The following is a 258,950-nucleotide window of genomic DNA, read 5'->3' as shown; positions in this document are numbered from 1 at the left end:
GGAGAGTCTGTTTCCTTGCCTTTTCCAGCATTGGGGCTGCATTCCTTACATCCCTGGACTCATGGCCCCTTCCTCCATTTTCAAAACCAGCTGCGTAGTATCTTCTGATTCTGCTTCCCTCTGTTTCCATCACATGGCCTTCTCTTCTGCCTGTAGTCAAAGTCCCTCTGCCTGCCTCTTATACGCATACTTGTCATTACATTTAGGACCCACTCTGATAATCCTAGGTAATCTCTCTATCTCAAGATACTTAATTTAATGACATCTACAAAGATCCTCCTTCTATATAAGGTAACATTCACAAGTTCCAGAGATTAAGACCTAGATATTTTTGGTGGCCATTATTCAGCCACCTATACCATCCAGTTCCCACTTAACTGCTATAGGTAACTAATCTTAATAGTTTCTTGTTTATGTTTCTAATTACACAAATGATTAGATACATGTATATTTTCTCATTTTCCATTCTTAAAGTGGCATACTATAAAAACTCTTGCATTTTGTCATTTTTCTCTTAAAAAAATAATCCTGGAAATCACTCTATGTTAGTTCATAGAAAATGACTCATTCTTTTTCACAGCTTCATAGTACTCCATTGCATGGATGTACCACAGTTTATTCACACACCTTCCTGTATATAGGAATTTAGAGGGTTTTTTTTTTTGATATTTTGCAATTACAAATGATACTATAATGACTAACTTTGTGCATAGGAGTTTCATCCTGTTGGAGGTGTATCATCAGGGTAGATTAGTTTGCATTTCACTTAAAATAAGTGGGTTTGAATATCTTTTCATATTTTTGAGAAATATGTGTATTTATATGTTTGTGTGTGTGTGTAAATTGTCTCCTAATTAGTAATTTGTCTCTTGTATTTGTTTGGGGTTTTTTTTGTGAGGAAGATTGTCACTGAGCTAACCTCTGTTGCCAATCACCCTCTTTTTGCTTAAGGAAGACTGTCGCTGAGCTAAGATCTGTGCCAATCTTCCTCTATTTTGTATGTGGGATGCCACCACAGTATGGCTTGAAGAGCCATGTGTAGGTACGTGCCCAGGATCCGAACTGGCGAACCCCAGGCTGCCAAAGCAGAGTGCACGAACTTAACCACTACACCACCGGGCTGGCTGAGCCCTATTTGTTTATTTTTTATTGTTCAAAAGTTTTTTTAAACATAGTCAAATTTGTCAGTTTTATTTTTTATTGCATCTGAATTTTGAGTCATAGTTAGAAAGCCTTTTCCTACATCCAGGTTATAGAGAAAATCATACATGGTTTCTTCCAGTACTTACATGGTTTCATCTTTGACGTTTATATCCCTGGTCCATTTGGAGTTTATTCTTGATTATAGTCTGTGATGTGATTCTAATTTTATCTTTCTTCAAATAGCAAACCAGTTGTCCCACCAATATTTACTAAAATGTCTATCTTTTCCCAAGTGATTTTAGATATCATATTTATTGCATACTAAATTTCCATATGTGTTTGGATCTATTTCTGGGACTTTCTATTTTATCCCACTGGTCTATTTATCTATTCATGCACCAGTGCCATGAGTAGATAAACAAACCAGATTTATAGCATATTTTAACGACTGATAGGGCTAGTCGCTTCTCATAAACTTTTCTTTTTCAGTGTTTTCCTGGCTATGTTTGCATGCTTATTTTTCCATATGAATTTTAATATCAACTTGTCCGGTTCCATAAACATCTTGGTATTTTTATTAGTATTTGTTAAATATATAAATTAACTAAGAGAAAATGTATCTTTATAACATTATGGAATGCCTTCCCATTTGTTCAAGTCCATTTTTGTATCTTTCAGCAGTACTTTAAAGTTTTCTCACATAAGTTTGCGCATTTCTTGATAATTTCATGCTGAAACATTTTATTTTCTTTGTTACTATTACAATAGTAATATTTAAGGATATAAAGTAAATATGTCCATAAGATCTACTTATTGATTATGCTGTTTACGTCTATATTTGTTTTCCTTATTTTTCGTTTACTTGGTTTGTTTGTCCTGAAAGTGGCATATTGAAGTTTCTTACTACTAGTGTATTTCTGTCAATGTTTCTTTGCATGTTCTATGATTTTTGCTTTATAACTGTGTTGCTGAGTTGTTTGGTAAATAGATTCGTAACTGTTATAATATAATACAATAATTCATTCATTCAACTGTTAAAATATAATTCATTGTGAATAGTGGCATTAAAACATGTCCTTCTTTGTCTCATTTAATGCATTTTGGTTTAAATGCTACTTTGACAGTCAGGATCACAACCTCTGCTTTCTCATCATTTCCAGCTGCCTGGTACAATGTTGCCCATTCCTTTAGTTTTTGACTTTCTGAATCACTTTGATTTAGGCATGTCTCTTATTTTCAGCAGCTTTCTTTGTGAGTCAAATTGAAAATCTTTTTCTTCTAACATATAAATTAAACCTATTCATATTTATTGATATGACATATGTTTAGATCCATGGTCACAGTATTTTATTTTAAAGTTATTTTATTTAATAGTAATGACATTAATATTATTATAATCCCTATGTTTCTTTTTGTATATGGTGCATTTTCTTTGCTCTTTTAATTTTTAAAACTTATTTTTGTATTTAGGAAAGTTTGTAGTGTTATTCTAGTGGTTATCTTTGTATTTGTACTTTTTGTAAAGCCCTTAGTTCTCTCTTCCTTAATCATTTATTATCTGATTTGTCAGTTTTAATATTATCCTTTACCCCCATCTATTGCCTGTGTCACAATCAATGGATGTATTCTGCCTTCCTCTTTCTCTTTCCCTTCTCCCATTTTTACCTGCATTATTTCTACTTTATTAGAACCTAATACACATTACATATAACATCATTGTTTGAGCTTTGTTCACATCTCTGTTTAGTTTTAGTTTTATAGTTTATAATAAATATAAAGTATTATATTTATTAAATATAATAAATGATCACTATCAGTCCTTTTGATGAAGTTTTGCCACTTGACTGAATGGAAATCATCTTTTCAAAGATTCTTCAAGAAGTGTTCATGCATACAAAATTCCCTGAATTTTTCATGTTTAAAACTCATTTTCTCTTGCCATGATACTTGAAAGACAGATTGACTGAATATCATCAATTCACACTTTTTCTCGAGTTTTTAAAAAATGCTATTCCATTGTTGCCTTTCTTGTATGTAGTTTTAAGCAGGCTGGTGCTAGGTTAATTCTTTCATCCTTGTAATTTCTTGATCATTTCTAGCTTGGATGCTTGGGTATTTTTTCTTAACTTTGAGGATAAAGAAGTCCAATAGTTTTACTTGCATATGTCTTGGAGTTGATAATTCTGGTTTAATTTCATTATGTAATTGATGAATCCTTTCAGTATTTGGATTTATATCTTCTTTCATATTCTGAAAATATTTGGATCATAGTTTTAAATATTAGTTCTGTTCTGTTGTTTTGTTTATCTTCTTTATGGACTATCATTGTTTATATGTTGTTTCTTCTTTATCTTTCATTTCAGCCACTTTTTGTTGACCCTAACTACTTTTAATTTTGTATCTTATTTTCATTATCTTGTTTATTTTCCTGCCCTTTTCCAAAGCCACTTATTAAATTTTCACTTGATTTTATTTTCAATAAATCAGAACCTTTACATTTTATTCTTCATTTCTGTGATAATTTTTGTCTTTTTCTCCTATTACTTTCCTAGATTCAATTCATTTTCTTTTCATTTCTTCCTGGGGTTTTTTTTTCCATTTCTATCTTTTAGTTTTTGAATTTCTGGTTGAAGGTGGTTTTTCATATCCCCAAGTGCTTCTTTGTGAATATTTAGTTGACTTTGGAGTTTATGTTGTAGTTTTCTTCTTCTTTGTGCCTTTTTTTTTTTTTTTTTTTTTTATCAGTTGGGATTGGTACTTTTTATCAGCTGAAGCGGTCTTGTTTTCTGTTTCTTATAACAGTTTTGTTTATATTTACTCTGTTTTCATCTGCGCATTTCAAAGATTTCGGATGGTTTACAAAATTTCAAGTTCACTCTTCTGCAGAGACATACAATTTTTTAATGGACGGATCTTGTGTGTGTGTGAGTAATATGGGCTAAAGATTGCAGATTTTCACAGCTTTGGCTCTCTTTTTCCTTACTTCACCCTAAAATGTCCTTTTGTTTCTTTTTCTCTTCACCAAGCTCCAAAGAGTGCCTCTCTATTTTTTTACCTTCTATACCTCCAGAAGCAATGGTTTTCACACACTATCCCCTTGAATCACGTGCATTTAAAATTTGTTTTAATATATAGTAAGTGTTCTTATCTACCAGGATTCTTCACCAATATTTTAGCACAAAAGTGGACTTTCTCTTTTTTGTGGTTATCTTAGATCAATCATAGTCTTGCCAACAGCTCTCCTCTCTTCCATGCATTTTCTCCAGACCATTCTTTATCTCCGTGCAAGTTTGTGGCAGAAGCATGGGACATAGTTTCCTGAGATTTGGTGTTTATTTTTCTATTCACAGATAATTTGAAGTTTGGCATTCTCTTTTAGTTATGCAGAGGGCATGGGGTTCATGTAGTTTTCTTTGTTTTTTTTATTGTTCTGTATTTGGTGTTTTGGAGAATGAGTTGGGAGATTTAGATTTATACAGCTGTGGCTAATATCATCTTGGCTACTCAGAAATTCTACTCCTACTGTTATTTTGATGGAAGTGCGCACTCTGCACTAGGCATTTCAAAAAGAAAAATGTTGTAATTCATCTAAGTTTTGTGAATAAAGGAGTAACCAGACCCCTCTTGTCCTTCTTATACCTTGTCCTGGGTTGGAGGGAGGGGGTTGTTTATGATTTGAGAATCTTTCCCCAAAGGACAGACATGAGTCAGCTGAACCTGATCAGGTCTGTGACTCAGACTCTGATTTATATGGTGCTTCCTCTCTCCCTTCCCCTCAAGCTCCTATACCTCAGAGCTAGGATTATCCTTCACTTCCGGGAGAATGGGTAGGAAGAGAATAATCATCCAAGGGCTTTCCTGATGCTTGGGCTCCTCATAAGACCTGCCCTTCTACTACCATACAATTGGGAGCAGCCAGAGGGTGGGGTCACCCCAATGCTATTGAGCTAAATATCTGGGTTTTGGCTTGAACTTTGCACTAACATGCCATTGGGACTGTTCTCATCATGGCTCAGATTCCTGTTTACCTTAAATCACCTTGTCAGTTCCAACCCCTTAAGTTTTCCCCTGTCAAGTGGGCTCCCATTCCCATACTGCTAGTATGTCCACTACTCTGAGCCAATACTCCCCCTTCCCGTTCCTCTGAAACATTTCCACTGAGCCTTTTAAAATTCCCTTCTTTAATGTGCCTATGTTTTTTTGTTTTTTACTGAAACTTGTCTCTTCCTAGAGGACCTGCTTCCTCTGTAGCCCTCTCAGTAGTGACTGCTTTTCCTTCCACTCCCCACATATGTCAGGGCCAGGAGGTGGGATTGGGGTCTTCTTTTCTCCCATTATTGCTAACAAACAATTTTTCCTCCTTCCTTTTTCTAAACCCTAGCTAATCTGAATTATATGCCATCTGGATATAGTAGCTTTCTTTTTCTCCTCAATGTAGTCTTCTGAGGCTCTTCTGATCACCCATTATTGATGACATTAGCTTCTGTTCCATCATCTTCCTCTCTACATCTACTCCACTCTTGTTGACATTGCTATTTATAGGGAAACTCATCTAATAATAATTATTCCTTAAACTTCTTACCCCCACCAACCTTTCTTCCACCTCAGCTCAGACCAGAACCTTGGCATTACGGTCACTGAAATCTTGAATTCAAGTATGATGTTCTCTGACTACTGCCTCCAATCCTTCCAGCTCACTTACTCTGGTACTCCTGTTTAAGTAATTCCTCAACTACACTGAGAACTCCAATCTGTTAACCTCACTATGTTTTTTATATCCATCACCACCTTCATATAGTTATTTCCCTTCTTACCCAGTTTAGAGTCCGTGGTCCATCATGGGAATCAATCACTTACAAACGTCCTCAACTGCCTCACTCTTCTCTCCTTGCGTTATATTATTTGGCTAAATCTCAGTCCAGCTGAGCCCAATTCTCCACTTTCTCAGCACCTACACTGAAGCTGTTGAATGTTGCTGGCTGAAAGTCACATAACTGGGATGACTAGTTTGTCATCTATGTTACAATGGTTATAATCTTCAAATAGGCTATCATTCCTTCCTGGCAACCCTACCAGGTTTCTAGAGAAAGTTTGCTTTTTCAATTTTCTCAAGATAAATAATTCATACATTATCCTCCTTCCTCAAACCTCTTCTACCCTTCATGACTCTCAGCCTCTGGCCTTGCTTTAGACTTAATGGAGAAAGTAGAAGCCATTAAATCAGAATGTCCTTATTTTCCCACTGTGAAATCTACCAATTTAACTGAACTTAAATCTCTCTTCTCTGTTTTACTTCTTCCCCTTGCTCTTGTCAAACAGAAATTGACCCCCTCGGGCTCTGGCTCCAGCACCCTTTTGACTTCTCAAGTATTTCATTCCTTCACTTGTCCCCTCTGTCTCCTGCATCACCTGTCTCTTCCTATCTATTAAATGATTTCTATCAGCATAACCTGCTCTAGTGACTCGCATCCTAAAACTCCTTTCCTTGACCCCGTATCCCATCTCAACTACAGCCCCGCTTCTCTCCTTCTCTTTGCAATGTCTTCTCTACAGAGTTATATCCAGTCTGCCATCTCACATTCACTCTTCAACCCATTTTCTTCTGGGCTTGCATCCTCATCATAGCATTGATTCTGCTCTTGTCAAGGTCACAAAGAACTCCTATATTACCAAATATAGTAGACTCTTGATCTCTTGGCGGTGTTTGACATAAATGACACTTTCCTCTCTTGGTTTTTGTAGCTCCATATTCTCCTCCCCTCTGACTCTTCCTTTGAAGCCTGAACTCTAAGTATTGGAGTCAGTACTCCATCCTATTTCTTCTTATTTACCTGCCTTTTGCATAAGTGATTTCATCCAGTCCCATGGCTTTCAATGCTGATACCTTCCAAATTCACACCTTCAGCAGAGTATTTCACTCCTATGCTCTAGATTCATTCAATTGTTATTTGATCTCTATATTTGGATGGCTGTTAAACATCTCAATCTTAATAGACCAAATATAGCACCTGATCTCTCCCATAATTCACCATTTCAGTAAATGGCACCATTATCCAGTTATTCAAGCCAACGATTTAGAGGTAATCCTGCGTTTTTCTCTTTCCCTTATTTCCAATATGTGGCAGCCATGAAAGTGCACCTCTCAGATCTCTGCTTTCAGAGAGCATTACTGAGTGACGGCCCCAGCTGCTGTGCTCTGAAGTCTATCACCAGGGTCTGGCCTGCACTTCCCACCGATGGCTCCCCATCAGTGACTGAGCGTGGCAGGGATACTAAGGTAGACCCATTCCTGGGAGACACAGGACTCCTCTTCTGGGAGACATCGGCCTGAAAACTTTCCATTGGCTTTCCTGAAACTTCCTTAGAACTGTCTCATTTCTACAACTTTTCCTTTCCTGTCCTCCACGGGAGCTGAATCTGCAGCCAGTCTAGAAGCTCTCCCAGTCCCCTCCAGATCTCGCCCTGTTTTTTCCTCACATGTGTATCTCCCCCAATAAATCTTGTGCATGTCTAATCTGATCTTACTGTTGCTTTTCAGAGAGCCTGAACTAATACATCTTAGTTGATCTGTGAGCAAATTTTCTGTCGTTTCTATTTCCTAAATATTTCTTGCATCCACCCACTTCTCTCTATTGCCATCACCTCAAGTAGAAGCTATGCCATTTGTCCCCTGGATCACTGCAACAGCCAGGTACTTTCATTTTATGTCCTCCAGTCCATTCTCATCACAGTAGCCAGAGTGATTTTTTACTAGTAAATTAATCATGCTACCTCCCAGCTTAAAACCTTTCAATGGCTTCCCATTATGCTCAGAGTAAAATTTAAACTCCTATTGTGGCTGCAAGATGCTTTAAAAGCTAGCTGCTGCCTCTCTTTTCAACTTCATCTTATATCACCTTCCCTCTGTCCCCAGGCTCACCAGGTGCAGGCACACCTGTGTCCTTTCTCTTCCTACAAATTGTTCAGCCCTTTCCCGCCTCAGGGCCTTTCGGCTTGGTCTCCCTTCTTCCTAAAATACTCCTCGCCATCTCTTCAGAGGGTGGGCTCATTCTCATCCATAGCGCTCAACGTAGTGTCCCCTCACCAGTGAGGCCTTCTTCACTGAAGCCATCATCTCCACCCTACGTTATCCCAACTATTTCCTCCCAGGTAGTTATCATTCTCTGTTAAGTCTTTTGCTTACCATCTGCTTCTCTCACTTGAACAGAGTAGGCAAATTATGGCCCATGGCCCACCAATTGTTTTGTATGGCCCACAATCTAAGAATGGTTTTTACGTATTTAAGTGTTTGAAAAAAATTTTTGAAAAGAATATTTCACAACACATGAAAATTATGTAAAATTCAAATTTCAGTGTTGGAATAATATGGAATAATAATATATATAATAAAGTTGGGATATAGTCACTCATTTGTTTACGTATTATCTACGGCTGCTTTAACACTACAACAGCAGAGTTGAGCAGTTGTGTATGGCCCACAAAACCTATAATATTTACAGAAAAAGTTTTCTGACTGTTGCACTAGAATGTAAGTGCCATGGATGAGGGACATCGATGACCTCGTTCAGTCTTCACTTCTAGTGCCTGGTCCACAGCTAGTGCTCAGTAACTACAGGTTGAACCAATCTTCCCTCTCTCCCGGGACTTTGAATATATGAGGGGGTAGGAAGGCTTACCTCTCATTAGCTTATTCCCTTCTAAGACTCAGTCAGAGGAATTGGGAACCAATTATTACCGATTCTGGGAAAGTACCCCGAAAACAGGACTGTGTTTTATTCATCGTGAAATACCTAGCAAAGTCTTTGCACAAGGTAGGGTGGAGATGGAAACCCAAAGAACTCTTTTGGGGTTATTATTAGGGGGAATTTAAATAGCCTGTGCAAAGGACTTAGCAGAATGTTAGGCGTACAGAAGTGTTCAATAAATGTTTGCTTCTGCCTCAATTTTCCTTGCTGTAATGAGAATAAAAATACAGGGTCGTCACACAGACTAAATTAAACAAGAATGCTCTGTGTGGAACAGCTTTGTCAACCACAAACACTACCCGAATGAACTTATCCCAGTGCACTGAGCAGGCCAGTTTGGAGGGAAGGGCCCTCACCTGGGGGCGAGAAGACCTAACTCACGCTAACTCTTGTCACTTATTAATCGACTCTGGACAATCTGTTTCTTTCTTCTTGTGTAAAAGCGGCCTGTGAACGGACAAGACCGTTCCTCGGGGGATCCAGCCCACGTCTCTCTGCCAGGCCTTTCCTTTTCCTGCAGGATACAAAGACCCCCAGCTCGGGCTGTCCTCCCCGCGCAGGCGGCGGCGGCCGGCGGGGCGGGGCCTGTCCGGGGGCGTGTCCTGGGCGGGGCGGGGCGTGCCGGTCCGGGGGCGTGTCCTGGGCGGGGCGGGGCGGGGCCTCCCTCGCTCCGGCGGCGGGCCGGCGGGCCGGGCCGCACGGGGGCGCCACTGGGGCCGCGCTGCCCCGACTTGCCGAGAGTTGCCGAGAGCTGCCGAGGGGCTGAGGGGCCGGGGAGGCGCTCACTTCCGCGTCGGGCCCGGCGGCGTCCGGCGGCCGTGCCGAGGGCCGGGCGGGCCGCAGGTCAGTCGGGGAGGCCGCGGAGCCGGCCCCGCCCGTGCGGAGGAGTGGGGCGCCGGGTGGGCCGCGGGCCCGGGAGGCGGCGAGGCGCCCCGAGGAAGGGCCCGGGCCGCGCCGGTAACACGGGTGCCCCGGGCTGCAGGCTCGGGCTGCGGGCCGGTTCGGCGTCCCCAGGCCGCGGGGAGACCCCGGCGTGGCTTTCTGGTGTCCCCGCCCCTCGCCTTCGTCCCCGGTCGTGGGAGGAATGCGAGTCTCTCGAGCGGTTTCCAGAGCGCGGCCCGCGGGCGGACTCCGACCGCTCCTCAGGCTTCCTGCCCCGGACCCGGTGCCGTGGCCCGGAGTCTGCCTTTTCAGCCAGCTCCCTGAGGGTTTGATGCGGGTGGCCACAGCACCGCACTTGGGGACACTCCCCCAGAGGGCAGGGCGCGTCCGACCCCGCAGGGAGCCCGAGTGGGTGCATCTGAGGATGGGGCGCCGTGACCGGCCTTGAGTGGTGATGGTCCTCTGCCTCAGGAGAGGCTGAGGCGGGGTACCTCTTAAGTCCCAGCGCTCAGGGTGCTGCTGTGTCCCTGTCGCTACCAACAGGAATCTCCCGGGGGACAGATGCCGGGGTCAGGAAGCTCAGGGTGAGACCGTGCTGAAGGGGGCCGTGCGGCGGGAAGACCTTGGAGTGGGTCCTGCCGATCGGGATCGGGGTAGCCTAGTGTGGGCCCTGCACACATCACTGTTTCTTTCCTCAGTGTCCTCATCTGTCACCACGGACAGTAATTCCCTTCCGATGAGGCTTTTGTGTCAATTGGGTAATGTCTGTCAAGTGTCTCCTACAGTGGCTGGCACGTAGTAAGCATTGAGGAAGTGGGAATTATTGACCGTGATACAGGCCCTGCCTTCCTGGGGTTTATAATTCCCTAAACCAGGGATTAAACGCGTGGGATGAAATGCAGCAGAGGTACAAAGTGTGTTAGGAGAGCTGTGCAAGTATTCGAACTGGCGGTGCTGGGGACGGTCATGACAGTAGTGAGGTTTGCCTGCAGCTCTGAAGAATAGATAGGATTCCAGGGCGCTGGTAACTGGGGCAGCTGAACCGGCTCCATTCGGTGCCTCAGAGGTGCTTCTCTCACATGGTGGTTGGGGCTGCTCCCGGGACTTCTAGACAGTGCAAGAAGTCACATCCATGAGTGGTGTTTGAAGCCCGCACCGTTGGTCCATAATAGATTGTCTAATGACGGTGTTTGACACACATGGCTCTCAACTCAGACTCTAATGGTCTCCTTCCCCATTTAACTGGAGACTGGCTAAACTGGAGCATCCATGAAAGAATCTTAGTTGATTGCATAAGTGAACGTGAATTGCCGTGGATGTAGTTGAGCATTTTGAGAGCCGTTTTACACTTGCTGTGAAATGTGCAGATACATCGGGAATACCTTTTTCATCACAGTATTGTTTTAGGTTCCGTACAAGCACCGCAGTCACCTGTGGTTCATCCATCTCCAGAATGGATTAAGAAATCAGATCCTTAAAACTTCCCTAAAGCTTCAGCCATTTTAGAGTGAAGAAGCCAGATGCTTTAGAGGTGGTATTTGTTGTTCTTCTGGACCAGTCTGGCTACTGGTATACATAGAATTCTATTCTCAGTCGATAAATTATTTATTCTTTAGTTACCTAAGTATTACGATTACTGTCGTTAATAATTTCTGCTCTTATATTTTGTTGGATCTCCAGAGCCAGTATCAAGTCCCTCAGTATATACCTTATGATAAAGTTTATGGCATTATAGATATTATTCCTCAAGTACTTACTCTGAGCTAGACACTGTTCCATATGCTTTTTATATATTCTATCAGTTATTCCTCTGATAGTCCTTTGAGGCAGGCACCAGTCCCACCTCCATCATTTTAGAGATGAGGAAACCGAGGAAGATATGTATTTGCCCAGGGTCCCAGAGCTAGTAAGGGCTGGAGGCTGGGAGCCCGATTCCATGCTACATGCCGATGCCCTCTGCAGACTAGACAGCTCCCTCAGACTTACTATAGTTTAAAAAGATCTGTGAATATCAAAGATCGTAAGCACACCTTACCTTTGCATTATCTTGTTAAATTCATTAAACAGTCATTTCAGCAGCTATGATTTGGTTGGTAGTAGTTTATTATCATTTACAAATCCTCTGAGCCAAAGTTTTCCAGCTTCTCAGCATATCTCAAACTTCTTTCGTATTATATAAAATCCTTCAGTTCAATATTGCCAGTGCTGAGGAAGCGATTTAAGTCACATTAAAGTGTATTTATTTTATTTTCTATTTAGTGTACTATTGGAAATGTCGGTGGTGATCATCCTTTGTTTTTACAGAGGGGGACCGGGACGGCCCTTGTTTTGCATTTTCTGAAAGTCTTTCAAGACAGAAATTCAGGTGTTGGTGGGAGTGATGGAAGGTCACAAGGCAGAAGAAGAGGTGTTCGATATTCTTCGACTGAACGTGGGGGGCTCTATTTATACAGCCAGGCGTGAGTCCTTGTGCCGCTTTAAGGACTCGATGCTGGCGTCCATGTTCAGTGGTCGTTTTCCTCTAAAAACCGATGAATCAGGTAAATATCTAAAGGCTGTAAGCATGCTCATGAATATTATTAAAATAGGGGTCTAGTTTAAATTCCTTGATTTTCCTAATTACAATGGAATGTGTTAGATTAGTGTATTAATTACTGAGATCCTTAGGACTGTACAGAGACTCATTAAGTACATGGAGAAATTAAATACCAGTTTCTAGACTCTGTGATGCAGTCACTAAAAGTTGACAAAAAGCAAATGTTCATCAAGGCCAACCGTGACCTAATTATGGGGATTAATTATATTTTGAAAGTTGTAATATTCATGCAACTCCATGAGTAAAGGTATTGAGACTGATTAAATTTGTTAGCTTCTCTCTGTGTTCTTCAAGTTAAAAAGCTGCCCTCATAGCTGACAGGGCAGTCACTGTCAGAGTAGAATTGGCATTAAACTCACCACCTGGGCTGGCTGTGTAGACTTGTGTGGGCTCACGTGTACGCCCGAGAAAATGTCAGGGCAGTAATGTCGGTTACCGTCAGTCACTCAGGGTAGAGGGCTGAAAATCGGTGTTTCAGAAGAAACTGTAAAACGCAAAGCTAGGGTTCTGGGGCTGCTCTCTCTGCTTCTAGTGCTCTGGGCTTCACTGAACCTACCACTGGTAGTAAAGAATCTTCAGCAAGGCAAGTAAGTCTTTATGCACATCTTGGGGGCTCTGGGGCTCATAGAACCCCTCTTGCTTCTCTGTTAGAGGGGCAAGATTGAGGAATCTTGAGCCTGAGGGGCTGTTAGCAAACCCTGGGTCTTGAGAGATTTCTTTGCCACTTGCATGGCAGCAGAAAGAATGGAAAACTCGCTGATGGCTAGTGCCCAGGGCTGGGGTCCACTTGGGTGGAAAGGTTGCTGGTGAAAGACTGGTAAGCGGGGAGTGAGTTTTGTTCTGTACCCCCAAATTTTACTGTCTTAATCCCTTCTTTTCTCAGCTAATCAAGGGAGAAAAGGAATTATTGAGTAAACTCACACAGAAGTAGCTTTTTTTTGATTCTGCTAACTTGTCTAAGAAAAGGCTTTTATCATAAAGTAGTACCAACATAACACTTTTTAAAGTTTAGTTTCATATAGTACAAAGGGACTAACCTAATAAGTCCAAGTATCTGGCATGCCTGGAGCTAAGAAGCCTGAAGCTGACTCGTAGTGTCCCTGACATACCAACACTGGACATAGTAACGAGCACCCCACATGCCCCCTTGGGGAGGGGCTCTGTACACCTTTCCTGGCCCAGCTGGGCTGGGGTTAGGGGTAAGCTTGTTTCTACCAGCAGGCTGAGGTCTCCATGGCTTTTGCAGTGACCATAGTGCAAATATGGTCATTACATCCAAAATTCCAAGTGGAGCTCAGAATACCTTTTCCTGTGTGGTAGGTGAGAATACAGAGGATTACCAAATTTGACTAAACCTATTTGAACACTAGGTATTAACTTTCTTGTGAGAAAGAAACATTTCTAATTGTAGAGGTCTTCAGTGTGATTTTAGTTGGACACGTTGAAACTTTATCGTGGTCGTATGCATCTATGTAATCATTTTTGAACTGAATGTTTTCTAGGGGCTTGTGTTATTGACCGAGATGGACATCTATTTAAATACCTTTTGGATTATCTTCATGGAGAAGTTCACATTCCCACAGATGAGCAAACCCGCGTTGCTCTGCAGGAAGAGGCTGATTACTTTGGCATCCCTTATCCGTACAGCCTGTCTGACCACTTGGCCAATGAAATGGAGACATATTCTTTAAGGTCAAATATAGAACTTAAAAAGGTCTTGGCATTTTCCTAAGTTTTAAAAAATATATAAGTGTACATATGTATATGCATTTATTATGCACAAAGCAACATGTGTTATTTTGCATAGTTTATGTTGCCACATAAGTCAGACATGAGACAGTTTTACTTTTGATAATTTTTGAAGACATGTTTCTTAATTACTACTACTCATTTTTTAAGGCCAATATTCTATTCTAGGAAAGCTCATTACATCACCACTCAAAGGTTTATGGAGTTTTTATTCCTCACTGAAGGTTTAACACTTTTTGATGGGTATTTTTGCAGAACTACTCTGCTCTTGAAGTTCTTTTTAAATTAAGAGCAATACTGTAGTATGTCAGGGTATAGTGGTATTATTTTATTTACTGAAATAATTTTTTAAAAGAATGGTCATGATAAGTAAAAGATTGTATAAAATCTCTTACCTGATTTAGAGAATGTAACAGTTTGTTACTAAGTTAAAACATCAGTTTGATGAATTCACTTTGAGATCAATAAATCTTTCTTTAAGATGCTTCTATTTTGTCACATTTTAAATATCTTTACATGACTTGAAAAACTTCATTATTTGTTTCTGTCTTATTGATAAGTATTACATTTGCTATTAATTAGCATATTTGGGCATCCAAGCAAAATATTTTTCCTAGGTAATTGTTAGTAGTAGAAACTGACCTAAATTGGTTTGAATTTTTGGTTTGGATGTCAGAGTTCAGGAGAGCAAGCTGACAGTATGGTTATTAGGAGAGCAGCATGAGGAGAAAGTTGATTTGGTTCCACATCTCGTCAGGAATTTGCATGGTTGTATGGGTTCTGCTACTGAAGCTATTTATAATTTGAGTTGTCAGTCTTTTGGTGCTATTCACCCCATCTGCAGACTGGGGCTAAAAAAGCATATCTGGAAGATTGAGGTGGGTTAACATTCATCTTCTCAAGTCCCAACTCTGTAGTCTTTTATTCCTGGTTTGTTACAGCAAGCATACATTCATTCTGTCAGCCAACACATGTTTATTTCAAATGCTTTTGGCATATGGAGCACTGTTCTAGGGACTGTGTGGGACACAAGGAAATACAACATACAGCTCTAGCCCTTGAACAGTTTATAATATAGTTGGGAATTCTACAGATGGGCAAGTAAAGTTAAAAACCAATACTGGAGTTAGATAGTAATGTTAAATGAAAGTGCAAGACATGTTAGGGTCCTATTTTCCTTCACTGAATCAATAAATCTTAAGCATCTCCTTTGTGTCGGGCACTATTTCAGGCACTTGGGAGACAAAACAAAATAGACAAAAGTGCCTGTCCTCAGGGCGCTCAACACCATTCCTCCCAGGGAAGGCCCTTGCTGCCCCCTGGGCGAGGCCCTCCTGCTTGTGCCCCTTTGTACCCTGTAGGTCCACTGGCAACACTTTTTACACGGTGTGCTGATGGCGTATTTGACGTCTGTCTTCTGCATTAGCTATAAACTCCAGGAGGGCTGGGTGCCTGTTTTTTGCTCCTCAGCATTGTAGCTCCAGGACCTCAGACAGTGCTCAGCGTATAGTTGGTACTTAATATTCAAATGAATGAATGACTAGGTAGATAAATGCCGTATGAGTCAGACAGTATGTATTGAGTTCATATATTCATATCTTTCAGTGTAAAAGAACAAGTTAATCTGGTTAACCCATGATTAGATTTGAAGTTAAAAATAAGCGTCAACCATGGGGCTAGTCAGTAGAAGGTGAAAGGAAGATTGAATCAAATGGGAAATTTAGGAGGAAATAAAGGGAAAAGAAAAAGGTCTGACTTTTAGTTATTATATGAACATTTTAAAATTAAAAGTGATGTTGGTAGTGACGCTAAAGGAGGAAGAAATAAAATAGAATTTCCACATGGAAAAAGATCCTCTCGCTGAAAAGGTGCTGGGTTTTGGGTGGTGCTTTTTGTGGTTTGCTCCCCCCCACCGCCAAATTCACAAATGCATATGTGGTTTTTAAAGGCACGAAGACTGGGCTGAAATTTATAATCTTTTTCTTTCTCTTATGACCAACTGAAATTTCAGCGTTACGTGAAAGTAATAGAGCAAATTCTTGTTTGCTTTACGCCAGAAGTAAATTCAAATTTTATATATTTTTTTGCTCCAGGCTTTAACAGACTTCTGTGATTCATATGGTTTAGTTTGCAATAAACCAACAGTTTGGGTTCTGCACTATCTTAACACATCTGGTGCAAGCTGTGAGAGTAGAATTATTGGTGTATATTCCACAAAAACTGATGGAACAGATGCTATTGATAAGCAACTGGGAGGACGAATTCACAGTAAAAGCATTTTTAAAAGGTATGTCCATATTTAAATATGAAAAGAATCAAAATAAAGTCTTGGTCTCTTCTAAGAGGTGTTATTGAATGGAATATGTGGTTGACTAGAAAAGACCCTTAACGTCTTTCCACAGACGGAGTAAGGCCTTATAGCTGTCGAGATAGGCCTGCTACTTGAGAAGATTATAATTAAGACTGTTTCACATACATATGAGCTAAAGGCCATCTACGTGGTGGTGCAGTGGTTCTCAACTGGGAGTGGGCATCAGAATCTCCTGAGAGGCTTTACAGACAATGAAAGAAAGAAAGAAAAGTCATATGCCTGGGTATCTCCCCTAGGCTGTAGTCCGGGCTCAGAAACATGGGCCTCGAAGACAGCAGTTTCATTGAGTGCCCTGGGCTGCGGAGTCCTGTTCTGAGAAATGAAAGACTTCCCTGCTTCCTCCCAGCGTTAAATTCTATGACTTGAACATGTTAAATTTGTAAGGGTCATTCTCTTAATATTTATCCTGTAATCGTATTTATACTGGTCAATTCACTTAGCAAAATTTTTTTTTAATTCTCTGGGAGATTGGATTGAGTCATATATTAGTGACGAGTGCATGACCACATGAGCTTGCTTTTTAGATTGTTAAATATGTCCTCATTTTCTGAATTCTTTATAGGCGAGGATGTTTCTGTATAAAATATAAGTGCCTGGCACAGTGCTAGGAAAGTTTTATTCAAAGTTGTCTTTTCTAACTTTACTGGAGTTAGGTGATTTTATAGAAAACTTATTTTAAAGATTTGTTGATTTGTCTGCATGGTCTATATTTTGGAATTAACATATACTTTACCATAGTAAAATGAGGTCAAATGTAGATTAGTATATGAGTATAGTATATTACACTCATATAGTATATAATATTATATATATACATATATATACACACATATGCTAAGGAGTCACAGAAGAACAGCTACGCAATGCCTACAGATTTTTTTGCTTTGTTAATGAGCACTTGAGTGTCTATGAGCTATATATACATATATATATATGCACACTCATGTTTGTACCTAGGTAGTGTATTTTCATTACCTTTTGCAATATTTCTAGAGAGGCGGGAAATAATGTTCAGTACATTTGGAGCTATTATTCAGTAGCAGAACTGAAGAAAATGATGGATGCTTTTGATGCCTGGGAAGGAAAAGGTACAGTACAATTCTTTTATTTCATGCAGAAGGTAGACTTTTCCTTAGTAAGACAAAGTAAGCTCAAATACTACATTTCTTTTTTTGAGAAATTATTTTTTTGTGTGGGTTAAGGTATTTGTCACCTCATAGTAACATTAAGGCAGTTTATTTACAAATCTTTAAACTCCATACGTTGCTAGATATTATTACTGGGTTTATCATTCAGTAACCTAAAATATGCTTCTGTTCGTAATGCTTGTTTAGTTCAATTAAACAAGAGTTCATTTAGCAACTACATTGTACCTGGCATTGTCCTAGGAACTATACCTCTAAATTAAGCATAAAATGTATAATCCAAAAAAAGAGAGAAAATGAAAATAATGCTGGGGAAGTTGTTTAAGGAGCCCTTAGAAAACAGTTAAAATAATCTTTAAATGCATGCTTTGAAATTTGACCATTTCACCAAGCTGCTTAAAGTGAGTTGATAATAATAATGCTGTTTAATGTCCAGTGTGATAAGTAGTTTACATTCAGTATCTCTCAGTCCTAAAACAGCCTTGAATGCTGTTTACCATTTTATTGATGAGGAAACTGAGTCTCAGGGAGGCCATGCCGCTTGCTTAAGGATCACAGAGGGTTAACTGTTCTATGCTGAAGTATTTTTTTTTTCTTAATTAACAATCGTGTATTGAGTGTCTGTTAGGTTCACCACTATAGTAAGTCCTAAAATTGGGTCCAAAGATAAGTAAGACACATCTTAGTCCTCAAATGCTCTTAAAAGCCAGTAGGCGCAGACATGGCAAGTCATGTAAGATTGAATAAAAGGAGAGGAAAAGGCTTTTAAGAACTCTCTTTATCAGCTGTTCTTCCTTCAGGCAGGGTGCTAGAACCAACCTTTCTTCCTTTCCTCAATTTGCCCCCTCACTTTTCCTCCTTTTTCTTTTCATATCACACCCCCAAGTATCTAGGATCAAGTATAATGAAAGAAGTGCTCTTCTCTTTAAAGAGCTTATTATTTTAGATTTAATTGACTTTGAAATACTTAGGCTTGAGTTGAGGAACAAACCCCTGGTGTTCTCTGTGTCTCCTTTTGTGTCTCTCGCCTGGCAGGCCGCCCAGGAGGCTTCTCGAGGGCCCTGGCTGGGCTTCTGTCTCCACTGACTAAGGAAGCTGGAGCGGAGAGCTGGAATCACTGACTTTTAAAAAGCGTGCAACTGATTTTAACTTTTTAGAAAGCACGTAATGAAGTATCATTGTTATTTAACAGTTCTGGGGGGCCTGTGGAAAGCCATAAGGCAGGAAACAGAATTAAGAGAAAGAACTATTGGAAAGAAGAAGACAGTTATTGTTATTTTTGTGGGCAACATATCTTTTTAGAAAACCCAAAGAATAAACTAAAGATATTTTAAATGGTGAGTTCAGTAGACTAAACCAGCTGGATACAATATAAGTAAAGAAAGCTCAGCAGCTTGCCTCTGATAGATTAATGAGAAATTATAGGGGAAAATCCCATTCACAAAGCAATAAACAAAACGAAATAACTAGGACTGCCCCGCCAAGAAACACTTGGGCCTTTTTTGAAGAAAACTGCTAAAATGTATTCATCCATCCATCCATCCATCTATCCATCTATGAAAAAGAAAACATGAAGATTACGGTGGGACATAGCATGATTCTGAATGGGAAATCTGAGTATCACTTCTTCTCAGATTAAATTATAGGTTTGACACAGTTCCTACCAAAATATCAGTGGAACTCTTTGGAAATCTTGAAGAAATGATTCTAAAATTCCTTTAAAAGAATAAACAGGTGAAATAGCCAAGAACATTTTGGGAAGAAGAAATCATTAGTGGGATGAGTCTAACTATTTGGTAGTAAAAATGCTATACATAGATTTATAGTAATAAAAACCATGTATTTCTGGTAGAAGAATAGATTCAGAGATCAGGAGTAAACCCCAATAAAACTTTATTATATTTGTAAGAATAAAAATACTATGTGATAAAATATTAAATATCAATGAAAAAAGGGTAGATTGTTTAATAAGTGAGAAATATACTTGGGAGAGAAAATAGAACTCCAGCCTCACGTCATTTATCAAAATAACCCCAGGTGGATTTATAAATGAAATATGAAACTATAATAAACTATAATGAAATGTAAGCAAATAACTGATTTCTTAATAGATAAAAATTATAAGCTTAAATCATAAAGACAAAGACTAATAAATTTGATTACATAATATTTAATATATTAACCTTAAAACAAAAAATTGTAAATAAAATTAAGGCCAATCAAAGACTTGGATAAAAATGTTACATTAATTGGACAAAGAATATCCTTGATATAGAGAGGGTTTATTTAAATTGATTAGAAAATCAGCTCAACCCATACTACAAATAAATGTGCAAGATTGATGACCATAAAATTCCCAGAAAGGGAAACAAACATGTGGCAGGAGGTTCAAACTCATTATTTATCAATGAGATATACATTAAATGAGAACTATTTTTTATATCCCAGATTAGTAAAGATCTCTCATGCATTTTGAAAGGAGTAAAAATTAAAACTGCTTTTTTTGGAAAAAATTTATCAATCAGTATATATCAATAACATCAAAATTGCTCATATTCCTTGACCCAGTAATTCTACTTCTAGGAACCTTCCTTAAGGACATAATCAAATGCAGAAAAAGGCTTATGAACAGAAATGTTTATTAAGCATTATTCATAATAGGGAAAAAATAAAAACAGTCTAAATGTCTACAGTAGAGGATTAAATACGTATTGGCACATCCTTGGGATATAGATGGGATATAGCTATTAAAATTATTTTGAATAACTTTTTACAGGATTGCTTTGACTATTGGGGTCTTTTGGTGTCCCATATGAATTTTAGGATTCTTTATTCTATTTCCATCAAGAATGTCATTGGGATTCTGATTGGGATGGCATCAAATCTGTAGATTGCTTTAGGTAGTAGGGACATTTTAACCATATTTATTCTTCCAATCCACATGCGTGGAATATCTTTCCATTTCTTTATGTCATCATTGATTTCTTTCAGTAATGTCTTATAGTTTTCATTGTGTGAGTCTTTCACCTTCTTGGTTAAATTTATTCCTAGATATTTTATTCTTTTTGTTGTGATTGTAATGGGACTGTATTCTTGAGTTCTCTTTCTGTTAGTTCGTTATTAGTGTATAGAAATGCAACTGATTTTTTTAAGTTGATTTTGTACCCTGTAACTTTGCTGTAATTGTCGATTACTTCTAATAGTTTTTCAAAGGATTCTTTAGGGTTTTCTATATATAAACTCATGTCATCTGCAGATGACGAGAGTTTGCTTCTTCATTGCCTATTTGGATACCTTTTGTTTCATTTTCTTGACTAATTGCTCTGGTCAAGACCTCCGGTACTATGTTGTATAAGAGTGGTGAGAGTGGGCACCCTTGTCTTGTTTCTGTTCTGAGAAGGATGGCTTTAAGTTTTTCCCCACTGAGTATGATGTTGGCTGTGGGTTTTTCATATATGGCCTTTATTATGTTGAGGTGCTTTTCTTCTATACTCATTTTATTGAGAGTTTTTTTTTTTTAATCATAAATGAATGTTGGATCTTGTCAAATACTTTCTCAGCATCTATTGAGATGATCATGTGGTTTTTATTGCTTATTTTGTTAATGTGGTGTATCACATTGATTGATTTGCAGATGTCGAACCATCCCTGTGTCCCTGGTATAAATCCCACTTGATCGTGATATATTACCCTTTTAATGTATTGCAGTATTCGGTTTGCAATATTTTGTTGAAGAGTTTTGCATCTATGTTCATCAGTGATATTGGCCTGTGATTTTCCTTGTGTTGTCCTTATCTGGCTTTGGGATCAGATGATGTTGGCCTCAAAAAATGTGTTAGGAAGTGTTCTGTCTTCTTCAATATTTTGGAATAGTTTCAGAAGGACAGGTATTAAATCTTCTTTGATTGTTTGGTAGAATTCTCCAGAGAAGCTGTCTGGTTCTAGACTTTTATTTTTGGGGAGGTTTTTGATTACTGTTTCAATCTCTTGTGATTGGGCTATTCAGATTCTCTATTTCTTCTTGATTCAGTTTTGGGAGTTTGTTTGAGTCAAAGGATTTATCCTTTGCTTCTAGATTGTCCAATTTGTTGGCATATAATTTTTCATAATAGTCTCCTACAAGCCTTTGTACTTCTCTGGTGTCCATTGTAAGTTCTCCTCTTTCATCTCTAATTTTATTTGAGCTTTCTCTCTTTTTTTGTTAGTGAGCCCGGCTAAGGGTTTGTCAAATTTGTTTATCTTCTCAAAGAAGCAGCTCTTTGTTTCATTGATCCTTTCTACTGTTTTTTTGGTTTCAATTTCATTTATTTCTGCCGTATTTTTATTATTTTCCTCCTTCTGCTGACTTTGGGCTTTGTTCTTCCTTTTCTAATTCTGTTAGGTGTAGTTTAAGATTGCTTGTTTGAGATTTTTCTTGTTTGTTAAGGTAGGCCTATATTGCTATGAATTTCCTCATAAGACCACTTTGCTGCAACCCATGAGTTGGTATGGTGTATTTTCATTTTCATTTGTCTCCAGATATTTTTTGATTTCTCCTTTAATTTCTTCAGTGACCCATTGGTTGTTCAGTAGAATGTTGTTTAGTCTCCACATATTTGTCACTTTCCCAGCTTTCTTCTTGTAGTTGATGTCTGGTTTCATAGCATTATGGTCAGAAAAGATGCTTGGTATGATTTCAATCTTAAATTTATTGAGGCTTGCCTTGTTTCCCACTGTATGGTCTGTCCTTGAGACTGTTCCATGTACACTTGAGAAGAATGTGTATTCTGCTCATTTTGGATGGAGAATTCTATACTTATCTGTTAAATACATCTCATCCGGTTTTTCATTTAAAACCACTATTTCCTTGTTGACTTTCTGTCTGGATGATCTGTCCATTGATGTAAATGAAGTGTTAGGGTCCCCTGCTATTATTGTGTTGTTGTTAATATCTCCTTTTAGATTTGTTAATAGTTGCTTTATGTACTTTTGTGCTCCTGTGTTGGGCGCATATATAAGTGTTATGTCTTCTTGGTGGACTGTCCCTTTTATCATTATATAATGCCCACCTTTGTCTCTCATTGTCTTTTTTACCTTGCAGTCTACTTTGTCTGATATAAGTATGACAACACCTGCTTTCTTTTGTTTACCGTTAGCTCAGAGTATCATCTTCCATCTCTTCACTCTGAGCCTGTGTTTGTCTTTAGAGTTGAGATGTGTTTACTGGAGGCAGTATACTGTTGGGTCTTGTTTTTTTTTTTTTTTTTATCTATCCTGCCACTCTGTGTCTTTTGGTTGGTGAATTCAATCCATTTACATTTACAGTGATTATTGATATATGAGGGCTTAATGTCACCATTTTATTCCTTGTTTTCTGGTTGTTCTGCATTTCCCTTGTTTCTCATTCCACGTATTTCGGACTGCCAATTCAGTTTGGTAGTTCTCTATGATGGTTTTCTCAGTTTTCTCTTTATTTATCATTTGTATCTCAGTTCTGAATTTTTTTTAGTGGTTACCATGAGGTTTGTATAAAAAAATCTTGTAGATGAGATAGTCCGTTTTCTGATAGCCTCTTATTTCCTTAGTCTAAGCTGGTTCCATCCCTCTCCTCTTTCCCTTCTAAGCTATTGTTGTCACAACTTATTCTGTTTTGTGTAGTGAGTTTGTGGTTAAAATGACAAGATTATTTTTTATGTTTTCCTTCCCTTTATCTTTAATGTTATAATTAAGTCTTTGCTAACCTTTTCTGATAGAAAGCTGCAATTTTCTGATTTTGTCTGCCTGTTTATCTCCTTGCTCAAGGTTTTGTGAATGCTTTTTCTCCTTTCAGTTATGAGGGCCTTCTTGATCATTTCTTGTAGGGAGGGTCTTGTGGTGATGAACTCCTTCAGCTTTTGTTTCTCTGGGAAAGTTTTTATTTCTCCATCATGTCTGAAGGATCTGTTCACTGTATAGAGTATTCTGGGCTGAAAGTTTTTGTCTTTCAGAATTTTGAATATATTGTTCCACTCTCTCCTAGGCTGTAAGGTGTCTGCTGAGAAATCTCGTGAAAGCCTGATAGGGGTTCCTTTGTAAGTTGTTTTCTTCTGCCTTGGTGCCCTTAATAGTTTTTCTTTGTCATTGACTTTTGCCAGTTTTAGTACTTTATGTCTTGGAGAAGGTCTTTTTACATTGATGTAATTAGGAATTCTATTAGCTTCTTTTACTTGTAATTCCAGCTCCTTCCCCAGTTTGGGAAAGTTCTCAGCTGTTATTTCTTTGAGCAAGCTTTCTGTTCCTTTCTCCCTCTATTCTCTCTCTGGAAAACCTATAATCCTTATGTTGCATTTCCTAATTGAGTTGGATATTTCTCAGAGAATTTCTTCATTTCTTTTTAGTCTTAATTCTCTCCTCCATCTGAAGCATTTCTGTATTTCTGTCATTCAGATTGCTAATTCTGTCCTCCATAATATTAGCTCTGTTATTCAAAGACTCCAGATTTTTATTGAGCTCATTCATTGTGTTTTTCATCTCTAATATTTCTGATTGGTTTTTCTTTATAGTTTCAATCTCTTTTGTGAAGAATTCCCTCTGTTCATTAGTTTTAATCCTGATTTCATTGAACTGTCTATCTGAATTTGCTTGCAACTCGTTTAGCTTTCTTATGATAGCTATTTTGAATTCTCTGTCATTTAGATAGTAAATTTTTGTGCCTTCAGGATTGATTTCTGAATGCTTGTCATTTTCCTTCTAGTCTGGATTAGTAATGTATTTCTTCATCCTATTTGCTGGGGTGGATTTCTTCTGTCACGTAGTGGTAGTATCTGGTTGTAGATTCCACTGGGGGGCTGGGGTCAGCAGCTGTGTATTCTGAGCCTGCCAAGATACCTGGTGTCTGTGCCTGACCTTTAGAATCTATGCTATCAGGGCCTGTGTGCGATTCCCTGCTTGCAACGGCAGCTTTACTAACATATGCATGGGCACTTTGGCGGGGGTCACTTGCTCTGGCTGACCAGCTCAGCTGGTGCACCAGGCAGGGTGGGGGGCACTTTTTTTCATGTGTGCACTCCCTGGGGCATTCTCGCTCTGCCCTTGCTATCTGCCCTGCTGGGGTGCTCACTTGATGAAGACACCCCTGCAAGAGCTTAGCCTCCTCTGTGTGGGGCTTTCCTATGGGCTGTGAGAGAACTTGGAGAGCAAAGGCATTCCCACGGAGAGCCACCCCTTCCGCTTCTCTTCTCAGAGCTGCACCTGGTCCTGTGCCCTACGTCACTCCCGGGGAGGGAGAGGAGATTCTCTTACCTCCTTCCACTTTCTCCTGGGGGTTCCAGCACTTCCACTTTCAGACATATGGCTGCATGGGTCTCTTAGATGTCTTTTGTGTTGTGTGAATGTCCTCTGTTGCTTTAGAAATGTCCTTTTTCTTGTATCTTGGGGGGAGAGTCTAAGGAAAGAGCTCACTCCGTCATGAGGCTGACATCTCTTTCTTTAAGTGTTTTTTAATGTGTCTATATAATTTTTTATGCTTCCTTTTTAAAAAATTAGGGGAAATTCACATAACATAGAATTAATTAAAGTGTACATTCAGTGGCATTTACTACATTAACAATGTTGTGTAAACACCACGTCTATCTAGTTCCAAAACATTTTCATCACCACAAAAGGAAACCCAATACCCATTAAGCAGTTACTCCCCATTCCCTTCTCCTCTCTGCCTCTGGTAACCACCAGTCCACTTTCTGTCTCAATGGATTTGCCTATTCTGGATATTTCGTATATATGGAGTCATATCATATATGACCTTTTGTGTCTGGCTTCATTCACCTAGCCTAATATTTTCAAGGTCCATTAGACTACAGCCTTCAATCAGAAATATCAGATTTAAAAGTTAAAATGAATTTGACTGGAATCTTAGTGTAACACATTAACTCAAATTATTCTTGTTTGAAAAGGTGCTTATAGGGTACTGATATCTCATAGTCACATAGTGGTTGCCTCTTACAGAGTGGTTCACAAAATTTACCTGATTTGATGGTCACAGCAACCCAGTGAGGTAGACAGGGAAAGTGTTAGAACCCGCACTGTCCAGTCCTTACACTACTACTAACGCTAATATTATGACTTATAGTAAAAGCACCTAAGATCGCTTGAATGCTTTGTCTGTGCCACGCCCTGTTCTAAGAATTTTGCATTTATTTACTCATTTAATCCTCACAACAATCCTAAGAGGTGTATGTACTACTATTGTCATCATTTCATTTCACAGGTGAGAAAATTTAGGCACAAAAGGTAAGTAACGTTCTCAAGGTCATGTGATTAGTAAGACAGAAGTGAGGTTCAGACCCAGGCAGTCTTCGCTTCAAAGCCTGGGCCCTTAACCAGCACACACTCAGTTGCCCAGGGCCCATATAAAATCTTGCTGATTGTAAGTGGCAGAGCTGCGGCTGGTCTGGCTCTTCCTAGACCCAGGTCATGGCTGTGCTACTACTGCCCTGACTCTTCTTAGGAGCACTTCCTGTGTACACCTCCCTTTGTCAAATGGGAGGCATGGACCTCAGACTCTTTTTGGCCAGTCTTACTTGAAAGAGTGTTGCTGAATCTTTTGCAGTAAACAGTGGCTTTCTTCATGATGGATTTTTATCTTCCAGGTGTTAGCTACTGGCGGGTGCCTCATGAGCTGATAGAATGTTGGACTCTGGAAGAGCGGCCTTTACTTGGAAGCCTGCGTCACATGGCCCCAATTCGAAAGAGGTTATCTGTGTTCTGTTGATCTTTTAAAATCTGTGACCTATATTTTTACTGCCTTTATTGGAGAAGTGAATAATGGTTCTTGACCTTACTAAGCTTATTAGTCACCTAGATGAATATTCTGCCTTACCATCAAAATATAAATCTTGATAAATGCAGTCACCAAAACTATGTAAAACCTGGAAATAATTACGTAAAACTGAGTTATGATAGATTCTTTTTTGGAGAGTGTGATTTTAAAAATACTAGTGGACATAGTAGGAATGCTGCAGTATTTTTCCCTACAGAAGTGAAATCCCGGACTCTATTCGAAGTAGTCAAAATATTTATTAGACTTAATATTTGGGATTTCCTGTGACTTATTCTTAATTCCTTTCTCCTTTTTCTTCTCACGATAGCATTTTTATTTAATGATATATTCTAGTGTTCTATGAAATTATTAGCATTAAATTCATTCTACATCTGTGCCTTTTGCTGTGTTTTAAATACATTTAAAATCATATTTCTTTTTCATGGTCTGGGTATTATTCACGGTTTTCAGATGTTCTAATTTCTTGATCATCTACTCTAGAATTTGGAATTTTAGACTGCTTTCTTACTTCTGCCCTCTAGATCTTTCATAGAAATGCAGAGAAGTTTATTCAGTTTTTAGTGGTTAATCATCTCTTGTTAAAACAGATCTTTTTTCCTAAAGGATCTCGTTTTATTATCATTATTTATTTTGTCTTTTGAACTTATAGTTAGCAAATATTATTTGGGTATAGCTCAGTGGTTCTAACCTGGGGGCAATCTTGTCCTCCAGGGGATATTTGGTAGTATTTGAAGACACTGTGGAGTGTGGGATGCTACTGGCATCCAGCGGGTAGAGGCCACTGATGCTGTTACACCTTCTAGAATCCACAGGGCAGCCCCCATAACAAAGAATTATCCACCCACAAATGGCAGTAGGGCTAAGGTTGAGAAACCTTGGTCTAGAGTCTAGTGGAAGATGTAGGCAGAAAGCAAAGCAAGTAGGAATGGTTTTATGGAGACTTTCCTCTGTGTTAGTTGTCTTCCCCCTGGAATTTTGTTAAGCATCATTTTTGTTTCATGGGTACGATAATGATAATGATGACTTGGAAGTACTTGTGAGGTCCTGAAGAACCATCTGACTCACTTGAGAAAATTTAGTTATGTTCAGTAGAGTTTTAGAGTTGGATATATTATATTCACATTCTTTATTACAAATGGCAATTTTGAAATCACCATGCTGTTATGATCCCTTTTCCAAGAATCGGAATTCACTTGTTGTATTTGCCTCTGAAAACACAACAGTGCTGGGTGAGAGGGAGAAGTCTTGGAGGATTGCTATTATACTTCATGTTCAGGAGCTGATCTTCATGAAGTAAAACTGATGGAAGCAGTAGGGGGAGCAGGCAAACTTGACAGTGGTTGTTTGATAGTTTTAAGGTCATTTAAAACAATATTCTGTGTGATTTATCCTTCATTTTGTTATGTGGTGTATCACACTGACTGATTTGCAGATGTTGAACCATCTTTGATCTCTGGAATAAATCCAACTTGATCATAGTGTATCATCCTCTTAAAGTGCTGTTGAGTTCAGTTTGCTAATATTTTGTTGAGAATTTTGTATGTATGTTCAGCAGGGATATTGGCCTATATTTTCTGTCTTGTGGCATCTTTGTCTGGTTTTGGTATCAGGGTAATGCTGACCTTATAAAATGAGTTTGGAAGAGTTCCCTCTTCTATTTTTTGGAACAGTTTGAGAAGGATTTATATTAATTCTTCTTTGAATGTTTGGTAGAATTCACCAGTGAAGCCATCTGGTCCTGGACTTTTGTTGGTAGGTTTTTGATTACTGATTCAATCTCCTTACTAGTAATCAGTCTGTTCAGATTTTCTTTTTCATCATGATTCAGTCTTGGTAGGTTGTATGTTTCTAGGAATTTATCTGTTTGTTCTAGGTTGTCCAATTTGTATGTACATAATTATCTATAGTAGTCTGTTCTTATTCTTTGTATATCTCTGGTATCAGTTGTAACATCTCTTTCATTTCTGCTTTTATTTATTTGAGTCCTCTCTCTTTCTTTTCTTGGTGAGTCTAGCTAAAGGTTTGTCAAATTTTTCCCCCTCAGAGAATCAGCTGTTAGTTCAGTGATCTTTTCTCTTGTCTTTTTAGTGTCTATTTCATTTATTTCTGCTCTAATCTTTGTTATTTCCTTCCTTCTACTAACTTTGGGCTCCGTTTGTTCTTCTTTTTCCAGTTCCTTGAGGTGTAAAGTTAAGTTGTTTGTTTGAGCCTTTTCTTGTTTCTTGAGGTAGGCATTTATTGCTATGAACTTCCCTCTTAGAACTGCTTTTGCTGCCTCCCATAAATTTTGATATGTTACATTTCCATTTTTGTTTGTCTCAAGGTATTTTTTTTTTTACGTCTCTTTTGTTTTCTTCTTTGACTCACTGGTTCTGTAGCATGTTGTTTCATCTTCATGTATTTGTTAATTTTCCAGTTTTCTTCATGTAATTAATTTCTAGTTTCATACCATTGTTGTTGGAAAAGATGCTTGATATCATTTCAGTCCTCTTAAATTTATTTAAAACTTGTTTTGTGCCCTAATATATGATCTATCTTGAAGAATGTTCCGTGTGCACTTGAAAAGAGTGTGTAGTCTGCTGATTTTAGATGGAATGTTCTTTATACATCTGTTAAGTCCATCTGGTCTAACATGTCGTTTAAAGTGATGTTTCCTTATTGATCTTCAGTCTGGATGATCTATCCATTGACGTAAGTGGGGTGTTAAAGTCCTCTTCTATTATTTTATTGCTGTCTATTTCTCCCTTTACGTCTGTTAATATTTCCTTTATATATTTAGGTGCTCCTATGTTGGATGCATAAATATTTACAAATATTGTATCCTCTTGTTGGATTGACCCCTTTATCATTATGTAATGCTCTTCTTTGTCTCTTATTACAGTCTCTGTTTTAAAGTCTATTTTGTGTGATATAAGTATAGCTACTCCAGCTTTCTTTTGGTTTCTATTTGCATGGAATATCTTTTTCCACCCCTTCACTTTCAGTCTGTGTGTGCCCTTAATCTAAAGTGAGTCTTGTGTAGGCAGCATATAGATGGGTCTTGCTTTTTTATCCATTCAGCTACTCTGTGTCTTTTGATTGGAGAATTTAGTCCATTTACATTTAAAGCAATTATTGATAGGTATGTGCTTATTTCCATTTTGTTAATAGTTTTCTGGCTGTTTTTGTAGTTCCTCTCTGTTCCTTTCTTCTTCTCTTGCTCTCTTTCTTTGTGGTTTGATGATTTTCTTTAGTTCTATCCCTCAATTCCTTTCTTTTTATCTTTTGTGTGTTTGCTATAGGTTTTTGCTTTGTGGTTACCATGAGGCTAACATATAACAGCTTATAACAGTCTATTTTTTAAAGTTAATTTTTATTGAGTTTATGATAGTTTGCAATGTTGTGAAATTTCAGTTGTACATTATCGTTTGTCAGTCGTGTTGTGGGTGCACCCCTTCACCCTTTGTGCCCACCCCCTACCCCCACTTTCCCCTGGTAGCCACTAATCTGTTCTCTTTGTCTACATTTTTAAATTCCTCATATGAGTGGAGTCATAGATTGTCTTTCTCTATCTGGCTTATTTCACTTAACATAATTCCCTCAAGGTCCATCCATGTTGTTGTGAATGGGACAATTTTATTCTTTTCTATGGCTGAGTAGTATTCCATTGTATATATATTCCATATCTTCTTTATCCAATCATCAGTTGATGAGCACTTAGGTTGCTTCCATGTCTTGCCTATTGTAAATGATGCTGCAATAAACATAGGGGTGCATTGGACTTTTGGAATTGCTGACTTCAAGTTCTTTGGGTAGATACCCAGTAGTGGGATGGCTGGATTGTATGGTAGTTCTATTTTTAATTTTTTGAGAAATCTCCATACTGTTTTCCTTAGTGACTGCACCAGTTTGCATTCCCACCAGCAGTGTATGAGGGTTCCTTTTTCTCCACAACCTTTCCAACATTTGTCACTTTTTGTTTTGGTTATTTTTGCCATTCTAATGGGTGTAAGGTGATATCTTAGTGTAGTTTTGATTTACATTTCCCTGATGATCAGTGATGATGAACATCTTTTCGTGTGCGTATTGGCCATCCGTATATGTTCTTTGGAGAAATGTCTGTTCATGTCTCCTGCCCATTTTTTGATCAGGTTGTTTGATTTTTTGTTGTTGAGTTGTGTGAGTTCTTTATATATTATGGATATTAACCCTTTGTTGGATGTATGACTTGCAAATATTTTTTCCCAGTTAATGGGTTGTTTTTTTGTTTCAATCCTGTTTTCCTTTGCCTTGAAGAAGCTCTTTAGTCTGATGAAGTCCCATTTGTTTATTCTTTCTATTGTTTCCCTTGTCTGAGAAGACATGGTGTCCAAAAAGATCCTTTTAATACTGATGTCAAAGAGTGTACTGTCTACATTTTCTTCTAGAAGCCTTATGGTTTCAGGTCTTACCTTTAGGTCTTTGATCCATTTTGAGTTTATTTTGGTGAATGGTGAAAAAGAATGGTCAATTTTCATTCTTTTAGATGTGGCTTTCCAGTCTTCCCAGCACCATTTGTTGAAAAGACTTTCTTTTCTCCATCGTATGCCCTCAGCTCCTTTGTCGAAGATAAGCTGTCCATAGATGTGTGGTTTTATTTCTGGGCTTTCAATTCTGTTCCATTGATCTGTGCACCTGTTTTTGTAACAGTACATGCTGTTTTGATTACTGTAGCTTTGTAGTATGTTTTGAAGTCAGGGATTGTGATGCCTCCAGTTTTGTTCTTTTTTCTCAGGACTGCTTTAGCAATTCGGGGTCTTTTGTTGCCCCATATGGATTTTAGGATTCTTTGTTCTAATTCTGTAAAGAATGTCATTGGGATTCTGATTGGGATTGCGTTGAATCTCTAGATTGCTTTAGGTAGTATGGACATTTTAATTATGTTTATTCTTCCAATCCACGTGCATGGAATGTCTTTCCATTTGTTTATGTTGTCATCAATTTCTTTCAGGAAAGTTGTAGTTTTGATTGTATAGGTCTTTCACTTCCTTAGTTAAATCCACCCCAAGGTATTTTCTTCTTTTTGTTGTAATTGTGAATGGTATTGTGTTCTTGAGTTTTTTTCCTGTTAATTCATTATTAGAGTATAGAAATGCTACTGATTTATGTAAGTTGATTTTATACCCTGCAACATTGCTGTAGTTGTTGATCATTTCTAAAAGTTTTCCAGTGGATTCTTTGGGGTTTTCTATATATAAGATCATGTTGTCTGAAAACAGTGAGAGTTTCACTTCTTCCCTCCCTATTTGGATTCCTTTTATTCCTTTCTCTTGCCTAATTGCTCTGGTCAAAACCTCCAGTACTATGTTAAATAAGAGTGGTGATAGAGGGCATCCTTGTCTCGTTCCTGTTCTCAGGGGGATGGTGCTCAGTTTTTGCCCATTGAGTATGATGTTGGCTGTGGGTTTGTCATATGTGGCCTTTATTATGTTGATGTAATTTCCTTCTATGCCCATTTTGTTCAGAGTCTTTATCATAAATGGCTGTTGGATCTTGTCAAATGCTTTCCCTGCATCTAATGAGATGATCATGTGGTTTTTATTCCTCAGTTTGTTGATGTGGTGTATCACGTTGATTGATTTGCAGATGTTGAGCCATCCCTGTGTCCCTGGTATGAATCCCACTTGATCGTGAAGTATGATCCTTTTGATGAATTGCTGAATTTGGATTGCAAAAATTTTGTTGAGAATTTTTTTCTTTTTAAGATTTTATTTTTCCTTTTTCTCCCCAAAGCCCCCTGGTACATAGCTGTATATTCTTAGTTGTGGGTCCTTCTAGTTGTGGCATGTGGGACGCCGCCTCAGCATGACTTGCCGAGTGGTGCCATGTCTGCACCCAGGATCTGAACTGGCGAAACCCTGGGCCACCGAAGCAGAGCGCGTGAACTTAACCGCTCAGCCGCTGGGCCGGGCCCTGTTGAGTATTTTTGCATCTATGTTCATCAGCGATATTGGCCTATAGTTCTCCTTTTTCGTTCTGTCCTTGTCAGGCTTTGGTATCAGTGTGATGTTGGCCTTGTACAATGTGTTAGGAAGTGTTCCATCCTCCCCAATTTTTTGGAATAGGTTGAAAAGTATAGGTATTAAATCCTCTTTGAAAGTTTGGTATAATTCCCCAGGAAAGCTGTCTGGTTCTGGGGTTTTATTCTTTGGGATGCTTTTGATTGCTGTTTCAATCTCTTTCCTTGTGATTGGCTTGTTCAGATTGTCTGCTTCTTCTTGACTTAGTTTTGGGAGATTGTAAGAGTCTAAGAATTTGTCCATTTCCTCTAGGTTATCCATTTGTTGGCATATAGTTTTTCGTGGTATTCTCTTATAATCCGTTGTATTTCTGTGGAGTCTGTTGTTATTTCTCCTCTCTCATTTCTGATTTTGTTTATTTGAGCTTTCTCTCTTTTTTTCTTTGTAAGTCTGGCTAGGGGTTTGTCAATTTTATTTATCTTCTCAAAGAACCATCTCTTTTTTTCATTAATCCTTTCTACTGCCTTTTTTGTTTCAGAAGCATTTATTTCTGCTCTGGTATTTATTATTTCTCACCTTCTGCTGACTTTGGGCTTTGTTTGTTCTTCTTTCTCTAATTTAGTTAGGTGTAGTTTGAGATTGCTTATTTGGGATTTTTCTTGTTTGTTAAGGTGTGCATGTATTGTGATGAATTTCCCTCTTAATACAGGTTTTGCTGCATCCCATATGAGTTGTTATGACATGTTATCATTTTCATTTGTCTCCAGATATTTTTTTATTTCTCCTTTAATTTCTTCAGTGATCCATTGTTGTTCAATAGCATATTTATTCTCCACATCTTTGTCCCTTTGTCAGCTTTTTTCTTTGAATTAATTTCTAGCTTCATAGCATTATGATCAGAGAAGATGCTTGTTATTATATCACTTTTTTTAAATTTATAGAGGCTTGCCTTGTTTCCCAACATATGGTCTATCTTTGAGAATGTTCTGTGCGCTCTTGAGAAGAATGTGTATTCTGCTGTTTTTGGATGGAGTGTTCTGTGTATGTCTATTAAAGTCCAACTGTTTTAGCTTTTCATTTAATCCACTGTTTCCTTGTTGATTTTCTGTTTGGATGATCTGTCCAATGATGTGAGTGGGGTGTTGAGGTCCCCTACTATTATTGTGTTATTTTTGATACCTTCTTTTAGGTTTGTTAACAGTTGCTTTATGAACTTTGATTCTCCTGTGTTGGGTGCATAGATATTTATAAGCATTGTTTCTTCTTGATGTAGTGTCCCTTTGATCATTATATACTGCCCCATCTTGAAATCTACTTTGTTTGATATAAGCATTGCAATACCTGCTTTCTTTTGTTTGCCATTAGCTTGGAATATCGTCTTCCACCCCTTCACTCTTTATTTGTCATTGGAGCTCAGGTGTCTTTCCTGGAGGCAACAAATTGTTGGATCTTGTTCTTTAATCGATCTTGCCACTGTGTGTCTTTTTCTTGGAGAGTTCAGTCCGTTTATATTGAGGGTGATTATTGATGTATGATGGCTTAGTGCTGTCATTCTGTCACTCATTTTCCAATTTTCCCACATTTCCTTTGTTTCTCGTCCTGTGTGTTTTGGTCTTCCCATTGACTTCTGCAATTTCTTATGCTGTGTTTCTTAGTTTTTTTGTTATTTATTCTTTGTGTCTCTGTTCTGCTTTTTAGTTTAGTGGCTACCCTGAAGTTTGTATTCAGAATCTTGTGCATAACATAGTCCATTTTCCGATGGCCTCTTGTTTCCTTAGTCTAAACGGATTCAGTCCCTTTCCTCCTCCCTTCCAACTTGTGTTGTGAGTTTGTGGTTAAAGTGACAAGATTGTCTTTGTTTTTGGAGTTTTCCTTCCTTTTATCCTAATATAGTTGAATATTTGCTATCCTATTCTGATTCTGTTTGTCTCCTTACTCTGTTTTGTGACCCCTTTCTCCCTTGTTTTCTTTTTTCGGGTGTGAGGGCCTTCTTGAGGATTTCTTCTAGGGGTCATCTCGTGGCTACGAAGTCCCTTAGCTTTTGTTTCTCTGGGAAAGATTTAATTTCTCCCTCATATCTGAAGGATATTTTTGCTGGATATAGTATTCTTGGCTGAAGATTTTTATCTTTTAAAGTTTTGAATATGTCATTCCAATCTGTCCTAGCTTGTAAGGTTTCTGCAGAGAAATCCACTGAAAGTCTGATAGGAGTTCCTTTGTAGGTTATTTTCTTCAGCCTTGCTGCCCTGAGTATTCTTTCTTTGTCATTCATTTTTGCCAGTTTTACTACTATATGCCTTGCAGTAGGTCTTTTTACATTGACATATCTAGGAGATCTGAAAACTTCCTCCACACACATTTCTCTCTCATCCCCTAGATTTGGGAAGTTCTCTGCTATTATTTCTTTGAGCACGCTTTCTGCTCCATCCTCCTTTTCTTCACCTTCTTGGACACCTATAGTTCTTATGCTACATTTCCTCATTGAGTCAGCTCTCTCTCAGAGATTTTCTTCATTTGTTTTTAGTCCTATTTCTCTCTCTTCCTCTGTCTGGTGCCATTCAACCTGTCTATCTTCGATTATGCTGATTTTCTCCTCTATGGTGTCCACACGAGCATTCAGGGTATCTGTATTTTGTTTTATCTGATCCATTGTATTTTTCATCTCTAGTACTTCTCATCGATTCTTCTTTATAGTTTCAATCTCTTTTATGAAGGAACTCCAGAACTCGTTGAATTGTTTCTGTATATTTTCTTTTACCTCATTGAATTTTTTGACGATAGCTATTCTGAATTCATTGTCATTTAGTTTACTTATTTCCAAGTCCTCAGGACATAATTCTGTGTATTTATTGTTTACCTTCTCATCTGGAGCTTCTATGAATTGTTTGATGCTAGAAGAACGATCTTTCCTCGGTGATATTATTCTGTTGTAGTTACAGCCTATCACCACTAGATGGGGGTCGAGATCTGTGTATTCTGAGCCCTCCGCCTTCAGGTGGTGCAGCACAGTGGGTTGTGGGAGGGGCACTTTCTCTTACCCCAAACCGGGGTTTTCTGATCAGCTCTCGCTATCTGGTCTCCTGGGGTCTTGGCTTGATGAGGTCACCCCTCACGAAAGCTTTCACCCTGTTAGAGTGCTTCCCTTGAGGCTACAAGGGCGCCAGGGAGTCCTGGGTGAGCCTGTGGATGCACAACCCCTCCCACATTCCTTCCCTCCCAGAGCCTCCCGAGCAGCGACCGCAGTCTTTAGGGGAGGGAGCTAAGTCCTCTCTTACCCTGTTCCAGCTTCTCCCAGTGGGGCTCCAGCCTCTCCCCGCTCCGTTGTTTGGCTGCTGTGGGTCTCCGAGGATTCCTGTGGTATTAGGATATTTTTTGTTGGAATACGGTTGCTCCTTTTTGTTGTATGTGGAGGGGAGAGAGTCCTGGGCAAACTCACTCCACCATGACGCTGACGTCACTCCTGTAACAGTCTGTTTTGAGTTGATAACTCAAGTTTGATCCCATTCTAAACTTAACATTTTTACTCTACTCCCACATTTAAAAATTTTGATGTCATATTTTGCATCTTTTTATCTTGTGTATCCCTTTAATTATTATAATCACAGTTATTTTTACTGCCTTTGGCTTTTAACCTTCATACTAGTTTTATAAGCAATTAATCCACTGTCTTTACTGTATATTTACCTTTCCAGTGAGATTTATTCTTTCATATGTTCTTGTTAGTAATTAGCACCCTTTCTTTTTGGCTTAAAGAAGCCCCTTTAACATTTCTTGTAAGGCTGGTTTAGTGGTGATGAATTCCTTTAGCTTTTGTTTGTCTGGAAAACTGTTGATCTCTCCTTCAATTCTGAGTGATAACTTTGCCAGGTATTTTTGGTGAGATATTTTTTCCTATCAGCAATTTGAATATATTATGCCACTTCCTTCTGGTCCGCAAAATTTCTGCTCAAAAATCTGCTGATAGTTTTATAAGGGTTCCCTTGTATGTATATAACAAGTTGTTATTCTCTTGCTGCTTTTAAGATTGTCTTCTTGTCTTTAACTTTTGACATGTTAATTATAATGTGTCTTACTATGGGTCTCTGGGTTCCTCTTATTTGAAAGTCTCTGGGCTTTCTGGATCTGAGTGTCTGTTTATTTTCTCCGGTTAGAGAAGTTTTCAGTGCTTATTTCTTCAAATAAGATTTCTGCCCCTTTCTCTCTCTCTTCTTCTGGGAGCTCTATAATGTAAATGTTAGTCCGTTTCATGTTGTCCCATAAGTCCCTTAAGCTATCTTCACTTTTATTCATTCTTTTTTTTCCCCCACCTCTGATTGGATGAGTTCCACTGCCCTGTCTTCGAGTCCACTGATCCTTTCTTCTGTGTCATCTAATCTGCTCTTAAACCCTTCTATAGTATTCTTCAGTTCAGTTGGTGTGTTTTTCAGCTCTGTGACTTCTATTTGGTACTTTCTTATGTTTTCCGTCTCTTTGCTGAAGTTCTCACTGTGTTTATCCATTCTTCACCTGAGTTCAGTGAGCATCTTTATGACCATTCCTTTTAACTATTTATCAGGTAAATTACTTATCTCCATTTCATTAAGGTTTTTTCTGAGCTTTTATCTTATTCTTTCATTTGGAACATATTCTTTTATTTCTTAATTTTGCTTGACTCTCTGTGTTGGTTTCTATACAGTAGATGAAACAACAAGGAGTGGCCTTGTGTAAGAGATGTACCTTGTTATTCTATCCAGGCCTACCTCTTGGTGGTCTCTCAATCTTCTGTGCTGGTCCAAGCAGCCTATTATATTTTTAATAGCTCCCAGTCATTGAGGATGTGCCAAGACCAATCAGTATACCAAAGGAGGTACCTCAGCACCTAGATTCAGGCTGACTGGAAGCTAGACCCTCAGGCAGCAGCTTTTAAAAGTATGCAAATATATACAGTCTTGTGGGCCTACGAGTATAAGCCCTGCTGGCCATCAGAGCCAGGCAATATGGAGATGTACCCTGGGCAACATTTGCAAAAATTGGGGCTCCAGCCAAGTGTATAAGCTCTTTTCTGGGAGATACTGGTGAGCTGGATCAAGGCAGAGGGAGAGCACCAAAATGGCATTCACAGCCTATGTTCCTTGAGAGCAGCTCTGTAGGCCAGTAGATGTGTGCCAAACCTGAAGCCTGCCCCTCAGAGCGAAGCTCCAGAACAAGCAAAGAGTCCTCCTTCACAGAAGGACTGGGGAGTGTGCTGTTGTCTGTACAGTGCCCTGGGGTGGTAGCCTGTCAAGAACTGTCCCTCCAATTGTCATAGTCTTGTAGGACCCAGGAATGCAAGACCCCCAGCCACCATAGCCAGGTGATCAAGGGGTGTCCCTTGGGCAGCAGTTGCAAAGACCAGGGCACCATGTTTAAAAACTAGGGCACCAAATGTGTGTAAAGCTCCCCTCCAGGAGACACTGGTGCTCTGAAGTGTGGCAGAGTGTGAAGATCGCCCCTGCCAGTCTCCATCCCCAGAAAGTGTCCCATCAGGCTCCTAAATGTGTGTGTTAAATTTGATGTCTGCTCCTCAGTCTGCTGCTTTAATATAAGAGGTGATGCTCCTTGTAAACAAGTAAACAAGTTGTTTACTTGCTCTTTGTAAACAAATAAACACATTCTTGTTTAAGTAAACAACTCCTTAAAGACTTGTTTAAGTCTAGCATGATTGGCTGCCTCTGAGCTGGGCCCCAGGGCAAGTGAGTCCAAGTGCATGAGCCCTTGAAGAGCCATTTCTTGGATTGCTACAGTCTTGTACATCTTGGGGCATGAGCCCCATTGGTTTTCAAAGTTAGATATTTTGGGGGCTCTTCTCTCAAGTGCATGTCTTAAAAAGTTGGGATGCCTGATGTGGGGCTCGAACCCTTCACTCCTCAGGGAGAAGCTCTGGGTTTTGAGTCCCCTCCTAGGTGTGAGTTGCCATGCTAGGGGTGGGGTTTATGGGGAGATCTCTCCCCACCTGCTTCGATGTTGTTTTCTACTTGTTTGCCCAATGTGTAGTTGTCACTCAGCCAGCCTTTATGTTTTTTAAAGAGGAAATTTTTCCGTATGTTGCTGTAGGCTCAGTGTATCTGTGGTAGGAGGTGAGTTCAGGATCTTCCTACATTGCCATCTTGAACTGGAACCAATCTATCTTTTGGTTTTGATATCATATAAAAAATCATATGATCATCTCAATAGATGCAGAAAAAGCACTTGACAAAATTCAACATCCATTTATGATAAAAACTCTCAACAAAGTGGGTCCAGAGGAGTTGTACCTCAACATAATAAAGGCCACATACGACAAGCCCAAAGCTAAAGTCATACTCAATGGTGAAAAGCTGATGGCTTTTCCTTTAAGAAGAGGAACAAGACAAGGATGCCCACTCTCATCACTTTTATTCCACATGTTGGAAGTACTACCCAGAGCAGTTAGGCAAGAAAAAGAAATAAAAGGCATCAAAATTGGAAAGGAAGAACTAAAACTATCTTTATTTGCAGATGACATGATATTATGTATAGAAAACCCTAAAGACTCCATCAAAAAACTGTTAGAACTAATAAATGAATTCAATAAAGTTGCAGGATCAAAATCAACACACAAAAAATCTGTTGTGTTTCTATACACTAATAATGAGCTATCAGAAAGAGAAATTAAGAAAACAATCCTATTTACAATTGCACCAAAGAGAGTAAAATACCAGGGAGGTGAAGAACTTGTATACTGAAAGCTCCAAGACATTAATGAAAGAAATTGAAGAAGACACAAATAAATGGAAAGATATTCTGTGCTCATAGATTGGAAGAATTAATATTGTTAAAATGTTTATACGACCCAGAGCAATATATAGATTCAATGCAATCCCTATAAAAATTCCAATGGCATTTTTCACAGAAATAGAACAAACAATCCTAAAATGTGTATGGAACCACAAAAGATCCCAAATAGCCTAAGCAATCTTGAGAAAGAAGAACAAAGCTGGAGGCATCACACTCCCTGATTTCAAACTATTTACAAAGCCATAGTAATCAAACAGTATGGTATTGGCACAAAAACAGACACATAGATCAATGGAACAGAATAGAGAGCCCAAAAATAAACCCATGCATATACGGTCAACTAATTTATGACGAAGAAGCCAAGAATATACAATGGGGAAAGGACAGTCTCTTCTATGAATGGTGCTTGAAAAATTGGATATCCACAGGCAAAAGAATGAAACTAGACCACTATCTTACACATACACAAAAATGGAACTCAAAATGGATTAAAGGCTTGAACATAAGACCCGAAATTATAAAACTTCTAGAAGAAAACATAGGCAGTAAACGCCTTCACATGTATCTTGGCAATGATTTTTTGGATTTGACACCAAAAGCAAGAGCAACAAAAGTAAAAATCAAAAAATAGGACTACATCAAACTAAAAAGCTTCTGCACAGCAAAGGGAATAATCAACAAAATGAAAATGCAGCCTATTGAATGGGAGAAAATATTTGCAAATCATATATCTGATAAGGGGTTAATATCCAAAATATGTATAAAGTACTCATACAACTGAACAGTTAAAAAACAACCAGTCCTATTAAAAAATGGGCAGAAGATCTGAAGAGAAATTTTTCCAAAGAAGACATACAGATGGCCATTAGGTACATAAAAAGATGCTCATCATCATTAATCATCAGGAAAATGCAAATCAAAACCACGTGAGTTAGCACCTCACACCTGTGTGTGGCTGTTATCAAAAAGTAGCTGTTATCAGAAAGACAGGAAATAAGTGTTGGTGAGGATGTAGAGAAAAGGGAATCTTTGCGCACTGTTAGTGGGAATGCAAATTGGTGTAGCCACTGTGGAAAACAGTATGGAGGTTCCTAAAAAAATTAAAAGTAGAACTGCTCTACAGTCCAGCAATTCCACTTCTGGGTATTTATTCAAAGAAAATGAAAACACTAACTCAAAAAGATATATGCACCCTCATGTTCATTGCAGCATTATTTACAATAGTCAAGATATGGAAACAACCTAAGTGTCCATTGATGGATGAATGGATAAAGAGATTGTGGTATAAACATAGAATGAAATATTATTTAGCCATAAAAAAGAGTGAAATTTTGCCATTTCTGACAACATGGATGGACCTTGAGGGCATTATGCTAAGTGAAATGTCGGACAAAGACAAATACCAGATGATCTCTGATCTCTTATATGTGGAATCTTAAAAAACACCACAACCAAGCTAATAGATACAGAGACCAGATCGGTGATTTCTAGAGGCAGGAGGTGTGGATGGGGTAGGAAAAAAGGGTGAACTATTTTTTTGTATTTTTTTAGTTTAAGTAATTGAATAAAAAAAATTAAAAAAATAAAATGCTGTTCCCCCTTAGGCTTTTTATAATGAATGGCAAACAGTTCAGGACTCTTTGAAGGTTTTTCCAAGACTTCTCAAATTGAAAAAGCATTTAACTGTGTTATGGGTTTGACCATTCTAGCAGTTCACAAAGTGTGTTCCACAGAATGCTAATTTTTCTGGTGCCAAAGATTGTGTTACAGAATGACTGGGAAATGTGGATGGAACAAAGTGAAATAGGTGTCTGCTATATGCCTTCTCAGAACTTCCAATTTGTTGATACAGATTTTAAAGCGTCAAGAGAACAAAATATGCACTAGCGTTTCTCCAGTTTCTTTGACTGTGAAACCCTTTTTCCCTCAGTAAATCTCTTGAAACTGCTGTTCCCAGAAAAACAGCTTGGGTCTTCCCGCTTATCCTCTGGATCACATCAGGATTCTTGGGAGCAGTGATATGCCGTATAATTCCAGTGTAACACTCCACATTTTAACTTGTCATTGGTATTAACATTATGTGTGATTTTAAAAGAGTTTGTATTCAGACTGAAACAATCTTTTATAAACTTGGTAATTTACTTACTGACCTTGGTGGGAGATGATAGGGAGATAGTAGGTTGATACCTTTTAACCTCTTGACTCAAATTCTTGACAAAAACCTTTTAATTCCCCTGACAGTAAACTTTGGAGATGTTTTCATTAGTTACTGAGCCTCTAAATGCTGACGGTGACTTCTGTATTTACAGGCGACTGGTAGAGTTCAATGAAGAGGAAGAAGGTGTGAACTGTAAGACTGGTCCTAAGCCAGTCAGATTTGTGGGCCCTTCCACCAGCACCCAAATTAAAGTCAAGAACTCGGCTTCCGTCCGGGTGTCTCCGGCCAGAGCGTCCCAGGCCTGGTCCCGGGCGCCGGTGAGCCGGGCTCCGGGCGGGAAGGCAGCGCCGCGCCCTGCGCCCTCCGCAGCCCCGGCCCCGGCGGGCACTGGGGGGCCCGGGCATTCCCAGGCTTCCTGCGGGTCCGCGAGTGCTGAGAATGGAGCCACGCATCCATCTCCAGCCAAGGTTCTGCTCCCGGACAAGAAGGGCACCCCGCACCGAGTGATCAAGCTGAAGCGGACCCCGCTGAGCACCGCCGGCACAGCAGCCCGGCCCGCGGGGCCCCCGCCACCCCCCGGAGCCCCCAGCGCCTTGGGCGTGCGGACTGAAAACGGGCAGGACAAGACTGGCTGATGGTGACGGCGGACTCGGGACGCCCGGTTCGCCTCCCGAGCTCCCGCCCGCGTGTTCTCCGTGCCGGAGAGCTGTGGCCTCCGGTCCTCGTTAGGGTCGTCCCGGGAAAGGGAACCGGCGGGCAGGAGTGGAGCAGGGAGACTTGAAGTGGCTGGGCCTATGTTTACTGCTCATTCTCCCAACTTTTAAATGATTATTTGTCTAGGGGACATTTTGAATTTCAGGTTTGTTTTCTTTTAATGGTTCGTTGGTATTAAGACAACAGAACAGCACAGCGGTCACCACTGGAGAAGTCCACTTTGTTGCTGAAATAATTACAGACTTTAGGCCCTTCGGTAACGTCACTCGCTGCAGCCCAGGGCCGGGAGTGGGGTTTGGGCCCTGGTACCCGGTCTGGTGAGGGGAGGGTGAGGTGGGCGCTCTCCCGCGGCCGGATTGATGGCAGAGAAGGAAGCTCAGGGCGAACTCCCCACACGCGCCTCCCAGGCTCCAAGGCCCGGAGGAAGAGGCTGGGAGCACCCGCACGGTGATGGAGAGCGCACTTTGACTCTCACTCCATTGGACTGTTTTCTCTCCTGGATTGGCTTTTCTCGCTTTTCCCTTAGCAGATTTATTTATACATCACAAGAAGATTTCTTGGGTTAAGAACTATATAACATGTCTTTGGGAAGAATTATTGAACTATTTTAATTTGAATAGCGAAGTTTTGAAAGTATTCTGAAAAAGAAAAGTTAAAAGTTTAACTTTTTAACTAAAGTTAATATTTGCTTTTTAGAAATGACCATTGAAGAGTCATTCTGATTATACAATATGATTTTTTATGCGTAAATTTCCACATAACTTGAATTTAATATTTTTAAACAAAACATTTTGATTACTCCTCTATTTTTCCACAACTATTCAGTTGTCTGTGTTTACTGTTACGTGTTATGTTTTATAATTGGATCACATATTTTCTACCTTCAGAAAGCAGTATGCCTTCAGTGTGTTAAAAGTAAGTTCATAAAGCAGGGTACTTTTTATTCAATGCCTATCATTGTACTTGCATTGCTTTGAAAGAGTAAAGCAAATATACTCAAAACATTACTTTTTACAAAATAAAGTAAAACTTTTCCATAAAACGTGCCATTTTCCATGATTGTACTTATTTTTAAACCTTGGAGCTCTCTAGTATTTCAAAGGCTTGTTCGTTTATATAGGTTATCTGTTTCTGCTTACAAAATTGCTTTCTTGTCTAGGTAATGTAGGAAATAATTAAACCAGTTTTAGATAGCTATCCAAATACCAGCAACCTTTTAAAATAGGTGGTTTATTTGGCTAGGAAAAGTGAATATTTAACTGAAGATTCATGAGTGACATTCCCCTGTGGAATATATAAAATATTCAGTCACCTTGAAAAATACTATTATAAAGAATTCAGGCTTTCTGAAAATCAAAGACCATAGTGAATTTTGAGAATTTCCAATGAGGACATTATTAGTATTACTTGATTTAGGACATTTTGAATTGCTGATTCACTTAAGAAAATTTCCTACTAATAAGCATATAATATGTTTTATTCCTGATAAACATTATCTGGAAAGGAAATGTGTTGAAGATTAATCATGGGTGATTCAGTCAACAGCCTGCATTTCTTTGCATCAGTGGTTTAAGAGAAGTCTGTGTAGCACATTTAGCCTTTATTTATAAGAAGAGAGTTTTTGGAATAATTATTGAGCTGTGGTGCAGCTGAGGTGGAAAGAGAAACGTTCCCTTATGAGTATCAGGAGTCAAAGTCAAACGCAGGATTTTTGAGGAACTTGAACACTAGTTTATTTGGGTTCGGCTCCCTGGGGATTAGGTTAATTTCACATGAAGACACATTTTTCCTAATACCCGGCTCTACAAACATAAAAGAGTTGGTAATTTATCATACTCCATTGCTCTTCGTGGAAAATAAAAAATTATTTAAAAAAAGGAAAGCATGTTTTATAAATAGTGATTCAGTATCATTACTTTGGAAAAGGAAGTTTATGCAGTTGATGGGTCAGAGGGCACAATAGAAATTCCTAATGGTGAGTAGGATATTAAGTATTGCTCATACAAAAAAACATAGTTGACCGTGCCCTTCCAGGTAACCTGTGTCTTGAAAACTGGTTTGCCCTGATTCAGACAGGTTAGTTGTATCGTGGAGAGCCTAAGGCTGGCAATGGGGACCTACTGAAAGAGTTGTTTAACTTATATTTTTAAGTAAGTTTTTGTTTCAATATTGCCTTACGTTATGGTTTATATTTTCGTGTATTTTGTTTCATTGTGTTCATTTTGCTTTTTAGTTTCAGAACAACATAATGAAGGTATTCATTCCCAGTTCTTTGAAGATCAGGAAAATGAGGCCCAGCCAAGTTAAGGCTGTACAATAATGGCCCCACCCCCGCCCCAGCACACACACACACACACACACACACACACAGCCCCATAATCTGATTTCTGCAGAATGACGGGGCATCACTGACCGAGGGAAAACTAGAGGGAGGAAGTAGGTGTAAAAGTGTGAATTTGTTGAATATGTAAATTTTAGGGCGGGAAGCTATTAAAGTACTGGATTATATGTCTGTCTCCTACTAGAGAGGGACTGTCGCCTCTGTACCTGCAATGCCTGGTACATAGCAGGCCTTCAGTAAATTTCTGAAGTTAGGGCAGCCCTTCGCACCCCGGTTATTTTGGAAAATGTATCTGGTGGCGATCTTCACGGGGTGTGGAAACTGATTTCTGACCTTGCAGAGTTTATATTGTCAGAACAAAGGAGGTGCTAGTGGCAGTGCCTTAGTACAGTGATTATTGCTAATGACCACAATTACCATTGGTAATGACCATAAGTTATATAACTTGTCAAGTTGTTTTAAGTAATTCGGAGGCCTGGGTCACGAGGTCCCAGAGAGGTCTGGCCGATGCTGCCTGACTTGTGAGAAGTGAAAGCCGCAGTCTGGCCTCACCCCTCCTGCCGTAGCGCTCCTGCCAGAATTGCTGATGCGATTTCTTTTCCATTCACAGACTGAATCCTATTGATTCTTTAGCAAGTTCTAACATTGAAAAAATTGTTGACTCACGTTCCAGTCTATGGTTAAAGACAGTATAATTATTATCCGGCTATACCTTGATTTTTAAAGAAGGAATTAACATATAAGCATATTTGGCTATTCCTGAGAAATTGTTTCTAGAAAATTTTGATTTAAATAGCATTTGGAATGTGCACAAAGACTTGTGGTAGTAAATTGTGTGTAAAGGGAAGAATGCTAACGTGTATATGAACATGAGGCTGCCTTATAAAGGAGCGCCTCATACCTGCCATCCCTGTGAACAGCTTTAATTGACGTGTGGTAGGAGGTTGGTCAGATACTAAGTAGGAAGTGTGAACTCATAAAATAAGGGAAAGAGCTGCTCCTATAGCAAATGAAAAGTATTTTCAAATGATTTCCATACGTGTATTCGAAAGTTAACTAGGAACTTTTTAATTGTGGAAAATACTGTGATTTCCCATATTTTCTCCCTTGAAAACTGTCAACAAGTTGCTGATTCCTCCGTCAGAGGAAGAAGAGCGGATGAGTGATTCTTTGTTGAGGGCTGTAGTTAGTATGCAGGATTTCAAGCATGTAGTACAGCCAAAAAAGGAAACATCATGAATAGCTAACAGAAAAAAAATTGGTTTCCAGCTGCTTTCAGAATTTCATATTCATGGAATTTGGTTGGTGGTGCAGCCTCAAAGGGGCCATTTTCACTTAGAGTGCTGGCAGCCCCATGAGAAACACATGGTTGGCATTGTTACAGAAAAGCTAAGTTTTCTTTGTTCGCATGTGTTGCTCAGACAGCCCATAGACATTTCCCATGTGCTAGCTGGATGGTTCCTGATGTGGGCTGTGGCTGAGATAAACAGAATGTCACAGGAACTGCCAGTCAGGATTCTACCCCACTTGTTCACAACTTTTCATTCTACAATGTTGCCTCTCATACTTTTCATTTCCCTCTTTTAGACCCTAAAGCCCTGATTGCCTTAATAAAATTTTGCTCAGCTACAGAATGAATTTGGGGGCCTGAAGCTTAGAAGAGAAACTTGTTTTAAACTGAGAGCACGTTACAGAAAGAAAAAGGTAGTATATTTGCTGAAGTTGGAAAAAGGCAAATGTTGGTTCCTTCTGTTAGGATTTCTTAAAATTTTGGACATTCTGTTTCAATAGCAGCTCTTTCAAGAATTCATTCTCTAATATTTTGGTTTGGAACGTGTGGGAACTCAGCTTCTCTGTGGATGACATGCACTGCCCAAGGACATCAGAAATTGTAGATTTAGACTCTGGTTTTGGGTCAGACAGTCCGGATTTGGTAACCTAGCCCGAGCGAATCAAGGTCCCAGTGTGGCTGGAGGAACAAGGCAACGTAATGTGTCCTTGCTCATCTGCTCTGTCTCTGTTCCTTTTCTCCAAATCCCTGTACCCTCCAGTTCAGGGTTTTTCAACAGTGACACTTGACATTTTGGACTAGCTGATTCTTTACTGTGGGCGACAGCACTGTGAACTGATGGATGTTGAGCAGCATTCCAGGCCAGCACCCCCTGCCCCAGTGGTGACAATCAAAATGTCTCCAGACTTTTCCAAGTGTCTCCTGGGGGTGGAGGGTGGGCACAAAATCAATTACCCCCGGTTGAGAACCATTGCTGTAGTTGGATGACTTAACCTGAGCAAAATAATTGCCTCTCCTAACTGGGGGCTGAGGATGAGTAGGCTGTCAATCACAGGCAGGAGTGGAGCTGTGGGAATCGAGGGGGAGGATGATACCCAAGGAAAGCTATCTCAGGCTTGCCAATTAAAAAATCTATCCTATTAGCTCCTACTTACACTTGTGGTTGTGGTATAATATTGGAAACATTTTTGTTGGCTATTCTGACCAAGCAACTACCTAATAAAAACTAAGATGTATTCTTCTAAGCCCTTTATACATTAACTTATTTAATACACCAACCCTATGATGTAGGTGTATTATTATTATTCTAGTTTTATAGATGGGGAAACTGAGGCACAGAGGGGTTTCGTTAGCTGCCTAGCAGCTAGAACAAAGCAGTGGCAGGATTCCCATGCACATCATCTTCCTTAAGTCCGGGCCTTTAAGTACTGTTAGGTCTTGTCTTATAGGAGCTTGCCACTCCATTTCCAGAGAGGAGCTAGACAGGACTCAGAGTCTTCTGTAGGCTGCATAGCTCTTCTTTATTTATCGAATACTCTTGCAGTGCTAAAGGTATGCCAGTAATCAAGTATTTGCCTCTTGGTTCCAAATCTACTCTTCACTACTCTGCTTGTGATCCTGGAGCTGGACCCTGTGCGCATTTCTCTTTAGCCAGCTGGCGTTGTCACTGGAGGGACACTGCAGGAGGAAGGGGCTTTTTCCTGGTTCAGTGTGTGTCCCTGTGTTCTTGCTCCTGCAGTGCTTGGTTGGCGTGTGGGACCCCCAGAGGCCCTCAACCCCAGGGAGTTTCAGCGGCAGCTTCGAGTCCTGTGGGTCCCCCTGCTGGCTCCCCAGGTAATTCAACATCACCCCTGTAGGCAGCTTCCTAGTGAGTTTTGCTGGTGCCCCAGCGGGATTCCTAGTGAGTTGAGTGGCACCCCTGCAGGTGGACCCCTGCTGAATTGGCAGCTCCTCAGAGCACAACTCCTGGTTCTCCAGTGCTCCGTGGGTGGCTTCTGGCTTGCCAGCGCCTCAGTCAGCTTCTTGGCCTCTAGTTGGCCAGAGCCACACCACCCATATCCCCCCAGTCAGAATCTCAGCCTTGGGGGCAGCGTGGGTGGGAGTGGGCAGCTCTCCCAAACTTGTTCCTTCCTTGGGCATTCTGCTTCAGCTCTAGTGGTACATGTCCTTGGATCTGCTATTCCTGTCTTCTTTGATAGCTAATCCCATGTGACTAATTATGACTTCATATATATCTGTAAATTTATAGATATACATAAAGCTTCCCCATTCACTCTGTGGTGACTGTCTCCTGATTGGAACCTGACCCATACAAAGTGCCAGGCATCATTCCAAGTGCTTGGCAAATCTTACCTTATTTAATCCTTCCTACAACCCTGCAAGTTAGGTATTATTACTAGCCCCATTTACCCCTGGAGAAATGGAGATAATGAGGTCTTTAGAGATGTGTCCAAGTTTACACGGCCAGGAGGTGGTGGGGCCTGGATGGGAATCCAGACTGGCTGGCTGCCAGCAGGGTCAGAGCTTGAGCTGCTCCGCTGTCTTCCTATCTGCTCTGGAACTGACTGACGGGCTTATTTTCACAAGCCATTTAGACTCCAGAACTTTTCTAGGGGTGTTGGAGTTGACTACTCTTTTGTACCTGCTCTCTCATCCTTGTATTTATTGAGCACCTGCTGTGTGCCCGGCATTGGCAGAGGGGCAATGATGTTATTGGCCAGCTTGTTACACAACGACGCTAACTTACAGAATGTGTGTTCTTTCGAAAGGCTAGGAATAGGTAAATCTAATTCCAACTTAAGCACCGAAGCTAAAAACAGGGTAGTTTTCTGTTTTTGACAGGAAGCGCTTTTTATATTTATTTTCTGTAGAAATTCCTTGGTCGTTCTTGCAGTCATGGATCTGAAATACATTTTTTTCATGACAGAAATTTACATACTTTCTCGGGTAAATAAATTTGCTTTAGAATTTATTTATTCTCTAAAAACTCTGTGCCGTAATTTCTCCTGTGAAACTTGAACTTAGTGGTAGCAGAAATAGAGCCTCTGAGCCGTGGGAAGAAGCAGAGTTCACAAACACGGGGGCTTCTGAAAATCAGTGGTCAAAAGTGACTTGTGGGACCCTGTGTGAGGAGAACCACATTGTGCGTCCCCAGATGGCCAGATCCAGACTAGATGCCTTTGCGTGAGGGGCTGCCATAGTGAGGTTAAACACTGGTTTCGGCTATCTGCCTCCAAGGACTGGGGACCTGGTTCTTTGAAACTAGAATAGACAGAAAACTTCCTCAGGATTTATAAAGGCTTGTTGGAAAAAAAAGAAAAAAAGGATGAAAGAAATCCCTTGTGATAGCTTTCAGTGAATAGTATTCAAACTGTGCTTCAAATTCTGAGGTAGCAGGAGAATCCCTGGGACTTAGCAACTCTTCATATTTTTTCTGACCAAATTCAAGCAGTTAACACGACTCAGTACCTTCAGGAAAGCGCTGGAGCCATATGTTAGCCAGCTGAATTATTTTGATAAGGAGGATGATTTTTGTCTTTTGCTATTTTATAGTTTGCTTAGGAAATACGGGGCAAGTGACTGGTTCTTTCTCCTTTGCTTCATGTTTTGGTACCTGGAGGCAACCGGAGTCCTGGCCCCCCTGTGCCTGAATTTTAGTGGGGCAGAAAAGGGGCCATTACATATTTCATGGATGCTGTCACTATAATGTCTGTTGAGAAGTGAAAACTCCCCGTCTCTAGACACTCTAAGAGGGCACTCTAAACAGGCAGGGGAGGAGAGACTGTCAAAAGGGCGGGATGGAGGGAGAGAGGAAGCTTAGTCAGAGGTGGAGTTGAATTTAGGCATATCTGCCGCCCCCCCCCCCCCCCCGCCCCGCCCCGCCGTGTAGTTGCAATCTCTGTCGTCTCCCCCACCTGCTAGGTGCCCTGGGAAAAGAACTGTCGAGGCCCTAGGTTCCCTCTTTTTTTTTTTTCTTTTTAAGATTGGCACCTGAGCTAACAACTCTTGCCAAACCTTTTTTTCTTTTTCTCCCCAAATCTCCCCAGTACACAGTTGTATATTTTAGTTGTGAGTCCTTCTAATTGTGGCACGTGCGACGCTGCCTCAACGTGGCCTGACGAGTGGTGCCATGTCCGTGCCCAGGATCCCAACTGGCGAAAGCCTGGGCCAGCGAAGTGGAGCGCATGAACTTACCCACTCGGCCACGGGGCGGCCCCCTAGATTCCCTCTTCTCGTAGTTAAGTCAAGATTGCAGCTCAGACCTAAGCTTTTAGAGAGTCGGAAATCCTAAATCTCTTACTCTGGCAAAACTCTGCAGGTGGCTTTTGGTCTGGCAACTTTTCCTATTAACCTCATTTGATGTTGCTTCCCTAAGAATATTTCCTTGGAATCTCTTTTTCTGATGCCAGCAGAATTGAACTGCTTTTGAACTGAGCTTTAAATTGGATGTGTTGTATTTCTAGTTTCTTCCCCCAAACTCCTGTACAGCCTCTACTGAGATGAATTTTGTACTGATGTGTGTTTAATTTTCCGTGCCTTGCTGCATTCAGCACCCCTAGGATAGGCTCAAAAGGACAGAGCTGGAGGATGTAGGATCCTGAAATGAAATGTAAATTTGGAATGTAATTGGGAACCCAATAGGGAGGTTTAAATTTCACAGATGGGGTCTTGGTGGTACAAGGTATGTGAGTTTTGAAGTTATTCAATCTTCATGCGTGTTAAAATGTTTTAACCCCTACCAGACAATGTTTGAGAGAGAAGAATCTATTCTTCTGGCTATTGTGCATCAAGTAGAGAGATCAGAGTGCTTGAAGTCCGTGGATTTTTAAAGGCGTTTAAAACATTCTGAAAGAATGGCAGACTATGACCCATCTCTCGGGTCATGCCAGCAGTTCCACCTGAACAGAGGAAGGTATGTAATATAGGACTTAAATGGCCTGACACTGGCACTACAATATTGAAGTGACTGTTTCAAACATGCAAAGTGGTGAAGGCTCAAATGCTCAGGGTCTACAAGAAAGGCAAAATCTAGGAGAAAACATGATCAGGTCTGAACAGTTTTTAGCCTTCTTTTCTGCTTCTTTTCGGTGACCTGGGAGCGTTTGCTATGTGCTCAGGAATGTGAGCTGTCTTAACCCCGACAGCAATGTGGGCGAGCGAGCCAAGGCTGAGTGGTTGGGTCCAGCCCTGACAGGGCAGGTGCACCCCGACCTGGAAAACCCATTGTTTTTCTGTCGCAAGAATTATTTGATTCATCTTTAAAGCTGTCACATAGAAGCTGACATTTTTTAGTGTCGAGCCAAATCTTGCTACACAAAATTTGTGCGAAGTCTTTCTGTCTTGTGAAATATAAATTCAGGGCTTCAGATGGAGTAAACGGATTGCAGTCCTGAACATTTATCTTATTTGAATGAACAACTCTTCCTTCCTTCCAGAGTGTGACTTAACATTGAAAATTCCCATTAAGTCTCTGGGGACACCCAGAGACCTCAGGAGCTCTCTACACAGACAGCAAACATCCTCCTGCACTTGGCAAGAGAAGCACCGCTGCCTGCATGACGTGCAGACTCAGCCGCGCAGGGCTGCTCTGCGGAAGAGAAGGAAGGGAACCGCGGAACCCAGGCAGCCAGAAAACTTGTTAATGTTGAGCTGAAAACAAGCATTTCCACTTGAAAGAGGCCAACAAATCCGGAGGACACATGGAAGCTGGATGGAAGCAGTGCTCAAAGTGAGCAGTTCTGCTGTCAAAGACAGGGGACTCGGGGCTTCTTGAGTTTGACCCCGGATCCATTCTCCCTTCCTGAGGCATCAGTCGCGCCCTTCACCACACAGCCCGGTGCTTCTGGGGAGCTGGCCACACCCCAGCTCCAGGACGGGGCTCGGCTTGGCTCGGATTAGTCTATCTAATTCGTTCATCTCATTTGCTGCTCCCTCCCCTGCTCTGATGGTTGGTGTAGGGACAAGCGTACCGGCAATCTGGGCCAATGATACGCAGGGTCCTAGCAGAGACTTCTGAGAAAGCTACTTGCTCCGCGTGGATACTGCCTGGAGAGCTTCTCTTTTCTTCTGGACAGGGTGGGGGACGGACTTGAATCTTAGGAGCGAGGTAGCCATTTGCCACCATTCTAAATACACTGTCAGCCCAAGGAGGAAGGGCGAACTGAGATAATCAAGAGAAAGGAGCTGCAGCCCTGATCAAACTGGACCCAAGGCAGACTTTGAGGCTGGACTTTTCAGTCACCAAACCAATAAATTCTCTTTATTGTTTCCACTAGGCTGAGCTGAGGTTTATGTTACTTACACCAAGGTTTCCAAACTACCACGTGGTGTCTAAGAAGATGGGGGAGCATATCCATCTATATGTATGTAATGTACTGGCAGGGGCCATTGTGAGACATTATTTTTTCTGAAAGGACACTTGTCCCAAGAGAAACAGTATTGTACAGAGCTCTGTGCCACAACCTCTGGTCTCTAAAGTTTTCTTGAAAGTACTACACAGTACACAGTTTAATAATAAGTGGGCCTATCAATAAAAAAACGAGTCAGGTGTCAAATGCAGCATATTTTAATTTGTTTCAAATAAAGCAATATATGTATATATATTTTTTCAGAAAAACACCAGATGTTAAATTCTACAAAAGCGCATGTGTCTTCAGCAGATCATGTTTGTCTGATCAATAAGAACTGGTTTTCAACATTAACTCTAAGGACGATCAATGGACTGACATCACTGCTACAACATCGGTTGCTACTGAGCCTCTGACCTTTAGCCACATCTTGATTTTCCTAACAAATGAGTAAATACTGCCTGGCTAAAATGCTGCAATGTCTGGATGAGAAAAAGCGTCAACAGATCAAGCAAAGCCATGAAAGTTATGAAGCAAGCTAGAGCTGATTATCAGAATTAGTAAAAATGATTAAGAGAGGATGACACAACCATACAGGGTTTGTATACTCTGATTGACTCTCTTTTGGCAGCAAGTTGGGTCAGCACCTCGGGCAGGGAACCAAAACTGAGTGAAAACTCTTTTTTCTCTCCTAGCTCAGGCCACCAACGTCACAGCTGGGACGGAGAGAACCGCGGCATCTGTGGCAACTTCTATTCTCGTGGGGCAGAGATTGCACTGTGAAACCCTAGCCACGTTACCCCGGAAAGGCCTGGCCTCCGAGTTGTCTGCAGCGTGCTGCCTTCGCCGGGGCTTTTCCGAATGGGCTGGGGCCTCGGGGGTCTTTGTCCCCAAGGGGGTCTCTTGGTTTTTGTTGCCGCCGCCTTTGTTTTTGGGACGGAAGCCGTTGTGCGGCTGTCTTCTGTGTTCATGGCGGTTGTTACCCTTCGCCATCGGATCTGCTTCATTGCCACTGCCCTGTGGCTTGGCAGACCCATTTAGCCTGTTGTTATGATACTGTGGATTAAATCTTCGTCTTTGGCTAGAAGACCCATTCTACCAAAAGAAGAAAACAGATAGGTGTTAGACACCAATGAACCACAGACAACATCGCTAGACATTAGGGAAACCAAATCTCTAAGCCACAGGTAAGCTTTTTTACACCCCAGAAGAATATGACAACATGCAAATGAGGTCAAGCTGCTAAAATCCTCAAGCTTAAAAGAAAAGCGGACTGTCTTGTAAATGGAACTCCAAGAAAATAACTGATGTTGAAAGAGAGGTTATAGCAGTAGATGACAGGCAATCTAAGAAGCAGGCCAAATAAAACCCATAAAGTGAGCTTAAAATAGAACAGAATGAAATGTAACACAGAAGCTGGGCAATGATGATTTGTCTACTATGAAAATTTCTGGGACATTCTGTATAGACTATGAATTCTCAATGGATGTATGAGGAAAATGATCTGTTTGTAATTGTTCTTCTCTAAAGCAGTTTTTCTATTTTATTTCAAAACAAATATCATAGTTCAGAAATGCTGTCCTGGGTAAACACAGGGACGAATGCAGCTGGCACATCTTAGTGGGATGTAGAGGTAATGTGTATTTTCATAGAGGTACCTAGCTCTTCTTCTCAACTTTTTGCTGTTCTCAGCCAACAAACTCTGAAGCATCGTATTGAAAAATTATCAACCTTCAACAAATCAGTCACTAAGAACATAAATGGATGAGAAGAAAGGAAGCAACGGGTTAGCCTGTGCGTCCCTGTAGGAGGGAGGGCTTCTGAGCTCCGAGGTCAACAGTAGCCAGCACTTACTGAGCGCTCACAGTGTGCTGGGCACCAAGCAAGGTACCACCTCATTCGTCAGCACCATCACCCTTTAAGAGAGTTGCTATTACGTGCTTCATTTTATAGATGAAGATGACGAATTTAAAGGATTTGCCCAAGGTCTACAGTCTGAAAATGGTGGAGCCATTCCCATTTCATACTGTCTCCTGATAAGAGTCATAAACAGGTTGTTACATGAACACAGACTTTTACTGAAAATCAAACCTCTATTATCAAAATGTGTAATTTTATGAGTTACAAACATATAAAGTTCTTAATTTGTGCGTTGTGACTGGCTGGGATAGGTTTAGGGCACACCCACCCCTGCTAATTTGGGGCCCAGCGCAGGAGAGCAAAGGCAGGCCCATGCACCATATGCTAGAGCACTGCCTCTGGCTCCACCCTCATTGTGAGGGGGCTTGGCACACATGAACGTGGACACTTCAGCAGGCATAGCTAAGCTTCGCCCCCACTCCCACAAACGAACACCCTCTGGACCTAGGGTTGTGCAAACTGGTGGTATGGTCTGCTGTCAACATGATGTATCCAGGGAAGTGGCCCCCACAACCCCCGAGAGTAGGCTTGGGGCCGTGTGGGAACAGAATTTCAGGATCTGGAGTATTGGAGCGCTTTCCAGAAGGGAGAGTGCAGATTCTGGGTAGTCACATCTCCTCAGTCTTGCTCCAGTCTCTGGGGAGGGCCGTGGCTGGGGGAAGGCCAGGAGGGTGGCTCCAAAGCACCCAGCCCAGCACAAGGGCCCCCTGCCTGGGTCTATGGGATCTGGCTTAGATCCGTAAGTATGCTTCAACCTAAACGAGCCATCGCCTAAAAGGCTTTGCTGAAAATGACAAACGGTGAGCCGAAAAAGTCTCTATGTGGATAGCATTTAGTCTGGCCGCCTTTGTTTTTAAAGAAATTTGTGAAAGGGAAACTCAGACTAAATTTTAGACTTAATTTTAGTATGGGATTTAACAAGGAGCAAAGAACAAAAGCTGTGAAGATGTATTTAGACGACAAGTAAAAATGGATTTATTATGATCTTCAATCTAGGAATATATGAAATGCTCCTGTCAAAGTGCTATTTCAAAGTTCATGAGGACATCTGGGTCCAGAGAGATGCCTGTCCGGGTCATTAGTGAGAATTCTGAAAAATGAAGACCACAGAAGCCAACAGGGCACTTAGACCACCGGCTTTCTGGAATGATTACAAAACAGTCTCTTCATTGGCGCCCTCTCTCCATTGGCGCCCTCTCTCGGAGATCATGAGAGGGGTCTTTATGGCACACCCAACTTCTGGGTCATCAAATGCCACGTCTGTTCATTCTCTAACGAGGAGGGGGAAACCGCTGCGCAAGGAGCCAGTGGAGAAGGAGGAGAGAAGGAAGACTTCTCTTTCAGGGGTCATGGTAGATAAGAAGCGATAGTCATTTTGAGATTATTCTCTTTACTGAAAGCCCAAGAGAAGAGAGAGAAGCTTGAACTAACTTTGGCCTCTTATTGGTAAAGTAGACATAAGTGGGAATTAAGTGCTCTTAAAAAACAAACGCCAGAGATCCTCTCACTAAGTGTCAGTGGCCAGGTTCTGAATCTTGTTCCCACATCTGTGCGTCCCCTTCACCCGGGGAAGACCCGAATGGGGCCACTCAAGGTCACGAGAAGAGCGCTCTCATGCAGGCGGACTCCGCCGTCAGGAGTGGAGAATGCCACTTCCTCCGCATGGGACGGCGCCGCGAAACGCGGGCAGGGTGGGCCAGGGAGCCCCGTGGGGCCAGGCCGTGCTGCTGGGATGGGAGAGCCGGGGTGTGACGCCGGGTGGCTCAGCGTCCAGCACGTCGTGCTCTTTCCCTCCTCTGCAAGCGAGTGGTTTTCCCCTGCCGGCCGAGCAGCAGGGTGTGCAGGGCCCCTGAGGGCAGCGAGGCCCTCCCCAGCCGCTTACCTGCTTGTGAGCCGGCACGGCCTGGTGGGAGGAGTCGGCGGGGCTGGGAAGACTGCTCGCCAGTTTGGGGTTTGGCGCTTTACCCTCGGAGGGCTTGCCGTGACCGGACGGCTTCCGGGCGAAGCTGCCCTGCCTGCCGGCGGCGGCGTGCGCGCTCAGCAGCGGCAGCAGGGAGCTGCAGGGCGTCCGCGAGGAGTAGCTGTTCTTTGGATGCGTAACTGCAACGAGAAAGAGCCAGGCGTTGCGGGCTGTGCCGCCAGCCCCGCTGCCTCGGAAACCCACGGGGAGACGGAGACATCGGCAGGAGCCTCAGAAAACCATCAAGGAAAGGGTTTTTTGAAAGTTGTCATTTGAAAGGGTCCCTTGGCACCTGGAAACCACCAACGTTCCGCTGTGACTTTGATTACAGCATCATCATCCAAGTCGGGAGACGTTTGTAGGAAATAAAACACATCTGAGCAACAGTCAGGTGATTCCCTAGGTCCAGAGCCACCAAGGGCAGGGGGATGATAAAATCTGGAAGCCCCCTCGGTCCTGTCCACAATGCACTCTGCCTCTGGGGTGCCCTGACCAGCCCCGTGCCTGCTGCCCTTGTCAGAGCCCATACCAGGCGGGACTGCAGAGACAAAGAAGACCGGGAGGTGCATGGACACTTGGCCCGGGAGCCACTAGGTTCTGAGAGCACGGCAGTGGGTGACGCTGGGAGTTAGGAATCTTGTCACCTGGGTCGTGCATATGCCCTGATGGTGGGGCCAGCCTGCCAACGCAAGAGATGCCCAAAAGCCTCTTCTATATTCCATGAGAGCTGCAATATCCGGCCTTTTATCAACCCCGTTTCTACAGCCCCACCGCAAATCTGCACTGATTCCCGTGAGGCTGAAGTCAGCGCTGGTTCATTAGACAGATCCCACGGCTCAGGCAGGTCTGCTCCACGTTTATTATCCCATTCCCGCTGAGCTTGAAAGGGTGGTTTCGGATGGGATGATTTCTAGGTGATCATGCTGAGTTGGGGCCGGAGGGCATCAATTCAAGGATAAAGGTTCACTGGAATTTGACTGCCACGCTGGACAGCAAGAATCTTAAAATTGTCACCCATCTTTAAAAGCAATTTTCTCTGCTACCTGTGTTGGATCAGACTTAATCCTAGGGCTCTTCCAGAGGATTGGGGGCGACTAGGAGGGATCACACATTAGAAATAGGAAGCACAGGGATGTGTTTCTAGTCCCTTTGTTTTATATGGAAGGTGTGACAGCATCTTGGGGCTGTCCAGCATGACCAGGGACTTCAGTGCCTCCTGTGCTCACTAGACTCAGTGTCATGGGGGTCATTACTTCTGACCACTATTGTTGGTTCAGGAGCTGTGGGCTCTCAACAAAGCTGAGAAGAAAGGGGCCTTTTAAGGACTCTTGTCTCCCACAGGGAAGCTGTCTTTCATGGGGGACACTCGGAGTTTAGTAAGGGATGGTTCCTCCCACTAGATGGCTCTGGAAGTGCTCTGGAGGGAAGCAGGTGGAGCTGCATGCCCACCCCCCTCAGACCGGTGACAGTCACTGGGCATCAGGGTCTCACTCATCATCAGGCTGAAGTGGAAACTGGATGGGCAGTTAAGTTTCTAGCTGTGAACCAGGCTGTGCTTTCTTAGAGACAGGGCCAAAGCTGGGCGTGGAGAATGGCAAATGGATAGACTCTTTCATAAGGGAGGTGGCGTACAGAAAAGAGATAATTTATAAGAAAAGCAGTCAGAAAATCAGGTAAATTGCCTAAGATATGTCAAGGAGGATGCTCACAGCAGTGTTATTGAAATGGTACTGGAAACAACTAAATGTCCACAATCAGGGGACTGGTTATCTCAATTATGTTTAAATAAATTATTGGTTAAATATATTGACGTGGAAAAATGTCTACCAAATATTGTGAAATGATAAAAGCAAATTATATTACTATATGTGTATGTAGGACGGATAGTAAATTATAATATGTACTATAATACATAATTTACAGAGTAGATTATATGTGTGTAAAAAGTGTAAAGGAGACACAAAAGTAATGTCATGTTCTATTTAATATAGTTCTGTAATTTTTAGATCAAGCTTATATATATATATATATATTTGTGTGTGCGTGTGGGTGAGTGTGTGTGAGGAAGACTGTCCCTGAGCTAACATCTGTGCCAATCTTCCTCTATTTTGTGTGTGGGATGCCACCACAGCATGGCTTGATGAGTGGTATGGATGTCCATGCCGGGGATCCGAACCCACGAATTCCAGGCCGCCGAAGTGGAGCGTGCAAACTTAATGCCACACTTATATTTTTTTATACTCAGAAAAATAAAAACAACTTCTACTTTGAAAAAAAAGTGCAGCCAAATCTCAATTTTTCAGCTGACTATTGGAGGCTGTGGATATCCCAGGGCCCTCCCCAGTTTTTCCTCCTTGTGGCTGTCCTGAAAGCCATTTTCATGCTCATTCCCACCTCCCCTGGGGGTGCGCTGGAGTAGGGGGAAAGTATCAGCCAACTCTGTTGTACTTTAGCTGCTCTAATTAAGGCTTAATAGTGAACAAGATGAAAGCTGCTGGGCGAGTGAAGTCTCTTATTGTCTGCAGACGTCACTCAGCACAGAGAGCCAAGGGAGAGGCTCCGGGCACTGCCGAACAGCACACACAACAGCTGGGCCCTTCAAAACAACAGCCGACTGTTCCCAGAATTCTCAGGAAGACTCCCTCTCAGTGAACAGGGCTCTGCAGAAGCAAGCTATTTGAAATCAGAGAGGCAGTTTATCTGGCAGTGCTTAAGAAAAGTTTGCAGAAGATAGAAACTAGTTGACCTGTTCCGTTCCGCTTAATAAATCCTGGGGATTTACTGATGGGCAGTGGCATTTGAAGACTCTAAGTTCAAATCATGACATTTCTAGTGACTTGTGTCATGATCTCAGATTATTAAATCTCTTTAGACTTCACTTCAGCGCTCCAGGGGGACCGCACACCTGACATTTCCCATATCAACGCCAAACGGCACCAAGCAGACTCACACAGAGCTATTTAGCAAGTATGCAAAACTCACTTTCTCCGCAGAGCATGATTTGGGCCTTTAGCTGTTCAATGTCACAGGAGAATCGGGCAGCCTTCCCGAGCTCTTCGTCATATTTACGCTCGCTGACAAAGTGCTGGAGGAAAGAAAGAACACAGGAGCCCCACAATTACAGAAATGATCAAGGCACACTGCAGATCGATTCACTCTGCTCTCCGCTCCTCTGACGGTGTGAACCAGCTGGGGAATCATGCCAGCTCGGTCACTGTGAGGCTCCATTAACCCAGGCTTGGTCCTGACCTGCCTGGAGCATGATCAACTTCTTGTTCTGGAATATGTGGGGGTCCTGTCTTTCCCCTGCCTGGGCTGTGATACAGTCAAATCGTGTGTCTGCACTCATCTCTTTAACTTTTAGCATCCCTCGCCCTCGTTCTAACGCTTCACAGTCTGCTGCAACTTTCCGGGTTGCATTCCAGCAGGGTCTTCCTAATTTGGCCAATGGTATTAACCCTCAAGAGCAAACATGTCATCATTCCTAGACATCCATCTCTATTTTAATAGAGAACCAAGAAGTCCCAAAAGCTTAGTATCTAGAAAACATTATCTTGAATGGTAGAATTTCAAGTGCTGTTAAAAGAAGTGGGAAAGAGATTATTTTTCACTTCATTTAAAGTTAAGATCTACGTGTAGATGACGGAGTGAGAAATAGAGAAATAAATATGACTCAGTCCCTCCTTGAGTTTACCAGGGAGTTTAGCACATGGCAAGGCAAACGCATACCACTAAATACAACAGAAGGTAGAATGTGGTCGGTGCATTAGGATTATAAAAGAGGAAAATTATTTCCTACTGAGGGGAATAGGAAAGAGTTACGTAAGTGGAAGCGTTTGAGCTAGAACATTAAAAAAAACTATTGAACCCCTACCAGACATGGGCCAAATTCTTAACAGATAATCTCATTTTCATCTGATCACGTTAATATGAAGTCACTACTATTATTATCTCTAATTTACAGAGGGGAAATCAAGGTTCTAGGAATCTAAGAAAATATGTAATTTATCTAAGGTTGCAAGATCTAGACTCTTTCACCCCAAAGCCTGTGTTATTAACTATTTTATGTTGAGTGGGATTATGATTGGCAGAAATGAAACTTGGCAGATAAGTAGATTTCAACAGACCAGGAAGCTGGCAACTCCATATTCCTCACCTGCTGTTCTAACAAGGGGAAGATGCAAGTTGAGATATATACACTGGAGTCCAGTGTGGATTTTATTCCGAGGGGAAGGGTGGACCATATTGGGGGAGACCAGATCTGCTCTGGGGATATAACTCTGGTCTGAGGGTGGATGAGCAGGCTGGAGGGAGGCACTGGAGGCAGAAAGGCTAGTTAAGAGGCCATGGCAATTGACTGGGTGGGAGGCAACACAGTCCAGAAGAGAAGGTGAGAAAGGAAAGACCTCTGGAGCGTCTCAGTACCCTCAGAGGGGTCCTTGTCCCCATAGGGCTCCTTTTCATGCCTAACCAGGACGGAGGGAACTGAAAAGTCACCTGCCACTTTCTACCATATCCAGCCAGTTTTATGCCCAGATGAGCAGGCAATCCTACTTATAAAGCTGGCAGCAACTGTGTCTTCAAAGTACTCTGGATCCCAAGAAAGAAGTGGTTCAGAAGCTGGAGTGCACATGCGTGTGTGACGTGTTTAGTATACTGGGGATAAAGAGGAGGATAAGGGGAAACTTATAAACTCTAACTTCCCAGCTTGTTGTAGAGACTTGTTTTTGCCTTTCTGGTAACTGCACCCCATGCAGTTTCGAAGCTCCAGGGTCTTGGTGGGTCTGTCAATCAAGACCTCTCTTGGCCAAGTGGTGGATGTGACCCAAGTGGAGGTGTAGCAGAATCTCTCTTTAGGATTTAAATCAAGTAGGGTGGCACAAAGGCTCAAGCTGCCTGGTGGTCACTGCCTCTGACAGTGCCCTGGAGAGTGTCTGGTAATGACTGCCTATGTTACCTGGCGGCTGCCTGGGTTTCTGCCTCATCGCAGCCGGGAGTCTTCAGATCACACTCGGCTTTGGTGAGCTACACTCAGATTCTTTCAAATTCTACTTGTTCTTGAGGTTGGCCAGGCTCACTTTCTGTTGCTTGCAACTGAAGAAATCTAATAAATACATATTTGTGGGTGGTATTCTTAATAAAAGGGCAACTAAGCTAGGAAAGGATGTAGGAAAGCAGGCTCCACATATTGTCCATTCTGTAAAATCTTCACTTACACTAAGTTCACACTTAGTGTGTGTTCACGTGTGTGTTTATAGTCATACACATAAATTACATATGCTGAAAAGAATATCCCCATCCCAGCTATAATTCACAGTTGACTGCATTTTATTTAGGTCAGTCTCCACTAAGAAAATAGCTTGTACCTCTCCTCTGCATTAACATACCCCTTTGAATGGCAGTATACTTCAATAGAGTGTCTAGATGGCTCTTCCCCCTCCTGTATGCTCTAGTCCAACTTTGTGAAAGAGAGCTGGGTGTATGACATTAGAGCCTCAGAGAGCAGCACTCTATGGATGCAAAACAAACATAATGAGGATCAGATCTCTGGCTCAGGGTCCAGGCTGTGATGTTTTAGAACTGACCTTAATTTCTGCCCTGAGTTCGGCCAGCTGCATCTCTGCCATCTGGCTGGCTAGATCGGTAAGCCTCTTCAGTTCTTCTGCTTTCTTCTGACGAGCAGTCAGGATTTCCACTGCCAAACAAGAAGGAATAATACGTTAGGGCCAGCGATTTGAGCATACTCAATGACCTAATTTCTGGAATCAGTGCTCCCTCCACAGACTGATGGCTTTGCCGGGCCATGGCTTTGTGTTCTGAGTTCGTCACCGAGGTGGCTTTGCCCTTGGTGCTCATTACCAACCACCCATTTCTGGATGTCCTTATCCACCAATCCCCAAACCAAACACATCCTTTCTGATTCACCGAACACCCACAATCTTCTTCATTTTCCTCACTGGCATCTGATCTCACTTACTTCATTTAGACTTTTAAATTTGTGCATTACTCAGAACAGCTAGCTCCAAAAAAAGACACTTATTAAAATCCTCTCTGAATGCATTGCAAAGATAGGAGTCCATTAAGCAAACCCATCTTCTGTATGTGCTGTACTATGAAATTCTAACAGCATCAGACCTCTGAACTTTAACACATGTTCACTTACGGCAACTAGCTGTGTTATTGGAATAGGACATAAAAAGTTTACCGTATTAGCTTTCTGTGAGCTAAAAATGTCTGTGCTTTTGATACTCTGCAGATATGTTTCCATCCTGCAACCAGAGAGAAGTTACAGACCAGAGAGTCTTGTCTTTGTTATAAGTGTCCCCAATGAAACATTTCAAGGGTGAGTGACAGCCTGCTTGAACTGGATTCATGTGGACTCTTTAGCATCTGCGCATGCAGAGAGGACACATGGGAGCTCTCTGGCTCCACATTTCACACATCTGTCACATGAACCAAAGGTTCAAGGAGATGTAGTTGCCCACAGGTTAATTTGTGCATGTGCGTGTGCATGTGCGTGTGTATTTCCCAAAAGATCATGGAGCTCAAAAGCAATGCATATAAACACATCAGGTGAGATTTAAATGTGAAGTTTGATCTTCTAATAGATAGACTTGTGGTTCTTTAATTCAATCACACATGAATAGCCCTCATTTCTTTTGGACAAACATTTTGAGTTATAAGAAAAGAGATGTCTATCTAACTAAGAGGATATCGTGTCGAATTCATATTCCATTCTGGATTGAACAAGGGTCAGCTGCTTCATTAGACCAGATTCACAGCACACATGCAGAGCCAAACAATGTGACTTCTGATTTTAAGAGTTCTTAATTTATAAATGTCAAAACAGTCACCCCAAAAACCCCAAAGGAAGTTCAGAAGCAATCAAGAGTTAAGATTTCTACAAACCATAAACCATTCTTTAGACAGACTGAGAAATGTCATCTTTTTATGCTGACCAATTTGAGATGTCAATACAATAAGTAATCTGTAACTTATAAAGCCTAATTATCTGCCAAATGATGCTGATCCTGCTTGGATTATTTACCAAGACTTCCCTACCTCCCATTTACAATACCACGTAGCTGGGCAGAGGCTGACTGACCTGGGCCTGGCGGTCTTGCAGAATACAGAGGAGCTGGTGAAAAACTTGTCCCCATGATGGGAGTAAAAGGAATTCTTGTTTGAACATAGGACACTGTATTACCGAATGATGTCCCGGTTACCCAGTCAGATCAGAGGTCACAAAAAGGTGGCCCACTGTCACTTTCGGCTGCAGAGTACATATGTTTTATTTGCTCCACACGTTACTTTTACAAATTAATTGCCTACATTTGAAAATGAGGAGATTCTATTTGAAAGCTGGATTTCTGGCTTCTCTTAAAAGATTGACGTTCTGGCCACAGTTGGCAGCATTTCCACGTGGCCACAGTTGGCTAGAACTGAGGAGTTTTCCCCTTTTCAGATAGAGCATGGTGCCCAGTGTGCCATGGTCACACCCTGCCCTGCTCGGCTCATGACTGTTTCCTGCCTGGCCCCTGTCGGCATCTCCGATCACGGCAGACACTGTACATGTAGTTGTTTGTGTCCACGACACCTAGGGCCTGGTTCACAGTTGGTGCCCAATATATGACCTGAGTGAAGGCCTGAAGGAGTGAATCAGTCCAATACTGAAAAGGAATACGCAAAGAAGGATGGAAGTTCCTTTTCTACAGGGGCCACTTAAGAACGTCTGGGACTCATACCTTTGATTGATTATTTTTTTGTTTGCCATTATAATTCAACATAAGGTTGAGACTATGATCTTGAGCAAGACGCTGAAATGAGGTACTCTCCTCTTGCAAAGATAAAAAAGAAATTCGGAAGGCCCAGACTTGATGGGCAGAGATAAAGGGTCAGCAGACCTTGAGTGATGGCACCATTAAACAGATCTGACTTTTCTTAATAGATCATTTGTGGGACTGGTGGCAATTAGGGGTAATCGCTCTTTTTGATTAACTAGAACTTGGGCATTCACACCAAACAAAAGATTTTTTAGAAATAGATATAAATGGGCTCTAAAATAGGAATGCAGGTGCAAGATCACCAATAAATCTGAGTTTACACTCATGCAAATGTGCATGGAAATGAATACTTTGCATCAGCAAGTGTTGCGATGAGTTTTACATATAGTCTCATTAACATTTCAAAGCCTTTCATTATGAAAAAGCCTTAAAACTTGAGATCTAAAGCCAATATTCTTTGGAGGGGGCAATATTTTCACCTCAAAAACATCAATCACAGAAACAAAAAGAAAAACAAAACCAGATCAGATCCTAGAATTTAAAATAGAACCGTAAGTATGTTTCGAAAACTCCATCCTTGTGGAAATCTGTAGAGGGAGACAGTTCCACACAGCTTTAGATTTTCACTGCATTCAGGACGTGATTAATATTATTTAGGTACTTTTATAAACAGTATCTGGAACGCTGACATCATTTTCTCAATGGGATTTATATATTCCTTCAAGTTTCTAGAACACATTGGAAGCTTGTTCTTATTGCTTGAACCATGGAATATTTTAGGGCTTTTCAAGTAATACTCCTTAGCAGAGGGTGCACCCGAACCCCTGGGGGGCCAGGAGCGGGGGCAGAAGTAGGTTTTCAAGCACAAAGATTCTTTGAAATCCTTTTTATGCCTTAAAAGCTCTTGCGAATTTTGCATTTTACTTCATAATATGTCTGTGTTCCTGTTAATATAAAGTAATGTTCTCTTCCCATGTCTCTAGTAAATTTGACACTCCACGAAGAAGCCTCTGTAGGCCTTCAGTTCCCAGGGTTTGCAGACGAGGTGTGAGGCCGTGCACTACTGCACGCTGCGCTGCTTCATCTGTGGAGTATGACAGTCACGCACACCAGGCAGGGGTGTTGTGGAACCACATGAAATAGGCTATGTGAAGTGTTTAGTACAGTACACTCAAAAATGCTAACTACAAATATCATTAATAAAATGAGATGTATTCATCTAGAATACACTTCTTTTGCAATTACTAATATTGGATCCCATAGCCCATAAACACTGAAGCAGTTACAATCATTCATTTAACAAATATTAGGAAGTACCTACAGTCTTCTCAGCATTGTGTTAGGTACCATGAGGGACAGAGGAGCTTATGTTATAATTGAGGGAATATGGTTTATAACATGTGCAGGAAATGGGAAATGTGGAAAATACTCTTGAGACCATAGATGAGCAAGCTTAAGATGGTGGTTGTAAAGACAGTTCAGTTCTTAGTGGGGGAAATTCAATGGTTCCTTCCATCTGTGGAGAAGACACAGAGCTGACACAGCAAGTCACCTGAGAGATGCCACAGAACCCCTCTGAGGGGGCTGGACTAACTTCTTTACTAATAAGCGCCTTTCCCTTTTTGCACACACAGTGGGTCAGCACTGGGCTGAGCACCTGCCACGTATTTTCTCCTTTTATTTTTACAATAACTGTTTGAGATAGAACCTATTCTTATTTTCCCTTTTCTGATAAGTGACCTGAGACTTGAGAAGTTAATAAAATGGCTCAGGGTCACACAGCTAGTAAATGGGTGGAACTTCGATTTGAACTCGGTTCTGCTTGCCTTTAATGCATGCGAACTGGCTCCCCAGGGCTCTGGGTGGTTCTGAACCCAGGAGCTGCAGCGCCAGTTCCTGAAGCTGGGTGAAGCTTGTCAGCCAGTCTAGCCGTTCCAGCTAGGCGGGACGCTCCACGAGTGATGGCCCCATGCTGTGCTGTTTATCCCAGTGCCCAGCAGTGCAGAGCGAGGAGGAAGCATGAAGTACATTTTATTGATTGTCTTAAAAACAAGATGCTATCCAGAGATGCTCCAAATTCCACAGGCTTGGCCCGTAATATTATTATCCCAAGAAGGAAGAATGAGCATGTGAAATCTGAAAATCTGAGGCCTTTTGTAAACCTCTTAGAAAGTGATATGCTAGGAACTTTATATTTTGGGGCCAGAGAAACATTTGTGTCCGTTTGGCTGTTATCGTTTTTATCAATAGGACATGAAACTAAAAAGAAAAAATAGGGTAAAACTGAGAAATGGAAAATCCCAAGCCATGTGGTAATCTACTTTTACAGAAATCAACAAATTTCTTAAGAATAAAGTAATTTCACAATCAAAGGGATTGTGTAACTACCTAATATTCCACAGCTTAACCTTGGATCACACTTAGTTTTATTTAATAAAACCTGCTGTATTTTAGATTCTAAAATGTTATTTACAATTATTTAGAAAAATTGTGTAACAAAACCAATGATAGCTATTTTCCATAAAGTGGCTATTGAATCATGGCCATGGGCCAGGCAAGAGAAATAGAAAAAGAGTGAAGAACCTGGTCTGAGCCTTCATTCTGGTAAAAAGAAAGGCACTGCAGTCAAAGGTGAAGGAATTTAGCTGCAAGCTGGTTTGGGGGGCAGACTGCCATTTATCTCATTCACCAGATAAAATTTGGGTGAGGATGAAGAATTTAAAACGCCCAGGAGATAAGGATCGTAAAACTAAATCCCAGCTGAAAAGTAGGGTCTTAGGGTTCCCGTGAACACAGCCGACTGATTCGGTAGTGGGGGGGCTCAGCCTGCCCACCATGGCCTGGCGTTGAGTCTGGCTGAGCCATCTTGTCTCTGCTGAAATTTCCAACCCACGAACCTCAGCCTGCTTGGGGTGGCAGACCTGCCCTGCTAGCTGTGGAGGAGCTTTACAACAGTGGAAAGGATTAGAAATAAGTAGAAAGATGATAAAACCAATCAAACCCAGAGTACCAATCTTTTGTGTTAAATTTAGGAAAGTGTTTCAGTGGTCAAGACCATCTGAGTATACTCATTATTTAAACAGAATATTTGGCACCTTGGGCAATCACACTTGTGATTTCAACATAAAACATGTAATTGATTTTCTTTTGAGGTGTTAAGTTGGCAAGTGTCAGTGAACTTGACCAAGCCTGTAAACAGAACTGGAGTGTTTGAAGGAAATTTCATTTAGCACATCTCGGAGTTTTAATTATTAATCTTCGAACAGTCGCTTAAAAGCTTGGCATACTTTGCCCATTAAGTTTGTGAGTCTGCCTTGTCAGGCATCTGAAGTGCCCCAAAAAAATCAGATAGATTAAATTTATAAATGTAATTCAAAATATTGAGGGGAACTTGAGTACATTTCAAATGGGACTCAGTTTTTAGGGGAATTGAATTTGTTAAAATCGAGTTAGTTGCACCTAAGAAAAAACAAGTGGAAAGGGTTGTATAAGCAGTATAGTAAGATTTGTAAGTTGTGAAGGCTTAAAAACTGATGTTTTAAAATTTAATACTAAATTCAGTGTCATTTGAAACCCAATTAAACTGAAGTGGTCCTGTGTCTGCACAAAAGTCCCTGTGGGCTTGAAATAACCCAGTTGACACCTGCCATTTGCTGGGCGGCTGTCCCGCCATGGGCTGGGTGGGCGCTGCTGCCCTGTCCTTCTGCCACATGAGGTTACTCAGTTTGCAGGGGCTCAGTGACTTGCCTAAGGTTACAGAGCTCATACGCCAGGATTTCAGGGTGAATGTGAGGACCCCCCGAATCCGGGTCACCGTCAGTCTGATCTGTGGATTGTTTCCGACTGGGAGGCCCCTGATCAAACTACCACGTGTCTACTTACTGGCTTCTTCTTTAACTTTATCCATTTCTGCCATTAATGAAACTTCTTTGTCAATGATGCTGGGGGAAACAAAACAAAAACAAAGAAGGCTTAATCAAAGATAAGCTTTCAATAAACACTGGAAGTAAAAGAAAAGTTATTGTCATTAAACAAAATACAAAATTACCATAAATATTTCTATGTTAGAATGCCAGCAGCACACTCTGCCTTTCCAAAAACCAGGCCACGTGGAAGGGATGCTCCCAAGTATTACATAGTGACATCTGCTGATTAAATCATTGTCAGCAAATCTAAAAAAAATGCCTTTTCAGACTTTCAGAATTGTGCTGCTTTGAATTTAAATTTGGGAATATTTTTGCCCTATGAATTCTAAAGTTCCAAAACAATATAATAAGTTCTTGAGAAGCTGCCACTCAGGGTGTCAAGGCCTGCAGTTCTCAAAGGCCTCTGTGCTGGGAGGGAGGGAGGTGGGCTCAGTTCTGATGCAGGCGGTCCTGGGACCTGCTCGGAGAAATTGGGTCTGGGTCCTCGATCCACAAGCTCTATCATACGAGTCTGTGCCTTCTCATTCCCCAAAGAAGCATTTCAAGGTTCAGATTAACTTTTTTCCATTACATTTATTTTTTGGTTAGTCCTTTGAAAAGCTATTACCTGCATAAAGTAAATAATTATCCATCCAAAAGTGCATTCCCCCCCATCCTGACTCCTCGTTTCCCTCCCAGAAGGAGCACATCATCAGAAATCCTTATATCTCCTTTCACAGCATTTTACTCTATATAAGCATAAAAGTCAGATGTTTCTTTATTTTCATTTCAACCACAGATATTTCAATGTATGTCTCTAAAAGGTAAGGACTTTTGGAGAATATGTCTGTATACTACAATACCTAAAAACATTAACGATAATGTAATGTTATCAGATATCTACTCTGTCTTCAATTTCTCTAACTGTCCCAAACTTTTTTTTAATAGTTTGTTTGAACCAGGATTTAAGTAAGGCCCGTTTGTTGCAATTGCTTGAATGTCTCTTATATCTGTTTTAATCTATAGATTCCCTTCCATCTCTTTTTCTCTCCTTTGCAATTCATTCGTTGAAGAAGCAGTTTGTTCATCCTGTGGAGCTGTACAAGGTCTGAATTTTGCTGACTGCATCTCTGTGGTGTTACTTAACACATTCTCTTATGTTTCGTGTAAATTTGTTAGGAGATGGAGACATTTGATTAGATTCAGATTTGCTTTTTATTTCAGGAGCTATACTTTGTTAGTTCCACCAGCAGACAACACACTTATAAATATTCCTCCTGAAAAAAAATCAAACCTGAATGTATTCAAATTTCTACATCTCATAACAAAGCCATGGGCAATGCAAAGGAATCTATTTTGTATGGTCTTAGCAGCCACTGATGATCGTTGCCTAGATCAACAGGGTTTGAAAAAAGGGGATATTCAAATTCAAAATGATTCCTTCTTCATTTATTTACTGGGAATCTTCCATAAAGAGAAGCTTTCCCTTATCAACTATTTGGGTTACCATGGAGTACAGTTCAGGTGAGGCAGGATAAAGGCTTGGCTCTCTCTTTTTATACTGAAAACTGGAAAGTTTCCAAAGTCATAGTTGGTTCCTTAGAATCTTCCAAAAGTACCCAGTGAGATTTTGCTGTTTGCGTGGTTTAGCCATGAGCTCGCGCGGGATGCGCCTCTTCCCCTGCAGCTGTCTCCCTCAGTACTGCTCGCATTGCTCCAGCAGACGTACTTTTTTTTCTCCATCAGATGTACTTTTAAAATTCAGAGTGTGTTGAAAACTTATTTCCTCTTAAGAGGAAACATTTTGTAATATTTGTCAAGGTCAGGAGTGGTTCCTGGGCTCCGTCTATAGGAGTTTGGGGCTCCGCGTGCAGATGACGTGATGTAAACGCTTAGAGAGGAAGGGACTGTGTGCTGAGGAGCTCAGCTCTTTCCAGCCAGGAAGTCCTCGTGGGAAGAACCGACGTGGACAGTGGACAGCAAAGTCTCCGCTGCTGGGCTCGAAGCCCAATCCACCAAGCGTGGACATCAGCTGTCCCCATGGCGCATATGGCTTAAGGTCACGGGACATGATCACTTTGGTGTAACCAGCACATCAGGACACCTGCACCTTATTTATTGACATTACATAGGTATGATGTCAATGTGTTTTAAATCTAGGAAATACAGAAAGGTGCCTGGTGGGAAGGAAGTCTTTATCCCATCTCTGTCCCAGCTCACTCAGTGCCCCTCCCTGGAGGCCTGCGCTCTTACCAGCTTCTCACGTTTCTTTCCAGAGACCATCTATTAATAAACCAGCATATATTTGCTAATTGCATGAGATGCTGGGCTAAGTCAATAGGCCCGTGCCCCTGTGACTAGGAGGTATATTTAGCTTCTCTGTCAAGTTCACAATGTAGCCACAACAGAGGCCAAGCGATTTTTCGTTTTTGTGTTCAACAACCCTCTTAGAGGGGACAGTTCTGTGTTAGTTTAGGGAACCAAGGCTACTGGATAAGCTGTTAGGAGAGAAGGTGAGAACCTAGAGATGGGGGTCGGGAGCCCGAATTACAGCACCGTGGTTAAGCTACTCTGCCTGGGACAATGTTTTGAATTTTTGTCCCCTACAGACAGGAAGGCAAGAAGAGGGAGAGAGAAGAGCCAGCAAGAAGGCTGGGCGCTGTGTGGGGTGAAGAGCCGGGGAGAGATCACCAGCAGTGGGGTGGGCAGAAGAACTGCCGGGAGCCAGGGGGCTGAGACACTACTGCAGGGTGTGCGCAGGGAGGTGTGGTTTGGGAGCCTTGCTGGGGACATCCAGATCCTCACTCCGCTTGGTGGGCGTGCTCTGAACGTGCGCAGGTGTGCGTGCACAGACACTGAGGAGGCAGCTGGGTTTCACGTTTGGGTGAGGGCAAGGCTGAACAGACGGAAGAGGCCACAGCCAGAGGGCAGAGGGAGCGCGAGAATGTTAATCCCCACCCCTACCCCCACCCCCGGCACAAATCTGAGAGAGGGCTGTGGCCTTCCAGGGGACCTGGAACAGGAGTCCAGGACAGCTGCTTTGGAACTCGAGGGGCTGCAGACTCCGGTTGCCACATGGGCTCCAGGTCATGTGAGACTTGCAGGTAACTCGTGCTCCACTCTCTTCACCAGTGGAGTGAGTGGGCTGCACAGGTTTGGGACGGCTGTACAGGAATATGCCACAGAGAGCTCTAGAAATGGGGAGACTGAAGCAACAGTCCTCCACTGGACAAATGTTTGCTGAGTGCCTGCCACGTGCCAGGCAAGGGTGCTGGGGCTGGGATACAGCTGTGGATCAAAAACAAGGATTCCTGCCATCCCTGTGGAGCCTGCATTCTTTGTGGGAGAACTGAGAGGAAGAAGGTGAGAGGCGAGGAGCCGATCTGACTGGGGAAACAGCAAAACAACAGACGGAGGGGAGAGAAATGAGGCTGCCTCAGCCCTCAGTCAACTGGAAGGCTTCTAATTAGTGTCTCCAGGCTTGGAGAGCACGCGACGTACACAAGCAAACACGACCTGCGCAGGATACGAGCTCGGGAGTCTGAGACTTCCAGTGGGTGGGAGAGGAGCTGGCTGCAGTGGGGGTCCCCCAGCCCCTCAGTCCCCAAACAAGGTCACAGACCCTGCAGGCTGGGAACCCCGCAGCCTGTGTGTGTGTTGGGTGGGGAGGATGGTGTAAGAAGGGGCCTTTGTTAAACTCTTTACCAAGATCAAGGTAAAATTTTTCTTGATTAAATTGGTTAACATAATAATGTGCCTGGAGGGTTTACAAGATGGACATTTGGGGTGTAATACACATCCCCAGGTCTAACGCATATTAAACAAAGCTGGGTATCCACACAACAGTTAGTTCAGGCCTTCTGGGCTAAAACAGGAGGAAGGAAAGTTACACAATAAATTATTACTCTGCTGAATGCCCACTTGAGGATGCGGAAAAGTCCTGGGAAGCTGGCATCAACCGTCCTTCCATTCCTCTGGGTATTTCAACAGAAGACGGGCCTCGAGCTGCAGTCGTTCGAGCACTGTGGTGTGGGCCTGCTTTCAACGCCCCTGTGCGTAAAGGCGCACCAAGGAGTCTGCTGAGTCAGGGCCTGCTCAGATCTGAGGAAGGGAACGCAAACCAGGAGCTGGTGCCGGCTGGAGGCAGCCCCAAATGGCCCTCAAGAATCTCACTAAGGTGCCCCGGAGGGCTTCCTGGGGTCCTGCCTCCAGGGCAGCAGGCTTGTGGGAGGGAAGACCGTGGGAAGTGGACGCGGACAGTGAAGAGGGTGAAGCAGTGGAGGCCAGCCTGTCCCCTGGCAGGCTGTCAGACAGCGAGGAGCCAGCATCATGACAGGCTGAGAGCCAGACCAAAGCGCGGGTCAAAGAGGAACGACCGCGGCTAAACCCTCCCAAATGCCCCAGGGCCGGTGTCACAGCCAGCTGCAGGAGGAATTCCATCAGTGCCATTTGCAAGTCCTACTGAAGCTTCTTAGAGGGATGAGGACAGAGACAGACACTGATGTGCTGCCTGCTGGAAGGCAACTCTGCAGGCTAGATAAGGACAGGGCAAAACTCTGGGACGGAGGTACCAGACATGGAGGGCAGGACGGAGGGTCTTGGAGAGAAACGACCTCAGAGAGTTGACAAGTCACAGAAAGAATCAGTGTCACAGACCACATTCCCACTGGGAAAGCAGAAAGGTCGCCTGCCTGCTTTCAAGGTACAATTATGTAGACAGATATCAGCCCTAAGTTCCCTCAAAACGGGAGCTTATCACATCTAACACACCCTGAGTGCTCATTTTGTGCTAGGCACCTTGGGTAGAGACCTGTGCCTTACTGGAATGATCTCGCCTAAGCTTCACGACACCCCAGAACGTATGAGCTGTGCTCTCTCCTCACCACAGGGCCCTGGCACATACCCTCCCCTCCTCCCCAGCCCTGTCTTTCTTCATCTCGTTAACTGCGAGTCTTCTTCAGGCCTCTGCTTAACCGTCAGCTCTTCAGGGAAGCTCTGACTGAGTTTTAAAACCTTCTGTTCAACTTTATGATCTTAGACTATCAGGGGTTGCTCAACAAAAACGGCTTGACAGTGATGAATGTAAGGGAAGGCAACAGAGTCATTTTCTATGGCATAACAATAACGAAGCTTCTTCATTGGTATATTGTACTGCTCGCATATAAATCATGCTTATGAAAAAATTTGGATAATTCTTGTCACTGACAGATTCTAATCATTTGAGACACGAGCTTATAAATAAAAGTGCAAAGATATTCACCAAACCACACAGGGTTTGGCTTAGAATCTAAACAGGTAGTTGATTCTGTTTGCAAAGTAGGGTGATGATAAGTTACTGAAATTTGTGCTCTCTCACACGAATCACCTGCAAATCTAGGTTTTAGACATTTTTGCCTTTCAATAGTGGTCCTCTGTACCTGACAGAAATAGAGAACTCCTTAATTGGCTTCTCCCTGACCCTAAAAAGTTCTCTAGGAGGTTGGCTCGAGTCCTCCGGAGGGCGCCGGACTTAAGACACGTGGAACATGGTCTACACACCTCGAACTCACACAAAAGCCGTGCTGACCGCCCATGTTTCGGACGCGCCCTTTATCCCTCCAAAAACACATCTCATTTTATCGAAACTGCCTGGATAGTAAAATTTTATTCTGTTGCCATAAAAAAGCTTTTATTATTAAAGCAATAAGGTGTAGGGAGAAGGAGATTACCACGGCAAGGCCTTTATGGTTTACTATACAGTTAATCACAGAGATAAAGTGTCATTTTATAAAAATGTTTCCACTGTCTTGACTCCTTTCTATGGAGGACTAATAACAACAACAATAAAAAGAATCAGAAAGGCACTTTAGCAGGGACAGAGTCATCATTTTCTGCCCCGTGAAAGACTCGTCTTTAAATTCGGGGACTAAGACACGGGGCGACAACATGGCTTTGTCGGGAGGCTCGACGAGCCACGTCAGGGCCACTGTTCTTCACAAATAAAGATGCCGCGACAGGGAGCAGCCGCAGGACTGGCAGCCATTGATAAGCTGGAGAGCAGAGCCTGCTGGTGGATACTGAGGAGGGAAAGCAGAATTTCAAAGGGAATTTAAAGAAATCAATCTGCAACAGCAGCCAGAGTCAGAGTCAAAGCCTTAGAACCAGGCCACTTTCATCCCCGGAAGTCTGCCTCGGGGAGGCCGCAGCGAGAGAAGGTGCCCGGGATGATCCCACACAGTCGTGCTTTCCGGACTTCTTGTGAGTGAAGTGCTTCAGTCCGGAGCTTTCTCAACTCCTTGGCTGCCGAGCAGGACAAAGCAGGCAGGGAGCCTCGGGAGGAGCCAGGGCTGGCAGGGCAGGATGAGCACGATGAAGGGCAGCCTCCTGGCCCCAGCCCCATCAGAGAGAAAGGGACTGTGGAAAGTGCTGAGGAGAAAGGATCCTAAAGAATGCTAATGGGATGTGTCAGCCTCTCAGGCCTGTACCAAATAGCATAAAGCAGGCCAACAAGGGGTAAGCCGCAAAGCCAAGCTTCCCGGATGAAGCATTTCTCTCTCCTTCCCTAAAGAGAAAGAGTAATGTAAAAACCTTCTCCCAAGTGTGGGCTCTGCTCCTTACTACTCAGCAGGAGTAAGAACCATGAATGCCCAGAGGAATGCCAGCGGAGCTCCTGGCAGCCTGGCAGTGCCCAGTGGCCACTACCTGGGCCTTGAGCTGGGCGGCTAGCACTGATGGCAGAGGCCGCCTGTGCTGCCCTGAGTTCAGGCCTCTGCGTCCCTTCCGCTGGGTGAGAGGATTTCGCCCAGCAGGTGGAGGGCAGTGAAAGTCCCTTTAATAAACACTTAAGGCGTACTGTACTGTGATCATGGGGACCATTTCCAGTCCAGCTCCCCAAGTATTACCAGGAATTCTTGGGCCCAAGGCAAAACTAGTCGGGAGTTTCAGCTTACCCATTTCCCAACTACTGCTCCTGTCAACAAAGCTGCTGTCCCCGGCCTGACAGGCACAAATGCAGCAAGACTGAGTGTGGGGTCTATTCCTAGGGTCAGGAGGACTGGCCGCTCTAACACGTACGACAGGTGCCAACAAATGGTACCCATGCTTGCGTGCGTTGCTAACTGCCACTCCTTTCACTGTTCTGCTGCCCTAAGGGGAGCAGAATATGCATCTCAAACATGGCACTCTGGCACATTGATCACTGTGGGCGCGGGTGCCTGAGAACAGCAGACACAGGGAGATCTTGCTCTCAACTCCCCTCCGCTGCCTAAAGGCAGAGCCTCCGAAAGCAGCTCCCTCGTCATCGCTCCCTCCCCGGGAGTCTCATCAACAGGGAAGACAGCTGACTGGTCACAGGATGGGAGACTCCCTGTTGACACACAGCCAGGCACGCTTTGTCACAAACTGTCATTCCTGTCTGTTCTTCTCAGGGCTTGTTCATCTCTCCTAAAAGTCATTCTCTCTCCTCTAAGGGCCTGCATCCTCTCTCCTTTCCCTATGAAGATGGTATTTAGTCCTAAATTCTAAGCTGCCTCGGGAGTCCCTACTGTTCACTGGGCCCCTCCCATGTGGACCTGCAGTATACGTGTTAATAAACTTCCGTTTGGTTTTCTCTTTTAACCTGCCTTTTATTACAGGGGTCTCACCTAAGACTTCAGAAGGGTAGAGGGAAGATTACTTTTCCTCCCAGCTTCCCCAGCCTGCCCCTCTCCTCCACCCTGTCTGCTGGGACTGGTACCACCATGCCCAGGCTCCAGGGCTCCTTTTCCTTCACTCCCCACGGGATCCAGTCCTAAGTCCATCAGAAAAGTCTCTCCTACCTGCTCCACTTCCACCATTGCCAGGTCAATGCCAGGCTCAGTGTCAAGTAGTTGGCTATGTTTATTTATTTAGTTTTTTGCTACAATTCCTGGGTCTGTCACCTTCTACTCTGTACATTTTTGCATTTAGATTTTACAACAATCTGCATTCTTTTCATAAGTGGAATTTTTTTTTCTGAATGCAGCAGTGGTTACAAATGGATCTTTCTAAAGATTTCTTGATATCCACAGTGTTATTTGGTAAACATACAAAACCCAGCATATGTGTCTGCAGTATGCAGACTGGGGTGGGGACACGACCCTTTGAAAAGCTGCCTGGTGTGGCCGGCCCAGTGGTGGCCAAGTGGTTAAGTTCGCGCGCTCCGACTCGGCGGCCCAGGGTTCAGATCCTGGGCGCGGACATGGCACCACTCATTAGGCCATGCTGAGGCAGCGTCCCACATGCCACAACTAGAAAGACCCACAACTAAAATATACAACTATGTACTGGGGGGATTTGGGGATAAAAAAGCAGAAAAAAAGAAAAAGAAGAAGATTGGGAAAAAAAGAGAAAAAAGAGAAAAAAAGAAGATTGGCAACAGTTGTTACCTCAGGTGCCAATCTTTAAAAAAAAAAAAAAGGCTGCCTGGAGATCCTGACTATCAGGGAAATGAAGTCGCGGTGCCTCTAAGAGGGGGCACACTCCACAGAGACGGGAGCGTTACAGCCCCTCTGCTGTGGGCGAACGCGAGGCTGCCTTCCGTCCGCCCAGCACGCTGAGGTGCCTGGTTTCTACTTCTTTCATCAGAGGTCATATAATCTGTTAACGTTAATATCTTTTCGTCTGCATATCTTATATTGGAACCTTACAGTGATTTAAAGCACAGTTCATGAATATCTCATCACTGCCTGAGGTGCGTTTCTGGCATGAGACGCGCAGATTTAGCATAAGGACTAGCGCCCAACTCTCATGCAATCCTGCAGCTCCTCACAAAGGACACAGGTAACTGAAAATAAACACAGGGATTCCTTTTTCTTCTTGGAATTTTTAAAATGACATCGGACTCACAAAATCCTGTAAATTCTACAAATCCCACAACATCCCATGTTCAACAAAAAAATTTGTATTCCTCATATACGTCCATTTAGAATTTTACATATGATTTAGCTTAATAATATAATTTCTTATCGTTGCTAATTACTTCTTAGTTTTGTTTCTTTCCACAGAGATGACTTTTCAGGGAAAGTACCTGTATTTCAGTTTCTATAGCTATAAAAATGATATGAATTACCACCACTCCCTTTTAAAAAAATGAACAAACAAAAAACTACATCTGTGGAAAAGAAAGTAAACTTCTATCTGTGAATGTTAATTATCTTACAGCACAAGAGGACCATTTAAGGAACTGTTAACATTCTTCTTCACATTTTTACTGCATTTTACATGCTCATTTAAAAAAAGCTGGAAAATATAGAAAGCAGGATAAAATAAAACAAATTTCAAAATAAGGCAAAATCTCTCTTTATCTCATACCTCAAACAGAGCCAACCACTCTGAACACTGTTGCATTTCTTTCCAGTTTGGGGGGGCATCTAAGCAGAACTCATGCTTCTTGAACATGAGTAACTTAGGAACAGAAACTAGAAGAGACTGATGTGGCACCAGCAGTCAAAGAAATGCTGGCCCACATGCAACCCATGGTAGCGAGGCAGCCCAGCCGAGCCCTCACTGCTCTGGCCTCCTGATTTCCTTGGCTCACACGTGAAAGGGGACGGGGGAATGTGCACTTCTCGGGTCAGGCCGTAGGCTCTCACCACCTGGCGTCTGTCTCACCTGCTGCCCCTTGTCTTCCGGACCTGCCCTAGCCCACTGGCCTCCCAGGTGGGGCACAAAGGAAACAGTAAACTCTACGTACTTACTTTATATTCTCAAAAGTAGACTTTCCTAATCTTAGTACACAGATGAACAGTAGTACACACATATGATTTATAAATACAGTTTCCGGCTTGAGAGGCCTGTGCTCAAAATTCCTTTATTGACGGAGTGAGACCCCGGGAACATACTCCTCCCTGAGTGCACCGTGGTCTCTCTCGCTTCTGGTTCCTCGTGTTGTTCCTTCTGCATGGAATCCTCTTTCTTCCTTCTCAGTCTCGCAAATTCCTAATCTTCCTTCAAGAGCCAGCTCACATGTCACCTCTGTGATGGACCCTTTCCCCACTAGCCAGCCAGTGTGGATTTCCCGTCCCCTCGCCACACACAGCTCCATTACACTGTTTGCCATAGTGCATTACTTCTGTCTGCTCCCACCACACCTTGGGCATTTTTAGGAAAGAGATCATCTGTTATCCCTCAGTATTTTCAGCAGTGCTTCTTCAAGTGTGGACCTCAGCCCACTTACGTTGGTACCCACTGTACTCATTAAATGCAGATTCCTGGGCCCCACCCCACACCCAGCGAATCAGCACCTCTGGGACTGGGGCCCAGATGCTCCCGGTGCATTCCAAAGTTTGAGGAGCACTGGCCTGTCACACATTCACCTGTCTCTTGGACAGACGGATGAAGAAAGGGGAAGAGAAGGCAGGGAGAAGGCGTGACAAGACACGAAAGGAGAAGGAGGGCTGATTTGGTGGCAGCTGTGGCCATTGAGAATCGAGGTCCCTTTGCCTCACTTTTCTCTTCACCAACCAGCAAACAGTAAAAAGCTGGCATGCAACATCCACAGCACACAGCTGGAAGCTGCTGCATGCTGCGGAAGCAGGAAGAGGGAGGAGGGCCCCTCTTCACCGTGTCTTGGTACAGAGGAAAAGAAATTTACTAAATGCTTATCTGGAGGGGAGGAGAGCCAGCCTAGCTTGAACTTCTATCGCGCGTCCGGCTAGAGATTTTCTAGAATGATCTGAGAAATGCAGGTCTGGTACATGAATCTTCACAAAACCCGTAGAAAGTGACAGCAGCACCCCGTTTTGTAGCTGAGTAGAAGTTAAGAACCTCAACCACCTGCAGGGCTGGAATATGTGGAGATGAGACTGAAATCCTGTTCTGTCTAACTCTACTCCACATGCCTCCCAATGAAGTGGTTAACAAAGCCTGGAAAATGTGACTTTTGTTAGAATATGGCCTACTAAGATCCGAAGGTGTACAGTCACTGGAAGGATAATGTAACACACACACGCGGAATTCTGTTACGTTAACTTCAGGGTCAGGCTTTTCTACGGTTTCTTGCTGTCCTGGCTGACAAATTGCCCAGAGTGACTCCTCGGTCTCGCTCTAGGAGACCACACGGTTATACTCTGCCCCAGTCCAATAAACAGAAATAACCCCCCAGATCCATTCTGAAATTGTGATCTGAGATGCCTCGCTTTAAAAATTATAATGTATTTTACATTTATACTAATACATAACAACAAATTTGTCTTATTTTCCCAGTGAATGTATATTATACTGTAAATTTTAAAAAAAACAAAAATAATACATACTCTCCCTCTGGGATTGTATAGACAGAATAATTTGCTTAATTCCCTTTCATATTTCTATTCTCTGATGAAAACTGACACTTCCTCTTCAGGAGCGTGTTACCAAGCTGTTTTGATTGGTAGCCTTCACTTGCTGAAAAGATTCAGAAATCTTTTCAGATTTTAAGCTGGAATCAGAATCACCTTCTTGTCCTCCAGCTCCTCTTGTGGGTCTGTCATTCCGCAGAGAAGGCTGCAGTGAAAGGAGAGCTGGCTTCCAACGCTGAGTGTGCACCCACCACCATGCATGACATTACGCGAGGAGGCAGTCACACACGGGGCTCGGAAAGGCCCTTAACGCAAGGTGTGTTGATGCTGTTTCGCGGGGACTGCACCCAAACTGGAAAGGCCAGTCTGCACTTCTGCGTTTATCAAGCTGCTCTTCCTTCCTGCTGACTGATTCACTCAGTCCTCGCAGTGGCCCTGGGGAAACACCTAATGCAGAGGGAAACCTCGGGGAGGAAAGAAAATACGAAAAGAGAAGCTCTCACCTCCACAGAGCGAGCTACCCCCATTCAGAAGGACACATACGCACAAGCGAGGCAAGACCAGAAATTCACGGCACCACAGGGACTCGGCTCAGTGACAAAGTCACGGGAACCTTGAGTCCCTCCACGGTATGTGGCAGCTGCCCTCTCACCATTTCAGAAGGGAGCCTGGAGCTGCTTTCTGTTACTGGACTGGGCAGAATAAGGAAAAGGGTCATTTTGGGCAATCTGTCAGCTAGGACAGCAACAGAAACCATACACATGACTCTCTTGAGGCATAAATATATTTATTAGCCTCTTCTGTCATTGCCTCTTAACATCCTTTGCAGGCGTATGTTCATCTCCATACTGTGTGTTCTTTCCATATGCTGGCACAACCTCGAATTCTGGGTGTGGGAGAAGGAGCAGGTTTGTTTAATTTCTGTTGTGTAGTGCTTTATACAAGTCACAGGCAGGCGGGCACCTGGTAAAAGGCAAGAGATCTTACACGATCCGAAGAGAAACCAGAGCATCAGGTGGGCACTTAGGAAAACCAGGAGCAGGAAGGGGAGTTGTCAGAAAGGGAGTGTGTCACAAAGCCTTGTTGGGACAGGTTTTCATCGATGGGAGCTTGTATTCATTTCAGAGTAGAAAGACATAGAGACCTTTTATTAAATTTCTTTCAAAAACCATAAAAAATACAGCCCAAACTCTTATCTTCATTGCATGTTTAGTCTAAGGAGTGACAAAATCTAGTAATCATTTACCTCATTGCTGATATTTTACATAGGGAGGCTATGTAAAATACAAATTTTAATTAATAATAAAATTATTAAGGCTTTGTAAAATTATTACGTAACAACGCCAAGTGGCTGAAAAGGTTCCTACGTCAGCTCTCCTACTGGTAATCCCATTACAAACACCCCTTGTTGAATGGTGCAGAGAAAAGCACTGTTCTATTGCTGGACAACACACTACTCCACATGCCCTCGACGCTCGTGGGTGCACTAGGAATGCTGACTGTTTCCGCGACACGGTTTTAAAATGGAGTTGCTACTCATTACCCATGCTTATATCAACATCTCCCACGTGACTTAACTTGAAAACCAAGTTTGCTTGTTGTCACAGAATCTATTCTGTGACACCGATCTGATTCCAGGACCTGTTTACCTAACACATATTTTTCCTATATTTAACCACCAAAAGTCTATATAGCGCCACAATTCCGATGATTCTCCTCATTAAGAGGGTATTTAAATGATCCACTAGTATCTGCTTGACCACGACTGCATCATAAGATAATGCAAAAAGGCCTTCTGCTGTCATGCAGTGTAAATAGCACAAGTGCTGGGACACCTGAGGATGTGGCCAGCGTTAGAGCAGCCAGACATATGCCACGTGTGTCCAGGAGCACCAAGCAATCCTGCTGCCTGGCTGAGGCCAAAGAAAAAGGAGAATCCCCTAAAGAGATGCCTAGTGGGCCATTTCCCTGCTGTATTTACCTTTACACGCGTCACATCTTCATCCTGATCCCAGTCCCACCGCGATAGCTGGGTTCATTACAGTATGAGAAAAAGGCTCAGGTAGAGACAGAATGGCTAATGGAAGTGACCGCTTGTCATTAGCCACAAATGTCAGTTCTTAATATTTCCATTTTCTCTTAAGGACTGGCTTGAATTCTATAATGAAAAATAGACAGGGGGCTGGCCCAGTGGTGTAGTGGTTAAGTTCACTTGCTCTGCTTTTGTGGCCCAGGGTTCACAGGTTTGGATCCTAGGTGTGGACCTACACACTGCTCATTAAGCCATGATGTGGTGGAGTCCCACATACAAAAGAGAGGAAGATTGGCAGCAAGTGTAAGCTCAGGGCCAATCTTCCTCACCAGAAAAAAAAAAAAAAAAAAGACAAAAAGGCAAAGCCCTCAATTTTCTACACTTCAATATAACTGTTTTTCTGGTATTAAGACAAAAATGTAATTTGACCTTTAAAATGTGTAGCTAGAAGGTTTATGTTTCAGGCAGTATGGAAAAAAATTTTCCTACTTCAACTACATGAAAAGAGAAGACAACATAGTTGTTTTTGCGTCTGTGAATGATTGGAAAGGAAATTTCCTCTGCCATGTCTCCAGTGGTGGATCAGGAGGGTGACAGTGGGGGAAGGGCAGGGAGATGCTCAGGGGAGCTGCAGAGGGAGGAGTCTCAGTCCTCTCTCAGGGCGCGGAGGGACAGCAGGACATGCAGAAGGCTGGGCACTCTTCCTCTTGCCACCTCAGCATTCCTGAGATCTTGGGATGCATCTTTCTTTGTTACGGGTGCGGTGGGGGGGTGGTCCTGCGCGTTCTAGGATATTTAACCGCATGTCTGGTCTCTACCCACTAGATGCCAATAGCACTCCCTCCCCGCAGTGTGACAAACAAAAATACTCCCAGACATGCCAATGTCTCCTGGGGGCAAATTCATGCTACTGAGGACAGGGCTCCAGCCCCAGACACAGCGCTGCCTACGCAGGACTCCCCGCCAGGGATTCTCAACCACGGGTCACAAAAGAATCACTGGAGTTCTGTAAAGAAAACCTACTCCTGGGTCCACTTCAGACCAGTGACTCCAGCCTTCCTGGGGGGTGACACCTAGGCAAAAGATGACACAAGGCTCTATGGGTTTTTAACTACAGTGTACACACACACGCTTCGGTATGGAGAGAAGTAGACGTTAATTTCCAGGCATCATCTTTCAGGCAATGTTATTCACAAAGAGAAAAAATAAAAAACCCAAAGAGCACAGAGAAAGCAGGCTTTTGGCATTGGATGGAAAGCCAGGGATTACACAAAAAGCAGCTAAAAGTCTGAGGAATGTGAGGGGAAAAACTAAATAATGAGGAAAGAATCCTGGTAGGGGATAACCCCGCTGAAGAAAGAGGGTCTTCTCTGGACTCACACTGAAGTAGTTCCAGGGCTGGATTTGGGCACCAAGGAGCAGCAAACTGGGCTAGGGGACAGACTTGCCCAGGCTGTTCTGAGATGCAGCTTCCCACTTGGGAGGCTCCTCAAGCTCACGCATGTCCCAGAAGAAGGGCACAGTGTTTAGATGTCACAGTGGCCATGTCTGGTCTGTGCGGGTCACCCTGCTGACCGCCCCGCTGGTCTGTGTTTGGTTTTGCTTGGCTACCAAGAGGGCTCCAGCGGCAGATGAGAGGCCCCCCTGAGTGGGACTGAGGGATGCCAGAAGAAGGTACACTTATCTCAAAATAGCTTCTCCTACAGCCTGAATTTCTCACTTTTAGAGTTATTCTCTTGGCTGGCAGAGTCTCAAACAGACTCAGTTTATATCTGTTAACATGCAAATATATCACTTTGGGAGGGAGGACAAAAAAAGGATGAGGTTATCAGAGACACAAAAATGGGCTCCAGTGGTTAAAAAGAAGAAGGAAAGGGGGACGGGACCCCACTACGAGTTCCTGGCTGTCCTGAGTGGCATCACGGTGGGCAGCCCCTGGTCTGCAGGGGTAGCGGGAGGTGTCCCGTCTTCTCTGTGAGGGTGGAAACCCCAAGATGGAGAGGAAGCGGGCAGAGAAGGGCGGAGTGGGCGAGGCCTTAGGGTCAGAGGAGCGGAAACTCCCGACCTGCTTCCAAACTCTGCTTGAGTGGGACCTGGCACCGCCTCAGGGAAAAGTAAACAGGAGGTACAGGAACGTTTCTGGCCCTTTATACAGAACACTTGCTCTGACTGATTTCTCTTTCCTATCTGAACCCCAAGCAGCCTAAAAATATTGTCCCCTCCAGCCCCCATTCTCTGCAACCCCGTTACCCCACCCCAGCCCCCAGCACACACCCTCCCCCCGTGGCGCACGACCATCCTCCACTCTCTTTAGGAATGCTTTTAATTAGATGTGAAATCGACAACAGCACCAAACAATCTTTACAGTTCTATTTTGAAATACCGTCTCCCCCAGCATATGGCAAAACTATCAAGTATTGCTCTCCTTCCTCAGTGCTGTTTGAGTTTAATGTTTTATTGCTCATTTTAAGCCTTTATCATCAACTGGTACAGGCACACACACAGACTTGTGATGAGAAGCTAGACTAGCCTGCACACAAAGTGAGGGAATCTGGCAGCTATGATTCCGAAGGACAACTACTGTCCCGTCACGGTGGGGGCCAGGCACAGGGAAGAGAATCCCGCGGTTTCACCAGAGGTCCTCATGTGACTCTTCACACCAATGCTCATGTTGCACAATATATTTTCTGTTAGGACATATTGTGAGAGCACTGTGTCATCAGGGTTCCCCTCTCAAATCCCCAATTCTTTCTAAGAAAAGGAGACTGATCCGTGTCATGGTCATTTAGCCCCGTGTGACACAGGGTCTTGGTTAGATGCCAACTCTGATATCCTAATTGAGCTCCTGACTGGTTTTCTTTGGTGACTGTGTTGAACCCAGTACTCCTCACAGCCGGACAGGAGGGATAAGCACGGGTCATCCCACCCAGGCAGTGCTCAGCATCATGCCCAGGCAGTGCTCAGCATCCTACCCAGGCAGTGCTCAGCATCGCACCCAGGCAGTGCTCAGCATCCCACCCAGGCAGTGCTCAGCATCACACCCAGGAAGTGCTCAGCATCCCACCCAGGCAGGGCTCAGCATCCCACCCAGGAAGTGCTCCCTTGGGGCTGAGCAGTGCGCACGAGAGCCTCCTCCCAGCCTCGAAAAATCATCATCCTCAGGAATTCCAGCAGCAATTTGGGGGAATTTAGCAAAGTGAATGCCGAGAACTTCTCAAATGAGAGTCTCTGTGTAGTTCTGTGGAACTGAACAGAGGAAACTTAAGTGAAAATGGAGTCAGGAGGCATGAAGGGAGGGGCTCTCCCCACACCGCTCACCAGAATACACACCCAGCCGGAGGGAGAGGACTTCCCTCTGACCAGCGACAAGAGCTGCCTGCGCTCGCAGCCAACAACAAGCCGCCACAAACCCCCAGGTTCCTCCCAGACCTAAGGAGAGCTCGCCCTCCCTTGGTCTGGTCGGACTTGCCAGCGATAAACATTATTTGCTTTTCTTGATTGTAATTCCTCTGCTATTTCCCCCCAAAAATCATTTTGGCTAGCTAAAGACCTTGTTACATTATTTTTAAGGTCGACATTTCCTGGTGACAATGAAGGGACCTGAAGGAGAGGAACTCTTGAGGAGCTAAGGCCCCAGGACTGGGCAGGCCCCTGGCCCCTCTGTGCCCTCCGGCCCGCGGTCCTCCTCCGTTTCCTTGGGTGAGTCTCCTCTCAGATTCCAAATTCTTCCTTCTGGTCCAGCTCTCCGACTGTAGCGGGATCCCTCTTCTTGAAGGCATCGTCCTTTCAGTGAGCACTCCTTTGTTTTTCTGAACTTCTAAATTGAGATTATGGAATACCAATCCTCTAAACACTCTCCGGATGGGGCTCCTCCCGGGACCCCAGCCAGTTTTATGTTTCAGAACAAAGTCCCTCCTCATGAGTATTTTTAACTAAATGGACCGATCCAACCAAAGATCATTTAGAACTTCAATGGCCATTATGGGGTACCTTCGATCTCCCCAAATTTGTTTTTCTCAGAACTAAACCGGAAGACCTCGGCTCTAAAATAAAACAAACTGAATGGACACCTACTTCAATTGGTATGTTGAGGCTTCCAAGCGTATTCAGGACTCTGCAACTGCCTCTTTACAAAATACCATTTCTGAATGGTCCGAGGCGAATAAACAACTGGAAGAAGATAACATCGGAGGCCTCCTGACCCGCTTCACCCCGCACCAACTTCCTCTCCCACTCCGCCTACCTCACCTCCTTGGTACCTCCACCCCCTCATTCCAGCCCTCTCCCTGAACCTCTCTCCTTCCTCCTCATCTGAAGCCGGTAGAACCTGCCCCTTTAAAATCAGAGCCTCTGAGGATCCTAATGCTACGCCCCTAATTTCCTACGTCCCCTGGACCAAGGCAAACTGCGAGCCATTGCTGAAGATTTTCCTAGAGTTACTGAAGATCCTCACAGATTTGCCAAGGAATTTAATAGTCATCCAGACTTAAACAGAGTCTCAGATTTATACCAGCTACTTCACATGCTCGTTGGCAGAGGCCAAACCCAGTATTGGGTGAAAACAGCTAATTGGGATCATCCTAACAAATCTCGAGAACTGCACATGAGAGACCACCCCCTGCACATAACCCCTGCACATGAGAGACCCCCTGCACATAACCCCTGCACATGAGAGACCCCCTGCACATAACCCCTGCACATGAGAGAGCCCCTGCACATAACCCCTGCACATGAGAGACCCCCTGCACATAACCAACCCCGTCGTGTTATATGACCCAGTGCGCAATCCCTAGGGCTGCTGATTAGAATAAGACTCAAGCTTCCACCCAGAAACCCAGTGAACCTGTGCATGACTCCAAATTGTTTTTAAGGAAAATTCTGGTCTCCCTATGGATGTCGCGTCTACTCAGGTAGCCTTCAACTCTAAGTTCGTTAATGCGCTAAACCAGGACTTTTCTCTCTTGGGTAAGAGAACCAGAATAGAATGGAAACTATGTCCACTCCAGACTTAGTTTATTTGGCAAACGAATTAGCCCACACCCTAGATGATTCTACCAAGAAAAGACCGTTAAAATTCTTAATCTCCAACCTCAACAGATGGCAGCCCCTAAGCAAAGCCCCTTCATTATTGTAAGAAGCCAGGGCATTGGGAAAAAGACTGCTATAAACTAAAATTCCCCCACCCAATCTTTCTAATGTCCTCCCACTTCTTAATGATGGGATTCTGGGGAATCACAGGGGCTCTTCCCAACCCTTCCTCTAAACTGGCTGGAGAAGCAATTCTCCAAATTAGGAATGAAGTTTTATCTGTCCTAATTGATTCTGGAGCTACACTCTCATTGCTCAACCCCACTACCATTAAACAGCCCCAGCCTCAGAGTACTAAAACAATTCAAATAGTGGGGGTCTCTAGTAAACCTCAACAAGTCAAGAAAAAAGATATTGAGTCAAAACTGTTTAGTGCCCTTTCAACAGGAGTGAAGAGGGCATATCCTTATGCCCAAAGTGGTGATGCCCATGCCGTCTGGCCAGTTCTATAGCAATTTCCATTGCATTTATCATTCCCAGTTTTCAGGACTAGTTGAATTACCAATGGCATCATCAAAACCCAGTCAGCAAAGTTTGTAGAGACCTTTCAAACACCCTAGCCAAAAGCATTGCCATTGGTCCTTCTGAACCTTTGGAACCCACCAACTCTCAGCCTTTGAAGTAATTAGTGGGCGCCCGATGCATTTAGCCCCTGCCTCTTTTGATTCACAACTGATAAAAGGAGCTATACCTCAATATTGTAAAGGTCTAATTGCATCCATTGAGAGTAACCGTACATTAGTGGAACAGTCTTTCCACAGCCCACTCCCAGGAGATGAAGACCTTGAACGTCACACCTTACTACCTGGATATTTTGTCTGTTGGAAAAGACATCTCCAGAAAGACTCTCTTCAACCCCATTGGAAAGGCCCCTATTTGTTATTGTTAACTAACCCTTGTGCCACTAAACTCCAAGAAATAGACTCTTGGATCCATGTGTGCTGTCTAAAGAAAGCAGCAAACCCTGACTGGACCTGCTCGCTGACTGGTGATCTAAAAGGACAGATTTCCAGGAGTTGAAGCAGACGACAGCTGATGGAGACAGCCTTGCACGATGGCTGGACCGGGCCTGTATATCTTTCCCCCACTGTTACTCCTCGCCTTATTTTCTCCCCCTCTTTTTTGGGGAAGATAATGCTTTTACCCATATTTCCCAATCCATTGCCAAAGGGAGAAACCTTTCTCATTGTTGGATTTGCCACCAGAAACCCTGATCTGTCCATGACAGTGGTGACCCTCTACTATGATCTTAAGTCCACTTGCTGTAACAAAATAACCCTTCTCTGTGCAGCCTTTGGGGACAAAGTCCACAGGATGGCTTCTTCCCAAATATTCCCTAAACACCACTGACTCTTGGCTCGAAAGGGGCAATTGACAAAACACTATTATTAATCAAACCCTAGCAGGAGTCTTATGTGTACCACCTGGCTTTATCTTTGTCTGTGGCAAATGGAACTCTCAATGGGCTTATGAATGTTTGGACAGCTGGTGAATGGGAGGCCAATGTTTATGGAATGGGTAACGTTAATATCCATAATAAATCTGAAGCTTCCTATTGGTCTTCCCAGTAAAACTTCACAAGTGTCTTAAACGGGAACTACCCAGGGGCATACGAGACTCTGGGTTTGCCTCCATAAGGAGAGCCTTTCTCCCTTGGTTCAGAGTAAGTGCCAATGAGCATATGATCAGAAATCTCTCCCTAACATTAGGAGAGCTAGCCAATCCCACAGTGAAAGCAACAGCAGCCCAACAATGACCACTTGACTCATTGGCTAAAGTAGTTTTAGACAATCACACAGTCCTTCATGACCTACTTGCTGAACAAGGAGGCATTTGTGCGATAGCAAATACCACCTGCTGCACATGGATAAATGCCTGTGGAGAAGTAGAAACCCAATTACCTAAGATCAGGGAACAAGCTCACTGGTTACAGCAAATTTCCCCTGACTCTCCATGGTCCTTTGATTTATTCAGTTGGTTACCTTCAGGTCTAAAGTCATGGCTTAGAACCAGCATACAAACTGGATTTGTCATATTACTTTTAATTCTTGCTTTGCATAATTATTTTTAAACTATGTCCCTGTTGCCTGTCAAACCTCTGCAGAAATGATGCACCAAATAGAACGATGTTGGCTGAACACTTTGAGATGATAAGATATGATCTCAAGAGTGAAAATGCCTGACAGTTCCCCGCTTCTACCTCCCTTGTTACTCAAATGAGACCTCAAATAGTTCCTGACCACTATGTGCTTTCCTTCCAACATAGGACATGCCATCTAGGAAAGGTCCCTCCGAGGTGCCCAGGAGAAACATAATTCCATTAAAACTGGATGACCCAACTCTTGATCAGCACCACTTTCAAGGAAAGGTCTTGATCAAAAGGGGAAAATGTGAAAATGAAGAAAACCTAAATCAAAATGCAGTAGGGAAGCCATGAAGGGAGGGTGCCTCCACTTTCTCCTAAGACCTTGCCTTTGTCCTCAGACTTGCCTATGGCTCACTATAGTTTGCTTGCCCCAAATTGCAATTCCTCTGCTGTTCCTGAATAAACTCACTTTGGCTAACTAAAGACCTTGCTATTTCACATTTCTAAACTATATACAATGTCTCTCGAATGCTTTGGTGAGAGCACTGGGCGGCCAGAAGTGAGGAGAGGAGAAGAACTGGAAGTGCAATGTTGCTCACGCACCAGATGAGTTAACACCTGTCTGAGCACCAGCACTCTTTCTGGAATCCTACATAGGACTTGTCTCACATCCTCCATCCTCCAAATATAGATATGCCTTAGAATGTAATCCTGGGGTTGCAAATGCATTAAATGAATGGTGTTGCATTCAAAATTCCCTCTAATGTCTAGAATTCGTGATTTTGCCATCAATAGGGAAACGTCATTTTTTTTAAACATTTAAGCTGCCTTCTTCAATTCTGTGATCTGCTATTTTTCAAGAGCAACACATTCCCTAAAATTCATCCTTTTCTCCCCCCTCAGAAAACGAGAGGGAGGCTTAATTCAAGTATATCACCATGTTGGCTGGGCTGCAGGCTTATTTACAATGGAGGCAAAGTTTTTTCGTTTGGCCGAAATGCATGTAAAGAGTTGATTAAAAAACACTTTGGTTTTATTTTTAAGTTAACATTTACATAGTTATTTTGGGATCATTTTTATTAAGGATTAGATCAGAAAACAAATGGTGGTGGTTACTCATTTTGTAGCAATAGCTTACAGAAATGGTTGACCTAAATTTCTTCTTCATCCGTATAGAGGAAAAGGGCCGCTTTGTCAAGTAGGTGACTTTCACACAGAAGTATGGCTGAGCAGAGCTCATTCAGAAGTGATCCTTCCCATCAGTTTAAAACAAGGCGAATGACAAGCAGAAAAAAGACACACAGCTTCCCTGGGTGCTGACTTTCCTGGCCCCACGCTTTCAGCTCTTGAGGAATAAAACACTCAAAGAATCCGTTATAAATCTCAAGAAGTCTCATGACCCATGTGATGTTCATTTTACTAAGGAAATAAAAAATAAAAGTACTCAGAGCAGCTGGAAGAGAGAGGTAATTTGAGGTCATCGCTACACTTTGTCAATTAGTGTGTGAGTCACTCGATGGAAGGGACCATACAGAGGCCTCAGAGGAAGAGTTTATTCTAAAATGCTGCATAAAAGGGTAAGACAGAGTGGTCTTCTCTGAGCAGCTAACTAATGCCTCCAGACAGAGGCATTAGACCATGACCCCCACGGGCTAAATCTGGCCCCCTGCCTTTCTGCATCCTCTCCGGCTGCTTTGGCACCACAACAGCAGAGCTGAGTAGTTGCATAGAGACCTTACAGCCCGTAAAGTTTACAATGTTTACTAGCTGGCTCTTTACAGATAAAGTTTGCTGACTCTGGCTCTAGAGAACAGGCCTGGAAGTTGAGTGTGGTTATACATATTAGGGTAACTTAGGGATAGAGTGAAAATCATATAACCATAAAATTTAGAAGTCAATAATAATAATGACAGTAACAGCTTTCATTTGTATAGCATCTTTACTTTCTCTGAGTACTTTCAAACATATTCTTGGAGTTTGCTTTGAACAATTAGTTGGGCTATAATCTGATCAGAGAAGAGATCCACTAAGGTTGAGATGCCGTGACTGGGTGGAGGGTAAATGATTCCCTCACTGAATGATAACTGAAGGGATGGTTTTCTTTCAAGTCCCTGGTGTCTTTGGCACCCTTGGGATCTTTTATGTGCCAGATGGTTTAAAATTCAAGAATTTTAGATTAGGTTAGTGTTCAGTGTAACCCCTAGTTTTACATAACTCTACATCCAGCTAAGAAGCACATCAGTGTCAGGGAAAGGCTTGGAATAGGAAAAATATGCACAAGATGTGATCAAATACTAAAATTGTAGGAGGCCAATGAAATACAGGGAAGATGTTATGTGAACCTGGCATTGTGGATACGCATTTTCTTTATCCTGTAGTTTTCCACTTTAGCACCTTGACTTTCCTCTGGGGAATCATAGCTCTTTAATTCTCATTCATGGAGTTCAGGGGGGGCTCACCTCACTGCTAACTCTGTGGTAGGCATGTGACTCCAGTCTGGCTAGCGGGGAGACTGTCCCTCTAGCCACAGTACTGGTTTAGGAACAGATATATGACCCAACCCAGCCAATGGGAATTAGCCCTTTGTCTTTGTTAGAACTGTTGGAGACAAAGCCCTCTCTCAGACCACAGGTGCTAAGATTATGTGAGCCTGGAGCTGCCAGAGGATCATCTTTGCTGCTACATGGAGAGAGTATGAACAAGAATAAGCAGAACCAGGAGACTGTGGGAGCCAGTGAGAGAGGAAAGGAGGGAGAGAGGGAGTGAGGGAGGAAGAGGAAGACAGAAACTGAATCCTGATAATATAATTTGGGCTTTGAACCAAATTTGCCTAAAGGAATCTCCTGAAATTTTCATGTACATCAGACAATAAAGTCTCTTTTGTCTTTAACTAGCGTGACTTGAGTTTCTGTCACTTGAAACCAAAAGAGTTCTGACTGATACACTGAGAACATTTTTCTACTGATAATAACTTAACCTTTACTAACAGATTTTTCATTCCAATTATGGACGTGAGCAAATGTGCAGGGCTCAAAGAAGTGTCTTCCACCACAATCAGTTGCAGAGCAGGACCAAAACCACACAGTGTACCATTCCTGAATTCTAGTCTTAAAGATACCCAAGAATGGGATTCTAGTACTAAGCTTATGAGGGATGTTTCTGAGTTTTTCTTATTTTATTAAGATAAGGCTGGAAAATATTTTTTCTTAGTAGCATTCATGATATTAGCCTTCCAGGGAGGTGTCAAAAATCTCACTTGTTGAGGTTTTGTTCTTTGTTGAGGTTGGCTTCTCCATCATTCACACACTTTTGGGCCAACTCAAATTCCAGTGAATCATGCGCGTCAGGTTTCTTTTTATTCAAACACTTTCTCTTCTTTATTCCCAGGGTATACGCCTCTGCCTGCAGGGCTTACAAAAATCTGCTAAAGACTTGTTCTGTGATGTTTATGGATTAAATAAACAACGTTTTCCATCTGATGCTTTTACTTATAGGAACAGCTCAAGTGCCATAAATTTAGTTTCTCAGTTGAATTACTCACCAGTTGTGTAATTCAGCAAAGGCAGCTTTAATCTTCTTCACCGAACTATCCACTTCCTCCTTGATCATGACACGATATCTAGTTAGAGAGACAGTGCAGCGTTGCAAATCCTTCACCGATTTCTCAATATTTGGGCCTAAAATTAACGTCAAGTAAAAATGGTTAAATTGAGTACTTTATCTTTTTATTGTCAGCTAAACAACAAAGCAACTAACTCACTCCCCCGCCCCCAGTGAAAAGAGAGAGATTTGTCTTTTGTTTTTCAATGGGAAAAAAAAAGTTCTGTCAATAGGAATGTTCATAACCCAGAGTTTTTAAAATGCAGAGTGGGTGGTCTGTGTGGCCCCTGACTGCTGTGAGCTCACCAGGGGCTTTCTCTGGCTGGGCTGTTCTGGGCACATGTGTCTCCTTTGCTCTTTGGAAAGAGGCTCTGATCATTATGTTCTATCACAACCTGTAGTTTCTTAGAATCTGATACGTCTAAAGACCATTTGTGCTGCTGGCTCTCTCTGTAAACACCAGTCTGTGTGGTTAAAAGCTAGCATGGCTTTTGGAAGAGGAAAACGACATAGAGATTGGGAGAGGTACAAATGAGCTAGAGAGAGGATGGAGCACTGGTGCCAGGGACGCTGGCTCCGGCCCGCCAGTCCTGAGCCAGGCCTGTAACCACAGCAGGAGCACCGAGAGCAGCTCCATGGGAGCCAGTCTTGCCTGATTTCCTGAAACTGTCACCACCAGGGTTTACAGATAGTGCAGAGCAAATAGGCAAATGGTATTTACCCCAACAAGGGCCTGTTGCTTAGAAGAAAGAAATCTCCCTCAAGAAAAGTGAGAAAGTACATCAAACAAGCCAAGGAAATCAGATACCACTGAGGTTGAATAAGAACAAGATTATTCAATCTTCTGGGAATCAGAAAGGAAGTGGTTTAGCCCCTTTCCCTTTTAATACCAGTCATGTAGAACGTATATCAAAACTTGAAAAATAATAGAAATATAGTGTGTCAAATATAAAACCTTCTTCCCACATCATATGGTCTGACAGTTCTAACACGGAACTGAATTTAGGTGAGGAAGGTCAGATGTGAAGAAGACACACCAGCCCCCAGACTCATTTTCATTCAACTCAAGTTCAGAACTTGTGTATCAGGGAACTGTACATTCAGCATTCACATTTCCACAGCAGTGCGTGCATTAGCATTTGCTTTATAAGATAACAGGGTAGAAAGTATTTGTGGTGCAAATTCATCCATGCCTGCAGAGAGAACGGCCACAGAGGGGCAGAGAGAGGGGAGGTAATTCCACGTAGGCATTCAAGGCCTTTGATTCACATGGGAGGAACCACATCCACCTTTCAGTCTCTGTGGGTCACAGAAGGAATACAATCTCACGTGTCTCTCTCCTCACTAAGCAGCATCTTCCAGAAAGTTCTGTCATTCTGGCATTTCTCTGTGTGTACAAAATATGTTGAATCATTTGTGCAAAAGAAATCACTTTACCTCTTTTCTTTGCCAGCTCATCTGGCTTTATTTCAAGATGAGCTGCAGGGGCAATGGACTTAACAGGAGATGTTTTTGCCTTAGGCTTGCTTGGGTTACAAGGCTGCTCAGCTGACCCCTGTAGGCCATCTGACCTCTCTGGTGTTCCATGTATAGGTTTGGGGTTCCCATCTAAGGACAGTTTCTGTTGCAGTGGTCTGTTGCCTTCTGTAAGAAAACACCAAATAATGACTGTGAAGTGATAAACTAGAAACACTGATGATAAAGTGATGGGGGATGCCAAGATTTTTGGTTTTGTTTACATGTTGGCCATAATGCCTTTCATTGCAAACAGTCAGGAAACTGTTTTAATGGAATCCCTAGAAGATTAGCGGATATGCTAGAAGTAGAAATAGCCTTGTACTTGGAGTCAGAAGACCTGGTGGGGGTTTTGGCTCTGGTAATTACTTGCGGGGTGACCCTGGGCAAGCCACCTAACATCTCTGAGCCTTAGTTTCTTCACCCATAACTATCCAGGAAGGTTATTAGGAGGTTTACATGAGATGAGCAGGGTTATTTTTTGTTTTTTATCCATTCAACAAATGCTTAGGCATCTTTAAGTAGGACTTTGTATTGAGGCTATAAAAATGTAGCCCCCCTATCTCCAAGTGAGACATTAACGTCTTGTGGTATTTTATTCCAAATTAATGAAGGGAGAAGAGTGATTGGAGATGGGGCAAGAATGAAGTGACAACAGGTACTATAATCATATCATCTAATTTATGGAGAGGTTAAATCAGGAAACATCATCATAACATCTCAACTCTATTTAAAATCTGGGGAGTCAGATTCTCTCTGGAGCTTTAATAGATGTGGCAATAAAGTAGCAGCACGTTGCTTTCGGCATCTTTTAAAGGTAGGTTCCTATTTAGTAATTGCCGGAGTGAACTAAATGGTACCTTAGTGGCCTGAAAATGCAATGTATCACCCTTAACACCTTACTTAAAACCAGAGAGAGCTCTGAGTGTGAAAAAAGGGAAGCCGGTGTGCTTTTGACGGCCAGGTTCTTGGAGAAAGGTGGGTGCAGTGGAAAGAGCGCAGGTTTGGGCCCAGGAGACTGGTGTTCTGCTCTTCCCTATGTCCTGGACGACCCTGTAGGAATGACTTCACTTTTCTGGCTGACTATGGCTCACACTCAGTCAGAGCATGTCATCTCTATGAAGTCCAGCCCCTTCTCAGAGAGTCATGAGCCTCACTTCCCTCTGCCCCCATGGTGCCTTGTAAAAACGCAGTGCATTATATTTTAACACAGTGCTTACATGTCTGCCCCTTGACCCGTCTTGAAGAGGCTATCACTCCCTCGAAGGCAAATACTAAAATCTGATTCATTTTTGAAGGCCCAGTACTTGTATATGGCTCCATAGCTATCTGTAGAACTGTGACTGAATTAAAGTACACTTAAAATGATTTCACAGAAAAAAATAAACGAAACAAAGAACAGCTTTCCTGGCACTGTCACAACAGTACAGAGACTACACTCTGGAAAGTGCAAAGAATATGATCTGGGTCCTAGTCAATTTGATTAGACATTAGCCCATTCGTGACAAGTGTAAATGAGACTTTAGTTGACTCCATCATTCATAACCTATACATCAAGAAAACACACATATATTTTATGGGCTGAATGATGAGTACTTTTTAAAATTTACTTTAAGGGAAATCACAGTACACAATGAAATGTTCAGGAAAGGTAGTCAACAAAATAATTACGCACTGAAAACAGCATTTCTCCAGTAATGACACAGATTTAAACGGTAGCGTGCAATTTTATCTTTAGTTGTACTCCAGCGCATGTACTGCAGTAGGGCTTCACTGCAGAGCAGCGGCTGTCAAACTTTAGTGTGCATGGGTTCTCCCTTAGTACTTATTACACATGCAAATTCCCAGACACCACCTCCAGAGATTCCAATTCAGCAGTGGGCCCACGATTCTACTCGCCAGGTGATTCTTTTGGGGTGGAGATGGCTGGCACCACCCACATGGAGAAATTCTACTGTGAAAGATAAAAAACTAATTTTTTGATGAGTCTGTAAATGTTTCGTTAAAACAGTAAGTACAGGCTAGTTCCAACTGACTCCCTCTCTAAATCATAGTTAAGATTCAGCTTTGATTTAATATTATAAATTGAGAGTCTAAAATACAGCTCACTGGGCATAGTGTCGTGAATTAGTCTTACTTTTGAAAATAAGGAGATTTATATTATAACCTAATGGAAATAATGACCTTGGAATAGAGGGGAAAAAATTAATGTGTTGAATGAAAAAGGATTTTAAACGGAAGACAAGCATGCAAATGAGCATGGGCTCATTAATCTAGAGCTGAAAATATTTTGTTTGTGTATCAGAGAACTGATATGTGGGTCTTGGTTCATTTCATTATTCATCCAACAATTATTTATTGAGAAATCTGAGTAGCGGTATTTTTTTAGGGTCCTGAAAAGCTGTCTCATTATTGGTGGGATCATTGAACACTGGAAAGATCTGAAATTCTCAAAGACTACTTGGATATATTTACACATTGGCTCTGCAGATCTGTCTCCAAATACAGTTAAACTCTGGGGCTCTTTCAGATGAAAATTGGTAGAGAGTTATTTGGCTATACCAGAATTAGGTTCATGTTGATGATAAATCCCAATATTTCTAGCAACAGAATAATGGGAGTTCTTTCTTAGACACAGTGATTTTCCTCTAACATTACGGGCCAGAAGTACCATCAGTTCTCTCTCTTTCTGGAATCGACTTGTGAACTTCAATAGACTGTAGCTAACTCAGAGTTGATTCATATCACTGTCTGATAAGGTAGCCACTAGCCACATGTGGCTATTAAAACACTTGAAAGGTGGCTTGTCTGAATTGAGATGTGCTGTTAGGGTAACATACACACTGAAATTTCATGACTTAGTATCCCCCCAAAATTGAAAATATTTCTTTGACAATTTAAAAAATATTGATCACATGTCAAAATGATAATATTTTGGATTATTAAGTTAGATAATATATATTACCCAATTTAATTCACTTGTTTCTTTTTACTTGTTTAAGTAATTACATTTTAAAATGACACTTCTATGGGATGGCACTAACATAAACCATAGGAACACGAGATTGTTGGTGTACAACTGCAGTCACTACTAATTTACATTCTAGACTACGAGAGTATTGATTTTAGTGAAATCTTAAAATATCCTCTGCAATTTCTACACGAGCAAAGTGATGACAGACTGATGTACGTCTTGTTCATCACTACAGGCTTGGTGCCTTGCAGGTACAATGATGAATACTGAATGGATGGATGAATGAGTGAATCAGCATTACTTTGGTACTTTGCATGCCTGGGGCCCTTCCAATTATAGGGAGCCTAGTTTGATATGAGTTTCTGGCTATGTCTTTATCCAAAATTCATTATTTGAACCAAAGTAGCTACATCTTGGAAAGAAAAGTTCTCTCTGGAAATACCCAATCTGCCCAGATTTCAATAAAAAGTATATATATTTTAATTTAATCCCTGTCCATGTATCTAAAAATGGCTCCTAGAAGCTCCAGTATTTTTGAATTTAACTATTACTTGAGCCTTCCTTTTATTAAACATACTTACCAAATCCCAACCATAGATGGTACACAACTTCCTAAGTATCAGGATTATTCAATTTAACTTAACAGACGTGTGGCGTGCCCACCGTGTGCTAGCCCTGGCTTGTTCATAGAAGATAAATGGCACATAGTCTCTCTGCCCATAACAGCTAGTATGTAAAACGTGAAGAAGGAATGTAAGCCTACAGTGTAGTAAAATCCCAGTTGACCTTTCCCCATTGAACTGTGTTTGTACCTTTGTTGAAAATCAATTGACTGTATGTGTATCATCTATTTCTGGGCTCTCTGTTTTATTCTGCTGGTTTAGTTGTCTCTCCTCAGCCCGATACCACACTGTCTTGCTTGCTGTAGCTGTGTAATGAGTCTTAATATCAGGTAATGTAGGTTCTCTAACTTTGCTCTTCTTTTTCGAGATTGTTTTGGCTATCTTACATCCTTTGCATTTCAATATAAATTTAAGAATCAGCTTGTATAGTTCTACAAAAAAAATCTGATGGGATTTTGGTTGGGCTTGAGTTGAATCTGTGAATCAATTTGGAGATAATCGGTATCTTAACAATAGTGCATCTTCTGATCTCTGAACATGATATACATCTCCATTTATTTAGGTTTTCTTTAATTTGTCTCAGCATTGTTTTATAGTTTTATAGCCTTGTGCATCTTTAGTTAAATTTATTCCTAGATAGTTTAGATTTTTTTTAGGTTATTGTATATATTTTTAAAAATTTCATTTCACAATTGTTGGTTGCTAGAATGCAAAACACAATTGCTTTTTTATATATTGAACTTGTACCTAGACACCTTGCTAATTTCCTTATTAGTTTTTTTAGAGTTCTTAAAATTTTCTACATAGGCAATAATGACATCTGTAAATGAAGTTTAACTTCTTTCTTTCCAATCTTTCCTTGCCTTATTGGACTAGTTAGGAATGCTAGTACAATGTAGAATAAGAATTCTTGCATTGTTCTTGATCTTGGGGAAAGTGAATGAAATATTTTATTATTAACTATGACATTAGTTGTAGAGTCTATTTCTCATATGTTCCTTAGGAAGTTCTCTCACATTCCTGGTTTGCTGCAAATTTTTATTTTGTCAAGTGATTTGATTTTGCTTTACCTATTGAGGTGATCATACTGTTGTTCTCCTTTATTTTGTTAATATAGTAAATTACACTGATTGGTTGCATTCCCAGGAAAAATCAGACACAGACATGGTGTATCATCTTTTTTACATATGGCTTACTTCCATTTGCTGAAATTTTGCTGTTGTGGCAGTTTCTTCCTCCATTACATCACAGATTTCATTCTATTGTTCACTGGTCTACATTGTTTCTGATGGGATGTCAGCCTTTATTCTTACTGTTGTTGCTATTATTGTTATTCCCTTGTTTGCAATGCCTCTTTTTTCCTCCAGATGCTTTTAAGATTTTCTCTTCATTTTTAAACTTGAGTAGCGTGACCATGATGTGCTTTGCTGTGAGGTTCTATGATTTATTCTGCTTGGATTTTGCTGAGCTTTTTAGATATGTGGGTGGTTGTTTTACATTAACTTTGGAAAAATTATGGCCAATATTTCTTCATACATCTTCTCCTCTATTCTCTTTTTTTTTCTCCTTTGGAAATTCCAATTACATATATATGAGACTGCATGATACTGTCACCTAAGTCACCGAGGCTGCTTTTTGTTTTAATCTTTTTCTCTCTGTTCTTCAGTTTGGATAATTTCTTTTGGCTTGTCTTCAAGTTCACTGATCCTTTGTTCTTGGTTGTTCAATTGTTGGCAAGTACATCTGATGACTTAAAAAAATTCAGATATTGTATTTTTTAGGGCTAGGATTTCCATTTCATTCTTTTTATCCGTTCTGAAATTCTCCTTCTCTTCACCCATTACATCTATCTTTTTTTTCTGTAAAACTTTTCAACATATTTATAATCCTTGTCTGCTGATTCCACATCTGGGTTGTCTATAGGTTTGCTTCTAATGACTAATCTTTCTGTTCTTTTTAAGTCACATTTTCTTGCTTCTTCCCATGTCTAGTAATTTTTTAAATCTGGTACTGAGCATTATGGATGGCACATTGAGAAACAATGGGTTTTGTTATTTTCCTCCAAAGAGTTTTGAATTTTGTTCTAAGAGGTCATTAAAATACTAGCAGATTACTCTCCACTCCCTTGACCTCCCTTTTTTTTTGCCTTGAAGGTAAATGTGAGGCATCTTATAGAACACGCTGGAATAGAAGAGACGGCAAGCGGATAGTGGGCTGTTCCTTAAAGTACCTTCACTGACTTCCCCTGTTTTACGCCTCTCTTCTTAAGCTTGCCCTCCATCCTCTCTGCTGACTGAATCCCGAGCTTCCCCATTTCCTGCTAGGCAGTCATTGTCCTCGGGACAAAGCTCCCTCCTTCTGAATTCCACGCTGCAGCTCCCTGTACTCTGCTTCATCAGTAAATTCTCTTCCATCTACTTTCCCTTTCCCAGAAATTGAAGCCCTCTTTTCCTTTTTCTTCATTATTGTAGATTTCTACATTTAAAAATTCCTTTACTATAATTCAGTGGGGTTTGTGACAAAGAAGATATAAATTCATGCCTTTCTTTTTCTTAAAGAGTTATTGATATGCATTGCCAAATTATTTTCCAGTCAGTTGGTACCCATTCACACTCAGCTCCCTCCATCTCCGTACCGATCAGTTTTACAAGTAAAAACAATGGGATTAGCACGCACTTGTTCTCACAATTAACTCTTGCCAATACTAAGAACTAGAAATTTTCTAATTATTAAATCTTGCTATCAACTTACATATTTGACTTGTCCTTGACTTGATTTATTTCACATAGCAAAACATAAACTGAGGTGGCGGTTTTTGTTAACAGCACCAAAGAAAACAAATCTTCCTCTTGGGAGAAATATATGGACTTGGATTCAAAGATTTCCATAACATATGTACAGCTACGTATGTGTTCAAATGTGAAAGTTTCTGAAAACTCTTTTTTCTCTTTAGTTTTTACTTTTTAGTGAAAGTTTTACATACTTATAAGCAGACTGAAGGAATTATACATAGAATTCAAATCTAACTTTAAGAATTGTATGAAATATAGAGTAGTTCTGAAATAATTATTTCAACCCATTGAGTTAAGATGGTTTCATAGTCTCCTATACATCTGTAATTTCAATAAGGAACATCATTTGATGACAATTAGCTTAGTATTGTAAAGTAGTTCTATCTAGAAAAAACTGATGAAAAAACAAAGCATAATTTTGTTGTTGTAAAATTATGTCTAAAATTCCTAATGTCTTTGTTCCTTAAAGTATGTTACCATTCACTTAAAAGTACTTAAGTGAATATGATAGTGTTTTATGATAACTGATAATAATATAATTGATAGTTCTTTTTTTGTGTGAGGAAGACTGTCCCTGAGCTAACATTTGTGCCAATCTTCCTCTATTTTGTATGTGGGACGCCACCACAGCATGGCTTGCCAAGCGGTGCCATGTCTGCACCCAGGATCCCAACTGGCGAACTCCAGGCTGCCAAAGCAGCACATGGGAACTTAATCACTATGCCACGAGGCCTGCCCCTGGTAGTTCTTTGATCACTGATCTTAGTGTTCCTAAATGTTCACAAAAGAAGAAATGCAAATGGAAATGAAACATCTTAAAAATGCTCCATCTCCCTACCGATCAGTTTTACAAGTAAAAACAATGGGATTAGTACAGTCTTTCTGGACAGCAATATATTAAGAACTTCAAAAATATTCACACTCTTTGAACTCAATAATTCTATTTCTAAGAAAATATGCCAAGGAAATAATCATAGTTGTTCGTAAAGATTTATATACAAAGAATGTGCACTATGTCATTATTAATAATAGCAAACAAATGGAAACAACCCACATGAATAACAGTTTGGGAATGATTAAAAGAAATACAGTAAATTCATAAAAATACAATGCAGCCATTAAAATCATGTTTTAAAAGAACATACAATGATATGAGGTAATGTTTATAATTTCATGTTAAGTAAAAAGAATACAAAAGTTCACATACTGTATAATATGATATTTGTTTTAAAAAACCCTATATAGCTGTGCATTTGAGAAATTTTGAAATGAAATTTAACAGTGATTGTTTCTGGGAGGTAGGATTATTTTTTTCCTTAAACCTTACAGCATTTTTCAAATTTCTTCAATTAGTATAAATTCCTTTTAAAACCAGAAATACAAAATCCATCATTATCTTTAAAAAGCAGCATAGCAATTTAAAAAAAATTTAATTAACCTACACTTCTCCACATATTTCATCACTAATAATCAATAAAGACCAGGAGAAAGGCTTGTTTGAGTGCCTATTATGTCCAGTTATTGTTCTAGGCACCAGAAATACAATGGTGATCAAAGACAGAGGTGGTCCTTGTCTTTCTAGAACTTGCAGTCTAACAGGAAGACGTATAAATCAAACCGCCACACAGACAAATGGAGAATCACAACTGTGACGAGTGTTATGAGAGAAGTCCACGGCATTCTGAAACCTATAATTGGCAGATTTGACTCAGGGATAGCAAGAAAGAATTTCCCAAGGAAGGCCCACCTGAGCTCACCTGAAATCACAGGAACTAACCAGGTGAAGAGGGCAGGAAAGCGCGTTCCAGGCAGAGACAGCATCTGAGGCAGGAGGAAGTGCTGAGTGCCAGTTAGCAAGTTGCTGTCTCTCGGCTCGAATCCATGCTTCTTTGCCCTACTCTGTTACAGTGGAGCTGAGCCCTCTAATCAATTCTCTTTTGCCAGCTAACAGAATGTTAGTTTTGTCAGTAGAGGGCAATAAAATGACCTTGCACGGCTATAAGGACAGGAATACACTTCTCTTCTAGGTTCTGGTCCTTCATCACGGTTATTCATGCCAGGAGCCAGCAGCCAGGCAGAGGAGCTCCAGTGCACTCTCAGGCCCTGTTGCCTGCTTTCCCTCAACCCCCAACTGGCATGGCTTTGAGCAGTTCCAGTTATCTACACCCTCTGGCAATGGTGGGTCTCTTCTACAGAACAGTTGAGTCCATGTCCTGTGACAGAATTTTTTCCACCACAAGGCTGTATGTTCCTCCGGCAGCCACGTCCTTCTTCGATGAGGTCAGAATCTCAGTGTTGGACTGAAGGATTCTCCCAGTCCTAGTTCCTTTATTGTCCAGCCTTCCTAGAGATAGTAGCTGCTCACTTGCCATGTCTAGACCCTTTCGAGTCCTCATTTATCCCTTTTAGTAGTTGACCACCTCCTACTGTGTTAGTTAGGAATTCTTTGTATTACATTCCTCCCCTTCAAATAACCAGTGTGGCTCTGTCTCCTGACTTGAACCTGACTGACACACATGGCCAATATGAGGGACTGAAAGGAAACCACTACGGCTGGAGCAGAGACAGTAAGAACGAGCATGCCACACAATGGGGCTGGAGCAGGACATAGGGGCTGGGCTATGCTGGGCCTGCAGGCCAGGGTAAGACTTTTGGTCTTTATCTTAAGAATTCAGATTTATATTTTGAAAAGATTACAGGATAGAGAATGATTCAGAGGATAATAAGAGTAAATGCTAGGAGATCAATGAGTGGACTACTGTAGAGTGCAGGCAAGAGAAGATGGTGGTTTTGTTGGGAAGGCAGAGGTAGAAACAGTGAGAAATGGATGGATTCTAGGAATATCTGGAAATGAAAGTCCACAGGACTTGGTGACTGATTGGATATGGGGGGGAGAGAGAGGAAAATGTGATGAGTGATGCCTAGATTTCTGACTTGCACAACTGGACAGATGGTACAGAAAGATCAGGAACACTAAAAGAAAGTTGAGACTGGGAAGAGAGATCATGAGTTTCTTTTGCACATGTTGTTGAAGTGCTTTGAAACATCAAAGTGAAAATGTCAAGTAAGAGTCTGGTGGTTAGAGAGGAGCCTGGACCAGGAAGATGAGATTTTGAGTCAGTTTACATTATTAGAGGTAGGGCATGGTTGAAATGATCTGAGAAGAGAGGGTAGCTTTATATGGGAGAGGACTTGGAACCAACCAAGTCTTGACGAGCTTCACCAATTAACAGCCAGGTAGGGAAGAATGAGCCTCAGAGGAAACAGAGAAGCAATGAAGATGGAGGGGGAAATCAGGAGCGTTGTGTCGTAGAAACCAAAGGGAAAAACAGTGGTTAAGGAAAGAGTGGTCAACAACGTTGAATGGTGCTGAAAGGAAAAGGAAAAGTAAGAACTGAAAAGTGTCTGCTAGGTTCAATACATAGAGGCCAATGGTAAACTCAGTGGGAGCAATTTCTTTTAAGTGACGGGGCTGTAAGCCAAAATGAATGGGTTGATAAATGAGAGAGAGGTGAAGAAATGGAGACAGTGAGTAAAGATGACTCTCTGAAGATGTTACAGAATCATGGTCTAGAGATGAAGCCCCAAGAAAACTCTTTTCACAGTACAATTACTGTATACCTTGATTTGTATGTTTCATCATTCTTCTGTCACCACATGACAGGGTGATTAACAGATATTCAGAGGAACCAACAACTTTGGAACAGAGACCGAAACAGATAGGTTTATTCAGAAAACATAAGTCAGTCAGTTCTGCCTTTTCATAACTTCTTTATCAAACACAGATAGACTTCATTATTTCATTCCAGTCCTATGAAACTTGATCAGCTCAGAGGGCATAAAGCTGGTAACTTTCTGACTGGAAACGAACTTTTTAGTTTTATTTATGTTGTCTTTACAAGGTCTCATATGTCATTAATACCTTTACCGGTTTATTTATATTAAAAGACAGATAATAAAGTCAAAGAATTAAAGGTGTCGATGACACAAGGTAGGCATGTTAACTTGATTTATATCACTGCCTTATTTCCATGAAAAACAGGCTTAATTCTCATTGCATTTGATAGAGCCATTTAAATCTTTGTTCGAAAATTAAACGAAAAAATTCGGAAGGCCTTCTGTTCTCTGCAAGGAGTGCATTCCATTGAATATAGTCCTGTTTGTAATGGAAATCACCATGGCGAGGTCTGGGAGGACGTTAGGAGGCTATCAGCTATTTAGAGATGAGTAGTTTTATGTTGTTGCTGTGAGGCTGCAGCAAAATAATAGTTTCCAAATGAGAAAGAGAAGGCAGAGAGCTCTGATTTCACTCCACCCTGGAACGGAAAAATACTCCGGGGGTTTTCTATTTCCTGTGCCCTCATGTCACTACACCCTGTGCCTGCCTCTGTCTCTTTCTGTTTTTTCATACACAGGGAAAGGAAGCAGAGGTCTCAGTCACTGAAAATGCCATCAAGGCCTCCCGTCATTTTACCTGAACAGTTCAGACACAGTGCTGCTGAACAACACACAACCACAAAGGAGAGTTAACACCAAGCATGTAGATGCTGAAATAATAATTAAGGAGGAGTGAGAATAATGATAAATGTGCTCTAAAATGGAAACTTTCAAAATGCATCTTCATATAACAGTACTTTATATCAGCTGTATATATTAATAAAGTATTCTATCTTTAATTTAAAAAAATAGTAAAAACCTATGGTTCTAACTCTACAAGGGCTTCAGCTAAAGTCTCTAATTAAGGCTGTTCAGACCAGCGTAACCTGGGGTGAGAGAACCCGAACTGAGGCACCTGGGCCTCAGCTGCAATGTCTCCTCTTCATTAACTCCTGTCACATCAAGGCCTTATCTGAAGTGGCTGCACATACCTGCCCGGGGCCCTCTCCTACTTGCTGCCCTCATGACATTTACTATAATCTATCATTATCTTGGTAACTTAGTTGTATTCTGGTTTATTATGCATCTCTTCTTCCTGAAAAAGAATGCTTAAAAATTTCACTAGATATATAAATGAATGATGTGTGTTTTCACTCTGTACCAGATGCCGTGCGCCTCTCTCGCTGTATCTCACTCACAGCTCACCACAATCTGGTAAAGTGGGGTTCAATTTTCCATTTTGCAGGTTAGGACACTGAGACACAGAGTGGTGAACAGGTCCAGGGTCACACACTTAGTAAGTGATGAGGCCAAGATTTGAATCCAAATCTGTCTAATGCTAAAGCCCTGGTTCTTAGCGACGATATTATATTGCTTCCCTTTGCGAGCTGGCACTGCTGAAATCCTGGAATAGACACGTTTGGCTTTACTATTCAAGTTCTAGGTGAGCCGCTTTCTTCTTGTTGATCTTTTCTAATCCTCTGGCCCAATACAGGGCTTAGAGAAGCAGGGGAGATAATCTTGAAGCGAGGGCCAACAGCAGCATAAAAAATTTTGCTTGGGAATCCTATAGGGAACCTCACACCCTAAAAATACTATAAAACAGTTTGGTGGGGTTTTTTCGTTTTTTTAATAAGAAGCAAAAATGAAGGACAAGCAGCCCACATTCTAAAATAACAGGTCCCTTCTCTCACACTTGGTTCAGTTCACTTTGAGAATGAGAAAGCAGCTCTGGGCCAGCGCCATGTGCACACACACTCTCTGCATTGCAAAATGGCGGCTGCCCCGGGTCTATGATACAGGGCAGACTGAAGGCCGGCTGGTAGAGGTCAGCGAGCACAGCACGGAGCCTTCAGTTTGAGAGAAGTAACAGGGAGCAGAAGAGCTGGCCTCCCGGATGCTTTACAAGATGAGGGGATATAAAGGCAGCCTGCTGGGTCCAGCAAGAGGAGCTGGAGCAAAGAAAGTCCCGCCCCTAAGCTTAGCTCAGTGGAGCCAGGTGGTGGCCCACAATCCTCATCTTCCCTGTGCAGTGGGAACTGTGTCCAGAAGGAGAAAGACAACTCAGGAATCTGAATTCCTCTTCTCGCCTACACGGTGATAAGCACCTATACATTTCAGCGATCTCAGCCTCAAGAAAAACAGAGCAGGAGGAACGTTTGGGAAACCTGGACCCTAATGTCATAACGTGCTTTAGACATTTAGATGGGACCTTAGAAATACAAATGATCCTTGGCATCACTTTTGGTGAAAACAAATCTTGATCTGATTCTTGCCTGCCTTTGTACTTGGACACAGGATGATCTCGATTGGATTATGTAAAACATCTAATTTGAGGTGTTATTAAAAATTCAGAAATACAGAAAAAACTACTCCAAGGATAAATAAAGAAGTAATTTTGTACTAAGTTTAAGTCAAACTCCAAAACTTGTAAGCTATATGCTGACATGCAGCGGTGTCCCACTCGAGAGCATTCTATTTACAGCCTGAGATGATGATGCTTTGGGCGGTTATTTTTCACGTAGGAAGTCACACTAACACCCCTGAACCACCTGCATATATCTGAAAGCTAACTCTTCCCTTCCAGAAAATGATTCTGTTTAAAACTTTTAAAAGGAGAGATCTTGAATGTCAAGGTGTTATAAAAATATAAAACTCGCCTTCCACATGTTCACAGCCTGCTGCCCAGCCGGGCACTGAGGGCAGGCTTTCTTGAGCCAGTTTCATTATTGGAAAGCTTGAGAAATGCTCCACCACTGGCCGACTGGAGATTTCTTCTAGGCTCATGCTTCGAACCCACTCAAGTACAGAATACCATTGTAGGGCTCGTAATGATTACTTTTGCCTAATTTTTCAATTATACATCTTTTAGGAGTGAGGGATCCTGTGGTGTCAGCAGTAACTCTGTAATGTGCACATAAAATTACATGGACTTGGGTCAGACTTTTGCAGACTAAAGAGAGTTACTCCATGGGTGTGGGTTATCTGCTCGGCTGCTCACCTGGGGCCTCGCTTTCCTCAGCTGTAAAGTGAGGGGACGGGATTAAAGGATCACTCCCATCCTTTCTAGTTCCAACCGTCCACTCAAAATGGGGGTGCAGAATGTCTGAGACCTAACACTCATCTTGGAAATCTCAGGATTTCTTATAGATTGAACAAGCATTTTAAAGTCATTTGGCAGTTATGGCATTGACTTCCTGATGAACCTTCATTATCTTTGGGAAGGAAAACCTAACTAGTTACAAACTCATTTTAGAATTCATGATCTTAATAAGTGATGGTAATGCAGTTAATGGTCATCTAGGAGGATGCCCTTCCTTTTGCAAAACATCTAATAACCTTCCATTACCGTCACTTACACTTTAACAGAAAAATCGACCATAGCATCAATTCGTAATGGACCAATAACATCAACAGATTATACTGACATACCTCAATGCCTTCATGCTAACCTTACAAAACCGAAGGGATACTGGGATAGCTCCTCGTGCAATAAAAGACTCTTCACAGAAAGTTTTATGTTAGGGTTTGCAAAAGCTCCCTGGTCCACACAACTCCCCTGGTGGAGACTTAACTGTCAAGGCAGCCCCCCACTGTGAAGTGAAGCGCCTCAAGACTGCACGTCTCTAATGTCATTCACTCCACAGAGTTACCGAAATTGTTTTAGAAAGAAGGTATAAATTATAAGTAAATGAACAAATATATGTTCCAGGCTTTTAATCTATGATTGATATCAAAACAACAACTTGAGTAATTAGATTTTGAAAGTAATTCATGTGAAAGCAATCACAAGCAAAGTTGGGAAGCTGCCACTCGATTGTTTAATTTCTTTCTCCTGCCCGGCCTATAAATCAAACCATTCTCAAAATTGCAGGCCTGGCAAAAATTAAATTAAAAAATTCCTGGAAAATTCAGATTCTAAATGGAAATAGGTTATTTTTGTTGTTTGTTTGGTTTTAAGAGACCATCATGTAGTGAGGATTATCTGAAAATTGGAACTCTCGCTATTAATAGATTTGCTAGGTAACGTGTTTATGGAAGAAAATTAGTGCAATTTTAAAACTTACTAGTTATTTAATGCTTCCTCGCTGTATCCCTGAATTGGTACGGGTCACGGGGCGATGTCCTGTTTGCACCCGTCTCTTCTGCTAGACAACTCCTCCGGGGCAGGGCCCTGCCTCATTCATCCCGGGCTATCAGAGGACAGCACTCCTCCCAGACAACAGGTCTGCTATCTGCACGGCCGCTGAGTCAAGCTCTCCTGCTTCTCTCTAACCCTGGAGGTACTCCTGACCTCAGGTCTACTGGTCCTTCAGTACCCACTGCTTCCATGAAATCTCCCTGGTCATCAGTTGGATGTGGACTTCTCTTCTCCAGACCTGAAACTCACTGGTGGATACACAGCCTTTTCTTCCAGGGTTCAGAATGTGATTTCCTCCGGGCCTTCACCATGCCATATCCTTCTCTGAATCTACTGTGGCTTCTAGCATAGTGCCGCGTGTAAGAGGAATCTAAGAAGTCACTGATTCAATAAACTGAGGATTTTATAACTAGAAGAAAGACTTTGGGGACCACCTGGTGTGGTGGTTCTCACCAAGGGATCCACCAACTCTTAGGAGGCATTTTGAAAAACTGATTGGGTGGCTGGCCCCGTGGCTGACTGGTTGAGTTCACGCACTTCTCTTTGGTGGCCTGGGCTTTCGCGGGTTCAGATCCTGGGCGCAGACCTAGCACTGCTCATCAAGCCATGCTGAGGCAGCATCCCACACAGCACAACCAGAAGGACCTACAACTAGAATATACAACTATGTATCGGAGGGCTTTGGGGAGAAGAAGAGAAAAAAAAAGACTGGCAACAGATGTTAGCTCAGGGCCAATCTTTAAAAAAAAGAAAAACTGACAGGGCATTTTCAAAATTTATGAGAATGACTGTGTGTGGGGTGGGCAGGGCAGGATGCAAGAAGACTTCCAATCACAGGAATCCTGCACAGCCAACTGCCCTGCAGCCTCGGCCTTCTCGCGCCCTCCTGGATACTCTTCTTACGAACATAAAGTATTTTTTGTACGGTTTTCCTGTGGATTTCCAGGATTTACTTGGATTTCCAGGATTCAACTACTGTGTAAATTAAGAGAAAATTGCACTTTATGTTGTTCAGAAATTTATCAAGACTTTTCACCATTTGAAAAATCCCACGGCCAAGCACGCCAGCAGCCACGATATTCGAATGGACCGCCAGCACCCGTGTCAGCCTGCCCTGCAGCAGCTGCATCAGGAATTCCACGTCTACAGAAAAACACACCTCTCTCTTACTTCACACGTCAAATATGAAAAACAGTGTCCACAATCTCCAGTTGACTATTATCTTACTTCTTTTAAGTGCAAAGTGATTCACTGTGAGTGGGTGTGAACATCTAGCCATTTTATTGGGGGCTGCTATTTTAGTTGTTCCTGAATTTCTTAAATTTTTACTTTATTAAAATCCTGTTTCTAGGCAGATTATATTATCTATGAATTTTATTTTAAGATTTGATATAAAAATGGAGCATTGGATCAGAAGACCACTGATCTAATAGATTCCAGCACAGATTCCTTATTTTACAGAAAGGAAATGGGACACCCCAGATGAAATGATGCACCCAAGGTCAAACAGTTGATTAAGAAGTAGCCTTTTACAGATTAATAAATATATAAGTAGAGCACAAATAATTAACTTTCCAGGTTCTAACACCCTGGAATATTATGTTCTGTCACATTATATGAAACACAAGGAGTTAAAACAATTTGATCTACCCTTTAACAACATTTCTTTCTGTCATCAATTATTCCTCCCTTATCCCAGCAAAGGTGTCTATAAAGAAAATTTCTTTAAACTGGGATTTCCATTTTCCTGATGATCCTAATACAGACTAGAACTATGTTTTTTAGAAAAAATTATCCTCTGACTTAGTGCAGGGCCAGACTGAGCATTTCTTCTTTGCCCTTGCTACATTCCCCCCCACCCACCCCGCATACTGCAGGAAGGCTGAACCCGTGTGCACAGCAGAGGAACAGCCTTTCCCTTCCAGGCATATCCACAGCAGCAGTGACCGCCCCAGTGGGTGCCCTGGGCATCCTTTTCTTCTGAGTCTTCCTAAGCAACCTGACTTAAGAATTACCGACCTGTGACTCCACGGAGTGCCTTTGAAGGCTCCTCGAGTATTGAGATCTTTTTCTCACGAGGGGCAAGGGCTGGTTTTTCACTGGCAGAGTCGGTGGACGAGCTGTCTTTCTCGCAGCCGTTCGCGTGGCCGTTCTGTATCTGCGGGGGTGGCGCTGGCTGCGGGGGCCCGGCCTCCAGCCTCTCGGCCTTGTCTTTAGCGTCTTTGTTGCCCTGGTGCTGCTTGGACTTGCTTCTTTTCCTTTTATTGTTCTAGAATGAGACACAAAGGAGAAGACAGCATTATTCAGCTCAGACCCCTGAAATACAAGGTGAACCTGTGAGATCAAGATAAGATGTGTTATCTTTTTTGTTTGTTTGTTTTCTGGATCTTCTAACAGAATGGGTGAAAACACCCACATCTTCTTTTTATTAACCAGCCAAATCAATGGAAATATCTTCTTTCTTACAATAAGTTGTATAAACTTTTACCTCATAAAATAGTAAACAAAAAAGTTCCTTTAAAAGGGAAAAATAGCAGGGAATGGCTTAAATAGCTGAGATATTATTTAAGTAAATCGAAGGGCTACCTGTGTGAATGGTTATATAGTAAAATCTTGTGAAAACTGCCCTGAAATTCAGTGACGGACCCAGTGGAGAACAGCTCTCGTTTCTTAAAGCGGTGAGGGGGGTGGGGGAGGCAAGGAGGGCACTGGCGTCTGATCCTCTGGGGAGGAAGGGAGGTCCAGGGAAGAATGGTGCGACAAAGGCAGGGAGTCTTTGCAAAATGAGGAAACAGAAGGCAGATCCCCAAAGTCTGGGTTGGGTCTATGAAATAGGCACCAGTCAACCATGAGATTCCTGGGATTGGGCCACCATCCCAGAAGTCCCAGGCAGCCACAGGAGCCGTCATCAAACCCATGAGTATTTCAGCTGGAGCAGACAACTGCTACAAAGTCATGCCAGCGGACCCAGGTCACTCGGTTTTGGATCGTACAGCTGGACCCCGGACCTCTCGGCTGCTAGCTGAACAGCATTTATCTATTTCAAAATAATATAACCCTGCACTTTAGACAACTGAAATTTTTTAGATCTCAATTATCACAATACGGCACGGTTTTACTGTCTCTCTCCTAAAATGCCCTAATGGTCAATATATAATAATATATAGGAAATTGGGAAGATGTTGTTCCTAATGATGTTGTATGCTGTACTTGACTGTGGCTTTGTACCCGGGAGTATCAATGTCTCAACACGCAGTAGGTACAGGCCTCAGCCGATCAGAAGAGGCGCCTGACCATCAGACAGACCTTGTCCACCTGCTGCATCAGTGAGGCCCAGGTGAACGTCAGCCTGGCCTTGTCCCTCAGCTCATTTGGAAAAGAGAGAAAAAGAAACCGTTTTCTTTCCTTAATTCTCCTCCCCACTCCCTTTCTTTTCCATGGACACCATCATGTCCCGAGTAAATGCTCCTCTCGGTGGGAGCTGTGCTTCCAGTGGGTGAAGGGGGCCAGTGGCACCTCTGCCCACACAAGCGCCACGTCCACTGAGCTGGGGAGGCCGTTTCCCCCAGCCTCTGCGAGGGAGACTCCGTAATGAGGTGGGTCTGCAGCTGCTGTCTGCTTTTTCTTTACATCGGAGAAATTTGATACCCAAACCACACATCTGAAATTTTTCCATGTGAAGTGTAAATACTGCCTTTCAATCACTTGCAAATCATCTTCCTCTCACCCAGCAGTCTGGGAGGCTACGATTCAAGATAAGCAGAACTGGCAAAGATAGTGGCATACAGAGGTTAAAAAAAAACCCTCATAATTCTCCCTAATCTACATGAAACTAGGAGGAGAAAACAGGGGCAAGGACAATTCAAGGAATTTCAGTAATTCCTGGATATTATGAAAGTAATACTGCTTTTTCTGCTTTGTTTAAAATCTGTCTGGCAGGCCTGTGATCCTCCCTCGTGGGGAAGGGTGGCCTGATGTACTGTATCCTGGGCCACCCAAAACACAGGCCTTGCTGTGAAAGTGGGAACAGGTGGGGCAGTTACTTTGAAAAGAGAAGCAGAGTTTTTGTGAAAGTCCTGAAACAGGTGACAGGCCAAGAACAAGAGAGCTGGGCCTTGTGGGAGCTGGTGAGCTCCTCCCATGCTCACGGCCCAGGAGGGCGTGTGCTAGAGACAGCGCGTGTGTACCCAGAAGTCAGACTCTTTGTGACAGGACAAGAAAGCAAAAGAAGGAATGGGCAGACTAAAGTCTCCTTCTCTCTGTTCTCACGGAGCAGCCTGCCAGGGCTCCCAAGAAGCAAGAACAGGTCCCTTACTTACTATGGCTTTAAGACATTTTCTTTTTTTCTTCTTTTATTAAAGATCTAGCTTAGAACTCAGCAAAAAAGTATCTCAAGGCAGCCTTGGATGGATTCTTTCAGTTGGAAAAACATGTGAAAATATGTTGAGAACTTTGTAAGTATCTTTAAAACACTCCCTAATTTTTCCCTTTGTGCTACAGGATGCGTTCAGGCAGGTTAACGTCTTGCATCCTTTGAATTCTCTGCTGGGCTTCCCTTAATACTTACAAAGAAAAACTCTGGGGCTTCTAAAGCACACCTGGTGGTTAAAAACACCTGAACAGAGAACAAGCGCAACAGTAGTGAGGGTGGCTGATAATTGAAGAGAGTCATGAATCTGGAGGCTTCCTGGGTGTACACATTCACACACGTGAAAGAAGCACAAATCAGCAGCCTTGTTAAGATGATAACAACCATGATGGCTTTGATTGAAGATGTCACTAATTTACAATCAATATTAATCTTACCTTCTTTTTTCCCGTCATATTCCATTCTTTTAGGACTTGAATGGCACTGCCTGGAGAAAGAGAAAGAATCTTCAATACGTAGTCACATAATAAAACACCACACAAAATTCATCTCTGTCTTTCCATCTTTGTAGCAGTTTTTTTTTTTTTTGGCTTTTTCATTTGTTTTGATACATCCTACCTTAATAAAAAAAATGCCAGTTTGATTTTTATTTCCAGATTTTCATTTAATTCATTGCACGATCTTGGTTTTATCAAAATATTAAGCTCCACTACATGAAGCTTACTTTTTTTTTTATCATTATGTTGTCTTAGAGAAAATGAAATCTATCTTGAGAATTTTCTGATAGCTTCATGGCCATACGTAGAATTGAAATTGTTCTGTTTTGATATATGAATCAAAATACCTATAATCTTCCAGACCAAACACGGGATTGAGGATATTATTAACGGAGTGAATCCCGGCTCTCTGGTTGGCCACTCCTGCTGTTTCTCTGCCTCTCCTCATTCTGTTCGCAACTTGCAGGGTGAGAAGGAGGATGGTGTATATGATGTTCGCTCTGCTCGCGTCACTGTGGACAGGAATGGGACGTGCGCTTTGCAAGGCCTCCAATTTGAGACAAAAGCTCATCATATGACAAGTTGAGTCCCAGGTTCTGTCAGTGCCATTCACATACGTATGCGGAACTGGGTGGACTCAGAGGAAAAGCCTCACCTGATTAAGTTATAAAATATTAAAAAAAAAATGTTTCACCACTGGTTAGCTCTAATAACTGTCCTCACGTCGTCTAACAAAGTTCTTCGTTCGTTCCAACTGTGCTGACGGGAATTTCAATGATAAGTTGCCAGTAATGAGTACATCAGCTGTTTTCATATAAATAGGTACTTCTAAGAGAGGAGCTCTTAAATGTATTCTTTCAACAATTTTAAACATTTTCATACAATCTCATTATCCTAATAGTTCTCTACAATGAAAATGTTGGCTAAGCAAAGATAAACTTCAGGCTGGTCTTTCTAACAAATTCCAAATTAGCAGGACAATTATTGAGTCCACTGTCACTGTCAGATAAGCAGAAGGCCGTATTGCTTTGACTCATGTTTAGACAGGCTAATTATTCCTCTCTATTCCAAGCTTCCAATGCATCGCCCCTCTTAGGCTTTTTGAGTTACATGGACTTGAAATAATAAGACTGCTCTTAAAAGTAAGCTATAATTCAGACTTTTTATTAACCGGGCTGGTTTTTCTCTAATTTGCCCAGGGAATTAATGTTTCACAGTACTTTCCTTTTGAAGAACTTCAGGCAGTCACTCACTAGGTTTCTCAGTAAGTCACGCCAGTGCTAATAACCATTAGGGTAGCTCTTACTTACAGCTAAACTTCAGTTTTCCAAATAAAATTAAATTTTTAAAAACGTTAAATACTGTTCTTTTTAATGAGAGGAAGGAGGTGAGTTGCTTAGTGCTTTAATTGCAATATTCAATTATTCCTCTAATTTTCGTATTTTGACATAAATTTTATTTGCAATTTGGACAATAAGCTTTTAGAGAATAATTCTGAAGAAGAAACACCCACGTTTACAGAGCAGTTTGAAAATGTTATTATTAAATTTTAATCATATGAAACTGCTTGGAGATTTTTAAGCCACTGGGAAATCGTGCTTTCAATATGCCTCCTAAATGATTCCTAACACATATTTTTGTTCTCAGTGGGTTTTAAACAAGTTTTCCAATTGGTCCCCAACCAAAATGATACGAGGTTTCTCAGCAATGCTTTTATGGGGGGGGGGGGGAGGTTTGGGAAATTTATTATTTTTTTTGGTGAGGAAGATTCACCCTGAGCTAACATCTGTGCCAATCTTCCCCTAGTTTGTATGTGGGATGCCCCCAGAGCATGGCTGACGACTGGAGCAGGTCCTCACCCGGGATTTGAACCTGTGAACCCAGGCCGCTGAAGTGGAGCAAGCTGAACTTTAACCACTTGGCCACTGGGCTGGCCCCTCAATGAGTTTTTTTAATGAGCTCTCAACACTGACAAGGTGAAAATTTCAAGAAGGACAAGCAAGGTGTTCCATTTAAATACAAACAGATTTGCTGACAGTGTATCAATTCCTGAGCATCTGTGCCGCTCATCAGGGTCACTTTGTAACAAAAACTTTCATTGTGGGGCCTCCATCCAGGTGAGGGTGGGAAGGGATGGGGATAAGAACCTCCTTCCTTTTCTAAAGCTTTTTTCCATGCAAGTGATGTTGGCAAGTGAAAGCTGAAAAGAGAGTTTGTCTGAGCCAGGATGTGAATATTTCCAAAGTTTTTTTCTTGAGACAAATTGCACTGAATGCTACAAAGTCGGATTAATATCACATTCTCTCCTATTTGTTTTTTATGACTAAAGATTCTAGATCTGCTAATCCACAAAGCAGGGAAAAACAGTAAAAAAAGTTATGCGCGATGGGTCTGCTTGCAGGTCTGTTTTGAATGGTCATCATTTTTTAATTCACTGGGACCCTGAACCTTGACTGCAGATAGCAGAATGTGAGCCTGTTGCCTGGTTCCAAGACCTCGCCTGCAATGCAATTACACTTGTAGAATCTTAGCAAGACGATTCTATTCCTAGGAAAATAAGTCAATCAAACCATCCTTAACAAATAAAGTGTAAATAGGACATAACTGAGAAGTGTGCTGTCTTCCCTGACTTTGTCAGATTATGTTTAGCTAGTCCATATTTACAAAATAGAAACTAACACTAGGACAAAAGACACACGGTAACCAAGGACAAGTATTTTTGTGAATGGAAAACTTACTTAATTTGATTAGAAGAGGAGAATCTCCCCATAATTTACAGGAAATCTAAAGCAGTAAGTTATCCATTTACAGGATAAACACTTTCCTGAGACATTAGATTCCACAGCATCACTAGCAATGGGCTGTCTACACTAAAAACAATTTTTTTTTTCTTAAAAAGCAAAGGTTCTAGAGGTAGGAAATGAACTGATATTCTGATTGATTAGGCAACCTCAAAATCATAAACTAAGGATATTAAAGAATAAACTAGTCCTCTCAGACTACGTAAGCATCAAGTTCAAGGATTCAGTCATAAAGCCAAGTAGAATTACGCTGGTTGACGAGAAGGCTTTCCAGATCAGGAGTGCAGCATCATCCTCTGCTCACAAGCACACCATCAAATAAAGGGTGCGTTTCATAACAAAGCGGAGTGACTGGCGGCCAGTGGAATTAGTAGCATTATAATAGGTCTCCTTGGGAAACTATCTACAGTCTGTCTTTTTTTAATGATGGAGAAAGAACTTTAAATTCTGCTATTCTTGAGTAAGGATATGTGTTTTTAAAGCCTATCATATTTTTATGAGAATTAAAGTATTAGTAACTAATTGGTCTTCAACGCATTTAAGGAAACAAATGCAGACTACATGGTGTATTTAGTTCTAACATCTTCCAGTTCAGGGGACATGTGTACTTACCATCCACGAAGGCCTGTACTGCTTTGTCTACATTAAAATCAAACTGTTGTAGCACCAGGACTATTTCATTATTGCTTTTGTTGGGAACAACTGATCGAACTGCATAGATCTGTAAAGGAAAAAAAAGGAACACACTTTAAATATTTTTCATCCACGGGTCTCTCACTGGAAAGAATCAGAACTGTTAGCAAGGCCTTGAGAAGCCAACCAATTCATCTTCTTGCCGTCAAGCACATTCGAGGCCTTTCAGACCAGTAGACTTTCATCCTGGCAATCACCTTGATACCCTCTTCATTTGTGTACACATTTCTACAAAGATCTCCTTGTTAGGACTTCAGGAGCAGGCGGGGAAAGCCGATTCTGCTTTGGCAGGCTCCCCCTCCCCTGGATTCCAGATGCAGACAAGCCATGTTTTCAGTGCCGACACAGATCAGCTTCTGTCTCAGGCCCTCCCCTCCACTGGAACAGAGGGTATCTTTGGAAAACTTACAGAAATAGCCTCATGCCTCAGCTTCTCTTATCTGCACAGTGGAAACAGTCATCTCAAAGTTCACAGAAGTGCGCTGTGAAACTCCATTAATGTAAACAGAGACATAAAAACGTGGGGCATTGTATTTTCAGAACGGCAGTCTTAGCCATCATACAAAAAATGTTCCCAACACACTTCTGAAAGTAAACATTTAAAATATAGTGAAAGAAAATGGGATTTCAATAGATTAGGCTGACAGTTGATTTTTTTTTTTTTAAGATTTTATTTTTCTCCTTTTTCTCCCCAAAGCCCCCGGTACATAGTTGTATATTCTTCGTTGTGGGTCCTTCTAGTTGTGGTATGTGGGACGCTGCCTCAGCGTGGTTTGATGAGCAGTGCCATGTCCACGCCCAGGGTTCGAACCAACGAAACACTGGGCCGCCTGCAGCAGAGTGTGCGAACTTAACCACTCGGCCACGGGGCCAGCAGCTGATAGTCGATTTTTAATGACCTATAAGTATTTCTTAGTCAACTTCAGAATGTATTCTTTCTTATAGCCTAACAGAATTAACTGACCTTTAGCTCACAGAACTTGCAATTACTGCAGGATGTTCTATCAACTTTAGCCAAACCTGGCTCACCCAGCTTTCTATCAAGGGGATCACCGAGCTGCTACTGACAAATACCAGAGGCCTGTGTGGTGCAAAGGTACCTGGCATCCATGACGATGATCATGAAAGCTCTGTACAGTCTTTACATGTTTTCATTGGTGGTTAAATTATAACCAGTTGAGTTTTAGAGTTACATGCAGCCTACTGTAATCAGATTCATGGGCTATGGATTACATGGCTATGACGTGTGTAACGTGACTCTATTGATCACAACATTTAATTAAGCAGTATAGCCTATTTCCTAATTATGTTTGAAAATAGGCAGCCTACTCCATATAGATCTGTATATAAGAGTATTGAGATTATAATGAGAAAATAGCATAAGCTATGGGTATATGACTTGCAGAGGTTCTGACACTATGGATCAGAAGCTGGTTTTGATGCTTGACATTCATAAATTCTAAACATTTGGGTGTTACTGAGGACTCATATGTATATATTTGTATATATGCTACTCAAAATTCCTTTAATTTTTTCCTATTCTCACATTTTATGGTTCTTAGTTCTTGTAGCCTTTGTATTAAAAAAATATTCTTCAAATCTAAGTTCCTTCTCACTTTTTCTCTTTTCCCTTTTTAAAAATCCATTCAGTGAATATTTTTGAACGCCTGTTGTGTGATGAGGCATCACTCCCTGGAACTTACAGCCTGGAGATGGTATACACACTGATCAAATGGTCACAGAAACAAACAGATACTTAGACATGGTGTTAAATGCTATAAAAATCACGGGACGGGAGACTTGACTCTATATAGTCTGCTGAGATCTGAAGGACAAGTTTAGAAGAGATGGGGGGAGGGGAGGAGAAAGGCATTTTCGGCTGAGGGAACAGCATGAACGAGGAGCAAGGCACAGATGAGGGGGGAGTGAGGGGGCGAGTATGGAGGGAAGCAGAAGCTGAGGCTTCCAGAGCACGAGGTGAGGCCAGAGGTGGGCAGCGGCCAAATCATGCAGGGCCGACAAGGCCGTGCAAAGGATTTAGATCTCGTGAGCACCCCTCGACCATTCGTTTGTTAAGCTGTCCTTTCTTCTTCATTCATAGTTAGAAAGATAGCTTCCTCTCTCTTTTTTAAAAAGTATATATAACATTGTATAAGTTAAGGTGTACAATGTGCTGATTTGATAACATTTATATATTGCAAAATGATTACCACCATCACATTAACGAACGCCTCCATCTCGTCACATAATTACCATTTCTCTTTTGTGTTAAGAATATTTAAGATCTACTCTCAACAACTTTCAAGCATATAACACAGTGCTATTAGCGATAATCACCATGCTGTACATTAGATCCCCAAAACCTGTTCATCTTATAACTGGGAGTTTGGACTCTTTGACCAACATCTCCCCATTTCTCTCTTTTTTTGAGAGAAGCCAAAATGTGGGGGTGAGGGGTGGAGGCACAAAACTGAAAACACCTGCATCCAGCCCAGGACAGCCATGTGCTGTGTATCCAACAATAAATCATATTGGCCTGGTAGTTTCCAGTGCATTGGAGTTAAGTATAAAAATGACATGTTGCCCTTCTAATGTAGTTCTTCTAAATAAAATTCTCACCTTTTAAGCCACTGTGGTTGGTTAGTATTATATAAAATTTTTAATAACTACCATCATTATTACATCAGCCATGCCCTTTCAAATAATACAATGCTTAGTTACTGAATACATTAACTACATTATAGTTACACAGACCAAAGTTTTCAATCCACCCACATAGTTGTCTGATCAGTAAAGACCCAGAGTCATGGAATAAACATAAAATACCTGTTCTCCCTGCTTCCAGTCTTTCTTCTGCAAAACTAAATTTGTTTTATTATGTTAAGGCAAAACATAATATAAGCGATGGCTTACGGAGACACTTCCTTTTTAGATGTTTATACTACTCTTGCCTGTTTCTCTTTAAAAGAAAAAAAATTCAACCATGGTCAGGTAGAGAAAACATCTACCCTTGTCATTTTATATATCCTAGCTCTGAATGTATCCTTAGAAAATTGTCCATAACTGCGTCCTGATACCAAATCTAACTGTGAATATTGCATACAATTCCCAGAGGAAGCGTTTAATTAAGACAGGAACGTCAAGTTTTAAAGAAATGAGGGACAAAAGGAAAAAATAATTTCTGCCTATTCTTAGATATTCCATAGTAATGTTGAATTCTAGCAAATTTCCGGGCCAAGCTCTGTTTCTGCTTTAATTACTCAGCTTGGCTAATGTGAAGAGAGTAGTAGTATTTTTCCACCTTCTTATTTATAAATTCACTACATTCATTTTCTTATGAAAATGTCTTTGAGAAGATGGAGAAATCCTGTACACTCGTATGTGCAAGTACAAACACAGGAACCTCACAGTGTCACTATTCATCATGCAGCTGAGTCATAAGGGGTCTAAGCATTTAAATCTAAAAAAGACCTCATCATGAAGTAGCTTTAACCATAAGGTGTGGATGACAAGGGCAGCGTTACAGTAAGGTTGTGTTGAAAGTCTGCCTTTGCATTTGGAAATGAAGCTCCTGGAGGAAGGCATCAATGAAGGCGCAACTGATGGTATTTTGCATATGGGGAACTCATAAAATTCACGCCTGCAATGGCTGTTTTGCAGAAGCTGTTTCTGGCGCTGCTTCAGACACACAGCCTTTACTCCACGGCCCCAGCCCCAGCTGGTGTGCCTGATGCTGCAGCTTCACGCCGAAGCCCACTGTTTGAAGCTGCACTTGACTGCAGCCCTCAAGGGTTCTCAGGCCATAAACAGAGTGGTCCAGGAGGGCCGGCCAGGCGGCAGCCCAGGCTGTTGGGGGACGGTCGAGACCCCTAGTTAGCAGTTCATTTAGCAACTGCTTCACCTTCCCCAAGTCATGTTTCCCTGTTTTGCTTCTACTAATTTAAACCTGATTTGGCAAATGCAGTTTGCTACTGAGAAACCTGCCTTTTGCACCTCAAACGTTGTTCTGATTTTCCTTCAGCGTGTTTATCTCCGACCCTCTGCTCCCCAGAACTTTCTGTGTGGCCCAGCAGGGTCTGCCCGGCTCTGCGCAGGCCCACCTGATGGCATCTCGCCTACACAAAGCTGCAAGGGAGCGGCTCTCAGGAAGCGGCTGATTTCAGCTTCCCGAGTTACCCGCCCCCCTGAGCCGAGCTTCTGCTTTAAGAGCCGTGAGCAGATTTCCTTGTTCCCATTGTGCATTTTTTGGGCCCATCTGTGATGACTCCTTAGAAATTCTTCTTGGTTTACTGATGAGTCACTTAGACTATGTGTGAGTTTCAAAAATGGTTCTGACCAAAGTTTTCAATCCACCTGCACCGCTGTGTGATCAGTGATGACCCAGCACCATCAAACAAACATCAAATAACTGCTCTCTGCTTCTGGTCTCGCCTGGGCGCATTCATGCCCAGACTGCTGCCAGACCGCTCTTCCTAAAGCAAAATCAGGACCATTTGCCCCCTTCCTCAGGAATACAGTTAAGTCTCTACAACCTGGCGTTCCAGGCCACCAACAACAGAGCTCCCACCTGCTCTTCCAAACGCGCCTCTTGCTCTGCCCTCTACAGGTAAGTGGGAGCCCGGTGCTGGCCTCCCACCCCACCTCTGTGAGCTCTGCCTTTGACCTGAGATGTGTCTGCTTGTCCAAATCTTATACTCGAGCTGAAATGCCACAGGTTCCAGGAAGTTCCCTGCAGGAGTGGCCCCCGCCTCCTTTCCGTTCCCACAGACCTAGTCAGTAGGGTCTCCTAACACCCGGCACTGCCTACTTTACATCCTAAGTGGTGGTGGAAGCTGTGTCTACCAGATGGTAAGCCCCATGCAGGCAGAACCCTGCTCTCAGACGCTCTTGCATAATCACCATGCCCACGCCTGAATGACTAATAATGTGCATGTGGTAGGTATGTAAGAACTATCCGCTGAATGAGAGAATGCCAATTTGCAGCTACACCAGGCTGCTGTTTTGAGTCAAAGGAGTATTCCGCCCGCGTGTTTGGACCGTCCTGTCGCTCTGCAGTTACCACAATAACAGGCGGTGGAGTCTCAGCTGACTGTGATGTGACCCAGACGTTATGTGGGTAGTGGGAATAGACACACGTTCTTAAAATTTCAGTAACAGAGGTGGGAAGGACATTTACGAGACTTGATAATTTCATTTTCTTTATAATGAGGTACTCATGGTATTTTGTGGAGTTTAAAAAATATGACATAGCATAGTAACTGCCTATCCTTCCAAAGCTCAGCCCAGCAGACAGATATTGTTTGAGCCCCCACTAAGTGCCAGGCATGAGGACACAAAGGGGAAGCAGGTACAGTCCCTGCCCTGTGAGGGTCAGGGTAGCAGTGGGGCCAGAACCGTCTGTACCTGAAAGTGCGTAATAACACTGCACTGTCTTTAGGAACACGGCAGTGCGGTCCCACAGAGGAGGAAGCACCAGTCTGCCCGAGGGGGAGAATACTTTACAGAGGAGACAGCCAAATGTCATGGAGGGGGCTTTGGGATCAAACAGACCTATCTTCTACTCTTGGCTCTGCCACAGGCAAACTCTAACCTTGGATGAAGTGCTTCAATGGTTGAAGCTCGGTTCCACAGCTGTGAAACGAGGCTATTACCTGCTAGAGTCTCAGTAAAAATGAAAAGAGATGATGCATGTAAAGCATCTGATATAGAATTTGGCATAAGTTAGCTACTCAATAAATTTTTAAAAGTAACAGAACATTTACATTGGGCCACGAAGGACAAGGGTCTCCAGGTGTAAAGGTGGGCGTGTCTTTGCAGTTGAAAGAACACGCGGCTAGAGTGTTGGCCAAGACTTCCCTGGGGGAGATTGCCCTGTGTACCTCCCTCCTTTAGAACCTTCCTGCACAGCCTCGCTGAGCGGTCAGTGGGCCCAAGGCTCTCCTCAGTCCCCTCCTCTCCTGCAAGCTGACTGGTACCATAAGGAAGCCCATCTCTAGGGTGGCTAACATGCACTTTCCCCCTCCTCTCATTCTTTCATTTGTTTACTTACTAAATGCTTACTAGGATTAGGCACTGTACTAGTGGCTGGAGACAACAGTAACAAACAAATATAGTCACTACCAAACCAAAAGAGGAAAACAGAAATAAACATGTAAATTAAAAATATATGTAACTGCAGCTCATGCTAAGTGAGTGCCACAAAGGAAGCGATCACAATACAGTGGCAATGACTTGCGTGGTCAGGAAGTCACCTGGCTGGAAAGACAATGGGGGCCAATCAGATTCTCTGCCTTGGAGTCTGGACTCTTCAACACAAAGGGAGAGAACAGAGTGGACACGGAGAGGGGTCGTCTGGAGCTGCCTCACTTCCTGCCTTCCCTGCTTCCTTCACCTTTCCTGAATTCCCACGAGTCCCCATGAGACCTTCATGATAACTTCTTTTTCACTTGTGCTAGTTTGAGAGCATTTCGTTTTATAGAACAAGTATCGAGTGTTTAGAGGCAACATGAATATCTAGGGCTGAAAATAAAAATAATAAAGCCAAATAGTTAATCCAATTGGCAAAGGGGAGGAATGGACAATTTTAAAGATAAATCCAGTTAGAGTGTGAATGACAGGAGAAGCGAGTCCCAAGAGCCTACTCACGTACCTCTTCTAGCACTCACGTTGCCATAATTATTTACCTACATGACTATTTGCTCCAGTGGGATGTGAGCTTCTGAGTGACAGGGACGATATCTTTACATCCACAGGGCCTAGACCAAGAGGGGGCACTCAGTAGATGATTCATAAATGTTTGCTGAATAGATGAATGAATGACTGAATGAACACAAGGAATTAGAGAGTCGAGTAAGATGGTCATTGAAATATTCCAGTTTTATTGATCCATTTTTTTTCAGTGCATCTGTGTAATTCAGCATAAAGTACTACACAGTATTAAAAAGTATTCAAGCCCAAAATGTATGGAGTACCTCCTACATCCCAGACACTGCATGTGGCTGGTCCTAGCCTTGAGGAGCTTGCAATCCTGGAGGTGAGCTTAATCCATCCTCTACAATAAGGACAGTGATCAAACAGCCAGCAACTTCCTTTTCACACCAGTGAGAACCAGAGTTATTTATTGCTTTGCCATTCCTGCAACTTTGAAAGGAATGTTATGATCAGCTTTGGTCACATTTCTCAAACGCTGAGCCCTTCAGAGATGCCTTAAGAACAGCTCCTCTGTGCCCATTTTGCTCCACTTGCTGGGCCACTAATATTATCCACACTAATGAAGGCGGTTCTGCCATGAATCTTCTTGGGGAAGAAAATATTCTTTGCAGACCAGTACCTTTGCATCATGGATAATTCTATAATCTAATTGCCTTTTCTAACATCAAGTTTCTGCCAGTAAAAAAAAATATGGGTGAGGTCATGTTCTACTTGGCTGACTTTTTGGGAATTAACACCAGGGATACAAATCAAAATTAACTTTTTCCTTTTCGGTAGGAAACCAGGATTAGAAAGAATAATGAAGATTGGAAGTTGAAAAAAAAAACTCAGTTTTCATAGAACTGTGGGACTTTTAAAGTAGAGTGGATCTTAGAGATAGTCTAGTTATGGCTTCTTAAACTTTAAAGTACATTCAACTCACCTGGGGGGCTGATTAGAAGGCAGATTCTGACTCAGAGGCTTGGGGAGAGCCCGAGACTCTGCATTTCTTACAGGCTCCCAAGTGATACAGATGCTGCTTGTCCAAGGATTTTGTAGACAGAATAATGGCCCCAAAAGACATCCAAGCCCTAATCCCCCAGACCGTGTGAATTTGTTAGGTTTTCTGGCAAATTAAGGCTGCAGACAGAATTAAGGTTGTTAGTCAGCTGACACCGAGAAGGGGGAGATTATCCTGGATATCACAAGGGTCCTTATACAGGGAAGGAAGAAGAAGAGAGGCAGTGTTAGAGTGATACAGTGTGAGAAGACTTGACAGGCCACTGCTGGGTTTGAAGATGAAAGGGGCCATGAGCCAAGGAATGCAGGCACCTTCCAGAAGCTGGAAAAGGCAAGAAAACAAATTCTCCCCTCCAGCCTCCAGAAACGATGCAGCCCTGCTGACAACCTTGATTTTAGCCCAGTGAAACCCATTCAGATGTCCAGTCTCCAGAACTGTAAGATAATACATTTGTGTTGTTTTAAGCCACTAAATTTGGAGCGATTTGTTACAGCAATGGGAAACGAATACAATGGACCACACTTCCAGGAACAAAGGTCTACTCCTTTCTTCCTGCTAATATGGAGATATCTTTCCCTTTCCCACTAACTTTCCTCTTTTTAAAAATACACCTTCCAGAGGGCAGCTCACCCTGCCCCCTCCCACACATTTTGAGGGAATTCTAACAGTTCATTCATTCAAGCCAGATTTTGTGAGAGAAAATGAGATGAATCTGACACAATCTTTGTCCCTACAGAGCTGACAAACAATAGGAAAATAAGTCAAAGTCTTAAATAACAAGTAACCCAAGAGTCATTCTGACCACAGCATCCTCTCTCAATCTCACCGGTTCCCTGTTCTTTCGTTCAGCACCCTGGACAGGTTCCCTGTGCCTTTCAGGAGACTCTAACTGGCACCTTGGCTTGGCGTCTCCTCTCTCCAATCCATCTTAAAACATCACTCGCGACTCATCTCCTCAAAATGCCTGCACATGGTCACTGACAGAGGGAAGGGGCTGGCAGTGAGGATGACTTTGAAGAGAGGAAAGACAGGAGATAAATTAAGAAACAAAGTCCCAGAGACATGAAAGCAAATGGAATGAAAATCCGTGTGGAAAAGCAAGCTTTGGAAAGGGGAGGTTCTTCTCTCCGTCTCCCAGAACTCTGAGAAAGGAGGAGAGGAAAGAAAGGAAGAGCGAAGAGACAATAAAAATTTGAGATTGTGAAGAGAAAAGTTTAAGGAAATTACTTCCTCTGACTGGGAGTTTTAGAGTTTGCTTTACGGCTAAAAAGTAGAGAAAGGTTTAAACCCACTTTATGGGAAGGTGACAGGAAATGGCCTTGATGAATGGGGGAATGCTCAGCAGGATTGAGGGCCCACCCACTAACGCTGGATGGCACAGATTTGTCAGGGACCCAGTCTGCATGGCTTCCCCCAGCAATTCTCAATAAGCAGAAGCAGAAGCAGAGACAAGGAAGGATCCGAGGTCACAAAGGGTAAGGAACACAGTGGTAGATCCTAGGGCTCAGGGACATGCGGGCTAAGAATCATTAAGGTGGCTGATAAAGGCATCTGTGGTCTATGAAGGGGGATGATGGAAGGGGAGCCCAGGGAGAGGCTAAGAGATGGGAGGGCCTGTGAGGAACACAGAGCAGACGTTAGGGAGAGTGAGAGGATGAGAGGGGTCAGTGAGAAGAAGGATGTAGCCAGGGAGGGCATGTTAGATACTGCCAGTTCTTAGTCTTAGTTCCGCCTTCTGGTGTGTAAGTATAATCCTTTTTCTAAAGACCAGCCCTTCACTTGTTTCAAGAAACCAAAGTGTTCCCCAGAATTCCATCTTTCATGCAGTAAATATCTGTTCTTCAGCAGTTCCTCATAAACGGTACTTCCCAAGCTTCCACCACTCTGGCCAAGTTCCTCTGAGAGTCTCCTGTTGAAATGCGGTCCTGTAAATGAAGCACAATGTTCCAGAGGTGGTGGGATCAGAGCAGAGGCCTGTGGGACCTGCACTGTCTTTGCTGGGCCCTCTTTATCCATTAAAGGAATCTAAGATGGCATTAGCACTTTTAGGAGCCACATCAATTACTGGCTCAAGTGGAGCTTACTACACTACAAACACACCCTGGATTGTTTCTGGGACAAGTGTCCCTGTCCTATACTTGTGCAGTAGGTAGGACTTTGCATTCATTGTTGTTACATTTCTGTCTGTAAGTTCTGACTCATCCTTCCAGCTAGCTGTTATCTTTTAGAACCTTGCTTTTTGCCACCAAACACAGGGAATGCATTAGCCATTCCTTCCAATTTTGTATCACTTAAAAAATTAGTTGGCATCTTCTCTATCTTATCCAAATGATTGATTTGCATTTTGGACGGGCCAGAGCCAAGTACAGAGGCCAGAGTGTTACCACAAGGACTCCCTCAGAGTTGATATTTATCTCTTAACCCATATTCAGTTGTTTATTCTGTCAGTCAGTCAGTCACAATGAATAGACTATGCTATAAGCGGGACTGTAGGCAGTGACAGAGACATTCCCTGACCTGCTTTGGAGTTTACAGTTCAGGAAGGCAGAGGTTTGAGGAGTGTTGGGTGCCTGTAACAGGGGGAACTATCCTAATCTAGAGTCAGGGAAGCCCCCTCTAAGGACTGAAGTTCATTTAAACTGAGGCTGAGGGGTGAGTGAGATAAGACAGGAGAGGCGGAGGGGAGAGGAGGTGGAGTATTCCAGGCACAGTGAACAACATCTGTTAACGGACAGGACTGAGGGACTAGAAGCACGTTCAAAGGAATGAAGCTCCAGGACTGGTGGAGCATTAACTGTTTCAGATGAAGCTGGATCAAACAGGCATGGGGCCAAAGCCAGCTGGACCCCGCATGCCGTTTCATCACTTTGAGCCTTATGCTAAGGGCAAGCCATCGAAGGGTTTTACTCAGCGAGGAGTGTGATATTTGTGTGTTTAGGAAGCTCACTGTGGTTTCTATGTGGATGACTTGAAGGAGATCAAATGGAAGCTGGTTAGGATTCTAAAGCAGTATCCAGGGGAGAGGAAATGGACCGAGATGCAGCAGCGTAGAGAATGACTCACAAATGACTTGAGAGGAAGAGATTGATTTGTGTTTAACTAGATGCAAGGAATGAGGAAGATGAAGGAATCTGGATGCCTCCCAGGTTTCTGGCTGGAGTGCTTAGGTGGGTAGTGGGGTCATTTCCAGAGCAGAGGAATCCGTGGAGATGGAGCACCGTGCTGGAAGCGCCTGTAAGGCAGCCACGTCCAGACAGCTAGAAAGCAGCTGAGTCTATGAATCTGCAGCTCCAAGGAAGAACTGAGCCAGGAATACAGATTTGGGCATTGTCAGCATCAAACAGTGCTTCTCAGCCCTGGCTGCAAACTGGCAGCACCTGGATGAGTTTGAACAATATACCTGCACCTGGGTCCCACCTCAAACAATTAAATGTTGGCCTGCACATTGAGGTTTCTTTTTCGTTTTCCTAGTGATTCTAATGTCCATCCAGAATTGAGAACTATGAGCGAGAGATTTAAAAGTCGTCTCAGGGAAGGGACAGTGTGGAAGGAAAAGAAAAGAAGGTGGCACAGAACAGCCCTGTTTTTAGGTATAACTAAGTTATACCCCCTATCCACTAAGTTACCCGAGTGCTCTGTCTACTCATCCACATTTTCCATTATTTATGCATAATTTCAAAAACATCAGTTCTAGTTTCGAACAGTTTTACTTTTGGAGAGGGTATTGCGGTTATTTACTGCTAACAAGTAACCCCAAAACTTTGTGGCTTAAAACAACAATCTGTTGTTTTCGAACGTTTCTGTGGGTCAGGAATTCGGGAGGAGTTCGGCTGAGAGGGTCTGCCTTGGGGTCTCTCATGCGGATGGGTGGAGGAGCTGGTAGAGTGGGGCTGGGGGTGCTGGCGCAGCCGGGGTCTGGCTGGGCATCTCTCTCCCTTCATGTGGTCTCAGGTCTGCTCCACGTGGTCTCTCCCTGTGAGCAGGTCTGGGCTTCCTCACAGCACAGCCTCGGAACAGTCAGACTGTTTACAGGGCAGCCCTGAGCTCCGGCACAAGTGACCCAACTAGTGAGGAAGAAGCTCAAACACCTGGCTTCGGAAGTCACAGAGTGTCACCTCCTTCCCACTGTCCTGCTCAACCAGTTCCAAAAGCCTACCCAGCTTACAGGGGAGGGGCACAGACCCCCTCAATGGGGAGACACCATTGAAGTCTCTGCAGAATACAAGTCTGCCTCCCAGGGCCAAAAACAACCGCCGCCCAGATTTCTTTCCATCGATTCTGAGTCTATGTTTTGTCAAGTCACTGAACATTTGAGGAAAAAAATGTAAATTAACTTAATAGTTGCTATAATACTAAATGAAAATTGATGGTTTAAAGAAGTCATATAACTTCTTTAATCCCTAGAAATAAGCCTGATAACTTGACTTGTTGTAGAGCAAGAGATACTCAAATGGACTTTTCTCCTGTCCAAAGAAAGAGTAAAATTAAAATCAGATAACCAAAGCATCTTAAATCTTTTAATTTAGTGCATGGTAAAATTTTCATATCAGAACTCTCACCTTGACTCTGACACTTGCAGGTGAGATACAGGTATAGACATAACTCTCAAATGCCTACTATCGGTAGCACCTGCTCTTCTCATCTATACGGGGATGAGCAGTGGCTTCACACACACTTCATGTCACCCGTTTCCGCAGCTTGTGTTCAGTGTATCCCTGCACGTTTTCTCTAATTGTGCTGGATTCTCCCTCACATTTTCCCAGAACTGCCAGTTAGTCTTGCACATGATTCAGGGCAGCGGCCATCCTGAGTCCATGGGAAGTCGGTTTTCAGCCAGCCGGTTACACCCACACAGTATTAAGACTTAGGTAAATATTCTGTCTGGCTACTCTCTCTGATGAAATCCATTATTGGATTTATTAGCGAAGACAAAAAAGGCAATGTTATTTTTACAAGGCATTTTGTTTTTAGTATTTTAATCAGAATAGAAAAGTAAGATACTTTTATCTTCTGCTTCTAACTTAGCATATCCAGTAAAAATCTTTCCTCATTTTCTTTCAAATTTAAGGTCTCCACTTGGGGGAAAAAAGCTAATTATTGACATCTACACTCCTGGTGGGTTTTTTTCCTGCTTATTTCCTGAATTTTTCAGATAAAGAGTACCATAAATGTGTACGTCACTATTACCCTTTAATCAATACCAGAATAAAGGAGTTAATTACCCATTAGTCAATATCAGAATAAAGGAGTTTGGTTAATCACTACATTATGTCAACCTTGGGTATTTCTTGGCTGTGGCGTGAAGAAAGGAGACAGTCTCAACACTACGGACACCAGGAATATGCTTCCTCTGGAGAAGCGTATTTGTCCCCCTCCATACTATGTTTTATTCTAACAGATTTGACCAATTAAAAAAAGCCACACTGGTTTAAATATTCATAAAAATTGTCATCTTACTGACTAGATTGTGTTTTCCCAATAATTGTATTAGTTTGGTTGTTTGCTTTTCCTCTAACAGCAGTAAAAAGAGTTATAACTAGTTTGTGAATTCAACCTTAGTCAAATAACTAAAATTACAGTTTGAGCCAATAAAAAAATTAACATAGTCTATTGAAGGATGAGTAGGTAAAGAAGATGTGGTACATACATACAATGGAATATTATTCAGCCTTAAAAAAGGAGAAAATCTTGTCATATGCAACAACATGGATGAAACTTGAGGACATTATGCTAAATGAAACAAGCCAGTCACAGGACGAATACTGCATGATTCCACTTAGATGAGGGACCTAAAATAGTCAAACTCATAGAAACAGAGAGTAGAATGGTGGTTGCCAGGGGCTGGGGGAAAATAAAATGGGGAGCTGCCATTCAACAGGTAGAAAGTTTCAGTTACGCAGGATGAGTAAGTTCTAGGATCTGTTGTACTACGTCGAGCCTAGAGTTAACAATGCTGTCCTGTCACTTAGAGAGAGCAGATCGCATGTTAAATGCTCTCACCACAATTTTTTAAAAAAGAAAGAAAAGTATTAAGTTTTGTAATTGATCCCCAATCATCATTTCAACATATTTTTATTGATAATTATCTTCAAGGATTGAGATTGGGAGTTCTGAAGGACCCAAAGACAAGGTAGCAACAGACACGCCGTACCAGTGAACCATAAACGGGCCTCAGAGATGGTTTAATCAAATTCCTTTATTTTACAAGAAACTGAGGACAGAGAGGTAATGTACACATTCAAACTGAGGCAGCCAATTTCCATCAGGACTGAGGCTGCCCCAGGTTCTCTGCTCCCTGGCACAATCCCTTTTTTGGTCTCGCATGGTGCTTATAAGGTAGGCGAGACCACAGATTCATCCAGTGTTAGAGTTGGAAAGGGTTTTAGAGATTCTCCACCACATGAATTTCCTCATTTGGCAAATAAGAAAACTGAAGCTCAGAGAGGGTACACATTGTGCCAAAGGACACACAGTTTTTCAGTAGAGTTAACGCATCCCTTTGTTTCCTTAAACATGGATGGATGGAAATAGTATACTTTTTCTTTTTCCTTCTTTTGGCGAGGAAGATTGGCCCTGAGCTAACATCCATTGCCAATCTTCCTCTTTTTGCTTGAAGAAGGTTGTCACTGAGCTAACATCTGTGCGAATCTTCCTCTATTTTGTATGTGTGATGCCACCACAGCACGGCTGGGTGAGCAGCGTGTGTGTCCGCATCCAAGATCCGAACCCGTGAACCCCAGGCCACTGAAGCGGAGTGCGCGAACTTAACCACTACACCACTCCTGGCCCCAGAAATAGTATACTTTTAATAGAAAATAAGACTACTAAATCCTCATTTGTTCTCCAAGTTGAGAAGACTCCCTATACTAGTGGCAGTATGGCTCAGCTTGCTAACAGAAGGGAAATCCTAGAGTTTGCATTTTAATTTGCTAATTCCTCTAGAACAGTGGTTCACAAACGTTTTATTAATTCTTTCCAATAAACATATAAATCTCATGATTTTTTCTCTTACATGACTGAATTCCAAAATAGGTATTTCAATTTCTTTTTTTAAATGTAAAATTTTCTTATCCTCTCGAATATTGTGGTGGCTATGGAAATCTCCCTCGGCGGGAAGCAGAGTTGACTGGACAGCCCAGTTTTCCTTCCTTCTCCCTCTTCCTCCAAAGATGTCAGACCTGCGTGGCAGTCCGTGGACCCTCCCTGCCTGCACACGCTTCCCCTCCTTTCTCTTTCACAAGCATTCCCTCTCTTTCCCCACCTCCCACCCCCAAGAAATCTCTTGCTCATCTAATCCCATCTTGGCCTCTGCTTCTTGGAGGACTCAAATGAACACAATACGCTTTTTCTAATTACTCCTATGTTTGCCCCACTGACATTTCAATGCACGGCCCAACTCACATTCTACTTCCTTTCTCTTTCTTCCTAATAGCTGAGAATCACTGTTACAGAATCTTGGCTCAATTATTTAGCTAAATATTGATTAATTAACAAATATTTTGGGGGCATAAAGTCTATGACATTACTATTATAGGAGCTATTGAACCACAAATAAATTAAAAGTCCATTTGTGCTTATAAGGAGCTTGTAATCAAGTTGTAGGGAAATGATTTACAGAGAAAAACTGATTTTAATAATCATACAAGCAGTAGACTCTTAGGTGCTGAATCTATCTGTCTATCTACCTATCTACGTAATCCCTCTGGACAGATTTTTAGTGTTCAAGGTCGTAAGAGAAAAAACCAATGCAGCTTTGTCAATACCTTTATCTGTAAAAGTTGGATAATTTAATATGAAGGATCATTGTGAGAAATAACTAGAACATTGGTAGAGTACCCAAAAATTCCAAGGGATTGCCAACAGAGGTAACTTTTTTCCTGCCACCAAAGGTTTTAATTTTCGACATGCACTCATATTCTTTAGCATTAACCCTCTGACATAGATACCTCTCAGCCACAGTGCTGAAGGAGCTAGAGGAAAGGCTGGAAGGAGAGGGGGCATGAGAAACAGAACAGAAACACCACACATTCCAAGCATGTCGCTTGGAGAAAGCAATGTGATGCTAATCCTGCGATGGTAAATTTCTTCTTATCCCCTGAAACTGATGCTGACATTTCCATTTATTCATTCAGTTCCTTTCGACTCCTTGTCAGATCTCTCTGGTTGCCAAGCAACTATAACAGCAGTTCTGTACATAAGCATCAGGCAGTTAACCATTGTCAGTGTTTCTTCTTTCTTGGAAAGGGAAATTTAAGACCCTTTCCTAGGAGAAAATGATGACAAGAACCTGTCCATAGTGAAACCTGAAAGTTGTGTGTGTGTGGTTTGTGCTTTTGCTTTTGAATCCAAGGATTGGGCTGAATTGACTTAAACACTCTTACAAAATTATAAAATTAAGATTTCTCTCCAAAGGTTGAATGGTTTGGTCTTTATGAACAACTGCATATCATGAAAACTCACCCCACATCCCATGAAACGAGTTCTCTCTTAAATGGAGTTAATACTTTAAAGACGCAGGATGACAGGTTTCTTCTCTACTTTCTCCGATGCTGCTAAAATTTCTATAAACAAATGCTTGGCTTTTTCTGACAATACTCCACCCCACAAATAGACCTGAACTATATTTCAGTACTTTGTAAAACAGAGATCAAGACAGTTACAGGAAAAAATAATCATAAAATGGGACGTCTGCCCACCTGTTGAGGACAGACTCTAAGACACAGAGTCTCTCTCAGTCGTCTGCAGAAACGCCGAGAGGACCCCTCTCTGTTCCACTGTGGACAAGGGGCTCTTCTCCCCTCTTCTACGTCTCCTCCTTCATTTGAGTGACGCTGGATGATTCCTGTTTACAACCCAATTTACCTCTATAACTTTAACAGCTCTAAAAGCCATTCACAATAAGTGGCACCGCTCAGCAAAGACATTATAGACTAAGCGATTCCCCATTTCCATATCATCATATTTTCTAGTCTCACTTATATTTTTGTGAGGCTCAGCAACAGCTATAACAGTTTGAAAAAGTCAAGTCCAGTTTATGTTCTTTCTTTCACTTGGGCTTTTTATTTCGTTTTCTTTCTAATCTCAGTTCTGTGTGAATTTATATTTTGAGTTCCAAACAAAAACATTCACTGGAGCTCCTTTTCCATTTTTAATTGTAAATTAAAAAGATGAGCTCTCCCAAGCCCTTTATAGTATATACGATAAAGAGCTCATAAAGCAGCTCCCTACTGATTATTGTATTTGATGACTTTGTTATGTAGGTTTTATTATCATGTCCAATCTACAGATTAGGAAACTGAGGCCCAGAAAAGTCAAGTGGCTTTCTCCAGGCTGCCCCACTAGAAAGTGGGGAGCCAATAATCTCTGCCTCTGTCTCCAAACTCCATATTCTCTCCAAGACTTTACCTCGCTGGAGATCACTTCCCAAGCATACTTGGTTCCCTAAGGTGGCTTAGGAATCACTCTTTGCTGGAATTAGTTATCAGTCCCTAACAGTCTGTAATATTCAGCAAATATTATTTTGAAATCCCATTTTACAAACGAGAATCCCCCTTGCCTTCTATCATCAACCTGCATTACTCAGCGGTATTCCACTTAAACTGATTTATAATAATGCATCAAATATCTGACTAAAAATTTTATTTTGTCTATGTCAGTTCTAATAATCCTTTCTTATTCAGTTGAGAATTACATCTAAAATTTTATAAATCAATTTAGCTTGGTATCCTAGTGTTTCACAGGAGAAATAATAGTAATAGTCACTACTGAGCCCTAACCTTAACTCATCTATGAGTTTCTGGTGTTGAATTTCTTAAAAAATATATGTCATTTAGAAAAGAGCTGTAAAAAGTGAGTATGCCCTAAATATAAGATCCCTAATTAGCCTAAAGATTTTGTTCTGGAGCCGTCCTGGTGGTGCAGCGGTTGGGTGCACATGTTCTGTTTCAGCAGCCCGGGGTTCACCAGTTCAGATCCCGGGTGCGGACATGGCATCACTTGGCAAGCCATGCTGTGGCAGGCGTCCCACATATAAAGTAGAGGAAGATGGGCATGGATGTTAGCTCAGGGCCAGCCTTCCTCAGCAAAAAGAGGAGGATTGGCAGATGTTAGCTCAAGGCTAATCTTCCTCAAAAAAAAAAAAAAAGAAAAAAAAAGAAAAAAGATTTTGTTCTAGTATTTTTCCTTAAAAAAGTGAGATATGTCTTCCTTTTTTTTTTTTTATTGGTACAACAAGATCTGACTGATTACACACCAAAAGACCTCTTTTGTTATTGTGAAACCTACCTGAGAACACCTGTGTTTGATAACCATCTCAGAGAGATGCTGCGAGAACCACGGGCAGTCAACGTAAGTAACCTGAGTTCCTGTTTTTAGAAGCAATTTAAAAATTGCTTTATTTAATAGTAAAGAGAGTACTAAAATGAGATGTCATTCCCATTAACCTACATTTCTGTTTTCAAGAAGGCTTGAGATTTTGCCAAATATTGTGAATGGGAAATGTCGTCTCTAAAGACGGTACCTATTCAAGCAGACATGTTCATTCATTCATTATCCATTCATTTACCTAACTCTAACTGGGGGACAGCTGGGCGTCAAACCCAAGAACGTGAAGCTGAGGAAGGCCCAGTCCCTGCCTCCAAGGGGCGCAGAGACAGCCAACAATCACAGTAGAAGGAGTAACGGCTGCAGGGCAGAATGCAGAGAACCCCAGGAAGCTCACAGGAGCAGAGAGTAAGGGCAAACCATTCAGCTGGGGCAGGAGGAAGGAGAAAGGAGATGTCTGAAAGGGTTCCTAAAAGGAAGGCGAGGGAGGGTCAGGCCCCTGAGGAGGCCATCCAGGAGAGAGGAAATGGCCTTTGCAAAGGCCTGGAGGCAGAAACCTTCAAGGTCAGGATGGCTGCGCTGCATTGAAGGGGGCATGTAGAGAAGTGGCAATAGGTACAGGTGCCAAAGTAGAGAGGATCGGATCTCACAGAGGACGCAAGTCACACTAAGAAGACTGAACTTTGACTTCAACAATATTTCCAACTTAAATCCTTGCACTTATAATCCAATAACATAAAGATATCTTAAAACAAAACAGTCACAAAGAGTGTCAACTGTAAATTTCAGTTGTCTTGCATATTAGACCTTAAGTTATTAGTTCCTCCTTTGGACTAAAAGCTGCGTGAGGACAGAAATGACTCCCTCAGCAGAGCACTCACCTTTGCAACTCATCCCACAGTGGACCCCTAGAGAGAACGGATGGGCTCATTTCACCGCAAGACTTTTATGAAGTATTTAATTTCCCACAGTGCTTGACTAGATATTGAATAAGAACACTACACAGATCTGTTCTCAGATCTCTAAAAGCTTATCATTTATAATTTAAGACATAACAGTTGTTAGTATTCTTAATTTTCAGAAGTAAAATGTCATTGCTCTGTGACAGACTGAGAAACAAACTAATCATAAAAAGGCCATAAAAGCTAATAACTAAAGGAAATAAATGTACTAAAATAAATCAATGTAAAATTACAAATGATCAGAATTTCCAGTTGTTTATTATGACTTATTTTATTGAATTGAGAAATCTATTAACCTTTTGCCATAGGAAGATGGAATTTACTAATTGATTTACAGGAGCTCTACTTTCATTGTCACGTGGATTGATAATATTTACAACTCAAACATCACCCTCTTTCAAAGTAATGCCAACATTTTGATAAGTTATTGAAGTGTGATGGTAAAAACGCCATCTACTGTTAATCTTCATATGCTTATGTGACATTGATCATGACGAGTGGATGAATGAGGAGCCTGAGCCAATGCATGGCGCGTTCACTGAACCTCTGTGGTCTGTGTGTTGACGGATCAGCTTCCTTCCCCTTACTGGCTCCATGCCACCTATGTTTTGAATAAGACACTCTGTCATTGAGTGCGGAGCCTACCTTATTGGCCTAATAGCCATGCTTTGCAGGGATGAATTGCTATGACTCTGATTCTTTAAGTGTTTTCCTTCTCATAGCTCAACTCTAGGAGCTGTTCAATCCATCCATCAACAGACATTTGGAAAGAGGCCAATTCCTGGTCAGCACTGTGGTGCAAGACCCAGCTTCTCAACCCGGGGAACTCATATTCTCACCTGAGTACATGACTGTGAGTCAGGGGGAATATGAAGCCATGATATAAAAGAAGCATGCCCTTCTGCTATTGTTTGCTCAATGGTCTATAAGTAAAAACAGTTTTGTCTTAAAATAACATATGGAACATATTATAGAATAAAATAGGTAATACATTTGCATCAATTTTTAAGACAACATATAAGACTCCAAAGGAATTGTAGGTCGGTGGAATTTGGTTTTGACCACGTCCCCAGAGACGTGGGGCATCAAGTTGGTTCTTCCGTGCCCAGGGGCATTCTGGTGGAAAACTTAGGGAAGCAGAAATGCAGTAGCAAGAGCACAGGTTTTAGGACCAGACACAGCTGAGTCTGAATCCCCGCTCCTCCACGTTTCCTGAGAGTCTGACTTCGACCAAGTCACTTGACCTCAAGCCTCCGTGTCCTCATCAAACAGGAAAGTTACTTAATATGAAGATTTATAAAATATGTAGCACAGTAGCTGACAGAAGCAGGGTGAGCTTTTAAGAAAATACCACACCAAGTCATGCTCCTGCTTCAACCTTTCAACAGCTTACTCCTGCCCTTTGAAGAAGTCCTACAGGGCTCCCATCTCAGCTTCTAAACCTTTCAGGTGACAAACAGAAATGGCAAACAATAGGATATATTAGAGAAGCCATTTGGTGTAAACCTAATTCAGCCTGACTTTGTTTTTTCCAAAGGGCCTGACGTGGCCATTGAGCATGCATTGTATATCTGCTTCAAACATTTACTATGGCAAGAACAAAGGCCCTTAAGATAAAGGTGCAACTTCCCCCCACATTGGCATTTCCTTAAAGATAAGCATCTTTTCTAGGCTAGGAACTGATTGCTGCACTCACCTTTGACCACCCAGCTCACCTGTGACCGCCCAGCACGAGACAACAGACCTGCCACCCTGCTGTGTCCACCGAGACAGCAGACCTACCTGCTGTGTCCATCAATTGCTGTGCCAACAGAGCAGTCCTGTGACTATTGTAAAAGGGACATTTCAATCCTATGTGAAACATACTCTTCGGGAGTATATAACCACTCTGTACACCCCACTTCTTTGGTGCCCTTCCTTCCTTCAGGCCCTGGGCCATGGTTCTCACATTGTAGCTGAGAATAAACTCACCCAAATTTTCATTTATAGATTGGTTATGGATTATTTTCATTGACACAGGGCACAGACCCCCTTTGGCAGCCTGGTGAGGCCTATGGGGTCCTTCTCAGAATAATATTTTAAAATTATTTATTATTTAAATAATATTTGAAAATATGAAATAAAACACATAATTACAAAGGAAACCACTTATATTGAAATAAAGTTAAAATATTAATGAAAAAACAAATTTGCACCACAGTAATATATGTGCTTCTCTACCAGCATCAAATAACGCAGTATAGCGGCAGGTTCTAGAACCACAGTAATTTTAAGTAGCGATGAATGAACCATATTCAGGCTATCTGTAACAAACATAACAGGATATGAAGATATCGTGATTTCTAGTTGTGACAGTCACAGGGACTCCTGCTACACTGGGTTGTCTTTTCCTTTCCTTACATTCATGATTGAAGGAAATGCTAAGTTTCATTTAGAAGTTAGTGAAGATGAAAATGTTTTTTCCCATCCAAGTTTGTGGAACCCTAGATTCTACCCATGGATCCCTTGGAGGTCCAGGAACACAGGTGAAGAGCCATGCTCTCTGATCTCATCTCCCATGGCCATCCCTCGTGCCCACCATGCTCTGGCCACACCGACCACCATACCAACCACCTGTTCTTCAAACACCTTCAACCTAGTCACCTTGGGCATCTGCTTTTGCTTTTCTATCTGGAATGCTCTGCCCTCAGATCTTTGCAAGGTGTTTCTTTCCCATTGTCTTTATCTCAGCTCTAATATCACCTCCTCCGAGAGGGCTGCCCCTATCCACAGTAGCCACCGCTCCCTGCTACCCTGCTGTTATTTCCCCATGGTAGTTATCACTGTCTGAAATGACTCTGTTCATTTACGTTCTTGGATTCACTCTCCATTTCCCTGCCCTGAAAAGCAGGTCTCATGGGATCAGGAACCCCAACTACACGTTCAGTGCCATATCCCCACTACGGAGAACAGTGTTTGGCACAAGGTAGGGGTCCAATACATCTTTGCTAGATGAAAGAAAAATAGTAAGGACTCCACAAATGTTACTTCACTGTGTATTTTAGTTACGGTGGGGATACAAAGAGATGAGAGATGAAGGGCTGCCCTCAGTAGCTGCCGTGCAGTGGAGGCGGGAGGTGGCCCTGAGGAGGTGGGGAGAGCTGCAGGCTGGGCTCTCCCACTCCGCTGAACCAGCAGGGACAGCTCTCCCCTAGGGCCTCGGCTCACTGGGCGCAGATAAAGGGGTTGGACAAATACCTCCATGGTCTCGCGTGATCTATGGTTTATGATCTTTAAGAGCTAACAGTGCAGGCAGCATACGTGGAGTGAGGGACCGACCCCAAGTGGAGGAACCTTGCCAGAGAAGGACAAGACGTGGAAAGGCTCTGAAGTGTAATCAGCCTCCAGCAAATGAGGAGGGGGATTTGCAGTCATGCACTCTCCATGTTGAAAGAGACCTTGAAGGCTACTCAGCACGACCCCTCGGTGAGGCTTTGGCTATCTCTGTATGAGGCCATTTCTGGAGACACAGCACAGTACCCTAACTCTCAGATGAAACCCAGCACGGAGGTAAGGAGTACAAACTGTGCGATGGCACTCCTGGGTTCGAATCTCAGCTCCGTTGCTTACTAGCTCTGAATTTAGGCAAATTACTTAACTTCCCTGTGTCTCCATTCCCTCCTCTGTAAAACGAGAATAATAATAGTATTAATTTCATGGGGTTATGGTCAAGAGTAAATGAGAAAGTGAATGTAATATGCTTAAAACACACTCAGTGGATGCTACTTATGATTCTTTCTGTGAAATGATTTTCTAGGGTGTCAAACTTACTATGGGTCCCTCAAAACCACTTCTCCTTTCTTCCACTGTAATCGAGTTTTTACTAGCCAGAGACTACATTATCCAGTTTGGAGTTTTTGCAAGCCAACATATAGTTTTATCTTACCTTTTCCTTGACATTTACATGAGGATTGAGTTCAGCCATCTTGCTTCTAGTGGAATAGGCCCTATAAAGAAGGGAAAAACAGATTAACTTTAAAGTTTTAAAATTGATTTCTCAATATCTTATTTTTATGCTCTCTTTCAACACAGTAAACAACTTCATTCAGCCATAATCATAAATACCATTTTAAAATGTAAAAATACTTTCAAGCTAAGCACTTGTCTTAGGTATGTTCAAAAAGCATGTTATGATAACTCTAGAAGACAATGTAAAATCTTTTATTCATACTATATTGACATGAAAAATGGCAAAGACAGATGCGTATGCACCAAATGGTGTTTCTTCTCTCTATGCAAAAGAAAGGTGGTCCAAAACAGTGAGTGGAGGCAAAGTGTACCTATTTTAACTAAGCCTTGTCCACACAATCCTTACTGTCCCACAGCTTTCACCAGCCTCTACTTAACATAACAAACGTTTGCTGAGTATTTCCTGCATGGATGTAACCACACCAGGCACTCCAGGAAGAAAGAGGAGAAATAGTTCCAGATTTAAACATCAGAAACACTATATATAACGGTTTTCACACTTGCGTTCTCACTCACCAACATATCATGAACATCCTTCTGGATCTATACCTATACACTTTCGCCTTATTTTTACTGGCCATGAATTCATCATCTCCAGTTTCAAATGGACCCTTAAAGCTGCCCGTAAGCCTTCTCTGTTTCCCTAAATTCTTTAGGTCTTCTGGCTTTAATGTCCAATCTTCCTCGTGAGGTGGCCCATTCTGAAATCTATATTCTTAACACCAAGCTGTGGTGTTTTCTTTCTTCTCATCTGGTTTCAATCTTTCACCATTATTATGGAAGATAGATCTTAAGTCTTTAACAGTTTAAATCTCGTTTTGAAATAGAGCATAAATGACAAAAATGGGTGAACAGATTGAAATAGCATCTAGATAGGCCAAGATATCAATCTATGATGTATTTGCATGTTTAACACTTTTTGTCAATCAAGAACCACTGAAACTCTTTCTTACATTCTTTTTGACTTTTGCTACAAAGAGTGTATCTAGAGTTGATGCATTTTAACGATAACTTCCAACACTTCTCTGATTTCTCCCCATGATTTTCTTTTAAACCTAGGTCATAAATTCAGATCCATTACCTTTCGCTGATTTTAGGATGAAAGCATGGCAATGTGTAATCTTAACTCTATTAACACTCAAACAAGAATCCACATAAATACTACACATTATCAAATACTAGAAACAGTAAGAGTTTATTTTTATAAGTTTCCAAATGATACAGCCACTGACCCAAGGATTTCGGCACATTAGCAGGAGAGATTCTGCATACTGGATCCCCACTAATGATATGGATCAAGGCTGCCCCAGGTAGAGAAATCCAAGGTGTCCTGGCCTACGTGCCGATCTATATGACCCAATGGATTTTATGGCATGGATTAGGGCTGCCCCAGGGAGAGAAGCCCAGGGCATCCTGGCCTACATGCCAATCTATGTGACCAGATTCACATCTAAAGTTATACAACCACACAGTAACCAGACCCCATCTGCACTGAAACCATTCAATGACTTTTTACATCCTCTTTTCTTTGTCCAGTAAAAATAAGTCCTGTGCCCATGCCTTATAAATTTAGCCCTAACCCTCAACACATTGCAGCCCCTCACTGCCCATGGGTCCTGTCCCCATGCCTGCAGGTCTTACTAACCATGGGTCCTGTCCCCATGCTATTCCATACTATCTCTGAATAAAAGAGCACTACTGCCAGACCTTGAGAGTCCAAGAAATCTTTCTTTCGACTCCTCGAGCCCGCATCACTAAGACAGCTCCTCTCCATGTGCTGTGCAAAGAGTGCCCCTCCCACTGAAGACATCTCCCATTTAAATAACTCTTCCAAATGGTAAATTCCATATCCTCTGACCTGGCAGATGGGAGAAAGTAAATAATACTACCTGGCAAATAATACCTGAATCTCATTCTCATTTATTCCTACTTTTGAGAGTTAGTAGGAAAAGACAACAGGATTATTTCCTGATTACATATCTGTAACAGTGAATAGAGATGCTTTGTGAGGTAGAAGGACACATAATCAGGCATTTCTGTTTAAAGCCACAGATGAAGAGTGAAACCTTTGATCAGTCATCACAATGCCTGTAAGATGGTCTAAAACCATATTTGAAGACATCTGGATGGTTGATCTTCTTATTCAAATGGAAGTTTCGGCATTATATGAAGATACACTGTCTGTACATGGATTTTTCTGTGTGTGATAGTATATGTATGCGTGTGTGAGAGAGAACAAGGATGTGGGGGAGGGACATACAGGTTCCACCTACGGAACTAAGAAGGACAGAAGGAACCAGGTAGATTTGGTGCTCTTTGTTAGGACAGATCTTTGAGCCACAATTCCTCCCATTAGACTAGAATGGCTAAATCTTCTGGACACATCTAATCTTTCCATTATAGATGAGTGGAATCTGATAGGAAAAGTTTGTTTGTTTTTGTTTTGCTTTGATGTCTAGGATTTGGGGTGCAGTATTTCTGAAGCTGGAGTATTACAATCCACAGAGGAATCAGGGAGCAATCCCGCTGAGCAGAGAAGACTTCTAAGATCTGAAGAAGTGGCAGCCCTGCATGGTGAGCTATCATCATAGGACAAAATTCATGGACATTCCTTTTCTCTTTGACCTCAGAGTCTAATCAAAGAACACTCTTCTTCGGTAGTGATGCCAGTAAGACTGATTACAACATTATTTTTTTGTGGAAGGAAAATGCTGGCTATGAAGGCAGAATGGGGCTATTACAGGTTTCTCAGGTGGGAAGATAAGATAGCAATAATTGTAGAGAGCTGCTCTTTGCCCGCTTTACTCTCTTATATTCTGTGTTTCCTATGTGGAGGGCTGTCTCTACAGGTTCTGCCTTCCAGGCAGGTTCCAATGTCCTCTCCACATCCAAGCTTTCTGCTGGCTGGTGGATAACAGAAAGATTGGGAAATTGGCTCCAGCTCCAGTTATGGAAACTAGATGAAGGATTTGAACCTGCACAGAAAGTAAATTTGGTTTGCCTTAAAGAAGTAAGAGTTGAAGTGGCTAGATGGTCAAACTGGGTTCTCCTGATAAGGACGACGCTAGGGAACTGTGGAACAGGAGAGGGTGTTCCTCAGTGCGCCCGCAGGTCCTCGCTGAGTGCCTGCACCCAGTCTGGCACTATTCCCTCCAGAATACTCTGAAGCACATCGCACCATCATGGTGTCACGTGGTCGTTCCCTTTCCTGAGCTGACTCCCTCTCCCCTGTGAAAATGAAACTGTGCTGTGCTCCTATTCTTTTGGGATTTTTCTGCTATGAACTATATCCAGACAGTCAGATCAACTTAATCTGAATCTTCACTGTTTAACTTAGATAGTTAAGAAACTTTTCCTCCAGGAGACATATTGTCACCTCCTCCCAAATGACAGGCCCAGATTTCAGCAGCGTGAAACCCCAGCCCTCACTGCTGCAGCCATCTGGGTTAACCTGAGAACCTCTAATGCTGTGACTGAGTGACAGGTGTTTGGAGACCACAGACCTCCTATTTCCCTCACATCACACTTGGTCGCCACACCTGGTGGTGTATCACTGCTGGACACGGCTGCTGCCTATCCTAACACGGCCTGATCACCAGGGCTTTAGATCCACAAAGTACAGGGATCTCTGACTTCTTGGGAAAGACTTGGTTTCTAATTCCTATTATCACTTAAAACTGTTCTTGGAACTGACCAATTACTGAGGCCTACCTATTCAAATTCACGGATGGGTGTTCCATGCATATGGAATAACCAATAGAAAATTAAGATAACCAGAAATACAAGTCCTGAGGTTGATGCAACATTTCTTTTTTTTTTTCACATTTGTCTTTATTTATTTACTTATTGGTGAGGAATACTGGCCCTGAGCCAACATCCGTGCCAATCCTCCTCTACGCTGCATATGGGACACCACCATAGCACAGCTTGATGAGCAGTGTATAGGTCTGCACCCGGGATCCAAACCCTCAAACTCCGGGCTGCCAAAGCAAAGCGCGTGAACCCAACCTCCACGCCACTGGGCCGGCGCCTGACACAACATTTCAATAGCTTAGGTAGTGTTTGAAATTTTTTTCCTTAAAATTGTACTTTAGCTTTCAGTAATAACATTACAAACATACATAGATATCACCTAAGTTTTATATATATCCTAGAGAAAAATAAAGATCAAGAAAATTGTTGACAAATTTTACTTATGAAATAACAGATTAATCTCTCACTTCATTCTAGATATATATATTCCATAGTCAAAAAATTATTAGCAAAAGATATCAATCCCAAAGAAAAGAATTTCATCATTTATCACCAATACATCATCTATATACTTCTCCAGTGTAAAATTAATAAACCACAAATATGGTTCCCGGCAATCACTTCATGTGCAAAGTTATATCAAACTGAACTATTCATTATGCAAAGATCTTACTTAATATGCATTAATGCCAGTCAGAAGATCTATTAGTTTATAACAAAGATAAATATCCTTTATGAAAAATAAAACTGAATAGTACAATCTGGCAAATATGTTTGCTTCAGCATTTCTAATACAATTCAGTGAAGTTTAATATATATGACAATCTGATCAACTACCAAACTGAGTTTAAAAAATATATATATTTCCTGTGCAATCATATAAAACGTAAAAAGTTAACACAATGTAATGAAACGCCAAAGGACCTTCTGGCTTCCCCATCTCCGTTTTCCCTTGTTTTATTGTGTAAGCAGTAATAAAGTTTCACTTTCGTTTCTCTGAAACCCATTACTGCTCTTAGATTCACTTTCCCTTTCTCAGGTATTATATCACTTTTCTTGAATTGGATTTAGGGAACCAGAGGAAATATATAAGAAAAATTTTAAAGCACTGATTTTAACAAATTTTTCAAGGTCATTTATGCAAAGTTCTCCTATGATTTATAAAAAAACATAAAAATCATACTGCATAACTGGGAGTATTAATAAGAGTATTTCATAAATGACCATAAAGTAGCTGAAGGGGATAAATAAGTGCAAAGCGTCCTGAGAAGAAGGTGCGAGGGAAAATGAGCGAGTTGTAGAGGCTGGGGATCAACCTGCCTATCTGGCTGATCATCAGAATCAACTGCGAAGCTTTTAGAAGCAGAGATTTCTGGGCCCCGACGCCAGCTGGTACGGGGGAGTTGAGGCCTGAAAAAAACAACTCCCCAGGTCATTTTTCACGCAAAGCCAAATCTGAATTGCAATGTGCTGGGCGTGTAAAATATTCCTTGAATTTCAAAGACTTAGTATGAAAAAGGAAAGTAAACTTTCAATATTTTTTATATCAATTATGTGTTGAAAGCATAATATTTGACACATCGGGTTAAATAAAATATAACATTAAAATTAATTCCACTCATTTCTTGGGCTGGAGACATGAACAGACATTTCTCCAAAGAAGACATACTGATGGCCAATAGGCACATGAAAAGATGCTCATCATCGCTGATCATCAGGGAAATGCAAATCAAAACTACACTAAGATATCACCTTACACCCGTTAGAATGACAAAAATATCTAAAACTAATAGCAACAAATGTTGGAGAGGTTGTGGAGAAAAAGGAATCCTCATACACTGCTGGTGGGAATGCAAACTGGTGCAGCCCCTATGGAAAACAGTATGGAGATTCCTCAAAAAACTAAAAATAGAACTACCATACGATCCAGCCATCCCACTATTGGGTATTTATCCAAAGAGCCTGAAGTCTGCAATCCCAAAAGTCCTGTGCACCCCAATGTTTATTGCAGCACTGTTTACAATAGCCAAGACGTGGAGGCAACCTAAGTGCCCATCAACAGACGAATGGATAAAGAAGACATGGTACATATATACAATGGAATACTACTCAGCTGCAAAACAGAACAAAATCATTCCATTTGCAATAACATGGATGGACCTTGAGAGAATTATGTTAAGTGAAATACGCCAGCGAGAGAAAGATAATCTGTGTATGACTACACTCATATGAGGAATTTAAAATTATGGACTAAGAACAGTTTAGTGGATACCAGGGGAAAGGTGGGGTGGGGGGTGGGCACAAAGGGTGAAGTGGTGCACCTACAACATGACTGACAAACATTAATGTACAATTGAAATTTCACAAGATTGTAACCTATCAATAACTCAATAAAAAAAAAAAGAATGCAAAAAAAAAAACTAATTCCACCCATTTCTTTTTACTTTTTAATCTGACTAGTAAAAAATTTAAAATTGCCCATGTGGCTTAGACGATACTTGAGTTGGAAAGCGCTGTCCTAGAGCAGTGGTTCTTACAGCACGAGTCCTGGGTGAGCAGCATCTGCTTTCCCGGGAGCTTGTTAGAAATGCACCCTTGCTGCCCTCCCCACACAGCCTGGACCAGGAGCTCTGTGGGTGGAGCCAGCAATCAGTGTTTTACTACCTTCCCAGGCATTCAGATGCACACAGACTAAACTCTGAGAGCCACGACGCCAGAGTCTCCATCCTGGGAATATCAAGAAAGGGCCTCTTCCTCGGTCCCAGTCACTACACACAACAAGTAGATTCTCATAGAAGCCTAGATAGAAAAATGGGGGACCAGTTTCCTACACATCACATTGCTCAGGAATGGTCTTTTCACCAACATATTATTATGAATAATTAGCACTCTCAGGGGCACTTAGAATGTGCCAGGTACTCTGCTAAGTGCTTGGCACACACGTTTTCATTTGAGCCTCACCGTAAAGTGGCAATGATGAGTATTCCCATCTTGCAGATGTGAAAGCTGAGGCACAGATGCAATAAGTAGCAGGGGCAGGACTCAAACCCCGGCAGTCTGACTCTGGAGCCCACAGCCATGGCTTACAGCACCTCAAAACTGCCTTCAACAGTCATGGGCTCACCTTCCATGAACTCCAGTAAGAACCCAGGCAGGCAGTGACACAGGCCTGTACACATGCAGGGCACATGACTGCAGAGCAAAACCACTACACGGGCAGGAGTGAGCGGGGATGCGCCAGTTAGAAAGAGCAGGCTGTGTTCCTGTGGCTTCCTACCTCAGTGCAGAGGAGCAAGCTGCCTGTAGCAGGCCCTCGGCCAGCAGGCGGTTTCCTTGGCTCCGTGAGGCTGCCCAGGGGCTCCCTGGCACTCCAGGGCCTACTGCTGAACTGCCGCTTCTTTGGGAATCTGACTCGGGTGCAGTTTGCCCAGAGTGTGACCTCGTGGCTCCTGAGACTTCTCCTGTCTGCCCCAGGGAGGAGGCACCAGGGTGGGTGCTGCGGGTGGGCAGTCCGCACGCGATGCAATGCGAGGAAGCAGTGCAGCCTCTCAGTCTAAACGGAGCACCCGCGGCTTCCCGGGCCCACGCCTCACCTGCGGGCACTTCTTGCGGGACACCTGCATTCTCACTCAGCTGAGGTATGCTACTACCTCCGGAAGAAGGTGCAAAAGACAGATACATTTATTTCATTCTCTACTGCCACCAACTGGCCCTTAGCAGAGAGTGATGCCCTGAGAGAAGGGGAAAGAGAACAGGCAACTCTTGATAGGGAAGCAGGAGAGACTGCGCATCTGTCTACAAGGGGCACCACTAACCCTGAGGGAACATCTGGGTAAAGACTCTAGATTGTCACCGTACAGCTTGAGGGCCTCAGGTCTCCAGCTGTAGAATAAGAGGTTGAAGTTGTAGGGGAGGAAAAATAATCTTCCCTCTACCCTTCTAAAGTCTTAGGTGAGGGCCTGTAATAAAAGACAGGTTAAAAGAGAAAACCAAACGGAAGTTTATTAACACACACACCTCAGGTCCACATGGGGGAGGCCCAGCGAACAGTGAGAGACTCCCGAGGCGGCTTAGCATTCAGGACTAAATACCATCTTCATAGGGAAAGGAGAGAGGATGCAGGCCCTTAGAGGAGAGTGAATACCTTTTAGGAAAGATGAACAAGCCCTGAGAAGAAAAGACAGGAATGACAGTTTGTGACAAAGCGTGCCTGGCTGTGTGTCAACAGGGAGTCTCCCATCCTGTGACCAGTCAGCTGTCTTCCCTGATGATGAGACTCCCGGGGAGGGAGCGATGACGTGGGAGCTGCTTTCGGAGGCTCTGCCTTTAGGCAGCGGAGGGGAGTTGAGAGCAAGATCTCCCTGTGTCTGCTGTTCTCAGGCACCCGCGCTCACAGTGATCAATGTGCCATGTGTCGGGTAGCATGTTCTGAACTCCTGCAGTCTCATTTTGAAATGGCACAGTCTCCACCCTTCAGAGTTTGTGACTCCGTGTCCTTTGCAGCTCTCAGGTATCACAAGACTCAAAGAACCCTGGGAGGGACAGGAGCACCTGGCAGCCAAGGTAGCAGAAAGCTGAAAACTCACCTTAAAAAAAATAAAAGGCATTGGTGCTGTCTCTGATGTACTAGGCTACTTCTCTGTAAAGATCACCTTCGAGCTGGTCAAGGACTAACTGTCCGGTCTCCTAGGCCCAGTCAGGGGTACGTGTGTGCCAGCTGAAGAGCGAAACAGTGCTGCTTGTAAAACGGAGACGGTCTCAATTTCACTTCATGTGGGCTTTCTGTTGCTTCACTTTCCCATTGCCTAATCTTCTCTCTCTTCTGTTTTGTGCCCTCCTCCTTGTCCCTTGTTAAAAACAAGACGATAGGCCCAAAATGAAGTCACATATGCTAAGCCCCACACCACCAAACCAAGACTTAATTACAGTCTTGGCTCTCCTGGAAATGGGATCTTCAACAGCCAGTCAGGATCCCCTGCTCAGTTCTAGCCCGGTCGTCTGCCTGCCAGACCCCTGCCATCCCCTAGAGGAAAGTAAGCTTGCAATAACCAACCCGCTTGTTTGCCAGTACAACTTCCTTGTTCCCGCTGCCTTCTGCCTGTAAAGTCTTTCATTTGTACAGCTCCTCGGAGCTCCTTTCTATCCACTAGATTGGATGCTGCCTGATTCCAATTGATTTTTCCTCAAACTCTGGAAATTTTTAATATGCCTCAGTTTATCTTTTTTCCATCCTCGATCCTTTACAGCTCCTTATCTGGTCATGCAGTTCCTGAGGTCTCTTACACTCCCTGTGCTTTGGCTCCTTCTTCTGTGGATTAATTGCCACAGTTTAATCTAAGTTCTTGTGAGGTGCCAGGCTACTCAGAGGAAAGTTGCTTTAATTATTAGGAACGCGGACTCATAAACCATGAAACAGAGAATGGTGACCGAAATAGGAATTTCATCGGAAAACACTTACCTAGGCTTTTTTGTTTAATTTGGAAGGAAAAAAATCTCAAGGCTGCAATTTTTATTCAGACACACTTCAATGTGCTAAATCCACTGTTAGAACAAATTCACTGAAAACCATTTTAAGGGCAAATGTCAGAAAAAAGTTTCACATTTAAAAGCCTTGGATCTGCCTCTTTTGAAAAGCAAGGTTAGCCTTTGGTTTAGAAATGTCGCCGCCTACCAAGTTCTTTGTGGGGGGAAGAAAGAAAATGGAATGTTTTATTTAAACAGGTCATTAGCAGTCAATGCTGATTTGAAAAGACTGCTTCCAGCGGCAGATAAAGGCTGCCGATCGCTCAGAACATCGCTGGAGCATGGCGAGGGCGCGAGGTGCTGAGGCCAGTTTGGGACCTGTGTGGGAGAGCGTCTTCACTGAAGGGCCCGAGTGCTCCTGGAGGAAGCAGAGTGATCCGGATTGTGCGCCCCTGTGTACGCTGCACACACACAGACAGCAGAGAAGAGCACAATGCACACTTTCGGGCAGGCCCCGCTTTGAATTTTCCATTTTAGTACCAGCAAATGCGTATGAATGAAGATTAACCATTTTTGCATAAAGTGCCAAACCACCTCCCCACGGCAGCAGAATGCAAATGGGAGCAAAAGAGTGAAGGACGCCTAGACCAAACACAGCGGCTCTCCAACACTGCGAGCGCAGCGGGAGGGAGCACGGCAGGCTCCATTAGCATTCATCTACGGCCCGATTTTCCTATTTAATTTGAAATTATTTCATTTCATAGGTCTCTGACGGCTTGAGAATATAAATAAATGCCTTTTTCTAAAGGTGACCCAACGCTGGCTCCTGGAAGGCTCTGCTTCTGCTCGCTGGGCTTTCAAGCAAACGCGTGTTTCCATAGCGATGTGGGTGACCCGGGCCTGGCGCAAGTACCCACTTGTATCAGCAATTCAATTATGCTCCGTTCTTTTAAGATACGATGATGTCAGCTCAAGTCTTTAAAAAAGGCCCATCCTCAGAGATGCCTCGGGAAAGGCGAGGTGGCCGGTGTTGGGAGGTTCAGAAGCATGAATTTGGCCCTCAGGCTAATAGGCTCTCCCTGCAGATCACACTGGCTTGTCCCCATCCCCCAACTGCTGGCTGAGCAAATCCCAAATCCCAGAGGGGTTCAGACGAAAGACCAAGCACAGTTCTTCACACCCCTGAGCGCCAAACACCTTCCCACCAACAGCCAAACGTTGCCAGCGAAATCACGTGCTTCCCCCTTCCTTCTTTTCCCCCAGCTCTTCAACTAGCCTCGGGCACTCCTGCAGAAAGGGCACTGTTTCTTCTTATTATCTGACAAACTTTTGTTAAACGCCTACAGTGTGCCACCAGGCTCTGTAGGGAAGGCTGGCAATAGTTACATAATACACACAGTGAACTCTCACTGTATACCCAGCACTGCCCTAAGCATTTTCCAGGAATTAACTCATTTCATTCTCATTATAGCCCTATGGAGCAGCCTCATTCTACACAAAAAGAAATGGAAGCATTGAGAGGTAAGCTCTTACTCAAGTCACACTGCTGGTTAAGTGGCTGAGCTGAGATCTGAACTTGGACCTCCCGGTTCCAGAGCTCTTGCCCCCAGAGAAGCTTATACAGCTGGACAGAGACAGGTATGTACACAAAAACGCAGAAAAGAGCCACACAAGGAGAGGAGGGGAATCTGAGTATGGACTCAGGAAATCAGAGTTGGAATGGACGCAGCTCAAGCTTCTGAGCAGAGCAAGCCTGGGGCTGTGACCTGCCCAGCTGCCAAGTCTCGCGCCCAGAGGGGCACAGCGGGGGGCTTAAGGCAGGCTCGCTGTCAGAGGGGGTGGGGTGTGGGTAGGGGTGGGGGTTGTATGCTTTTAAAAAACCTTTTATAGCATCGTTTTAAGGAAAACGTTGCATATTCATCTCCAAAGAAAATATGCATTGTGGCTCCATAATATAACGCTGGACTGGCCAAGAGAAAGCCTATCTAAACCTGGCACCTGAAGCTATCCGTCACAGCCAGCTCTGGGGAAGCGGGTCATCTGACGTGGAATCAACACCTGCGAAAGGAGGCCAAACTCCTTTAGAGCATATTCTAGTTTCACAAACCTCTGTTCCAAGAGACTCACACTATTCCTAGTTCACGGAGTCAGAACTCTCCTGGCAAATATTTAATGATTTTCTCAAAGTGGCAGAGAAAGTCAGGCTCTTCCTGCTTCCTTGAAATGGCGCTGGCACTGGCTGAATGAAAAGGGGACCAGCTGTATACTGCCTTCCAGGCTGAGAGAAACCCTAGGGACAAGGCAGGGCCTCCTCACCCAGCAGGAGAGAACCCACAGGCAGCCGGCCCCCTCCGCCTCTTCCCCCACCCATTACGGCTCCTCCTAAGGCTTTCCAACAAAATCGGCCTCCACTCACTTGGGAAGGTTTCCTGGGGCTCCGCATCAGGGCTCCGGGCGCCCGACCTGCTGGCTTTCTCACCGGGCAGGTAAGTCCTGTTCCCCAGCTGGCCCCCGTTATCAACTAGCTTTCACTATGACCAGTAAGTCAGTTCAGAAGTGACGCAGATGGAGGCAGAAACCCTGGGTAGGTGGCAGGATCCTGGGTGTGGCTGGGTAACGCACAGCAGGCCTGTGGCTTCAGCCGCCTGAGGCTTGGAGGGACTCACCTTCAGAGAAACTACTTGCTCCCTTTCTGGAGACCTGCCCAGGGCTTTGGCCTTCAGGCTCCTGTGAGGGAATGTCCAGTCCTTTATCCTTCTTATCTCGAGGAAAGCACAGCTGTAGGACTGAACTTGCAAACTTTATATGGACTGCCGCAGACACTAAGGGGCAATACAGGCTGGGACTGAGGTCATGATTCCAAAGGCCAGTCCCTGAGCGTGGTCATCGGGGAAGGGCTTCTGATCTTCCGGTGACACGAGCACGGGTAGATCAATGAATTCGCAAACATTCCCCACCCTGCCCTGCGCCCTGGGCTCGATTTCTCCCTCCCCCTTCTGAAACCTGTTCCTGGTTCTAGATGGAACATCTCAGCTAATTTAGTGCTACGTGAATAATGTACTACCATAGCCAGCGGTATATACATTTTGTCAGGGGTCAAGTTCTCAACCAAAGGAATGACATTCTCACGTGAACGCTCAGTCTTTGCCAGTGGAAAGCTGGTGTGAGGGGTATGGGGTTGGGCATAACCACAGGGGGCTGGAGTGGACAGGCTTTCTTATCTGTCAGGCCTGTTCTACCGACAGGCAAGCCCTATATACGTTACCTCTGTTTGCTGGTTTGATTTTTGTTTCAAAACTAAGTTCAACGTGTTCTTCAAAAGGCACTGTTTCTGTTTAGGGCCAGGTCTCTCTTGGTCCCCACCATCAGAGCCCATTGCACTAACCACCCACAGCAAAGTCAGCCAGGAGGCCCCCGTGGCGGCCCTGGGGCTGAGGCATTGACCAAGGCGCCTCTGTCACCAACCACAGTGTCTTGGGCCTTTAAATGATCGCAAAGAGGAAATACTGCCTATCTTCCGGAATTCAGATTCTTTCTTATCTTCTTATGATAGAAAACAAGTAATTACAGTTTACCAAGTTTCAATCCCCACTCCGCCTCTTCCTAGTTTCAGGAGTTGGGCGAGTTACTTGACCTCTCCATGCCTCCATTCCTCACCAGTGGAAGAAGGATAATAATAGCAACTCCCTCACGGGGTGCAACCGGGATGAAGTGAGTTCATATTTGCAAAGCGATTAAAACAGCACACAGTAAGTGCTATAAAATAAATATAAATAGATGAGTCACCGCTCTAGATTCCTCCATAGCCCACATGTTGCTTTCCCATTGTCCTCATTTTGCAGGTGAGAAACTGTGCTGTAAGAGGTTATAGCCCTGCACCTGGCCAGGGATGGAGCTGGACCTTGAAACCCAACCTTCTGACCACAAACTGCCCTCATATGGCCACACCCTTCCCTCCCCACTGCCACTGCCACCTGATGGGAGGACCAGGGCAACTCTGGAGAGCACAGAGGGCAGCCACGGCTAAGGCCGGATGCGGCACTGTTAGGAGGGGTGTAAACTCTCTGCCCTCTGTCTGTCCACAGGCTCAGCTGTTTTCCGTGTTCTTAAAACTTCAGCACAAACAAAAGTAAATCCCAAACTATAACACCTCTTCCCCATAGAACGGCTCAGAAACCAAGCCAGGCCACAGTTTCCTGCCTTGTGGCTGCCAGATGTAGTCAGTGTTCTAGTGACCAAATTCACAGCTAAGGTATTGTCCTTAGAGGACAATAAAGAGTTATAACTTAGGAAGAGCAAAGTTCAAGTAAGTCCTGGAGCTAATTAGAGAACAACCTAAAAAATAATAAATCTCCTTTCACACATTCTGATTTCAGGTAATTGTATCAAGATGGATAAAACAGGGAATTAACATGATTTTAATACCCCTGAGTTTATTCTAATGCAATCACAGATAATAAAAACTCATTTTGACAATTTTATGATATGCTCAAAATACTAGAGGTCATATTTATTATTTTAGCTAATTTTCTTCCCATTTCTAACTGTAATAAAAAATAGAAATGTCACCTGAAATAAGCTGTGATAGGAAAATTAATAAATACTCTTAAAGTACTTTAAATATACAAGTCAGTAATAGATTTACTGAATTACAAAAAGAACTCCTTCCCTTTAAAAAGCCTGTCTCTGATAAATTCCGTTTCTCCTTTCTCTTTTCCAAAGTACCTAGTAGAAGGCCTTTGACATGTGGAAAAAGAATAAATGTCTTCGCGTTTCATTTTTCCTTTCTTGGTTGCAATGAGTCCTTAAGTATTTATTCCCAGTTTTCAACATCTAGCACCGGGTCTTCACTTTAAATGCCACCGCTGAAACCAGCATTGTCAAATACTGCTCTAGCCACGTACCCACCCTCCAGTCCACTCCCCAGCGTCCTCCCAGCCACATCTCCAACCCTGAGGTTTGTCAGTCACTCTCAGAGTCAGGGTCTAATCATGAGCATGGCTGCCCTCCACCTCTCCCACCTTGGACCCTGCACCCCACATCTTTAACCAGGTAACTTGCCCACAGCTTCTACCTGTTTTATTTCTGCACAGTGCAGAGCCTTGTATTCAGGATAACCAGGTCACTAGACCAGCTCTCTAGTTCCTCTCCATCAAAGCCTACACTCTGTCCAAAAGAGAAAGACTGAAAGGTTAACTTTTCTGTCGAGTATGAAAAAATAACTGGTTCCACCCAACGCTGAACACATTTAACCACTAACCTCACCATTATATTCCCCTGTAACTCTACCCATAGATAGGGGTTTTCATGGCTGCAGACACCCATATGCACACTATGGGCTCCCTGTGGGACTTCTCATGGCCACCTTCTTCCTCCTTTCGTTTACAGCGTAAAAGGCCCGAGGGCAGACGCCATGTCCTCTCTGCTTTGCACTGGGCTCCAGCCTGCCCTATGGCTCAACTCACATTGGAGGAAGCTCGAAAGTACCAAATGCTCATGACGCTCTGTGAGCCCTGGCAATATGGAGCTTAATCTCTTCCAAATCATTTTTCTACAGATTGAATGAATCAAAACTGGTTTTTGTACGGTGGTTCAAATATTGTACAGGCCTCTCAAATAAATAAACTATCATATATTATTTCCTTTCAGAAGACTTTCTGTTAGTCATCCAATCTACCTTAAAGCAATTTTGAGGTATAAATGTATTATGTTTGATCACTTGTTTGATGAGAAAGATCTCTCCCTCACACCCTTGATTTCATTTATACCCGTTCTTGGCAGACTGATAGCGACAAGCAATCAAGGTGGTCTGATGCTCCACTCATGCTAAAAATTTCATTATCCAGCTGCAGAACATGTCCTTTGAGTGTGCTCCCATGGACGGGACATGGCCTGTGGAGGGGCAGCCACACGTGTGTCCCCAGGGAAATGAGACCCAATGCTTGCTATTGAGGGGCGTATTTTGTGGGGCACCGGGGGTGTCAGAGCCAAGAGAAAGAAGAATGCAAATAACAGAATCTTAAGCAAATCATTATGAAAGGGGCTTCCAGAGGGATGAGATGGCTTTAGTTAGGTGGATTTAATCAGAGAGGGCTTCTGAGAAGAGGCACTCTTTTGCGCTGCTTTAAACCTGTCCCAGCAATGAGGGGAATGGCATTTCAAGTAAGAGGAAGAGCAAAACGGAAACCTCTCTGGCAGAAAAAAGCAAATCACGTGAGGCCAGAAAGAAAACCTATCTGTGTAGGGCCCAGAAGTCAATCAACGAGTATTTATTGGGGGTTCACCGCGTGTCTTGGCTAGATGCAATGTGAGTAGCTAATTGTAATGCAGTTTAATTTTAAGATTGGCTCCTAAAGGGAGATAAAATTAGCAGGCAGTGAGCAGTTAGAAGACAGCAGAAGGCAGTGTGTGAAAAGGTGTTAAATGGTGTGGTTTCAATTATACGCTTGTCCTGTTCGTAATGCAGCAAAGAGATAACATCCTCGTTTCGTTTTCCTTTCAGCAAATGGGAGAGGTTCCTTCTCATCCCCCTCCCCCCATTCTCCACCCCAGCCCACTGGTAGTTTTGGTCACAAGGTTCTGAAACTAGCCCCTATTTTCTCTGTTATTCTTGAAATGCTGAATTGAAAACCGGATCTTCTTTTTTTAACCATTCAACTTGATGCAACTTGATCCTTTGTCCTTTTGGTTTTGCAAAAACATACACTTTAATCTGACCAATATTAAAGGCTCCAAAACAAAAGCTACATCGCTGAGTTTCACTTAGCTGTAGGGAAGCAACTCATCAACTATATTACAGATTTCATTTGGTTTTATTTCTACCCGGTTTTACATCCTGGGAGATGACCAGCAGCTAATATTATGTAATTTACCAAACTCAGTCTTGAAAGAGATAACCAGACATTGAAAAGACGCTCTTCTTTGTTTTACTAAACACTTCTTTTAAAAATATGAGCAAGTATTAATGAGGGAAAATGTCTGAAAATTAATTGACTTTTAAAAAAATCTATTTCCGAAAGGCTACCAGCCAGATTTAACTTGGTTTCATTTTTCATTTCAAGCATTCAAACCACATCTGACTAGACAGAATGAGCCCACTCTAGACGCCTCATGGAAAACATGGGGTAAGGACTGAGGAAGGACCACACAAGGGTCACAGGTTTAGTCTAGTTTTTAAAAAAATCCTGAAGCCATGCAGCATGATGGGAAAAAGCAAATTTAGCTCTCACATAGGATTCTCCCTCTGCAAACCTCTGAGCAATCAGCCTCTTGCTTTACAAAGACTTCTCATGTCTGAGGATGCTGCCATGCCTTTAACAAGAGCCGTCAGACACCGAGCACATTCATTCATTCATTCACTCATTCAGGATCCACTTAGCAAACCCTTCTGGGCACTTCCTCTGTGTCAGCACTGGCCTGGTGCTGGGGATACAACAGAGAACAAAACAGACCCCCTGGGACCCCACGCTGGGTGACTGTCCTCTCCTGATGGCCCTTTCACTGAGTCCTCACAGTGCCCCTGCAGGGTAGGTACTGTCATCTCCATTTTACAGATGAGGGAACAAGGCATATCGAAGTGAAAGGCCAAGGCCCCAGACAGCAAGGCTGGCACTCAAACCTCTGAGGCTGACTCTAAGCTTGTGCTTATTCCACCTGTCTGCTGCCGCTGCTCTGGTTCACTGCAAGTAAAGGGACCCATTCAAAAAATTATTTAGTGGGTTCATTCCAATTGAGAAGTCTTAGTATTTACAAGAATTAGAATCAGAAATATAAAGCTGGCCTGGGAAAAAAGTCAACTGGGAATGAAAATGATCGATGGGAAGAAAAACAATGTTTTCAGTTTTGCTCTCCATTTCTCAGGAATACACTTTCCCAAACCATTTTCCATACTCTTGCTCACCCTTTCCTTTACTTGCTATCTCCTCCTGTTCCCTGTCCTTTCTTCTGGTTATATCTGGTGTCTTTAAACGGCAGGAGAAGTTGTCTCATCAGGTAATGAGTCTCCCGCCACAGAATTTGTTCAAGCAGAGGCTGGATGACCACTTAGTGGGATTCTGGCGAGGGGATTCACTTAGAGTTCAGGAAGATGGAGGACCTCAAGGTCCTTTGTAACTCCAGGATTCCAGAAGGGGAGACAACATAGTTCTGTAATTTCCCTTCATCTTTACTCTAAGTTTCTCTTGAGGCCTCTAGAGGGGTCTCATTCTGCCTTAGTTACACATTGTCTGATAGCTTGAAATGAAAAGTGAAACCAAGTTGGGTCTAACTGATGCTTACTAGGCATGCTCCCAGAAGTGAATTATTTCCTCTGGGTTTTTCGTGCCTGGGATTCTGAGATGGTCATGGAAAGAGCCTGACAGCAGGCAGGTTCAGAAATGCTTCCAAATATACGGCTTTGCTGGAAAACAATTTGTGGCTTACCACTGAAGCAAAATCTAAAGAAACTCTCACCAGGAAGGCACACACAGATAGCTTCTGTCTAAGTCAGATTTTTGTGTTTGATTTGGTTCATAACTCAATCTAACTCCCATAGAAAGTATCTCTGGGTCTCAACCTACCCACAGTCCTGCAAGCCGGCGCAGCTTCAACACTCAAGTCAACGTCCATCCCTCACTAGCTGTTTCACAGAGAGAGCTCTAGTAACTGCCTATTCTTCTGGAATCTGGGAGTCACAAGGGAGTCAGAGGTCTCCTATCTCCCCGACCCCATAAAGGAATTTCCTCTCCAACATCCTCATTAAGTGGCCATCCGGCCTCTGCTCAAACCAATTCCATGAGGAAGATTCCATGCCTCCTAATATAGCTTCTTCTGCACAAGACTAATTGTGAGTAAATTCTTGGATAAAACCACCTTCCTGTAACTTTCCATGCAACGCTCCTAGCTCTGCCTGCAGACGCTCCACAAATCTGACCACTCTTCCAAAACTCTCAAATTTGTCTTCAGCATGCTTTTGCCATTCTAGTACAGAATCATTCACAGAATCACAGGATGTTAAAGTCGGAGAGCACTTCCTAGAGCCCCAAATTATTCTGTGGATAAGACATTTTGTATTGTCAGACCTTCAGAACCTTATTTTGGAGAGTGCACTCATTCCTCACGTGACACAGCGCTGAGTCTTCGCACTCTGATTTATGGATAGCCATATCTACATGAACATAGAAGTATATATATTCATTCTATGGCTTTATTCTTTTCTTATTGCAGCCTAAGACTGCATTTTGTTGACAATCACATCACATTATACGTTAGTCACAATGAGAGTATATTGAATGAAACCCCAGTTGTCCTCATTTGATCCACTAGTAAGCCTCATTTCCCCAATCTTTAACAGCAGTTGATTTTTTTGGGAATTTAAGTGCATGAGCTTATATTGGATCAAATTAATTTTGTCTTATTAATTCGGCCAATTTCTCGTCTATTAGAGATCTTCTGGATACCAAATCTATAACTTTCCACTTTAGTTTCCACTACATTTAACTTTGGTCATTCACAAATTGACAGATATCATTTATGTAATTTATCCATTGAGTAAACAGCCTGGGCTTTTATCTCAGCTCTGCCACCTAAGAACTGTGTGAACTTGAGGAAGTTACTTAACCTTTCTGTGTTGTAGTTTACTCATTTATAAGGTGGAGATAAAAGTATCGAGTGCATAGGATTGTTGTAAGGATTAAATAAACTAATACCTGGAGAGTAACAGAACAGTGTTTGATACATAAGAATTCAATAGATGTCTGTTATTTCTATTATTTTCATCAGATCCAGCATCATTCAAGTCACTGATGAAGAGAAATTTAGAACACAACAGGTAGATGTCTAGAGATCACTCATTCTTTCGTACGCTTTGGGTTTGGTTATACAAACCTAGTTGTGAATCCACTTAACTATATTTCTCCATTTTATCCACAATGAAATCTTGAGACATAGTGAAAACTGCCTTAAAGAAATTCTCACACACTCTATCTACCACATTTTCTTCATCCTGCATCCCAGTTACTCTACTGAACAGAAAAATCATTTAGTCCCACTTGACTTCTTCTTGGTACCTAATGATTACCACTTTCTTTTCTGAGTGTTCTCAAAGTTGCAGATCAATTTTACAATTTTGCTGGGATTTTATCTTTTCTCTTTCTGTTAATTTCCAGGCGTTTTGGGGTTTCTCCATTTGCTGATATCCCCCCAAGATGGCTGGACGGAGGGGGAGAATCATAGGTGGGCGGGTTCTCAGGCCTCTGGATACAACCTGGGCCAGGGGACCCAAAGCATGGTGAAGGGCTAAGGATCTGGGATGCTGCTGCTGGGGCCTCAATTCCCTTCATTCACGTCTTGTTCCCCTTCCCAGTGGGAAATCATGATCCTTGATTAAAAGGCAAGAGCGAGAAGAAACGAATAGTCCTTTGTTTTTCTCATCAGAGGTCCTATCCCTTTCTTGTTTTTATCCTCCAAAAGTAAAACAAAATTCTACAATAAGAAATATGACATAGTATTCCACTCTTGACAAAATTAAACTATGTCATTATCAAAAATGGGTACAACACTTGATATCACAAGCAAATTATTCCAGTTTTTTAAGTCTTATTCTGTCACCTTCATTTTCTGTAGGGTTGTTCTTTGCCAGCCCTTTAAGTCTCTTTTGTCGATTTTAGAATTTTTTACATACTTCAGCTCACTCTGAACTCTAGGCTTCCTGACACTATTCTAATGGAATTCTCTTTCTCTTTGGTATTTGTTCTTGGTTATTTGCCTCTCCTTGCATTCTTTTTTAAACAGTCTTTTATATTTTGAGTTAATTTGAGCATGCCCCTTATAGCCACAACCATCTCTCTTGCTCATTTTTTAGAACTTTCAAACCTCTAATTCTAAGCATTCAAAAAATTGTGGACCATTAGACTTGGAACGTGTGTGTGTGCGCATTATCTTTGATAATTTGGAAAAATGTTCATGATTATATTATCAGAATTTCATTATTGTTTATTGCTTAATTCATTATATATATAATGAATTGTGTGTGTGTGTGTGTGTGTGTGTGTAATTTATTGGGAATCAGCTTTGTGCAAGTACTGTCCTATTTGCTGGGATACAAAGATAAACATGATGGTTGTGGCCCTGCCCTTTGAAGCTTAAAGTTTCACAAGAGAGACGAGTACAAAGGCAACGAGATCCAGCACAACACTGGATCTGAGAAAGGAGGTTTGAAGAGCTTTGGGAGCACATAGAAAAAGCCCTAATCTGAACTTAAGGGTTGGGTTTCTCATTTCTTTAGTCATCTTCTCTTTTAGAGTCTCAGGCTATAGAATCACATCTACTTCTTCTCTGAATATTTGAAATTTCCCTCCTGAAGTCTGTAGTACATATCTGGCTATATCCATCATCTGCTCCTTGGGTATCACAAAAGCTAAGGAGCTGTTCTGGGCACTGTATTCTTTTCTTCCTGCTTCTAACTTCACCAAGTGTGTGTCCTCTCTTGGGTTTTTGGATACCCACACGTCTGCCTCCCCTAGAACGTCTGGATTCCTGCTTCTTGGGAACAACTCATTTTCCTTCTGTTTCTTCTCTGTCAAAAGTTCTGCCATTGACCAACCTTTTTTTTAACTGCAGGTTAGTTAAAACAGGTTTCTCAATCTTTGACAATGAAAAGTTTCTTATTTTCCTATAAGGCTATTTGAAATATCAAATTAAGTACAGTAATTTAAAAAATCAGAGCTATGAGACAACGTACTACATTGTTTATAAACTACATCCCTTACCACCCACCATTAAATATCATTGATCCTAATGATGGAAATAATTAACATTTTAAAAGAATATAGCCAAATTTATAATATTATTCAGTTAATCATCAACATGACCAGTAACTTTTAGGATCTGAACTTTAATTTTTATGTCCATATACCCCATATGTAGCATCAAAATTGGAATTCATTTTCAAGACTAGGACATGTAAATATGAACACTACTTTCTTAAATTGTTTAATCTACTTTTTGCAAAGTAATTTAAGTAATCTATAATCAAATGCAAAAGCTCTCCCCCAAATAAACCACAATTTATTTGCCATACGAAATAAAGATTTACTCTTATTTTCTTGAAAAGTATAGATTTTCCTCAAGGTTTCTGTACCAAGTATTTGAGTCACCAAATCCTTTTCATTGGCTGTGACTTGAGTTCACAGTAACCAGTCGGTCAGCAGAGAAACAACAAACCCAATCATCTTTGGTGTCTTCCTGACATGCTGCTAACAGATGGCTCTGTCCACACAAGGTCATGGCCACCTGACCTGGAAGTGGGCTTTGCTGAGTCAGGAGGTCAGAGATCATTATGGATTGCTAAATCAGCAACAATACATGAAAGTAATGGATTGAGAAGGGAATCCCCCTGATGCTAAGTAGCCTACAAGCTGGGCCAAATACAGGTTTGTCCAAAGATAAAAGAAATTCTGCATTGGGCAAGAAAAGTTTCAACTAAGAACAGAGAGTAAAAATCATTTGTAGTGAGTTTACTTAGAATACTGATGTTTTATCCCATCAGGTGTACCATTTCAATAATATGGACCAAAACTTTGCAGTAAGGTTAAGCAGTAAGTTTTGAAAAAATTTCTATTTTCAAGTCTTGAATTAGTCACAATTACCAAGAAATATAGAGCAAATTTTGGGAAAAATTAATTGCATATATAGAAACTCTTAGTAAATTACTACTTCAGATTACTACATGTGATGCATTAATGAAATATCTAAAGCTGTTTAATTTACTAGCAAGGAGTAGCTGAGACATGGTAAGATTCTGATTCCTATGGTAATAGCCTTAGAAATGCAGAAGGAAGCAACCTCCAAAATGCACAAGCTCAAATGCAACCTTGAAACTTGAGATGGATTCCCACCCAGGGAGTCAACCTTGTGGACACTACGTGTGAGCTACGGTAACGGCTTACACTGGAAAGTCACTCTTTTACTGCTGGCATGTTAGTAGTTCTCTTTTTTCCTTTTATTTTCATATCAAAGAGTCTATATTTAATATATGGAATTACATCTATTACCGATTCAAGTCATGGATAATGAGCAAAATTTGCAGATTCTTTAATTTGATACTGCTGTTCTAATCTAATAGTTTATTTAATTACCTTCGATGGAAATTCTTGGTACAGCAAAAGATTTCATTAACTTCCTCTAAGTAAAAACAGATGGACATAAGAACAAAAAATAGACATAAACAGAATTTATTATTTTCTCAGGCTTAAAACTCTCCTTTTGGATGTGCCAATCAATGTAAATGAAGAGAGCATCCTGCAGAAAATAAACCCTTGGGTCAAGGACAGAACTATCAACATAAGAACAGGTATAAAATCTGTTGACTATTAATGGATATAAGTGGATGGAGTGAATAATCAACCCATTCTAGAAATGAAGTCCATGGCAATGCTCCCAACTTATCATTTACAACATGTGATTGTTGATTTATGGTTTCTGGATGGCTAATGAGTCGCATTAGAACCCCAGTATGTTCATGTTTGAAAAGAATTTTATACCATTGCAATGAAATTTTTATCTTTATAAATGAGGAAACTGAGGCCCTAGCATATAAGGAACTTGTCAAAAGTCACACAACTAGAAAGTGGCAGGGCGAGGACTTGAACGTATGTCTTCCATTCTCTACTCAATCAAGAAAATTTCACTGAGCACTTCCTATATACGCAGACTAGTGCCAAGTACTAGGTAGAGGAGTAGTGAATGAACCATGGACCCTGGCCTCAGAGAACTTTGATTCTGGTGAGGGCTACCAGACAAGCAGACAGGACACAAGTGGACACCAGCTATTATAGGGGAAGTACAAGGTTATACTAGAACACTTGGACTTGGGGAGTGGGGTAGCAAAGCACCAAGATCAAGAGGTCAAGGAAAGCTTCCAGACGGATGTGAGATCTAAGCTGGGCCCTGAATTAGCCACATGAACGGGGGAAGAAAGGGGAAGAACATGGTCTCAGCAGAGGGACCCACATACACCAAAGCCCAGATGCAAGAGATTCAGGCCTGACTGGGGTGTTCAGTACCCCTAGAACCGAATGAAGAGAGGGAAAAAGAGGAATCGAGAGAGAGAGAGAGAGAGAGGGGCCTGTGACTCAGGTAATGGAACCTCAACTTTATCCTGAGCATAGCAAGGTGTCCCTAAAGGGTCACAGGCAAGGAGTGAAACGGCCAGATACATATTCCAGAAAGAACGTGGGGGCAGCACAGGGATCAGACGGTGGGTGTGGAGGACAAGAGAAGTCTGTGAGCCCTTGATATTGGAAAGAGGACGTTCTGGTCCTTAGAAAGAAAGAAATGCCCTAATGATAAAGACGTCAGCTTTCTTTTGATCCAGCATCCGTATTAAAACTCTGTTAACCCTGAGTACGTCCCTATAGAGTGTGAGCACCTCTGAACTCACAGAAAAAGTCCAGCGTATGGACCTTGACAACTGAAAATCCAGGCTTGGAAACATGGCCTCAACTGAAAAGTCCTGCCTAGGCCATGAGCCAGCAGCATCCCTGACAGGAGTCACACTGCCGCCCCAGCCAAACCGGTACAGCTGCCACCCTCCCTGAGCCCCAGGGTCCCCATCTGCAAGTGGGGGTAATACTATCTATTTATCTATTTCCTAGTGATATTGGGAGGAAACTCCCCCTTCCTCAGCAGAAAATGAGAGTATTAATATCTATTTCACAGCGTTGCTGTGAGGATTAAAGATAACACGTGTAAACACAGAGTTTTAGCACTTCGGTTGTAGGAATACAATTCTGTCGGTTTCTTTTCCTGTGATAACGCAAAAGCTGTTCTCTGTGAAAATAACCAACTCGACAAAGAGAGAAAAACCTGTGGCCCTCACTTCATTTACACCAGGCTCTACCCAACTGACGTAATGAAGCGAGTCAGTGAACGCTCCACTGCGAAGAGTCTCACTTTCAGTGGGAACTTAGTCATAAAAAACAAGAATGAAAACACACACACAAACTTTCCTTAAGTTAAGAAAAGAAAACAATACACCCAAGGTCACTCTTCCCAGCCCAGTCAGGCTCCAGCTTGGAATAACTCTCTCTCTAGAATGGCAGCCCCACCCGGGGCTCCCCCTCCCTCACTGGGGTGCTTGGCAGCTGGCCCCTCTCTCCTCTGGGCTACTGCTGGGAATTTCCCGCCCCCACCTCTCCACAGACCCACTCAGGCCTCAGGCTTTTCTTCAGACGGGGCAGAGTGGGGCAGAGAATAAGAGGACACAGCTCTGGGGAAGGACCTGAGAGCTGGCGGGACACGGCAGGCACTGAAAGGAACTTCCCACAGTCGAAATAGAAAATCAATACAGGATGAATCTGAGGAGAAATCTACAAAGTCCCCTTAAAGTGACAGGCCCAGAGTAAAACTTGATGCCGTCTCTGACGTGATCAAAGACAGAAGTCTATCAGCAACCTAAACATGGAAAGAGTCAACTCAGATGCAAGCCTTGCCATCTGAACACTGGCAAGGCCAGGACATGTCACTCTGCCCCCTGTGCTGTGTGCTTCTCACAAATGATTTTATTTAATGCTTACAACAAACCTGGGATAAGGATCACTCTGTTCTTCTCATTCAACAGGAAGGAAACTGAGTGTATTACTTTTCTACTGCTCTATAACAACTTAGCACAAAGTTAGTGGCTTCAAAGAACACAACTTTATCATCTCACAGTTCTGTGTGGCAGGAGTCCAACACGGATCTCACTGGGCTAAAATCAAGGTGTCGGCAGGGCTGCATTCCTCCCAGAAGCTCCAGAGGAGGACCTGTCTCCTCACCTTTTCCAGATTCTGGAGTCTATCCACACGCCATAGCTGGTCTTCCCCTCCCTCCATCTTCAGAGCCAGCACTGTAGCATCTCTCTGACCCTCCTCCATAGTCACATCTCCCTCTCACTCTGACTTCAGCCACAATATCTGATTTTTTTCACTCCCCAAGAACCAATTTTCAACTTGGGGGCTACGTGGCCCCTGTTGAGAATGCACGATCTATTCAGAGGGGAATAACAATACCGAAGGAGAACCTGTTAGCATCGATCTTCCACCCAAAGCTCCTCGATTTCCCTTCCTCTGCTGCGTACGTAGCAGCCAAACAGTGGACTGACTCGAGGCTTCAGCTTTGGCCACTGAAATTGGTGCAGGGAAGGTGCACCTTAAGAACTCAACAAATGAGAGTTTTCATCATTATATTATTTCTACAATAGACAAGAGAAATGTTAAATTTGTATATTGAATAAAGGATCACCTGAGAAACAAATTTTAAGTGCAATTTTTAACAGCTCCTGTATACTTAAATTAATCCAATACTTAGGTAGAGCCATATGTTTATTTTTTGTTCCTGAGGTTAGAATAATGGATGTCCCTGATCTAATTCTGCCTTGGTTTTTATTACTTTTCTCAGCAACAAAAGCCAGGAACAAAATCAGATTTTGCTTCTAGCAGTTTAAATAGATAAAAATCAGCGTGACTGTCAAAATCCAGGTGGGTCTTGTCAGGTTGGGATGAAAACCAGGGTGACATTTGAAAACGGCGACTGGATGCTAACAGGAAAGCGGCTGGCTAATCAAGTCAACAAACCTGACATGTGAGTCCTACACGGAGTATGGACAGCACTGTAATCAGCCAAGGGTCTTTTTATGGTTATTTTCCTAGAACATTCTTAAAGTGATGGGGATCTTCCCATGGGGTGGTAGCAGTAGCACAATTTTTTTTAATTTAAATTTTTCATTTACTAGTATTTAAAGTTTTATTTTTATCATTATAGGCCTCAAATATACATTACTGCCCCCTTCAGGGAGGTGTAGCAATACCTCAGACTAACAGGATAATCTGGATCAAGGGGCGACAGGGCAGCATGGCTTCTGGAAGTAGTCAGAAATCACAGTAACGGGGCAAAGTCGTGATCTTGGTTTTATACTCAACCTATTTAGCCTGGAAACTTCACCTAGAAAGTCTATTTTAACTCAGTTGTACAGTAGTGAAAGGCATTCTTGGAGTTAAGCTTCAGCCTCTTTTCTAGTAGCAGGAGAGGTGGACGTCATTGCTGAGCCCCAGGCCTGCGATCCACAAGGTGGCAACGCCAAGCTCATCCAGTAAGCTTCTATCGCAGAACAAGACTTTCTCCTTCTCTACATCTTTTCTACAGTGCTTACATAGCAAGCGTAGCTGGACTCATGGTCAAAACCTGCCTCTCAGGCTGGCTCTCCCGAGCCAGTGGCAGAGCTAACTGCTGTTCCCCAAATCCATTCTTTCTTTCTTCCTTTAGTAATAGAACTTTGAGGTCCTTCCTGGGTGCATGATCACCAGCTAAGGGCCGTGGTTTACAGGTTCCCTTGCAGCCCACTCAGTATGTTCCAGTAGCTAAGTCTGGCCAACGGAGTATGAATGGAAGTGACATGCACCACTTCTTGGTTGTACCCGTAAAAAGAAGGGGTGTGCTTTCCGCTTCCTCTCTTCCTCTTCTTGCCAGCTAATGTGTGACGAGTTCTTGAAATGGAAGCCATGAAGAGAGAGGGCTGAGCAAGAAGATGGGAAGACGGCTCCCCGTCACCGTGGAGCTTCCACAGCAGCCTGCACATTTAGACTGTTCACAAGGGAAAAATTAACTTTTACGTTTTTAAGCTACTGTTGTCTGGCTTTTATCACAGCAGCCAAATCGGTCTCCTACCTAGTATTTAGTGTAAAAATTTCCTGCACTGACCTTCCTGAAATCTCCAGGATCCACCTCTTTGGATTAAGAAGGTTTCCGTATCCTAAAGACCTATGTATAAATGTCCTAATACCCCAAAGAAATCAGAACGGGCAGGTAAAGAGCTGACTTTGAATCAGCAATATAGTTTTTTTTTTTAACTCAATACTTGGGATAAACATATGGATGCACATAGAGACCATCTTATAATCCTTTTATTTAGTTTCTGCTCCTAAAGTGGGATGCAGATAATTGGAAAAGGATGCAGAGAGGTGCCACAGAAAGGGTTCAAGGTAAACAAAAATAGGTGTATGATGGCATAGGATTGGCTTATTCAGTCATAAATCTAGTGCTCAACTTAATATCACTGTATCAGACCAGGGATGGTAATGGTCCCTGCCACTACAGAAAGGAAATAATTTTAAACTGAAGCAAGAAAGCCTTGACAGTTTGGAGAAAAGTGTTCTCTGAGCTTACGGTTAAGCACTTTAATTAGTTATTGAGGGAGGTTGTGAAATCTCTTTCTCTGTTAAATATCTCTGATATTTAAAAACTGGATAGGTTTTAATCTCCCAGGATGTCATGCTAGAGTTCTGCCCTATGAGGGCAGGCTGGAAGGAGTAAGGGTGGGCTGGCTGACCTCAACGACGCCCCTCACTCAGGGACCAGACATGCTTCCAACATATCTTTGTCTCTTTCTCTCTCCCCCACTCTTTCCAGAATGACACTAAATCATTTTCTTACAAGCAATGAGAAGCAATAAGTTTTTATTTCTCATGATCACATGCCTTGACCCAGGTCTTCTGTTCAACAATGTGCCAGAGGCTGCAAAATTCAATGGTAGGTAGGAACAGTGTGTGTGTGTGTGTGTGTGTGTGTGAGAGAGAGAGAGATGTGGGGAATGGGGGAGAGACCCAGAAAAAGAGTTTCACACTGTACCCAGATGAGATGGACAGCCACACCATTCTTTTCAAAGACACACTCACACATACACACTGCCCTATTCTATCACAGGGTTGGGAAATCAGATACTGGACTCTGGGGCAGGGCCATATAATGGCATCAAGCCCCAGGCCTCAGTACAGACACATCTCAGACCTTCAACTACACAATTCAAAATTCTGTCAACAGGTTTTATGTGTTTGGCTTATTCTCTTGGTAAAAGATAAAGGAGTGCTCTTTTTTAGGGAGATCCATTTGAAACAACAGAAAATCTTATTCATTAGGGCGTGATAAAACCAGAAATAACAATGGCCTATTTATTAGGAGGGACCCCACATTAAGGGAATACCGCTGATCTCTCTCCACCTGTCCTGTGCTTTCCCATCCTGCCGGAGGAAGGGGCTTGTCTCCTAGGTGCATTTCAAAGAATAAACGGGGCTTGCCCCCTTCATCCCCGCCCTCTCCCTCTCGCCTAGGACTCTCCTGCCTTCTCACCGCTCCTGCTTAGGCAGTGAGCCTGAGGTGCAGGCCCCACCCTGGGTGGGAGGAGCGAGGCAGCAAAGGGCTGTGTTTCCCGCTCTGTCTGTGACTGGGTCTGCTTAACGCGGGGTGAAGTATTAGCAAGCCGTCCAGGCCCTGATCTAAAGCCACATTTCCCAGCGAGCTTTTATCAGAAATAAAGCTGACATTTTGCTCTCCTCTTGCCTGACGACTGTCTCTCTCAACACTGCCTGGTACCCTGTAGGGGATTAGTAAATAGTGTTTGAATGAGAGAATGAACGGACTTGGGTGAGCCAGCTCGCTGACCCCCTAAAATCCCAATGAAATTGTTCTGTATTTGAGGCTCTCTATATTTTTTGATAATTCACTCCATTAGTAAAAATGCTCATACATGGGCCCACCATATATGTATATTACTTATTTTTATATATTAAACATGCACCTTTGCACTAATATATTATATACTTTAAAAAATACTCTAAAATAGAAATTTGAAAGGATGTGAAAAAGTGTAAATGTAAGTTCCAATATATTCTTCCTGCACTCCAGTGGATTGTTTTGAGCACTCGTCTCTGTAGCCTGCTAGTTTAGACTTTATGTGCTGTAGACGTACAGAAGAGAAGGATCTGGAGGTCTGGAGCAGTCCAGACAGACTCAGGCAGAACAGCAGGGACCTTGTTTCACACAGCCTTGCGCTCCATACCATGCACTGTAAGGTGACTTTCAATTTAATGGCAGATGCTAGTAAGTATGCGGTGAATTGAATTGGAAGGAGAAGGTGAGAACTGAGCCAGTGGAGATGAACGGGTGTTTATCGCGCTAGTAGAAAAAAAGTTGGGGTATTCCAAGTGAGGCTGATCTTGGAATACCTTATTCCAAGAACAGACATCACAGAAATGGGATAGGGGTTGGCTTTCCTCACACACTGACTTCAGCACCAGCATATTATAGAGTAACAGGAAAGAAAGTCAGGTATTGGAGGAGAGAGAGAAGAGAGACGGTGGCAGTTTACCCTGGGCCATGAAATCTAGGCAGAGCTATCTGGATCTGATTTGCTGGAGAACAAAATATGGAACGCTAAATGTTTTTAAGATGTAAACATCATCATATCAATGTTTTACGAAGATTAGACTGGGATTACGATGCATATTGGATGGAACAATATTTGGATTTGGTTAGAGTGGCTCTGAACAGTCTGGAGTGAGACCACGAGAGTCTGACTAGAGTGATGAAGGTGGCAATGGAGAAGAAAGGATGAAACTGAAAGTCTATGAGAAGGAATGTGATCAAGCCTTGGTAACCAGTAAGACAGGGAGAAAGAAAGAGAAGAAACCAAATATGCCTAGAGATGATCCCACCATTTGGAAAATCAACTTCAATTGATTTCTTAAAATTTCCCTCTATCCTGATTTGCTATGGGGAGTAACCCCAGTGTGAGATGATGTTCCTTTGCTCCTATTTAAAAGCTTGGGGCTCACCCTATAACCTCAAAGTAAAATTCTTAAACGTGAACATGGACTAAATCTTCCTGAGTTCAAGGTATTACTTACTAAGTTTGCTGGAAGATACAGTTTAGAAATGGCACTCTGCCTTGGAAAAAAAAGGAAACATCATGTTTGTGTATAAGGAGTTGACAACTACTGGTTTTCTGCACGTAGGTAAACAATCTAGTCAACCACAAGATGAAGACTAGTAATAAGTTCATGAGCTTTTCAGCCACATTTTTCCTATATGTGAACTCTATGTATTATAAGCTATGGAGTTTAGCTCTGGAGTAATTTAGCTAGCTGTGTAATAAAAAAGATAGGATAGAGGTGTAGGTCATAGCAATGCTGGAAGAAAAAGAAATCCAAGCATTTTCATCAAACAGCTATAATTCTGTGGACAGGTTATATAATGTGCCCATGTCTATGCAGTTCATTTTTTGAAAGCTGTGTGCTATATCCTTCAATGACTTATTCTGGAAATGGTCTCCTAAGATGGTAAGAAATGACCAAAATTACATAAACCCCACTTTCCAAATAGAGTTCTGCAGAGAATACAGCTGCCATCTGGCCTTCTGGCTAACTTCACTTCTTTCCTTTCAGGCAGACATTATTTAATCCAGACCACACAGTTTGTTCATCTAGTTGGTTCATGAAAATTTCAGAACATGAATCTGTAGCAGAAATGTTTGGCAAGTGACAGAACATTAGCTGCTTGACATGAGGGCAGCTTCCTCGTCTCAGTGGCTAAGCAAGTCTCTCCCAGGCTCTGTGTGCTTGGATGCTTCAGCTCTGAAGTCAAACTGATTATCCTTGTCATCTCTCAAAGATGAAGTCTGCAGCAGACTCGGAGACAAGATGCTCCTCCACGTTCACTGATGCTCTAAAATTAACTACAGAGATTTCGGAACTCAGTGCTGGTTCACGGTTAACATTATGATGGTCTGCTTGGATGGAAATGGATCTCAACCAAGTTGCTGTGCTAGTCATTTCATGGGAAAGGGGAATAACGTTTCCTTCTTCTCATTCTATAAAATACAACCTGTGCTTTAAAATTTAGCCAGGGTGTATTAAAGTACGGGAAGAGTAATTTGATCTGGTTTGGCTTTTCAAATCCTGCTTAAACTAAGAAAAGAGGCATTTAATAACAAAAACCACAGCACTTACATAGTGGCTTTGCCCCCTTTCCAGCTTTGTCAAAAGGTAGAAATTGCTGGTCTGTGTAACCGCCCACCCGTCTCCAAAGAAAGGGTGAGGGTGAGCTGTGTGTTAGAGGCAGCCCACCGGGCCCTGCTCAGATGGGGACAAGTCCTGTCACGTCACTCTGGGTTTGGCTTCACCTCTCAGTGGTCTCACTTAGCCCACAGTGCTGAAGACAGCGGCAGAGCCCAAAGCCTCATTCTATAGATACTGCCAATGAAGCAATTGTCAGGAATAGCAGTGGCCTGCCCCAGTGAGGTAGATTAGAAGGGTGAACACGTGTCCAAAAAAACCTGGCCATAAAATAAAAGTGATTGGAACAACACTCGACATTTGTGGAGAATGTTGGAGGATGATGTTACGGTTTTCAAGAAAACACTCAGGTAGAACTTTACCATTTTAATCACGAACAAGATTCTGGCAAATAATAATTCCATGATCCTTAAGGCTTTATTAGATATTTACCAAGTTGTTTTCAAATTTTCATTTCCTATTAAATCTAACTTATAAGTTTATCATTCTTTTGCATAATTCCATTCCCTTCACCATTTCTTACTCAGAGCATGACATCATGGAGCCAGAGAATGGAAACTGTTTCTATACTTTGGGAGGAAAAAAAAAGCAATGTTTGTGATAACCCAATTTTTTTCCCTCTTTCTAAGCTAAACACTTATAATTCTTAACACATGTTTTTTCTTGGAAGCATTTTTACTTCTGGCTTTATGTAAAATGTGAGAATTTTCTCTCTCAGAAAATGGCACTACTTCCTCTCTTACGATGTTCCCATTGTATGTTCATTGCCAGTGAGACAATCTGTTTAGAGTCATCATTATTATTACTATAAATAGAACTGTATAATGCACTTTTATCTCATTTTCAGTGTCAGAATTGTGATATTTAGGCCCTGATCAGAAAGGTTATCACATGAAAATATCTAACGAAGGTGGCTTTCTGGTATGGAATTCAAATACACTTTGTGGATACAAACAATAGCCATTTGCCAAGAGTGGATCAACTGACTATAAGTAATTCAAACCACAGATGTAAATATACTATTAGTATTGGGATTAGGCCTATAAGCAGAAATATAATTCATTAATTTTATTAATTATTTAATCAACCATTACATAGATATTTCTCAGTGAAGTCGTAAAATCTTAACATTCAGGTTTTTAAGTGTGTTTTATGGGCACACACAGTACTCTCAATCTCTAAAGCTTATGAAATAAAACCCAGACATCTAATTTTCACCTCCTAGGTAGAAAGATCTTATAAAACAGCAGAATATCAAGGTCAGAGATGGCTTGAGATTCTCTGCATTATACTGTTTGCTAATCACCTGCAAATGTGTTTGCTTCACTGCTTAAAAAGGCAGAGATGTGAGCATGTGTGTGTACACACAAAAACACATCCATGTATAAAAATATTCACGCATACAATGGAATACGGACTGCAAGGAGAACTCGATTCAGAATTTAAATCTGCAGTTTCGAGTCTTGCTTCCATCAGCTCAAATATTTCACTTCTCTGAGTCCCAGTTTCACCATTTGTAAAGAAGTTGTGAAGAACAAATGTGTATGCGTGGAAACCTTTTGTAAACAGTGAGAGATAAAGCACTAAACATACATGAGGCTCTGTGTTTAAAGCTTGTTTTCCTCAGCTCTCTCACAGACATCCAGATCTTTAAAAAAAGGATACCTGTAAGTCCAGATGAATAAAAGGGAATGTAGTTAAAAGGAATCACGCCACATTAGAGAACATATTGGCAAGTCCACCTGGTCCTGCCCAGGAGCTATCTCTGGGGTCAGGCTCACCATGCCTGTTTGCACAAGGCTGCTTCTTCCACTTTAGAAACCAGTTTTTCCAGAAGAGCCAAGTTTTTCCACAGGCAGTTTCCATAGCAGTGCTGAAATGGCGCTGGCACTGAGAGGACGGACGGGAGGGGCTGAGAGGGCAAAGAGGAGAAATGAAAGGGATCCTGAAAAGGGAGAGATGGAGGAAGGGCAGCCTTTTATGTCCACTGGAAACTTGTTTGTTGAGTACTTGTAAGTCAGGGATTGTACAAAGAGCAAACCATACTTTACTACAATTTTTTGAAAAGTCATTCACAGCTGACATTTCCTAAATGTCATGTTTAGCTATGAAACACAACCCTGGCAAGGCGTCAAAGGTACCGCCTTTGTTGCTAAAATCTGGTTTGTTAGGTCACAGCAAATAACTAACAAACTCATGGCTATTTTCTCTTAAATTGAAAAGCATTTTCTCCTGTATCCCAGAAAGCACATCTACGGACAGTTAAAAGCTCTTTGTATTTTCTACAAACTACCCCCCAAAATGAGAAGAAAGGACATTAACAAGAATCCTTGGCAGTAACTAGCCTCCCACATTGGAGGGGGTAGTTACGATAGAGATGGCCAAACGCAACTCTACTAGGGCCAGTGAAACTGGACGAGACCTATGGCTCCACTGGCAGGGCCACCAGGTTCTCAGGGCACAAAGAGGAAGAACAGCAACATGCTTTCCTACTAAGAACAAAGAGCCTTCACAAAAAGGCACGATCTTGGCCAATGCATCTTTTCCTCTTCGGGATAAAAGAGAGGGTCTGAGCTAATGATTCACACTGTTAAAATTATGGACATAGGCAAATAATTACTCATGGTTATCTAAGCTTAGGTTTGCTCCAACATGCCTTCCTGAAGTGACTGCTCTCAAAAACAAACTCACTCGGCCAATGTTTAACTTCGCTAAGCCTGCATCGACATAAAGAGGGTACATTTCCAATGGACTCAGCCATGCAAAATGTGGACTGGACGTCTTTACTGAAGGCTCACTTTGATATTTGTGGAATGTTCTCTTCTCACTGAGGAGAAGACCAGAGTTCAGCCAAGAAAATGTAAAAGCTGTAGTTTCCCACAATAGTGTGGCATGTTTCTGTTTTAGACCATAGCACAGCACTTGTAAAAGTCACTGCTTCAATAAGAGTTAATTATGTGTTTATCTCTCAAGAACAATGTGTCTGAGCGGCAAACACCTTCAGAATTATTTTTTTAGGGATAATCTAAACTAAGTCAGATTTCTTTGTAAGAGAGGGGACCTGGAAAGACAAAAGGTGTTTAGACTTAAGGTCTGAAAATTTGGGGTCTCGCAGCCATTGGGGGTGGGGGTGGTGAAGGGTAGCAAGAGGGTGAGACAATCAGAGAACCAGATCCACGCACTCTGGTTTTCTGCTTTATGGGTAGTGGCTTCTTTTGAAAAATGAAAGGCTCATTTTCTTAAGAGGCAGTGGGGAATAGCTAGGCAGATGTGTGTGGGTTGGTTCTGGCCCTTGATGAGCAGACAGGAATGATTCTGCCTTTACGTTTCACCAAATATATCCGTGGAAACACACACAAGGGACCTCCAGTTGAGTTGCACAATCAAGATCCCAAATTTCAATGCAGTGATCATGCTGTTTTAGGAAAGTTTAAACGGGGCCAAATTTTCATGAGCAGCACTGTTCTCAGATGTGGATACCAAATTACATGGACTTTTACATCCCATCTCCTTTGCACCCCTAGGTTGAAAAGTCTGAAATCGAGGTACTTTGAAAGATGTTTCTGCGTCTTGATCAAGGAGGTACCTGATACAGGCCAGGTGTAATTCTTATGGCAAAGCAGAGGTTAGGACCAAACCGTCCCCTTCCTCTGAACAAGAAGCTTCCAAGCCTTTTAAAGGCTCTCCCCGTCATGTGCAACATGTAGAGACGCTCTTGTCAAAGCAGCTTCATTTTTTGACAGCTAAAATTGGAATGTGGCTTTGAGCACACACTGCAAAGCGTACTGAGCGGCTGTGTGTGTGTGTGTGTGTGTGTGTGTCAATGTGGGTGTTCCTCCTCCCCCGCCTCTTCCGTTTTCTTCCTCCTAGAAGCAGGTTTTGTGCTGTTAATCCTCTTGGAATGTAGCTCTTATCACCACCTAGAGGAATTCATTACCCTTACTGCTCCCCAGGCCCAGGAGACTAAAGAAAAAGAGAGCAGTTACCCGGGGAGCTGGCCCTGAATTCAGGTGTGCTGGCACTGAGTTACGTTTACCCAACTCCTCGTATAATCAAAAGGGAAGGGGAGAAATTTATCACGCTCCCCTCTCCAAGGGAGTGGGAGGAGCACAGGCTGAGGCCCCGCCACTAAATCCAGCTATTCTAAAGCAAGGGTTTAAAGAAAAAAAACGGCAGGTTTGCAAGAGAATTCTGTAGCTACGTCTGCACCAAGCCAGAGCAAGTGATCAATGCAGTGGGGGAGAAACGAGTTAAACCAGTTATTTGGGACAATGCTTAAGAGAGAGAGAGAGAAACAGTGTTTGCCTGTATTTTTTAACTTCTGCTGGTTACACAGTGACTTCAAAACCAAAATGTTTTGTACTTTTTTTTCATATAGAGCTTGCAAGGCATTTTACGTCTTTAAGTGTATGCCCTTTTCTATCGTCCCTAAATCATCAGTTTTGCTCATGCAAGAAAACAAATTCAGAACACAAATGCAGCACACACCTCTTTTGGTTGTAAACCATGCGGTGTCACATCGTCTATGCATTAACAAGAAGTAAGAGGTGGGACACAAAAAGGCACCAGCCTCTGGTTCATTCTTCAAGCACAGAAACATGAAACTTAGATGGACACTGAAACGGGAAACTACCCAAACCAGAGAGGCAGCCAAACAGACTGGAGAAGAGGCAGGATAACATTCTTAGAATCCATTAAAAGACAACAGAGAGCAACCATCAACCGAACAATACTGAACTAGACCCACCCTCCTTGAGAACTAGGTCAAGGGGCAGGGATTTATAACCAAACTTCTCAGATATTTCTAGAATCCAATGCTTCCTGAGTGAAGTCCACAGAAGTACCTGACACTAAAGTCTACATTATTGTTAACTGTGTTTTCACAGGGCTGAACTGTAGTTGCATTAAAGTAAAAACTCAATTTACAATCTCTCACTGGAGAGACAGGTGGAGAGGGCAGGAGTGAATACAAAAATTTTAATGTCTCATCCTTCAGTTCAGGGCTATAGAAATCAGTCATCAATTCTGAATACAATATTAGCGAACCCCTTTGGTAACAATTATGCACGTCAGAACACCAGGAATAATGCAGTACTAACGAAAATACGTCAGGTGCTGGAGAGAACTTACTGACAGGCTAATACATTTATTTTTTTTAACGGAAAATTTTAGTCTTTGGCAAAATAAAATATGTGCCATTCATTTAATTTTAATTTCTCGGGATTTTGAAAAGCATCTTGCCTTCAAATGGTTTTACTGCAAACATGTTGCCGTAGTCACAAAATCCTCTACCATACATTGAGTTTATCCACCTGACAAACATTTATTCCTCTGCATTCCGGGTATGTACACACTAGGAGAAGAGCTTTCTGTCGCTGGTTAGTGCATCTGAAAACACAAACACTGAGAGGGATGTTCGGCACTTCCTCTGGCGAGGGCTCAGCCACAGAGGAAATACACAAACCCGCCTCCCCGACAGAGTTCTCATTGATTTCCATCCATCAATTTCATAAAGGTGCATTCATTTTCAAAACATTTTCATAAACATGATTATGAACCACGCTGTGAGGTTAATTTTTGGTGATAACACAAAACCTGAGAAGATTTGTTTTTCGGAAGGTTCCTGGCAGTGACTGAACATATGGCGTGGTCTTTGCTGCAGGTAACGCGTCACATGAGAACTGAGATTTCCTTAATCCATCCTCTGCTTGCCGAAGGCCAAGGTACTCAACACTGCAAAAACAAATTACCTGCACTCAGCCCTGGTCAGTCACTATCCATTGGGCTTTAGGTCCACATTAGAACCTTGTATTAAGAGAGATGAAATTCTGGACAATATACCAAAAAAAAAAAAAAAAAAAAAAGGCTATTAACGTTCTGGGGCAGGGGAGGTAGTTAAACAGTTGTGCTGACCTCTGCTTCCTTCTAAAACCCACTAGGATGGTGAGAAAGAAATAAAAAAGGCCTAAGCCCCAAAGGACAACAAATGGGAGAGGAGACAAAAATGGTTGAGACATGACACAACAATTCTGCAAGATGGAAAGCAAAGGGCGGGGTGTGAGGGGGAATGACGGACAGCAGAGGCAGCTGAGACTAAGAGCCCACAGACAGGAATGCAAAGGAGAAGCCAGCCAGCTGGCCCCCCAAAGAACCCCAGCAAGGTTCTGGAGGGTGACAGATCCACTCCACTCAGAGCGGCCAGGCAACCATCCCTCCCCAGCCCTGTGGGACACGGGTGGTTTATTCTCCAGAAAAACTGAACCCAAGAGACTGGAGATTTCAGGCATTATGGAGGGCAGTCTGAGGCACCAGGCTGAAACCTAGGGCTTAGGAGGAAGTCTGGACACTAACAGCGAGGCCTCCAGCCCTTCTCCCACTCAACAGCTTAGGACCGTGGCTCCTCTTAGACCCTCCAGGCACGAGATGTGGATTCTGTTCACGGGAAATTGAGTGGCCACAATAGGAAGACCTGTAGATGCTGACATTTGGGGAGGGGGTAAGGTGGCTTCTAACAAACTGAATTTGCTGAAAGAATGAATTCCTGTCCTTCAGTGGTTGGATGAGACTGTCAATAAACAGGAGACCAGAAGGAGAGGTTCAAAGGATAACCGGTAGAGTCTAGGGGCTGTAGTCGTTGCTGCCCTGACCTGGGCATCAGGAACTTGGAGTTTAGGGCCTGCCTGTGTCACTGACTCTTCACGTGGCCTTTGAGTTGCTTTTCCTTTCTGGGCTTCAGTTTCCTCATTTGTAAAAGGGAGGGTTACAGTCCTAGGGCCCTGTTATTCTGAGATGCTCACGCTTCCCGCAGGTCTAAAACGACAGACAGACAGAACGTCAGGGTCTTTGACGTGGCGCCATTTGCAGCTGAGGCCTCCATGACTTCTCAGGCTCCTTGCTGCTCCCACAGCAGGTGGCTGACGTTCTTAGATGTGATGCAATGACACTATCCTTCCAAAAAGGCTGTTTTCAGCAAACTTGCACCCAAAGTACAGGACAAGACCCTAAGGCACCCACAATACACCCGTTATCAACTCTCCATTTTTCCACATAACAAAGTAAAAGCATTGTCAGGTGGAGCCAAGCCAAACTCAACTTCTTCACTGTCATACTTTTTTTTTTTGCTTAATGAAACTTAGGAGAAAAGAAAAGAGTGAATACTCAACATTCCTCCCTCTTTTCAAAGGTCAACTCTGAAAACCGGATAATAATATTTACCAAACAGGATAGGTCTGAGGCACTGGGCTAGAAGCTCTGCATGCCTTTTCTCATTAGGTTCTCATATAGGCCCATTTTACAGAGGAGGAAATTGAGGCTCCAGGAGTTTGGTGATCTGCTGGTACATGCGGAGGGGCCATGTCAGATCCATGTCCCACTCTGACTGCAGAGTCCGCACTCTCATTCCTACCAGAGACGTCTCCAGCCCAGAGAGCCAGTCCCCCAGCCACTGCAGGAAAGTGTTCTGCAGTCCACTCTCCAGTGACGCTTCCTGTGGCTTCAAACGACTGACATGATCGGCCCTTCTGCTGAAAAGCTAGGAGGCATTCTGAAAAATCAATACTGGCTTCTGCAAGAAGCAGCCTTGCCCAAAGCTAATTGAAAGCCATCTGAACATTTTCAGAACTGTGGCCATAATCATCTGTCTTGCTGCATTCCACGTCCCAACATGCAACTGCAGTAAATCACTTCAAAATCACTTCTACATGGTCACTCATACAAAACAGAAGGCCACGGTGTTTTTTGTCATTGCCCTGTAGGTCCTCCATCTAAACTCAGAGCACTGGTATTATGGTTGCATAATAGGCAGCTTGCTGACATTACTACTTTAAAGTACCACTTCTTCAGAGTTTATCTCAAGCCATTTTAAATTCCGTTCAGCTCTAACTTGCTAAACAACTTTATGTTCAGAAACGATGTCCTCTGCTGCATCAACAAGCTATATTGGAAAGTACAGTTGTTTGGGTTTAAAAAGCATATTGGCAAACTTTGATTCTACCATTTAGAGGGCCATATTTAGGGTGGCAATGAGAAGGGGAAGTTATAGGAAGTTATATGGCTTATTGCAATATATTAATCTAGAAAACTAAAAGATATATATTTTGATATCTAATCTGGACTAATGGTGTGGACTTGAGACTTCAATTTCATTTACCATAAATGAATCCAATGACCAAATCATTGTTCAATATAGCTTTGCAAAACCAAATGATCAGTTTACCCCATCTCTAGAGACGATAATAACTCAAAGAAGAAACTGGCAAACCGGGTGGGGTGGATATTTTGCTCTGATCATTCAGTGTCTATCCACTCCCACTTCTCCTGGCCACAGAAGCTCTATTTCGCTTTAGAGGACCCAGTGAAGCTACCTCCAGAATGCGTCTTGGGATGGGGAAGATGCAGGTTGAACCCATCAGTACATCATTCCATGTGTCTCAGTTATGAGTTCAAGTCAGCCCAAAATGGGTAATCAGGTCAAGGAGAAGCAAACCTGGGGCTTTGTTTGAGCTACTAGGAAATTAGCCTTTCTCTTTGCTAGGCGTGAATGAAGAGGGTGATGGGACTGAAGCTGCCTCAGGCATCTTGTAAACATGTGGAGCTCAGAAAGGAGCCAACCAGAGGAACACAGAAGCAGAGTCAAGAAACACACAGCCCAGTCAACTCCTGCTGAAACCGTTTCCTGAAAGTCCCATCAAAAGATGCCTCTGGTGACCTCCCCTAACTGCAAGGGAGACTGGGAACGCAGTCTTTGGCTGGGCACATTGCCCTTGAATAAAATCAGAGTGTGTTACAAGGAAGGAGGAAAGAACGAGTATTGGGTGGCAACTAGTAGTCTCTTCTGTGCCTGTTTGGGTTGGTTTTCTGTGCTTACGACAGAAAACAGATATCCCATATATGTAAAGGAGGTATTACATATTTCAGGGTTATAAATTAGAGATCAAGTTAAAACACACAAGCACTTCATTTGTAAAATCTTTCATTAGGGTAACCTGATTTTTCTTTTATAGTAGATTCATTTGAAATTATTACTCAATTTAAAAATACGGTATCTACAACTAAAAGTGCAGGCTTGGCAGGGCCGGCCTGGTGGCGTAGAGGTTAAGTTTGCGCACTCCACTTCAGCTGCCCGGGCTTCACAGGTTCGGATCCCAGGCACAGACCTATACACTGCTCATCAAGCCACGCTGTGGTGGTGGCCCACATACAAAATAGAGGAAGACTGGCACAGACATTAGCTCAGGGACAATCTTCCTTAAGCAAAAAGAGGAAGATTGGCAGTCAATCTTCCTCACTCTACCCGTCCCCCCCCCAAAAAAAAGCAGGCTCTGCAAGCATGTGCAGCAGCCCAATTTTGCATATTCAATGTAGATACTGAGAAAAATGTTGCTAAAAATGTTAAATATCCTAATTTCTTCTTAAATTATAGGGAAAAATCATACTACATATTTATGAGTTCACTGGTTCTAGGCAGGAATTTTTCTGTTTTCTGTTTCAAATTTTGCTTTAGACTTCTATAGGTTAGGTTAGAAATAACAAATGTAGGAATCTTTGAATTGACATTTAGTTCTCAGGGGATAGCTTTAAAGACTGCAGAATAATGGAAGTAGCTGCTTTTAAGAATTTTTTCACCAGTCTCAAAGACACATCATAGATTAGAGGATAGACAGAATGCTAACACAAGATTCTCTCTGAAATTATGTAGTGTGGCATGAGAAGAGGAAGATAAACAAGAAAACAACAATTGACTGGACCAAGAGAGATAACAGATAAGGGAGACACTGGGCTGGATTGCTAACAGATGCTCCGCCTTCGGTCTTGGGAGATGTAGGCAACGATAAATGACCTTTGCAGATCATATTCATATAATTTCAGAGCTGGAAGGAGGCTCGAAAACCAGTGAATTCAACCCTCTCACTTTACAGAGGAGAAAAACTTAACCCTAAAATGAATGGGTCACCTCTCTAACGCTCCACAAGTCCATGGCAGAGCCAGGATCAAAACACCGCTTCCTAACTCATGGCTCCAAACTCTTTCCACTAACGTCCATTTCAGAAGTTACAGAGTTAGGAAGTCGGTCTGCCAGAGGTGTACTGCAACTTACCTCTAGGTTTACTGTGAACTTGTTCTGAATTCTATTTTTAAAGGTAGGAGAAAACTGATTGCAATACCGTGATATCTGCCAAGAGTGAATAATGAGGTAAAATATACAACATCTCACCTCACTGACCTGACCCAGGCCCAGGGGGTGTGGACAGACAGAGGCCTGCATGATGCCAAAGCAACAGGCTGACAGGTTGTCAGCATTTAATGGCTGGTGGGAATTTTATTTTCTAATGGAAGGGAATTCTTGGTCACTGTCTGCATCAGCTGATTCTCACCTGCTGCCGAAGCTCCCCTGAAACTCTGAGCAGTTCTCAATAGGCGCTCCCCAAAAGTTCGAAACTAGAGTAATCGGGCCGGCCCCATGGCTGAGTGGTTAAGTTCGCGCGCTCCACTTCAGTGGCCCAGGGTTTCGCTGGTTCGGATCCTGGGCGCGGACATGGCACCACTCATCAGGCCACACTGAGGTGGCGTCCCACATGCCACAACTAGAAGGACCCACAACTAAAATATACAACTATGTACTAGGGGGACTTGGGGAGAAAAAGCAGAAAAAAAAAAAGATTGGCAACAGTTGTTAGCTCAGGTGCCAATATTACACAAAAAAAAACTAGAGTAATCAACAAATGATGGAAAAACGAGATCATCTGAAGGCCTCTCTTCAGTGTAGCAGAATACAGAATCAAGGTTAATCTTGCAGACCGGGTCAGTCTGAGTGTACTGCAAATAATAAGATGAATCCTTGTTACTAATCTACTTTCATCACTTGGCAGCTGGCAAATATGAGAAATGCAGGAAGGCCCCCCACTCAGCAGTTTCTCTGAGTAAACCCAGGAAGTGTAGACCTGGGATTTGGGAGCAGGAAGAAACCCCAGAGATGGTCTAATAAGTTGAGTTCCTGCATTTTGCAGAGATCAGGAAGAAAGCTAATAATCTCAGCTAAACCAGGGGTATGAAAGAGCAGTTACTGCGCTCAACACACATGTTCAGCTGAAATATGTCTAGTAGCAGTGTCTCACTATACGACTGTCACATGTTTAACTACTCTGTTACTGTTGTACGTATAAGCAATTCCCTGTTTACCCTGTTATAAACAATGATGAGATGAACATCTTTGTGGCTAAAATCTTTGCACACGTCCTTATTTCCTTAGCATAAATTTAAAGAAATAAAATTCCTGTGAAAAAACAGTGAACACGTTTTAAAGGATTAAAAGAGATACATTTGCCAAACTGCCTTCTGCCCGGGGAGTCAGACAGTGTAATTTACTTCAGTTACATGCATATCAAGTGCCCTGATCAGTTCAGCACTTCATGAGGAGAAACTCTGAAGGCACATTTGGCTTGGTCAAGGGTGACAGATGTGCTTCTATCTATAATTCTGCTGAATGTCAACTACAGACCCTTAGTCAATTAGAGGATTTCAGACTCGGAGCTCCCTACTTACACACCTCCAGCCAGGACTGACTCACACATTCCACTTTGACTCTTTCTCAGGGATGTGAGGCCTTTCCCCTCCTGTGTTAAGTACTCAACATTCTTAAAGAGATTCTAGACGGTTAGTCCCTGGCAACATTCTTGTAGTGCTCTGATTACATGCATCAGCTAGAAAATCTATCATCGAAGGTATGCACCCAATTAGACTCCAGAGTCAGTTTGCAGTTTGACATTTTAATGAAATGTTAGAAACATCTGAAGTTCAGGCAAAATCAACAAGTACCTGCAAGACCAAAGAGAAGATGTGGAATGTGTGGTCAGACTACACATTTGCTTCTAAATTTTTTACTTATTCATTTTTATTCCACCTGATTCCAAAAAGGACTTAAAACAGCTTTTCTTTTTAAATGTGTTTTCTAAATTGGACATTTTCACATCATTGAGGCTGCCAACCTCTTTCCTAACATAAGGATATTCTTCTATCATAACTCCTTGCTATATTTGGAGACTGAATGACAAGGATGTTGTTCTTACCCAGAAAAGAGGAAAAAATAACTCATCATGGTCAGGAATCCTGCCTGGAAGATCCCCTAAACATTGACCTGAGGGATGCAGGACAGTCCGCTAAAAACCAGGAAGAGCTCAATTTCCAGGATGCATGAAAGCTCCAAAGAATCACAAAATCAGGCATTTGGCTGGTCACTTCCCCCAAGGACCGTAAGAACTCAGATCCCCGACATCCTGACTTATGGGGGGACTGTGAGCAGGGAAGGTGGGCCCAGCACCCAAGGGAGGAGGGCAGCTCCCACCTCCCCGAGGCCCGCTGCAGGGAGCACCCGTCCTGTCCCGTCTGGATCGTCCTTCTCAGTCTCCTCGCTCTCTCTCTTCCCAGGCCCCCCTACTCTCCTAGCACCACCCTTCAGACCTCTCTGGGGCCTGGCCCTGGTCTCCTGTCCCACATTTTGAAGCATCGTTTGTTTTCCGTTGTGGCTTTTCTAAATAAATCCTCATCTTTGGCCTTGATTTCCACCTCTCTTCATTGGCCTAAACCTTGCCCAATGTCTCTTCTGTTTTGGGGCCCCAGACCCAATATCACACACTGAAGGACCCTTCATGACAAGTCCCCGGGTATGTGGTGAACAGACTTGGAAGAAAATTCACTGTGCCTGATTCAGAAAAAAAGGGAGGCGTGTCTGGTGCTACATCGATGGGGCTTAAAGGGAACGGACACCACTGGACTTGCCCGGCACGTTCAAGTGCTCTGCTGTGTTCTGCCTACGCTCTAAATACTCCCAAATGCCACCATTTTGGAATAAAATGTTCATTTTCATTGTGAAACCTGAGGTTTTCTGAAACTTCAAGAAAAACACGCAGTTTTTCATCTGAACCAGCAGGATATCCAAGGAGCAAGGGCCAAACTCAATAGTAAGACCCACTCGACTAACAAGGTGTCAACCTCGTGCTGCTGACTCAGCGCCTCGCCGTCAGCTGAGCCCCTCCAAACAACTGTCTTATTCGACCCTCCCCACCGCTTGGTACGGTAGGCGTTACTCTTCCCACCTGGAGATGAGCAAACAGACTCCATCCAGCAGGCTACCCGATGGGCCGAGTCACTGAGGCAGCCGCTCGGTGGCAGAGAACGGGACCCTGAGCCAGAGCACCTGGTGTGCTTCAGGCCCTGCCCACTGGGAGCTGTGTGATGGCGGGCAACTTCCTGGCCTTCACTGTACCCCGGCGTCTACATCGTAAAACGCAAATGACAACACTGACCCCTGCCACAGGGCTGGTGGGAGGATTAGCTGAGTTGACACATTAAAGCAGTGACAGAATTAGGAGGCCAGTTGGCCAGCGCCCCGCACCCAGAAGCACTGAAGAAACGTTTGCTGGACGCACGTCCCAGAGCTACATGTTTGAGGCCCTACGAGGTATCCTTATCTTGAACAAGCACACCGCTTCTGTGATGTACGAGAAATTAGCTGGTTCTCACAAAAGGAAAAACACTTGCTAAAAGGAAACTTGAGCTGCATATAATGACTCAAAAAGGAAGAGAAGGGAAAAAGTTCAAGTGCAGCTTCTCAAAAGAATCCCATTTCTTTTTGTTTCCAGAAAAACACTGTTCACCATCTAAGTCTGTCCAGCCATGTCAGAGCTCAATGAGAGGTGAGGCTTATGGAAGGGATAGTGCTGTGGCCATGGTGACTGCCTGGAGCCCATTCCGGGGCCTGGGCCCTGCTGCACACCTGCGGCCCTTCCCTGGGCCAGCCCCGGCCGGTCGTCCTCACCGCCCGGGGCCTTCCGTGAAGACAGGAGAACAAGGATGCAGCTGGCAGCTCAGCCCCGAGAGCCGATCGCCCAGGGAGGAGAGCGGGCGGGCGGGCAGCACAGAATGGACCCGGACACGTTTTTCTCATTCCCAGGTTCTGGCAGCCATGGGGGTGAAAAAAGGAGCTGAAGGGCAGAGAACGTGCAGAGAATGCAGTGTCGGAGGACAGGAAGGAACAGAGAGACTAACCAAGACACTGGGTTGGCAGAAAAAACGCAAGTGGCTGGAATAACTACAAGAAAAGGACCAGATTGCAGAAGACACCACAGCAGCAAAGAGAGTCATGGCAGAGAAGTTCTGGAAAAGGAGGTCTGTCAGAGGACCATAACGGAGGCCACATAAGACCAGGAATGAGCCATTTCTCAGGCCAGTTCCAGTGCACGTGAGGGACCGGGGATGGCCACAGTGGGGCTCGTAGCTGTCATCTACAGACCCATGTGATGTGCGTCAAGGTCCTTCCTAGAAATTACACTTCCTTCTAAAGCATCGCGTGAAGCACACCTCTAGTGGCACAAGTGTGGACCGGAGGGTTCAAAGGTCAAGTGCAATGTGAAGGCACCCAAGTAAGGACCTTGGCGTTTCTGACTCAAGACTTACATGTGAAAAATGAAATCTCATTTGAAACAGGAACATGTTCAGCATTAAAACACAAAGTTATGGACTGCTGTTCAGCCCAGAAGTTCCACATGTCACAAGTGTAAAAATACCAACATGAGTATATTTGTGTAGCACTTTAAATTTTATAAAGAATTTTTATAAAAGTGATCCTCTGTCACACATGGATTTTTTTATGCCCCAATAAGACATGTTATTCTTATTATTGTAAGTGCCTAAGAATTGACTTTGTTACTGTAAACATTTTTAAATCTATATATACTACTCATAGAATTTTATCTATAAATACTATACCTAAAAGGCAAATGGTGGGTTTTAGGTACTGAATCTATTCTAAAATATCTACTACTTTTCCAGAATAGCTAATTAAATATAATTTACGTTAACTGAACTAGGTGTAAACATTGCAATACTCTGCACAGACCATTAAGCATGTCTCATTAAGAAGTTTCTATATTTCTAAACCCTCAGACATTCTAAGGGTGTACTACAGATGAATAATTAATTTTAAAAAGAATATATTAAAAGATATCCCTCAAGGGTCTTTAAAAACAGCTCTTAATAGCATAAACAGGAAGCACACTATAAGGTTATGAAATACGGTAGAATAAAAACGATTGTGGCCTATTTCCATAAAGAAGCATGGAAAAAAGAAAAGCTAAAATTACCTCCAGCTTGCTGCGTAAAAATGAAGTGCTATGTCATTAGGCAAGTGTCTGATTTACTCTTTGCCCTATATACAATAAGAACGTGTTGTGGAGAGTCAAGAGTTCACATTAGCATTTTTTAATTTAGGAAAAAGGGGAAATTGTAACCCTTAAGGAACAGTTTTCCGGTTGACAGAGTTCAGCATGCCTGGAGGGCGATGTGTGCTTTGTACCCAAATCTCTATTAAACGTTGTCCTTGATACAAAGATAACACTTCTGACCCAAAGTCAGCCGGGCAATCACTCTGAGATTCTTTTCTTCAGCTCTGACGATAACTTTGTGTTGATCTACCCTCTTTTGTTCATCCGCTTTCCTCTGTGACCGACTGTACATTTGGGAGACAGCTGCCTGGCTTTGCTGAGAAGCCGCAGCTTGGAGGAGGGAAGTGAAGCAGAGAGCTGACCCTTGGCCTTGGCACCAGGCATGAATCAACCGCGGTGTTAAAAGCAAAATTCCATAAAGTAGAAACTGATACTGTCAGTATGGTAAGAACTCTGCAGACCTATTTGCATTAACAAAAGCTGAACCTTTTCATTGAATATGCTAACTTCTGGAGTAACTGAACCTTCTGGAAGGTTCTATCAATTCTTTTTCTACCACTGAGTTTTCAGGTTGCTCCAGGTTTTGGTTTCTCCGAGCCCTTTATCTCCACCACAGCACTCACTCTGGTGAGGCCTTCTGTAGGCCTTATTGCTAGCTATAACTATTGTACTTACTCACTTGGTTTTTCTCGTTTCTTCATTCTCTGCACCCCTCCACCCCAGAATATCAGCTCCATGTATTGGAAGATCCCAATCTACTAAAGTTGGGTACTGATTCCTTGATCAATCTGGCCCAGAGTCTATACAGCCCAGTATAAAATTCACCAATACACAGATCACAGAAAGACCCACCTGAACATATTCCTGTTCTCACTCACTGAACATCTCTAATGTACCAGGAAATGGGCACAGCACTGGGAATCCCGGGGAACAGAGCGTGCATCAGACAGTTGGTAGTCTGTTATGGGGCTAGCTGAATATATCACGTACGATCTTGCTAACTCTTTGAGCAGATCACAGAGGAAGAAGAAAAGAGGACATCAGCTGGTTATTCAGAGAGCAAGCTTGTAGAGGACGAAGCCACATCTCCCCTGCTTCTTCGATTCCATCTCCCTAACTCTTAGTTGCTCTAGGTGAGCAACACGTACCTCTTAATTGGCTGCCAGAGCCCTCTTCAAGCTCTCTTTTCAGAAAGCTTTGCAGAAGTCTTATAAACAACTTTGCTATTCCAGAAAATGTTAATGTTCAAGGTACTCCTTTGAAAGAAAAGAAAAATTCCTTTGAGATTGTTTTTTTCTCAGGAACGAGGAATGCAATTAGGCCTATCCTTGGCACTGGGTCAGTTCCCAGAGCCAAGAGATCTCAGGGTTAGGAGAACAAAGCCACCAAGAAGCTTCACTATTGACGATAGCTGCCCTGAGTCCAAGGGTTAAAGCCTGAGAACGCTTTGCCCCTTTACTTTAATTTCCCATGGAAGTAACTTCCAAATACCAAAGCTTAGAGGACCCAGAATACAAAATCCTTTCCATTACTTTATTGAAAAGTTATGTACGCTGTGATTTATTGCTAAAGCTTGTCTTTCAAAGCATTAGTCAGGACACCTGCAAGCCTTTGGACAACAGCTGCCCACACAAGCCCAACATTTCACGGGTCAGCACTTAAACTCTGACGAGGAGGAAATCCTGCCCCCGTGTGAGGCACTGGGCGGGTAACGGATTGAGACTTGGTTAAAAAGTATGAAGTACAGATTACGTTCTAACTCAGCACTTTGGGAAACGGAGGCTAAGTCAAATGATGATTATTACCATCTCTCTTTCTTTAGTGGTAAGCTTTCTCTAAGAAAGGAAGTTTCTTTCTATAGAAAGAAAATTTCACTGTGTATTAGCAGTATAAAATTTGGTTATTTCATATCTATACGTGCTTGAAAAACAAGGCATTTCAGCACTCCTTATAGCTTCACAGAGAATAATCCAAAGGTCACAGTGCTCCATTCAGGGCTTGTCAGGGCAATATTTGAAAGCAACGTCTAAAGTGTTTTGGAAGATATTCATCAATTTTTCAGGCATATAAACATTTTCATCGTTTCTAGTCTTGAAATATTACAAGTAATTTCTCGAGCCCTGGGAGAACAAATGCCGCGTATCAAATACCCGTCTGGTGCGAGGAACGGCTGCATACGTCTGCTTAGGGCGGCTGTGATATAGCCAAATACACTGTCACAGGTTCACAGGAGAAAAAAGTTAAGGTCCTTTAGTACTTTGACAACAGGCCTGTGGTAAGCAGACCCTGCACCCCTCTCTGTTTTCTTTCCACCCTGGCATAAAGGTGTCAGGCTGTCAGCGAAGAGAGTGAAGGGTCTCGGCACTAGGAACGCGAGACTGATTTATGCTGTCTTTCTACCAAGAGGTAAAGCAGTAGCTCAAGGCAGAAGTGGAGCTAAACGTAAAGAAGCAGCCTAAGCAGAAGGACGCCCCTCGGGACCTACAGAGAATTTTTAGCATCTAACGAAGGTGATTTCAAGTCCAGTGTCCACCTAAAGAAGAACATGAGAAGTCCAGGCTCAGTTAGGTGTGTTGACATTTATTGAAGAGAACACTCACATATACTCCTGTATTTCTATTTCTTTGCTTCTTTCTATTAAAATTCCTTAAACAAAGTTGAGTCATTAGCAACTACTGCAACATTAATACTGATTATAGGCAGAGGCTCAGAGGGAGCCCTGATTTTCTGAGATGGCCCAGACATGTGGGATTGGAGCTCCCAGGAATCTTGTCCATACTGTGTGACTTTGTCCCCTCAACCGAGGCTGACTGGTCAAAGGTGATCAGGCAACCTAAGCCAGACCAACTAGATTCTCTCTTCTAGGGACCTCAAACTTGCAATCGTGAGCCCAGAGGGTGACAGTCATCAGCGCTGGACCACATTAACAGCGGTATCTAGAGAAGAGGGCCACAAAACCCTCTGCTGAGACCGCAAGAGCTTTCCCGGTTGTGGCCCCTCACACAGTTTGACGGTTCACCCTTCCCTCAACTGTGAGATACCCCAGGACCCTTCAAATAAAAAAACGTAAAATAATTCTCTTTTAGTTTAAGCTAGTCAGTTTCTGGAGCTTACAATCAAAAGAAACTTGTAGGTTAAGGATATCAGCACTTTAATAAAAAGGTACATTTTGTTAAGGGAGAAGTATAAGGGACGGGATCATAATTCCTTATGTTTGTAGGAAACTCCATTTTACAGATGCTCTCACACGTGATGGCCATGAGGGCCGGGGAAGGTTGCTATTATCACCATAATGACAGAGAAGAGGCAATGGCAGCTCAGAGAGGGTCCCGCCTGTGTGGCCTGGCTGCTGGCAAGGGGCAGGACCAGGCTTAGAACCCAGGTCTGCTGAAGGCTGGTGGTCAAGCGCCCTTCCTACTACAAGCCATGAGGCACGTGCCATGTAGCACTTTCTATCACTCCTGCCTTGGGAAAGCCTATCTGATGGTATTCAACTTTTCTTTCTTTAACATACAAAATCCTTAGCTAAAGGGACTCTTACAGAGAATATAAAGAAAACAGAAAAACAGAGCTATTCTGAGTCTGTCTATCTATCTATCCATCTATCTATCTTTTCATTCTCTCCTATGCCAAGTCCAACCCAGTGGCTTGGGAAAAGTTTTAACAAAGAAAAATATATAAGCTATTGCCTTAGTGTTGATGCTTGCTAATAAAAAGAAATCAGGACCGAGAGGTGTCTCCTTGTGATATGGGCAGCAAGTTTACCATCTTCCACCCATTTCAGCTGTGAGCAAGGAGCAGCCCTTGAACCACACGGCAGTGGTGTCCAAGATGTTTTCATTTTATATGTTTTGAATATGTATCCCCAAATATGTTTGGTCGTTTGTTTATAATTCTTATATGTATATTATTGTATCAGCATGTTATATACCTTATAAAACATGAACAAAATAGAAAAGGAGAATGACAGAAGTGATGTAATGTTTTCCTAATCACGATTATCTCAAGGCAAATGCAGGGTGAGGTTCATGACTAATTAACCACAGTGGATATAAATCCATATGTCTTCCAGATCATTTAGAATTTTGGTGGCCAGCTTCTTGCCAGATCTGACCTGATGGTCACTGTCATTATCTCATCATGTGGCTGACAAAGAGTTCATGCTAAACCTTCCCATTTTCCCATTGCCTATGATATTAAAACTGTCTTCCATTTACAAGAATTCTTTGCAGAATCTTTTGAAGATTCTGTTTGTGAGAGTGTGTTAAAACTAAAATATAGAATTTGTAAATCCAGTTAACCAGGCACGATGTATTTCACAAAATAATCAAAGCAGAGGAACCAGCGGGGAAGCCACTTTGAAGGGGGAGCTTCACCTCCCTCCCTCCAGGTGACACCCAACCACCTGACACATGGACCCAGCACGATGCCAGCGTCAACACAGTCACCATCAGTTATCATGATGCTTCAGAATAAAATGAAAGTAAATGCAAGTCCTAATCAATTTCTTTCTCACCCAAATGGATCTTCTCAAGAGCTCCATGGGGTGCACATTCCACTTTTGAGGCCACTTGCCATGCAGCCAGGAAGTAGCTTACTTCTAGAACCACTTATAATCACAGGAATCTCTAGGCCTAAAACTATGCAGGGCAACAACAAACCAATCCAGGTCAAAAAGATAGTTATTTTGCATTTTAATATTATGACCTATAACCTACAACCAGAAAAGCACATAAAACATTAATGTTTCATGTAATATACTGGATATTACCCATGCAACTACTAACCCAGTCAAAACACAGAACATTGCCAGCACTCCCAGAGCCCCCCAGGTCCTTTCTCTTCCCCAGCACCCCCTCTCTCAGAGGTAACCACTATCCTGATTCTTCAGTAATAAATTCCTGGCTTTTCTTTATAGTATTGGCCACTTAGGTATGCACCTGTTAGCAAAAGAGTCTAGCTTTGTCTTTTTTCACACTTTATATAAATGGAATAAGATTGCTATGTATTATTTTGTATCTTCTTTCTTACAACATTACGTCTGTGAGATACATCAGTGTTACTGTGTGTACCTCTAGTTTATTCTTTTTTCATGGCTGTATAGTATTCAATCTTATGATTACACCACAACTTATTCATCCATTCTACTACTGATAGATAATTTGGACATTTCTAATTTGAGATTAATACAAACAATGCTGCTAAGAACATTTTACAACTGTTTCTGGATGTACATGAGTATACACTTCTCTAGAATACACACATGCATACACACACACATGAGGGGAATTGCTGGGTCCTATTTAACTTAATTTAAAAAAAAAAAACTAAGGAAAGGTAATTCTAGTGGCTTAGCAATCAGTTTTAATGTTAACTAACTCTTACGTAGCCATGAAGAAACCTCATTAAACGACTAGATTTATCTTTCCCTAGACTTGTACTCCTACACACTCATAAAATTTGAACCATGATATTAAATACATTAAACTCTGTTAAAAAACAGTTTGAAAATTTCAATAGTTTGAAAATTTATTGAAGCCAATACCTCCAAAACTCTCCCCCCAACACATAGATATTTTTTACACATTATAATCATATTTTTCCTTTTAATGAGGGTCAATATTGTGTCTACTGGGGGAACAAAACGTTCGTTCAAATTTTAAAGAAATTTTGCACCAAAAGGTTTCAAGTTAACACTCACATTGATCAACCATGGAAAGCCAAAAATGTTAATACTGTAGCCCAATGAGAAGTACAAATACAAATAAGACAGACTAAGTCCAATTGCAGAGTCTCCAACGTTTCATCACCACCACGAGTCATCTCCGCATGGACTGAGTACATGGGACATACTTAGATGGCATACGGTGACACCAGCAAAACTGGCTCATCGGTCTCCCATTGTCTTATTGATAACAGACAGAATCACTAACATTTATTAGAATGTGAGGCACTTTCTGCATATCAGTTCTTATATACAATGCTATTTGAATCCTCAAAACAACCCTATAAGATAGGTACTATTATTCTTCCCATTTTACCAAAGGAAACTGAGGCACAGAGTGGGAAAGTAACCTGACCGAGGTCCCATGGCTGTACGTAGCAGAGTTGGAAATTAAAAGCAGGCTTCCTGGTGCCTCAGTCCATACTCTACTACACTGCCTGGCAACATGTTAATTTTGCCAACAAGTTGTTGGGATTGTTTTTATTATTTTGATAACAACAGGAATAGTTCTTTAAGAACAGAGCAAAACGCGTGAACCATGGGGGAAAAAAAATCTATGTACATTTATTTAGATTTATGAAAATTTTATGAAAATGATTGTAAGCAAGCAACTCTAATTCTGGAAGAACTAATTAAGAAATGAATTAAGGGATTCAGTGGACACCCAAATTAGCCATTAGGGCTCGAAGATCTGGAGTTCTGGTCTAAATCCAGCTTTGGCACGTGCATCCAAAATCAAATGACCAGATAAGTACCACAGCTCACAATTAAAACGGATTTATATGGCTTATGCGTCCAGATGGGAGAGGCCTCTTCCTAATTGAATTCGGACACCTCTTCAGTTATTGTGGGTTTCATTTGCCATCTCCCTGCTCTCTTGTAACTGCTGGCAATAGGATTATGCTGAGGGAGAAATCATTTCAATCAGTGATGTCTGCAGAATGAGCATAAAAAGATAAAAGAAAGTCTTTGAACTGTAATTAGAAAATTCCTTAACTGTGCTCATGTGACATATGTTGGAGACTACCACCAATTGGCAAGACGAGTTACAGCATGGTCGTTCCATGTCACCGCTCTGGGATAAGCAGCCAGTAAAAGTCGTGTTCCAACATGTGATTAGAGGAATCTTTGCAGGCCAAACATTCCTGCTTTCCACCTCTAATATGATTAGTGACAGACAGCTGGAGGTATCTCATTCTCCTGACAGAAATATGATCAGAATTGTTTTCAATTGGTACATCTTTCCATCAAGCTGTTTGGTGCCTTCCAGCAGAATAATCAGAGTTTCTGATTATTTGGTACATTCCAAGAAAACAGGAATTGATTTTGCCCTTGCTTGTCTGACGGGGGAGAAGGCTGCCAGAATTTACATAGTAACTCATCAGTGGCCTAATGGAAAGAAAAACCAAGCAGTGTGTATGTGACACAAAGAGCGAGAGAGAGACAGAGAGAGAGAGAGAGAGACAGAGAGAGAGAGAATCAACCAGTAGTTTCCATAATAATTCTCTTTGAACTACTACAAAGAAAGTATTTTCATGGTGATTCAGATTTCACATATGAGGAAGTAAAATATTCTATTCCATTCACGGAAAACAACCAACTCCCACCAATATTAATGGCTCGTTTCAAAAAGTTACAGCCACTTTACCACTAAAGTTTCAGGGTTATGGAGAAAAGAATCAAGTTTATATAAAACATTATGAAAATATGCAGGTGCGACAAGAACTCATTAATTTGGACTACCTCAATTTGGAATTCACAATCATTTGACAGGGTCTGAACCAGAGATGATCTTTCCATGACTACATGGCTTGCTAAGCAGACTAATTTAAATAAGCAAGACTGCTGGAGGAAGAAATAAAAATATTTCGGAGGAAGTGTGATGAACCAAAAATAACAACACGCTTCCTGTCCAGCAAATACTTTTGATGAACCCATTCAAATACAATAACTGTAACAATAATAATTACCATGGAAACCAATGTCAGTCTTGTACAGTTCACTCTAAACACATGAGCTGGACATACCCCAACCCTGCGAGATGGGTATAATGAGCTCATCTCAGAGAGGAAGAAGCCGGGGCTCAGGGAGGCAGGTGGCACGCAAAACACCACACGATTCCTGGGCAGCAGAAGCAGGGTGCAAAGCCAGGCTGCCTGGCTCAAAGGCCTGTGTCCTTCCACTCCCACTCAAGGCTCAGTGAGCACTGGAGGTTGTGAGTCAGACGTCTGGATTCATTGGCACAAGTTCTTCAACAATGGCAACAATAGCGAAAATGGGAATCACTGCGGGGTGGGAAGGCCCATTGCTCTTCACCATGATCCCTTTCTACATCTCAAGGGCATCTACAGAAGACTTTTTTTCTGGTACTTTGAAGTATTTTCCATGCGTGAAACTACTCTGAAGAAATCCACAGAAATGCCGATGCAGGCGGAGAAGCGGATGTACATGGGGCAGGAGTGCCCAAGCCCACCGCCCCTTCCCCACCCCATCACGAGGGACTTCATTCTACACCACAATAAACAAGGGCTCTGGGGTTGCAACCCCAAGAGGCTGACAAAGGCTGTGACCAGGACTCCGGGAGTCGCTGGAGGCACAGGCCCAGCTGGCCATGCACGGGAGGAAGACATGGGGAAGGGAAGGACCATCTCCTCTTACCTGGGAAGCCACGGAGATGCTCCTGAAAGCAGCCTGGGTCCTGGAGTGCTCTAGGGAAAAAGGAAATTTGGGAGGTCAGATCTCACATTCAGCAGCTACACAGCCCACTTCCATCACTCCCACACCCAAGCACATGATCTGGAGTCAGGCAGACATGGGCCTTACCCATGACTTAGAGCTGTGTAGGTAGAGAACCTCTCTGTGTCTCAGTTACTCAACTGTGCAATGGGGGTAATAACAGTACTTTCCTCAGAGAGCTGTTGAGAAGACTGGATAATATAATATAATATTACAATAGTAATATTTTAATAACAACAATAGCTAACATTTATCCCTTGCTTAGAAATTGCCTGGCATTGCTCTAGGGCTCCAAATGGGCTAACTCTTCAATATTCTGAGGGAGGCACTTTTACCATTAGTATTTTGCAGATGTTGAAAAAGAGGCACCGAAAGGTCAAATCACCTGTCTCATAAAAATATGCGGGACAAGTGCTGGAGCTGGGATTCTAACTGTGACCATCTGGCCCTAGAGCCTGGACTCTAAACCACAACGACGTCCTGCCTAATTTATCACAAACAAATGGTAGCTATTGTTATTACTGTTGCTTAATATCCCCTCTCCAAGAGATAGGCTATAATACCCACACAACCCCAGGGAACTTGCCATTCAGCTAGTAATCACTAAAGCAGAGAGACGGGGGGCCAAGGTCATCAACCAACCAACCAATCACTCAGCAAGTCAACAATCGCTTCAAGTGTCCCTGAGAATCACTGAGCATCCAAGCCTCCATTAAGCACTGTGTGGGGCTTCAAATGCTCCGGTCACTGATCCTGCAGAAGCAGCTCAACCTCCATGAAACATCCGGGGAACGACAACAAGGAGGGAGCTCTGGAAAGGACAGGACAGGACCTCAGGATGCTGGACACTGTGCCTGGCTCAGCAGCAACTTTCTAGGTGACCTTCTGCAAGTCAGCTGACCTCTCCAGGTTTCACCTTTAAATGAGAGGACTGACCTAGAGGCTCTTAAACCTTGAGATTCTAATCTACAATTCTATTCTGACTTTCTTTCAATCAGATTAACTTCTCCCCAACATTCCATTTTTGAGAGAATGTATTATAACCCTTCATTTATCTAACAAACATTGCTAGAACACAATGCCAGGCACCGTGAATAGTGCCCAGGACATCAACACAAGACGCAGCCCACACTTTGTAATCAGCTCTGTGAGCATGATGAAGTTATATGGTAGGAAATCTTGGCAATCAGGAGACCAGGGAAGAGGGCAGCCCTGAGGACAACTGCGCATGCCCAGTCTGCCCCAACCTGAAACCTGGTAGTGGCCCCAAAGAATTCTGCACCTATCCAAGATCCAGGATCCCCGAGTCCCAGGTGCCCAGCAGTCTGGGGGAGGGAACACCATGCTAAGATGATGGAGCAGATAAAAATATCTGTGAAAAATATGGCAGAAACCCGACAACAAGCAAGAAGCTTGGGTTGTGGGTTAGGGTTGTTTTCTAAAAGTAATAGTGTTGTATGCAATAAACCAGAGTGATGAGAACTCAGCTGGCACTTAACTACTTGACTTTCTTGACTTTAATAAAAGTACACCAACAGCCATTTTGAAAGCGATCTTTTCTTTTATGCATGCGTGTGTGTGTGTGTGAGTGCACACGCATGCCTGCTTCTTTGAAAAACACTTCAACACAAGACGCTACTGACTTTATTTAAAGATCAGTTCATCACACTTAAGATATATTTGCTTTCACCAAAACTCCTTGGAGGGGAACAATTCAGTGAGTATAATACTTCCATTAAAAAGAAATTGATTTTAAAAGATGTTTTTCAAACTTTTGACAAAAACAGTTTTCTGATTTTCTTTATGTACCACAAAAGGCAAACATTGTTGTGTTGACAATGTAATAAATAACACGAGTTGTCAAATGAGATATTAAACATTTATAGATTTACTTTTTAATAAAGACTTTTAAACAACCCCAAAATATCCATCAATCTTTGACATGGGAGGAAGTAGCGCGTTGGCGAATTCCATCTTCTACCACAACAGAAGTCAGCAGAGACGCTTCTGCTTCTTAGAGAGGGCAATGATGGTGTTCTGTACAGGATGGTTAAATATTTGCAGCATATAATTTTAGAAGGCATAAAATGGTAGAACATATAAAAATGTATTATTTTGATAGATATTCAAGTAACGGATGCACTGTCTTTGCTATGTCTCTGCCAAAGGTACCCCGAGCGTGAGAGTCGATAGAGAATCCGGTTCCTAAATTGGCTCTGAAAGGGATTCCAAAAATGTTTTAAGCAACAGCAATACAGTTGGAGTATGTGCATAAACTTCAAAGACGATGAACAGTACTTTTTTGGGAATATAAATTATAGCTTTCTTAAGCCTACAAAGAAAAAAATTAAAATTTTAGTAGTGATTATCCCTGTGGTGAAGAATTATGGGTGATTTTTTCTTCTTTACAATTTTCTCTTCTTTCCAAACTTCCTAAAATGAGCATGTGTTACTTTAACGATTTGAAAAAAAAAGATTTTTCAATCTCATGATATGTTATGGAAAATCGCCTGATGTAAAAAGTGAAAAGGCTTTGGAATCAGCCAAACTTGGGTTCAAATCCCTGCTTATACACTTTCTAGCTTGGTGCCCTCAGGTAAGTTACTTAGAAGCCCACAGCATACATAAGATGGAAGTAAAAACACGTGCCTGAAAGCATCATTTTGACTACTAGAAATGAGATACTGTTAAGTGCTTAGCACAGAGTAGGAGCCCAAAAATGACAGCCACTCTTCTATCCATAGTACACAGGGAAGAGAAGCTAGGCTTTTCTGATAACAGTAAATAAATCTGTTGGTGTTTATAAGTTGATGCTTCAGATCATTTGTTTATAGAAATATTGTGAGTTTCTAACAAGCAACTTTCAGAAATCTTCTAACAGTTAAAAGTTCAGAAAAAGAGCAAGAAGGAATGGGGTTCAATCCCCCTCTCCCTTCCAACGCGATTCCTAGATTCCTACAGTCCGAGACTCTCAGTTCACTGATACCTGCTACTCTGGGGCTGTGTTCAGAAATCCTCTGGTTGGGACGGGAGTTGGGAGAAGGTTAAAACGGACCCACTGGAGCAGAGTGAAAGAAACCAGAGCTACCACAATCAAGACCTTTTCACACCAGCATTCCTCAGGACTAAAGAGTACAAAGTAAATGATGGGATTGCTTAAACGAAGGCTGAGGGACACGATCATAGATTCTCTGGCTTTTTTTTTTTTTAAGGTAGCTATGTTGATATTTTCATTCTATTCATCTGAAGGTAGTTTTATCAGTTAGGTTTATGATAAAATATATGTACTCAACAAAATATGGCTGTTGGGGATATGTTGCCCTTGGATATATGTTGCTGTATCTTGACTACAGCAAGAAATATTGATTTAACTGGCTTTAATATCAAGTCAGGTATTTGTTGACACATGGTAACGAAAAATATCAAAACCATGAAAAGCTTGATATATAGGTCAAATCCCATTTCAGCTCACTCCAAGGGACTGTCCCAAGTCCTGTGTTGTACTAGAATTGTGTTCTAACGCTGCTTGCCAGAGTCACAGATAACAGGAATATTCATTATAATGGGATTTGCTACATAAATGAATGTTAGCATAGATTTTTATGTAGTACAATTTACTGTAGAAAGTACAGAGAAAAAGAATCATTATGTACTTAACCTCTCCCTTCCCTCAACTCTGGAGGCCACCTTACTTCTGTCTCAGGTACATAATGTTTTCTCCTTTTCGACGCCTGATTACTCTTTGTTCCTCTCACAGTGCCTGGTACAGAGCAGATGCTCAAGAAAGAGCAGATGAAGAAGTGAGCTGAATGAAATGTGGTACCAAAACAAGTGAGGGAAATTCAGAATAGTTTCCTGTGCAGAAGGAGAAATAAAATTTAGAAACTGATTCAAGAGGAGTATAGCAAACAGGTTTAGCCATCTCAGCTGGCACGCTCAAGGAGTCTGGTGCTCCAGGGGCCTTCCATTGGCCCCCTAATGGTAAGTGGTCATGGTGGCTTGTCTGAAATGCCCAGCACTTGACTCACATACTCCTGTCCCCAAGGAATGCCACAGAGACTTTTTTAAAATTTATTTTTCAATATAGATATATTTTTATTGAGGTTATGATAGTTTACAACATTGTGAAATTTCAGTTGTACATTATTATTTGTCAGTTACCATATAGGTGCACCCCTTCAGCCTTTGTGCCCACCCCTCATCCCCCTTCCTCCTAGTAACCACTAAATAATTCTCTTTGTCCATGTATTTGTTTATCTTCCGCATATGAGGGAAATGATACAATGTTTGTCTTTCTCTATCTGGCTTATTTCGCTTAATATAATACCCTCAAGGTCCATCCATGTTATTGTCAATGGGACAATTTTGTCATTTTTTTATTGCTGAGTAGTATTCCATTGTATACATATACCACATCTTCTTTATCTAATCATCTGTCGATGAGCACTTAGGTTGCTTCCATGTCTTGGCTATTGTGAATAATGCTGCAACAAACATAGGGGAGCATAAGTCTCTGAATTGCTGATTTCAAGTTCTTTGGATAAATACCCAGTAGAGGGATGGCTGGGTCATATAGTATTTTTATTTGTAGTTTTTAAAGAAATCTCTGTACTGTTTTTCATAGTGGCTGAACCAGTTTGCATTCTCACCAGCATTGTATGAGGGTTCCCTTTTCTCCACATCCTCTCCAACATTAGTTATTTTTTGTCTTGGTTATTGTAGCCATTCTAACAGGTGTAAGGTGATATCTTAGTGTAGTTTTGATTTGCATTTCCCTGATGATCAGTAATGTTGAGCATTTTTTCATGTGCCTATTGGCCATCTATATATCATCTTTGGAGAAATGTCTGTTCATATCCTCTGCCCATTTTTTGATCAGGTTGTTTGATTTTTTGTTGTTGAGTTGTGCAAATTCTTTATATATTATGGAGATTAACCCTTGTTAGATATATGATTTACAACTTTTTTTTCCAAGTTGGAGGGTTGTCTTTTCGTCTCAATCTTGGTTTCTTTTACTTTGTAGAAGCTCTTTAGTCTGATGAAATCCCACTTGCTTATTTTTTCTTTTGTTTCCCATGTCTGAGAAGACACAGTATTCAAAAAGATCCTTTTAAGACTGATGTCAAAGAATGTACTGCCTATATTTTCTTCCACAAGTTTTATGGTTTCAGGTCTTACCTTCAAGTCTTTGATCCATTTTGAGTTTACTTTTGTGAATGGTGTAAGAGAATGGTGTACTTTCATTTTTTTACATGTGGCTGTCCAGTTTTCCCAACACCATTTGCTGAAGAGACTTTCCTTTCTCCACTGTATGTTCTTAGCTCCTTTGTCAAAGATCAGCTATCCACGGATGCGTGGTTTTATTTCTGGGTTTTCAGTTCTGTTCCACTGATCTGTGTGTCTGTTGTACCAGTACCATGCTGTTTTGATTACTGTAGCTTTGTAGTATGTTTTGAAGTCAGGGATTGTGATGTCTCCAGCTTTGTTCTTTTTTCTCAGGATTGCTTTAGCAATTCGGGGTCTTTCGTTGCCCCATATGGATTTTAGGATTCTTTGTTCTATTTCCGTGAAGAATGTCATTAGGACTCTGACTGGGATTGCATTAAATCTGTAGATTGCTTTAGGTACTATGGACATTTTAACTATGTTTATTCTTCCAATCCATGTCCTTGGGATGTCTTTCCATTTCTTTGTGTCATCATCAATTTCTTTCAGTAAAATCTTATAGTTTTCATTGTATAGGTCTTTCACTTCCTTGGTTAAATTTAATCCAAGATATTTTACTCTTTTCGTTGCTATTGTAAATGGAATTGTATTCTTAAGTTCGCTTTCTGTTAGTTTGTTATTAGAGTATAGAAATGCAATTTATTTTTGTAAGTTGATTTTGTACCGTGCAACTTTGCTGTAATTACTCATTATTTCTAATAGCTTTCCGATGGATTGTTTAGGGTTTTCTATTAAAAAAATCATGTCATCTACAAACAGCAAGAGTTTCACTTCTTCATTGCCTATTTGGATTCCTTTTATTTCTTTTTCTTGCCTAAGTGGTCTGGCCAAAACCTCCAGTACTATGTTGAATAGGAGTGGTGAGAGTGGGCACGCTTGTCTTGTTCCTGTTCTCAGAGGGATGGTTTCCAGTTTTTCTCCATTGAGTATGATGTCAGCTGTGGGTTTGTCATATATGGCCTTTTTATGTTGAGGTACTTTCCTTCTCTACCCATTTTATTGAGAGTTTTAATCATAAATGGATGTTGGATCTTGTCAAATGCTTTCTCTGTGTCTATTGAGATGATCATGTGGTTTTTGTTCCTCATTTTGTGGATGTGGTGAATCACATTGATTGATTTGTGGATGTTGAACCATCCCTGCGTTCTGGTATAAATCCCACTTGAGGAACGCCACAGAGACTTTTTAATCATTAATTGCCTGAAACATCTTCCTAAGGGTCCTACAGTATAGTCCAAGCTAGGGTGGTCAATGAACAAATCCTGTCCTTCTAAAGGACTGAGAGAAAGAGCCACCATGACTGCCTGGGAGGCAATAAAAGGCTGGGAGGTGAGCCCACAGCAGCCTGGGGAAAGGGAGTGAGTGCAGCCCCAGGGGCGGGATTTACTCTCTTGGCGCCAAACTCAGAAGCACTTTCTGCACCCTTACGGACACAGCCAGGGCTGGAGGGAAGCAAGAAAGACTTCGAAAAGCTCCTATCAGACAACTGTCAGCATCAAAACTCCTAACTTCTTCTTCCCTTTCCTTCTCCCCTCCAGCAAAACGATTACATTAATAATCAAAGAGTTTCTTACAAGTGTTTATAATGTAAACTTGGAATATGTTTTTCTACCTGATAGTCTTTTTCTTTGAGGCTTTTTCATTATAAGCTAAAATAATACATCAAATACACAAGTTTTGCTTCTATTTTGGAACAACATAATATATCTAAATGCCTACTTTTATACAGGTGTTCATTGTGTTCAAAGGAACCACCTATTGACGCCAAGGGCCTCCTTCCCTCATCATCCTCATCAGAGGAATATGCCATGGGAGTGAGTGTCCAAGCTTTGAGACACTCCAAGCTAGGCACCAAGGGTTTCCAGAGCAGAGAAAGGGCCTGTCCCATTATTACTGGATAAAGTAGAAGCAACGAATTAGGAAGGTGTGGTGAGGTTAGTCCCAGAAGCAGTGTATTTTTACACGTATTTTACAAATATTCACATTATTCATTCGAAAATATTTTAAATGGTAAATGGCTCTTCCTTGAGAGGGATAACTTGTAGCCATAACTAATTACTTAGAAACAGCTCATAAAAGCACTTTTGAGTTAACCAAGTGTGTTGCTCAGTACATTTAATCCTCCAAGTGACCTTCGACTCTACAGTGATCATTATCTCCACGGGGGAGCTGAGCTGAGGAGCCGGGGCCCAGAGACAGGGAAGCGCTCGGCCCGCAACTTGCCCAGGGTTGGACAGCTACTAAGAAATGGTGCCACGTCTTGAGTCCAATCTGCAGATGCCATGTCCAACTCTCAGTTCACACCTCTAACTACTCACTAGTTGTGTGGAGAGCCCAAATTTAACTTGCTGGGCCCTTCCCACCTGCAACATTACCAGGGGGGACATACTCTCAATACACCAAGTTTGTAGTCATGTTCTTGCAAGATCAGTAACCTTCTTAGTTACTGGGCTCTGAGTGACCCTGTTTCTCCCTCGCAAGAACTAAACTGACTTAAGGAAAACTGGGACATTTCTAAGGCAAGAATGTGTAAGCTCAAGGGCTACAGAAATTCAAGAACTCAAAAACCAAAGATAGCTTTCTTGACTAGACAATAGTTGGTTATAAACTCTGCAACAAAGAACTTCTTGAATATGAAATATTACTACTAGGGTTTTTTTCCCTTTCATTTTTACTAAGAACCAAAAACCTACAAAATGACAAACCAGGATTATCCTATTAATAGACAACTTCAATTGTTCCTTTGTTCTAAGAAACCGTGTTAGGTACTGACTGGCAATACCTATACCTTGATCTTCTCATTAATTATACATTTTTCCTACAAAATTGACTGCCACACTACACGCTGTAAGTCAGATTTGAGAGCTGCCAAGATAAATGTTCCAAATGGCTGACTTTTTAAAGACAACCTGTCAGTTCACCAAATAATTCTTTGGGGGTTTATCCCAGTATGCTTTATGTCTCCCCCAAACCTACAGCAATTATTACAGCTCTTTCCTCTTGTAGCATCTTATCGCTAAGGCTAACGATTTTACCTTTCTACCCCTAATATACAAGTAATGAAACTTACAACGCCTTTTGAGAGCATCAATTACTTTGGCTGTTAGTGTTTAATTCCTATAGTGACTTACACAAAATAATCTGATTCCTAGGGAGATAAAGAACTCTGGCACAGTCCATACAACTAAAACAAAGATGACTTTTGTATGATTGACTAAATAAATGTTTTCTTCCCTGAGGTCTGCTTTCATCAAATAATCACATGAATGTTTTATTTCCTTTAGTTAACAACTTATTTTAAAGAGACTTGATGCCAAAACATATAAGAACATACGCACACAAGAGGTACTATCCGGAGTAAGCCAAGAATTCCAGCCAAGTGTCCTATCTTTTACGTGGCACCAAGTGACATTTTCTAAAAAGCACAATGGTAACTATTCATCCCACCAGCCTTAAAAAGATAGGCAGGAACTGCATGCCGGAGTAGAGAAGCTTAAGCTTTGAAATCAGACAGCTGGCTTCGAACACCATCTCTACTACCAACAACTCTGTGACCTTGGGTGAACTGCTGATCTCCCCTCAGAGCTGTTTCATCTGAAAAATGGGGTTAACAGATTTATCTCAAAGGGGTTGTGGAAGAGTTTTTTATGTGAAAAACCTAGAACATAAGCTGGCACATTAGTAGACACTAAGGAACTGTTAGTTTTTTTCCACCTCTCCATAAAATGCCATTAGTAATTCACTTTGAATCTGTTGTCTATGCACAAAAAGCAACGTAAAGGATATTAACTGGGGTGCTCTTTACGACAACAAAGCACTGGAAATGGTCTGAGCATGGGGAAATGATTACATTAAGGTACATTCAGATATTGAAATGTATGCAGTCACTCCAAATATTTTTCAAATAATATTTTATGACTAGGGAGATTGCTATGCTAGAATTTAAGTGAGGAAAGCGGACAAGAAACGCTGTAAAATAATAATAGCTCACATTTACCGAGCATTTACTACAAGCCAGGCACCACACTATGTACTCCACATGCATGATCTTATTAATTCTTACAATAAACCTACTAGATGCATATTATTATCATCCTCATTTTATAGCAGTAGAAACTGAAGTTTTGATAGTTTAAGCAATTTATAGTCACTACATAAGTAGCACAGCCAGGACTAGAATGGCAAAGTGCCTGATTCCAAAGCACTTCTGACTGCTGTGTCACACTGAACGTTCAGTACGAACTTCCCAGGTCCACCATAATGCTAGTTACATAAACACACACGTGCACACACACACACACACACACACGTATGCATGCATACTCACAAACACACGTACATGCATATTTGTGAGGAAAACGCACCAGATGCTAATGATGACAATCTCTGGTGGTGAAACTTTAGCCGACTTTTAACTATTTTTTATCCATTTGGTATCTTTTCTAAATTCAATAAGTATGCATTATCTTTACAACCAGAAAAAACTGTTTTCTGAAAAGAAAATCTGTACTTTGTAAAATATAAAATATTACATAAATATCAGTATTTTTATGAAGCGAAGGTTTACTCCTTAACTCATTATAGATTTGGGTCCCTCAATGTTATCCTTTTAAATTATTTTTTCTTTCCATGGAGTCCACGGTAAACAGCATGTAAAAAAACTATTTTGTACATGAATACAACAAAATATAGTACAGAAAGCACCACTGGGTATTTGACAGACATTTGATATTAATATAAAAAGTCGGGGGCCAGCCCCGTGGCTGAGTGGTTAAGTCCACGCGCTCCGCTTTGGTCTCACCAGTTCAGATCCTGGGTGCAGACATGGCACCGCTCATCAGGCCACATTGAGGGGGCGTCCCACATAGCTCAACCAGAGGCACTCACAACTAGAATATACAACGATGTACTGGGGGGCTTTGGGGAGAAGAGAAAATATGTATATATATACACATATATATAAAGTCAAAGAGTGTGGGAGGGGGAAAAAACCTCTTTTTAAATAATACAGAATTTTCCACTTAGAGGAAACACACCCATTAGTGACACGACACGATCAGAGCATTCTCTGTCACGGTCATGTCAGTGATACTGACATGGAGCCATTTACGTGGACACCTGCACACTGTTAGGCGTGCCTCAGCTTGATACTGCCTATGCCAGGAGGTGTGACTATAATGATGTGTGGGAGTGACACCTAAAGAGTGATTTCCTGTCACCCCACCAATGCGTTTTCAGAGACATGATTCCATAAAGAGAACTGAACGATGTGCTAACAAGCAATTCCTCCAAACCAAACAAGTTCACATGAGCTGAAATCATAGCTGAGGTAGGAATTTATTTTACAAAATTGTTATTTTCTTTTAAAATACATTAAACATAAGGTTATTTAGATAGGCATTTTAGTAAGTTTTTCAAGAGAAAAATTAACACAACCTAAAAGTTAGTCCAAATTAATCTCTCTTTACTTCCTAATAGAGGTTCTTCTATGCAGTGAGAGGGTCAACAACGACGCCGTCTGACTAAGCCTTTCCTGACAAGAAAGTAACACAAGCGAAAGATGATCAAACTAGCCAAAACGACCACTAACAAAATTCATGTATTGATGTCAAGAAGCATCTTGTAGAAAGTCACAGGGCTCTATCTTTGGCCTGTCTTGGTTGACATTTTCTCAACGACAGAGAGAGCATCATTCTCAAATGTGTAACTGATAAATAAGGGAAAGAAGTACCAACAAACACGCTGAATTTTAAAAGACTAGAATTCAAAAACGTCTGGATAGAGAGGAAAAGTGAATAGACAGGAAGAGAGAAAATGTCACGAGGGTAAAGGGAAAGCCCACAGGGAGCTGCCCAAGGCCAGGAGGACAGACGCCTGGCTTTGCAGCTGTTGCGAAGAAAAGGACTTGGAGTTTTATTCGACTTTGGATATAGACTTTTAAGATGGAGGTCCACCCGATATTTGACTAGATAAACACAAGCAGGTGCCCGAACAAGGGAGTGATCAGCGGCCCCGTGTTTCCACGGCTCAGAGAGCTCAGAAGTAGGGTGTTGAGTTCAAGATGTCACTTGTAAAGTGACACGGGCAGAGTGGCTGGTGCCCTGAGGAGTGTTAAATAGGATGGGAAATCTCAGGTGAAAGAACGGGGACTCGTCACCCTGAAAAGAGCAGACTTGGCGTAGGAGAAACAATGGCTATGGTCAAACATCTGAAGAGCTCCCACACACGCGAGGTGCCCGCTACTCTGTGGCACTCCAAAGGCAAGACCAACGGCGAAGCTGCAGGGACGCAGATGTCAGTGTTTCTATCCACCTGTGCTTGATAACAAGTATTGGTCCAACCACAAATGAGACAAGGTCCAAATCTAAAGAGGCTTAAGATCGAGGAGCACTGGAGACTGTGTCTGCAGAATTTCTCAGCATCGCAAAACTGTTAACTCCTCATTCCTGGCAGGGGTCAAAGGGCAGCCAGCTGACCGGGATACTGCGGAAGGGACTCCTGCATTTGGGGAGATGTCAGACTATAGGATCCACTATCCCTTTCCAACACCCACATTTGATGCTTCCAATTTCACATCAGTAACTTTCATGAAGACACTTCTAGTGCATTTATGTAAGCAATGTCTAAATACGCCTCATCTTAATAAATGAGAAATAACTATAAATTTAAATGCAATCCAGAAGCGTCCAGAAGGTGAAAATCTACCAAAGTTTGGAAATTACAAATTAATGCTGTCATGGCAACCTTTGCTGATATCCTCCATTGCAGCTGAAACAGTTCTTGCTCTGGGACTACCCAAACAATAAATGAGTTCATATATTCAACGCCACAAACCAGCACTAAATAACATTTTTAATGTTTTTATTTTTAATTTTTGAGGCAGCAGATTTACATTTTCTCCTTGAGTGTTCACAAATTTAATATGACACTATATTGAGGCTATGGTACGACAGTGGGATGATCAATTGCATCAAGAGTCAAGGAAGTCTCTGGAAGTCTGATGCACACACTCAGCCCAGTCCACCATTCGGGCTCCACAGGGGAAACACATGAGAAAGGTCAAAGGCCATCTAGATCAAGACATCAGCAGTCAGAGTAGCCAGCATAACATCCTCCACTTGCCCCTTTAAAAATTATAGTTTCCTGTAACAAACCCTCGTCAGTCATAAGTGGCAGTGTGTCAGACGAGACCATCTCACTGCTGTGTACGGCACTTCAATAAGTGGGGTTTCTCGGTTATGTATTAGCAAGGACTGTAATGTATGAAAGTCAGCCCACAATGAGAACAATACTGCCTCCAATCAAACCATTCTTTCCTCAGTACACTAAAGCGGTGCTTGCTGCTTCTTGCAAGCAACAAAGGCTACAACAAAAGGACTTCCCAAACACCCACAGTCAAGGGAAGAATGGCTCCAACAAAATGAGTGTGAAACCTGCCCCTGGTGTCTAATGTGTATGTGAATCTCCCTTTTCACGGTATTTTAGTGGCTTCCTTTATTTGTGATTTATCAGCAAAGAACAGAAATAAGTTGATTTTGATGGCAGTGCACCTGACTATTCAGAGATTCAAAAACTTGCTTTGTTTATTCTTATTTCGTCCTGGCAGAGGATGTAAACAAGCCCTTTTTCCACGGCTTCATGCTGTGCTCACAATCCCAGATGAATATTTTCACGAATGCAAACCATCAGGCAGGACTGGCCGGAAGCAAAAGGGGAAGGCCACTTCCTTCTGGTCCTCTTTCATTCTGGGATGGGTGACATCTGGGCCCTGTGACCCAGGTTTCTTATCGCACCAGCCCCAGAGAAGGGTCTATAAACTGATTCCTCACTAGCAGCACCTGCCTGTAAATCTAAGCTACCCCTTCCACGGCATGTGCAGTGTAGGCCCTGGTGCTGGGCACTTTATGTCTTATTTACTCATAAGAAAATCATAACAAAGCAGGTATTATTAATTTCACTTCATATATGAGAAAACTGAGTTTCAGGAGGATTAAATAATTTGCTCGAGTTCATATAGCCAGCCAATTACATGAGTTAAAACCAGGTTTTTCAAGCAATAAAGCGTGTCCTCTTTTTCTTCTAAACCATCCTGGTCTTAGGAAAGGGAACAGAGTTTTTATAATATAGACTTTCGCATATCAGTGCGCAGGAAAGAGAAACTGCTGATATTTGAAGTGCCCTTTCGAGCAGTATGCATTCAGAAATCACACCACAAAGGTAGCAGCCTTCTCATCCATACTTAAGGCCAGCCTTCCCACTGGAGGCAAAGAAAGATGGGGATCATCACTTAGGAAAATCAGCCTATGCTTGCCTCCCCCTTCTCCTCCCAAGTTGTACAAATGGTACAAATGGGACCCAGAGACCAGTGGGGGAGCCAACTAGCAAGCAGTGCTTGGTGTCAGTGGTCTGGAACCAGGGAATGGCCAGTATCCAGGCAAGATATTCAATTCCACAAATATCTACTAAACTAACTGAGTTTCCTGCCCATCACTGGCAGCTGTCAGTATTGAAGAGGCCTGAAAGGGAACAGCAGGGACTCATCCTAGGGCTTCAGCTCAGAGACAAGACTACTGTCCCAAGAAGGCTTGGAGATACACGATGGGACCCTTGCTCAAGGCAACTTGGGGTTCCTACACAAGAACCCAAAGCAGGGACTCGGGAATGTGGGAGACAAAGTAGAATCCGGGGTACAAAGTGAAAACTAGTTACCCAAGAATGAGGCTGAGCTACAGCTTCCTGGATAAACTGCCCGAGCAAGGCAAACACGTGGTCAATCTGATGGAGTCACTAAGGTACAGACGTGAGGAAGCCGATCCCCCTGCGACGGGCCGACTCTGGTCCCACATCCCAAAGGTGGGGGAGAAATAACCACACCAGGGTGGTCACCACTCCGCTCAGGCCAGATTCTGTAGATGTACGACTTTCAAACTTCTATTTTTAGCACAGGAAACTTTCCCCTTAAGAGAATCTTATACAAATGCCTAATATGTAAAGCAAATAAAAACAAGTGCCGATAGCTCAACAGAACACAGCATGCAAACGACTAGGAAAGACCACCCTGAGTCACGCTGCCTGTCAGACTCACAGCATACTGTCTTCTGGGTCTTTCTGAGACCCCATATGCCCTCCCTCAAAGCCTTGTGGGCCAAGTGATCCGAGGCTGCTGCCCTCAGCCTCCTAAGGCATAACTAACTTCTGCAGAGCACTTACCAGGTGTTTGGCACGTCATTTAGTTTGATGCACATGAAGTACATGTTCTTGAGGCTCAAGACCCACTGATTCATGAACTTGCTCAGGACCCTAGAGCTAAGCAGTGGGGAGCTGTGACAGAGCCCCCTGGGAAGGATGGGTGGTGGGAGGGGATCTCAGAGACCTAGGAGTGGCTCTCGGTGTGCCACCTGGTGCCTCGAACGTAGGAAGGCCCCCGGGGAGGTGACTCCACTTGTCTTCCCTGGCCCCTCCTGTCTATCCCAAATCTTCCCTCCATCACACGAGTACCCCTGCTCCCCACTCCTGGCAGTGACTGTATGGGCCTGGGAGACAGACGTGCTTTCATCACGACTTCAGCTCTGCGCACACTGTTTGTACAACTCCTGGCTGCAGCTTTCACAATCTGTCTCTGATTCTCAATCTCATCTAAAGCACTTTATTCCTCTGGATTTAAGAAACTGAGCAATTGCTGATTCTCTCTACCTATAGGGCTGACTTAATCATTCAAAAATCCCACGGGCTTGGCTCCTATAGAATGCCTCTCCTGGGCATGAGAGGCTCTATAACAAGCTGTCCAATAGAACTATAACGTGAGCCACTCAGGTATTTAAAAATTTCTAGGTAGCCACGTTAAAAAAATAAATAAATAAAAAGAAATGTGAAATTAATTTTAATAATGTATTTTAATTTAACCCACTATTGCCAAAATATTACTGTTTCACAATGTACTCGATATTAAAATTTGTTGAGATACTTTACATTCTTTTTTCATATAATGTCTCTGAACCCGTGTGTATTTTACACTTCTAGCACATCCCAATTTGGACTAGCCATATTTCAAGTGCTCAGTAGCCACATGCAGCTAGTGGCTACAGTACCAGATAACCTCTTCTCTGTTCCCATCCCTTTTCTCATTCCCTTTCCTGTAACAACTCATTTCCCTAGTAGGGATGCTATGGGCAGGGGTGGACAATGGGGACCAGGGTCATTAGAGAAGACTTCGATCACACTCAAAGGGAGAGCCCAGATCACAAAGGAGCTTCTATGCCATGCTAGGGAGCTGAGACTTTATGCTGGAGGAGCAGTGACTCTGCTGAGAGATTTTCAGCAGCAGAGTCGCGATCACATTCGCCTTTTAGAAAGGCAGCAGTGTGGGGAACGGATTGGAGGCAGGCCAGGCAGAAGGCGGACAGACCAGCCACGTGGCTACTGCAGTCATCCTCAAGAGGAGGCTGGGCCTGAACCGGGGCAGCGATGGAGGGGGCAGACTCGACTCAAGAGTGTGAGAAGACAGCTTCTACAGGGCCTGGTGATCAGTGGAACGCAGGGCTGAGGAAGGAGAGGAATCTAGAACAACTCCCAGATTTTAAACTTGGTGAAGGAGGTTTCATTAACTGAGACAGAGAATAGGCTGGCTGTGGAAGCGGGGTTTTGAGTTTTCTAAGATATCAGGAACATATGTCAAGAAAGGGTTCAAGGTTGGAGTTGCAGATTTAGGAATCAATGACATATAGGCAGTAGCAGAAGAAAACAGAAGGTGAGCCGCCCCAGGGCAAATGAGAAGAGTGAGGCCAGGGTTGAAGGGTGAACTACAGAGGATGCTGAGGTCTGGGAGGAGGAGAGGAACCTACAGAGAAGTCTCACACTGAGCACGTGAGGCAGGAAACAATCAGGAGAAGGGAAGCACTCAGAAAACAGGGCAGCCAAGCTTCAAGGAGCCGAGAGAGATCAGTCACACCAAATGCCCCACATGGTCAAGAATCAGAAGAAGAGAATCCTGGACAATGGCTCTGGCGGTTTGAAGGACAGAGGGCCGGTACGAGAGGCCAGGGCTGTCGAGGGTTGGAGAGGAAAGCAGGTGGGAGGTGCAGGCCCTGTGTGAGGACTCGTCCTTCAAGGAGCAGCCTTCCAGGACCAGGAGTGAGATGCAACATAAGCAGACTGAAAGGGAAGAGGCCAAGGGGATGCTATTTGTCTGGTGTGTCGTCTTGTATTTTTATAAAAGATGACACACACACTTACGCACTTCAAGAAAAGGTAGGTTGAGACCCTGAAGAAAACAGAGATAATGGGGCAAGGTCCCTAAGGAAGCAAGAGGGGCTGGCCTCCAGAAATATCAGCCTCAGAGTGGAAGAGAGTGAAGGGAGGAAAAGGAGTGGGGAGGAAGATCCTGCCATTTATAAGGAAGATACATCACCATCGCAAAACTATTTTTCCTTATTTAGAAATATAAATCAAATATAATTATGCATGAAGGCATTTTTTCTTTAATAGTACTACGTACCACATATAAAATCAGATAAATGCTGAACCCAGAGAGAAGTCACGGTTTTCTGGAGCTCCAGATCTGCAGTCCCGTTATATCCCCAAGCCCTCCCACACCTCTGGACTTCACCTAACCTCCCCAACGTGAGCTCGTCACGCGAGAGCCACGGGGTTGCTTACAGCCGGTAGCCTCTCTGACCGGTCGGTGTCCTCTCTGATTGGCCGGTATTGGGGCTGAACTGACAGGTGAATATTTTCAGTATCACTGAGCATTACATCACAGGGTGGTACAAGAAAAGTCAGGGCTTAGGGGGTCAGACAGCAAACACATTCATCCGCCACTTATCAACTCTGCAGAATCCATCAAATTATGTAACTTTGTAACTTCCCTGACCCACTCTCCTTTTATTTATTTTTTTCTGGTGGGGAAGATTGTCCCTGAGCCAACATCTGCACCAATCTTCCTCTATTTTATATGTGGGATGCCTCCACAGTGTGGCTTGATAAGCAGTGTGTAGGTCTGCACCAGGGATCCAAACCCACGAACCCTGGGCTGCCAAAGCGAAGTGCATAAACTTAACTACTATGCCACTGGGCCGGCTCCCACTATCCACTTCTTAAAAGGGTACTTAATCCCTACCTTGAGGTTTAAACGAGATGATCAATAAGTGATCACTATCATGATAATGATGATAATTGTATTCACTTTGTCCTGAATTTCTAGGAATTGAGTACTGCTGATAATGAATTAGTGCTTTGCAACAATTAGCATCTTGATCCCTAAGGAGAATAAAGAATCCATAGCAGTGTTAGGAAGGGCCCTTAAAAACCCCAATGGGCATCTGAGGTTGGTATCCTTTCTTCCTGAAGGTGCGCATCCAGCCGCTGCCCTCAAACTGCCTACATTTGACACCTGCTCTACAAGCACTCGTTACTCAACCTTTTTAGGTTTCGGTATTGCTCTTCAGTAAAATGAGGGCAATAAGAGTATATATGTCACAGCATTGTTTTGAGGAAGAAAGGAGATAATGGATGTATTTAGATGAGACATTGCCTGGAATAGCCTATGCTTGAATACATTTAGTCATGGGGGGCTCACCACCTCATGAAACAGCACAATCCACAATAGGACCACTTTCCTTATACTGACCCCAAATCTGTCTCTCTGAAACTTACACCCATCAGTCCTGGTTTTATAGTCCATGGGGGTAGTTCTACAGAATCAGAACTAGGGTTCTCTAGCATGTTCACTCGTTTATTGAGTCCTGCTGGGTGCAGTGTCCCACAGATGGCTGGCTTCTTGACCTCTCCCTATTAACACTACTATGAAAGTTTCAACCTTCATTGGTGGTGTTTCCATACTGCAGGAGGCCTTTTTGAGCATTCTAAGCGAGCTGGATGCTACCCAGGAATGCAATGGTTTTACTGCTTACAAGATTTATTTTGTGCTTTATGTCATGATCAGTTCAGCACTTGGCACCAAAAATAATTATTGCAGGAATGTGTATATCCTGTAAGTTTCATTATGGAACACTGCAGACCACCAATGCCCAGGAGAGCCCTAGCGGAGGTTCAGCCCAGGAGCAGGGCCAGTGTAACCGAGTACAAGAGGAGTCAAAAATCCCGGAACGCCTGCCCTGCACTCCCCCTGACCCCGTCACCCTTTCCACCCCAGCATTCCCAATAACAGCTATTGAAATCTTACCCAAATCCTCTCAATAATCAGCTCAAACAACTGTCTCTTTAGGAGGGCCCCACTGCCCTCGACCAGAAGGTCATTTTCCCTTCTGAGCTCTCTTAGATCTTTGTCTTAGGGATACATGTGTTATTTCTCCTGCTAGACTATAAATTCCTTCCTGGCAAAAACAGAGCCTGTACAAAGTGAGTCTTATTCCAAGTTTAAAGAATTGGATTCTGTCCTAAGTACAATCTGATGGGCGTGGCAACTCTTGCCTACCTCACCTTTCACCCCCAGATGACTATGTTTTTATTTACTAAGAAGCTTTTTTTTTAAAACTTTATTTTTTTTTAATTTTTAATTTTTTTTTAAGATTTTTTTCTTTTTTTTTTTTCCTTTTTCTCCCCAAAGCCCCCTGGTACATAGTTGTATATTCTTTGTTGTGGGTCCTTCTAGTTGTGGCATGTGGGACGCTGCCTCAGCGTGGTTTGATGAGCGGTGCCATGTCCGCGCCCAGGATTCGAACCAACGAAACACTGGGCCGCCTGCAGCAGAGCGCGCGAACTTAACCACCCGGCCATGGGGCCAGCCCCACAAAGAAGCTTTTAAATGAAAAGGTTGGGCAGCCTTGCAATAAAATCTGGTATTTTAGGGCCAATTAGCTGCACTTTCATATAACTGAGAACTCTACCCTAATTGTTTAATGTGTAAAATACTGACATAAAGCCTGAACGCTTCTATTTTTGCTCACTACTGGGACCCATCACGCCACCTGAAAATAACGACAGCCTCCTTAATTCCAACTCACAACTGTCAGCCTCCAGCATTACTTCAGCTCTGGAAAGTGCCAGGCCTCAGAATGCTCACAGCTGATGAATGGAGAGGCTGATTAGAACCACTGTAGCAAAAGGGGAAAAAATTCCTTGACAGATGCCTCCTTCAAACGCCTGTCCCTTTTATCCAATGTCAACATTAATTTCTATGTTAACAAACAGTTACAGAGGTCACGACGAGATGTCAGGCTGCAAGCTAGGCTCTGGGCACACAATGGTGAGCAGCATACAGGCACTATCAAAGCCCACCATTTAAAAAATTCACCCTCTGGCTTATCAATTCTACAGATATCCTTATCAAGTGCCTGCCGTGCCCAAGGGCCTATCGATGTTTCAAAGATGGAACACAAGGTACACCAGTGCCCTGGAGGAGCTCGCAATCCAGCTGGGAAAGCAAGGATTAAGCACAAGCTGGTGTCAGAGTGCCTGGTGGTCTGAAGGAATGATGCAGACTAAAGGGTAGGAGAGGAAGAAACCAATGAGAGAAACAAGATCACAGCAGGTGACTTGAACTTGGAGATGGTCGTTAGGGCAGAGGGAAAGGAAAAGGCATCTAAAAGGCAGAGTATGAACAAAAGGGTACAAAGTCATCTTAGAAGCACAGTGAGATCCAATCAGCAGGAACAGAAGGTTCATGTTGGAAAGAAGCAGAAATTAAAGTTGGTAAGTTAAATTGGGGCAAGAGCGAGAGGCACATTAAAACCAGGTTGAGAGGTTAGACTTTATGCCAAAGGCAATGGGCGGGAGGCGTGGAAAGTACGTGAACTAGCGGACAGAGTGATAGCTTTGGGATCAGATCAACCTGAGCTCTACGCAGCCTTCCCGTGAGATAACCCCTGGAGAAGAGAGTTAGGGGTGAATGTGGTGGAAGTGCGCAGAATGGGGAATACTCAATAACAGAGAGACCAGGATGCAGACGACTCTAATCATCCTGGAGCAGTGACCGCTGAGGGCCTGGGCCATCGCAGGGAGAGTGAGGAATGAGGAGGATGTGTGGGGCCGGCTTGGAGAAACTGATACAAAGGAAGAGTTAACAGGACTTGATGCTCACTTTTACTGAAGGAATGAGAGAGAGAGAAGAGTCAGAGGGTTCCTAGGTCTCACGCCTGGGTGATGAAGAGAACACCAAAAGTATCAAGAAAAGGAAAGTCTTCTCATTGAGAAAGGGACAGGGTTAGCAGAGACTATGAAAAGTCTGTTATCAGGTACACAGCCTTTAGCATGTCAGCAGGACATCCACCATGAAAAGTCCATTAAACAGGTGCATAAATGGGAATGGAGATTGTGTCAGTGCCAGAGATAAAGGTTTGTAGGATATAAAGATAGATAGCACCATCACATTTAAGAAATTTTTATTAAAAAATAATACTACTAGCTATTCAACAAAAATAGCGGAAATGATATAAATAGCAGAGAGAAATACCACTTCACAGACTATTTTTCTTAGCTATGGTACTTTGGGGATCCTACCCATTATCACAACACTGAAGGAAGAAATTTCTGTAGAAATTCAACATACGGCCTATTTACATAGCAAACATCACAACTCCAAATGAGCCATTCTGATGTGTCAAGGAAATAACACCTTCACAGCAGACTACTTCAAAAGAGGGAAGGAAAAGAAAGGCTTGTTTTTCTTCTATAATTATGTGTACCAGGTTTTTAACTGCTTCTATCGTGAAAATCATATTTTAATTGTACGATTACACTCTAAGACAGAACAGTGGTGGCATGAATCGATTAGCTGAATTATGCACAATCATTCAGAGATCAATAAACAGACTCCATCACTTAAATCTGTCAATATTACGTATCTGCCCTCATGTCCTGTGTCATGCCTGTAAAAGCTACTGTTCTGTGTAGAAAAATTCTAACAGCCACATGATTCAACTATGACAGTCAAATGACAGTAAAGGGTCTGCAGAAGCTGAGGAGAAAGAAGTACCAGGGGGCAGGAGCAAGCACTGTGTACGAAACCCACTCTTCTCCCATCACGTGTGAGACATGGAGTGTCAGCTCAGACCTTACCACGAGCAACCTCCACTTTTTCCATTCTATGAGACTGTAACCAAAAGTTCTCGGCCTGGCTCACCTCACGAAATGCTGATTAAAACTATGTAAAGGTAACAGAACGCAGACCACCTAGGCAACTTCCACACATAAGCCATAAATGAATATTCATTGTTAATGACAGCAAAGGTCTATGATTAGAGACTGAGAAACGGATAAAACTTAGAACCCAAAATGAGATATTTCTAAAGCTTAACTTCTCATGGAAAGTATTCGCATGTGCATGGCAAAATTGATCTATGAGATCCTTCCAAAGGGCAGCACTTCAAGACTGCAATGGTGTGGGCTAAGTATTCTCCTTCCCTAATCGTTGCAGAGGTGGGAGGGCTGCTTCACAAGCTGACTGACACCTGTCCCCACAACGACCACCTGAAAACCAGTGCAGCACCGAAACCATGGATTGATGACTTTCATTAGGGGGCTCCCTAAAACAAACTGAATACAAAAGGAGTCCCCATCATTTTGCCTGTCTAAATAAGTACATTAAACCAAGTTTATTCCTAGGTAATCATCTCATATTTTCAGAGGCAGGGATTAAAGAAAGAAAGAAAATTGCCAGTTAACATACTCCTTTTCCAAATGTTGAGTTTACCATCCTTTTAAATATTCTCTGCATTCAAGTGATTGTATTCTTATGCAAATTATTCTTTGGGGCTAGCCTAGTTTGTGTTTGTGTGTGTGTGTATGTGTGTGTGTGCAAAGCTACAAAGAAAAAGAATCTGACATACTTTTTGTTCTGCTGCTCCATAAAATAGGTTTTAACAAAGCGGGAGTATAATCCAAACTCTAATTAGAGACCGCAGCAGTATTTGCCTTGGCCAAAGAGAAAATCATACCCAAAGTTGATTTTTCCCCAGTTAGAGTTCCAACACACAGATATTTTTAAATGCTACACTCACTTGATAAAATTGTCCCCATCCACACAACACACTTTCTGCTTAAGTGATACAATTTTATAAGGCCAATGAAATACTTTATCCAGAAGGCAACTTTAGTCTTTATTTTCAGAGTACCTTTCAAAACAACTGGATTTGTTACTTGAATTTTTTTTTTTTCTAGAATGAAGCAATTTCTGACTTCCTGTCCCTTCTTTCCCTGCCATACTGCACATCTGCTTAATCTCTGGAACACAAAGTAAATCAGAACGGCAATAAATCTCTCCCTTAAGACAAACTAAAACGATGTCACAAAGGTCACAGGACCCCACTCTTTCAAATACTGGCATAGAGCCGCCGTCTCTGCACAGGATCTAAAATTTCAGAGGTTTTTTTTTTTCTTACTTGTGAGAGAACTGGTAAAAGATTTTAATACAAAAAATTTTTTTAAATAGCTGAAAAATATTACACATAACATTTTATGAAAATAAAAAAGGCTGTGCTTGAAGTTCAAGGTATTTCACTAGTTCTCCAGCTACAGATTCTGTAAAACGCTCAAAGGATAACGCTGTACGGGAAGAATCTTTCCAGCGTCAGGTCTCCGAAACCGTGACACCCGCTCCCCCGGGCCTGCTGGGAACCGAAAGCTCGTGAAGTTCACAAACGCGCACACCAGGCCCCCGAGACCGGGGAACCTCCACCTGCGAAGACGGGAGGCTCCGGGCGCATCCCGTCCGCGGAGCCTCAGCCCTCGCCTCCTCGTCCGCGGGGAGTCGGGCCAACCACGGAGCCGGGGGCGCCGGCCGCGCGGGGGCCGAGCGCGGAGACGCGGGGACTCGGAGCCGAGCGCGCCGCGAGCGGGCACCGTCCCCGCGCCGCGCCGCAACCGCCGTCCCGCGCTCCAGCGCTCCGCCGAGGCCGACCGCGCCGCCCTGCGGACTCCGGGGCCCCGCGGCCGGCCGCCCGCCGGCTCCTCCAGGCCCCCGCCCGCCATCTCGGCGAGTCCCCGGGCCGCTCTCCCCGGCCGCCCCCGAGGGCGCGATGGCGCGGGCGGAGGCGGCGGCCCCGCGGCTCGGGGCGCCGGGCAGCGGGTCTCCTCCGCCCTGCGAGTGGCAGGGGGCGCTCGCGCGGGGACGGCCGGCGGGCACCGCGGCCGATTCAGATCCGGGGCGGGCGGCTCCCCGGCGGAGCGCGGCGGCCACTCGCCGGCCCCGGACGCGCAAATGTGCGCCCGCCCGGCGCCGCCTCCTCCCGCCCGCCCCGGGGAGAGGAAGGACGGCGCCCTCGGCGTCCGGGCCGCGCCGCCACCAGCGCCGGCGCCGAGCGGGGCCACACCCAGCGGCCCGGGGGCTGCGGAGCGCGGGGCCCCGGCCGAGCCCGCGTAGGGCGCGCAGGCCGCCGCGTCCGCCCCAGCCCCGCGGGCGGGGTCCGCGCTTACCTCCGTGCCGAGCGCCGGCCGCGCTGTCCCGGGCCGGGCCGGGGCGCGGGGGCCGGGGGAGGCGCGGCGGCGGCGGCGGCCCCTGCGGCGGGAGGGCGGGCCGAGCGGAGCCGCTGCCAGGGCCCCGCGCTGCCGGCGCTCGCGGCGGGCGGAGGCGCAGCCGGCTCGCCCGGGCTGGATTCCTTCGCCGACACCGCTCGGGCGGCCACCCCGCGCAGGCCGCTCCCGCCCCTCGCCGCCGCCCCCGCCCGCCCCTCGTGTCACTCACCCGGCGCCCGGCCGAGCGGCGCCCCGCGCTCCCGCTCGCACACTCGGCGCCGCTCACGCCTCTCTCGGGTTTTGTATCTGCTCACACGCACGTTCTGACACAGATCCCTTCCCTCCACACGCCCTCCCTAGCTGCTTTCCCACCCCACTTTCTAGAAGAATCCCCGTGCAGCTTCCGCACTTTGCTTGCCGGCCCCACACCAACCTCCTCGCCCGTCCCCAAACGTCCACCTCTCTGGAACTGCCCCTGTTATGGGAAGACTGTCACAGCCCGCACGTGTCGCAGGAGAGTCATCCTCCCGCGCCCGGGAGAATGAACTTCGCTCCCCGCAGCGCTGTCGACGAACGCAGGATGCTGCTGCTGTTCGAAGGCGGGGATGCTGGCTGGGGCCGAGCCAAGCTCCCAATGTAAACAAAGACGGCCGATTCCGGACTGACCTGAGGAACGGGGAGCGGAAAAAGAACCGGGGCGGAGTTGGGTCTGACCTTAGAAACGCGGCTAACCCGGGGTGTCCTGGCCCCTCCGTTTCGCTGCCTGTTCACGCCGAGCTCCTGGAGGATGGGCGGCTCAAAACGTGTGGTAGCCAAGTTCCAGATAGACGCGGCGGGCACCAGCCCGTAGCTTTCTGCCTGGGAGTACAGTAGTCGGGAGAGTGAAGGCAGTTTCTCAATCGTTATTCATGATGGAAGCACTTTCGATGACACGCCTCTTCCAGAGGCAGTAGAGTGAAGTGCAGGCAGCTCTCCAATTCAGTTTATCTTTTTAGAAGGGTGACTTAGCCTGCCTTTTTCTCAGTGCCAGGAACTGTTTCTCCGCGGCTCCTTGGATGTCAAAGCGCCTTACAAATATGCAGACCAGAGTTAGTTATGCCTCTCACGCTCGGAACTGTAAGGGGCCGCTGAGTGTACAGCAGAACGGTGTATCATCCGATGTTCAGGAATTCATAATTTGAAATAAAATACAAGCACCTTTCCGGTAGAGTTCAAATCTGCTAACATAATGTGCCCCTGTTGAGAAAGCGCAGCCTGTAATAAGGAAGAGAAGAGCAGAAAGTAAAGGAACTCATCTTCTTACGTGACTTGTGATGGTGGTCTTGTTACCCTGGAGGGGTGTATGGATCATCTAATTTATTTAACACACATTTCTAAGTGCTTTATGAGTATTAACTCATTTAATCCTTCAAACAATCCTAAAACTAGGTACCATTTTTGACCTTTTTTGCAGATAAAGAAACCGAGGCAGGACAGGATAATTAGTAGAGCGAGGGTTTGAATTCTACAAAATCTGGCGCCGCTTATGCCAGCCACAGGAAAACTTGTTTCTAGAAGCCCTAGTATGGGTAAATATCAACTATAAACATCATATTACTTATTAAATTTAGATGAAAAAGTAACATGTAACAGTTTGACTTGGAATTTGATGCACTTTTTAGGTCCTCTGGCAAAATAGTTCGCTTAAGTTTTGAGGGGTTTCTCCTCATAATTAGAATTTTAAGATGAATTAGAAATTATTGGTTTTTTTAGTAAGGACGCTGGAAATAATATTGAACTCAGTCTTCATTCCTTTCTTCTACCACTTTATAATCTTCCCAGGCCTCCAAATCCAACTTGTTTAGTAAAGTCCGAAAGAAAAATTCTTTTGAGTACTGACTATGACCAGAGGGCAGAAAGGGTTTTTCAGAAGCCCATACATGGCCTTTTACATTCGAGGGTTATTTCCCAGTAAGCAGGTAGTAGCCATAAGAATAACTGGTATGTGTATTGAGAGCAAAAATGTTACAGCATTGAACTGATGAGGAAAAAAAATGTAGAATAGGAGTGTAATGGTAGCCACTATCCCACAAACTAGACTAAAACTAGTCTCTACTGGGACTGGAGGCCTAGTCCATGAAGAGACGATTATAAAGTAACTAAAGAAAATAATTATAGCTTTGAAGAGTAAGCTAAGGGATCTAGCAAAAGAAATCATGCTTTTAAAAGCTTTACAGACAGTTTCAGAACAAACCAACCTTTTCTGTTCAAATTAATTTACTCTGGAAGAAATGAAAACTTGTGTTTCTGGGAGAGAGGGTTTAACATGCTTATTGAAAAGCATGTAAAAACTTCTTGCACATCAAATAACTAAGTATTTTGATGAGTTAAGCATAAATGATTTTTAAAACATATGAATTACATTCCCATAATTATATGGAGATATAAAAATCCAAAGAAATAGGATATTAAAAAAATATGTATTGGTGTTAAGCGCCAGATATTGAGAATTTATTTTGAAAGATTATATTATTTGAAATTTTGATTAGGAGGTCATCTGTCTACAGCTAGTATGACTCTGTTCTTCTGAATGATTCTCTATGTTTATCACCCATGAATCTCATTTTACCATGTTCTCAGCTAAGTGGAAAAGTGAAGGTCCTTTCTTAAGCAACAAACAAGAATCATAAGAGTGAACGTTCTCTGAGGGATGAACAAAGTATGTTAGTGTATATGTTCTAATATTTCCATATAAGTACTCGTAATCTGTGTTTGCCGCTTCCCTCCATATCGTCATCCACACTCTTTGTCCAGGGGGCCTGATTGTAAGCGGGGGGCACAACGCCGTATCCTTCCATGAGGCTGACTCTTTCCTTGCAGGACTGACTTCAGCACAGTGCCGTAGTCCCTATTTTCCACCGCTGCATTGTCTTGATTCTCTAGGCCTGGTCATTCAGAGCACCGTTCACATTCCTGGAAGTAGCTCAGATCCCAGAAGCCTGTTTTAGGCCAGGGTCAGTTGTCTCTATTCGAATTTTGGCATCTTAACAAGTGATGAGACAGAGAGTGATTTTAGGTGCTAGGCTCCAGACCACTTTTCAGACCTGCCGGAGAGTCTGTCACTCACCTAGAGATCCTTGACTTTGACTAGATGCAGTGACCGGGTGGAATCTGGGTGATCTCCCTTAGGGAGGAGATGAATGTGTTCTGTGTGTGTGAGTGTGGCATTCATTATGACTGTTCACAAATATTCCAGCTCTGCTTCCTTCAAAGCACGTGGTAGGATTGTGCTTCCCCACCCGACTGAAGTACAGTGTAGCCCTGCGACTTGCTTCAGCCAATGAAAGGGGGATGCAAGCGATGAGTATCAGCTCTCGGGAGAAGTGAAGAGCTGGTGTAAGCATCACCACATTCTCTTTTCTCTCTAGTACTGCAACCAGCAGGGTGCCTGTTGTGGCTGCTTCGTTGGACTAAAGTGAATGGCGACAGTGAGCAACACCACACCTGCCGGCCCTTACTGGATATGTAGTAGAAGTGATGAATAAACCTCGTTGTTCTAAGCCACTGAGATTTAGAGGTTGTTTGTTTCTGCAGTAAATCTAGCTATTCTGATTAAAAATAGGGGGGAAGAATGAAACAAATAATTGCAGGGCACACTGTGGCAGAGAATGGCGGATAATCCCACAGGCCTGCTTCTCCTTCCTCCTGGGCGCACAACGAGTTCACCTTTCCCAGCCTCCTCTGCAGTTAGGTGGGGCCATGTGACGGTGGAATGTAGACGGAAGCTTTGTACTCCTCTTCCAGTCCCCACCCATGGGAATCTCCTGCATGATCTCTCTTCTCCATCTGCCACGTTGCAACTAAAGACTCTTGAGACTCTAGAGCAGTAGTCAGCAAGCTTTTTCTGTAAAGGGCCATACAGTAAATATTTTAGGCTTCGTGAGTCATAAGGTCTCTATCCCAACTATTCATCTATTTTACAGGAAAGCAGCCATAGACACGATGTGGACAAAAGAACATGGTTGTGTTCCATGTTATTTACAAAAACAAACAGGCCGCGGGTCGGTGTGTCCTGTGGGCAGTAATTTGCTGACTCTACCTAGAGGAGGGTAGAAACACAGGATGGAACGAGCCTTAGTCTCTGAGTCACTCTATGGTGTCACCTTGATGAACATCCGCATTGAAATGTTATCTGGGTAAAAAAACCTTTGCTGAATTAAGCATAACTAATGCACTATCTTATCCCATATTCCAGAAAAAATTCCAGATGGATTAATAATTTAAACAAAGAAAACTGTAAAAGACTAAAAGAAAACATAGGACACTCCTTTACAATATTGATTATCTTTATAATACTAGTTAGAAATATCATGACAAAAGCTCCAGAAACTGTAACAGAAAAGATTAAACAGATTTGACTCCAGAAAAAAAAATAAAACATTTCTATACAGTGAAGGGTACCATAAATAATATTACCTAATTGGAGGAAATATATGCAACATATGTACACAACAGGAAAGAATTAATATGCAAAATAACAAATGGCTTCTTTTTTTTTTAAGATTTTTAAAATTTTTTTCCTTTTTCTCCCCAAAGCCCCCCGGTACATAGTTGTATATTCTTAGTTGTGGGTCCTTCTAGTTGTGGCATATGGGATGCCACCTCAGCATGGCCTGATGAGCAGTGCCATGTCCGTGACCAGGATTCGAACCTGCGAAAGCCTGGGCCACCACAGCAAGTGCTCGAACTTAACCACTCAGCCACAGGGCTGGCCCCAACAAATAGCTTCTATAAATAAATACACAAAAGAGAAGGAGCAAAATAAGAAAATGGACACCGGAAATGAAGAGATAATTCTCAAAAGAAGGGATATGTGTTAATAAGTATGTGAAAACATATTCAACCTCATCAATGATCAAAGTGTAAATAAAAACAAGACAGTACTTTTTACTTATCAGACTGGCCAAAAAAGTATTTTAATATCAACTGTTTGTGAGCATGTATAAAAAATAACTTTCATACTCAACTGACTGGAGTATGGATTGATAAACATTTCTGGAAAGCAATTTGCAGTGTCTATGAATATTAAAAGTGTATGTATGCTTTGACCATGCATTTCCACTAGAAGTAATCTATCTTAGAAAAATACTAAGTGTGCAAAAATATATTTACATGTATGTCTATTGTAGAATTATTTGTAAGAGCAAAAAAAAATTTAGACCACACCTCGCCATTTATGAATAGAGGAATGGTTAAATAAATTGGGTACATGTACACTATGGAATAATAAATAACTGTTAAAAAATGAGGGAGCTCTGTGTTGACATGAAAGAGTGTTCATGATATATTGTGAGTGATAAGAGCGAGTCAGAACAATGAGTACAGTGTGTGCCGTACAAAGGGGGAAGAAGGGCGGAAATCTATGTATCTTGAAAGATACGCACACTGTTGACACTGGCAACCCTTGGGGTGAGGGACTTCCATTTTTAACGTGGTACGTTTATTTTTTCCCCTTTGTATGTCATTTTTATAATTATAACTTTTTTTAAAAAAAGGAAAAAGACAGAAGTCAAGAGAGACTGGAAGAAAAACCCATTGTGGACTCTGGCCAGTACCGAGGGCTGAGGGCTGGGTGGGCAGAGGAGCAAAGACTGGCTGAGGCAAATCCAAAGGAATGAGTCACTCCCTGGGAGTTCCAGCGGTAGCAGATTGAGTTGCTATGACTTGGAACCGGGGTTCTGCCTGGAAATTTTCCAGGAAAGAGGAAGACTTGGGGTGAGAAGAGAAAGGATAACCTTGCCGGCCTGAGGGCAGTCATGTTGGAAACAAAAAACCAAACAATGTCCTTTGGCTGAACTTGCTTAGGCTATACAGGAATTAATATTAGCTTATCTTTTCACTGCTTAAGATTTTCTTAGGTTAAAAACCTTCTCCTCTCAGAATCTGTTGCCTGAAATGAATATATACCTAATAGAAGGTTTTTTTGTTTTTTTTGTTTTTAAAGGTTACATGTCACTGTGTATTCTAAGAAGGTAATTCCAGGTTCATTCAACCTTAGTTGTGCCAACAGGAGGACAAATGGCGTGCGTGGGTGTGGTGGGTGAATAGGGCTTTCATTCACTTAGGATCGCATATTCCTTTTCTCTGACGGGGACTAGCATTTTCTGTTTACCAAGGGTAGTTTGTCACAAATCTGATTACTAGTGCGATAGACCATATTCTCGCATGTTTGTTAACCATTTATTTTAAGTAGTTACTTAACAGAATGTTTTATTGTATCTGTTGGGTATGGCCTGTACTCCCCGTATTATTGTCCATTGCTTACGTTGTAAACAAAGGCCTACAGGTATTGCTTGTGGATACCACACTCAAGAGGATCAAGGAATCTTGCAGACCCAAACTCACTATTTAAAGAAAGCTCGAGATTCCTCTGGGTCACAGGCATTTTTCTAGTTGGTTGGACTCCCAGTGCTTTTGCCCACATCCTCCCATGTATGGGACTGTCTTTGCTGAGAGTGGAGCCTGAGACGTGGGATATGCTGGTGACAAGTTCACGCTGTATGTTTGCTAGGACCGCCAGAGTAAAGTATCGCCGACTGGCTGGCTGGCTTAGACAACAAGGATGCATGTCTCCCGGTTCTGGAGGCTAGAAGTCCGAGATCAAGGTGCCAGCAGGGTTGCTTCCTTCTGAGGGCTGTGAGGGACGGATCTGTTCCAGCCCTCTTTCCTTGGCTTACAGATGGCTGCCTTCTCCCTGTGTCTCTTCACATTGCCTTCCCTCTGCATACAACTGTCTTCGTGTCCAAACTTCTCCTTTTTATGAGGACACCAACCATACTGCATTAAGGCCCGCTCTAATGATCTCCTTTTAAAGACCCTATCTCCAAATAAGGTCACATTCTGAAGTACTGGTGGTTAGGACTCCAACATATCTTTTTGCAGGGGACAATTCAGCCATCATAGATGGCATAATTATTAAGTTAAAAGTAAAAGTGAGTTAGAGCCTCTGACGGGTTCACCAGGGTTTTTTATCAGACCATACTGCCTCCACGTTCCAGGGTGTCTGCCCTGCCCTTTCCCCCATGTTTCTGTTGATTCCTATGCATTGCTCTATCATGGTGATTAGGTAAGTGTGCGTTCATCTCCCTGATGAGATTTCTGCATTCCCTGTGAGAAACAGCTATGTCTTTTGTTCCTGGGTGTCTAGCCTGTGTCAGGCAAGGAGAATGAATGAATGATTAACAATGATACAATGTTCGTCTTTTAAGGAACACCAGTATACACTGCCATTTGTCTTCCTGAGTGCACAGCTAAATATAAATGAATCTAGACTCACCCCTGTGAAACAAAATGACATGCAAACTTGAAAATTTTTAAAGTCTTTATGAAGTATATTTTGGCACATTGTGGACAGTAGCTTCTTGATCGGAAGGTGGAATAAAGAAGTCCAAAACAGGAAAAGGATCCTTATGTTCCGCTGCTTCCCAAGAAGCAAGTTCAGCCAAAGGATACTGTACCCTATGTACATTAATAACGGACTTTAGATTTAAAGTCTAACTCAAAAATTACAGTTAGAGAAAGTGGAAATATTTCAGTGGAGATCATTCTATGGTTAATAAACAGAATTCATGAGGAAAGCCTATGGGAGCTGTGCGTTTTTAAAACCTGGAGAAGACAAGTCAGAAGGGCAACTTAATAACAGTCTTCCAGGGGAAACATCTGGCTATTGATGAGCTTTCTTATCTCTGCTCAAGACAGAACAAGAACAGTTTATGCTATAGCATGCAACAGTTCGGCTGTCTATGAAGGGAGAATTTCCCAATAGAATACACTACGTATCGGAATGGCTTGGATTCCATTACAAGCTGTGGTTTTACATCTTTCTATTATTTAGATGAAAACTCCTAAAATATATTGAGTCAAACTCTTTCACTTACTGGCCACAAGACCTTGGAAAAGTTACATCATTTCTGTTTCTTTACTCATAAAATGGGCTTAATTTTTACCTCATAGGGTTACGGGAGGTTGAATGTGAAGCATGTAGCACAGCAACTGGCACATTGTAAGTGCTCCAAAAATAGCATTAATAATGAAAATGATAGCAAATATTTGTTGATTATTTACTACATGCCAGACACCATTCTAAGCACTTTATGTGCTATCTTTTTTTGGTTTCACAATAATCATGTGAGGCAAGTGTTTTTATTTCCATTTTACAAATGAGAAAACCAAAGCACAGAGAGTGTTACTGGGCAAGAGCTCACCTCCCAATGCGCATAGGAGCCAGTACTACCACACTGGCTTTTGAGAGAAGGAAGAGCTTTATTGCAGGGTTGACCAGCAAGGAGATAGGAGGCAAGGCTTAAATCTGTCTTCCCCGGCTAAAGCAGAGACAGAGTTTTAAGGAGTTGGGAGTGGGTGTGGTTATGCAAAATACTAGCTGGGCAGAATCTGACTGGAGGGTGGGAGCATAACAGTCTTATAAGTCCAGCATCCTACACATCAAGGGACCCCTCACTTCTTATTAGGTTCCCTACGCCACTTTCTCTTCACATTGAGTTCCATAGTCAGGGAACTTTGGGTTCCTAGGTGACTCAAGATCATCTGAGGATGAGGTTTCCATCTTCTGAGCATGCTCCAGCTACATGACTTGCAGTTTTTGCTTGTTGCCCCTGCAAAATAACTTCGATATTTTGCTATTGATACATAGGATAATTAGGGCCAATATGAATTGGTCTATGATGGTTACAAGAGATTAAATAACTTGCCCCAAATCACAGAGCTGGTAAGTGGTGAAGCTCCAGTACAAAGCTGGGCAGTCTCTCTCCAGTGCCTGTGCTTCTGTCACCACATCAGCAACGTCTACACGCTGATAAGCAGATAAACATTAGCTCTTTTAAATAAAAAATCAGCATGCTCTTTAAAAACTCATAGTATAGTAGACACCCGCCTTTCCTCAACTTTCTTATGATTTTTCTTTCTATGTTTTGAATGGCTTTATTTACTAAAATACTGCTGTGATAGGTAATAATTCATTTTTCATTATTATTAATCAAAGACATATGTTAACAGAGCTCCTGACCGATATGAGGTAACAGCATGATCTCAGTTGACATAGTTCTTGTCAAAGGCAAAGCGACTTGCTGTTTTGGTTGTCTCATGTAGCTTTAACATTGCACCGTTTGCACCAGGCTTTCTGAAATACTTGTAATAATTAGTAATAATTGGCCCTCTCCCTCTCAATATTAAGTTAATATTCTGTGACAAGTCATCCTTGATGCGGATGCATGCATTCCCTCCACTGAAATGTTATTTTAAGTATGTAGAATATCCCCCACCAGTGATTCCTCCATGTGATTATATATGTTCTGAAGACAGAGAGATGGACTGCATTAGCAGTTCTCAAATAGTGTGGTGAGCAGTTTTGGATAAGTCTACTTAGGATCCAGAATGTATTTTCAAAATATGTATTCTGTTGTCAAATGTTAAAAGCAAGCATTTTAAGGTAGGAGTCAAAATGTCGAATCACATGACGCAAGTGAGTGTGAAAGGCTCACCCGCGGCTGGAGGCTAAGGTAGACCAAAGAGATGGCTCTGGAATCAGAACTGTCTACTGTGTGTGTGCGCAGTGGGCAATTACAGGGAGAAACGAGCAATAATGTGCTAGTAAACCACCTTTCAGGGAAACAAAGGCCATGATTGGTAGCATTTGCCAATTTCCACATTGTAAGTACTCTTCCCGTGGTCAATTTCAAGCTACCAACGCTTCAACAACTTATATATTTATATTTATTTTATTTTATTTTTAATATATTTTTATATTTAACAATCAACTCTCTCAAGCCAATATGAGCCTGCTCCAGCAAACCCCGGGAAACAAATAAACTTGATTACCAGCTGTCTCAGGGTAGAGCCTGGAGATGCTATTCATGAGAATGAGTGTCTGACAGGGCAGGTGAAGGAGAAAGTTGAAAAAGCGTAATTTCTAAGATGAAGCCTAAAACTGAAGACTTGCAGCTAGAAATGATTCAAAGCCAGAGAGGCCACAAAGAGGAGGAATTTTGGAAGGTAGCAATCTAGCAACCACACTGGGAATGAGAGCTTTGGTTTCAGGGGCAGGTCCCAGAGATGATGACGGTTTAGACAAGGAGGCGGAGGGGGAAGATGCTGCAGTTCAAGCAGGGTAAGGAGCTGCTTGCCTCAGACCAGATGTGCTTCTGTCCCACATGATGATTGTCATCGCCCTTTTCCACATCTGCCTCTTGCGCAACATGCTCGTCTTCCTCTCCCTAGGGGACTTTCAAGTATCTTTGGCAGTACTGGAAAGTACTGTTCACCGAGAATTCATAGACAAGAAGTCCAAGCCTGCTATCAACAGCAAGGAAGGCCAAGAAGGAGTGATCAAGCAATTTAAACAATTACGTTGATACAGCATAGCAATTGAAATTCTAGAAGCAGACCAAATTTGGAGACCCCAGTAAGTAATCAGCAGGCAGTAATCAGCAGCGATTTATAGAAGACCATCAGCAGATATTAGTGTCAGAGAAATAAGATAGAATACTGATACAGGGAAAGAGAGAACACATAATGAGAATGGCAAAGGTCTCTAAGCTGAGCAATTATGTTAGAGACTGCTGGTTGCCTACCCAAAATCTACTCTCTCCCTCCTAGAACCTGTGTTTTATTTGGCTTGTGCAGCACTGTTTGGTAGTGTGACTAACCTCTAGCCAGTAAAATATAAGTGGAAGTTGCTATGTAGAACTTTCTGGAAAGTTATGGAAAAAGAGGACAAATGGCTGTTTTGTGCCTTTTTCTGTCCTTGTCCTCCCTTTCTCCCACTTTTTCCTTGGAAGAAAAACAATGATGACTAGTGCTTCTACAGACAATTTGGGCGATGAGGCAACCTTGAAAATAGAAACCGGTGCTAAAGATGTTGTTCCAGAAAGAATGACAGAATCTTGGTCCCTGATCACTGAAGAGCTATCATAGCAGTCCTGGACTATCTACTTCTGGATGTTTTTCACATAAGGGAAAAACAAACTTTTATTTTGTTTAAGTTACTGTTATTCCTTACTTTGGTACCAACTGAAATTCCTGTCCAGTTGAAATTCTTGTCTGATATAGCCAGCCAACAAGCCAGGTACTAAGGAATAGGAATTAGAGATGGGAATTTCATTTCAAGAATTCTAGTACAAGGTAGGGAAGGAGGAAGAAGTGTAGTTACTAGGACTAGGACGTAAGATAAAAGCCAAACTAGCAAATCACTCGAAGTCTACTTCTCTGAAAGAAAGAGCTACTTAAATCCAAAGCCTAAAGCCTTCCATCAAGCATCCTCTTTTGCCAGTAATCCACAGGCAGGATAGCAGAGGGTCTACAGAGAGCAGGCAAGTGCTTGCAGCTGTGAGCAGAAAAGGGCCATCTCGGAGTGGGGGACCAGGTAGGTCATTATACTAAAGAGTGAATGCATTGGTAGCGGAGTTCAGACATTTCCGTATACGTATTTCTCATCTGGAAAATCCATCCGTGTTTGGCTTCTCACAGCCTGGAGATCAAACTGTCTAGTCTACCTCTGATCAAACAGGACCAGATTTGCGGATGCCTGAAGACAGTGAGGAGAGGAGGGACTGTGAGGAAGTCGAGATGGATGGTGGACATGGAGCACTCTTTCCAGAAGCTTGAAGGAGAGAGATGGAGCCGGAAAGAAATAAGGGACCTAGGGGCTTGAGTGAAGGAGAAAAAGAATAATGAAGTGATGACTGCCAGGAATTGTGATCAAAATTAGGAGAGTATGATTGTGTTTATCTGGGGAAAATAAAGAGCAGAGCAGTAAAAGCTAGAAGTCTGGACATGTGGAGGTCATCTTTTCAATGTTCCAGCGTGCTGTAGTCTCCTATCTGAGAAGGGATGATTCAGATGTCCAGCCGCTTCTTTTCTGCCTGTTTTATAATAAACAAAGTGCAAGGCAAGGATATTGGCACCTTGATTTCTGGCTTCCTCCCTAGAATGACATGCAAAGTGTCTCTCTCAGGCAAGGTCACTAGAGACTTCCTATTTGCTGAATTCAGTTGACACTGTCCAGCCTGATCTTCCGTAGCCTCCTTGAGTGATCTGACACTATCTTCCCTTTGAGAACATTCTACTCCTCCATGCTATCACTCTGAGTTCTCATCCAAGCTCTTGGATCGCTTTTTGCAGTGTCACCTGAGCACACCTTCCTTCTCCTGCCTCTTACATGGTGGTGCTGTGTTCCGTCTTCAGTCTCCTCACTCCTCAGTCTATAGTCTCTTTCTGGACCATCTCTTCCATGTAAGTTATTTAATTTGCTCTGTATATCCTGATAACTTCAGTATCTATATCTTCAGCTCACAACTCCGTCCTTGGCTCTAGGCTTCTAGATCTTAAATCTATGTCATTATGTGTCACAAACAGCTCCAACCTCACAAGTCCAGAATTAGAACTCCTCAACAACTTTGAGAGCCTTTGGAGTACAGGAGTTACATCTTGTACCTTTTTGTATAGCTTCGGTGCATGCAGGCATTCAACAAATATTGTCAATGACAACATGGTTGGATATTTTCAACAAACATACCTTTAAATTTCATTTATTTATTTAATATTTTACTGAGGTTTTAGTGACATACAATAAATTGTATACATTTAAAGTTTACAATTTGATGTTTTGACGTATGTACACCTGTTAAACTTTCACCACAACCAAGATGGGGAATGTAGTCATAACCCCCAAAAGTTTGCTCTTTGTGCCCCTTCATGATCCTCCCTACCTCCCCCGTCCCCCACTTCCAGGCAACCACTGATCCAACTTCAGTCACTATAAACTAGTTTCCATTTTCTATAATTTCATAAAAATGAATTCATACATTAGGTACTCTGTTTTGGGAGGCCTGGCTTCTTTTACTCAGGATAATTATCTTAATTATCCACGTGCTTCGTGTGTCAATAACTCACTCCTTTTTATTGATGAATAGTATTCTATTATATTAGTATGCCACAATTTGTTTACTCTTTCACCTATTGCTAGGCCTCTATGTTGTTTCCAGTTTTTAGCTGTCACGAGTAAAGCTGCCAGGAACATTTGTGGAACGGTCTTTGTGCGGACATACGCTTTCACTTCTCTTGGGCGAATCAATAAGAATGGAATGATTAGATGTTATGGTAGGTCTATGTTTGACTTTATAAGAAACTGCCGAACTTTTTCCAAAGTTTTGTACTATTTCTTCAGTCCCCCTAACAGTCCATGAGTGTTCTAATTCCTCCACATCCTCAACAGCTCTGGGTATGGTCAGTAGGTTTAATTTTTGCCCTTCTAATAGACGTGTAGTGGTAGCTCGCTATGGTTTTAATTTGCATTTTCCAGTTGACTAATGATGTTGGACATCTTTTCATGGACTTGTCTGCCATCCATATATCTTCTCTGAGAAAGTGTTCATTTCTTTTGCCCATTTTCAAAGTGTATTATTTTGAGAGTTCTTTATATATTCTGGATATGAGTGCTTTATCAGATATATATGATTAGCAAATATTTTCTCCCAGTCTGTGACTTGTCTGTTCATTCTCTTAACTGCGTCTTTTGAAGAGCAGAATTTTTTAATCTGGGTGAAGTTCAATTTGTTCTTTTATGGATTGTGCTTTTGATATCATATCCCAGAAATGTTTGGCAAAGCAAAGGTCATAAATATTTTCTCTTGTGTTTTCTCCCAGAAATTTTATAATTTCAGATTTTACATTTAGGTCTCTGATCCATTTTGAGTCAATTTTTGTATATGGTGGGAAATATGGATTGAAGTTCATTGTTTTGCATGTGGATATTCAATTTGGTGAAACACATATAAATTTAAGCAAATTATAAGAGTCTGTTCTTATTGTAAATCAGTGGAAGCCTTTACTTTAAAGTTTCGTAATCAGGAATGATATGCCAACAACCCGAACTAACTACTTGTCTAATTTTTAAAAATATATTATTTACTTATTCTAACATCAAGGTGGTCTCAATAACTTTTTTAATTTTTATTGTAAAGGAATAAATAAACATTACTTGTGTCTCATGTCCCGTTTGGCTTATCAGCTTATCAAGTTGAGTTCCGTAAGCTTGCTTTGATCCAGATTGCTCCTGGGCCTTACAGGGTGGAGGAGGAATATTGGGAAGCAAGGTAGATGTGAACTGGGGATGAACATGCCTTATTGATACCTCATTAAAATGCTCCTAACTCTGAGATGGCACATTAGGGAAACTCCAAGGTTATTGCATGAAGCATCTTTTCTGCATAGATTTTGACCCATGCGAGAATGGAATACCCTTAATGGTATGGGCATGTCCATGTATGTTAGTAGGAGGCAGGAAGAGGACAGCTGATCACAGTTCTTGTTTATTTCAGTTTATTAGAGAGAGAAGTCCTGGGATAAACTCATTTTCCCCTTTGGAGTGGGCCACTAAAGTTTAATTTAAAAAAGTCTCAAATATCTGGAGTGGTCTGTGAAGTCCTAAAACCATTCTCGGGGGGCTGGCCCCGTGGCCGAGTGGTTAAGTTCACGCGTTCCACTGCAGGAGGCCCAGTGTTTCGTTGGTTCGAATCCTGGGCACGGACATGGCACTGCTCACCAAACCACGCTGAGGCAGCGTCCCACATGCCACAACTAGAAGAACCCACAACGAAGAATATACAACTATGTACCAGGGGGGTTTTGGGGAGAAAAAAGAAAAAATAAAATCTTTTTTAAAAAAAACAAAAACCATTCTTGGGCCAGAGATGACAAACGGGCCTTCTCAGCCTGCTCAGTGCAGCTGAGAGGCACCTTGTTCTTGGTAATGGGAAATATCCTCTCATTTTCACCTGTAAAAAATGAGATACAATTTTGCATTAGCATCCTAAGTCTCCTTTTCTCTACTTCCCCTTCTGGTGGTTTCTTCTCCTTTCTAGGTATCCAAGGTTCTCCTTCCTCAAATCTAAGCCTGCCCGGGATTGATGATTGTGTCTGAATGTCTTATCTTAACAGGGGTGCTTGCACATTAGTGGAGGACCAAGGCTTGACCAAAGACCTTTCTAAGAGTGGAATGCCAGCGCTCAGTAATCCAATGGAAGTTGATTATCTTTGGGTGGCCATTTAGGCTAGGTAATGGACATATGTGTTGCTTCCAAGCATCCCTTTTCCACTCTCCTGTGTTCTATAGCCCCCCAGTATCTTTGGGGGGTCGTGTAGTTCCATAAAAGCTGATCTCGTCTCTAACTTCAGATGTGGAACATTGAGAAATTAGCTCTGTCAGGGCCCCTGGCCCTTGAGATTGGTTCATGGATGGGAAAGTGACATGAGTTGCTTCAATGAGATTGAATCTCAAGACTTGTGTAGAAACTAATGGAAGTTTCTTCTCTATTCCTCCAAGCACTGGATAATAAAATTGTAAGGGTGAAATTGCTGCACCACGAGAGGAAGGCTTCTATTTGAAACCTGGAGGTGAAGCCAACACTGTAGTTGCATAAGGAACAGACAATGCGAAAAGTCCTTGGTGATGTAATCCAGAGGCTAGATCAAACTGCACTTGACCACCTCAAGACTGTTCACCTGTGGGAGGCAGTAAGCTTCCTTTTTCTTTTCTGCCTGTCACTTAACTGAAAGGAAGATGCAATTGGGTATTTTAAGGTTGCGAGGAACTGCGATTTGTTCGGGTTTCCTTAGCTTTATTAGGATATAGTGTGAAGCCTCAGCAGGTCTCTTGAAAAATCGAAAATTGGCACAAGAAACAGTTGAGATTTAGCAAATCTAATTTTTAAAATCTCCTCAGAAATTAGTATCTAACTCTATTCTCTGCTCTAATATATTGATGATTTAGCTGTTTTCTGCTCCAAATCCTACAAGTTACCTAATTCTCTTCTACTTTTATCTCACATTCAAATTTTGGTTCAATCAGTCAGCTACAGTTCCAAAATCCCTCTCAAACACCACTGGCAAAGATACAGATATCTGCCTGGTCCGCTCCACCCTGGGGGATGATAAGATGGAGCGCTCCAAAGCATGGAACCAAGGGCTAAGGAAATCTTCAGCAGGAGGCTGTGGGTATAGAAGTCACTCTGGGCTTTCTCAGAAGGGAGTCTGTTAGGCACCATGGATGGGCCACCCAAGACAGTGTGCTTTCTGGAATTCCCAAACTTATGATGGCTAGTGTGAGAGCTGAAGGAGCTAGTGGGCTGAGAGTTGGGAGGGGTCTGACCATGTGTCTATAGGAACTTCTGGAATGGTCCTGTTGGTCTTGTATGCAATCATATAATTAAAATGTGATTTTGACAGAAATCGTATGGGAATGTAAGTGTCAAGGTGATGTGGGTGGGGTCACTACAGTGTCTCATTGGACTACATCAACCAGCTTCCCTGCTCTTGGCTTCTGGTTGGATTTTGTCAACAGGAAGCCCTGGTGAAAGATAGGAGAGATGGCAGGAGGAATGTTAGGCTATTTATTCCACTGACCCCTTTCCTATGGGACTGCCTCTGGCTGGCTGTGTCCCTTGATCAAAGGTCACTGCTCTGCATTCTGAAGATTATAGCTCCTCTCAAGGTGACTTTTTCTACAAGATTCTCTCCTTCTGGTTTCCGGTAACCTCTCCCTATCCTCTGCTGCTGCCAGCTCAGGTGTGGCACTATCTCTTTTGGTTCCCCTATATCCTGATTACATCCTTGTAAATAGTCCCCTTCTTAAAAAATCTCAGTTTTATCCTAGTTTGTGGCTTGTCTATTCTTTTTTCTTAACAGTGACTTTTGACAAGCAGAAGTTTTTGTTTTTGTTTTTGGTGAAGCCTAATTTATCATTTTTCCAAATCAGTGATTGCTTTCATATTCTGTCTAAGAACATGTTGCCTATTCCCAAGTCATGAAACTATTTTCTTAGGTTCTTTTCTGAAAGCATTATGATTTTAGATTTTATTTTGAAGTCTCTGATCCATTGTAAATTAATGGTTATGTACAATGTGAGCTAGGGGTGAATGTTTGTTTGTTTTTTTTCCCCGTATGGATAATCCAGTTATTCCAGTGCCATTTGTTGAAAAGACTCTTTTCACTATTCAAGCGCTTTTATTGATATGGTTGGATTTATGTCTATCCCTTTGTTATTCATTTTCTCTTTGTTCCTGCTGTTGCTTTGTTCCTCTATTTCTTCTTTTACGTCTTCTTTTGGATCAATTGAATATATTTTAGAATTGCATTTTAATCTATCTATTGTCTGTTTAGCTATACCTCTTTGTATTATATGTTTTAACTAATTGTTCTGGCAATTACAGTATCTAGCCTTAACTTTCTATTGCCCTCTTAGCATTATTCTTTACCATTTTATGTGAAGGGAGAAACCTTGCAACCACAGGGCTTGCATTTACCTCCTTTGTTTTTTATGCTATAGGTGCCATATTTATTGTATCTCCATATATTATAAATCTCACAAGACAAAGTTATAATTTTTGCTCTAAACTGTATGCATTCTTAAAGGTTGAAGAAAAAACAGGTTTTTATAATTACTCAGCTCTTTGCCATTCCCAATGCTCTTGATTCCTTCCTGAGGATCCAAGTTTCCATCTAGTATCGTTTCCTCCAGCCTGAAGGTTGTTCTTTGTATTTCTGGTAGTACAGGACTTCTGATGACAAATCCTTTCTTTTTCTTAAATCTGAAAATGTCTTTATATCATCTTTATTCTTGAAGGATATTTTCACTGAATATAAATTTTCCTTTTCTTTCAGCACCTTAAGTTGGTTGCTCCACTGTATTCTGGCCTCCATTGTTTTAGATATGAAGTTAACAAGGAACTAGAGGAAACGTGGTATTTTTCTGAGGCTGCTTTCAAGACTTTTTCTTTATTTTTATTTTTTAGCAGTTTGATTACCATGTGCTATTTCTTCATATTTATCCTGCTTGGGTTTTGCTAAGCTTCTTCAATCTGTAAATTTATGAATTTACCAAATTTGGAAAAATTTTGACCATGATTTCTTCAAATATTCTTTTCTGCTCCTTTCTCACTTTTTACTATTCTCCTGGGGTTCTAATTATAAATTTGTTAGACATTTTGATATTGTCTTTCAGGTCCCTGAGTTCTGTCCTTTAATCTTTTTCCTTTCCTTCCTTTCTTCCTTCCTTCCTTGTTTATTCTTCAGACTGGATAATTCTATTTATCTATTTTCATCTCCATTCTGCTGTATCTAGTGAATTTTTTATTTCAGGTATTTTACTTGAGAGTTCTAGAATTTTCGTTTGATTCTTTTATAGTTTCTACTTTTTCTGCTCTGATTTCCTATCTTTTCATTCATTTAAAGCATATTTTCTTCTACCTCATTGACCAATAGTTTAAGAGCTGCTTTAAAACTCTTATCTCCTAATTCTAGTATCTGAATCATTTTGGGTTTGGTCTGTATCGATCACAGTTTCTCTTGAGACTGGGTCACAATTTCCTAGTTTTTAAATGTCAGGTATTTTGGGCTGATTCCTAGACATTGTGATTATTAGATTGTGAGACTAGATTGTTTTAAATTTCTCTGAAGAATGTTGACTTTTTTGGTTTTTTCTCATTTGGGTTTGGTTTATCAGGCAATTGACTTGGTTGGACTCAAACATCAAACTTTGTTACTTAGATGGGGGTGTAAATACCAATTCAGTTCTTTTGCTGTTCTCTAGACTTGAGGAGTCCCGCAGAGATTTGTATAGAGTATTTGGAGCTCCATCTAGCTAAATATTTTCCGGGATAATTCTCTCATTTTCTTGTAGCTCTATTTCCCCACACTCTGTCTTTTGGTTCTTCAAGGCAAAATAACTTTGGATTTTTTAATCAGGGTTCTAGCTGCTCTGCATGGTGCCAACTGCAGCCTATCCCTGGGCTAAACGCCATAAAAATGGGAAATTCAGCTTATGCCACCCTCTTCTTCCAAGTATCTACTCCCTTACAAAACCTGCCTTCTTTCATTCACCCTCTAAGCCTTCAGATTGTTGTGTTATTATATTTTTCCTGGAGTTTATAGTTATCGTCTGTGGTCTGATAGGAGCTTCCTCAGCCATTTCTGGAAGCAGAACCTCTTAATTCTATGAATTTTTGGAATGCGTTCTCTCATAGGACAGGCAGTTTCTGGATTCATGCTTCAAGAAAGAGGTCACCACAAAATTCACCCACCTAATAATGTTTTGCATGTGTTATATTGAGCTTCTCAGTCATTTTCTCTCAAAGCTGTCCAAGTTTTCTGTTACCACTTAGTAAACCCGTTTCATTCTCCAAGGGGTACTTCCCAGTTTGTATTTTTATGGGCATCTTATTTATGGCTTTAAGAGAGTGCTGTACATCTTGCATTTGAATTCTCTCAAGGGATGCCATTCCAGTTTGCTCCCTGAAACCTTGAGTTTTTCTCTTGTCCCTTTCTTTTGAGCCCCATTTGCTTTCAAGGGCTAGCAATGACTAAAACATCACCGTGTTTTATACTCCCACATTTATAAGCAGTTCTTTAGATGCATCTCCCTTTCCATACTTTGTGGATTAAATCTGGCTTCCAGTAGCTCATTTTCCTCTTCGTATTTTTCTGGCCTGACTACTAAGATCTCATTTCTCCCAAGGAAATTTCTTTCTTCGTCCAGCTTAATCAGCTTGTATTTCTTTGTTTTCCTTCTACTCCCCTGCTGCTCCTATTCCGCAACAAAGTCAAAAGCATATTTTAATATTATCTTTTATTTTTATAAAAGAAATACATGTACGGATATCAAATAATCAAATAATATTACAAAGTTTCAACAAACACCAGCTGTTCCGTGCCCACCTGTTTTCCTAGCCCTATCCTGAATCCGCTCCCCAGAGGCAATAGCTTCCAGTTCTCTTACCTGTTTCTTCTGGCACTGTCCTCTATGTTGCTAAACAATATGCTTAGACTTTTACTTGTTGATTCTTTCAGCCTGTAGGTATTACTGGTGTAGTTTGGGTGCGCTCAGAGTAGACCCTGAATCAAGAACTTGAGTAAAATGTTTATTTAGGAGATAATCCTTAGAAGTGCAGGTAGGACAACGGGGAAATGAGACAGGGAAGGGCAGGACGCCTAATAAAGAGTGTGGTATCAAGCATTTGCCACTGTGGACAGCGGGGGCTCAATCCTACTGGTGAACTCTTGGAGACCGTGTGGAAGATGGCTTGGAATTATCCCTGAGGAACAAGGGGCTGAGGTAGTTGTCCTTCAGCTCCTATCAGCCACTGATTGAGGGGTGCTCTCAGAACCCACTACCTTTCTGGGACTTTCAGCTGCTCAGTGTGCAAGTCAAGTAGATTTTATTGGTCTGAGAAATCCATCAAGCGGAGTTGCAAGTGCTTTCAGTTAGAAATCATTGGGTAGCATACATTGCAATGGGCAGTGCCAAGATGTCAGGATGATGAGTGTGGGGCTCCCATAGTATATTTATTCTAGTTAGGATTCTCCAGAGAAACACAACCAGTAAGATATACATACATCTATCTATCTGTCTATCTATCTATCTGTCTATCTATCTACCTATCTATCTATCTATCTATCTATCTATCTATAGAGAGAGATTTATTATAAGATATTGCCTCTCTGATTATGGAGGCTGAGAAGTCCCATGATCTGCTATCTGCAAGCTAGAGACCCCGGAGAGCCTGTGGTGTAGTTCTGAGGCCTGAGAGCTGGAGAGCCAATGGTGTAGATTCCGGTCTGGGTCCGAAAGCCTGCAAACCAGGAGCACGGAGGGCAGGAGAGCAATGTTCAGCTGATGCAGTTGGGCAGAGACCGAGTTCAACCTCTTTCATCTTATTGTTCTATTCAGACCCTCAACGGATTGGATGTTAGCCACCCACATTGAGGAGCTCTGTTCTGGCACGATCCTTTTGTGTTTTTCCTACACTTTGCTCCCATCTTTGTAAATTGTCCCTTTGTAAATATACCCTCCTCGAATTAACCTAATTTGAGTGTGCTGTCTGTTTCTTGTCGGAACCCTGATGGGAGAATGTGGTTTGAAACAGCAGCTAAATGATTTTGAACTAGACTACCTACCCAGCTACTACTACACAACTGTAGGGTCCCTCCCCACCTCGCCTCGCCCCATGGAGGGCAAACCCCTTCTTCGCAGAGGAAGGGAAATTTTTTCCTGAGGACCCGCCATACGAAAAGCAGAAAGAACAAAGCTTTCCCAAAGTCATCAGTTGGAAGCATCGCTCCTCCTGAGGAGACGGAGGAGTAAAGCAGAATGAGGACAGACACACTCTCCCCACTGCTTTCAAAGAGGTGGACTTTATGGGCCAAAGAAGGAATGCTGGCAGGAGGAGAGGATGGTCTCCACAACTCCGTGAGCCTGGGCTCAGCAATACCCGCTCATCGGCTGCTTTCACACCCACAGGGCTGTGAGCTTGCATCAGACGCCAAAACCTGGGAACAAGCTGAAGCCGTAGTTGAAGTGGCAGTTTATAGGCAGCAGAGATCAATTAGAAAAGTGAGTTACTCATAGTCTGTGACTAATAGTAAAACAATAAAGTTATTCCCATCACGAAGGGGAATGTTTGTAATCTGTATTCTTATGACTGCTGTAATGTTTTATTTCTCTCCTTTGAATGTCCCTGGAACTCACCAGCCTGTGAGCATGAAAGCAGTTACGTTTATTAATAATATTTGTAAGCTTTCCATTTCCCACTTGCACCGCTCCCAGATCTCAGCCCCATGCCCCACTGGAGTCACCCAGAGTTTTGCTTTGTCCTCTGGAGTTCCCAGGCGATGTCTCGTGGTTGCTCAGTTCTGAACCTGCCTCTGTGAGGTGGTGAGGGAGGCACTCATCTGGCCGCCACCTGGGGAAGGCAGTGTTCGCTGCCTCTGCTGCTGGTGTCTTCGCGCTGGTGCCTGGGTGCTGTCTCCTCATGCCTCCAGGGGCCTCTACCGCCAAAGTCACTGAGTGTTCTGGAAGAAATGAGTTGGATGATCTTCTCCGCAACCTTGTGACGCCTTTTGTTCTCTGGATCCCAAACAGTATTACACGAACTTCAAGACTTCCCAGATTCCTGGTGTCTTAGTCCGTTTGGACTGGGAGGCTTATAAACAACAGAAATTGATTTCTTACAGTTCTGGAAACTATAAGTCCGAGATCAAGGTGCCAGCTGATTTGGTGTCTGGTGACAGCCTGCTTCCTGGTTCATAGATGGCAGTCATTTTACTGTGTCCTCTCTTGGCATAAGGGGCTAGGGAGGTCTCTGACCACTTCTTATAAGGGCACTAATCCCATTCACGAGGGCTCCACCCTTATTACCCAGGCACTTCCCCAAACCCCCACCTCCAAATACCATCACACTGGGAATTAGGTTTCAACATACAAATTTGGGGGGGCACATTCAATCTATAAACCTGGCTCCCAAAGCTGATCTAAGATTTTCTCCTTAAATCAACTTTCTGCCCCTAAATCAGCCTGACTAGATAGGTATGATAATATTCCTGGATCAGGGAAGTCCCAAATCCCAATGGTCAGAACAATACCGTTTATTTCCCCTCTCTGCCTCTCCCCCTCCCACTCCTGCTCCTGGAACACATGCGTTTAGTCTTCAAGGACGCGGTTGACAGTTGTGCAGGTTGTAGGCTATGTAAGTAGCACCGTCTAGAGTTGTGCAGCTTACACACATGCCAAGTGGCCCTGTTAGCATTAAAGTTGTTATTGCTGACCTGTTGGTTATCTCCTTGTGCCTCGAGCAATCTGTTCCCTTATTAGGCGCTGCATTAAATAAAACCAGTGGCATATAACAGTGTTACTCAGAGGGGACCATGGACTGGCAGCAGGAATCACCTGGGAACTTGTTAAAATGCAGATTCTCAGGTCCCAGCAGACCTCCTGAATCAGAATCTTCAGGGTTCGGGCCTAAGCTCTCTAGGTGTCTCTTGTGTGGGTTAAAGTTTGAGAAGCACTGACCTCTAATCTACACAATCTCTTGAGTCTGGCTAAGCTAACAGGAGTTGAAAGTAGGTGAGACATAACAAAGGTAAATAATCATGTACATCTGATGGCCCCAATTAAACCTCTTGGAATGTGGAGCTGACAGGGAATTCAAAATCAGTTACGGGGCCAGTCTTACCTTGGCCTGCCTCTCACATCAACATCATCTGAAAAAGGGAATGGTGACATTGATAGAGAACTTCCTGGGCTTGTGGAAATCAAATGAGAAACTAATGTGGCGGTTCTTTGCTTCCAAATGTCAATAACTGTTATTAATAAGGTAACTCTTTTGAGTTGCTTGAATCCATTTATTACATTTCCACTTTTGTGAACTATAATAGTATGTGGTAATTCCCCACAATGCTGACTTTCAATCAATCAACAAAAGTGCCATGGGCATTGCTAGTGTAGATTGTAATATTTGAAAATATTTATTTGTCTTTTATCTGTGCTTTTCTGTTTGTGCTTAATTTGAAGAATGCCTTCTTATACCACACCTTCTACAAATCGCTCCTAAAAAGGGTAGGGTTTTGTTTTGTGTTTTCCTTACAAGGATGGATTTTTAAAAATCTTTATCTTGGTGACTATTCATTGCCAAGTAGAATCAGAGAGCTTTTGCCCCTCCAATAATATCTACTTTATGATAACACACTCGGACCATCTCAGTATACTTTAGAGGGACAAATGGGTCTACTTAAGTGCTATTATTTTTTAAATTGCTATTTTTGCTACAGACTCATTAACAATTCAAAACTTGAGTTAGAAGTAACCTAAAAATGTCTTACTTTGTGTCAGTAAAGTCTATTAGATACAAGTGAAATCCACTTTTGCAACACTCAAAGAAGAATATATCACACCTCATGCAAATCTGTTCTCAGATTTCCTAGAAAATAAGCTGAACAAAGTGAGGACTAAGTAAAATGTAATTTTCATATTACATTAACATGACAGAACAGGAGAAACAGAAGAGTCAAATTTTGAACACATTTTTAGTTATCAAGGTAAGCCAGGAGCTTTCATTTTAATTACACACTAGAGGTGATGCTTTTAAGGAGTTCAAATAAATAGTCATTCTTCAACTTGAACTAAAAGTAGGCATTGAGAAAATCTTCATGAATTCAGTAAAATCATCAGGCTATTGCTAAATCCTCAAAGTTCATCTGTACTTTTCCTTTGTTTTACTCTAAGCTTTTTGTCTATACTTAAAGCATATGAGTTAGCATGTATGCATATAATAAATGGTAGTTTCCTTTCTTTCCCTGTTGTATAATAAACTTAAAGAGATTGGTTAAGTTTCTGGTCACATATTTATCTAGCCTTTCTCTAGCCATTTTTAAAACGGCAAATAAATATGCTTGGAAATGGAATTAAAACTCCAGGGAAAATTAGAGCTATATGCAGACAAAATCTTTTAAGTGCTATTAAGTGCTTAAAACATTACACGATCACATGCATTAATAGTAAGCCTGTTAACTTGAGTGTAGTTGTGTGCATGTTGTCGATGCTTACATTTTTAGCTACTGCTTTCGGGAGTTACAAATTCACACACAGAATTCAATTCAGAGGGAAGCTTGGAGCCTCCGATGACAGATGATCAAGTCGAAAGGAATCCGTATTTAAAATACAAGCAAAAGAACTTCTTTAGCTATTTTTAGATGATTGGTAGAGATTGTAAACCAAAAGAATATTATTGAAATGACTAATCCTGCAGTCCTAGAATTATGAATATTTTGCTTCTAACAAAATTAAAATTTTTAGACTCCTACAAAACGATATAAAGATTTAATTGCATAAACCTACAAGTTAAAATCAAAATTATTAATATGCACAACAGCTGTTACATATTAATGACATTGAATTTTTCATGTGTTTGTGTGTGAACATGTTTATGGCACAAATGGATCATAGAATGTTCAGCTTTTCTAAGTTTGGAAATGCAGAGCCAATTTTATTCCCTTCCAAACTGAAATTAAGGCTCTCAAAGATTCCAGACTTCAATACAGGAAATGAAAGTTTCTGAAATGCCCACAGAATAGGTACCAGATGGAGATCAGGGTTACCTAGTATTTGGGGCAAGGCAGCGCAGAAGATTATACCCAAGTAAATGACAAAATGAAAGTAACCAAGCCATTAAGTACGTGCTCATTATGCAGCCAAATGTACCAGTGCTGTCTCGCCTTCTCTGTTTAATCATTTAGGTTGGCAGCTTCAATAGGGCCGTAAGGGACTTCAGATCGATCTGGTTTGATCTCTTTATTATACACCTGAGACTGAGGAAGATTAAATGACTAGATTAAATCACAAAAGCAGGAAGTGGAAGGTTCTCGAACCCTGCTCTCTGAGTTCTCAGCCCAGGGTTTTCCCCATTCTTCCCTAAAGCCTTTCTCCAATATCACTAGCATCACAAATGCTGCCTTAGGGCTGAAGTCAGAGCTTGGTTCTGCCTTTAGGGGTGCAAATAGGGACAGATGCCAGTCCTGCCCAGATCTGCCTTGAGCTTCAGACTGGTACAAGTGGGAAATCCTAAGGACTCCTGGGAATGGGGGAACATACATCTTCAAGGGTGAGTGTCGGGTGTGTGAAGATGCACTGAAAAGGCAGACTGGAACCACACTGTGAGGCCCTCAGCTGCCAGGGTACTGACTTTGGAATTTATTTGACCTGTCAAGGGATGCCCTCCTGGTACCTGGCTCAGTGCAGGTATTCATATATATTTGTTATGGGAACGAGCGAGCTGTCGATAGTTTGTGAGCTGGTTCTGGGACATGTTCTCACCAGAGATGCACTTCAGGCTGTCCTGGACCTTCAATGAGAATTTGTCTGAGGCTCCTGGAGGCTGGCAGCTGGGAGAGTAGATTCAACCACAAAGATGAGAAAGAGACTATGGTGAGTTATAAAATTTTAACGTATATATTGATAGAATTTTAATAGCCTTATTGGGATATAATTAGGCCTTTGAATAAAAAGATTGCTCATGGATGAATCTCACATCATAATGTTAAGCAAAAGAAGCCAGAGACAAAAAACATGCATTAATTCAGGTCCTCTAGGAAGCAGACACCAAATGGAATTGAAGCCCAAGAGATGTAATATGTAAAATAAACGAGAGAGAGAGTGGAAACAGGCAGGGAGAGATGTCATGCTATAATGTGGGTCTGGGACCTGAGAAAGGAGGAGAAGAAAGGAAGATTAGTGAAAATACTCTCAGACTGTAGGGCAGCCAGGCTGATGGGGATTCTTAGAGCAAAGATAGCCTATTAGAGGTCCTGTGTTGAACAGAAACAGCTTGGCCCTGGCATGCCCACCATGCTCTGTCATTGGCTGGGTGCAGCTTAGGAGAGCATGGTTTCTGGGTAAATTCTGCAATGGATCCTGATGATGCAGCAGGTAGTGGCTGCTGGCTCACTGCTCTCCTTGCTGCCGTTCTGTTCTAAAGGGAGATTGGAGAGGTGCATATCCGCGGCTGCTGTAATACTATTTGATTCTATTTACATAAATTAAAAAACAGACAAGTCAAGATAGTGGTTAACTGCAGGGAGAGGTGGTGGTGGAAGGAGATACCAGGGGGACTTCTGGGGTGCTGATAATGTCTGCTCTTTTAATCTGGGTGCTAGCCACACACCAGATTTGTTCTCCTTGTGAGAATTCATTGAGCTATACATTTATGATTGTGTATTTTTTTATTATGTAATACTAACATCAAAAGACGAAATAAAAAGATTACTCACCAAGCTCCAAAGAAAAATAATATTGAAGATTTTAACATAGTAGAGAATATCAAAAAGTTTTCCAGAAAATCAAATAATTTACTTCAAATATAATAAAAATCAAACAATTGGCCTAACTCCTGGTCAGGGCTTGGAACTGAACTAAAAATGGAACAATGTGGACTAGGAGAGGCCACAGGGAAGAGGCTGGAAGAAACTGGCACATCTGTAAAGCTTCTCAGTTGGAGGGGGCAGGTAGGGTGGGGAGAGGGACGTATGAAGGGAGGCCTGTTGTGGTGGGTGCAGGGCAAAGCTTACTCTAAAGAATGACCAGGCAAGGTGTGGAGTCCCAGACGACAGAATGGTGTTGGCACCCAGAGAGGCAAGTTGGCAGGAGGGCAAAGATGTATTTTGCTGTCTACTCTTAGCATTCAAGTGTTTAACACACACCTTGTCAACCACAGGAGAGAGAAATGTCAATATGTAGACTCGGGCATCAGGTCAATTGTTTGAATTATGAGACTGGGTTCCAGGTCCAAGTGGACGGTATTCAGGTCCAAGGCTGGTTATCAGGTAAGTGGATGACCCCACTGTCCCATCGATTCTACTGGCCCTCTGCTCATCACTGATTATGTTATGTCTCTGGTGAAAGGAGTAAACATATAACGAGCAAAGCAATAGTTTCTCTGCATAAGGAAAACATCCCTGCTGTGTAAAAGAGAGAGAGTTTGAGTAAACTTGAAAAGGTGGTTAACTTGTGGTGTGAAAATATTCATACGTTATGTGTGACTGAGCAAAAAATATGGTTCAGGAGGAAAGCCAGGAGACTATAAAAGCATTCCCGTATGCTCACTTTTAGGGACTTGAGAATGTCTCAGGTCATCTTCCTTAGAAATTTTAAGAGTCTGTAGTGTGTACTTTTAGACAGGTTTGGTGTCTTCATCATCTTTGGACCCTCGGTGGGTGGCACATGATGGATTTTCTATAAAGCCTTGTTGGAAGAATAGGTGAAAAATAATGTGAATGAACAAAGAAGTCACTGTGTCCTCAGTATGGTCTTGGTGAGCAAAGTGTACCTGAACCTCAGAGGTCACCTAGAAAACCCCCGTGTGCCCTAGTGAAGAGGGTGGGGCCCATTAGAGACTAGTCAGGACTTTCTTCCCCCCCAAGAACTGGGGAAGTGACACAGGGAGGCCGACCTTGATGTTCACCTTGAAACAGCACAGCTCCCTCCAAGGCCCTTGGGGCCATGCTTAGGTCAAACCTGTCTGAGCTCACTGGCAGAGACTTGACCAAAGGAGAGAAATTCATGCAAGGGTTGTTTCCAGAAGAAGAACTCTCTGGTGCTCATCTTTAAGTAAATTGCTGATTTTCACTATAAATTCTCAAGTTCAGGGTTTGCTAAAATAAATCCACTTTATTTGTTCAGTGCTTTATTTATTTCAAATCTCTTTTGCATGTATATTCCTTTAGCGCATCATGCCAGCCATGATGTCTGCAGAATGGATTCAGTTTATTCCATAATTTAAAGTGGAAGAAACAGGATTGTATTAGTCCGTGTTCTCCAGAGAAGTAGAACCAGTAGATACATATATACGAGAGGTTTATTTTAAGGAATTGGCTCTTGTGATTATAGAGGCTGGCAGGTTCCAGCAGACGGGAGACCCAGGGATGAGCTGATGTTGCAGTTCGAGTCTGAAGGCTGGGTGTCTGCTGCAGAATTCTCTCTTGCTGGGGGCAGTCACTCTTTTTATTCTATTCAGGCCTTCAACTGATTGAATGAGGCCCACCTACACTATGGGGGGCAATCTGCTTTATACAAAGTCCACTGAGCCAAAAACAGCCTCACAGAAACATCCAGAATAACATTTGACCACATATCTGGGCATTGTGGCGCAGCCAAATTAACACATAAAAGTAACCTGCACAAGGGTCCTAGAGTCCAGGACTTGCTCAAGTCTGTGGAGTTAGTCATGGGACATTTCTAAAATTCTGGGCTTCTGACATTTAGTCTCCCATGAGACACTTACTGAGCACTAGAATTAGGTGCTGGTTTTTCATAAATTCCGATGTAGGGAATGGAAAGGAGCTAGCTGGGAGTCAGAAATGTTAGTTATCATCCAGTAAATGCTGAAAGCGACAATCGGACCCCAGGTGGTTAGGAACCATGAAAAACCTCAATCCTGGTTAAATAATGTTAGGAACAACTATATAAAACCACAAACTCATAAACAAACTCAAAATAAGAGAAAAGAAACTAAACCATCTGCTTAGATTTAGAAACACACCTATGGAGATACTCAAGTTTAGGCCTGGAGTGAGGGTTTCACTACAACGTCTAGCGCAGATGTGAGCAACCACAGCCTAGCGCAGGGATGGGCTGGCGGGGAACCAGGCTCAGCTGGGAGGCCAGCCTTCTCTGGGAAGTCGGATCTGGTTAGGGGGCAGGCTTTCAGACTCCAAACCAGCCGAGAAAGCAGGACATCGACCAGCATACCGTTCTTTTCTATCCACCCCTTGCTCCTGCGCCTCCTCATCTTGGCGGGGGTTTCTGTGTCTCGCACAGCCCTGCCAAAGCAACTCGCATGGCTACGAGTGTGTGATCCGTGGCAAAAATTCATATTCAAAAGCCATAACTCGATGAATCGATGATTCTGGAGGTTTTCCTGTCACAATGCTGGGCAGTAAATTCTCACTCACTGCTCTCTCCTGTGACCCGTGCTGACGAAGAATACAACCTGTCTGTACATTTGAAAACTTCAGATAATCCTCAAACCTAATTTTAAGTTAAAAGCTTTTAAGTTTTCAACTTCCTGGCTCTTGAAGCAGCTCTTCTTTCGGTCAGTTCTTCCTTTAGTCCTTTCTTTGCAAAGCCTGATGGAGGGAAGGGGCGCGCACGAACGCGTGCCCTGTTTCTCACACACTAAGAGTGTTGCTGGAATGTCGGAGGTAAATTGTGCATTTTAAATACACCCCGAGTGAGGAAACTTTCCGTTTAAAATCATCCTAAGGTAAAGGAAAGAGCCCATGATTTTACAGTGTTTGTGTCCTCATTTAGCTGCCTTATAGTTCCAGTTTTTACAAATCATATTTGCCAAAAGTTGACAGTATTAATGGAAAGACAGGCGAGAGATACAGATTATAAAGCGCCCACTAAGCACCGGGTAGTATCCCGGACATGGCACAGCATCCTCAGGGAGATCAAGGCGTATTGATCTCTGCTCCCAGTGAGGATTGTGTAGCCCAACACCAGTGTAAGGACAGGCATTATGTTTCCCGGGAAAGGCAGCCTCCACTACTCAGCACAGCCTTGGAACAGTAAATGTGCGACTGCTTAAGACAGAACAATGAATCCTGTTTCCTTTCCCGCCGGAACCAGAGCAGCGAGTCTTTGTCCTGCTGCTCCTTCATGCTCAGCAGATGCTGCTTCCCCAAAGATAAAGCCTTCTTTGTGCGCTGTGCCCTCAGCTTCCTTGGGTATTGGATGGCAGCTTCTGTATGCAGATGCTTAAAAATCTTTCTGAGAGTGTTTACACAGTAGTTGTCTCTTGAGCACATGTTTATTTTTAGCGATAAATTATCAGAGCTTGTGAGGCTGAAACCTCAGCTACTTTTTTGCATGTGTTTTCAGTAGCTGAATTCCAGACCAGGGCATCATAGACTGCATATCAGCCGTGACAGAATTTCCAGACCTCGTCCTCCCATCGTGCCAGGTAATTGAAATTGATTAATGACTTACCAATTCAACAATGGTCAGTGAGGGCCCACAAAATGCTTATTTTCAGATTACTCATAGTTGGAAGCCTATTTATTCATCGCTAAGAGGAATGAGCCAAGATATTTCTCTCTGTGGAGGTAGAAACCTTAGACCAGTGGTCTCAATTCATTGCTCAGCATCTGCAGAGTCGGAGCAAAGAAAAAGGGTCCAGTCCTAAGAACTGAGGGCAAACCGTTCAAATTGCTGCTAGGGAGGCAAAGCCCACCTCGGATGCTCAGGATTCCAAGGGACTGCTCTCAGCAAGATGCTTGATACCCCGGACAGTGGTGGAGATCGCTCCACATCCTTCCAGAAGAGACCCAGGAAACACAGCGAGCTCGTTCCCAAGAGAGCTGCTGTTACAGGCACGGCAAATGGAGAGCAGGACATGGGCACTAGGCCCTCTGCTTTGAGCCTCGTTACCCTCAGAGATTTAAGCCCCACTACCTGCAAGCTTTAAAGATATTATAGATTTTTTTCTTTTTTACGTCAGGACTCTTGGTTCCATGTGACAGATACTCAAGCTAACGTCTTATACTTTCAGCGTAACTTCATACTGCTTCCTTACGTCAAACAAACAAACAAGCCCTGAAGAAACGGATGCATACAAAATGTTTTGCTTGTGTGTGTGTGTTTGTTTCATATAACCGAGGGTCTAAGAAGTACATCCAGGAGTTCAAATGATGTCATCAGGGTCCTGTGACTCTCTCCATCTCTTGGCGCTGCTTGTCTTTGCTTGGTTGTGTTCCACCTGCACACTCTTTCCACGTGGTGGGCAAGTTTCACATAGTCCATGGTTAGAAATCACAGTGGAAAATATAGCTTCTTCTACTGGTGTCCATATATCGATCCCCAAAATGGATTCCGATTGGTTCTACCTGGAGCCCAGGTACACCTCTGGACCAATCACCACGCCCCAAAGGACATGATTGGGTAATCTGAGGAGTCATGTGCCCACTCCTATGGTCAATGGAGGCAGGCCTGTGTGATTAATAGCTCCACTGGGATCTTGCCATGTATGGAAGGGGTACATTCTTCAGTAAATATTTCAAGGATTGTGATAAATAAAAAGAATGCCTGCTATAACATATAAGTGATCCACAAAACTCTGATGGTTTTAAAAATAAATAGGAGATTACCAACTGCTCCTCCTTTCCACTCATGCTCTTCCTCTGCCATTGAAGGACGCCCTAGATACTACGTGAAATCCACGGACTTGGGATAGGACCAAATGAGTCCTTTACTGTGTATCAACCTGCACGCAATAAACCTTAGGTTGTTGCTACCTTCATTAAACCAAATTCTTCTGTTAGTACAGCATGCCATCCAATGGTCTTTGGTTGACAAAAACGGAGAGAAATATGAGCTTCTTAGGAGGTAGAGTTTGGTTTGATTTATCTTTGTTTTTGCTATAACACTGAGCTCAATGTCTAGCACATGGAGGGCTTAAGTCATTGTTTGTTGAGTTGAATTAAGCAGGCCAGCATGTTGTCTAGGGGTTTAGATCCAATAGCTGAAGAACCTACGTTGTCCAAGAACTTCTAGTTCCCCCAAACTCTTCCATACTGAAAATTTCACTTTTTCCCCAAATCATTCCCTTTAGCTAAGGACCTTGGAAAAGCCCAGGCAGCTAACACATGAGGTTGGCATAGTGTAATGGCTGAAGTTTTAGGATCAGACTTGCTTTAAAATTTTTTAATCTGTTGTAAAACAGTATGGAGGTTCCTCAAAAAATTGAAAATAGAACTGCCATATGACCTAGCTATTCCACTTCTGGTATTTATCCAAAGAAAACAACAACACTGATTTGGAAAGCTATATGCATTTCCACATTCACTGAAGCATTATTTACAACAGCCAAGATGTGGAAACAACTAAAATGTCCATTGATGGATGAATGGATAAAGAAAATGTAGTATATATATATATATATGTATATATATATATATATGCATGGAGTATTATTCAACCACAAAAAGAATGAGATCTTGCTATTTGCAACCACATGGATGAAACTCGAGGGCATTATATGCTAAGTAAAAGAAGTCAAACGGAGAAAGACAAATACCGTAAGATCTCACTTATATGTGAAATCTAAAAACAAAACAAAACAAAACAAAAAAACACCAAGCTGATAGATACAGAGAACAGATTGGTGGTTACCAGAGGTGGAATTTGGGGGATGGACAAAAAGGGTGAAGCGGGTCGAAAGGCACAAACTTCCAGTTATGAGATAAATAAGTCCTGGGGATGTAATGTCCAGCATGGGGACTTTAGTTAATAATATTGTAGTGCATATTTGAAAGTTGCCAAGATAGTACATCTTAGAAGTTCTCAGCAAAAGAAGGAAAAATAGGGGGCCAGCTTCATGGCCAAGTGGTTAAAGTTCTGCACACTCTGCTTTAGTGACCCGGGTTCATGGGTTCAGACCCCAGGTGCGGACCTACTCCACTCGTCAGCCATGCTGTGGAGGCATCCCACATACAAAGTAGAGGAAGGTTGGCACAGACGTTAGCTCAGTGCTAATCTTCCTCAAGTGAAAAAAGAGGAGGATTGGCAATGGATATTAGCTCAGGGCAAATCTTCCTCACACAAACAAAAATTTTTTTAACTATGTGTGGTGATGGATGTTAACTAGACTTACTGTGGTGATCATTTTACAATATATACAAATATCAGATCATTGTGTTGTACACCTGAAAGCAATATAATGTTATATGTCAATTATACCTCAATAAAAAGATTTCCAATGTTTAATACAATTTCTAGTCAGTTGGGCTACCCTGGACAAGTTATTTAGTCTCTTGGCTTCTCAGTTTCCCCTGGAGTTGCTACCCTCAGTGAAAGACTATAACAATACCTACCTTGCAGGTTTCACATGAGGAATAATCGAAGTAATGTTTGAGAAACCTGGCACCTAATAATGGACAGCTTTGTGGATGCTATTGAAGGAGCAGAGCCTTCAATAGCCAGTGGACCAGGAGTACCTAGGAGGGACTAGAGTGGTAAGGGGCTGGATGGGAAAGTCAATGGTCCAGAAGACAAATTCATCTACTGAAGCCTTGCCCACAACAATGTATTTGCACTGTTGTGACTACAAAAGCTAAAATCATTGGAGGAAAAGATGTGTCCATTGACAATTAATCTGTCTATCTTGCATCCCTGGGGCGCAGCTGCTACAGTTTGATGGCAATGTGTTTTTTGTCACCATCTTGTGGCATCATAGCAAAATTGCAGGGATAGGTAGCAAGGGGAAACAACAGTCACCCTGAGAGTAGACACCATAACACCGATGCAGGGGTGAGAATAGCTTGGAGAGGGCACACCATTCAGTGGCATTTCTGTTAAGCCCAAAGACACATTTATAAAGTCCACTACAATATGAAAATTTAAGAGAAATAGCTTGGTGTTAAAACTTTCTTTTATAGTTACTAGAATATAAAAAGTGCCTCCAGAGCCCCTGCCATGGCTTGTGGTGAGTTAAGTGGTATTCTATTTGAGGAAGTTTTATACTTCTCTCTATGCAAATCTATTTAAAGCTCAGCTAAGCTCAACTCAAAACAATGGCCCAGCGTGGCCCTGTTGCTAGTGCTTTTCCCATCCCGTTTGTGAAAGGACTGCCTGGCTCATCCTGTATGTTGATGTTTCATAAGCCTGTTGTTATATATTGATTATTTCTGTGTTGGCTCAACTGGGAGTTATGGGTTGTATGGTTTTCAGTGTATAATCATTCATTTTTAGCATGAGCTGTATGTTACAAACTTACAGAGAATTGGACTTTTCATAGTTTTGAAAACATTTTGTACCGTCATTTTTAAAAGAATAAAATCTAAACTTATATGGAGAAAAATTCAGTTCCATGTTAGACTCCACGGGCCTGCACAAAGTACTGGGGTTGGCCCAGGGCTGCTTCGAGCTCGGGCTGTCTGTATAGCTTCTTTTCTTCCTTCCCACAGGCCCAGAAGATCTGTCTGGTTTCCTCTAGGGACATAGGAAAGGCATAGCTGAGGTAATGGCGGAGAAGAAGTTTTCAGAGATGAAATACATCGTACAAAGTATTCCTTTGGCAAACGTCCCTGGCCGATCATCCCTGATGGCTCTCCTTCTATGCCCGAGACCGTTTGCAATCAACATGGCTAAAACTTGAGTTAATCTTATCCTTGCTAAACCCATCAATTCTCGTTGATTACCAACCTGTGCTGATGATACCATGTCTACCCAGTCCCTCTGACTAGAAACTTGAGTCACCTTTCACTAGTCCTTGTCCTTTATCTCTATATCAAATTGATCACCAAGGCTTCCCCCAACATCGATCCAAAAGGTTCTCAGTTCCATTCTTCCTCCTTCTCTCCTTCCTTCCCCGCACTCTTCTCTCTGATTCATTATCCATAGGACAGTAAGCTATACTTTTACAAAACATGGATGTGGTCATTGACTCCCTTGCTTAAAAAAACTAAATATAGCCATCTAAGACTTTTGTTGATGACTCTGGCCTATGCAAAAGCTTGTCAGTATTCAAGGATTCCATCATGCAAAGAATTGAGAATCATTACATTAATATTGCAACAAAGTTTATGGAAAGATGAAACTTAATGAAGCAAGATCAGCACAAACAATTATTAGACTTGACCTAAGAAACTATCCTTTATTACGTTGAGAGTTATCTCGGAACCCTGTTAAGATCATGACTTCTTACAGAAATATATCAATCTCTATCTGCACCTCAAAATGGAGACTTAAAACATTAATTAGTTAAAAGCTAAAGCAGATTATATTATTAAAATTTACTTGAACCACGTTTTTATTCAAAATCAATTACTAAGATTACAATAAAAATTGACAAAGATAATGAACTACCACTAAGATAATGAACTACCATTATTCTTAGTTAATTTCAACAGACCATACACACTTTCAACAACAACAAAATAACACTTATACTGGTTTAAAGTATTTAGAAGCCTAAAAGAAAAATTTTAAATGCAGTAATGCATTTTCATAATTTTATAATTATGGTAGCATAAGATGTTATGCAGAATAAACAATTTATTTTTTGCCTTCTTGTCTTTAAAGAACATTGTTAGATATACCCAAAAGACTTTACGTGAATATATTGAATTACCAGATAATACAAAAACAAGAGAATCTGCTACCCAACCCAAGAACTGGAACATTAGCTGTAATTTCCGTAAATCTATTTGCTCTTCCCCTGTGTAGCCCACATTTCTCCTGCAGAGGTAACCCAGTCTGAGACAGTTCTGGTACAAGGAGTGGTCGGAGAAAACGGGTGATAAGACGAAGTTTTGGAGGTGGATCACATACCTCCCTGTTGGCAGTGAGGCCACCACCACTGTGGTAGGAGGAGTAGATATAGCACCTGGCCCAAGGTGGCAATCCAGTGGTTGCCATTCTTACCAGAGGTGAACTGGTATATGGTGGTGTAGCTGGTGTGACATATGAGGCAGTTGAGAAGCATGTGGGGAAATAGTAACTCCAAGGGCAGTGAGATTGGATGGCTATTGCTAAGCACTGTTGATGCTCTAGAAAAAGATGATGAAGAGCTGGAAGTGATGAACGAGCAATTGAAAAGCTAGGCATGAAAAGCAAGAGCTTCCCTGGTAGCTTACAAAGGGTTCTCGTCCCCCGCAAAAGACGGGCAGAGAGAGCTGAAGACCAGGCCCAGGCTCAGGACATAGCCGAGTGACCAAGCCCCAAAGAAGGTTGGATTCAACCGAGACAGGTCTGCTATGTCAAGGTCAGCTCCCATTTGGGGAAAAATGGGGCCCCACTTTTGGGATGCAGACATCTGGGTGACTCATCCGTCAAAATTTAAGTGCCCACACTCCTGACCTCTGAGCTTTTAGAAGTGTCCCACCGCTCCCTGTTAAGAAGTAGCATACTCCCCTTCCTAGGGACAATTTAGCTGTCTCTCCACCACATGACAACACGTGCCCCTCAGGATCTGCCCCAACCCCCTTCTGATCACTCAGCCTGTAATTAGGGTTAAGTCTCAGTGCTAACCAGCTGGGAGATGTTAGGGGCTGACAGGGAAGAAAGGGAGTGTACAGGCCAGCATGTACCAGCTCGAGAAAGGGCATTTTCGTGGGATGGGTTCTGAGAGGGTTTGATCAAGGGGATAGGAATGTAAGATTAGACAGGGGAGAACTTATCGATGTGAGATCACTCATGGCAATGATTCCCACAGGGACCTATGGCCATTTACTTAGGTAACTTGGGAAAGGGCATTCCCCAAATGTTTCCAGGACTATTGGACAGAAAGTGTCAACATGGGCTATTGGTGTGGAGCACACTAGGGTAAGGTAGTAAATCAAGTCCTGGCCAAAGTCAACTTACAGTGGGTCCCTGGGTTCATGGACTCTCCTGGTCCACGGCTGCTTCTGTGGTCTTTGAATGTTCACTTAGAATTCCTGCACATGGCAATTGGAATAATCCCCATCCTGGATCTTTTGCCTGTGGGGGAGGGGAAGTGGGGCCTCTGAACTGCTCTTCTGCCAAGACAGCAAGTCAAGAGCAGGACGCATTCCCGGGGGAGGAGGGGGCGAGAGTGGAGACTGCTGTCATCTCTAAGGACCTAAAGCGGAGCTGGCTGACTTTCTCAGTAAAGGGCCAGATGAGAAATATTTTAGGCTTTGTGGGCTTTATGGTCTCTGCTGCAATGACTCGACTGTGCTCTTGTAGAAAAAAGCAGCCATGGGCAATACATAAACGAAGGGGCATGGCTGTGTTACTCTTGATGTCACTTGCTTCTACTGGTGGCCAGAGGCTCTATACTGGGACACTTCAGCTTCCCTGAGGGTCTCGACCAGCACAGGGAGTCCCAAGTTCCTTTTACTCTTACCACAGTGGGCCATGCTATTGCCCAGCCAGCCTCAGGTGACCCTGTCCCTTCCAGCTGCCTCAGCTCCTGCTACTTCTGGTCTCAAGTGACTTGGGGGAGGGGGAGGTAAGAATCTCTGAACACATCCCCCATCTCTTGTGAAACCAGTCATGTCTCAGAGTGTGTCTTCAATAGGATTTCCCTGTTTTGCAGTAGGAGAATCCCTCAGAGCATCTAGTCAGCCATAAAGATGGAGGTGATGATGTTTATTTAAAACAATATAATAGATAGCTATTTATTAAGCCAAATATTTCTCAAAACAACTACAAGAGCAGGCTAACGTCTAAAAAAGTTGACAACGATTCCTTTACATGACCAAATATAGCAGGGAGGTGAACACTTTATCTGTATCTTTATCTGTGGTATCAAATTTTTTTTCCAACTTTGTGATTTATCTTTATACTTTGCTTATAGTATATGTTTTTCATGCAAACTATTTCTAGTTATACCTAGTCAAATACGTCATTCTTTTCCTTTACTCCTTCTGGATGTTTGAGTTCTAGTTAGGAAAGTTTTTCCCATTCCCAGATTACAAGTTCACTCATGTCATTTTCTTCTAATAATTTCTTCTAATTATTATATGGTTTTACTTTTTCGTATTTAAGTCTCCCATCCATTTGAAATTTATCCTAGTGTGTGGTGTAAGGAATGGATCCAGTTTTATGTTATTCGTTGCAATTCTCCAATTATCTTTTACTATTTACTAAAATATACATTTTCCCCTGATCTGAAATGTCAAGCTCATCATACATTATATTCTCATGTGCAACTGAGTCTTTTTCTGCATTTTCTACCCCTTTCCATTGGTTTTCCCCCCTTTTCATGTGCCAATACCACACAGTTTTAAATATAGAGGCTTGATAATACATTTTAATAACTGGTGAGACTAGAGCTCCCTCACAATTGATCCTTTTTGAAAGATTTTCTTCTGCTATTCTTGCTTGTTCTTCTTACAAATGAACTTTAAAATCAACGGAAGACCCTCCTTCTTAGTAGATACGGTTTTTACCAATATCTTGCTAGTTAAGTTGTATTTACTATCTTACTTGGCTACACATAAGTTGGTATTTCTCAATACCCTGAAGTAATAGTTACAGAAATCGTGTATTATATAATACTGTGTCTCTTATTTTGACCAATTTTCAGAGAAGGCACCAAACGAAGCAGGAGGAAGCTCACTAAGAGCTTCTGTGCAAATGTCCAGCGCTCTGGGGATGAGTAACTCTTATCTCGCTAGTGCGGTTCTAAACCCCTCCCGGTGGAGATGATGTTCTTTCGTAGGGACAGCACAGTGCTGGTGACTTAGTGGCTGCTCAGTAAGTACTAACTGGCTTTTGCATGGCAAATGCGCATTCTCGTGATGCTGTTTATATGTATAGAGAACTCACGAAGCAGAGTACCACGCTAGGTGCTGTGCGAGGTGTAGAGGGATTCCCACAAAGACCAATGAGCTCACAACGCAGGAGGAAAGCTGAAGGGTGCTCCTAAGTAATTCTACTACGGCAGAGATGTACAGATAAATGCTAAAAAAAAAAAAGAAGTTAGTTCCAGCTTGAGGAATGGGCCACAGGTTAGAATGCCAGAGTCTTGTTTGTTGAGAATTAATCACCTAAGAACACTACCTATTGAGGAATCAGGGCAGAACTACCTGTTCGTCAGGTCGATTCCCATGAAAAGAAATTAATGCGCATTTCCAAGTAAAACAGTTCATTCTTCCCTTCCATATTTACTTACTGTCCCGTGGACATGCCCTGGAGAAGAGCACAGTTTTGGCTGGTGAGAGGTACTGTGTGACCTGTAAGTCATCAGTGTAGGGAAGCTGTTACTCCAGAATGGTGTGCACTCAGGACTCCTCATCTGGATGCAGGTGCCCCACTGCCTGATCATGCCTTGCACCCTGACACAGGACAGGGACGATGCGGCCTGGATACAGTTTTAAACTGAAATGTAGGTCTGGTTGCAAAACAAAATGAACTCTGAGAGACAAAGCTCTCCGGGCTGGCCTGTGAGCTCAACAGCCAGCCAAGAGTCTCCTTCGTTTCCTCTTTGAGCAACTTGTTGTTCCCTCAGCTGTAGGCCCTGGGGGTTGTCCAGCTCTCACAGCTCTGGGGTGGAGGTGTGAGGTCTGGAGAGTTTTCCCTGGACGTGCTCTGTGAGGCATCCCTCGGAATGCCCAGAGGGCGTCACCAGGCCCCCTGTTACTCCGGCTCTCAGCCTGCTGCTGCGTCTGCATTGCCATCCCTGCACTTTAACCCACAGGAAGCCTGGCCCTTTGGGAACGATGCTCCAAGTCGGAAAGCATCTGTGAGGGGAATTCCTCAACGTCTGGCATGCCCCTGACCAAAAGGATGAATTCCTGGCTGATTCTCAGAGACACATCTCACACTACATTCTATCGAATGAAAATATGGTTTTATTTATAATTTTATAAACCCGACTGTGATGGTTAATTTTATGTATCAGCTTGACTGGGCCACGGGGTGCCCGGAACCCTGACTAATATACCAGCCTTGTGATTATATTGTTCATTTTGTTGAAATGTTCCATATGACACAAACAGTAATCTGATTTATTCTCTTACTACGTCTTTGAGAGAGTTCTAAAGAGTCAAAGAGGGTAACTTAGCCAAAATAAAAAAAGTCTGTGGTGTGACTGGAAATGGATTCTAAGGCTCGTGACTCACATATTAATTTCTGCTAGGCTGTATTGCATCCTGAGCAACACTCACTTTCATGTGGAAAACAGAATCTTTTGCTTACCACATCATCATGGGGATCTGAAACAGTTTCTAGTTGTTTCAAGAATTTTTGGGACACATGAGGTAGGTCTCATTACTAAAATCTCACTAGATTTATCGTTTGACTTTCGTCAGTGATGTGTTCAGACAATACGCCATCAAAAGGTAAAATGGCTGGAGTGCCTGAATGAACACAGTTTTGCGTGGTTACTTAGTCTATCATCCAGAGAAACACGGTCTAGCATCGCAGAGTAGTTAAAGAGCCATTCCCATCCTTACTGGTGTTTCTGAAAGAGCTGTTGTCTTCCGGTTCTTGCATGGTTTCACCTACAGTCCAGTTTGCAACCCTTAGAGACCTTTCTGAGGATTTCTCTTCCTCTTCGCTTTTCTCAAACACCTGGTGATCAGGAGCTTCTCATTCTTTTAACTCTTACTCCTCAGTTTCTCACCAACTCTCTCCTCCCAGTCTCAGCCCCCAGGGCCATGGTCCTCTGTTCTCCTCCCCACGTCCTCTCAAGTTTCTGGTCCTGTTTTTCTCCTGTACATTTACCTGATTCTGCCTCACGGAACCTAGAAACTGGGCTGGCAAAGAAAGAAGGCTGTTCCTAAAGTAGGTGAGAGGAAGAAATTCAGAGGACAAAAATGTAAGTCTTTTTCAAGATGAAATCTTAAAATCCTGATCTTTTATGTTCTCTCATTGTCACGTTTAGAGTTAGCTCCGCATGTCAGCTGGGGGGGAAGCCGTGTCAACTGTTGCTTCAAGACCCTGGGGTACGTTTCTTTCATCCGCAGTTGCCTGCACAGTGGCCCTGGACTGCCCATTGGAAGAAAGCTGGCACGTCTCTGAGACTTTGCCAGCTCCACTCAAACTCTCCTGTGTGTGTGCCCATCCTTTTCAATGACTCAAGACGCTTGTACCCCTCTTCCTACATACATCCTACATGAGATGATACGGGGCACTGACAACCAGAGGGCCGTGATAGAGTAGAAAGAGAAGCCCCTGTGCTGGTGCCCAGTTGGACCCCTTTACTACTGGCTCATTTATCTTCCTGAACAACCCTGGGGGCTGGGCAGGGGCGAGTAGGAATATCACTATTCTCACTTCATAGCCCGTCAGACTTGGCATTTCTGTTAAATGTTGCTGAGTGCTTCAGAGAAGTAGAGAGAGTTGTTCAGACTAATTGTAATTTTATTAACTCGCATTAAGAATCCTGGATATTTTTTCCCTTTTCATACTAAAAAGAAAAGTTCATTTTCAGATATGAAATAAACATGTTTTTTTTTCACTAGAAATGATGCACTGCATCTTTTACAAAGAAAAATACTGAATTTACAAGTCTACTTATACTGTAATCATTTCCTGTGATTACTTTTCATTTTTATGCTAATATAACTAGAATTTATGTAGTGCATTATTTTTCCATAGTGCATCTATTCTGATAAATACTGGATAAAGAAAAAACACCCCAAAACACCAAGAAAGGCCATAAATATACCTTTTCATTATTTTTATCAGCAAAACATCTTTTATTCTCTCTTCTCTCTCTCTTTCCTTCTGTCTCTCTCTCGCCTCA

General features: G+C 42.5%; 2 protein-coding genes across 31 annotated transcripts; one reads left to right on the top strand and one right to left on the bottom strand.

The window, feature by feature from the left end:
* Nucleotides 1-9,566: 9,566 nt before the first annotated feature.
* KCTD18 (potassium channel tetramerization domain containing 18) lies at nt 9,567-43,094 on the top strand. The gene is made up of 7 exons (XM_023622320.2): nt 9,567-9,731; nt 12,075-12,310; nt 13,869-14,080; nt 16,209-16,402; nt 17,480-17,574; nt 26,238-26,340; nt 41,490-43,094. The coding sequence occupies exons 2-7, from the start codon at nt 12,151-12,153 to the stop codon at nt 41,971-41,973; spliced, it is 1,248 nt and encodes a 415-aa protein (XP_023478088.2). The 5' UTR covers nt 9,567-9,731; nt 12,075-12,150; the 3' UTR covers nt 41,974-43,094.
* Nucleotides 43,095-52,233: 9,139 nt separating this feature from the next.
* On the bottom strand, nt 52,234-218,620 carry SPATS2L (spermatogenesis associated serine rich 2 like). Of its 30 annotated transcripts, none has more exons than XM_023622317.2 (14): nt 218,074-218,246; nt 193,648-193,697; nt 175,642-175,779; nt 138,885-138,945; nt 115,883-115,991; nt 112,410-112,459; nt 109,623-109,872; nt 93,120-93,326; nt 91,624-91,759; nt 67,578-67,636; nt 61,497-61,606; nt 58,894-58,996; nt 55,834-56,051; nt 52,234-53,126 (listed from the first exon to the last, which is right to left on the bottom strand). In XM_023622317.2, the coding sequence occupies exons 4-14, from the start codon at nt 138,921-138,923 to the stop codon at nt 52,728-52,730; spliced, it is 1,680 nt and encodes a 559-aa protein (XP_023478085.2). In that variant the 5' UTR covers nt 138,924-138,945; nt 175,642-175,779; nt 193,648-193,697; nt 218,074-218,246; the 3' UTR covers nt 52,234-52,727. The 30 variants fall into 30 exon arrangements, with proteins under 30 accessions (XP_023478085.2, XP_070098217.1, XP_070098214.1 ...); XM_070242116.1 differs by lacking the exon at nt 218,074-218,246 and adding an exon at nt 218,026-218,050; XM_070242113.1 differs by lacking the exon at nt 218,074-218,246 and adding an exon at nt 217,793-218,001.
* Nucleotides 218,621-258,950: the final 40,330 nt, after the last annotated feature.

This window comes from Equus caballus, chromosome 18 (genome assembly GCF_041296265.1).
Source record: "Equus caballus isolate H_3958 breed thoroughbred chromosome 18, TB-T2T, whole genome shotgun sequence".
Classification (NCBI taxonomy): Eukaryota; Metazoa; Chordata; class Mammalia; order Perissodactyla; family Equidae; genus Equus; species Equus caballus.
This window is presented reverse-complemented; position numbering and strand designations above follow the sequence as displayed.

What these genes read in the sequence shown, in the direction of transcription:
- KCTD18 (XM_023622320.2), top strand. Translation starts at nt 12,151, where the DNA reads ATGGAAGGTCACAAGGCAGAAGAAGAGGTGTTCGATATTCTTCGACTG. An exon ending in CAAATATAGAACTTAAAAAG is followed by an intron (nt 14,081 to 16,208) that starts GTCTTGGCATTT and finishes TTTTTGCTCCAG; the next exon opens with GCTTTAACAGACTTCTGTGA. An exon ending in ATGGCCCCAATTCGAAAGAG is followed by an intron (nt 26,341 to 41,489) that starts GTTATCTGTGTT and finishes CTGTATTTACAG; the next exon opens with GCGACTGGTAGAGTTCAATG.
- SPATS2L (XM_070242111.1), bottom strand. Translation starts at nt 138,923, where the DNA reads ATGGCTGAACTCAATCCTCATGTAAATGTCAAGGAAAAG. An exon ending in AGTACAGGCCTTCGTGGATG is followed by an intron (nt 112,460 to 115,882) that starts GTAAGTACACAT and finishes CTCTTTCTCCAG; the next exon opens with GCAGTGCCATTCAAGTCCTA. An exon ending in TGAGCTGGCAAAGAAAAGAG is followed by an intron (nt 91,760 to 93,119) that starts GTAAAGTGATTT and finishes CGTTAATTTTAG; the next exon opens with GCCCAAATATTGAGAAATCG.